The sequence below is a fragment of the Diabrotica undecimpunctata genome, chromosome 2 (genome assembly GCF_040954645.1).
Source record: "Diabrotica undecimpunctata isolate CICGRU chromosome 2, icDiaUnde3, whole genome shotgun sequence".
Lineage (NCBI taxonomy): Eukaryota > Metazoa > Arthropoda > Insecta > Coleoptera > Chrysomelidae > Diabrotica > Diabrotica undecimpunctata.
The window spans coordinates 79,381,396-79,669,753 of NC_092804.1; the positions used below are offsets into that span (position 1 = coordinate 79,381,396).

A 288,358-nucleotide genomic window follows, 5' to 3' on the forward strand; every position below is an offset into this window, starting at 1 on the left:
AACTACGCAAGAAAGGTTAAAGAAGTAGCTGGAATATGGAAACCCAAACACTTATCGATTGTAACAAACAAGAAAAATCAAATGAAAATAGACCTTGAAAAACAGAAAGCAATATCTTAAAGATTTGTTTGGTGATCAGAGAACAGAAGAGCCCCCACAAATAGATACAGATGAATAATTAAACATTCTCAAAAAGCAAGGAAATGTGAAGAACATCGAACTGTATTCCTAATGAGTCATGCCGCTAAGATTTTTATGCGAATAATTTATAACTGAATTTACAATAAGTGTGAAGAATACCTGAGTCGTTCTCAATATGGTTTGAGAAAGGGTTCAGTCACTAGAGAAGCAATTATGGGATTGACACTGATGGCAGAAAGGTATCTTAAGGTTCAAAAACGGCTGTATGTGTGCTTTGTCGATTATAGAAAGGCCTTCGACCGCATCAAACACGGAAAATTGATTGAGGTGCTAAAAGAAGTAGGGTTGGACGGATACGACTTAGCTATCATAAGTAATACATACTGGAACCACACAGGACGCGTTCGAACAGAGAACGGAAACACCAAGTACATCAATATAGAATGAGAAGTGCGTCAAGGGTGCATTTTATCCCTCTATTATTTAATGTATATGCCGAACATATAATTAGAGCTTCTCTTGAAGATCGCCTTGAAGGTGCCAGATGAATATGCCGATCACACCGTAGTATTAGCAGAAACAGAAGACCAACTAAAAATATTGATGAACATATTATCAAAAGGCTGGCATTCCACAAAAACCCCCATGAACAAGTTACACCTAACATACAAATAAATTGTATCACCCTTCAGAATTCCCAAAGCTTCATATACCTGGACAGGGAACTAAATAATCAATTACACCACTCAAAAGAAATTGGAAGACGCATTGAAATAGCAAGATCTGGCTCTGTAAACCCAAGCTATCAGTCTCAATAAGATTGAGAACACTAAAGTGTTATGTCTGGTTTCTATTACTATATAGCTGTGAGACCTGGACATTAAAACAGTATGACGTCAACAAATTAAATTCATTTGAAATGAGGATGTACCGCCGAATGCTAAGAATAAGCTGGACCAGTAGAACTACGAATGAATAAGTACTGAGAGCAATGAACACGCCCTCATCTGGTCAATCCTATCAAAATTAGAAATACGTCATATCTAGGACACATAATGCACCATAGGGAATTTGAGCAGCTCCAGGTAATATTAGAAGGCAAGATTGAAGGTAAAAGGGGCATAGGACGAAAGAAAAAATCTTGGCTACGAAACATCAGAGATTGGACCCACACAAGAGGAAATGGATTAATTCATCAAGCCGGGAACAGAGAGAATTTTGCCATACTGATCGCCACCCTCAACAGAGAAGGCACTTAGGATGAGAAGAATTAACAAAACGCAGACATTAAATGAGAAGTAAAAATTAAAAGAATATAAACAACGTATTCTTTGTCAATACGTGAACAGGTGGCGGTAGGATCAAACATCATAATTTATTGAATTATTTGAATACAATATATATATATATATATATATATATATATATATATATATATATATATATATATATATACATATATATATATATATATATATATATATATATATATATATATATATATAATTTGTTTAAAATATAAATAATAAATAAATAATAAAATTACTTTATTCAATTTTAAAAATATTATTTAAAATTTAAAAGTACAGAAAACATAATATAAAGTTTCGAGCTAGTCTACTGTATCGCCTACTATAATATTTTTTTTGTATACTCGTTAGCACAGTCACAGAATAAATATAACAATCAAAATGCCCACTCTCAGATGCCGCCTTTGACAAGCTACTACAGAACCGTACATTTTTTATACATGCTTGTTAAAATTTTCTACTTTTATTACTCCAGTACTACTATTTTCTACTTTAAAATATATAAATCGTAATTTTAAAAATCAATTTAATAATAACATAAATATATATATATATATATATATATATATATATATATATATATATATATATACAATAATTTTATAATTTTTAATTATCAATTTATTACTATAAGACTTTTTAATCCGCAAATGAAAGAAAAATAGTTTGCTAATTATATATGACTGCTTGAGATCTTTAAATTTCTAATTATGGATCTGGTCTCTGATCTATTTTGCGCGTTAAATGTCGATTGGTGGATCTTCGACAAATTCTATATCACTACCTTCATTCTCACCGGCATGGGAAACTAGTCCTTAGTAAACGGAATGCGCTTCAGGGTTTGTCAGGAATTTAGTTAAGTGCAATAAATCATGCAACTTAGCAGTCTTAATAGGCATTATACAGCTTCTTTATTGAAACAGGTTCCAATTTTTTCTTACGTGCCTGATTTTTCGAGGGGACTACCACGGCTGTAAGATATAGGCCAAAATAGTGGTCTTTATGTAACACAAAACGTGGGGGATTTTTTTTTCAATTTCTAGAATCCTGATTGGCTTGGATGCCGTAGAACATTTTGGCGCATAAAGATGGAACAAATATTCAATCCATATCTGAAAGTTAACTTCATCTGCACAGTTTATTACCTTGAATGTTGATGGTTTACTTCGACTATTCTTTAATACATCTCTCCAGCCATCCGGCATTTCCATATAAGATTTGGAATTCCGAAAACTCATGTCTAGACTTCGGCAAATATGCATATTGCATATTTTGCATATTGTGCATATTTTATGCAAATATTTCATATTTTGGCATATTTGTATAAAAGTTTGCATAAAGTGCATAAAAGTTCAGATTTTTATACTGTATTTAAAAATTTTTAAACATACCAATTTATTTCAATTCTTGTATAAAATTTTGTAGTCATTTTAATCAAGAAATGATCTAAGTACGTAATCTCTACAGGTACAAAACATTTACAATTTCAAAGAAGATCAATTTAAGTAGCCCTCAACATTCTTAGAAAGTCTCGGTCACTGAGGCATTCAGTTATTGGATAATCGCTAAGGGTTCGCTCATTTGAATTTTATGATCTAATCCCCAAATCTATCTACAATTTATTGTATCTTAACAGCAGGTAAACGGCTAATAGTTTTTTTCCTAATTTAGGGATTTTCCAAAATCTCACAGTTTATTGAATTAGGTACCTAAACATTTCTAATTTGATGCTCAGATTTGTAAATCATTTTTGTTTTGATATTCAAAGCGTAAACACTCGTTGTGCGTAACAAAAAGAAGGATTGTGATTTTATAATGCCTAAAACAACCAGTGCTTCAACTTGGATTAAACCTTATAAAGTGCTGTCTATGGATATGGGAAAAATCTACTGTTAAATCTATTAAATATCTAATATTTCATACATACAGGGTGTTTCCAAATGACACTTACAACGTTTGACTGTAGATACTTCTCGAAAAATTGAACAAAACGATATAGTTAATGAGGGGTCAAACTTATTTACTTTTCGAGATACAGGGTGTTAAAATTAAAAAAAATTAAATTCTTTTAGTTAATAACAACAATAACTTTAAAACCAATAAACGTATTTACTTGAAATTTAGTACTCGTAGGTTGTTTTTAAATGAAAAATAGCTTCCTTTAGTGAGAAAAAATTGTCCGTGGTACAATACAATGGTGTGTATTTAGAAAAATTTTTCACCTTTACTTTTTTTTATGAAGTCAGCTATTCTAAAACACAATTATTTTTATTGTAATTGAATTAACAAAAAAAAAACTTTTGTAGAATTTTAAAATAAGTTATATGATGTACTAATGGTTAGTAACAAAAACTAATTTGTGGATTAATACTGCATTTAAAATACTTAGCGAGTGTTTTTTTTTTTCAAACCAGTTATTTGATTAACCAAAAACACCTTGTATATTTTTATATGTTAAAGGTTGGGTTAAAATAAAGGTTTTTATTTTTATTTATAGATAGCATGTGAGAAGAAATTTCAGATAGACCAACATGTGAGAACTGCTTCACACATTGCAAAAAAAGGAAAAATAGGAGGAAACATCAAACTTCAATGGCTAAATGTTTCCAATCTACTTCAAAAAAATTAGATGAGAAAGAAACTTTTAATGAAGACTTGTGTCGCGCATTAGTGTCTGCAAACATACCGCTTTCAAAATTAGCAAATGTAAATTTTAGTTCGTTTCTAAAAAAATATTGCAAACTTAATGTTCCAAGTGATCGGTCTCTAAGAAGAAATAATGTGAACGGGCTATACTCGTCGGTGTTAATTAATATTAAGGAAGAAATTGCAGATAATTATTTTTACATATCTGTAGACGAAACCACTGATTCCTCAGGAAAGTATATTGCTCATTTATTGATTGGTGTTCTTAAAGAAGATACCTTACCAAAATCTCATCTTATTTCATGCCAGCAACTTGAGAAAACAAATGCTTTAACAATTTCGCGTTTTATACAAGAAACATTAGCAACTTTTTTTCTTCCGACAACTATTCCTTCTAATAAATTACTGCTTATTTTATCGGATGCTGCTCCTTATATGGTGAAAGCAGGACAAAATTTAAAAATATTTTTCCCAGATTTAATACATGTTACTTGTGTATAGCGCATGGATTAAACAGAGTTGCAATACGAAAAAAGTTTCCTCTTGTAAATACCATGATATCCAGTGTCAAAAAAGTATTTCTTAAATCTCCTATAAGAATTCAACTTTATAAAGAAATGCTACCTAACATTCCTCTTCCACCACAACCTATTTTAACGCGATGGGGAACATGGTTAGAAGCAGCTAATTTTTATGCAGATCATTTTGTTAAAATAAAGAACATAATTGATACGTTAACAGATGAAAGTTCCCAATCTCTTTTTGATTCTAAATAAACTTTTCAGAGTAACTTGCTTCAACAAGAACTTTCATTTATAAAATCAAATTTTAGTTTTGTTCAAAAAACAATTACTCAGAATCACCAAAACTGTCATTGTTCGAAAGTACAGCATTAATAAAAGAATTTGCGTCATGTTGTCGGAACGTTAGAGGTAATATTGGAAAAGATATTTTAAAAAAATTTGAAGCTACTATGGAAAAAAATAAAGGTTACCATATTCTTTCTGAAGTAGTCAGTGTTCTAGCTGGAAATATTTCGGAAACAATTAATTTGGAACCAAATGTTTTGGTTAGTTTGAAAAATGCTCCCGTTACATCAGTTGATGTTGAACGAAGTTTTTCCATATATAAATATATGTACTCAAACAGAAGCCACAAGTTTTTGTTAGAAAATTTTGAACACCACTTGGTCATTTATTGTTACCATAATTCTAAATAAGTTTATTCATACTTAAAAATGATGTAGTTACTTAAAATAAATGTAAATCTTAATGAATAGTAGGAAATATTTAGTTATGTACACTTTTTTTTTTAAATAAAATTGTTACTATTTTACGATTTTTTTATTTATTTGTATGCATATTTTGTAAAATATTTGCATATGTTCGGGTAAACACGTGCATATTTATGCGCATATTTTCTACATTTTTATTTGCATATTTGCCGAAGTCTACTCATGTCCTTATCGCATCTAGGTAAGAGTGTCCACGAATAGAAAATATCATCTTCACTAGGTCGAATCAGTTAAGCTTGTGCATTACGTAGTGAAGAAACCGAATTACAGTAAAATTTTTGTTTTGCCCGCCGCGCCGCAGAAATTACAAAATATTATTAGATGGCGTATGTTTGAGTCCAAAATATGCAAAAGAATGTGTTTCAACATCGAACATACATCATCGGCACCCTTTCGGGTAAGACTTTCGTCGTACGTATAAAACACTGAAGTTACATTTGACAGAACATGAATATTAAATGATATGAAGTTGAGTTGATGGCGATAGTAAACATCAGATGTTGAGATGTTGGTAGTGGAGAGGTTTTTTTGGTGATCTGTCATTACGATTTCCATTGTCCCGTTTTTTCGTGATTTTCTTCTATATTTTTTTTTTTTCAGGGAGTAAAACTGCTTATTTTTCCGTAAATTGATCGTCTTCTCACGCACTAGTGTCTGCAGTGTTGTTGTCAATGAGTTTTCTTCATCAGTACAGCTCATCGCAAGAGCTACATGTATCTTTACGTGGGTAGCCGTGTAACTTGCTACAGCTTCAGGATTTCGGCTTCTCCGTCTACCAACAGGTACAACCGTCACAAGACCTGTTAAATATTTGTTTTTAGAATATTAACATGAGCAATTAATCGTTGACTTTGTGCAAAGGGATGACTTGAAAACAGTTGTAACGAATACACTTGCAGTGTTCCCCGACCTCGCGAATAGTGGCACGTAATTTTTTAACCATGTTTGGGTTCTTTCTACAAAAAACTAAAATATTGCGCCAATATCTAAATGCATATCTAACACTTATCTTGACAAGCATTCTGATTATTTTATTATTCTGTGGCACAGTTCACCCACAGAGTCCCTTCGCTAAACGATGTTTTATAGAAAATTCTAACCTCCGATAGGAGCTTCATCAGCTGCTTATTCCAGTTTGTTGGATTGATCAGATCTGCTTGAGCCCGATCTAGACGAGTGTCAAGATGATGTCTATGTACTACCAAAATTCTGAATAAATTTGTCACGTTGCTTTATGACCTAGTCTGCTCGTTAGAGCCCCTTGATTTTTTAGCAACTCTGTTGCGAGGAGGGTGATGGTATTCTCCCGAAGTCTGTTTTTATCTCAGGGTGTTGGTGATTTGGTTTTCTTGGAATTTGCTATGGTCCATGTTCCAGTAGACATTTTTGCTCCTTTCTTCATCTTCTTTTGTTGAGCTCGAGAGATGCGTTTTTTGAGACTTACCTATTTATCTTTGAAACTTAAAAATCCAAAATTATACTTTATAATTTCGAATTTTTAAATTCTAAAAAAGAATTCTTTTGTGTGTGTGTTAAAAGATAATTCTAGCATACTAACGAGATCGGGAACTGTTTTTTGATCGAAATAGCTTGAAATTTTTTTGGGCTTTCTCTCCCAATAATTGAGTTTTTATTAATTTTATTTATATTTTATAAGAAGAGAGTTTTAATTATATTATTTGAAGATTTATACACATTTGAATTAAAAATTTGAATAATATTTTTTCTAAAAAGATTCAGTTATTACAATGTAAAATAATATTTTATTTTATACAAAAAATATGGTGCATGAGTAGGATTTGATCTCTAATTTTTAAAACGCAAAAATTTAGTGCTAAGCATTCTATGCACACGACCACGCGGCATCTACATAAGAAAATATCCAGTTGCTTTTTTGTTGCTCCACTCTTTCATATTTTAGAAGAGTAATAGCACTCACATCAGCGCTCCCTACTGGTACAGTAAGGAATAAAAAGCTTGTTAAACTTGGTTTAACTTCAAGCGTGACGTGACTAACAAAAACAAAAATGACAGTGAGTGAAGTGTGCTTGCTTCGTATTTGGGATTATCGACGAATATAGCATAGCGTCTACATTTATATTCCTTGGTATTATGAGAAAAATTGACACAGCCGCTATAATATGATTAAGTTTACAGTGATCGGGAACATGACAATCTTCAGAAATATGTCTTTTTAATTTCCAAGTTTTCTAAAGCATTCGTTTTAACAAATTATACACCCTAAATTTACATTTCTAAAGTAAAGGATTTTATCAGACTGAATATAAACATTTGAGTTTTTGATTATCCAATGGTGTACCAAAAATGGTGAAAGCTAGATAATCAAAAAAAGTTGTCTCGCCCACACACAGTATCATATTATTTATTTATTTTTTTAATTTCATACCAATCTTCTCATTGTCTTTGAAGTGTATGAGACAGGCCTCAGCGTCATTGTGCATTATATAGGCAGACAAGATCACCTTCTTCGTGGGTCGAAAATTATATTGATCTTTTATCCTATAACTTTGCTTAGTCGATGTATTTTAGTTAACACCAAACAAGCGGTGGTCTGACCAGTAGTTTCATTCACAGCCGTTTAGTGGACCATCAGGAAAAAATTAATGTGCAAGTACTAGTTACAATCCCTTTGATGCTCGGATACAACTTTAGAAAGATGTTTGTTCTTCGTTCGAAAAGTACCGTTTCGAAATTTCACCTTTGGTCTAAATGGATTTCTAATTTCAAAAAGGTTAAATAATTATTTAACCAGAATATTTGCAACTGTAAAAGCCTCCTGTATTCCTCTCGTTTGGTATTACATTTGTCTCAATCGTTTTGTAAAATACTCTATTGCCACCCGAATATATTTATTTTCAGCATCTCTTTCTAGAAAAGTCCTGTAATATCAATAACTACTCTCTGTATAGATCTAGCAACAATGTTTTTTTACCATCTAGACCATTGCACCAGTACACTAATTCTCATTTTTGGCATCATCTTTTTTTTTTAAATCTATTGTAACGGACACAATATTTTTGACACTTTACTTGTACAATCAGCTGTAGTTTAGATTTCGTACAATCGTCATTAAATACAGAACCAATCTTCTTCTTTGAGTACCGTGCCCAAATTAGGCATGGGTAGCTTCCTTGACTATTTGCCGATATTATTTTCGATCTTGCGCGGCATATAACAATCCGTCTGCTGATAAGCCAGACAACGAAGTGCCCAAAATGGGGGATTGCTTATACCGGCAATACTCTCTCTTGTCGTTTCCTCATTGCTGAGGATCGTGATTTCCTACAATGCGGGCTGTCAATTCTCTCCATCTCTTGCGATTTTGGGCTGCTCTCATGGACTCGGAAAACGTCTCTCCAGTGGCTTTCTGTACTTGATCTGACCATCGGATAGGTGAGCGTCCTCTGCCTTTACGTCCTTCTACGTTTCCGCACACAATTAGTCTTTCTAAGTTGTCATTGTCTCTTCTCGCAATGTGGCCAAAAAACTTTAAAACATTTGCAAGACACTGAGAGGAGAGTCTGGTCTGAATGTTTAGCTCTTCGAGAATCGACTGATTGGATCTGTGCTCCGTCCACGAGACGCGTAGCATTCGTCTCCAGCACCACATTTCGAATGCGTCAATCCTTTTCCTATCCTCTGATTTTATTGTCCATGTTTCGGCACCGTAACTGAAGATTGAAAAAATGAGTGTCAATACATATAGAGCAATACCGGCAATACATATAGAGCAAACTGAGACAGACCTAAAGAGAGAAAGACATTAACTGGTGGCAGTCGACAAAAAAGCATGGAACCATCCTTCTTTTTTACCAAGACTACAGGTGAGGTCCATGGACTATTAGATAATTAAATGTTTACCCATATTTCTAATCATTTCTTCAGCTTCGTCTCATTTCGCAAACGAAATTCTTGTCTGTTATCATCTGATTGACTGAGCATCTATTTATATTTATTTTAGGGGTTAGTATGCTAGTTTTTCCCTTATCCTTTTTAACCACGGCAAGTACATCTTGGAATTCTATCAGCATAACCTTTACTTTCCGTTCCTCTGTTTATTATCAAGATCTTCATTATCATAATCATCATCAGCTTTACAGCTCGTTATGAGCCAAAGCCTTCTTCAGAACAATCTTCCATTCGCCCCTGTCTCTGGCAACTCTTCTCCATGCTTTAATTCCGATGGATTTTAGATCATCCTCTATGTTATCTTGATACCTAAGTTTTGGTCTTCCTCTGGCTCGTCTTCCCACTGGTCCTCTTCGGTCGAAAATTTTTCTGATTGTTGCATCTTCATCTCGTCTAATTACATGTCCTATCCATCGAAGGCGTGTTAGTTTAATAAATTTTACAACGTCAGGTTCTCCAAAACTTCTATATAACTCAAAGTTGTAGCGCCTACGCCACAAACCCTGTTCTTGGATTCCTCCATATATTTTCCTTAGAATTTTTCTTTCGAAACGTTTAAGCAATTCTTGGTCGTTCTATGTAAGTGACCACGGTTCTGACCCGTATGTTAACACTGGCCTTATTAGTGTTTTATATATGGTAACTTTAATTTTTATGGGTAGTTTTGGGGCCATCTGTTTCCTCAGGACATAATAGCATTTATTGGTAAGCACTATTCTTCTTTTAATTTCTTCGCTGACATTGTTGTCTTTGGTCAGCAGCGAGCCCAGGTAGACGAAGGTATCCACACCTTCCAGTTCCAGATCATCAACTAATAGTCTAGGTATCTGGTTGCCTGATCTAGTACAATACATATACTTGGTTTTCTGTGCGTTTGTGTCATCTTTTGTGCGTTTTCTGTGCCATGTGTTAAACATGGTGCCATTCGTATTAATATGGCACTCTCGAATTACTTATTCTAGTGCAAGGTTAAATAAGAGACACGACAGTCCATCTCAGTGTCTCAGTCCATTTTTACAACGGAAGGGTCTTGAAAAGTCGTTTTGGATTCTGACTACACTATCTACGCTGTGAATGTAAATTCCGTTAGTTGAACAAGATGAAGCGGCATTGGAAATTCCATCATAGCCTGTAGAAGTTTTTGTCTGTTGACTGAGTCGTATGCGGCTTTGAAATCCACGAATATATGGTAAGTGCCGACTCCGAACTCAAGCGTTTTCTCAAGAATCTGCCTGACTGAAGATTTGATCCGTTGTTGATTTATTGGGTCGGAAACCGCACTGGTAGTTCCCAACTATTTGCTCAGCATAGGGGATCAATCTTTTGTACAATACGTTATCAAGATCTTGGCATAATTTAATGTCTATATCAACAAGCTTTTTCGGATATTTTGACTTTGCAATTTTCAGCAATTAATATTTTATAGTTGACTGTCATCTGGCCACCTACATACCAGCATATTAACTTCGTCGTATATTTTAAGTAAGGGTTCTAATGGGGTAGTGATGCGTCTCAAATAGCCTCTCCTACTCAACAGTCAACCTCACCTTCCCGTTGGTGAACCTTGTTATCACAAACGAGGCTCTGACGACCGAGTATAGGCGGTATAACCTTATCATCCTGCACGGAGGAAATGTCGTTGCCATCTCCAGGTCCACTACCCCCTGAGGCTTGTCTGGACGCTACAGTCGGCAGCCCCGGCATCAGACTCGGATGCGGAAGGCCAATAACCTACCCATCCTAAATTTGACCTTATTACTGAAACTTTGGTAGAAACAAAAAGGACGGAACACATGTTGACGACCTTGGCATCACCGAAAACACGGACACGATTTGGTTGCTGGAATGTTAAAACTCTGTATGAGATTTCTAAACTAGCTCAAACAGTAAAAGAGTTAAATAGGTACAAATTAAGCTATGTCGGTCTATCGGAAGTAAGATGGTTGGGTAATGGTGAACACCATACCCAAACAGGAGAACTTCTATTATACAGTGGTAAAGAAAATGGGAGCCACGAGAGCGGAGTGGGTCTTTTACTCAACAAACAAGCCAAAAAAAGCCTTATTTTATGGAAACCCATTAATGATAGAATTATAACTGCCAGATTTTATACCAGATACCGTAAGATAACAGTGATTCAATGCTGTGCTCCCACAAACACATCTCTCCACGAAGAAAAAGACATTTTCTACGAACAACTAGAACAAACGACCCAACAAATAAACCAAGGTGACATACTAATAGTGATGGGCGATATGAACGCTAAAGTTGGAGAAGACAATATTAACTTAGAAACCGTAATGGGCAAACATGGCCTAGGAATGATGAATGAAAACGGAGAGCGCTTTACAAATTTTTGTTCCAGTCATAGTTTAGTTATTGATGGAACGATCTTTCCACATAAAAATATTCACAAGGTAACATGGACTGCACCTGGCCATACAAGAGAAAATCAAATAGACCACATCGCTATATCAAAAAGATGGAGATCATCTCTCCTTGATGTACGTAATAAAAGAGGAGCAGACATCGCAAGCGACCATCATCTCGTAATTGGTACCATTAAAATCAAGATGGCAAAAAACAAAACCACGCGAAACACCAAGAGACCAACATACAATCTAGATAAACTAAAAACGGTCCCAGGAAGACATATATTTAGAGAGGAACTTCAACTCAAAACAAGAGAACGTGAAATAAATAGCTGGGAAGATTTCGCAAATGTTTTGACAGAAATAGCTGAAGACAAACTGGGTAAAAAAGAGGAAGATAGAAAGGAATGGATATCAGATGAAACATGGAATCTTATCGAGGAAAGAAAACAACGAAAAAAAGATATCCTGCAAGCAAGAACTGTAGAAAGAAGAGCACACAGACAACAGGAATATCAAACAATAAATAAATCAGTTAAAAGAAAAGCAAGAAGAGACAAAAGAAGGTGGCTGAAGAACTTGCAAAACAAGCAGAAACGGCTGCACAATACAACAGAACTAGGGAGCTTTACCAAATTACTAGACGACTAACACAAAAAGGGTCCAACTGTTCGAACATTGTAAGATCCAAAACAGGCGAATTACTTACTACAACAGATGACCAAGTAGAGAGATGGAAAGAGCATTTTCAGGAGATGCTAGGTATTCCCAGAGGTAACGCAGACGAAATTGTCGAAAACCCGCAGAATATAGACTTGCATATTTCTTGCGAGGCCCCTTCCAAAACGGAGATAATAGCAGCTATCAAATCTCTGAGAAACAACAAGTCACCGGGAATCGATAACATTGCTGCTGAAATACTTAAAGCTGATCCGCATCTAACTGCTGAACTTTTGCTCCCCATAATCCGAGAGGTGTGGGAAACAAACCACATTCCAGCGGGCTGGAAAAAAGGTAACATTATCAAGCTTCCAAAAAAAGGCAACCTCACACTGTGCAAAAATTGGAGAGGAATAACCTTGCTTACTGTCATAAATAAATTTTTCGCGACCATCATACTGAAAAGAATAACAAACAAGGTTGAGTTTCGAGCTAATCAAGCAGGCTTTAGACCAGAATCCTCCTGCATAGACCACATTAATACTATGAGGGTAATAATGGAACAATCGGTTGAATGGAACACACCCCTATACATGGTTTTTGTTGATTTTGAACGTGCCTTTGATAGCTTGTCTCACGCTGCTGTATGGAAAATTTTAGAGCTAAGAAACATCCCGCAAAAAATAATTTCTATTATAAAGTCACTATATACTGATGCGAAATGCAGCGTGACACACAATGGGATCAACAGTGACGAATTCAACGTACTTACTGGAGTTAGACAGGGATGCGTGTTTTCTCCGTTTCTTTTTAGCATAGCTATAGACTATGTTCTCTCCAAACTAGACTCCGACACAAGAGGGATACAATGGACGTTAACCACACGCCTAAGCGATCTAGAATACGCGGACGATATCTGTCTATTAGGTCAAAGGTTCCAAGATCTGGCTTACCAATTGGAAACACTTTCCACTGAAGCCAATAAAATAGGTTTGAAAATCAATATTAGTAAAACCAAGTCCATGAGAATAAATGCAAGGAACAACACGCTATTTACTATCGACAATATGCAGATTGAAAATGTGGAAAACTTTACGTATCTTGGAAGTGTCATAACAGAAAACGGAGGTACAGAAGACGATATTCGTATGAGGATACGAAAAGCCCAACAAGCTTTCAGCACGCTCAACCCTGTTTGGAGATCTGGCGAGTATACTACAAAGACAAAGAATCGAATATTCCGATCAAATGTCATGTCTGTTCTACTCTACGGATGTGAAACCTGGAAAGTGACAAACAACCTCACAGACAAACTGCAGGTCTTTGTTAACAAATGTCTACGAAGAATTGTTCGTATATTCTGGCCTAACACCATCAGAAACGACGATCTGCTACATCTGACCGAACAAAAGAGGGTACAAAATGAAATTAAGTCCAGAAAGTGGGGTTGGATCGGTCACAAACTCCGAAAAAATAGTTGCAGTATCGCAAAGACTGCCCTAGAGTGGAATCCCCAAGGGAAAAGAAAAAGAGGTCGCCCAGTACAAACTTGGAGAAGATCCATCATGGACGAGATAAGAGGCCAAGGAAAGTCAAGTATATATATATATATATATAAAGTATCTCACCAGTTGCTGTTATAACATATTTATGCTGGTGATAATATAAGATAGTCTCTTATTATTTCTGGTCATCCAATGGTTTTTGTTACACTCGTATCAATCAAAAACTATCTTTTTTGGTTATGAATATGACAATGTACAAGGTATGAACTCCTCCAGAAGACGTATGTTAACAGAAACTACAGAGGATTTGCATTTCTTCTTACAGGTAGAACATTGCCGTTCTATGTCAACCCGCTCTAGTTTTTATAAAGAGCTTCATAAAGAAAATGTTATCAGAGGCTTCTGTGTATGCTAATTGCACGATGCTAGTAATATCTGCTTCAAATTTCTGTAAGTTCTCGCTTTGTAATGTATATTTGTTGTAGATGGTCATTTCTATAACGTTTTTCCAGTAGTTTGAATAAGTACTGATATAACAGTTTTCTTTGCCAGTACAAAAAAATACAAATTAAATAATCGATTCACTGAGCTTTGAAAATGTTTGACAAAATAATTGTCAGATAAACAGTTGCGAAAATCTGAAAAATCCATATAGCACGCATAATTAGTGCGAAAAGAACACTATGAGGTTGTTTTTCTAACAGAGAGGGACCGAATATAGTACGAAATTAGTACTGACATACGAGCTTGTTTTTGACACTGATTAGAGTGAATTCTAGTTTTGTCAAAGTGCCATTCAGTTTTGATAAAGGAAACGTCAAATATACGTTTATTTTTTCATTAGTAATAATTCTAGCTTTATTTGCAAAAAAAAAACAGAATAAAGCAATTAACATTTCAAGTTAGGAAAATGATAACCTTAACTGTACATAAAATATTCAAATTATTAAATGCCATTATTCTGTAGTCGTATGTAGTCTAGCTGAAATCAAATTTCCTTGTAACAGAACCCTAATTTCAAGAGAAACTGATATGAGTGCTAGAGCTGTACGAAATGTTTTAAAAAGAAACAAGAACCATTGCCACCCATTGCTACAAATTGCAAAAAACAGGAAAATTTCCCTGCTGATTATGAACGACGGATGGTGTTTTGTGAGGACATGATGAAACGCACTAATCGTGACAAAGATTTCATGAAAAAAATCATGTATACAGATGAGTCTCCTTGTTCTTCAACTGACCATCACAATCTATCTGTTACCGTAGGGTACTCTACAGGAAAACAATACCGTCAAGAAGTCTGGGTTGGTTTAGGTGACAACGTAGTTGGCCCTTTTTTCATTGTAGACACTTTGTGTCGTTGTAAATACCTAGATCTTGTTGTCAAACACTCGAAATCAATTACACAATAGATTGGACTACTGCTTGGCTGAACCTGGTGGACTTTTTGAAAATTTAATTTAAAATAGTTTTAGTTAAAATTATAAAATTGTTATTTTTTAGAATAAATTGTTTAATTTAGGCTGTTAAGAATTTATTATGTTATTTTTTATGAACTGAGATTAAAAAAACTGTTGATTTAATCTAAGATATAAACCTGCATTTAAATCATGTACAATCTTGTAATCACATCGTTGAAATATTTACTCATACCATCTAAAAAATAAACTTTCTTTCGGCAACAATGCACAGACAAGTGTTACGTAAAAATATGAGTCATATTAAAAACCTGTAAACATGTGTTTATTCACTAATATGTTTTAGATTGTACGAGACCCTTCGACCAGCTGGCAGAAACTCCAAGTAATAAAAAAACTGATTCCATTCGAACCTTCCGGAATTAGGCCTGTCCATTCGAGGCAAAACCAGGTCAATTAAGGTTAACATCCATGGGGTTCGAGAAACAACTGTTTTCATATAAATGACTGAACTTTCATTGTGGGGTTAGTTAATTTTGAAGTAGATTCGCGGTCGCGATTTAATTGTTACGTTCATCTAGATGTATTATTAGTTAAATAAATTGATATAAATTATCGTGCTTTTTAATAAATTAAAATAAGAACAATATAATAAATTAGTAAAGAATTAATAAATAAAAAAGAATAAATCATAAATTAAATAAAGACATAACAATTAATAAATTCATAACACAAGACTACTGACAGTGCTTACGGGTCTATCACAGACATGTGGTTACATGTTATTCTCTCGGACATAAAAGTCGCCATTCTTCTTAGCGAATGTTGGCGATGACCTCTGCAAAGTCTTCCCTATGTTGGGCTTTCCTTATTAAACTTTGAAACTCTAATCCTGTCCAATCTTTGATGTTGCGCAGCCAGCTCATTTGTCGTCTACCCGGGCCGCGTCTGCCTTCTATTTTCCCTTCTATAATAAACTGAAGGAAGTTATACCTGTCGTGTCTAAATATGTGTCCAAGATAAGACGTTTTACGCTTCTTGACAATTTCTGTGAGTTCACGTTCTCTATTCATACGCCTAAAATTTCTTCATTTCTTACGCGGTCGGTCCATGGAATTTTCAGCATACGACGAAATACCCACATCTCAAAGCTCTCTAAACGTCGTAACGAGCTGACTGTTAACGTCCAAGCTTCCATGCCGTGTAAAATGAGAAATAGTTAAACTAAATAACATAAAACAAAAAGAGAAATCAACGATTTCTACCTAGCGAAACCGAATTCAAATTTTTCGTACTGTGCTTTCTAAAACTTGCAAAGCAAACAGCTTGGTAAATTACTCAACAAGGGAATCTAAAATTGCATTCCACCATGGTCGTTTATCATGGTCAAAATTCGTAGTGAATTCAGTTTCTGGTACTCCAAACGGAGTAAAGTAGTAAAACATAATGACGAAATTAGATTTTTTGAAACAAAAATCTATTCTTTCTGTTTCTCTGTTATACATATTTGTTGCTTCTCTCAGACTTTTGTTGTGAGTTGTTTGAATCTTCTGCTTATTGATATTACACGTTTGTCCCTATGCAAGAGGGAACAATACTTTATGAACTCTTCTTTATCCTCTTCTTGAATATTATTGTTTAAGTATTTATATCTACAATTAGTTTCCATTGTATGTACCAGTCCTCTAGTGCATCTAGTGGAGTCTGAAGGTTCCTTACTTCTATATTCTGGTTTCTACGTTTGGCAGTTATTGACGTCTGCGTAAAGGCCTATTAGATATCCTGGTGTTGTTGGAACATCAGCTGCGCATATTCTATACATTAGGAGGAGTGCTGAAAGGACTTGTCCTATCCGAACTCTGAACACCCATATTAGTATATGGAAATTAGATTTTTCATGGTGTTACTGTATCTACAATCCTTCAATTTGTAGATCAGTCCTTTGAACCACGCTCTGTCAAATGCTTTAATTACGTCCAGAAAAGCTGCTCTTGGCTTGTGTGCCCTAATTGTGCGGAAAAGTGCTGTTCTTTAATGATTTTTGAATCATGATTATATAGACCTTTAAATAATCTATCAGCAAAAATTTTGAATTTTAGCATTGTGTTTATTAGATATGTTTGTTAAATAAACGACTGCTTTCTTTGGTAGGTATTTGAGAGTCTTGTTTGTTATTTCGTCCGGTCCTGGCGTTTTTCTTGGTAATATATTCTGAATCAGTTTGCCGACTTCTCTTGAGGAGATGGGTGTTAATACTATATCCTCTTGTTGTTCGTAGGCCTGCATGTTTGTCTTGTTCTTCTATTTATTTGGTGAGTTCATTCCAAATCTGGTGTCTATCATTCTAAAGTTTATCATTTTAAAGGTTTTGTTTGGTTCAGTCGATTTGCTCTGTTTATATTCTTGGTTTCTTGTTCTTCTAATTTGTCTCTTTTGTTGATCTATTATCCCTAAATCAGTTCTCTTAGTTTTTGGCCGATATCTCTGAACCTACCCTTGATGATAGTGTGTTCTTTTCTCTTGTGATGTTGCTTAGAGCTACTTTTATTATGATATTACCGGTAGAGAAGTACGTTATCTTAACACTCCATGAGCCATGAGAATGGAAACCTTCATGCAAATGTCTAGCAAGCGAAAATGAGCGGCAGAGAAAGGAAAATCCGTAAGTGCTTATTTAATCAAGACGTCGACCCAAAAAAGCTCTTCAGTAGATGCTAAAGACTATTCCGAAAGCCACAAACATATATCTATAATAAAGTAAAATATCTATTATAGAGTACAAACATCTAATAGGCCGCACTGTAAAAAGATCTATGAGACTAAAAAAACACTGTTTCTACAATCTACATCATATAAATACATTGGTTGTGATCCTACAGGACAATGTTAAAAATACGTGGACTGAAAGAAAATACGGATGAATATAAATATTAAGCCAAATGACTAAACAAACTGAAGTTATTAACACCAACAATAAGAGAAAATTAGAATACTGTTGAAATGTTATGACAATAAAATACTGTAACTTTCAACCAAAAGCAAACACTGAAAGAGGCTTTGTGGCTAAAGAATTTATGCCGATGACATCAAAGTTAGCACCAGATCACTATTCAGATTACGACAGTATTAATGGCAAAAAATATTATACTCTTAAATTCACATCATAAAAATTATCTTATGCGCTGCTCATTTGTGAGAAAAATGTGGTTTAATTTTGTTAGGTATCTAACAATATTTATTCTTTCAGTAGGTACATCTCTGGCGGTACAACTCTCTTCCAACACTTTCAATATATATTATTACACAGTAACACATTGCAATATTTTAATTTACTTTATCAGATATATTTTGCTAAAATATTACAATATCCAAATTAACAGTACTTTATATTTTGATACATAGATAACTATATATACAGGGTGGTCCTTAAGTAATTGTACAAACGAAAATCGTAGATTCTACACTTTAAAATATTACAATTTAAGAAAATTTTCTTTTAAGCAGAATAAAGTATACAAACTTTAATGTAACTGATAGAGGGCGCCACATATGCCACATGTGTGGCATAGATTTGCGCTTAACTTTTTTGCTCTTTAAGTTAGCTCTATTTATGTTGAAAAATATTAAAGATAAATTATTTTTACAAGGAAAAGGTATACTTGTTAGTAACCTCAAAATTTAACCGTTTTCGAGATATTCGCAGTTTATAAGTCAGCTGCATAATAATTCTTATTGTGATATTTGTGCGGTAAGGCACTCAATACCTGTAGATAAGCATAATTCATAGTTTATTCTTATTAAAACAGCTCAAAGATGATAATGTAACATTACAAAATTTTTGTTATGGCTACTAAATGTCTTATTGAAGAAAATATTCTTCATCTTCTTTAGGTATCATGTCCGTATTCAGATTTTGGCCGTCATCATGTTTACAATTTCCCTTTTCTATCGCTTCTTAAGTTTCTATACCTACTGGCGTTATATTACTTTTTCCCTATTGTAGAATGCTGAAAACCCAAAATATGTGGTTTATGTAAGATGGTACACCACCACATTCTAGAGAGAAGGCAGTGAGAACATACTTAAATATAACTGTTCTGAACGTTGGATTGGTCGTGGCAGTCATATTTCTTGGGAATGTGGTGAGATATTGATATAATTATTTAATTTATAAAAAATCTCAAAAGAGTACTTATTATTCATTACGTAAATTGTTTGGCCATTTTTATTAGGACAATTAGAAACTTAAGCACAGGTATTGAATAACACATATCTGTCTTGCAGTGGCGGCTGGTGTGGTAAAATTTTGGGTAGGCCAAGCCAGCAAATTACATAGCTATGTGTAATCAGTGACGGATCCAGAGGGAGGGGTCACGGGGTCATAACCCCCCCGCTAAACTAATTTTTTAATGATTTCTCTGTTCATTTTAACTTCTGCGTTGTATGTAATTTTTGCGATTTTTGATTTTTCATCTAGCAAATCGCGAACAGAAAACGCCCTCTTCTGTACATCCTTAAAGGACAGGAAATTACTTAAATGTTCCTTGCAACTGGAATGTTTTTTAAGGAGGCAGATATATTTTTTAAATCAAAGTATCCTTCATAATTCTATATACATTTCTTATTAGAAAATAACAAACACGGCCAACAATATAGTCTGTTTTTCATAATACTTTCAGACAACCATTTGTAGACATCATACCAAGAGCAATTAAAAGTACGCACCTTTTTCCCATCTTTTTGGTCAATACGCAATGTTGGAGTAGGCCTTTCATTCATAATAATTTTTTTTTCTATCAATTTCAGTTCTTCTAGATAATGGCGATTCCAATAGTGAAACAACAATGTCCAAACACTCACTAACAACATTACTATTACTGCAACCTGGTAAAGCGTCATAAAAACTCATTTTTATGTATCAGTTATAAAACAATCTCACATATATAAGTTGCATACAATCAGGCGATATAGAAATCACGCAAATGTGATTTTTTTTTCTTTGAATTTTACGAATTTTTTTAAATTTATTTGGGCAACCGTGCAATTGTTTGCAATTGTGTTGTTTATTTAAAAATATGTTACAATTATGGATTATGTTACATATTTTTTTATCATAATTTAAAAGAAAATTTATATTACAATTCGATAATTACGTTACAAGTGACAACGATGGTCATCGTAGGCCCGATCGTCTGGTGCCTAAACAGTAAGCATAAACACGACAATATAAATTGTTGTCCGGCAAGCTGCTTAACTTCAAACGCTTTTTGTACGGGGATCTTATGTGAGCTGGGTCGGCCAGTTCCGATCGGGCCTATTAATGATATTTAAAATGCCTGAATACGATTCGATGCTTTCTGTGGTAATATAATAACTTAGTTGTTTTAACGGGCGCTAATGTATTGAGTGATTTAGTACATTTAAAAGTTATTTACATGCATTAACATAATATTTAAATATATGTTTTTCAACTTTAAAGCTCTTAAAAGTATTGGGTAGGCCCGGCCTATCCTGCCTACCCCCAAAAGCCGCCACTGGTGTCTTGTTTCATAATACTTTTGCTACAAATCTAACCTTAAAGACTCAGCATTTTTACAAAAACATCATCGTTGGCCTAATAACCCATATTGTTATAAATATAGTTACTCGTAATATAGTAATTATAGTTACTCGTAAGCTGTAACGTAATCATATAAATAAATAATGTCATCGATAGGTTATTCCGTATTTATATACGTAACTAATGAATAAGATACATCACAGTTTAATACATTATTTAACCTCTGCGACAAATAAGATGTAGTTCCATAATATACCATAAGGTTTGGATATGTATCCAAAAGAATATATTCATCCATTATACATTATAGCCACCACGTAGCTCAGAATTTAATCCGCGTGATTTTGGTGCATGGGGCGTATTAAAACAACGTGTCTATAAGAATCCCATAAACATTCGCAACCAACTATGGGAAGAAATAAATACTGCAGCAGTTTCTTTAGAACCAACGATGCTATTTAATACGAGACGATCTTTAATGGAATATATTGACAAACGAATTAAAGAAAATGGCGGACATATCGAACACTTACTTTGACAAAAAGTTATGTTATTTAGTTTAACTATTTCGTAATTTGGTTTGTAAACAAAATGTTTTGATTATGACTTCAATTTAACATAAAACGTACAATGTTTGATGTAAAATCGTATTATTTTGTTTTGTCAAATCCTATTATTAATTATCCTGCTGATATATTTATTTTATTTAATATTTCGTAATATTAACTTAAGTTAAAAGTATTTTATAAGAATATTTAAATTTATTAATGTTTTTGTCTATTTTTCCTTCGTTGCCTGGAGTAATTGCCTTAAATCAGAATTATGCAGCTGATTTGTAAAATGCGATTATCACAAAAACTGTTGAGTTTTGAAGTTATTAAGAAGTATCCCTTTTTTTGTTAAAATAATCTATCTTTAATATGTTTTATCACAAATACAGATAACTCAAAGAGCGAAAAAGTTAAGTGCAAATTTATGCCACATATGTGACATATGTGGCGCCCTCTATCAGCTACATCAAAGTATGCATCAAATTATAATTTCTCATATTTAAAAGTACCCAGTTGTAAATTTTTATGCATAAATCTTTACAAACATGAAAGTTATAGCGAAAAATAGTATTTTAAATTTGCACTTTAACACCCTGTATCTTTCTTAATATCAACATTTTATTAAAGCAATTTTGCTTAAATCGTAATATTTTAAAGTGTAGAATCTACTGTTTCTTTTTGTACAATTACTTAAGGAACACCCTGTATAAAATTTGCCGTCACCATTGAAAGTTATTTCAGGGGTAACGTAAACTTAGACATAATATGTTTTTCTTAGTGTTAACACTTACACTAATTTAAATTTAAATCTTTTTACACACCATAACTTATCCATCACTACATAAAAAGATACATTTGGATTAAAAAATGTAATAAAATAAATTTAATATTCTCCTGTCATTTTACATTAAACAAAAGTAAGTTACCTTGTAACCATAATATAAATTAAACTATCAAAGAAATTATTATCACTTACCAGTGCAATTTTTCCCTTATGTTAACCACTATTTTGATAAACTTTGTCAAAAGTTTTATACGAAATAACATTTATCAAACAAAAGATTAATAAAAAAGCTCACGCTCTTAACCATTTTAACATTTCTAACTGTTGCAAGATGATCGTGAAAAAAAAAAATGATGATGACCTTAACTAGTCGAATAAATCATCATCGTGTATAATAAAAAAGTCATTGTTTTAACTTGTTTTGGGCTACCTTAGTTGTTCGGTCATTACATCATACATATAAATTTGTTATATGGAATACAGTAGTACTTAACATAGCTGTACCTTAATGATATTTTTTAATACTTATACTACTATAGCACATTGTATAAAATTACTGAAAATTACTTGGGTTTGTAAAATATGTATGATGTTTGTATGAAAAGCTAATTAAAATATACTTTCATATGCTTCCATAAGAGGTGAATAAATTTGAGATATTCTATCTGGGAGGTTTTATTTATTTTTGAGTGAATGCATTTATACCTAATTCAATCTATAAATAATTCTAATTTAAATCTTATTATCTATTTTTAGGAATTTTTATTTTCTCTGTTGGAGACCTGTAAATTGACATTTATAGATACTTTTGATTTCTCCTTGTTGGCAGTTAGATTTTCTAGAGTGCGAGTACAAATGAAGTTTGATAAATGTGTTATCAATTTTTACAAAAAAATATTAAATTAACGTTGTAAAGTTGTTTTCATTTATAATTTCATCGAGTAAATGTCAATTAAGATTCTACAATGATCGTGGAACAAATAGACGCATTCAAGACATGGTTAACAGCTGTTCTGAAGCCTATGTAAGATGACCCCCATTTTTGTATTTTTTGTGATTGCAATACTAAATATAAATCTCTTAATATGTTCTTTAGCTAAACCGCTTGTATTCCCTTTGATTCGTTGTAATAGTTCTGTTCTTTCTCAAAAGTTAGTAATGCTTGGGGTTAGGTACTAACAATATAAATAGCTATTTGTTAGTACCTAATCTAGTAAATTTTTTTATTCCTGTTTACATTCACCATTTCAATGTGATACATTCTTTTTAAATACATTGGAGAATGAGTTTTGTTCTATTTTATGCTTTTGTATTATTTAGTTTATAAAATTCCAAATCAAAGCCTATTTGATGTCATAAAATATAATTATTATAAATGTAGGGAAAATATTGCATTAATTCAAGTATGTAATAGTAAAGAAGTGATATCTTTATTTACTAATTCTTCTGAATTAACCAATTTTACTCAGTATACATACCTATTTCTTGAGATTGTTAATGATCTTTAATTTTGTTATCTAACAATATATTTTATATTCTTTTAGTACATACCTGATGGAACACCTTCCGTTTCAATACTGTCAATATTCCGTAGCTTTTTGATTGAGTTATTGTAATGATTTCAGTATACTTACTTATTTTCATTTCTGTATTTTGTACTTTTTGAGATTTTCTTTGTATGGTCTTTTAATATATTTATCTAACCGGCCAAGACATCCTCCTTTAGACATAGGCTTCCTCCATCCTCTATACCTCATTCCTCTATCTTTCTCTATCTTGGGTTATTTGCTATTGTTACACTACCATGTTGTATATTAATCTGACCATATAAGACTAAATGGTCTTCTTCTTTATCCTTTATAGTTCCATAGCCTCTAATGTATAATTTTTGTTCCATCTATAGACCTCCTTTCTCAAAGTATAACCAGTAATTTTAGATAAGTTTTGCTACTTCAGGTGAAATACCATTTGCTTTAGTTTTATCAAGAATACAGCTATTGTGCTACTCCAAGACTGTGGGTTCTGGCTTACCAGCTCCACCATGCAGGACAAACTGAATTCATCCCCAATACAGAGCATCTCAATGACTTAGGAATCCCAAGCTAGTCTTCTCCTTCATATTTCCTTATATAGTCTGATTTAACTCTGTTTTGTGCTTTAGCCTTTACTCGTTTGTTTTACTCTATTTTGTTTTGTGTTATTCTTGGTTTTTCATGATTTCAGTTTTATCACAGTTTATGTCTAATTCTATTTTTATTTATTTATTGCTAAATCTTCAATAATTTGTTGTAATTCTTGTTTTTTACTAGATCTAAGTACTGATGGTACATGGTGATGGAACAACTGGTATTACCAGTTTACATTACCTAAGTTGTTCATGTCTAATTTTTTAAAGATGTAATCAATTCCTGGTTAAACAATTTTGATGATATATTCTTCTTCTTCTTCTAATGGCGCTACAACCCTTTGTGAGTCTTGGCCTGCTTAACAATGTTCTTCCATTCTGCCCTGTCGGATACTTTCCTTCGCCACTGCCTGATGTTCATGGTTTTAAGATCCCTCTCTACGTCGTCTATCCATCTTTTTCATTTGATGATATATTATGACACTCTAATTTATTTTAATGGGTTCAATTTGTTGCATAAGTTTGACAGATGTTAGCTTTTAAGTATATATTCGAGATTAGGTCTATATAATAATAGTTGATTCTTTCATTCCATAAAACATTTATTATGGTCCTTTAATAAGAGTAGTAACACTTTTAAAACAACAACTGATATTTAATTACTTCCTGTAAATATTAATGTGTAGTTCAATTACTTTCTATCTAGATTTAAATATTTGGCACATAGTTGCAAGACCTTTAGTGACCAATACAGATTAAATAGTTTAGTAGGATAGAGTATTATATAGCACAGCTCTTACTGCTAATCTTTGCCATTTACTGAATCAATTTTTGTAGATTGTTGGGTTTCATCCATCTTGGAAGTTAGTTTCTGCTTGCTGTATTGGAATTTATAACTACCTTACCAAAAAAACATTTTTTAGTTTAAAATAAGTTCATATAATCATAAATTTTAAGTTTAATCAGAAATGGAATGTTTAACAAAAGGCTTCCTACTTATCTTTTTATATTTTGTTTCAACAAACATTAGTTTTTACTTTAATTTACATTTTATATTTGGTATATACTTGTTGTATTGTAAGGAATTAAACTAATCTAATTTTTTTAGCATATATTCTCCTTTTTATTATTACCTACTGTAATGTTTCATGTCATGTTTTTATTATGCTTTTTGTGTTTGGTATGATCTATTTATTGCTTAAATTACCTTGTAGTTCTGGGAATTTTGAACAAGTAGTACTTTTCAACATTTGTTTATATCTTTTAAGCTCTGGTTTTTCTCCATAAAAATTTATTTTTCCATATAAAAAGTATAACAAAGCCTAATATGTGTTTATAAGACCAAATATGGATTGGGACATTTCTATAAACTGAAACTTTATGTGTAAACAATTTTCTAATACTTTGTTATTTACTTGTTAAATTTCAACAGTAATTTAACTAATATTCCAAACCAGCTATTTTAATTATTGACATACCAGAAAAAGCTTGTGTGTGTGAAGAAAGTGTAAGGTTTATAGTAATAATTGGGTTATTACCTATAAGCCTTTTTTTAAAGACTTTCTAAGCAGAAAATGCTCGCAAAGTGCCTCATAAAGTTTATACAAATCAGTTTGCCCCTTACTAGACATCTTATAGACTTCTTTCTACTTTTTCAACATTAGTAACATTTATAACAGGATCAAAATTTTGATAACTCACAAAAGGTTTATCACTTTTCATATAAATCCATCTTAATTCCTCCATTTTCTATCATTGACTTTTAAATATTGACTAATGAGCTACAGTGACATTTTTTATGAAGTATTACAGATTTTAGCCATGTTATATTATAATTTTCCATATTCCACCCAATGCTGCCCAATTTCTGCCCATTGCTACAGTTTTTTTTTACCACACATCCTCTCAGATATTTTTGTACTGGTTCTCATTTTGTCTCAAACATTATACATCTCCCTTTTAGCTTATGTAAGTTTTCTTCTTTTTTATTTTAATTTTTATTTTTTTTTCAATTTTCAGGTGTCAAGCAGATCCAGCTGCTCTGGCTAAATATATCATTGCATTGATAAAAAAGGACAAAACAGAAGATGAGCTCAGAAAGAGTATGATTGAACAGTTAGATGTCTTTCTTGAGGAAGGTAATATATAATATTTAATTTTAGTATTGGTTTTTTAATCTCAAAGAATGTAAACATTATTTTCTTTATAAGTCTAGCTGCTGCCCTGGCTTCGCAAGGGTGGTATACCTAATAAACAAAAAAAAATGAGACATAATCATTTGATTAGGAAAAAAATTACAATTATTATAATGTACAAAATTTTTAATTTTGTAAATATGGAGAGAAAATAAATAGGGCTGATGGTTTGCGAATCTTGAGCATGCTACATACAACTACCTGTGCGAAAAATGTGGCAGTTCCTTGAGATTCATTAATTGACATTGCGAATGCTATTCACACCTTGAACTGGGTAGTCAGTTTGCATTTATGGTATTCTTGGGGGGATACTTTAAACTTCCCTATGATTCTAGTAGCTCCAATCAAATTATACATGTTTCAACAGCTAGTCTCCTGATTCAGAGATTTAGATTTCATAGAATGATTATCACTAATCCAACCTTGAGCTAACCTTGAGTAAATTGTATGGCAGTAGTAAATCAGGTAAATCCAATGAATTTATGAATTCAGTTGGATGATTGATTGCTTCATTTGGATCAGTGATGGATTCAATCAACTTAAATGAGTGTAAAGTCGAGTCCATCTATATTTCGTCTGTCAGCAAATTCAAACAGAAAATATTTGTATGTTATGAAATTCGAGTAACTGATATCCAGGGACGTATTGTGTCCAGTGACACAAATTTTTTTGATACAAGTATTGAATCATAAAATATCAATGTGTAATGTGTATATTATAGTCAAAGAGCAGAAAATCTGATTTTGAAAAAACAAACAAAACATTATATTTCTTTGTTTTTTAAATGGTTAAAAGTGAAGAGTAAAAAAATTATCACTCTACCAATCTATCCTGTCAGAAAACATACTAGGTGATACAACGGCATCTTCTATAGGGCTTTTTCATCGCTTCTTATTTGTTTCAGGCACTTGTTATATGTCATACAATTTTAATATATCTACGTCTTTGGTATGTATATTTATTGGTATATACTATATATCAATAACATATGATGTAGATATATTAAAATTATGCGACATATGACAAGTGCCTGAAACAATGAGAAGTGTTGAAAAGCCCTATTAGCGTTTAATGATGATGTACATAGACGGAACTGTGGAAAAGTATTTTACATTTAGGAAAATATTATTTTAAACAAAGTTAGCAATTTCTAATGAAAAACGGAGTTGTTTTAACTGAAATAATCATCATATTAGCATACCTTGTCTAAAATATTTCTCATCAACATCACTATCCACCAGATTAATAATGTTGTCCACTGTTTGAAAATAATTGTCCCAGTCTTCTGTACTCATTTTCTACTTTCATTACATGGTTTACTACTTTTTTCCAGTCGGCACTTGTAATCTCTGATAGTTCATATCGAATTAAATCAACCACTTTCGCGTCAAATTTTGGAAAACTTTTTTTCCTCCGAATCCGTTTTTTTACTTGTCCCAAAATAAGTTCGATAGGATTGAATATGCAAAAATAAGGTGAAAACCTCAAAACAGTATAGCCATGTTGTATTGCAATAGTGTCCAGTATATATTGTTCCTTATAAGTTTTAGTATGAAGCACTTCAAGTAACTGTTTCTTATTATAGTTATCTTCAAAATACAAATCATTATCTGAGAGGAAATCTTTTAGTTCCTGTGTTGAAGACAAACTGTATATTCCTTAAACATTTAGCAATCACGATATTAATTTTTTTAGCTTTTCCAGCATCCGATCTTGGTTTTCTCTTTTTAACACCACTTTTCATGATGTCGCGCATGGTAGAATAAGGAATTCCTGTTACAAAGGCCGCTTTTCATATAATACTGCCTTTACAACTATTTTCAGGATCATTTTGAAGATTTTTGTAAATGTTCATACAAATTATGTTAGATTGTTCATTCACAACAATCCTTTTCTTTGGAAGTCTTCAAGACTTTTCTACAGTTAAAGTCTCAGTGTCATTGTTTTTGTATAAAAATTGTTGGCTACTACACTTTCTCTACTACTACTTGGGTTCTCTTGCTCCCAGGCACGAAAAACTGTAGGTGATTTTTCCCATGGTTTAAACATTTTCTTTATCCACAAATAGACAGTTTAAAAAAAAAACAAACAACAAAAAAATACTACCAATTATTATAACTACTCACAACAAAATTTCAAAACAACTCAAAATTAAAGCAATGCACAATGCACATCTATCTATAAACAAGCTAGTTGCAAAGATACAACTAAACTGAAAATTTGCAAGTACAGTCCCTTAGATAAGGCACATTCCGGTATTTTTACAACCGGATTACTCATCATAAATCAATCAGTTTAAAACTTGAAAATTGATACTTGGTCATTAGTACAGTTAAAATTGTTAGACGATTATATTTAGGTGAAATATTAAGCAATATAAATAAAACTTTTTTCTACTTTTAAGGATAAAAAAGCAAGTTCATTAGTGGAACGTAATTCAAAATTATTCTGCACATTATATTTGAAGCATTATTTAATAAAAATATCTCATTTTTGGTGGTAAAAAATATATTAAATACTTACTTATATTAATTTGTCTGGACTAAAGGTGGTAAAAGATGGTCCGGAAGTTACACTTTTGTTTGAATTTGCCGACGGACGATAGATAGATGGTCTCAACTTTACTTGTTTATTAATTTGACTTTGAATTTTTATATCTAAATCATCCCTGTTCTTATTTTTAACTGTTAAAATGGCTCGTTCACATAACCAAACATGGTGTTTGTAATTTGCATTAATATTCGGGAACACCTTCGAAATTAATTTTTGTTTTGACATTGTTAACTGACAGAAATTTGGAGCAACCAAAATAAGGCCAGTAGAAGAGTAAAGAGGAATTTTTCTGTTGCCAATGTTTAATAGTGCTTTTTAAACAAACTTCTGTTGACATATCATTTTGTAATTCCACTTGCATATTCGTTATTAACTTAAGATTATTCACATAATATCTTCATAAATTTGATACCTTCAAACAAGCACTTATTTCATCAACAGCTGTTGATCTTGGATTGGCACCATTTAACGAAAATATCCAGCCAATAGAAAATCTGGGACGACTCCAACATTTTATGTGATTAAATAATTAATACCTTCCGAAGAAATCTCATACAAGAAAAACCTAAAAATTGTTTTCAAAAAAATAGTGCCCCCTGGTTTAATGTTGACATACTAAAATTATTATACAAAAGAAACTATCACTACAAACGGTCTAAGATGTACCCCAATAGTAACTATTTGCATTAACTTTAAAACATTTCAGAAGACACTTACAGAAAACATTCTACAGAGAAAAGAGAATTTTATCAAATGGAGAATAACAGCTGAACATGATCCAAAAAAATTTGGAGTATGCTAAACACCATAATACATAATAAGATGCTAACAAAAAAACCAACAACTATTTCCAAACTTATAACAGACAATTTAGTTATTGATGATCCTAACCTCATTTCTAACAAGCTCAATAACTAGTTCAGAAATTGCTCAGGCCATTCAACCCTCTGGATATGTTCCACCAGGACCACCATTAATAAACAACATATTTTCTTGGAGCTTCACAACAAAGAAGGAAATTGAAGATATAATAAATAAATTGAAGGGTAAAACTGAATGTGGACTAGACAAGATATCAGTTGATACTATTAAAGAATTCAAGAGTGAGATATAAACTATTTTAAGTACTCTAGTAAATTTAACATTCACTACAGGAAGTGTTCCCAGTGTCCTAAAAATGTCAAAAATTTTCCAGTATATAAAGGAGGTGACTCTTCAATGTCTAGTAATTATGGACCCATTTCACTTTTACTGGACTTATCCAAGATTCTGGAAACATGTAAATAATCATGCACCATTTAGACAATGAAAATTTCTTATATAAAGGCCAATATGGATTTAAACACGGTAACAGCACAAAAGCCACAGCTGACCTTATAAACAAATATTTTTGATAAAGTTGTTAAAGGCCAATCTTGTATATTTGTATCTCTTGACTTGAAGAAAGCCTTTGATACAGTTGATCACATGCTGTTATTATCTGTATTGGAAACTTTAGACAGTGTTGAAGTGTTTTAATGATTACCTCGGGAAGAACACAACTTACCTTCGCTAACAGGGTGAATAGTCAATTGTCCAATATTGAGTGTGGAGTTCCTAAAGGGCTGATACTTGGTCCAACACTGTTCCTTATTCATGCTAATCCACTTTCAACATTGACATTAAGAGGTACCCTACAATATATGCCGATGATACCTGCATTCTATACTTTAGCAAAAACTCTAACAAGGCAAAATATGATGTTGAATGTGACTTACGGATGGTGAAGAGATGGTTAGATCATTACAAATTTACCCTTAATGCAGATAAATGAAATATCGATATGGTGATAAGGAGAAAAGAGTGGCAACAATTAACGATAGTACAGAATTTTACAATTACTGAATCCAATTGAAATAGTATGGGGCATCATAAGGAACAATGTACAAAAATGAAATATTTGCCTGATTTTGGTGGAAATATGTGGCAAGTAATAGATGCATCAAGTAATAATATCTGGAAAAACAGCCTGCAATATGTTGAAATTCTGTTTTCTTCAGCTTCTATTGTGATTCTACTGGATAACGATTCAATAGGCATATTCTAATGTAAAAAATCCATTTTTGAATCAATGTTAGAACAGAAGGTAATTCTTTTGAGAAACCATTTAAGCTACCTTATCTTATAGAGTTTCTATTAAAATATTGGGTATTTTTAAAGTTTTTGAGAAAAATGTAATTATTAATGAATTTTACCTGCCGTAATATTGTCTAAAAACGCATGCTATGACAGAAGGTAAATGCAATGAAGAAAGGAAGGAATGTAAACCCAATGTTATAACAGACGGTACTTATTTTGAGAAAGAGTTTAAGCTATCTTATGTTACAGAGTTTGTATTAAAAAATTGTGTATTTTTCAAGTTTTTGAGAAAAATGCAATTAGTGAATTTTACCTGCCGAAACATTGTCTAAAACTCATGTTATAATAGAAGGTACACTCAATAAAGGAAGGAATGAATGTAGATGAGTTTTAAACAAATTTTCAATTATTAAAGTAATTATTACAACTTAAGAACGGCAAAAAACAATAAATACTGATTAAGTCAACTAACTGAACTAACATAATCCTCAAAATAGCATGCAATAATGACTTTTACCTGCCGGGATCTTATTAAAATTTGCAAATAATGAAATGTTTCAAATTGAAAATCTGTGTTGAAACGATATTTGTAGCTAGTGACTTTTTCCAGGCAAAGATCTTAAACCATTAATGCATTTGGTGATAAAATGTCAGTTTCGATCATTTTTGTACTTAGTGAGTTTTACTTGTCAACTGGCGTATGTAATTGTTTGCAAATGATCTACTAAAAGATTTTGATAAATCTTTAGGTTGGATAAATAATAGGTTGAGGAGGTATGATAAATTTATTTATGGTTATTAACTTAACATACTATTTTAATTTTTTTTTCCAAAACATAAAATATTGCAAAGTGGTCAAAGAAATTAAAAAATAAAATATCGTAAAATGGTAGTATAAAAAATTATTGACAAAAAATTATTATTATTATTGGTGCCACTTCTTCAAGAAGTGGCACCAATATTCTCATAATTTCTAGTCATTATATTATTAAAGTATATACTGATTTATTTTTCAGATACTAAATCATTTGTGGACTTGGTGTTTCAAACACTAACCACCAAAGACTATTTAAATGTTCCAGTGATACCAAATACCAATCCACCTAATCCTAATACATGTAAAACAAATAGTAAAGAAGTACCGAAAGAGACCAAAATGATAGTACCATCTGGAGAACTCAGTCCTAAGGAAGCAATTAATGGAAACACAAAAAAAGACCTTGAGGTCAAAAGAGATCTTGAAGCTAAAAGAGATAGGGAAGCTAGGAAAAATTCTGATATGGTAAGTTGAAAATAGCTTAAAACAAGTTAGAAATTTTAATTTATTTCATTTTCTTCACTTTGCTTCCTTATATAGATTTGTGCCTCTTTCAAAAATACAATCAATTGAAAAACTATCTAGAATTAAGTGCATATTTTATATATCCTCTGGTCACTTCCACTTGCCTCAGAGCTTTTTTCATCCAGCATGTTTCTTAAGGCTACCCCTTTGTTACAGACATGGTCCTCTTATTTCTTCATCTCTTTTATTTCTCGTCACAAATACATTTTTCTATCCCCCATAATTTTGTTGAATTTTGTGACATTCAAATTTCCATTTTTACCACTTGCTATTTGTCTACCAAGTTAATGACTTCCAAAACATAATTGAAAGCAGGAAATCTACTGCTAATTCATCAATCTATCTGCTTCGCAAGGTTTAGAAAGCACAGTGGTAAAGATTTGAGTTCAGTTTCGCCAAGTAGGAAATCTTAGGATTTCTAGTGTTGTTATTAGATGGCGTTGTAACGTCTGTAAATAATTATTTCGATAATTATTGTCCTATGACGGGATAGATTTTGTTTCGATTTAGAGCAACAGCATATGTCATTCTGATGAGACCTAAAGAGGTTGAAATACGTATAAGCGGCTTGCCATTGCCCTGCATCGAAATAAAAATCTAATATCGTCATTCTGTTTTAGTTCTTTACTCTGTTAGGAGTACCAGAAACTGAATTCACTACGAATTTTGACTGGGATGAACGGCAGGTGGAATGCATATTTAGTTTCCCTTGACGACTAATTCATAAATCTGTCTGCTTTGCAAGGTTTAGAAAGCACAGTGGTAAAGATTTGAATTCAGTTTCGCCAAGTAGGAAATCTTAGGATTCCTAGTGTTGTTATTAGATGGCGTTGCGACGTCTGTAAATAACTATTTTAATAATTATTTCGATAATTATTGTCCTACGCCGGGATAGATTTTTTTCGATTCAGATCAACAGCATAATATGCTCTGAATTGAAACAACAACAAACAGCATAATATCAGAACGACATATATTATGTCATTCTGATGAGACCTAAAGAGGTTGAAACACGTATAAGCGGCTTGCCGTTGCCCTGCATCGAAATACAAATCTAATACTGTCATTATGTTCTATAGGTAATGGATTTCGACAAGAGCTATGACCTTGTAAATTACGGGTAAACTTGTGTACTGTATCGTCATGATTCATAGCTCTTGTCAAAATCCATTACCTCTACTGCTTATATTTTAAAAAATTTTGATGCCTAAGCCATGCCTAAAGCTGTTTAAAAAACTTTTGCCAAAATTATAAACAATACTAATTGAACAGAATATATAATAATACTGTTTAGGCAAGTTTATTAAATGCAATACTAAAAAATAGATATAGTCTATTTAGGATAAAACAAAAATACAAATCATACCAATGGAAATTAAATTATAAGTACTAAAATGAACTTGTTCACTCCTGTATAAAATGATTTCAGAACATCCAACTAATATCACTTGCAGGTAACATCATCATTAGATGGCACTACACTCTTTCGAGATCCTTGGTCCGTCTCAAAATATTCTTCTATCTTTCCTTGTCGAGTGCCCATTTTCTCAATCCCCATATTCTAATCCTCTTAAATCTTCCTCTACACCATCCCAAACATCTGAGCTTAGGTTTAGGTCATCCCCTTCTTCTCTTTCCAAGCAGCTTGTTTAGCATAGGTACTTTAGTAAGGTCACCTCCATCCTTCCACATCACATGGCCCACCATTATTACATAATTATATTGCTTTCTCCATAGACCCTATTAACTCAGCCCTCAACACTTTTCTTGCAAAGATTTGCCGCAGCAGCTCCTCATCTCGCATCTCCTTTGTCCACATTTTTTATCAGTAAGTGAGCACTGGTCATACTATCGTTTTATAAAGTAGTTGTAGTGCAGCTGTCTGGCGATTTGCCAAAATTGAGCTTGGTGTAGGTGTGTATGTGTATTTTGTGTTTGGCCATGTGTGCGCGCGTGTGTATATATGTGAGTGTGTGTAATCAATCAACAAAGCTAGTTAATTACATATCTGCAATCCCTATATCATATTCTCAGTTGATCCTCGGGTGTTTATTTAATATTGGCTTATTCATACATGTTCTTTTGTGTTATATACTGATATAACGTTTCTTACTAGCCATCGGGATGCGATGTGTCGAGCATGAGAACTTCCGCAGTCAGTCTATCTGTATAGAGAACCAGAGAGCTCAGAATCAAAGTCTCACACTGGCATAGAAAGATATCAATTGGATATAAAATTACGTATAGTTAAGATTTTTAAATTTATATCTTTGTATACACCATCATATTTGCATTTTTTTTTGTTTATTCAACATTATTTCTAAATAAATCTTACATTTACCAATCTTTTAGGTTGTATCACCTTTAAGTTTAATCAAGCCTTGTTAACCTGATTTTCCTGCATAATATAGTATGATTATTAGTAGAATCTTTTTCTTATCGCCCTTCTTCCTTCATTTTTGGACATAGGCCTTTCCCAACTCCTTTGGTTGATGTCTGTCCTGAGAAAAGTACTTCCAATTTCTTTCAGCTATTTTTTTAATGTCATATATCCATCTCGTCTGGTCTTCGTCTTGATCGTCTACTGTAATGTGGCGTTCCAACGTTGGTCTTCTCTAGCAGTGTGGGGCCTGCAAAGCTCCATTTGAGTTTGACAATTTTTGTTGTGATATCCTCGACTTTTGTTTTTGATGTGGCCCAGTTGTCCCTCTTTCTATCTGACAGTCTATACCTAACATTGCCTTGCAACATTTTATTTCTTTTGTGGCTAGTTTGTTCATATTTGCCTTGGTTAAGGTCCAGGTTTGACATCCATATGATAGGAAGGATGCATTAGTTGAACACTTTGCTCCTCAAGTATTGAGTATTTTACGGCAACTGAATTTTCCAAATCCTGCCCATGCCAGCTTTGCTTTTTTAGCGATTTCCTCACTTTGAATCTCTTTTTCAAGTTTCAGAATTTGGCCTAGGTAAATATATTCGTGGATGTATTCTATCTGCCATTTATAGTTATATACATCTGGTGTTGTTTGTTATTGTCATTGTTTAAGTCTTAAGTTAACTGTTGAGTAGAGAACACATAGACAGTCTTTGATATTCATTTGTACAATTGGCAAAACCACGTTGAATTCAACCGGTAACTCTAGCCATAGTTTCCTTATACCTGAAGCGATGTTCTGATTGTTTATTACAAACATTATAATTTCATTGTCTTATTGCACCTATGAATTTTTATATTACCAGGGCTATCGAAGGGAGCCATAGTGTTTATTTTAATTTATATTTATTAGTAACTCATAGACCATAGCTGAATTTGTAACATAATAGCATAATATAGTAGTTATTTTTGCTATTCATGATGTCTTTTAACACCGTATTTTGTACAGGAGAGGGAAGAACGCCCGATTCGCAGACGTTCGCCGATTCGCCACCCATCTCTTCCTAGGAATCGAACACGATCTCGATCAAGATCGTGGGATAGATCAAAACGATCTAGATCCAGAGAGAAATCTAGAGAGCGTAATGAAAGAGAACGAGAACAACACAGGGTAGACAGAGAAAAAAGAGAGCGACCTGATAGACCTCGAATATGGAGAAATAAATCACCTCCTAGAAGATATGACAGAAGAAGATTGTCTCGAACCCCTTCACCTATAAGAGTCCGATCAAGATCGAGGAGTCCTAGACATACACATAGGAGTAGGTAAGTACATAGGTAATTTGAATAGCTATGTGAGGTTCTAGTTATATTTGATTAAATTGCTTTATTGAACAATTTTAACTGTTTTGATCTGTATTTTTTTGTAATATTCTGTGTACTTGTTTATGATTTGTTAACCTAGTATTATTGAATTACAAAGTCGAATTAATATAAATGGAGTATTATTGAATTTTATAAATTATCAAAGATTAATTTTTTTTTATTATAGGTACAGAAATAATAATAGATCTTCAGCTAGTCGCAGTAGGTCGAGGTCCTTGGAGAAGAGAGATCGCAGGGATTCTGCCAAAGAAAAAGAGGGTTCCAGACCAGGAACACCTCAGGATAATGGAGAATCAGAAGGACGTAATTCGCAGAATGTATCTAGTGCAGTTGTTCCTGCAGGTGGTAAAAAGAGATGTAGAGATTTTGACGAGAAAGGTATAAATTAAAATTGCATGTAAGGTTGTGTTTTGATTTTCCAAATCGTTTGGTCATATTAATTAGATAATGGTTTATAAATACTTTACAAATTATGAATTAAACAGATCGATCATTAACCAATTTTCTGAAAGTGTTCGTTATATGTTAAATCATATTATAAATACCCATACTCTCATATTTACTCATATACAATATTAATTTAAAATTAATAAATTATGAAATATACAAATCAACCATTAAATAATAAACCACAGTTTTAATGGAAAAAATGTTAGAACGAATTTTCAATTAAATTGTCATTTATTTCCAGTAAATAAAGTAGATAATACATATAAAAATACTACAAGAAAACAGTTTCAGAACCAAAGTATATTAACTTTATATTACAAATATTTTTATATTTCATATTTACTCATAAACACTTAGCTAAAATATAGCAAATCAATTTGAGCTACTATCGTAGACTGATTTTTCCATAATAACCTTCTATTGTTTCCACTTTCACTTTCATTTATTTCCAAGTACCAACACAACTAATCGATTATTAGCGGATAGGTTCATGTAGGATTTCGTACAAAACATTTACACAAACAAGACAAACAACACATAGTATGGTGGAGACATGTAGATGATAGGTTTCCATTTTGTCTCACGGACCAGAAGCATTGAATCAATTTCTGATGTACATCAACAACACATAAGTCGATAAAATTCACCATGAAAAAAGAAAACGACAATTCACTTCCTTTTTTGGATGTGTTATTCACAAAAGAGGACAGATGATATGCAACCAAAGTTTATAGAAAACCAACCCACACCAACAGATATTTAAACTACCACTTAAACCACAACGTGAAAATCAAAAAAGAAATTATCAATTCATTATATGATAGAGCCCGAAACACCTGCTCCGATGAAAATGCGTTCCAGGAAGAAAAAACCTGTTAACAAAGGTTTTGACAAAAAAGACTACTTATTATCATTTATAAACAAGAAATTTCACACGATTGAAGAAAGGAAACAACAAAACATCACAAGGAATTCAGAAACACTCACAAGAACATATTATATAATACATTTTTTTTAGAATGATTTCCGAAGTGGAAATTGAAACGTCAATAAACTTCCTTTAACCTTTAATTATGGCTTTTTCCCATATAAATAGTAATTACACCTTCGTGATTGCTCTTAAATCAAAGACCAAATGAAAGGTGACGACTTTTACTTTTAATATACACAAAAAAAATTAAACAAAAATTATAACCAAACATGCTTTGCAAAATTACTGGTATTTTTAACGTTTAAACAGTTATAACTTTTAAACTATTACTCGTTTATAATTAAAAATTAAAATTGTTAATAATTAAACAACCACGCCGAAATCTTTGCAGAAAACGTATAGTTTTGTTTACTATAGGTAATTTCTAAACTTATTTTCAGAGCGACAGAATATTTATGCGAATTAATCTAACACACCGACTCAGCCAAAACTGCCGTGAGTCGAGTAGAACAGATTCTGCTGTACGTGTATGCTGTGCGCTGCGCAGTGTTCTAACAAACCGTAGCTTAAAGCTTAAAGCTTTATATACAAGGTGGTCCAGAATTATGTACATTAATTTCTAGAGCTCATAGTACGTCCAAAAATAAGGGTACTTCTTTATGTACACTTTTTTATAAAACTGAATAATAAGGGAGATACAACCCTTTAAATGGGTGAATTGAAATTCTTGTTTTTTCAAATATCTTCCAAACGGTTTTGAATACGGAGTTCATATTTTGGGAGTGATTATAAGACATTAGGATAATTAATTTCATGTCACCACCTACCACATCCTATATTAATACAGGGTAGTTTTGGAGGGTAAGTGGGGGTTATTGCGTCACATGTTTTTTAATTTTTACATATTTTAAAAAAAATATTTTAAAAATTTTTCTACGTAAAAAAGGTGCTCTTGTAATATTTCGATAGATATCACCGTTTTCGATTTATTTAAACTCGAAGGTATACATGTATTTTATTGTAATCGTTACATTTCTTAATATTCATCAAGTATGCTTTGGAATTGACACTTGTGTTACCAACAACACTTTAATCTCAAGTAGTATATGAATTGTCAGTGACGTTTAATAACAATTAAATTATTTTATCTACACTTTTATTGTACTCGACAGTGAAATTTGTTTAACACGTCTCTTTTGCTATATTTTTAAATTTGTTTGCCCGCAATATGGCACACTATTCAAATTCTGAGATGACAGACATACTTTTAGTATTAGGGGAATGTTCGGGAAATGCTGCTGCCGCTGTAAGACCCTACAGAGAAAAGTATCCGAACAAAAATATTCCCAATGCCAGGACTTTTGTAAGTACTGAACGACGACTGAGAGAAACCGGTTGTCTTCAAAGAAGGAATACAGATGCTGGTCGTCGTAGAGAAGCAAGAAATGTTCGCGTTGAACAGCAAATATTGGATGCTGTAATAAATGACCCCACAATAAGTATACGCAGATTAGGATTAAGAACGAATATTTCCCATCAAAGTGTTTTAAGAGTTCTGCATGAAGAGTAATTACATCCTTACCACTATCGACAAGTGCAGGAATTGTTACCTGACGATATGCCACTTAGAGTTGATTTTTGTGAAGTATTGCAAAATAAAGTTCAAACTGCACCAAATTTTTTAAGCAACATTCTGTTTACAGACGAGGCCACATTTACAAGACAAGCTATGTTCAATTCTAGAAATATGCACTTCTGGGCTGAAGAAAATCCAAGGGCTACAATGGAAACTCACTTCCAACACACGTTCAAGATAAATGTTTGGGCAGCTACTTTAGGAAATAGTTTCATAGGATACCACATCTTTCCCGGAAATTTAAATGGTAACATGTATTACAATTTTCTAGACAATATTTTACATGATATTTTGGAAGATATTCCATTACAAATACGAAGAAACATGTTTTTCATGCATGATGGTGCTACACCACATTACACAAGAATTTGTAGAAGGTGGTTACATGAACATTTCCCTGATAGGTGGATAGGCCGGGGTGCGGATGCACCGATTCATTGGCCTGCTCGTAGTTGTGATCTTGATCCAATGGACTTTACAGTATGGAGTTATTTGAAATCAAAAGTGTATAACACTCCAATTAATACAGTAAATGAGTTAAGAGACCAAATTGAACAAGTATTTACCGATTTACAAAACGATCCAGTAACATTAAATGGATTAATGCGTTCGCTAAATAAAAGCGATTATGTAAAAAAATTAGATTATGTATTCAACAAAATGGAGGACATTTTGAACAGTTGTTGTGAAATATTATTTTCGCCATTAATTAAATGTTAAGTATTAATTAAGTTTTACATTAATTTGTAATATTATTGCTAACACAAGTGTCAATTCCAAAACATACTTGATGAATATTAAGAAATGTAACGATTACAATAAAATACATGTGTACCTTCGAGTTTAAATAAATCGAAAACGGTGATATCTATCGAAATATTACAAGAGCACCTTTTTTGCGTAGAAAAGTCTAAGGAAACAATTTTTAAAATATGTAAAAATTAAAAAAACATGTGACGCAATAACCCCCACTTACCCTCCAAAACTACCCTGTATTAATATAGGATGGGTAGGTGGTGACATGAAATTAATTATCCTAATGTCTTATAATCACTCCCAAAATATGAACTCCGTATTCAAAACCGTTTGGAAGATATTTGAAAAAATAAGAATTTCAATTCACCCATTTAAAGGGTTGTATCTCCCTTATTATTCAGTTTTATAAAAAAAGTGTACATAAAGAAGTACCCTTATTTTTGGACGTACTATGAGCTCTAGAAATTAATGTACATAATTCTGGACCACCTTGTATATATATATATATATATATATATATATATATATATATATATATATATATATATATATATATATATATATATATATTAGATCTTATAAGCTGATTAATAGCACATACTTTATTCGCTACTGTGATAGTTACAAGAAATGAATGAATCCATTCGCTTGTAACATTGCTTATTTTAGTTATTATGTAATAATAAATAAAAGCAAAGGACTCCTAATTAAGTCGAGCAGATATATCTTAAAGTTTGAAACATAAAATTCAACAAATTCAAAAGTACGTTTCAAAATGCATCCGATTGTTCTAACTTAGTGTAGACTTAAAAAATATTTTTAAGGATAGAGCAGGTACTCGTAGTAGAATAGAAATTTCCGGAGAGCCGTAGTATGACTCAATATAAATACTTCATATACAGTTCAGTATAACAGTATATAAGTAAAGTAGGAACGGATGTACTAACAAAAAATTTATCTAACTAGAAACGTTTACATAATAACAAATACATTTTGGAATATGCAGAACACAGCCACTTAGATGCTTAGATTTTCATGTTTGAGCTTTTTTATAGGCTATTGTATGCGCGGAGAAATGTGCCCTTTCGATCACGGAATAGATCCAGTGGTACTTGAAGATACCACCCTAAGTCGTGTATTAACGTATAATCCTAATGGTACGCCCAACGTCGTATCATCTGGAATTGTACCCAATCCAATTTTAAATGCTCCAGGTCATCCAATGATGGGCCAAAGAATGCCATTGAGATCTGATAACGCATACAATCCTCAAGCACCACACATATGGAGAGACGGGAGATTCAGAGGACCTAGACCAATGGGTATCGTCAGAGTAAGTTTAAGTATATATATATATATATATATATATATATATATATATATATATATATTATATTATTTATTTAACGTTTTATGAATACTTTTCTAGTGATATGTATAGATTTTTATTATATGACAGAATGGGACTTATCATCTGGCCCAAGCGACCCGATCATACCTCTTATTAACCGAAGTTCGACCTTTAGGATTAATAGAACTCTGTGGATTGTGTTATCTGTAAATTTAATTTCTTGCATTTCATTTTGGCACTATTACGGTAAATTAGATTTGTACTTTTCTGTGGTTCATTTTTCTTTTGTTAACAAAGTGTCATTTAAACTAAGTACTTAATTTGTAACTTTCTATTATATTACCTTGAATTGTACCGTCGGCCGGTATTGTAGGTCCAATGCTTACCGACATTTGATAAAATTTTTACTTTGATCGTCTGGCCCAAGCAACCCCTGTACTACTTTTTTAATATTTTACTATATTATATTATGCATATATATATATATATATATATATATATATATATATATATATATATATATATATATATATATATATATATATATATATATCTTTCTAGTTTGAAATAGTTTACATAATTCTCATAAATCTTTTCAATTTATTGGTAGCTTTCCGTAATGGATTGTTTATCATCTGGTACTTTACTTTGTAGTTCTTTTTTTTTTTTCAATGTGGCTGTACGAAGTTTACAACTAGTTTGTTGTCCATGTCGATTTTCTTTTCTGAGACTTCGACTCAATTATTTGTGTTATTTATTCATCGTTGTAAAAGTTCATATTTTGATTTGTTGTAAATTTACTTTGTGCTGTCCACATCAGAAGCCAGTTCTTTTGTTTTTAGTCGCACAAAAAATTATTGTTATCTGTTTTTAAGTTTTCCTAGTCAGTTCTTTTTCTTCACTGATCTAAGATATAATTATTTTATATATTTTTTTTTTCGCTATATATAACGATATAGATGGTGGGAGAAAATTGTACATTGTAATAACTAAGCATATTTTATATCACATTCATCTACCTATTACAATTCATTTATTCCTTATATCATATTACAGTGTATACATTTTTTCTTCTACAACAGCTATCCGGGTTTTTGCCAAATTACAACACATTATTTGTGATAAAGCAGTAATTTTTAATCAAATAAGTCACAATTTTGTTTAAAACATTTAGAGCTCTCTGGAATTTTAACTTTACATGAGTGCATTATCAGCTTATGGATACCTAACCAAATATACACACTTACACATGGAATAAAAGAAAACTTTACAATATACATTATATATATATATATATAATATATTTCGATCAAAAATTCTTTAGAGAGATAATAATACTAGTACGCAGCTGTGTATTGTCGATGTATATATTGTAGATTTCTAACAAAGGTCATTTTTTGTGTCATTACGGTCATGTGTGTGACTATCGGTTAGGTTTTTTTGCTTGCTGAATAGCTACTTAAATAATCACTTTGAATGCACCGATCATGCTCGCTTACTGGTCCTTTTTCAGTCCTTGGTGAGTTTCGTTGCGATTGTGGTGACTACGTTTCAGTAGTTCCTATGTATGGAATTGTAGAAGGACATTAATATACTTGGTGCTCTGATTTCAGTCCCAATTGTCTAGATAATTTCTTTTACTTTTCAGGACTTGATCGAACTAAAATTTTTCTGCGCAATAGCAAGCTACTGCCTTTATATTTGCGGGCCATAAGTCATCGAGGATGCACTTTAATGCACAAAGTTTCCATACTCTCAGGCGTTTCGCATTCAGTGTTTCCCTACATTCACAGAGTGCGTCGTTATCTGTCTTTATACTCCATTTAATGAGATTCTGTTTTACGGCGACAACGCTGATGAATATGCGGTTAAATGCCCGTCAAGTTCTCCAGTCCAGGTCTATTCTGTGAGGTGGCGCTGGGTGCAGGGGCAACAATTTGGGCGATTCGACGCTAATGCTTCTTATAAATATTTTTCTTTAATTAAACCGACTGGTTCCTGGCGGTTCCTCGATCGTGTATAATTGGTGTCTTTTATCGAAAGTTTGCCTGAACTTCTCCACATATTGGGAGATGCATCTATGGTCTTCTGGTGATATAAAACCAGCTGCCCGTTACAGTAGGGATAGCGTGGTTTAATGCAATAGTGACTTGTTGAGTGTGCCCAAATCTACTCAACACGGGACATTTATTCTCCTGTTGAGAAGCACAAAGCCTCCGCTGTTGACTTTAAACTGTTCGCAGAGAAGTTTATTTCTTTCATTCAACTTAGCGAGTGAAAAGTTTTATAGTAGGCGAGGCGCCGTAGTCCTTATATTATAATTAACTCTTTTAAAGACAATGAAACCTACTTCACTTGAAATAACAAGGCATTCACTTACGACACACACTTCACAAAAAGTTTATTCATCTAATAAAATTCATGGCTGGTCCGAATAATTCACAAAAAGAATTTTTACAGAATCTTTGACGATAACTTTCTATTTGAAAAGTAAGATCTACGCACAATTAAAAAATAGTGTGAGGCATTGTTTCCCAAATAATAAAAATACCTTATTACATACTTGTCACTTATCGAATATCTAATATCACCACAACATAACATTTTCATTTATCATCAATACTTATATACTTATGCCCTTTTCATACAGGGTGTTTTTGATTTTGGTTACCAGGTACCACCCATGGGCCAGTTCGCACCACCACCTAATCACAATCGAGAGTTAATTCCAGTGCCTGTGATGGATAATAAACAACCTGAGACATATACGCCAATGTATAATCAGCAAGGGAATTTTATGAATACCATGGACCATGAAAACATGTACAAGAAAAAGTTTGACTATAATCGTCTAGGTACTAGACAAAAAAATCCGCAGAATTGTTCCCTAGAATTGAAAAAAGTGCCACAAGGATTAAATAGTATTACACATTTAAATAATCATTTTGGAAAATTTGGAAAAATTGTTAATATACAGGTTAGTAAATTTACTTAACTATATACGCTTTCTGCCTATGCATTTTTGTATTGAAGTTTTTAAATATAGGACTCAGTATTACTACATCTTATAGATTGTCGTCATTGTTGATTAATTCAATAATCGTTAATTACTAGTTACATTCAGTGATATCAGGATTTACATATATCTGGACTTTTAAGTCCAAATGTTGATATAAAAAAGTTATATGATAAAATGACATTATTAACGATACTTTCAAGTGAAAATAATTTATTTTGTAGGTTCAATACGATGGGGATCCAGAAGCAGCTCTGATAACGTTTTCTAGTCACGCCGAAGCGAACGCGGCATATCGCAGTACAGAGGCTGTTCTAAACAACCGTTTTATCAAGGTGTTTTGGCATAACGTTGGCCAACAGCAGCCGCAAATCCCTGGACCAGCTGGAACAGTAGAAGGTAAACAGGAGAATGTGCCTCCTGCTTCACAGCGCTCCGTCAAGGATCGTCTGGGAGGGGGCACTTCCTTAGTAGTATCCAATACTAACAAAGTTTTGAATCTAGTTCAACCAAAGGCAGATGAAGCCGAACAACTCCCTGCTGAAGAAGAAAAGAAACCTATATCCAAGGAAGAGAGCAAATTACAAGCCGCGGAAGCCATTAAGAAAAACCAGGAATTGATCGCTACTCAGGTGAAGGTTAAGAAAAACCAAGACGTTCAAAGAAAACAAGTTTTAAAAATTCAGAGCGATTTAAGAAAAAAGAAACAGGATTTGTTGGAGAAACAATTGTCGCAGCAGAAGGTTCTAATAGAGAAACTAGAAAAACGTAAGTAGTTGAATTATTCGTTTTTGACACTGAGTGGGAAATGAATAATCGGCTTTTATTTGGGTTCCTGCTTCATTTTAATATCATTTTTGTTTATATAGATACGAATGCGATTTAGATATTTAAAGTGCACATGTTATTCTTATATTAATATCGTTTTTCTTGAAATGTTTATGTGTCAGCTGTTAGATTCAGACATTACTGATCTGACTGTAATTAGATTTTAACTTTTACAAAGGAAAAAGTATTCTACTTTCTATGCGCCATTTATCTTTTATATCCTTCGAATGGATTTTCTGTTTTTCTAACATTTTTACAATTTGTTGTCCCATGTCTGGTTGGTCTTTGTTTGCATGTTGTTTAAGTAATTTCGCATCATATAACTTTTTGCACCTAAAGTTTTTCACATTTTTTTAAAGCTAAATCAGATACTCCTGATTGCTGTCCTGTGCGTTAGAGAAATCGAGGGCTCTCCCCGCCGCCGAAATATTCTACTAACTCCGATAACGAGATGACCTTCGAGAAATTTCAGAGTTCTCTAATAATTTAGCGGTCAGTTGTTTCGAGATAGTTCATTATCATTATATAATCCAGCAGGGGCGGGTTTTGAAATTAGTATTGATGATTCTACGCATTCTATGATATTTGTAATGAAGTGAGTTTTGAGTTTAAATAAAGTTAGTTAAACCACTTCGTGCTTTACTTAATCTCTGAACCTACAGAACAACGTAACAATATGAATAACTTTCCAATACATATGAATGCATGTGAATACCATTTGACTCAACTTAAATGTAATATTTGTCTCTGTAGTGAAGTATAATAAATCCTTATCCACTTGTTCCGTAACATATAGTTCTTGATTTATTGAATTCTATGTTTTAGTTCCTACTGGTCCTCAGCGAGATATTGTTAAAGAAACCATTAAAAAAACACAAGAAGCAATCGAGGAAATTAAGAAAGATCTTGAGGCTGCTGCCTTATCTGCCAAAAGCACGCCACCCAAAAAAACCAAAGAAGAAACTCAGAAGGAATTGCTCGATACTGAGTTGGATTTGATAACAAAACAACAAGAAGGCGCAGATACATCTGAAATTCAAAAGAAAATCTTAGAACTTAGAGCACGTGTCGCTAACTCGAAACCTACCAGAGGACGAGGTATTGCCAGAAGATATACACCTGGAAGACATTTGTTATCTAAGAATAATTTAAGTAAGTTTGGAATGTTATTAAGATAGTTTTTATAATTCAATTCTTTTCAATATTTTAAGAAATAATACATATCGTATCGCATATCGTATGTATTTACAACTTAATTTAAATGTCTCTCCTACAATAACGCAACATACTACCATTACAAATAATGACTCAATACGCCATGCAGCGTATGTTATCAAGACTATATCTATTGAGTATGGTGTAAATACAAGGAATAAATGCGGGGATCCGGTCCCGTTATTGAACAGTACATCACGCTGTAAATAAGTCCTGAATAGTTAGTTATTATTAATAATCAAAACTTATCAAAACATTTTAACATTTCTACAACTTAAGTTTAAATTTTAATGCATTGAACTATTAGTAGTAGAATCTAAGGATACATTTAATTTATTAATAACAGCAAATAGCACCACAATAAAATTACGAACCGAGCAAATGTTTGTTTTCGTAATTTTATTTTGGTGCTATTTGCTGAGAAATTATTTTTATTATTTGCTGATGAGAAAATTATAAAATTAAATCTGACGCGTTGGTTCCTCTTCCAGACAGTCACATATCTCCTCTTCCTCCTCATCCTTTTCATTTGAACTTTTGCCATTAAGCAATTCCCGGTACCAGTCAAGTTCTTGTAGTTTCTCCCAATCTTTATCGAACTGTTGATTTAATAAGTGTTTAAGAGATTTTTTTTCTTTTCGGGGTAACTCTTTTTCTGAGACGGTCAACTCAATATCGGAAAATTTTGGTTTCAAAAGTTTTTCAAAATTTTTCAACCCACTGGTAAAATAATAGTTTTGAAATGATCGTATTTTTATGAATTTGCCAATGTTCAATTTTTTTATTACAATCTTTGTATCGGCTAGCGCTTTCACTTTTTTCAAGCCAACTTGAAGCTCTTTCATATTAAACAATCTCCAATCAGTGCCTATCTTTTTAACAACTCCAATTTGTTTGTAAATTTCTTCATATTTCTCTAGACAGAATTGTGGCTTTTTTTCTTAGAAGCTTTTCTACTCTCCCAAATACCCTGTCTGCTGCCAAATACGAATGGCTACTGACTGGAAATACAAGTAATATTTCTGTTACTTGAACTGGAGCTTTAAATCGAAGCCAGAAGTAAAGCGAATGAATAATATGGGAATTTTTGTTTTGTCCACCGCACCCGTTGCAAAAGATGCGAAGTGTCGTATTATTATCGTACTCTAAAGAATCCAAGTAATTTACAAGTGCAGAACCTATTTCAATTGATCCCCTACCTGCCTAATCTTCAGTCCACGTAAAAAAGTTGGATGTTTGGACTGGCTATCAACGCAGCAAAAAACATATTAATCTGCTATAAAACGCATCATTAATAGGTGTTTTGGGCAAAGGCTGCACCTGCTGCATATCAAAGCAGAATGTAATGGAATTTTCAGGAGTTTCTTTTAGCAGACTATAAAAAGCATAAGCCCTCTTTTGGTGGATACTTGACTCAGTACGAAACTCTCTTTTCTTTACCTAGTTAATTGCCGTTCTAATTTTGAATTTAAGTCTAGTACATGCGCATACATCTGATGCTGGAGTAGAAAACCCAATGTTAAAATCATTAACGAATACATTATCAACATTCGAATATAACATCGAAAAGTTTACATTATGTTCAGGGTCGCATTGAGTGAGGTACATGCCATGTATTTTCTTTATGCTTAAATCAGCGGCCAAATAAATTCGTCTTGCTTTCTTTCTATTATAATGACTTTCCGTTCCTTGTAGTTTACCAATAAACTCTCTCTTATTTTATTCTTTTTGACAACATTTTGTGAACACGTGATCTCCACCCCGTTTTTCTTTTGGGATATTTCCGTTTGACAATGTTTTAGGAACGTAGTTTATGCGATCTTTTTTAATATTCACATTTCAAGAAAAATGTCTGGCATACCTGAACTTTTTTCTTGCTGACTCTTTTCGACAAGAAGTAGTGTACGGAAAAGTTACGCCCCATGACTGCTCGTTCTGTTGTCGATCTTTTCCTTTCAATTGGAACTACTGACATGTAATGACATAATTTGATATCCTGTTCCGACTTCACAAAAATTTTATTTTGAATACCTCGAATGTCACTTTTAACAATGCGTGATACGTAGGGCCATTATGTTTGCAAACTCTTGTAAAGTTTTCCAAATGTGGATCGCTATCACGATATCTAAAACAAAAAAATGGGTTAGGTAACGAACATCTTAATTTATTTTTTATCCCTTACCTTTGGTTTTGCAATTTCTGCCTCTTGGTCTCCATTTTTTAACTATTTCCTATACTAATTTCTAACACACTTGCTTCCATTGTTAAAACCTAATACAATTATGTTAAACAACTGCTTAATACGTAATTCATAAACAACATAACATAACCTGTTAATTCCGACAACGTGATTAAGGTAACACAGTCCTCTCGTTTTTAATTTACAAACTACTACCATAGGAAAAAAAGTATACTTCTTTATTTATGCAACTACTATAAAACGAAGCCCGAAACAGCGTAACGAAACCGTAGATGGCGAATTATTTAAAGATATATCAGGTTTTGCTTGAAATTTGGATTTATCGGCATTTGCTCGAACTGGTCAACGTTGTACATCATTTTATAGGGAAAATATCGGTTTTTGTTGGAATTTTATATTCTAGAAACAGAGAGGGCTACTAAATTGATATGAATCCATATTCAGGTTAAAAAATTCAAAAAAATGGATTTATCGGTTTTTGCGTGTAAGCTCCTCAATTGATTACATATGTTAATTCATAAATTGTAATAATTATTAAGGTCTAAATTTTGATATTATTTTGAATTCCTGCATTTTGTAAAGAGTATATAAGTGATAGTATTTTACATAAAATAGGGTTGTTATTATTTTTATTATTATTAAGGAATAAAACAAACGACTTAAATCAACAATATAGTAAAGCAGGAATTGTAACCAAATTAAAAAATAACTGGGCATTATCAGAGGGAGCAAAACATTTTAACATAAGCAGAATCTCAGTTTTTCTATTAATAAAAAATGGAGAAAACCAGAAATTCTCGAAAGAAAGCGAGAGTCTGGAAGACCAAAACTATACTAAAATTAGGTATATAAAAATAAAATTAATATTTCGTAATATCTGCATCAGCACTGATAACAGCTTGTAGTCTTCGGTCCATCTGCGTGAAAGGAACTATGAAATTGTCTTCTTCTGAGGGCTCTTCCCAAACCTGTTGTATACAGTGCCCCAGCTCTTCATAATTTTGAGGTATAAAATTACGCCGATACAACCGTTTTATAATAACCCCCACACATTCTCGACTGGGTTTAAATCTGGACTGTAGCTGGGCCATGGTAAGGTTTCGATGCAGTGTAAACAGGACAATTATTTTGTGGGAGGATAAAATTATTTTCTGGATACAACTGTTCTAGTCTGGGAAATATGATGTTTTCTAGAATATTCAGATAAGTCTGCCCAACAAATCTGCCATCAATACGTCATACCATTCCCATTCCTCTAGATGAAATCCATCCCCATATATTCTCGCTAAAATGACCAGTTGCTCGATATCTATCAACATATAGAGGATTAAATCTTTATTATCTGGTCTATACACCCCAATTTTCCTGTTTTTTAGAAGATTGAAAAATTCTCATCTGTAAATATTACCCTGTTCCAAAAATCTTGATTTTGTAGCTGATGGTTTAAAGCAAATATTGATTGATTGCTTGATTGCTTCTGTTGTGGTGTAAGAGCTTGTTTTTTGCTGTAATTCGGTACCTAAGATGCGATGCTTTAATTCTGCGCCAAGTTGTTGCCAATTTCTTCCTAGAAACTGTGACATAATTCTTGCAGTTTTCGCATCTTCAAAAGGAACCTTTCTTTCTTTAGAGATTCTTATTCTCTCCATCTTTTATTAATATTAAAAACTGTTGTTCTACTTACCTTAAAATGGTTCGCTACCAATGGCTTGTTAAAGTGACAGTGACAGTATGAAAATAATAAGTATTTATCCTTCAAAATACACTGCTCAATTTTCTTCAACGCTTTTCTACGCTTTAAGAGTCGTATCAGTTTTTTTAGGAATCAGCTGTACATAACCGAAACATTTTTTTTCGAAAAAAGCGTGTAAATTTTTTTTGAAGCGGCTGCATGTCTGTTTTTTTTATTCATGTATGTGATCAAAAACTATATCTCTGATTTTTTCAGATTTTTCCGTATGGTGCGCCATCTTCAACAATCCGAAAAACTGTTTTTTAGGAGTTTTGGGGGATTTTCTCCGTATTATAGACTTTAAAATATATCAAATCCTCTAAAAAAAACTGTTTTTCGGATTTTTGGAAATGGCGCACTATACGGAAAAATCTGAAAAAAAAAATAAGAGATAATTTTGGATCAAATACACAAAATAAAAAAAATTGGACCTGCAGTTACCTCCAAAAAAAATTATGCGTTTTTTTTTTTCGAAAAAAACAGATGCATTTTTAGGTTATGTACATTCAACTTACCGGGTATATAAAAATATACAAATTGTATATAAATATATATATATATATATATATATATATATATATATATATATATATATATATATATATATATATATATATATATATTACAATGTTTTGTAAATTTGAAAATTTAATTGATTAACCTCATGTTCATATCCTGAAGAAGCAAATAAATTTTGCGAAAGCTTGATAAAGAACTTTTACTATCTGTACCTAAATTTTAAAAATTTTAGAATGTATTTTGTCCATTATTTTATATTTGTGCTATTAATGTTGAGTGTCAATGCTTGTACAAATAATCTTAACGACTAGTAAGTTGCACTGAAGAATTGTGATATTTTATAAATATTTACATATTTTTACAGTGTCTTGAAAAAGGAATAAAACCATTCCGAAAGCTAGACAAAAAGTCAAAAAAGTTTTCATTAACATCCCGGCCAATTTTCTGACTGCAACCCTAATGAACTGTGTTGTTTGTTTATATCGACAGTCACTAATATCCAGTAATTTCTTTTATATATATATATATATATATATATATATATATATATATATATATATATATATACTCCAAAATCTCTAAAAAACGTTTTTCGGACTTTTGAAGACTTTGTACCATACGGAAAAATATGAAAAAAAAAATCAGAGGTATAGTTTTTGATCAAATACACAAAATGAAAAAAAGGACCTGTTGCCACATCGAAAATTTTTTTTTTTAATTTTTTTAATTTGTTGCATCCCTTCTAAAAAATACATAAACGAAAAATTGACATTTTTGGGGGAGGGGGTGACGGGTTAATATTGCGCTCATTCTTTTTTTTTTAATCACAGATTGAGATCATTTTGCCTATCTTAACGTGGGTACCCTTTTCAACTAGTTAGTAAGGGTCCATGACATCTTAAATATTTCCAATTGCCAATTGATTTCTTTTCTGACTCTTTAACAGAGGTTTTTTATTAATAGTAATAAATTTAATATAAACTGTCGAATCTACCTTATAAAATCTAAGTCGTGATTTATGTATGCACTTTCTACAAACTCTCCCAATTTTCGCTCTCTTTGTTCCACTATACTATGATGATCTTTAAAGTGATACGATGGTCAAGTTTGCAAATTATTAGAATTAATTATTGTCACTACATATGTAATTACTACATTAAATTTTTACCATAATAATTGCGATATATGATTCTTATTAATTAGTTTAGTCAACTAATAACAGGTTGCTCGAAAAATTGAAATTTTGTATTTGTAATGCAAATTAGTGCATATATCTAATAGATTTTATTGTTTCAGAACCTCGACCTGTGCGTAGTATTAACAGGATTGCGCCGGTAACGACAGTAGTACCGCCTGCACCTGTTGCTACTTTCCAAAAACACACTGTAGATCATCGACCTACAAGATTGCTTGTATCTGGATATGAAGCTGATGAACAAGAGAGCGTATTGAATCACTTTAAGGTAAGAACTGATTGAATTGTGTCTATATTTCAGGGGTAAATCCATCTATTCGTACATATTTTTAATTCTATAAAACAACTCATTTGCAAAAGATGTGTCATTGTACATTATCATCATCATCATCATATAACGGGGATCCTACGGCGATTGCCGCTTCCCGCATTTCAGCCTCCATCTTTTCCTATCTCTCCAATCTCCCTCTTAAGCTAAGCCTCTAGATTGCATTGTTTTTGTAATTTCTCTTCTCCAGGAATTTGGTGGTCTTCCCCTTTTCCTTCTTTCTGGCGGAACATACATTAAGGCTTTCTTTGGCCACCGCTCATTCTCATCACGTGACCATACCATTGTAATTGCCTTCCTTGTATTCTATCTGAAAGAGTATCTCTAATTCCTGTACGGTTTCGTATTTCCTCATTCCTGATTCTTTCCATTCTCGATACTCGACATGACCTTCTAAGATAATCCATTTCCACAACGTCTACTTTATCTCGTTCATTCTTTGTCATCGTCCAACATTCGGCACCATATGTGGTAATTGGTTCTACAATTGCTCTGTATACGCGAAGTTTGGTATGCATCTATATTTTATTAGACCACAGTAATGGATTCAGTATTCGGATGCATTTTTCCCTTGGGTTATTCGGTTTTGTACATCTATCTTAACTCTGCCATCTGCTGATATGATGCTTCCTAGATATTTATACTGGTTGCAGCCTTTTATGACTGCGTTTTCAATCCTCAGATCTGTGGTATTTCCTCCAATTTTTAAATATTCTGTTTTGCTTATGTTTACAGTAAGCCCCCATTTGGCATATTCCTCAAATAATTTTCGATTCATATAATTTATATCTTCCTCATCGGTTGCAACCACCACCTGATCATCTGCAAACAACAATGTATACAGAGTTTCTTGTCCCACTTCGATGCCCATAAATCTACATTTATTTCTCCAATTCCTCAATGCTTCTTGGACGTATATTTTAAAGAGTGTCGGTGACAAACAGCATCCTTGCTTTAGGCCTTTAGTGACTTTAAATTCATTTGAGGTTCTGGTTCAATTTTTACACAGCTAACTGCATTTTCGTACAATTTATATATCGCTCAGATATACGTCGAATCCAATCCGGACCTTTCGAGGACCTCAAACATTTTCTTTAACGGGACACTATCATATGCTTTCTCAAGGTCTATAAATACCAAATGGGTCTCTCCACTTCTTTCGACACGCTTTTCAATTATTTGTCGTAGGATAAATATATTATAGAGGCAGGATCTCCCGGTACGAAAGCCGCTTTGTTCTTCAATATCTTGTATCTGTCTTTCAACCCTCTTCTTTAATATTCTGCCGTACAACCGGCCCACAGAGCTCGTCACACTAATACCTCTATAATTTCAACAGTCTCTTTTATTCCCTCTCTTATATATGGAGCTTATATAAGATTTATTCCAATCTTTAGGAATTTCCTGGTCTCCACACATACATTTATTGAAAAGGTCTACTATTAGTTCTAAAAGTGCAGTCGGCTCATATTTAACCAGCTCCATGGGAATGTCTCCAGGCCCTGCGGCTTTTCCGTTTTTAACCTCTTTTAAGGTTTCCGTCAATTCAGATAATGTTATTAAAGGGATTTTCTGTCTTTCGTCTCTGTTGTCTATTAATTCCCTTATCTTTTCCCATCTGTACTCTCATCATCATCATTGGCTTTTACAACTCTTCGTGAGTTTTTGCCGCGTTTACTATTGCCTTCCATTGAGTCCGATCCTGTGCTATTATTTCCCATGGCCTTACTTCCATCTTCTCCAGGTCTTCCCTGACTGCGTCTTTCCACCTTTTTCTAGGCCTTCCTGTCGATCTTCTACCATCTGGTCTTTCCCAAAACACATTGCTAATCAGTCTGTCGTCATCACTCCGTATAGAGATATCCATCTGTACTCTAGTCTATCCTCTTTCAGCAGTTTCGTATAATATTCTTCCCATTCATTTAACTTTATGAGAGAAATGTTGTCTTCATTTTTCTCATTTTTCCTAAACTGCTTTAATGTTTTCCAAGCTTGTGCCACTTTTGTTCCACCCATAAATCTGTCCAGTTCATCACACTTAGCCTCCCAGTTTATATTTTTCGCCTAATCACGTCTTTTTTAACTTCTCTATTCCATTTAGTGTATATTTCTCTGTCTTGAGGATCTTTGGATTGAAGCCATATGTGATATGCTTGTTCTTTCTTGAGAACTTTCTCTTCTAGTTCCGTTGAAAACCATTCAGGTTTTCCTTTTTTCAGATTTTCAACTTTTCCTAGTGCTTCATTTGCCGCTTCATGAATATATTTTTTAATTACCTCATACAGACTTTCAGGGTCTAAGTCCTTTGTTTCTATATTTTTTATTTTCTGAGCTATTCTAATTTTATATAAGAACTTTGTCGAATCTTGTTTAAAGCTTTCCAGGTTATATTTTATGTTTTCTATGGTTGTTCCTATGTCTGTTACTTCATCATTTTTGTGACTTGATTGTTCTCTCTTAAATGTCACCATTACTTTTGCAATAATCATATGGTGGTCACTTCCACATTCTGGCCCTCTAAACACCTTCACGTCCTTCGTTTTTAGTTTAGAATCTTTACGTTGAATGAAATAGTCAATTATTGATTTTAAATTCCTGGTAGGCTGCGTCCATGTAAATTTGTGTATATTCTTATGGGGGAAGAAACCATTTAATATTTTCAAAGAATGTGCCTCGCAAAAATCTATTAATCTTTGACCATTGTCGTTCAGAATGTCTTCTCCATATCTCCTTATTATTTCACTGTTGAAGCTCTTTCCAGTTCTTGCATTAAGATCACCTAAGATCCAAATTTATCTCTTCTTATTAATTGTGGCTAGAACAGTTGTTAACTTGTTAAAGTACTCTTCCTGGCTGTCAACCCTTGAGTCATCCGTCGGTGCATATGTTCCAATTACCACTATTTCATGGCCATTTTTCTTAATTTCCATGAGGATAATTCTTTCATCTATTTCTTGCCATGATTTAATACATTTTTTCAGTTTCTGATGTATTGCTATAGACACTCCCCTTTTAGCTCGTTCGCTCTTTTCTACGCCACTATAGAAATGCAGGTATTCGTTTATCTTTTCATTTTCTCTTCCTTTTTTCTTTACTTCAGTTAATACACAGATGTCTAGTTTCATTTTACTCAGTTCACGGAAGACCTCCTCCTGTTTTGTCCTTATTCCTTGTATGTTCCAAGCACCCAAATTCATAATCCATTTTCTTTGCGAATTTCGTTTATAGTTTAATCCGTCCGAATTCCAAGGCTTTTTGCTGAAATTTTTAACCTTTGATCATTTTTTCCGAGTATCGAGGAGTTGGCCCGATGCCTCAACCCCCAACTTGGAGGACCAGGGTTTTAAATCAGAGTATCCTTCTCTTAGATAAGTTGCCTTCTCTACGGCTTAGGAGTCCTATCTACCCCACCTGTTGGTCCGCGGGTGGTATTTTATTTCCCACCTACCCGCCGGCCTAGCTGCAAACAGGCCGGTGAGGGCATTCCCCTATCCGCCACCTGGGGACGCGCTCTCTAGGGTTACAGGTTCCCCCGAGAGGTCATTATACATTATACATACATAAAATGGATTATAAGGATGTAAACTAATACAACATAAATTTTTATATAATATCCATATAATATAAATTAAAAATAATAGTCTTACTTTTGTCTGAATATCAAAGTATAAATTGAAACATTATGGTAACAAAAATTATTTTATGTCATACTAGTTCATTATTGTGTTTTTTTGCTTAGTTATCTTTAACGTATCTTAGTTAACTTTAACTACATAATAGAATACTTTATGCCCGTGCAAGCATCCAGTGCGCTTTATGGCACGCACAGACATAAAGACAAAAAAATTTGATAACTTCATAACATTTATTATTAAAGTTACAAAATATGGAATTAAATTATTATAACTATGTAACATTATTTAGTAGAATCCATATAAAACTGGAAATTCTGGGAAGATTCGGTGATAGGTAGATTTGATATTTTTACTTTTTATGTCTACTTACTTTATTTTATCGTGTCCGGACATGTCATTCATAAAATTTCGGCCCAGTATCGTGGTACGTCGGTTCCATCTTTGTTGGCGAGCCACAAATCTTCGAGGGATACATCGATGAGGACAGTTTCTGCATGTAAGAAGATGTTCCATATACTGTGTTTCTCCACAGTCACAGTTCACATCATCTTGGTCGATTTTTCCCCATTTTGCCATGTTTGATTTTACTGGAGCGACCCCCGTTCTTATCCGATTCATAGTTCTCCACGTTTTAAAGTCTAGGGACTGGCCGGTCCATTGAACCTGGGGAAGAGGAAAATACTCAGGCGGTTCATCCTGCACTGTTCCAAGAATGCTTTTCCTAGATTTTAGTCGCTTTCGTGGTGTTCGAGCTTTGTATAGGGCGTACCGCTCGTCCGCGATCTATTTAATTTTCTCTATGTGCTCAGCAACGCCTCTGCGTGTTGAGGGTTCTGCAAAACCCGCTGCTTTATTTAGATTTGAGAGTGGCGTTGGTTTCGTGCACCCCGTTACTATCCTGCATGTCTCATTTAGCGCAGTATCAACTTGTTTGGTGTGGGCAGATCTCCCCCAAACGGGGCACGTATATTCAGCAGTTGAGAAACACAGTGTCTGTGCCGTTGTTCTTAAAACGCCAGGACGTGCGCCCCATTTACTTCCCGTTAGCTTTCTGAGTATGCTGTTCCTAGTTGTTACTTCCCCTTTCGTTTTTATGCAATGTTGTCTGTAGGTGAGGGACCGGTCCAGAGTTACTCCAAGATATATAGGTTTGTGTGTTCTAATGTATTACCATTCCACACAATTTGGAGGTTTCGTTTGGCTTCCTTTGCGCGAAGGTGGAAAGCGTAGACTTGGGTTTTAGAGGGATTGGGTGTCAGGGAATTCTGCAGGTAGTACGCTGTCATTGTTTTTAAGTCAGTTTCGAGTTTATTCTCCACTTCTTCAAAACTATTTCCTTGAGCACATATTGCAAGATCGTCAGCATAGAGGAAGTGCTTGGTTTCGGTCCGCGTAGGTTGGTCGTTTGTGTATATATTGCAGAGCATTGGTGCTAAAACACTTCCCTGTGGAAGGTCATTTTTTTTAACTCTCCACATACTTACTTTACCCTCCATCATAACGAAGAAACGTCTGTTTTGCAGTAAGGAATATACGACCTTACCCAGATGGTGGTCATTGAGAGTGTCGTATAATTTACATAGCAATGTTTTGTGCGTTACTGTGTCATAGGCTGTTGTCAAATCTACGAAAGCAGCCCCTGTTATAAGTTTTTCTTCAAAGCCCTCTTCAATGTGTTCTGTTAGTGCGAGGACTTGACTGGTGCAAGATTTGCCGGGTCTGAATTCTCCTTGTTGTGGGATGAGGTGCTTGTCGACATTTTTTTCTATTCTGGCGAGTATGAGTCTCTCGTATAGTTTAAAAAAGTGACACAAGCGAGATAGGTCTGTAGCTACTGGGATTTTCTGGGTCCTTTCCTGGTTTTAACAAGGCTATTACTTTAGATTTCCTTATAAATTGTTATAAAATTGCAAGTTTTACTATGCTGATCAAATTTTTAGAATGTATTGTCCATTATTAATTTTATACTTGTGTTGTTAATGTTGAGTGTCAAAGTTTATTTTAAATAATTTCGACGACTAGTAAGTTGCACTGACAAATTGTTATCTTGTTAATCTATATTACAGTATCTTGAAAAAGGAATAAAACTATTCCGAAAGCTTGACAAAAGTCAAAAGAGTGTTTTTCTAACATCTCTGCCAACCTTCTGACTGCAGAATATCATATTCATATATATATATATATATATATATATATATATATATATATATATATATATATATATATATATATATATTGAATTTGAAATTTCCGCGGGAGCTATATGTGGTTTCAGTTGTTTTCCGGGTTTGACTCCGCGTTAAATATTTTTGGTTTTTAGAAAAACCATTGTTTTGACGACGTTTCGGCAAGGTCGCACTTGCCATTGTCAAGTCAGATTCGTTCTGCTTCGTCTTGATGTTCCAGGCAAACTGATTTCTCGGATTTAAATTCAGCGTGCAGCGACCGAGAAATCAGTTCGCCTGGAACATCAAGACGAAGCAGAACGAATCTGACTTGACAATGGCAAGTGTGACCTTGCCGAAACGTCGTCAAAACAATGGTTTTTCCAAAAACCAAAAATATTTAACGCGGAGTCAAACTCGGAAAACAACTGAAACCATATATATATATATATATATATATATATATATATATATATATATATATATATATATATATATATATATATATATATATTATATATATATATATATATATATATATATATATATATATATAAATTAAATGGCCAAATATATGGCCTAGGAGGACAAATTCGTTAAACTTCCCGTGCTCGAATCGGTATCAATAAAGTGTTATGATCATTTCGGCCTAGCCCAGCCTCATCAGACACTTTGGGCTGATAGAAATTCAAACTCGGAAAGTCCAGCGAATGTCTCCCAAAACTTCACTACAACAGTAGTTAGCTACAAAGGCGCCACCTGCTTTGGCGGCCGTGAACGAAAACGATATGATAATATCGTTTTCTGTATCCTCTGCGCTATGCGAAATGTGTAAAAGATATAATCTTTTAGCGAAAGCCGCTATCGCTTTATTAAATTAAATGGCCAAATATATGGCCTAGGAGGACAAATTCGTTAAACTTCCCGTGCTCGAATCGGTATCAATAAAGTGTTATGATCATTTCGGCCTAGCCCAGCCTCATCAGACACTTTGGGCTGATAGAAATTCAAACTCGGAAAGTCCAACGAATGTCTCCCAAAACTTCACTACAACAGTAGTTAGCTACAAAGGCGCCACCTGCTTTGGCGGCCGTGAACGAAAACGATATGATAATATCGTTTTCTGTATCCTCTGCGCTATGCTAACACTTTATTGATACCGATTCGAGCACGGGAAGTTTAACGAATTTGTCCTCCTAGGCCATATATTTGGCCATTTAATTTAATAAAGCGATAGCGGCTTTCGCTAAAAGATTATATCTTTTACACATTTCGCATAGCGCAGAGGATACAGAAAACGATATTATCATATCGTTTTCGTTCACGGCCGCCAAAGCAGGTGGCGCCTTTGTAGCTAACTACTGTTGTAGTGAAGTTTTGGGAGACATTCGCTGGACTTTCCGAGTTTGAATTTCTATCAGCCCAAAGTGTCTGATGAGGCTGGGCTAGGCCGAAATGATCATAACACTTTATTGATACCGATTCGAGCACGGGAAGTTTAACGAATTTGTCCTCCTAGGCCATATATTTGGCCATTTAATTTAATAAAGCGATAGCGGCTTTCGCTAAAAGATTATATCTTATATATATATATATATATATATATATATATATATATATATATATATATATATATATATATATATATATATATATATATATATATATATATATACCCTCGAGCGACTAAGTATGCGTTCACAACGAGGAGCCGACCCTCGCTCCGACCATAGGATAGTACCATATTATCGATCGCTAGATAAAATAAATGCATTATTTTAAATGCGAGAGTTCACTGTCACTGCTATGCTCTAGGCTATGATACGATGCGATGGTCTCAGTTATGAATGTACTCTTAGGGTGCGTTCATAACGGAGACCATCGCACCGTCTCCACGCCTAGACCTTAGCACTGACGGCGAACGCTCGCATTTAAAGTAATGCATTTATTTTACCGAACATCGATGAAATGATACTATCCCATGGTCCGAGCGAGGGTCGGCACCTCGTTATGAACGCATGCTTACAAACACTTGGACCAGAGGCCCTCGCACTTGTAAGATAGTCTCCCTCGGGCATAAACATCTATTTAATGCCCTTGGTACATGAGTAACGAAAATAATCTCACTACAGTAATTTTGTTTCGATTCAAGTTTCACAAATGATCTCGTAAAGATTTCCTAGAAAATCGCATCCCACATAAAATGAATCTTTAAAACAAGTACATTAAAATTCAAAATATCACTAAATTAAAAAATATATATTACATACATCGTAGCTCCGCCTACAAAAGCTGACAAATGAAATTATTCAAAAAACACAACAAATCATGTCACGTCTTTCATTTTTTAATTTACAAAGAGATCTTTGTTATATTGTTCATCAGCATTATTTTTGGCTCGACAGTCTCTTATGGATCCTGGCCTTCTTTAATATTCGTCGCCATTCTGTTCGGTTTCTGGTGAACTGTTCCATCTTCTGATTTTTACTGTGTATTCCTGTGGTTAGTTTTTAAGCGATCGTGTTTTCTGGCATTCAAATATGTGTCCAACTGATCTGAGCCGCCGTATTTTCATGAACGTTACGGCTGGTTCATTAAAGAGTTAGTATAATTCGAAGTTATATCTTACGGAGTTATATCTGCGGAATATTTTACGCTCGACCATTACCAAAAGTCACTCATCCTTCTACGTTAGGGTCCATGTTTCCGCCCCTTATTCGAGGACCGACCTCAGTAGTGTTTGGTATAAAATAAATTTAATTTTTCTTTGGATATTTCTTGCGTGAAATTGTTTTTGGAGTTCATATGTATGTCCTCCATTTTTAAGATCTATTCGTCTTTTAATTGCTTTGCTTGTTTTGTTGGTAGTAGTCACCAGTGTGCCAAGGTATGAGAAGCTGTCAACACGTTCAAAGATATATGACTTGTAAAGTTATACAGGATCGCTTGCTACAGGATTCCTAGTAACCTGCGTGTATTTGGTTTTGTTTTAGTTGATAACTAGGCTGACCTGTTTCGCCGCTGTCTCCAAGGCTACGAAATATTGCTTAACATGTAGCTTGCTACCTCCTATAATGTCATCAGCGTATGCGAAGATTTATATCGATCTATTGTAAATAGTACCGCCGTCTACGTGTGGCGCATTCGTCACTTTTTGTATGTAATATTTTTTCTTCTCTCCTTAGGGTTCGGTATTCCTCCTCTGCTCTTCTTGTGCATCCTGCTTGATTTATGTTAAGGTGTTAATGATATTATCCGTTCTGCATATGGTGCCATACGGTGATAACATTAAATAAACTTCAATAAAACTAAACAACATTAAATAAAATTAAATACAATTAAATAAAATTAACTAAAATTGTATAAAATTAAATAAAATTATAAAAAAAATAATAAAAAATTAAATAATATTAAAACTTTTAAAAAATTATCTACAAATTATAAAAAATAAAAAAATATAAAAAATTATAAGAAGTTATAAAAAATTATAGGAAATTATAAACAATTATGAATAAATATAAAAAATTATGTGGATAATAATGAATATGTACATGATAAATAAATCTATATATTTAAAAAATTTTGAAAATTACTAAAATCATTAAACAAAATTTTTAAACAAAAAAATTATGATTTTTTGAATTTTAAAGAACTTGGATGTGTAGTGTTATTATAAAAAATATTAACAATTTGATAATAAACAGACATAAATATTTCATTAATCCACATATAATAATAACACGCTATAAGAAGTATTTACTTCTGTCAGCACTCGCCAAGTGCCACGCTCTTTTTTAGTTCTAGTTTAGTTTAGTTCTAGTTTCTAGTTTAATTCTAGTTTCGGAATCATCCTTCCCTTCTGCTACGGCTCTGTAACCAAACTTTTTCCTTTTCTACAAAAGTACGTCCCCTAGTTTTCAAATCATATTGAGTCTTGATTTAATCTACAACCAAACTTTTTCCGGTTCTACAAAAGTACGTCCACTAGTTTTCAAATCATATTGAGTCTTGATTTGATCGCTCTCCATCTGCATTATATTTCGGACTTTCCAATGTATGTTTCTTAATCTCCGTTTCAGATCTTCTGCCTAGTCGTCGATCTCTACTTGTATGTTCTCACAGTATTTGAAGAAAAGACAACTTGACAACCATTGAACAATATTTGTATCAAATTAATTTTTTTTTCAATTTATTGATGTTAAGTTTTTTTTGTTTTCATAGCAATATGGCGAAGTTGTGGATTATGAGGTGGATAATTCACTTCCTAGTATAACACTTAACTACAAAACTAGGAAAGAAGCCGAAATGGCATTACTTAAAGGAAAACATTTCCAGGTAAGTCTTTACTATATATTTAATTATTTATTGTCATAAAAGAGGTCGCTAGGAAATACAGTCAACTCCCGTTTATCCGTGGGTTTGAGTGGCACGGTTGTCGTGGTTAAGGAAAATCGTGGATACCAATAAACTCGCGCTATATATTTCAATCCCTGCTATTTATAACTTTAGTTGTTACGGTAACAAGTTTATTTAATCGGTATTAATTAACATTTTGTACTGAAATTAAGATTTATTAACACCACCGTTTTAACAATTATGACTAGAAAATTAAAAAATGTGCCGTATTCGTACTCGTATATACCTATATATACCTATATACTCGTATATATAAAGAAAACGTTGCGTCGCCAAACGTTTTTATCATAGTGTGTATTAGAACTGGTAAAATAAAAAACAAGATACATGTTTTACAATCATTTACATTCTACAAAAATGCTAGACGGTGTTCAGAGCATAGACTTTTATGCAATGTTCACATTTATTTCATGTCTTTCTGTTCCTTTTTCGGTGACTAATGAGTCATTTTACGTTTTAGCAGTTTCTTGTTTTTCTTCTCAATTCAGGAATTTACGAATATTATTCCTAATTTCTCTTGGGAGGCGTGCGTTGGTCATTCTTTCTTTCAAATAATCTTCTACAACAGAGTAGAAAACCAGGCTGTTTCTGTAATTTCGTTTTGCAGTTACATTTGTATATCGCATAGGAATTGAATCCAGCAGTATCAGTCATAGCATACAAAATTCGAAGTGGCCACCTTCGAGTTGTCTTTGTCACTGTCGTTAGATGACACAGTTGATCAAAAGTATCAACGCCGCCTTTTATTTCATTGTAGAACAAAATTATTTTAGGTCTTCTTTGTTTTTTCGTCAATGTTTTCTGTTGTGTGCATAATTGACAACAATATCTGTCGTGTTTTTCTTATGTACGTAAGACACTAATGTGCTGTTTTCATCAAAAATAAAGATGAATCAATATGTTTTCCGTTTTTCCACTAATTGCTTTGGAATATCAGGTTTATTTTTTCTTATTGTTTCAACCAGCGTTAAATTCTTTTCCTGTAATTCCTCAAACGTGAATAACAAGGTGGCGTCGTATAAGACCGCTATCGTAAATATCAAAACTGGCAAAAACTGGTGAACTCACCTACTCGTCTATCAACTTATAAATAAAAATGCGAAAGGAAGATAGAAGCTTAGCCGCGCCCGTACAATGAAAACAGTTTAAGAGCAGATAGTAGTTAATAAAGAGTAGATAGGGTTAATGAAGAACAAAATAATATATTGAAAGATAACACAGAAGTCTTAATAAACGAGAAAGAACTAGATGAAGCAATAAAAAAGTTGAAGTATGGGAAAGCTCTTGGAGTGGATAGAATAACAACAGAAATTATAAAAAACATGTGGAAAAATGGAGGACAAATATTACCTAAAATAATGAATAAAATGTGGAACAATGAATATATACCGGAAGATTGGAAAGGAGTTACTAGTGACACTAATAGTACCCATATACAAAAAAGAAGATAGGAGAGAATGTAATAACTAGAGGATTGACGTTGAGAATGATTAAGAACAATGACAGAACACACATTAGATAAATTACAAAGTAGATTTAGAAGTGGTAGGAGTATACAGGATCATATATTTACTTAAAACAGATATCACAAGAATGATATAAAAAATATACAATAAGAACAATGCCGTAATTAGTAATAATACAACATCAGAGGCGTTTACAATAAATGAAGGCTTAAGTAAGAGAGATGCACTTAGCTCAATACTGCTTATAACATTTATGGACGAAATTATTAAGACATGAATAATAAGAAGTAAAAAAACTGAATGTATGGAATAGAAATCTGCAAAGAGTAGAAATCTCGGAAGGAGTAATTGCTGACGATTTGGTGCTAATTGCAAAAACTGAAACAGAACTTTAGAATAATTTGGAAATATAGAAAGAAGTACTTACTGAAAACGGAATGAAGAAACAATATTAACAAAACAAAAGTTATGCAGATAGGAGAAGCAAGAGAAAAACAATATAGAAATTGATGGACCACAATAGAACAAGTTAAAACTTTTACATACTTATGTGTTAGGAATACAAAAATTAAAGTTTTCAAAGCAGCTTATAGACCTGTCCTAACTTTTGGTAGCGTAATCATACGTACTAACGGAACGGCAAAAAGCAAGATACAGGCTATAGAGATGAAGATTTTAAAAAGAGTTAAAGGCGTTACTAAAACGAATAGAATAAGAAACAAATATATAAGGAAGAAACTAAAAATACAATCCACATTGGAGTTATAGAACAGAGACAGCTGGTGGGGTCCTTTATTTTTAATTTTTGAAAAATTCTAATAATTTATTAATAATAATTATTAGAAAAATTTTTCACCAAGTAACAAAAAACAAAATTTGTTTAATTTATTAATGTTTGTATTTTGAGAACGATTTCCGAAGTGGAAATTGAAACGTCAATAAACTTTTTTGAAACTGCAATTGTGGCTTATTCCCATAATAGGGTGTAATAAAAATATCAGTTCATAACAAAATCCCAAAAATTACATAATAAAGTAATATGCAACTGTTTTGCTCTTTTTTACATAAAATTTATGTAACGGATTTTACCTATGGAATGAACGGTTACGTTAATGACAATATGTGAGCAGAAAAAATGTTTTGTAGCATTACTCCCGTTAATTTTTAGCAATAGCTCTCATTATTATTGATATTACCTTATTTATCAACATTAAATTTTTTAAACTAGGATCGGACCTTATCGATAACTTGGAGCAATACCAAACAATTAAATAGACAAAGGAGCAGCAGTTCCACTACAACAACTAAAACTGTGATGCTGTCAGATGTTGATGAAGATCAATTGATTGATTCTAGTCTGCTGGAAGGCGATGATGATGTAAGTAATTTGTTGACTTTAAATTTGATTCATTTTGAAAATAGGAATACATATTTTTTGCAATGTAGCACTTTTTTTAAATAAAATTCTGTTTTTATAATTAAACTTGATGATATATATAAAAAAAAATCCTTTTGTCTCCATGTCGATTCTATTTCCACGAGTAAGACGGAGTACTGTCAGGCACATACTTTTTATGTACTTAAAAAATGAATATATAAACAATGTATGGAGAAGGTAACTTTATTACCAAACTTTTCACATTTAAGAGAGGCGTAGAACACCTTCTTCTTCTTAGTCGTTAACCTGATGCAGGTATCGTGATATCATGAAGCAATTAGCTAAATTTCCCAATGTTCCTCCACGTTTTTCTATCTTCTGCCATTCTAGCACATTCTGACAATGGAGCACCAACGGTAGAACAATATGGTCCGTGTATCGTGTGGGAGATCTACCTCTATTTCTTTTGCCTTCTACTTTTCCCTGGGTGGTAAGTTTTTCAAGACCATTTCTTCGAAGCACATGTCCAAAATAGCTTATTATTTGTTCTGATATTTGTGTTCTTAGTCTTTTCTTTATGTTTAGCTGGTCCAGTATGGATTCATTTGTTCTTCGGGCCACCCATGGTATTCTCAGCATTCATCTCCAGCAGTACATCTCAAATACATCTATGTTCTTTTTGTCTTTCTCAGTAAGGGTCCAGCATTCCGATGCATAAGTGAAAACTGGAAAAACTAGACTTCTTACTAGTCTCATTTTTGTATCGGTAGTTATTTCATGGTTTTTCCAAATTTTTGTTAATTTTGCCATAGCGCTTTTTGCGATTGCTGACCGCCGCTTTATTTCTTCAGTACAGCCTCCTTTGTTGGTTATTAATGAGCCCAGATACACAAATTTATCTACAACAGCGATATTGTTTATCATGACCAGATGATTTTGATTGTTGTTAGCTCTTTCAATTATCATGATTCTCGTTTTATCTCTGTTTATTTTAAGGCCCATCGTTAAGCTTACGTCTTCTATCCGTTGTAGCAGGTGAATCAATTCAGCTTCAGAACTAGCGAGGATAGTAGTATCATCTGCATATCTCAAGTTGCAAATCTTCTTCCCGCCAATGGTGATGCCACCGTTCCAGTCCTCAGTAGCTTTCCGCATTATCCATTCACCATAGATGTTGGGCTTAGTATGCAGCCTTGTCTCACGCCCTTTGTGACCCTGAAACTATCGGTTAGTTCCCCATTTATTCTAACTCTGGCATAATTATTGTACAGGCTTTTAATTAGCAGTATCAGATGATTGGGGACTCCCATTTCAGACAAAACCTGCCACATTTTACTCCAGTTGACCAAATCGAAAGCTTTACTATAATCTATGAAGCACAAATATGTTGTGATGTTGAATTCTCTGGATTTTTCTACAATCTGCCGTACGTTTAAAATTTGTTCTCTAGTACCACGTCCGGGGACGAAACCTGCTTGTTCCTCCGCAATGTTAGGTAGTAAAAAGGGCTTTATCCTCTCGAGAATTATGTGTAAGAGTATCTTACTGCAATGCGCAATTAGAGCAATTGTGCGATAGTTGCTACATAAATCTTTCGCTCCCTTTTTATGTATGGGAATATATAGTGATTTTGTCCAGTCCTCAGGCCATTTACCTGTCTCCCACACTCTTTGACAAATTTGATGTATTATATCCACTCCAACGTCATCTAGGGCCCAAATCATTTCAATAGGTATGTTATCTGGACCGGCAGCTTTCTGACTTTTTTGCCTCATAATTGCTGCTTCAACTTCACTTTTGAGTACGTCAGGTTCCGTCGCCAAACTGGAATCTTCTTGTTGTGATGGGGCGTCTGTGCTTTCCTCCATCATCAATCGTCCACGGTATTCTTTCCATCTGTGTAAAATATCTTTTTTAGAAGTGAGTAGAGTTCCGTTATCATCTTTGATAGCAAGGTAGTTTGGTGTAAAGAAACTTGTTATCTGCTTTATTTTTTTAAACATGTCTCTGGTCTCAGTTTTGGTTTTATGCCCTTCTATTTCCATGCAGAATTTGTTCAAGTGTGTGTTCTTGTCCTTTTTGCAGAGTCGTTTTATTTGACCGTTCAGCGCTTTATAGGCCTCTTTATCACTTTCACTGTTCAGTCCTGTGGCTTTAAAGCACTTCCTCTCCTGTATTTTAGTCCACGTGAAGTCTGTTATCCATTGTTTCCTTCTTTCTTCTCTATCACTCTTAATGTTTTTCGCAGCATTATGCAATATGGATTTTGTTTTTGTCCATATGCTATTTGAGGACTCTTCTGGATTTAATGATTGTTTGAGGTCACATAGCTTTTGCGTTGCGGCTTTTTTGTACGGATCGTTATATCTTAGATGCCATTTAGTTGTTGTATTTATTGTTTTTGGACTGTTTCTTAACTTCATGCGGAATTCAGCTGATAAAAATTGATGGTCGCTATTACAATCTTTTCCTGGATAGGTCTTAACATCCTTAACAGCGCTCCTCCAACGGGTTTTTACCAGTATAAAATCTATCTGATTTCTGTATCTATTTCCTGGTGATATCCAAGTGTATAGTCGTCTTGGGTGATGTTGAAAGCCTGTATTAGTAACAAACAGGTTGTTGTCTATACAAAAGTGTAGCAAGCGTTCTCCTCTGTCATTTCTTTGGCCAAGTCCATATAATCCGACGGTCTCTCGCAAGTAATGATCTTCTGTAGTTACACCAATTTTAGCGTTAAAATCGCCTACGACTGCTGTGATTTCTCTATTTGGAAGCTTCCTAAGCGTCTGCTCCAACGTACTATAAAATGTTTCGATCTCTTCATCGGGAGCTTCGCTTCTTGGGGCATATGTTTGTACTACATTAGGATTAACTGGACTGGCATTCATTCTGACAACAATTATCCGATCGCTGACGGTTATGTATTCTTTTACGGAGGTTTTAATGGCATTATTTACTATCACTGTCACGCCATTCCGAGATTCGTTATCATTGCCGGAGAAATAAATATCATTGCCATTTTTTGACGTATAATGTCCTTTATCCTTCCAGTGGGTTTCAGATAGACCTACAATGGCATAATTGTGTATCTCGTTTTCCACTACATCCAATTTTCCGGGTTCCAGCAATCCTCGAACATTCCACGTACCAATTTTAAGGGTGCTCCATATTTTTATGTTTATTCCAGACTCAGAGTTTCCATGGCGTGCCTGGTTTCTCACAACATCATGGCCGGTAGCCCATTTCACACCATCAGCCCCGGACGCTGATTGGCGCCAATTGCTAGTTGGATCGCTCGGAATACTGATATGTTTAGAGGTCATCTTTCATGATAGTTCTTGGGGCAAAGTAACGCAGTGGGGCCCCACTTCCTTCTGCATGGTAGAAAATAGTTTAGAGTAAGGAAAAAGAATAATGACCCGTCCGCCCTCGAAAACCTAATAGCCAATCGGGGTCGGAAAAACAAGAGTTGGCCAAGAGAGGCCGATAGGAAAGATAAAAGACATTTTACTCAAGACTAGTTGAAGGAGAGTAAAATGTGAAGGTTCTCGTGCAGCGCCAGATGCGTTTCATGAGAGTATGAGTATTAGTATACCTTGTGTTCCCGCTCATACATCGGGGTACTGACTACAGGCAGTATAGCTCGTCCAGCATGCTATAGCAAGAAGAAGAGAGTGTACACCATCTCATAATGTAGAAACTAATACACTCCATCTCCATGGCCTGACAAATCGTAGAACACCTAATTCCTTCAAAATATTTATTAGAGAACACCTAATTCCTTCAAAATATTTATTAAGGACCACTGAAGCAATAAAAGACTTAAGACGTATTTTTCCTTCAATTTATTTATAAGTGAACTTAAGGACTGATTCTACATTGATAATTATCGCAATTCTGATAATACTAAAAAGAGTTATACAAATATCATTAGCTTTACAGTGCTAGGAGGCAGTAACAGAGATACAGAGAATTGAGAGAAACAAACTGGTATACGTTTGAACACAAAAACACCGGTTAGCGCATACGTGGTTCACGCACTCTTCGACAACACACCCGGTCCTTACTTGCCGAGAGGCAAATTCGCACTGTCTCAAGTTATATAACGCGGGAAGGAAAGAGTTTCTGATGTAGGGAGCAAGGGAGTCAGTCGCACACACATTAACTCAGGGAGTCAGTGCGTTTGAAAATCCCATCCTTAATTTTAACCGATACAATTCTCACTCAGCCATCTTTACCCGGAAAGACATCCATCACTCGTGCCAATGACCAGTAGAGTGGAGGGATCATTAGAGAGGGCATAAATGGGCCGAGAATTAAGTACGGCTTCAATTTGGGTAAGCACGGTACTGAATTCCTCGAATGTAATTTTGAGATTGTCCAATAATCTATAGATATGGTGTTTAGCGCTCTCCCAGAGTCCTCCATGATGAGGAGATCGAGGTGGTATTGTTTTCCACCGAATTTGAGAGGAGGAGCTAGAAACTAACTCTTCTCTTCTGAAGAGAAGAGTTAGTTTCCTTATTTTTCAAAAAATTATAGAGTTCGAATAGCTGATTTTTAGCCGCAAGAAAGTATGTCGCATTATCAGAGAATATAGTCTGATTGAGACCTCTTCGACTGATAAAGCGCTTGAGAGTAAGAAGAAATGCTTCTGTTGTAAGCCCACTAACTCTATATGGACCGCACGTGTGGACATACAGATAAACAGAGCTATGTATGACTTTATCAAGGGACTTTTACGAAGTTTAGAGGCCTTTATTAGAAAGGGACTACCAAAATCCAAACCTACATGAGCAAAAACTTGAGCGGAGCATACGCGTTCCTTAGGTAAATCAGACATGATTTGAGCTAAGGGTTTGGCATTGAACTTGAAACAAACATGACATTCGTGGACTATCTCCTTAATCTCCCGTAGACCATTCAAGGACCAGTGTCTAAGGCGCAATTGAGAGAGAGTATTCTGAGAGCCTGCATGATGGAGCCTAAGATGTTCTCATTTTAAAAATTAGACGAACAACAAGATTTTTCGAGGTGAGGAGGAGAGGATATTTTTGATCAAAGGTAACTTCGGAATACCTAAGACGTTCACCTACATGGAACATTTCATTTTTGTCAAGAAAAGGAGCAAATTGTAAGAGAGACTTATTAGAAATAATCTTATTGCCTTTGAGATCAGCGATTTCTGAGGAAAAACAGAAGCTTTGCAGTAATTTTATAATATTCATTTCGGCATTTTGAAGTTCAGATACTTCAAGTGCACCGGATAATTTTTGAGTGCCAGACTTTGCGTTATTAGCAAATCTGTGTACATAAACTATAGTCCTTACATATTTCGTAAAACTTGAAAACCTTTCAGAAAGCATGACAAAAAAATCGAATTGAGCACTTCGAGTGTGAGGAACAATTTTTCTTTCTTCCGGTAATTTATCAGAATTAAACTTAGGACTGTATTCAGACAAATTTAGGTCAAACCTTTGCAATAACTGAGGACCGTGAAACCACAGAGTGGAGTTGAGTATGTTAGAGGGCATCATTCCTCTGGAGAGAATGTCAGCAGGGTTGTCTTTAGACTTTACGTGTCTCCAATGAGAGTGAGAAGAATTTTCTTGAATTTGAGCTACCCTGTTGGCGACAATTGATTCCATCTGAAGTGATGTGATCTGAGCCATGACAAAATTATCTCAGAATCGCTCCACATGTTTATAGAGGTAAGAGAGGGCAATTTATCCTTTATGATATCAACCACCTTTGTGGTGAGCTTGCTAGCCAATAAAGCACCCATAAGTTCCGGCCTTGGAAGCGTTATGGTCTTTAAAGGAGCAACACGACTTGTCGAAGCAATAAGAGAGCACGAGAATTTCAATAGAAGAAATTTCATGACATGAGAAAAGACATCTGGGTATGCTAATGTCCTTGAGAGCAGCGAGATCAGTTATAAATTTCAACCATTCATTTATTAATATTTCAATTTCAAATTTTTTGCATAGCACAATAATTTTTGCAAGCACAGTTACGGGGTTAATGAGCCCTTGTGGATCAAAAATTTGAGCGATAATAGAGTAATAGTGATAACAGAGGATATTCTGCAGGAATGTGTGATCAGGATGAATTTGTGCCTGCCTGTTCAGGCTGAAGAGTTTTCCCTTTATATATATATATATATATATATATATATATATATATATATATATATATATATATATATATATATATATATAAATATTTCCACAGTTTGAGACGTCTCAATACTCTAACAGACGTCTAATACTGTCAGTTATGATTCTTAGCTAATTCCTGCTTGTTTTTTGTAGTACTTTAGCTGTATTAGCGCATGTCTTTCCAATATACATTTTTCCATGTGTTTTACTGGGTATACTTTCCTAAATCAAAATTATATTGGGTTCGGATCCAGGCTTTTCTCTGATCGCTGAAGGTGCTGTTTCGCGCTCCTACGGCTTGTTATAGACCAAAGTAGTTTGTAGCTGATCCTTTTCTGGCAAGCTTATCAGCTCTGCCATTGCAATATACTCCCCGCAACTACACCAGTGTTGCACTGTTATGTTCCACCAGTCTATCGAGTTCACAATAACCTAGAGTATATCTAAATGCTCCATAGCTGCTTGACTATCAGGTATATATTGATACCCTTCAGTTCGAAAGCCCTCATGATAACTTCTCTGGCACAATACAATATTACATATTCTTAGAAACTTTTCTGTTGGGGTAAATAACCGTAATTGATTACCAAATTGCATTTTGGTTTTAAATGTAATTCTATAACAATATTTTTATTTCGCAACGTTTAAAATTTATTTGCGAATAATATGGGATCATGTTAGCGATTCTGTTTGTACTAAATGTCTAAAATCCATATTTTTTATTTAAATATTTTACCTTTATAATACTTCTATTACAATAAATGATCACCCATGAAGTGATCACATATAAAGGTAGTATACATATTAAATCTCACATGACCCAAAGACCCAAAAACATTGTTGAAAATAGGCTTCATACGACTTTTCTTTATTTGTCTCCACCTTTTCCGTTTTTCGGTCTAACCAACATTTCTTTTGGGTTTTTCATTCATTTACTTTCCAATTAGTACTATTTATTGGTAATTAGTACTGTTCCTTTTTCCTCTTATTCTACTAATGTATCCATTAATTTAATTGAGTTATGTCGATTTCTGTATACTAAGACATATACAGCTGGAATTTTCAAGGCCATTTACGCCGTAAGTATAAGAGGCTCATTTAAAAAGCGCTGAATGAAATCGGCCGTTTTGCGATATTGCCAGCTAACCTTGTATCTCGTGGCATAGTTTCGAGATTTCCTAAAAGTACAAAATCAGAAATACACATTTTACTAATTACATTAGTGCACTCATAAGAAATCTCGTGAGTATATCACTTTTACTATGTTAACAGCTGACATAAACAAACTCAACATAATGCAATGCACATGAGTTGTCATCTTTGCCATTCAAGTTGACATATATCACGATTTTAGTTTATTTCTATATGTCAAGACCGCTGCAATTAATATCCAATCTCTGAGTTGTAGAATCTAGACCTTAAAAGTTTTTAATTTAGACTCTAATTTTGTATTGCCAATAGTGGGCGCTAGTTACACTTGGTTGTGTTTAGTAAATCAACGCAGTTTTTTTTTTTTCGGATGAACTATGGGTAAAATAATAAAAAAATATGAAATAGCCTTAAATTCATCAAAAAATATTAATTTTGTTTGATTTATGTAATTCAATCGGTTTTCGAGTAATTTGCTTCTAAAAAGTCCATTGAATTTTAATTTTACAAAAAAAGTTTTGAATTAAAAAACAAGAACAAAAAACTTTACTCTTTTTCTTTTTTTCGTTTCCAAGTAGGCTTGGGTCATTGTCAATGCATTTATTAATTTAACCGTGGTTTAACGTTCATTTTTCCAAGTAGGCTTATGTCACTTTGGGACAGATTGTGTAGCAATAAAACTTACCGCTAATATTATTTGATAATAATAAATTGATGTTTTATATGCTAATAGTGATTTTGCTCGATTAAATCACAGTGGAACCACTGCAGCTCGAAGATATTCACAATTATACCCAAATCGAAGGCAACCTAACTAAAAACTGTTTCGAAATCTTAATATCCATCTAGGTGAGACGGTCTTTACGTTATAAAAGTCAACAAGGAGCTACAAAAACTATTACTGTCAGTGAAGAAGTTGAAATTTTAATTCATGTTGCAGAGAATCCGGATATCAGTACTCGCCGATTAAGTCTGGCAATAGGGATAAGTCAATCATCTGTTTTTAGAATGTTGAAGAGAGAAAACTGCATCCATATCATTCAGAATCCCGTCCAGAATTTACTACCTCAAAATTTATCTGCGCGTCTAAAATTTGCTCAATTTTTACAAGATAAACAAAATATCAACCCAGATTTTCTGTATACAAAGCCTTGCTTGGCCAACGAGAATAAAATTGGGACAGAAAATAGAAGAAGCTGCGAATGTGATTAATAGTAGACCTAAGAGATATTTGCGAAGCTAGCAAAGGGCTATAACTTTGTTTGTGTACACTTTTGTACTAAGGAAAGTTGGATTCAATCAATTTATTTTTGTTCCCGGAATGCGTGATTTAATTTATGACATACCTTTTTGAAACACCCTGTATATTTCTCTCTTAAATTTAATTGGATTTCTGATACATACAATGACTTGGCAGTTTATTTTTTAAATTATTCAATTTTTATACAAATTAAATACTGTTATGACATTATTTACTACTAAGTATAGTTTATTGTTTAAAATTATCGTCTAACGATTTTTTTTACTTGCTCTAGTTGGGCCCGGAGATTTCAGAAGAAGCTTTATTACAAGACGACGAAGAAGAGGACGAAGAGGATAGATCCTGGAGACGATAGTAGAAGGATAATGAAATTATTATTTTTTTACCATATCGACAGTTCAGCTTTTTTAAGTTAGTACTAAACAACTGTCGAGTGTGATGAGTTAGAGTTGGGTTTGACTGTTTTTTACTGGCTGTATCCAGCCAATAATTTTATGTACAAAGATAATTGTTATACATAATAAATATTAGTTTTTTTAAAAGATATCAGTGGAAAGTAGACATGCTAGGAATGATATTTATCCAAACTTTAAATTAAAAAAATGTGATTCTTTAGATTTATGGTCAGTTACTAATTTATATTCGAATTAAATGCATATTTTTTAATTTATTAAAATATTTTTTAACGTATATCTTAATTCAGTTAATTGTCAAAAATTATTGTATATTTTCCTCTTTCTTTATACTTTATATAATTATTGCTATATTAAGTCAATGTACTAAATAAGTAGTTATTAAAGTTAATAATCCATTAGGTAAGTGTCGAAGTAATGATTATTCGATTGAGCTATTGATTCTTTATATTTTCAATATTAATTACAATATTGCCTTTATCTTCTTCATTTATAAGGAAATTACTGGCTTTGTACTATATATTTTACTGTCCAAGTCATATTAAGTTGAGACAGTCTGTACTATTCTAGTTTTAGATAGTTTTGAACTATTAAAGTAACTCATTCTCACGTCTCTCTTTAAAAATTCCTCGGATAGTTCTGGTTTCTAATTTCAAGACTCGGTGTTTTATTTTTGTTTATTTGTTAACTAGTGTTTGGTGATCAACTATTATTGTACTTATTCTTTAGTGTACTGTAAATACGTGCAGTTTATTCACTATAAGTATAGTCTAAAAATAACAATTTTGAATTGGACATGCGCATAAGATATTCATACGTAATTTCAATAACTTGCCTGTTCTCGCTTAGTGTATTTCACTTTCTTTCTGCAAAAGCACAGTTCATGGAAGTTCAAATCGAGGTACTATAAATTTTTTAAACTATTTACCAGAGTGGTTATTTAATATTATCCAGGAGACTGCTCAAAAATAAAATTCAAGGATACGCCAAAATTGGCCCTTTAATTGTTGATACATACCTTGATCTGACTATTGTATGACGACGGTATTTATTTTACTATAAGAACCTTACTGATAATTTTACATCATTAATTGGTTGTATTATTCCAGGTCCGGGCTAGCTTTAAAAAAATTCCCCTAAAAAATTGTTTTAACTTCCCGATTTCAGCTCCCGATTTCACCGTTTGATTGATTCATTCGTGCAAAGATCAATTGAGTATGGGTTTTTTGGGGATTTGTCTTAAATGCGACTATATTTTTGACGATTCGAGCGCCTTCAGTATCCAATATCCGCAGATTATGTTATAATATAAGAGTCGTTCTTTTCACAATTGGCTTAACATATACAAGTGCAGTTTTCTGAGCTCGCTAACTTCATTATACATATAGGAGTGGGTGCAGACTGTTGCTTCACAGAATCTTCCATAACGAAGCCAGTGAGTGCACCAATCAGAAAGAGAATTCCATTGACCACCAATCATCATACTTTTTCTCAACTTTTTTGAACGAGTAGATTCTTCTGTAAAAGCAATTGAAATTACTCACACTTTTTGTTTTACGGATTAAAAGTTTATGAACGATTAAGTATAGGGGAACTATACTCGGTAAATTATTCTCGGCGGTTTGCCAATTATCTTCTGGAAGACGATGTTGAAATCTTTTTTTTTTGTTTTTTCTAAGAATCGAATCTACATCATTCGGCATATATACACCCATCTATGAACTATTAGGCCATACTTCGACTTAAAAGAGTGTCTTTTGTTCAATATTGACTCATCATATTCGATGTAAAACTGCTATCTAATGGGCGAATGGACAATTATATAAGTACTTTATAATGTTTCGTGTTTTATTACATTTATATTTTTTTATATGTCGATTGTCATGTACTGACGTTATGATTTTTAAAATGACTTTAATATATATAAATTATTTGGTTATATATAATGTTAGAGATTACGGTGTGATGTTCTACATTAACAGATTGCAGGTCCAATAATGAGGGTTGGTAAAGTGTATGGGTGTTTAACCCGGTCCAGTCGCGAATATTTTCCGACCAGAATATTTGTCGTCTACCAGGACCACGTTTTCCTTCGATTTTATCCTTCAGAATCAACTTTAACAATTCGTAGTACGCATCATACACTGGTTAAGATGTGAAACCCCATATAATTATTAGCGGCTTCTTTTTTGGGATAATCTTAATTTTTAAATGAATAAAACATCAACAGTAAAGATCCCCATATATAATACGCCAATTCAACTGGTTCCTAAATAACGCATAACGCTCCTAAAATAAGTATGTTGTCTTTTTGCCAATTTATCACAACTTTCCGATGTCGCTTCGATAGTCAGGTTGGCGAAGCGCACTTACTTTCCTGTGATTCCCAGTGAATTGAATCGCGTCGATATATATATATATATATATATATATATATATATATATATATATATATATGTATATATATATATATATATATATATATGTATATATATATATGTATATATATATATATATATATATATATATATATATATATATATATATATATATATATATATATATATATATATATATATGTTAGAGCTTTGCGTTTGACCTAATATCAAGCCTTTTGCTAGTTTCTTTTATCAAATTTAATAAGTTAACATAGTTGTGGTGCATCAAATTTTTCGTATTTATTTTTTTCTTGTTCAACGCGTGTGGCTGGTTCTTATTAAAAAGGCCATGAGGTGAGCTGAAGTGAGATTAGTGATATATTCTGAAAATTAGAATCACAAGATGTAAATGTTGAAAGTCTCTGACTAAATACGTTTGTAAAAGGGTTCTGAAATTGTTTTCTTGTGGCATGTCTAAGTATTATGTATTATGTTTATATGGGATTACGCCACAATTGATTGTAATGAAAATTACATTTTTGATTGATGTGCTGTTTGGCGTTTCAATTTCCACTTCTTAAAGTGTTTTCAGAAAATTCTTAAAAAAAATAGTAAGGTATTTTTATACTAACACTTGACAATGAACACAGAGTACAATGGAAAGATGTATATCAATAATCATGAAGGAATCTGACATGAAAAAGAGAGAGATCAAATGGAGCAGCTCTTATCTTATTTAATGAAGAAAAAGGTGTAGCAAACCCATCAGCAGAATGTAGAAGGATCTGGATCTGGGAACATTAGCGGATTAATTGAAAGTCGGGAACCCATCATCTGCAATTATACATTACATATACAACACATAATACATAAACGCATGATACACAAACATAAAAAATAATCAGAATTTGATATCATCCTGAGGATAAAAATACCATCCCCAAAAGCACGGCTATTTCTCTACAAGACCGAGGCCAAAGTAAGTCACCCATCAAATTTGAAAAAGCATAACCTTAAAAAACTTTCGGTTACATCTCAGTATTTTTTAAAAATGATTTCCGGAGTGGAAGTACATAAAAATATAATTTTTATTACAATTAGTTGCGGTTTAATCCCATATAAACATAATATTTAACATAAATACACTTGTATTTCACGTAGTTTCGCCTAATATTTTATTTTAATGACATCTTGTTCAAATAACCGTTTCTAAGTTAAATATTGTGTTAATATGAGATTAAGCCACAATTTATTGTAATGATAATTTTTTTTGTCAGATTTTTAACTACAAAAATCTGACCAATATTTAACTTATACATGCCACAAGAAAACAGTTTCAAAACCTTACCCGTTTCTAAGTTTAATTACAACATTTTTTAATCATGTCTACTTTTCAGTTAAATGTAAACCGAGAATCTTTTATTTTTTGATAAAGAATAGATCCTCGGTAACTATTGTTTGTAAAATTGAAGATGTTAAATTTAATTAACATTGATAAGAAAAAATAAAGACAAGTACCCCTAAAAAAATAAAAATACAAATCGAAAACATTCAAAAGATATAACACAAAATATACTTCAAATAAAAAAAAATAAAAAGAAAGATATATTGAAATGTGTTAGTATTTGTGTATTTTATTATATTTACAAATAATATAGAAGGGGTACCAAAAAATATATTTTCGATTAAAATTCGTATAAAAAGCTCAATTCGTAAAGGTATAAAAAAAGCTCAAACAGGTCAAAAGAAAGTTGTTACTGTTTCGTTGGTAAGTATATTATTTTATTCTTATCGAATTCGAAATAATCTTGTTTAGTTTGTTACGGATCATGCAACAGATCCTTGCATGTTCCTCCAACGTAAACATTGGTCAGTAAGCTAAAAATGCATATGGCCGTGAAGTGTTTTATTTTTTCAATTACAGTTTTAATTAGCAATGGTAAAACTAACACAGTAACCAATAATTATATGCCATCATCATTCTCTCTATATTTGTACCTATGAGGGGTCAGCCTCCGTAATTTTCTTTCTTTGCCTTTCTGTCATACTCCTTTCGTGAACTTGAAACTCAGTAATTCTGTATATTGGAATTATTGGATTATTATCATTTTGGCGTTGAACATTCGCAAACTATCTAATCCTATATTTTTATCATTTTGGCATCAATTGTTGCTACATATGAGTTGCTGCATCATATTCATTTTTAATTATACCCTTTTTGTAACTAAATATTCATTAAAATATGTGTAGCAGTTTGTAATGTGTATTTTAGTTCTAGTAGGTAGTCATGAAAATTATATAACAGTTCTATTTCGTTGTCTTTTCTACAGCCTACAGCTTTTCCGATTTACTAATTAGAGTAGTGTGTATCCTGAAATCTTGATCAAAAACAGAAATATTGTACACACGTACTCTTTTATTCGGACAATAATTGTATCCTACGATATACATTTAAAGGTTTATGTGTATTTTTCAACGCACTTATAGTTTCATGGGGATGTGACGTTGAGTTTAGTTGCTCCATGAGAATTAAAACTCTTGCCATAAACTTTGAGGCTTGGTTGATAACTATTTTTCTTGGTACTCCATACGTAAAGATAAAGTTTTTTATCAATGATTTGGCTGTTTCAGCTTCTTTATTTTTAATTCCATATCCTATGTACTTATTCAATTCGGATTTCAGGGTCAATATAAAATTATTTCCTTCATTGTCAGTCCGTAGTGGACCACAAAGTCTATACATATTGTGATAAAGACTATTTGGCTAGTAGGTGAATGCCTTTCGCAATCACCGTATTCGTTACACGAATTCGTCAACATCTTTTCGTAATCTGTTTCGAAGATAATATTTCCTTAGAGTTTTGTAGATTCTAAACTCATGGACAAAAATATCGAATATTTTGGAATTTTCCAATTTTTTTTTGTAGTCACTATTATTTCAAAATAATTTTAGATTACGGATAATATTTATATAGTAGGCTGATGAACTCAACTGGTTTGAGATATTTTGATGTTTAGTTTGACGTTTATTCAGTGGTTAGTGTCTTTCGTACATTTCATCATAAAAAACCCTCTTCGCATAAAGAAAAAATCATACTAATTCGGTTTAATTTATTAAGTTTAATTAAATATTGTCTTGATTTAACTAAGTTTAAAACAAGTATCCCATCAATTCGACACTGCGATAAAGCCCAAGTAGCACTAATTGTAATTGTGTACGAGGAAGAATATGCACAAAAAGGTATCGCGCGACGTCTCAGCAGAACTGAATCTATAGTTTCGAATACTCTAAAAAGGTACCGCGAAACAGGAAATTTTGTACGAAAGCCTGGTCAAGGACGCCAAAGGTGCACAACCGCAATTGATGACCGTTTTTGGTTCTTAATTCTACACGAAATCGTTCATTGACATCGATGCACCTCACAAATGAGCTATTAAATGTTAATAGCTCATTTAAAATCTCATTAAAGGTTAATGTGAGTTCAAAAACAGTTAGACGAAGATCAAAAGAGGCAAACTTAAAGCCCAGACGCCCGCTAAAGTTCCACGTCTCCTCCAAAATCATAAGGCTCGTCGTTTGGTATTTGCAAGTACACATATTTAGTGCAATATCGACAACTGGAAAAATGTTCTTTTCACTGATGAGACCAGAATCGTATTATGGAAGCCAGATGGTCAAATCTACCTTTACAGAAGAGTTGGAGAACGATTCGCCAGCTGCAGTCTCGCCCAGACTGTTAGTTTTGGAGTCTATGGCATAATTCTTTGGAAAGGTATTAGTTGGGAGGTACGTACCGCACTTGTGAAAGTGATTGGACGGATGACTGGTGATTCTTACGTTTAAAACATCCTGTAAGATCATGTTTTGTCATATGTTGGTTACATTGGATATGAAAGATTCACGTTAATGCACGATAATGCTCGATCACATGCTGCTGCCATAGTGAGTAATTATCTTGATGCGTTTCAAATTCGAAGATGGGATTGGCCACCGTTTAGTCCGGATTTAAATCCAATAGAGCACATGTGGTATCACCTAAAACGCAGCATACGACAAAGAAATCCTGTTCCAAATACGATAGAGCAGCTTCGGCTTGCTGCACAGGATGAATGGAATGCAATTTCCCAAGGATATGTCCAAAATTTACTTGCAAGCATGCTGAGAAAGATGCAAGCGGTAATAAAAGCTAGAGGGGGAATACTCATTACTGATCATGCACTTCTTTCAGTTAAACCGACTTGTTTAAGCAATTTAAATTATCATTTAAGTTTAGATCAAAATAACCTTATCTATATTATATTCGCCTAACAGAAAAGTAGAATGTCAACACTACGGACGCGTGGTATATTCATTCCCAAAATCTAGAGATGCTGAAGAGGTATCTCCTTGTTACAAAATCACTTATACTGTAACTGATTATATACAAAAGCGTATCAAAAGTAACAAGTAGAAACTCACAAGTAACGACAATCTACACCTCTAAACAAAGACGCATAATTTGCAGTTTTAACAGATATGGATTCAGTAATCCTTACGAATCACATTTATGTCTGTTGATAATTATATAATTATGTTTTAATTATATAAATATAATTTTTACTTTTAATAGCTCTATATATGTGTGTGTGTTGGTATAATTATAGTGTCGGTTTATAATTATAGTGTTATTTAAATAAACTTAAAAAACTGTGAACATTTTTAAGGTGTTTGCTGTTTTCTCTCAACTGAAGTAATTAAATTTAATATTATTTTGACTATTATAATAATTGTTATGATGATAAAAGGGTTGCAAGTGTCAGTCCATAATTGAAAAGATATATTAAAAAGGTCAATACTCACAATCTAACATTTACTTTCAAAGTTTTACAGAAGCGATCGGTTTCGAGGTTTTCAATATTTGCCTCATCCTCAGGCCTAGCAAAGAGATTGTTTTGTTAAAAACCAATAATATAGATATCGCCAATAAGAAGTTTTCCGCTTACATCCAGGGTACTGTCTATTTTCATCTTTTCCTTATGACACTATCATTGTAGTGAGGTGATATATTGATCATTATATACGTATGTAAATAAAAGGTCTTACTAAGTAAAGAGCTTTAGGTCTTTACCTTGTAAGAACCTGTGACAAAAACAACAAAAAAAGGACATCATACTGCATAATATGTGATTTTCCATCTTCCATAAGTTTTTAAACTATATAAAGTCCGGATGTGGCAGCTTAAACTGTATGTGTATTTGTCTTTAACTACTTTTAATTTTATTACAAACCAGAAGATAATCCTACCTTTTTAATAGTAAAAAAACTTTGACAACAACAACATATATAATGATCAACATATCAGCTCACTACAATAGATAGAGTTATATCTATCTATATGATATCTATATTATTGTTTGTTATATCTATATAACAAACTTTTTGCTTTGTCTGAGGATGAGGCAAATATTGTAAGCCTCGAAATCGGTCACTTCTGTAACACCTTGAAAATAAAGATTTTGAGTATTGACCTTTTTAATATATCTGCTCAATTATCTATTATCTATCTATTATCTATTATTTTATTAGAATATTAGCCTGTAAATAATATTTTGCAGGTTTGTATACACAGTCACTAAAACAAATTAATATGTCGGACACGGATTCTGCCGATGAACTCGTAAACATACCTTTAACTCCCCCCAAAAATAGATTGAAAAAAGGCCATTTAAGCGTAAACGTTAAAGAAATAATTGTAAACGTGTATAAACACGAGTTACAAGAAAATCTGGCGTTAATATTGTCCGCTGTTGAGAAAAGAGTAGCCGATAAAGTTGGAGTGTCGGATAGTTCTGTGTTTAAAGTTATTAGAGCGATAAGAAGAATAGTGCATCAATTTTTTTTTTAGAAATGAATTTCCCACGATATATAGAGTTCAACAACAGGACAACGACGACCCAATCTACCTGATTTCAAACGTACTACTTTTTACAAGATTTTGAAAAAACTTCAATTCAAATTTGAAAAACGTGGCAGGAACAGTATGCTTACAGACAGAGATGACCTTGTAATCTGGAGAAGAGAATTTTTAAGGCAGATAAAAGATTATAGGAATGGCAATCGTAAAATATATTATTTAGATGAGACTTGGATTAACGCCGGTCATACTAAATGAAAAACATGGATTGATAAGTCAGTCACCTCATCAAGACAAGCATTTTTGGATGGACTCTCGACAGGTCTGAAAAATCCATCATGTAATTCCTGGACCCCGTTCTCCAAATATTTTTCCTAGCAGGATGGCTTATAGAAGGGCATATCTGGATCCATTTCGCATAATGTGTCCAAAGTACTGTAACTTTCGAGATTTTATGGTGGTCAGTACCTCTCGGTTCTTCTTCATTCTTCTGAGGACCTCCTCATTGGTGACTCGGTCAGTCCACGGGATTTTAAGTATTCTCCGATACAGCCACATCTCAAATGCTTTCAATTTTCTGCACATATCTTTGTTCAAGGTCCACGATTCAACGCCATAAAAAACAACAGATTAGACGTAGCATCGCAGCATTCTTACTTTTATAGCAAGAGAGAGGTTGTGGCTCGTGAAGAAGGCCCCCATCCGGTTGAAGATGGATCTACAGACTGTTTCAAGTTAAGAATTCACAACTGAACAGATAGGCCAGTGCATTTCTTACGGGCGTATGTTGCCAATAGTTCACGGGACTATGCAGGGCCGGCCGAAATAACCCATTCTTTATTTATATTCAAATTTTTATTTATATTTTCCAATGTTAATCAAATTTATTTTAAAAAGATAGGTACGTATCTATTTAATAAGCTTAACGACTACAATTACTTATAAATATGGTTACATTTTCAGGGAAGTGATTTTAAAGATTATTAGAAAAATGTCTTTATTAGTGGTTAAAATATTAGGTTTTACGCAATTGGTTAATTATTATGGCACAGGTAATTCTGACAGCTTAGGTGTCAACTCTCAAAATTATTTATAAAATATTACTTTCACAATAGTTAATAAATAGAAAGCAATAATAATTAAGATATTGTGCTTAAACTTCCATTATCGGGCAAGCCGGGCTAACAGGCCCTAACAGTAAACAATATTGATTACTTTATAATTGACTATTAATAGTTTTCTAATTCTCTTTATGTACTTAGTCATTCCAAACAATAGTGTCATTTGGAAAGCACATTTGGAAAGCAGACAGATTTATGAGTTATAGATAAATGAGCGGTATGTTTTTCAAAATAGTGTAATTAGGTGAAGTGGAGATTATATGTTTGTCTGTATACATAAGCCCAAACTGCCCGATTACGTTTTTAAATTCTTCTGCCCGGACAAGGGTTAAGGCATAACCATCGCGCACTCAAATCTCAAGTGTAAAAAATTATATTGTTAAAATGGATCCAGTTTTGCCGTTTAAAAGTGGTCAAATTTTACATCTGAGTGCTAAAAAAGTGATCTTAAACGTAGTGAGATACCACATTAATTTGCTTCGAGATGAAAGTCAACGTATTGTATTCGACAAAGTATCCGCGATGACAGGAGTGTCAGTTCGTACGATTCAAAAAATCGTACAGGAAGACAAAGAAGGTGAGCTTTCTGAGGTAAAAACAAACAGAAAAAGAACCCGTTGCCGAAACAACTCCAGAGACTATACTTACGATGAAGGTGTTCGTATCGGCGTTCGTCGAACAGTGCATAGTTTTTTTTTTGAAAACATTCCTCCTACTTTGAATCGTCTTCTGCCAAAAGTGAACCAAGACGAAAACTTGCCAAATTTTACCCGCAGTACAATGTACAGGTTGTTAAAAGACATGAACTTTGTTTATGCAAAACGTGATAAAAGTGCCGTGCTAATAGAACGTCCTGATATAATTGCATGGAGGCATGGATATTTAAGGGCCATTAAACAATATCGGGCTGAGGGCTATGACATTGTGTATTTGGATGAGTCATGGGTCAATGTGGGGCACTCGGTTTCCAGAGAATGGAAAGACAAAACCGTCACCTCGGCAAGAGATGCGTTCATAAAAGGGCTAAGTACTGGACTAAAGCATCCCACTCAGCGTGGACCACGTTTCATCCTTGTCCATGCCGGAAGTGAAAATGGTTTTGTAAACGGTGCTGAAATGTTTTTCCTTGCAAAAAAAAACAGCGCTGATTATCACGACGAAATGGACGGTCCGTGTTTTGAGAACTGGTTTGAAAACAAACTGTTGCCCAACTTAGTTCGAAAAACGGTTATTGTTATGGACAATGCTCCATATCATAGTGTAAAAACCGAGTTGTTGCCTAACCAATCGTGGAATAAGAATAACATTATGGACTGGTTAAGACAAAAAGACATATTTTTTGAAGAAAATTATCTGAAGTGCGAGCTTTTGGAGGTAGTCGCGCAATTTAAACAAAATTTTGATAATTACAAAATTGAAGAACTTTGTAAACAACAAAATAATGTCAAAGTGCTTCGTTTGCCTCCATACCATTGCGAATTAAATCCAATTGAAATGGTATGGAGCCAAGTAAAAAGGCATGTGGCCGTAAATAACAGCACCTTCAAAGCGAAGGATATGGAGGACCTCATAAAAAAAGCGTTTTCAAATGTTACGTCTGATAACTGGAAAAACTATATTCAACATGTAATGACTCTGGAGAAAAAATTTTGGGAAGTGGACGGTCTAATGGAAGACGTAACTCCCATAGTTATAGATTTATATGATAGTAGTGACAATTCCGATTTGGATATGGACGAAGAATGTACATAGTTTTTGATAATTGTAATATTGTAAATATATAAATGTCAAACTAAAAAACCAAATAATTTGTTACATTTCTATGGTTCTGTTGTATTTTTTTTAAAATATACAGAAGTTTTTATTGTTTTTTTATGTTTTTTACTGACACTAATAATATCTACCACAATACTCACTCAATTTGTTCATTAAACAATTAAGAATATTTTTAAGAGTCTGATGATGACCTAAGCCGAAATTTAATAAATAACTGTTGTGAGAAAAAGACATGTCTTTAATTTTTATTTTTCAAAAAAACAAAAAAAATTTAAAGTTACCTAAGTGAAAAAACGTCTAATGTGCAATATAACATGCAGTTCGGCCCTGCTTTTTCGCTGCAACTCCACTACTCTCGCCTATCTCAGTCTATCGGTAGTTCTGGCATCACCGCTTCCCATAAGGCTCCTTTATGAATTCTTAACTTGACACAGACAGTAGCTTTTGATGTGGAAATGAGTAGCAATGATAAATAAAAGATACGAAATTATTCGAAATTACATAAACAAAATGGAATATTTTAAAAATTAAAAACTGTAAACCATTTTACTCATTGTACCTATGTAGTTTTCCAGTACTTATTTTTCGTAATTGGATATTACTTATATGTAATAGTAAAAAGTTTTTTTCATCATTTTCAAAGAAAACCTTTCACTTTACATCCGCAAAGTATGTTCCTTTGTGCGTTGTCACCTATGCAATAGTGGGGACGATCTATCAATGGATTCATATATAGTTTTGTCTCCTGAATTAAAATCTGAAAACGGCATTTTAAAATGTCGAACCATCTTCGACATAACCGGCAACAAAGTCAAAAATAGTGACGTCACAATTCTTCTAAATATACATTCGTTTCTGCTGACACAAATAAATGTTAAATCGAAATCGAAACGTCGACTTAATAAATTTTATTTTTTAATGTTAATGTAATGTTAAATGTATCTATCTACCCAATAATATATGTATAAGTATTTTTCCTAACTTTTACACAAGAAGAGGTCTCTTTTTATATCATTAATGATAATATTATTACTTATTTCCAAATATTGGTCTTAAAGCGTAAAATGTATAAAAACAACTTTCTTTTTTTGCCTTTTGATTAATACCACAATTATCTAATGATGTGTGAATGACAGTTTACAAAAACTAATATTAAAGTATACTTCTTTGGAAGATTAATCATTGATTACTATTATTTTAACAGTAATCCTAAAAATTATAAATTAATTCATTTCAAATTTAGATGTTATAGACTGCTAGAATCTTAATACAACCCTGTACAATTATATAAATACATATCAGGTTTCGCGTGATCTGTACATGAATTTGTTTACGGCTACTTTTCTGTTAAATGAATTTAGTTTAATATTAAACATTAATTTTTTTCGCAATTTTCTCCGCATAAAAACTTAAAATTTTTCATTAAACATTGTTAAAATAAACTTTATTTTACAATAAACGACTTGATTGACCAGAATTTATTTTGAAAAAACAAAAATTAGAAAATTCCAAAATATTCGATATTTTTGTCCATGCGTGTATTTATGCCTGCGTGACCTCCTGTTGGCACCACATGAATATAATTAATTATTCTTCTTCTTAATTTATTATATACTATATGTGTGTGTGTGTGTGTGTGTGTGTGTGTGTGTGTGTGTGAGAGAGAGAGAGAGAGAGAGAGAGGGGGGGGAGGGAATATGGCTTGGAAGCAGGTCCGTTAGCCACAGACTTTTATTTGTTATTTTTTTGCATATTTTGATTTTTTTATATCTATCAATGTTGCATATATATATATATATATATATATATATATATATATATATATATATATATATATATATATATATGTAAATACTTTTTTCTTTTTGGGTGTGGTAGTCAATAAAAACAGAGCTTTGCTAAGGCGTACTATTTATTCTGAATCCAAGCTTTCGGTGGTTTTTTGCCACCTTTATCAAGGTCTACAAAGAAAATTACTATGTTGTAACAGTTTGAATGGTGCCAAAAAAAGGCTATAAAAAACTTACCCGAATGTAAGATTCGTGGCAGAAACAACAACGTTAAATAACATGATATACTGAAGTTGCAATTACACTTTAAAAATTACTGTTAAAAAAACACTTTAAAATTACTAAATACGTTAAAAGTTAAAAACAAAATGAAGGACGACATGTTGAAACAGTCGTCGCTGCAGGCTTGATTTCAGTCACATTTCACGAGTAGAAAGAGAACGTGGGTGGACAATTATTGTTTAAATAGTTAGGAGAAAATACAAAAAACAACTTTGAAATTAACGTCTCACAAAATACTGTTTATGAATTTTGAGTACTACCAACTGTATTACCAACTTAAAAATAAGCGGGAAGTTAAAAATGTTATTTATGACATAAGCAATCGAAAGAAAATAGTATTTAGTAAATAGGTTTAGAAAAAATAATAACTCAAACAAAACAAAACTAAATTAGTAACTGAAGTTTGATCACAAGTATTCAATTAATACTGAAATTTTTAACAAAAGAAAAGAACAAAGAAAACTCTGAGATGCAAAATAGCTCAGTCAAAAGTCAATATAAAATTGTAAATTTTGCTAAGATTCTGGATCTCAGATCTCTTATTAAGATTGTTATTATCACTCTTGCTGATATGTACCATCTCTAAGAAAGTTCTCTTAAATTTATTTTTCTCTCTGGCTAATATTTTTACATTGTTGAAATCTATCTTATGGTCTAGATCGATAGTATGCTCTGCCAAAGCACAAATAGGTTTGTTTAGTCTACAATCACTCTTATGAGAAATAATACGGCTAGACAGATTTCTTCCAGTTTCACCAATGTACGTGGATGGACATTCAGTACATTGAATGCAATAAACAACATCTGTAGTCTCTAGAGTGGTTAGGGGTTGTTTTATTTTGCTATACAGCTGACGTATGGTTTTGATGTTCTTGTTAGCTATTTTGATATTCTTAAAGTCTTTAAAAATCTTAGTGAGTTCAACGGTTAGTTTTGGAATATATGGAAGGGCATAAAAATACACACTTGTTGAAGCTGAATTATTTTGTGCTGAGGGCACTGATTGTGACATAGTAAGTCTGTTGTTTCTATTAACAAAGGGAACATTAAAAATTAATTTATTAATCAGTCTTAGAGGATATGAATTTTCAACAAAAATATTACGTAAGAGGTTGAGATCATGTTGGAGATAATCCGGATGAGATAACCTTTTGACACGTTCTTTCATCGCTAGGACTAAATTAGTTTTCATCCTCGGAGGATGATGAGAGTGGTAGCTTATGAATCTATTGCTACATATGGGTTTTCTATACCATTGTGTTTTCACAACATTATCCTCACATCTATGCAATCTCATGTCAAGGAAAGGCAAAGATCCCTCCCGCTCCTCCTCGCACGTGAATTGCAAGTGTGGGTTTTGTTGGTTGAACACATTTAATGTAGAATGTATGGAGTCTGCAGGTAGTGCCAAGATTAAGTCATCCACATATCTCTTTATGAACGGTATTTCAAAATTGATTTGTTGCAAACAATCTTCAATCAAGTCATCTAAGACATAATTGCACAGTATTGGTGAAATAGTGGAACCCATTGGAGTACCAAAGACTTGTTTGTAGTAACAGTCATTAAAAATAAACACATTAGAGTCAAAAACAAAAGAAATGAGTTTTTTGATATTATCTAAGTTAAGGGTTGTGTGCATTGATATGTCATCCCAGTGTTTCTCAACGCTAACCAATATTGTGTGTAATGGTAAATTAGTGAACAGAGACACTACATCAAAACTAACGAGCTTATAGTTAATGGGTAATTTTAAGTTATTAATAAAGGAACTGAAACTGAAAGAGTCCTGAATGCAAAACTCATTGTTATTATTGTATGTTTCTGTCAGAATATTAGTTAAAAAACTTGCTATGGGGCCATTAGGTGTACCTATTGAGGACACTATTGGTCTCATAGAGAGAGTAGGTTTATGAATTTTTGGGAGAGCATAAAATCTAGGAGCAATTGCATTGTAAATTTTCAAAGTTTTACCAACTGATTGATCTATTTGATTCTCCTTTACCAAATCAGAAACTAGTTTGTTAGCCTTTTGTTGCATAGTACACACGGGATTATTGTTCAACTTTTTATAATATTTAGTGTCGGTGAGTAAGTCTTCACATTTTTGTAAATAGTCCCTAGTGTACATTGCTACAGTGACATTGCCTTTGTCGCTCTGGACAATTCACGTGCGAGGAGGAGCGGGAGGGATCTTTGGCTTTCCTTGACATGAGATTGCATAGATGTGAGGATAATGTTGTGAAAACACAATGGTATAGAAAACCCATATGTAGCAATAGATTCATAAGCTACCACTCTCACCATCCTCCGAGGATGAAAACTAATTTAGTCCTAGCGATGAAAGAACGTGTCAAAAGGTTATCTCATCCGGATTATCTCCAACATGATCTCAACCTCTTACGTAATATTTTTGTTGAAAATTCATATCCTCTAAGACTGATTAATAAATTAATTTTTAATGTTCCCTTTGTTAATAGAAACAACAGACTTACTATGTCACAATCAGTGCCCTCAGCACAAAATAATTCAGCTTCAACAAGTGTGTATTTTTATGCCCTTCCATATATTCCAAAACTAACCGTTGAACTCACTAAGATTTTTAAAGACTTTAAGAATATCAAAATAGCTAACAAGAACATCAAAACCATACGTCAGCTGTATAGCAAAATAAAACAACCCCTAACCACTCTAGAGACTACAGATGTTGTTTATTGCATTCAATGTACTGAATGTCCATCCACGTACATTGGTGAAACTGGAAGGAATCTGTTTAGCCGTATTATTTCTCATAAGAGTGATTGTAGACTAAACAAACCTACTTGTGCTTTGGCAGAGCATACTATCGATCTAGACCATAAGATAGATTTCAACAATGTAAAAATATTAGCCAGAGAGAAAAATAAATTTAAGAGAACTTTCTTAGAGATGGTACATATCAGCAAGAGTGATAATAACAATCTTAATAAGAGATCTGAGATCCAGAATCTTAGCAAAATTTACAATTTTATATTGACTTTTGACTGAGCTATTTTGCATCTCAGAGTTTTCTTTGTTCTTTTCTTTTGTTAAAAATTTCAGTATTAATTGAATACTTGTGATCAAACTTCAGTTACTAATTTAGTTTTGTTTTGTTTGAGTTATTATTTTTTCTAAACCTATTTACTAAATACTATTTTCTTTCGATTGCTTATGTCATAAATAACATTTTTAACTTCCCGCTTATTTTTAAGTTGGTAATACAGTTGGTAGTACTCAAAATTCATAAACAGTATTTTGTGAGACGTTAATTTCAAAGTTGTTTTTTGTATTTTCTCCTAACTATTTAAACAATAATTGTCCACCCACGTTCTCTTTCTGCTCGTGAAATGTGACTGAAATCAAGCCTGCAGCGACGACTGTTTCAACATGTCGTCCTTCATTTTGTTTTTAACTTTTAACGTATTTAGTAATTTTAAAGTGTTTTTTTAACAGTAATTTTTAAAGTGTAATTGCAACTTCAGTATATCATGTTATTTAACGTTGTTGTTTCTGCCACGAATCTTACATTCGGGTAAGTTTTTTATAGTTTTTTATAGCCTTTTTTTGGCACCATTCAAACTGTTACAACATAGTAATTTTCTTTGTAGACCTTGATAAAGGTGGCAAAAAACCACCGAAAGCTTGGATTCAGAATAAATAGTACGCCTTAGCAAAGCTCTGTTTTTATTGACTACCACACCCAAAAAGAAAAAAGTATTTACATATATTTTTTCCAAACTAGTCAAAAAATTTTGGACTACTTTTTCTTATATATATATATATATATATATATATATATATATATATATATATATATATATATATATATATATATGCAACATTGATAGATATAAAAAATATTAAAATATGCAAAAAAAATAACAAATAAGTCTATATACACATTTGGAAAGTAGCAAGCAAGCAATTTAATTAAACTCAGCCTGTGAGACATGTACACCCCTAAGAATTACGTTCGAGTATAACAATTCATTGGAACGAGGTGTATTAACTCGAGTAAAAACAGGAGTCACTCCACCGCGCTCCAATGCTCCAGGCCATCCCTTTCCCCCCTATAGCACTCTGATGCGCGATGGGGACACAACTATCAGCCAAATGCTCTTCATGTGGGAGTCCTGAGTAATAGAACTACAACATGGTTTCCTAACCGAATTCAAAACTCAGGACAGCGCATTGTCGCTATAATCCTGTTATCTTACTGTGGCTTATCCGCGAATTAAAATTGCTTACTTGGGCCTCAAGTCTCCGCTCTGAGCTAGGCTCAGTTCGGCGACTTGGTGCTCAAGGGGCGAGGGTACTCGGCGAGCTGTTTTTAATTAGCTCGTTTAACTCCTCTGGTGATGTAGGAGGGATGATTTCGTTTGGATTTTCGGGTCTTTCTCTTTGTCTTTCGACTTCTTCTATGAAGTCGATGTCCTCGACTGGGTGGTAATTTAATGTACACTCTCTCTCTCGAGAGAGAGAGTACTCCTCATTACCTCTGCCTTTTCCACTGTAGTGTAGACTATTCCGTTTTCTCCATGTAATGGAGGGATTTGCTTTCTGTCATTTCTCAGTATTCTCTGAAGTCTCCAAATATTTTGCATATTTGGTCCTTGTTCCTCCATATCTCTTATGTGGTTTTCCCAGCTTTCACTACGGTGTTGTTGTAGTGCTGTTTTGACCTCTCTGTTTAACCTATTTGCTCTATTTTTGTCCGCCTGGTAACTTGTCCTTCTTGCGGTATATTCTTAAATCTTCCTCTGTGCATTTCTACTTCCTCTTCTGTAGTGCTGTTACTGAGTGCTTGTTGGATGATGTTTTCCAACTCTAGGACTCTGTCTTCTATTTCTCGTGGGTTGTCTATCACTGGAACTATATTTATTCTAGTACTCACGAGTCTTTTGAAGTTCGTCCACTTTGTTTTCGTTTTAACTTTTTTGATTGTACTTTCCTCTTCCCACGTTCCTAGTTCTAATAGGATGGGGTTGTGGTCCGTTGTGCCTTTGTTTAAAGTTTGTAATTCTATTTGTAGTCCTAGGTTTCTTGCTACTATAATGTCTATGTGTATAGGAAGTCCGTTTCCTGGGTAGTGTGTTGGGTCTGTAGGGCCCATTGCCATAACGTCGTCATTGTTTTCTAAGTATGTGTTTAGTAGTCTTCCATTTCTATTCGTAGCTCTGTCGTTCCAGTTTGGGGATCTTGCATTTAGGTCTCCTATTATAATTCAGGGTTCATCGTTTAGAAACGTATTTAGGTCGTCTTCGATAAGTAGATCTTGTGGTCTTACGTAGGCAGAGGTAATTCTGACTTCTCCTTGCCTCATTTGTATTCTTACTGTTGTTGCTTGCATAGTATTTAGTTGTGGTGTTAGAATTCTGATATGACCTACGCCTTTTTTAACTAATATTGCTGTGCCACCAACATTTGTAAAGTTTTCAACGGAACATAGGAATTTTTAATACAATTATAATTTAATACAATAATAATACAATTGATGTGCAATTACCTAGTGTAAATTACCCAGTGTAAATTTCAATAAAACGTCGCGATGTTTTATAAACAATATGTTTGTTCCACTGGATTGCTGCTCTTTCGCGATTTGTAGTAGCGTATTCGGCAGGCGTACGTCGACCGACAGTGTTGTATCATCGTCTACCGATTTTCTGTGTATTTGTGCAGATAATAATAATGTTTTATTAATAACAATTTTGTTTTTGTTTATTAGGTATTATTTGAATTGGTTAATGTATAGTTTAATATATTTATTGTTCCAAATATTGTTGATAATTTAAAAGGATGTATATGATATATCGAAATCTACAGATTTTTGCCGAAGGTATCTACCGATTTGGCAACAGTCCCAAGGAACATCACTGGCCGAGCAAATCAAATACCTTTGCCCTTCGCTTCTCATTATAACGCCATAAGCTGAAATTAAAGTAGTGTTTCTAACCATAAACCATGTATACAAACGAAGAAAAAGTACAAATTTTAAAATGGTATTTTGGGGGCAACTCGTACCGTGACATTATAAATTTATTTACTTGTGCCTCTGAAGATAGGCAAATACCGACACAATCAACTATTAGTCGTATTATTAAAAAATTTGAATCGTTTGGTTGTGTAAAAAACTGCCGAAAATGTACGGATCTACCACGAGAGAAAATAATCAACGAAGTTCGGCAAAATAGGGAAGTTGATGTTTGTAGTGTTGCTGAAACTAGTGATCCTTGTTCAAGTAAAACTATTGCTGAAGAAGTTGACATGAATGATAGGACTGTCAGGAATATTTTGAAACGGAATGGTTACCGTTGTTTTAAAGTTTCAACAACTCAAGAGTTATTAGCCGAGGACAATTTCAAACGCATGGAATTTTGTGAACTGATGATGAATAAACAAAATGATAATGAACATTTTTTAAAAAACATTTTGTTTGATGAATCGACATTTTCGTTACATCGGAAACATAATCCTTCTATCGTACGATATTGGTCTCGGCATAATAAGCACTTGAGTATTCCAGTACGAGCACAATATCCCCAAAAACTTAATGTTTGGACAGGTATTTTGGGGGACTATATCGTCGGTCCATTTTTTATTGATGGAAATTTAACAGGAAATAAATATTTAGAATTGTTGCAAAATCAAATTATTCCAGCAGTTCAATTACTTCCTGTTAACTTTGACGATATTTGGTTTCAGCAAGACGGCTGTCTTGCTCACAATACACGAGCAGTTCAAAATTATTTAGAAACCATTTTTGGAAATAAATTAATTTCTTCTCGTGGTACGATCAAGTGGCCTCCCAGATCACCAGACTTATCTCCAAATGATTTTTTTCTTTGGGGATATTTAAAAGCAAGTGTTTATCGACATGGTTTTAAAAAAGCCCGAAATTTAGCGGAATTGAGGTACAAAATAATTCATCTTTGTCGAAGCATTAGACCGGAACTGCTCAGAGATATGAGAGTATCTTTGTACAAGAGATTTGGTTTTTGCTCTGCAGAAAGTGGTGGAATATTTGAACCTCTATTACGTTGATTTTTTTTTTAATATTATGTTATTTTTGGAATTCGTTTTTATTTTAATTTTTAGAAATCTACTTTTTTTTCATGCCATTTTGGCAATAAAATATAACATTTTTTTTTTAGTAAAATAATATTTTAATTCCATATCTACGTAAAATTGTAGGTTTTTGGCGAATTGACATGTAGGTACCCTACATATGTTCCGTTTTTATACTGGCGGCTTGGCGAGATGCGAGATTCTATTATACGATGATCGTTTGCGTTTGGTAACGTGCTCACGTGCTCAGCAGTCGAAAAATATCGACTCGAGAGGGAGTCCAGTCGAACAAATGAATTATTTATAAAACATCGCGACGTTATATTGAAATTTACACTGGTTAATTGCAAATCAGCTAATCATTGTATAGTTATAAAATTCCTGTGTGCCGCAAAATAAATTCCAAATATATATATATATATATATATATATATATATATATATATATATATATATATGTAATTTTTATTTTTTTTATATTAAACACCTACTGTGTTTATACCATTGGAATCTGGTCAACGCTGACCAATTATCAATTTTTATCTGCCTTAATTTACTAAATCATGTATTCTAAGAGCTTACCCTATGGCGTCCTCTTATTTTATCTAACAGCTATGCACTAATACCTAACATGCAAATTCACAACGCAGCACTATGCTCTGTTTTTACACTAATTACACTTTACACTAACTCAAATGGTTTTGTTTGTTTGAGTCTTCTTTCTAACCCAGTATTATCGAGGAGCTGGGTGGCCTCGATGTTTACGTGTTTATGGAGCCGTTGTTCGTGACTACCTGCCATCTTCTTGATAATTTTATTTACATCTTCCATCTCAAGGTCCTTGTGGAGGTCGACATTTCTGATGTACCAAGGAGCATCAACGATGTTCCTTAGTACATACTTTATTCTGGAATCTCTGATTGATCTGGATATTACTTTTATTAGCACAGCCCCAGAGTTGGTAACCATACATCCATACTGGTCTCAGTATTTGCTTGTATATCAGTTGTTTATTATGTGTGGACAAAACTGAATTTCTTCCCATCAGCCAATACATTCTATTGTAACGGATACCTAGTTCCTCCCTTTTCTTTTTGATATGGGCTTTCCAGCGAAGCTTTGCATCAAGTGGGATACCCAAGTATTTTGCAGTAGATGCGTGCGCTATTTGGGCATCATTTATTCTAATTGGAATGTTTTGTATTTTTTTGTTTGTAAAATTACCGTGAATTGATTTAGACTCGTTTAGTTTGATTTTCCATTTTTTTGTCCACTTATGGATTTTATCTATTGACAACTGTAATTTTTCTGCTGTTTCTTCACTGGTATCACCTACTGCTAGAATAGCAGTATCATCTGCAAAGGTAGCTATAGCATCATTTTCTAGTTCAGGTATGTCTCATGTGTATTAAAGGTAGAGGACCGGACCTAATATACTTCCTTGGGGGACTCCCGCTTTAATTTCTTTTAAATCTGTGTAAACGTCTTCTTGTTTGATTCTGAAGTATCTATCAGATATGTATGACTAGAATTTCTGAATATTGTCTAGGCATAAAGGATATCAGTTTATACAGTAAACCTTCATACCATACTTTATCGAATGCCTTAGCTACGTCTAAAAATATTGTAGAGCAGACTTTCTTTTCCTCTAACGATTTCTCAATTATGTTAGTAATTGTATGTACTTGATCAATAGTAGAGTGTTTATTTCTGAAGCAAAATTGGTGGTTTGGAATCAGTTTTTTCTCTTCTATTATCGGTTTCATTTTTTTAGCAAGAGTTTCTCGAACAGCTTTGACATCACTGGTAAGAGTGATATTGGCCTGTAAGATAAGACTTCTGTTGGTGATTTCCCTGGTTTTGGTATCATTATTATCTCAACTATTTTCCATAAATTTGGGACATATCTTAATCTAAAAGCAGCATTATTGAGGTTGGTCAATTTTACTATGGCTTAGCGAGGCAGGCTTTTTAGTAATTCTCCAGTAATTAGATCGTATCCTGGGGCTTTCTTCAGATTTAGGTTTTCTTTTATTTCATCAGCTACTTCTTTTGGGGATGTTGGTCTGATTGTCTCTTCTATCTGATTAGGTTCTATCCATATTTGATCATTAATTTGGTCTTCATGTGGTTGGAATGTATTTTCTAAATATGTGGCAAATCTCTCTGCCTTTTGCTTATTGCTCCTGGCCCAACTACCATTTTCCAGTTTAATGGGTGGAGAATGGATTACTGGTCTTTTTAGCCTTTTCGTTGCTTTCCATAGGGAGTATTCAGTGCTGCTATCATCCGTCAATTCTCTCAGGTAAGAACTCATTGATTTATTTTTTATATTTTGAATCTCTCTTTTAAGCTTTTGAGTTGCATTGTTCAGATTCGTTTTATCTTGAGGAGCTCTGGTTTGTTGCCACCTCCTTCTTAATTTTCTTTTCTCTTTAATTAACTTTTTAATTTCCTTCGGATAGTTGTTTCCTTTTACTTTTGTTACTTGAATCGGCATGTTTTCACATGCTGATTTTTGTATATTTCGAACAAACAACTCTACTTCCTCATCTAGTTGTTCAGATGTTTTTAATTGTACAGATAATTCAATTTTTTCTTTAAGGGTTGATTTAAACCTTTCCCAGTCCGTTAATTTGTTGGTTAATAAGGATTACACTCCTTTCTAATAATCGTGTCACTAAATGTGAGCATTATGGGTGAATGGTCTGAGTTCATATCACAACAATCATCAATATCTACATAATTGGCTGAGATATTCTTAATAATGAAAAAATCAATTAAGTCCGGTATCTTGTTCCGATCACTTGGGCAATGTGTCGGTCTACCGGTCGATATTGGTTGACATTTCTGTTCTCTCATGGCTGCCAGCAACTCGTTCCCTTTTGGTGTTGTCAATCTTGATCCCCATTGAGTGTGCTTTGCATTAAAGTCACCTCCAATGATATATCTTTTTCCCATACTCTTCAGATATTCTTCATACTGTTCTTTTTTAATGGAATGCTTAGGGGGCTATAAATTAAACTTATAGTAATTTCGCAATTAGTTTTGAGCTTGACACATACTGTGGTTGCTTGTATGTGTTCAGTTTCATATTTTAGCTCCTTATAATGCTGAATATTATTTTTTATTATTATTGCGCTGCCTCCTTTTGCTGCATTGTTAGGATTATAGTGTGGTATGTCTTGTATCCTCTAAATTTTATGAAATATTGTTTAGTGAAATGTGTTTCGGATATGAGACACAAGTCAACTTCTTCTGTGTCTAGGCACTTCTGCAGACCATTAGCATTCCATTCCATGATCCGTAATTGTTTAGCCATTTCTAATTTTCGGTATAGCACCTTTAGCGCTATGTTCCAATCTGGTCACTCTTACTTCTATTGAGCTTTTCTAATATAATTTTTAATATATTGTCGGTTTCTACTTCTTGATGCGACTGTTTTGTATTGTTTACTACATCACTATATATCCAGTGACTGCTTGCATTTTTGGTTTTTCCTTCACATTACCCCTTGAGGTATATATATATATATATATATATATATATATATATATATATATATATTATATCTATCGTTAGGTTAAGGTTCTGAAACTACTTTCTTGTGGCGTGGTTAAGTTAAATATTGTTTTTTATGGGATTAAGCCGCAATTATTGGCTTAATTGTTTGAGGTTTCGACTTTCACTCCATAAATCTATTTTGTCACATAACCAATAAAAAATCTTTGATTATATACATTTTTACATAATTTGTACAAAAAAACCTTTTTCGAGAACGATTTCCAGAGTGAAAGTCGAAACGACAAACATTAGTTTATTAAAAATGTGATTTTCATCAATCACAATCATAACCAATAATTGTGGCTTAATCCCATAAAAACATAATATTTAAATTTTGTTACGGTATTAGGAATCTAACACCACCTGGGTGAGTCATAGGTGTCTGTATGCAGATTTTCCCCCTTCTCTTTAAAGATGTAAAAAAAGTCTGCATTAAAGTCTTCTTTATAAAGTAAAGAAGTGTTTAAGCATGAATTATTGGATGCACGTAAATAATTATGTAAAGCTCAAATTGCCAGTACGACGTAACCAGTTCTTTCTGGTATCACATTTATAGCTGAGTGTCATAAAAGGGGAACTCGTAGTTGGAGCCTACCAATGCTAATAGAACTATGCTTTAAAAGTGTTTATAGTTAAAGCCACTGAATGCAATGGTACAATCATTTTTATTTTTTCTATCCAGTGCTCTCCTGCAAATATTAAATTGCCATTTCTTTAAAATTGACGTAGGAAACTGAAACAAAATAAATTAATACTGATAAAATTAGTATTTATCTGTTCTGTGAACTAATGTAACAAATCAGGTTTTTTCATAAAATTCTAAAATTACTGCTTTATTAGATTTTTTTTTCATTTATGTATTTATTTTTTACAGAGACCAGTAACTCCATATTCGATACCTCGGACTAAAAATCGAAAAGTTTTAAACTGATAGTTTGCACATCAGCTTTGCAGAGAAACGCACCCGTCCACTCAACGATTTTGAAGAAGTTGGCAGCAACCTTTCACGTAAATTGGCGAAAATTGAACGATTACAAGCAATTTATGCTGAGTTCCTGATGATTTATATAGTTAGCCGAGAGTTAGTGGATGAGTTATTAACAGAGGACATTTGCGAAAAAACTGTTGTAATAAATGATCGGGTCTATGGACAAGTTCAATATCAGAAAGTTCAACGAATTTTACACCAACATCTACTTCGCGAAACCGTTGATTTTTTCGGGAATGCTTGTTATGATGAGTAATTGATGGTAAACTTTGATTGCAATTGATAAGAAATTGAAACGTCTATTTTTTACTTGTTTTTTCAGAAAAAAAAAATTGCACAAGACCCGAGTTATGTTTTACATGTTTTATTGATATTAAAATAATAATTTCTACTTATTTTATTTATTACCTTCATATATTCGTTCTTGAGAACCTCGGAAGTTTTTGGTATGATTTGGCTCAAAGAATGAGTAAAGTCGTCAAAAACCTAAGAGTTGCTCTTAGGTATTTAACAGCTCTGATATTTTTCCTCAGGTGGGTATTGTTTCCTGATTCTTTTAGAAATGAGAATTCAAAACACGGATAACTTATTCCTAATTAATTGATGAAATCTGCGTAATTTTTTCAAATCTACTTTGAAGTGGTCTCAGAACAAACGTACTTTAATAAAAAATGGACCGACTATATGAGGTCAAATGATACCACGTCAAACAATCGATTTCTGAGAACTATGTGACCATAGGGTATATTTAACTGCTTATTGTGTCTGTATCAATAAATTTCCCTTTTTGTATGCTGCTTGACATTGAAAAATTTTGTTTTGTCTGTAAATATTATGTTTGAATCAAATTTGGACCCTGATAAAATATTTCACTGTTGTTTTTAGATGAAAACTTAAAACACGGACACAACATATTCGTGTTTTTAACAATAATTTCTCTTTTACTTAAAATGCCGGAATATGGTTTGTTTTCTTAAACAGTATCATAAAGACAGGTAATGGCCCGTTTCTCCTGTAAAGGAGCACATAATCTAAGTAACGTTTAGACTAAAGGCACGTTTACATGTATCCAGTAGCTGGCGCCAGTCTCACTGACATTTCATTGCTTGACTAGGACAGGCAGGTTTACACGTATTCAGTAGCTGGTGCCGGTCTCAACGGACACACCAGTTCCTACTTGGCGAAGTCAGTCGTTTGTTGTACTCTGCGCTGGACTGGTGCACAAAACTGTTTACATGATGCCAGTGCTACTGGCGCCAGTTACTGGATACGTGTAAACCTACCTTAGAAATAACATAACTAAATTATGTTATTTGACTAATTTTCTTGTAGCTAATAATGGTACTCCGTCCATCGAAAAACAGCAATAACTTAAGATGGTAAAACCTAGATTTCAGCCTCTTCCTTTCCTTTCGTCTCGGATATGTATTTGCTTATAAAGAAGGGTATGATCTAGTGCAACTCCAAGATATATAGCAAACTTATTATATGAAAGTATTTTGTCTTGGAAGATAACGCTTAATTTCACATGTACCAATTTATTGTTGAGATGGAAACAGCATACTTCAGCTTTGCTAGCACTAGTACAAAGTCCCCACTTTTTAAAATAAAACTTATAGATTGGTCGTTAGAGTCTGTGGCTTCTATAAATGTATGCCTAGTCGCAAGTGCTATATCATCGGCGTAGCAAAACTGGTATTTGGGAGATCTGAGATATACAGATTGAAAAGAAGGGGTGCGGGTACTAAGCATTGATGAAGCTTAGTTTTCTTTCCTTGCTCATTTTGTCTTTCATAGACTTATAATCTTCTTTCAGATAGCATTAGGTTGATTAATCGAGCACTTGTAAGAACTTATAAATCAGTCATTTTCTCTAGACTGTGTTATAAGCTGCTGCCAGGTCTATAAACGCCACTGATGTTTTGAGGCAATTCTGAAAGCCGGTATAGGTATGTTGTTAGTGCCAGTACCCGATCGCAGCAGCTCCGATTGGGACTAAAACCTGCCTGTTCTGCGGGGATCTTTTCCATTTCTGTTAAAATTAAGTTTCTCCAAAAGTTCATAGGCTTAATGAAAAAAGTTCGAGTAACCTTCTGGCTAAGGTTTAGTGTTAGTGTTTTCAGGTCGGACAAGCGCTCCTATCATGACTTAACTACCACTTTCGTAGCCGGGACCAACGGCTTTACGTGACCTCTGAAAACGGTGACTGCTGTTAAATTAGGAATTGAAAAATTTCTTGGTGCCCGTGCCGGGAAGTGAATCCGTGCCCTCCAGCTTCAGTAACATCTAAAAAACAGTACCTGTAAGGGTCTAAAGCTTTCTGGCTTGTTATTTGGGTTGCCAGGTTTTAAGATGGCGATTATTTTGGAAATTTAAAAAGACTTGGGGAGAGTATTGGTATGGAGAATGTTTAAAAACAACTTCCGTGCTCTAGGGTCCATTTTAATCAAAAATGCATTTTGCAGTCCATCAAATCCGGTAGCTTTGCCTGGTTTTAAATCTGATGGCCGCGTTAATCACTTTAGTTCTAAAATTCTGGAAGAAACTCTTGACTTTTCTTTTTGAGGTTTTTAAGTTCTTGTTTAGTAATAGCTGTATGTGTTTCATGGAATGATGCTAGGGATAACTTAACAGTTTTGGCGGACATTTGGTCTGAAGTGATTCAAGTTTGATTATGTTGTTTGTTAGTGCCTATCCTCCACCAAGTTTTCTCAACAGGCCTTCTTACTATTATTTTTAAGTCTAGATTTTCAGTTGTATACATCCATTTATGTTTTCTTATTTACTCCAATCATGATAATAACTCGTCAGCTGTATCTAGGTTTTCATGCTCTTAGAATTCATTGTACAACACTTCTGCATCATCATCCCAACCCGGTATGTATTCTTTGCTATAGCCTCTTGGATGCTTTTTTTAGTAGCCAATATAATAGCTGGAGTTCCCAATTGTTGACTGCTGGAGGGATCCATTTGAGAGGGTTTTCTGTCACCATCAATTTTAATATTGTTCTGAAGCTAGTTTCTTGTGGCATTTTAAAGTAATTACTGAGATATATCTCATAGCAGTACTGGCAATATAAGGGTTTTGTATATTTTTTTAATTTGGTTTCCGATCCAAATATCAGCACTGGCAGTATAAGGGTTTTGTATACCTTTTTAATTGGAAACAATAATAAGAAATAGCCGAGTTAAAACGACCGGACCCAACTTCAACAATGAACATCAATGTCTGACCTTCGCTGATGATCTTACTATTATAACGAAAACAAGAAAAGAATTTCCAAATGTAATAAACAGATTAGAAAATGAGGTAAGATATTTTGACCTAGAAATAAACCAGGAAAAGTCAAAGTACATGATACAAAAGAGCCTTGTTAATAGCCAACGTCCGAAACGGATAGGGCAAAGGAAGAAGAAGAAGATATACGTCGTATAACTCTTGCAAATTTTTTTGCCCACAATTCCAATTCTGCTCTTTTATACAGTTTTATATACAGAAGTTGAATGTTTATTGAAAAAAAAAACAATATTTACCACCAAGAATATGAATAGTATTTGCTATTGATTGTTCGTCAGATTAGTCTAATTCAGGAAATAAAATTGAGAAACTGTATAAATTTAACGTTTCTTCAGGAAAGAGAGATTTGAAATCTTCGATAATGTTATCAAATATCGGAATGTATATAGATGGATAATTTCACAGTTTTTGTGCTAGTCGAGGAAGTTTTATTTCGATACTGAGTTCATTTGCAATGCCACAAATTCTATCATATAAACTAGAAAGCATTTCATTACATTTTTATGGCTTTCGATTCAAAATCTACAAAACATCATTAAGCATAATATCAAGTGCTACTTTTAAACCGATTTTTGAAAGAAACGACTTAATGGCAAAGTACAACTGATAAACAAGGCATTCATGAGCTTTTGATTTTTGGTCGAGATTCTTAAAATTAAAGAACTCTATTGTGACGTTCTCGCATAAATCACTAAGTTGATGCCCCATCATATTTTTAAGAACTGCATTGAGTTTTGACTAAGTTTTTTAAAAAAGAAATTACTTCTTTCATCGTTCCAATTGCATTTCTTACAGATTGAACTGATGAAGATTTACCAGTTAAAAGATTTAAAATATGATTAAAGCATGGTGAATAAACAGCATTAATAGCTTCATTTTTTAAGCTAATTACTGCACCAACATTTTCAGAAATCATTACAGAGTAGCCACCTGTAGTCAAGTGTATGCAATACTTAACATCTAAAATTGCTTTTCTCAAAGTACTACAACTTTAATTAAGTTTAAAAAAATAAATCACTTGGTTTGAGAGCGGGCCTTTGGATCCGCCTATATGAAGGTCCATGAAACATAAATATGCCGGTTTGTTGTATTCTAATGATTTCTCTTGCACTTTCCTCGTTATAAATGCAGCATTAGCGCATGATTTTCCCGACTTAAAATCTTGTTCTTCTGCTACTGTTATATTTTCATTCAGCTTATTTGTTCTCACTTTGGTTGTTAATTTTATTGTTGCTCTTAATAAATTAACTCCTATATAGATGTCCACTCTTATGCTATTCATTGATGTTATCAATAAATCTTGTGCTGGGTCTTCCTCTCTTTTGAGCAAGGGGTCTATGAAGGAGCGAAAGAGCAGCCTGTATGCGTCTACTGCTGGATATAGGTCTCCCTCAGCACTTTCCACCTGTCTCTGTCTTGTGCGGCTTGCATGCAGTTATTGCTAACACGCTTCAGGTAGTCAGTCAATCTAGTTGGTGAGCGTTTTCTGATTATTGCATCATCCATAATAATGTTTGAAAAATTATATCACGCTTTCTTGGAGGTCGCACTAAAGGTTAATATAAACAAAACGCAAATAATGACTAATCTGGTGCTAAATCGAAATATTGCTCTTGATGGTAAGCACTTATACGATACAGTCTGCACAATATCCCTATCTTAATGTTTTACGATACCTGGCTCCTGGTATATTCAATAAAATTCGAAGTTGTATGGATTCCATAGATTCGCCGTAGTACTTTTCTCTCGAAACATCCTAACATGTTTTCATTACTTTTTTTAGAGTCCAGGTCTCTGAACTATATGTTAGGACTGGGCGTATTATTGTTTTGTAGAGCTTTATTTTTGTATCTCTCGATATAATTGTGGATTTAAGGAGGAGATTGATCCCAAAATAGCATCTGACGGCCATGCAAATTCTGCGGTAGTATTATTTTCAGTGTTACGGAGCGCTCCCAGGTGTACACATTCGTTCACTACTTCGATGATGTCGTTTTTTATAACAAGTGGCCGTAGGATTTGTGGTTGCGTGCTTATTTTCATATACGTCGTTTTGTTGGTGTTTATTATTAAACCCACTTTTGTAGCTGATTCTTTTAATGCTACATACGCCTCTCGTACAGCGCTTTCCGTTCTCCCAACAATATTGATATTATCGACATTGGTAAGAATTTTCACTGATTTATTATATATTGAACCAATGGTTGTGATTTGTAAAATACGTATTACTTTTTCCAGAGCCAAATTAAACAGTATACATGAGAGAGGGTCTCCCTGGCGCAGCCCGTTATTTGTTTTAAAATGTTCAGACAGTTCCCCCTGAACTCGTACTCTATATTCAACATTTTCAAGAGTTAGATTTGTTAAATTTACCAACTAATTTGGTATTCCTAGCTCGTTCATTGCTTTGAACATTTCTCTTCTACTCACAGAGTCGTAGGCTGCTTTGTAGTCTATAAATATGTGATGAGTATGAATGCCATATTCCAGTGATTTTTCTAAAATTTGTTTCAGGGTTGGAATCAAATGAATTGTCAATTTACCACCTCTGAAACCAGCCTGATATTTTTCTACTATCCATTCTGCATATGGTGCCATACGGTGACATAGTACTGTGGAAAATATTTTATACGCTGCATTTAGAAACATAATTATTCCTGTGGTTAGACCAGCGGTTCGCAATGTTTTTGATATTGCGACCCCAAAATTAAACAAAGAGTTATAAGCGACCCCAGAAAAAAAAATCACTAACTTAACAAGTGCAAAGGTTGGTTCAGGACGATCCTCCATGTTGTACTTGGCTGTTTTTATTTCGTAAATTATGTTGAAGAGTTGATTTATTTTGAAAAGTAATATTAGAGCAAACAATGCATTTAACATAATATTTATGATGGTATTAAATGAGACAAGCAATTATTTTAACATTTTATTTAAAAAAAAAAAATAGATACATATACGTAAGTTTACAAACTAATGTGAACCTTGTGCTTGCACACTTGCAGTCAGTATATTAATTCTTGGTGATATATTATCAGAAAGAGACACCCTCAAATCAGGTTCTACGTTAAATCTGGAGCAATATTTTGTTTTTCTAGCAGTCAATGTGGAGAAAGCTGTCTCGCACAGGTATGTAGATACGAATGTCAGCAATTTCAGCAGAGATGTTTTGTATAACAGTGGATATTCCTATTCCAACATTATCCAGAACTTGGATAGATCCGTGGTTTTGAAAATAGATCGAAGGCTTTCATCGGACAATAAATCGATCAGCTGCTCCTTTTCTTATAAGTTCATCTTCACAGTGAAGATCAGAAGTGAATGGATTAATTATCCATTGGTGTGACGTATCTGGGAATCGTATTACCAAGTCTTGCTTAAGGCTTGTAAGATACAGTTAGCCCAAGACTCCAGAACAGATCAGAGGTAATGTAAGTCGAAAAAACTTCACCAGCTACAGGGGGTCATGTAAGATGCCCCCATCTTCAGTTTTAATAATCAATAAGTTAAGTCTATTGCATTTACCTTGATAAAACCATGAGGATTATATTTTAATACGGATGTCCTTCGAAAGTTTTTTTTTTAAGTGGCCATACAATGTTTTTTAACAACTTTTTATTTAACTGATGATGGAATGATTTAATTCCGAAAAGATCTTCTTAAAATAAAAATTTAAGCTTGTAATAAGCAATTTTTTTATACCTTAATACACACGAACACCACGTGCTTTGCAAAAAAAAATCCATTCATACCCATCCTGAAACAGAAGACTTTAGGTTATATGACTACGTTAAATCCATATGAGATATAATCGGGAACATACGCTTCGCCTCGAGGATTCCGAACAAGCGAATATGGATTTACTTAAACAGAATCCAACTTGTAGCTAAATCATCTCCACCAATACCAACATCACTATTGGCAACCATAAGCTTTCAATACGAATATTGGTAATACATAATAACATAAGTAACATGCAACGACTAATTATGTCAAATATAAGCCCATAACTACTTCATTTGTTCTTACAAATTTGTTCTTACAAAAGCATTACTAAAGTATTTTCTGGTAAACCTGCAATTCAAAGCAATAACAATTCAAGTGGCAGCTCCTCAAATAATTTGAACTCAACCAATTCTTAAGAAGAGCCTTTCGGTTTTGGTTGTTCAGAAGAAGATCCTAATTTTGAACAAGAAGACATATTGTCAATATCATATCGAAAGTGCTTTCGGTACATTACCAAGAACTCTAGTACACAGAAACGTATCAAAAATAACATCACTGGCAACATTTACTCATTTATTGATCAATTTCTAAATCAACATACGTTCAAAGTTAGAATAAATGAAAATAAGTCAACTGTTTTCTAACAGTTTAATGGTGTGCCTCAAGTCCCACAAAGCTTATGAAATAGACTGTAATCCAAATTGAAAAAAAAATCCAACCACCAAATGTAGTACTAGAAGAAGACTATGGATTTGATTTCTCTTCTTCTTGATGTGCCTATCCGTTACGAATGTTGGCGATCATCATGGCAATCTTTATCTTATCTGCAGCAGCGCGGAAAAGCTGCACAGATGTTGTATTGAACCAGATTCTGAGGTTCTTTAACAAATATGTTCTTCTTCCTGGACCTCGTTTTCCAAATTTTTTTCCTTGCAGGATAGCTTGAAGGAGAGCATATCTGGATCCATTTCGCATAATATGTCCGAAGAATTGTAACTTTCTAGATTTGATGGTGGTCAGTACCTCTCGGTTCTTCTTCATTTTTCTGAGAACCTCCTCATTTGTGACTCGGTTAGTCCACGAGATCTTAAGTATTCTCCGATAAAGCCATATCTCAAATGCTACCAGTTATCTGCACATATCTTCATTCAAGGTCCACGATTCAACACCATAAAAAACACAGAGAAGCGTAGCATCGCAGCATTCTTACTTTTGTATCAAGAGAGAGGTTGTGACTCTTGAAGAAGGCCCCCATCCGATTAAAGATGGATGCAGCTTTTCCGATGCTTACTCCAATCTCCCGGTTGTTGGTCCATTCTTCATTTATTATGGTGCCGAGGTAGTTGTAGTGCGTCACTCTTTCTACAGAGGATTGGTTGACGTAGAGTTGACCTTCTGTTATCCTTCTCTTGCTAATTATCATAAGCTTTGTCTTCTTAACGTTTATATTGAGTCCATATTGTTGATTGGACATACTAGGTTAATCCATGAATATATAATGGCCACCAAGACATCACCCTTGTACCAATACTCCAACTATTAGTTCATTGTCAAACATATTCTTTTAAACTGTTCAAAATGCCAAAACGATCTAGGACTACATGGATTAAAGCAGCGGTCCGCAACATTTTTGATATTGCGACCCCAAAATTAAAAAAATAGTTATGAGCGACCCCAGAAAAAAAATCACCAAATTAACAAAGGTTGGTTCAGGACGATCCTCCATGTTGTACTTGGCTGTTTTTATTTCGTAAATTATGTTGGAGTTTATTTATTTTGGAAAGTAATATTAGAGCAAACTATGCATTTAACATAATATTTATGATGGTATTAAATGAGACAAGCAATTATATTAACATTTTATTTAAAAAAAAAATAGGTACATATACGTAAGTTTAAAAACTAATATGAACCTTGTGCTTGCACACTTGCAGTCAGTATATTAATTCTTGGTGATATATTATCAGAAAGAAACCCCCCTTAAATCAGGTTCTACGTTAAATCTGGAGCAATATTTTGTTTTTATAGCAGTCAATGTGGAGAAAGCTGTCTCGCACAGGTATGTAGATACGAATGTCAGCAATTTCAGCAGAGATGTTTTGTATAACAGTGGATATTCCTATTCCATCATTATCCAGAACTTGGATAGATCCGTGGTTTTGAAAATAGATCGAAGGCTTTCATCGGACAATAAATCGATCAGCTGCTCCTTTTCTTATAAGTTCATCTTCACAGTGAAGATCAGAAGTGAATGGATTAATTATCCATTGGTCGCCGTGTGACGTATCTGGGAATCGTATTACCAAGTCTTGCTTAAGGCTTGTAAGATGCATGATGATTTTGGTTTGAATTTCTTCTTCGAGCTTTATATTGTTTTCTTCAGAAAATTTCTCCAAACATGCAAACATCTCGTAGTTTTTCAGCACTGATTTCATCTATCCACAAACTTATTTTCCTACAAAAAGCTTTTATTTTGTTAGCCAAAATCATTACATTTGTACTCTTCCCTTGCAATGATTGATTTAAATCATAAGTTTTTTAAAAATGTCCCAAAGATAGCCAACTGTTGCCAGCCAATTTTCATTCAAGAAATATTCCGCTAGCTTTGGTTCCCGTTAAAGTAGAAATATTCTGATTTCATCTTTGAGATCAAATACACGTTGGAGTATTTTTCCTCGCGATAACCACCTGACCTCCGTATGTCACAGTAGATTTTCGTATTTTGATCCCAATTCGCGACACATTATTTTGAAAAGACGACTGTTCAATGCGCGAGCTTTAATAAAATTTATTATTGTTACCACTTGTTCCAACACTTTATTTACATCTGGTTGTAAATGTTTTGCTGCAAGGGCTTCACGATGAATCATACAGTGAATAAAGCCTACGTGAGATGCAATCTCAGTTACTTTTGCTTTGAATCCTGTTCGGGGGCCGGCCAATGCAGCTGCGCCGTCTGTACACACAGATACACAATATTCCCACTTTATATATGGATTTCAAAAAAGGTATTAACTGCATTAAAAATTGCTTCACCGGTTGTTCTTACTTCTAATCCTTGACAAAATAACAAATCTTCGCATATGTCGTTTTCATATCGGTATCGGATAAATATCAGAAATTGAGCTACATTAGCTACATCAGTGCTTTCATCTAGCTAAGTAGCAAAATAGGGACTCCCTTTCACGCGATCTATAAGTTGTATTTTGATATCATCAGCAAGTAGATTAATACGATGATGAACAGTGTCACTTGATAGTGGAATTGTTCTCAGTACATTGGCATACTTTTCTCCTTGCATGATCGAAACCATTTTCATTGCAGCTGGCAAAATGAGCGTCTCGCCAATGTTGTGAGGTTTTTTAGTTTTGGCAATCAAAAAGGCAACCTCGAAAGATGCTTATAACGCCTTTTGGTTATCTGTTGTGTATTTTTGGAAATTAACCTGCTGTGACGTTAGTTTGGTGGCATGTCGTTTAAAATAAAATTCATCTTTATTATTTAACTGTGAATGCTTAGTTTCTAGGTGCCTTTTCAATTTGGCCGGCTCAAGCTCTCGATTGCCAAAACCTCCGAACAAACAACGCACTGTGGACATTGTTCAAAATTAAACACTGTACATTTAAAACCAAACTAGATGTACGATTCTTTAAAAATGCGTTGGAGCTTCCCAGTTATCTCCGATGTAGCTGCTGCTTCTTTAGTTGAAGCGTCACTCTGTATCGAAGTGTATGGTAGATGTGGCTATTAAACGTGAAATGGCTCTAAAATCATCCCTGTTATGAGTAATAGTTATAGTAGTGGAACTAGATGTTGCTCTGCTGTCATATATAGTAATAACGCTACTAGTACTTGAAGTGGCGGCATGGTTTTCACGACTCATATTACTCGTAAAAGTAGTTGTCATTGTAGAATCTAAGGCGACACTGTTGTCAAGAACTATGTGTTTAATTCTTTTGTTTGTGATGCGTTATCAGGACTTCCGCCACCTGCATCTTTAGATGTGCGTTTTATTAGCCACTTATCCATTGTTAACTGCAATAATAAATACGTGTTAAATTATGGTTTTGATATTCAACCCACGCGTCCAACATGCGCCGCGCCGCGATGACGCATCATGATTGCAGTTACTTACCGTGTGCGTGGTTATCCACGAGAACATTAATCTTCTAAAAAAACTTTCTAGGGAAGTAATATTTGAAATCAATTTAGTACCTACAAGTATATAGGTTTGTATTTGCAATCTACAAAGCCGCGATGCGTCCGCACGTGCGGATAGAACTGACTGGACAGACAGACTGGCTGGAGGCTGGACTGAAGACCGAACAAAGAGAGATCAGGGTGGGGGTGGGGGCGCAGGAGCGGTGAGGATGTGACGGGCGGGACTGGACAGGACGTACAATCGTAAGTATTTTCGATTCTCTCCGTTTTAAGGACATTGTGTAAGTAAAGAGAGGTTATATTTTACGGATAAACCTCAATAAAATTCAATAAGTACAGGACCTTCTTGACTTTTTTGACGACCCCATTGAGATCTTTCGGCGACCCCACATGGGGTCGCGACCCCAGGGTTGCGGACCGCTGGAGTAAATAGCTTGTCGCAAAATTTTTTCAATATTTAATCGGTATGAACTCCTTAATTGTAGCCGAATACACTTTACGTATTAAATAATAATTTAGCATATACCTATATGTGACTTTCAATGTTTTTTACCGATCCGAAAAAAAAAAAAAATTTTTTTTGACTGTGAATGTTGATGTTCATTTTCTATTTCTTCCGATTCTTCATCCCCAAAAATGAAACACAGAAAACAGTAAACGGTATTGCTAACCAGTTAGTTTTCTTATAATTCTCCCATTATAACCGCTAATTTAGTTAGATTCAAAATTAAAAATCTACTTTTTGACCATTGGCACATTTAATTTTTATTTTTTCTTCTACAGATAGTGAAGAAAATTTAATAATTTATTAGAAATATTCCACGCTCACAGAGTCTGTAAATTTTCCTGGCGTAAATATCATACTAATACGTAAATTAGCTAGGAAAACGAAAAAAAAATGATGAAACAGCACATCTCTCATGAGTACATTAAAAGTGGGCTCATAATAGAGCTTAACAAAACTGGACTATTGCGAGGAAGCGAAAGTGTGGGACGGAGTGTTTGCTCAATCAGACTCAATAGAGATAAGAGCGGTAAAATTTTAAGAATGCACGCGCATACAATGCGTACACTAAAAGTTTTTTTTCGACGTATTCGCCTTTATAATAAATACACTTTTGAATTCGAACCAACTAATCGTCGAAGCATTTATATCAGTCCGAAATGCGTATTTTAGAAATGAGATCTTGAACGCTTCGACGGCCTTATCTGACGTCTTAAAGCGTTTACCGCGTAGTTTGCTGTTGATTCTCGGGAATGCAAGGAAATTATCGGTGCAAAATTAAGTCAGGATGGCTCCCAAAACAGATGTTTTTCGCCTTCAAATACTCGGATGATATACGAGCCGTGGGAGAACTAGCATTGTCCTTAGAGATGATTCTGGTTGTTCTTGCAGAATTTATCAATCACTTATGGCAGAAAATGATTGTACACCATTCAGCATTGACGGTTCTACCAGTCTCTAACGAAATCGTGGCAACATGTCCCTTTAAAAAAAACTCGCAACCATTGAAGCGTTTGAGTGTGGCGCGGGACCAAATTGACACGTGCCTTCTTCGGACAGCAGTAAAATTATGAGAAATCTAACAACTACATATCTTTCCCACTGCCAAACTGTTTGGATTTGATTCATGCCTATATCGAATGATGCACGAATCTCATGATAGATATCATGTCGTGCACAACTTCAATGATTTCTGGTGAGGCTGGTGCGTCCATGCTTGAATTATTCAAAACATCGGTGAATAGTAGATGGGTCTGATGCTTTATCATGAAAACCAAGACGAAGTCGATCCTAAAATCGTATAAAATCATCGCACGAAAATTTTCACAAGTGATTTTTAATTTTCCACGATGTTGATTGTTTTGAAAATTTTCTGCTGCTAAAACACGCGATGGATTGTCGATCTGTCACTGATTTTTACCACAAGCAATGGCAACATTTAGGTAAATCAATTTTCCGAGTCGCGTAATCTCCACTCGATGGCTCTATGCAAAACTTGTAAATATATGCCTCGTACGTGCTCTTATTATGAAACCACCACGGAAAGCACATAATTTATAATACGCTTTTATATTTTTTATTATTGTATAAAGTTTCAATTATTATTAAAGAAAAACTTGAGCGTCAATATTTTTATTGAATTAAACACTAACAATATAAAAAATCACATTCCATGTTCAATCATAACACAATTTTTCTGTCAGTCAGAGTGATTACTACCCAACAATTATGTATTCTCATTATATACAATAAGATGAGTCATAAAACTGTATGACTATTATTTAAAATTATAATTAAAATAAAATATGTTAGAAACAGTGAAAAACATAAGTCATCAAAAATAAAATATCCAATAAGTAAAGGATACATCAAAATATGCTGTGATTGCGATTGAAAATTAAATAAAAATACGTATCTAAACCTCAGATTACTTTAATAAAGTTCAAAGACAATTTAGTAATCAAATAAAATAAACAATGTGTCTATTAGAACAAAGTATATGCACGTGTTAAGTATGATTGTATAAAATAAAGTAGGTTTCGTATTGTGTGACCGAAGAACAATAACACAACAAATAAACTAATTTAAATTAGTTGATAATATACATCAACAGTGAAATATACAAAACAAAACCAATAAGTCCTATATACATTCAACTAAGTCACTACCAACGTTATTTGCGGTCAGAAGGGGTAGTCCGCCATTTGATTAAAGCAGTAATAAAAGGAAGTACTTGTATATTTCGTACTTATAACTTTAGATCATTATTTAAGTCAGTTAAACAAGTATAACTTTACTTGAAAAATTAAATTTCTTTATTTTGATATTGAAATAAACTAACTATTGTAATACTAATTAAATTTAATTTATTATAGAAATAGGCTGTATTATGTTGATTAAATTAAACAAGAAATGATAAATTAATTTTAAAGAAAATTTCAAAATAGAAAATTATTTTACTTGATTTTATTTATATTCAAAATATTCAATATTCAGTATATTTCGTAATAACTTTGTTAAAGGAGTATTGTTTACAAAGAGATGAATCAAAAGCAATAACAAGCTTATTTAGTAAATTACTGAGTATTGCACGAAACTAACTTTTAAATCAAAATATCGTCAATCCCTTTAGCAATTATCTTTTTTCACTATTTCCAAATCAATACTAATCTATAATTTTTATTCAGGGTTCAGTATCTTCGGCATTTCTATTTTCTATCACTTCTTCCTCCATTGAATTATATCTTCTGCTATTGATTAACGATTTTATTTTAAGGAATATCGCAATGGGTGAGATACCATTGTAAAGACACATTCCCATAACCAGCAAGTTGAATCCAACAAGCTAAAAATTTAAAAACAAAATAAATACCTTATTTACAACAAATTTACAATTGTTTAGACATATACAGCTGGACAATATAATTTGCCAGTGTCTTATTTTAATTTTCAAATCTAAAATGTCACTTTATTGCAATATCTAATATCTTTTATCTACAAACACCAAATTCTAGTTAAAGGAACGCATCTTAGCTATCGAAACCCAAAAACATCCGATTAAGTTTAATCGTAATGATGATTGTCTGCAGAATAAACGGGATGTAGATTCCAGCGATACGAAATACGAATTAATGTAATTATAATTCTACAATACCGATTTGGAGATCAACCAACCAATTCTGGGGTGCACGAAGGCTACAAATAGCGTAGATATTGTATAGTACAGTAGAATATACTTGCAAATAGCAGCCACAATAAGTTACTTTAGAACGAAAATTCTTACTCTTGTCACCTGAAATAGATTAACAGAACAAAAACAGTGGCCGATAGACAAACAATATTATGACATAAGTAATAGCTGGTTATCGAATCTAATATCTTACAGTAAAAATTATTAATAATATACCGAAGGTTATTTTCGACTACAAGGAAACCAACACAATATGAGATCCGTCAAATGAAAATAATTCCATAGTGATAGACAATTCCTCATTTCCGCTTCTTACACAGTTTAAGTCAGACATACTATCACCAAACCAAAAAAAAAATCCATTCATACCCATCCTGAAACAGAAGACTTTAGGTTATATGACTACGTTAAATCCATATGAGATATAATCGGGAACATACGCTTCGCCTCGAGGATTCCGAACAAGCGAATATGGATTTACTTAAACAGAATCGAACTTGTAGCTAAATCATCTCCACCAATACCAACATCACTATTGGCAACCATAAGCTTTCAATACGAATATTGGTAATACATAATAACATAAGTAACATGCAACGACTAATCATGTCAAATATAAGCCCATAACTACTTCACGAAGCACAAGATGCGTACATAAAAAATGTAGGGTACTAATTTCTTTAATATAGTTCTTACGAGATGGCATTCTAGGCGACAAATTTAGTCACATCTTATCCATCTGTACGGAAGTATTTAAATATTTAATAAATTAAACAAAATTTGTTTAATTTATTAATGTTCATTTTAATTAATGTTAATTACATTATTAAAATGGCAAAAGAAAATAGCTTCAGAACAATATACGGAAGTATATTTTGTACATATTTATAGTTATTCTATTTGATAATAACCACAGAATAATATGTTTCATATGTAAACAAATGGGCTACATTACATCATGTCTCAACTCTCATCGTAATAAATCTAATAACTTAAACGTAACACTTCTATTCCCATTTATAACTCCGACTACAAGCTTCAACCACAAGAACATCACAACAGTTCCACAAGGACTTATTCCGGAAACTGCCAAAGACACCAAGATACCGATAATCTAACCGACTCAGAAGGACTTTAAAAAGTGCCCAAAAGAAAAGGTATAAAAAAAGGTAAATCAAGCCTAAAAGAGATCTTTCAGTTTAAGACGACAGAAAAGTTTCCAAAAACACAAAAGTTTCCAATAACCCAATTATATAAGGCTACCAAAAGGACGACTTTATATTACCAGACAATCACGTCACAGCATTTTTAGATTTCTTACGGCAAAAGCAATCCACTGAACGAAGCATTTTAGTTCACTGAAGACATAGAAAACAATCAAATCAGGATAATTTAAAAACTAATTCAGCTTAAATTTGCTACAAGAAACAAACTTCAAGCAAACACATAACTATCACAACGGTTTGTAAAGGATACAATTTTTTAAGAACAAATATATATATATATATATATATATATATATATATATATATATATATATATATATATATATATATATTTGTTCTTAAAAAATTGTATCCTTTACAAACCGTTGTGATAGTTATGTGTTTGCTTGAAGTTTGTTTCTTGTAGCAAATTTAAGCTGAATTAGTTTTTAAATTATCCTGATTTGATTTCCTGTATATATATATATATATATATATATATATATATATATATATATATATATATATATATATACATATATACAGAAAACAATCAAATCAGGATATTTTAAAAACTAATTCAGCTTAAATTCAATTCAACCAACCAACCAGATATATATATATATATATATATATATATATATATATATATATATATATATAAAGAATTCCCTAGCAGTGAGCTAATAGAAGAAGATGATATAGGTACTCATAGTTATAATTTTTTTCTTTTACACAAAATTTGGTCTTACAGAAGCGTTACTAAAGTATTTTCTGGTAAACCTGCAATTCAAAGCGATAACAATTCAAGTGGCAGCTCCTCAAATAATTTGAACTCAACCAATTCTTAAGAAGAGCCTTTCGGTTTTAGTCCTAATTTTGAACAAGAAGACATATTGTCAATATCATATCGAAAGTGCTTTCGGTACATTACCAAGAACTCTAGTACACAGAAACGTATCAAAAATAACATCACTGGCAGCATTTACTCATTTATTGATCAATTTCTAAATCAACGTACGTTCAAAGTTAGAATAAATGAAAATGAGTCAACTGTTTTCTAACAGTTTAATGGTGTGCCTCAAGTCCCACAAAGCTTATGAAATAGACTGTAATCCAAATTGAAAAAAAAAATCCAACCACCAAATGTAGTACTAGAAGAAGACTATGGATTGGATTTCTTTTCTTCTTGATGTCCCTATCCGTTACGAATGTTGGCGATCATCATGGCAATCTTTATCTTATCTGCAGCAGCGCGGAAAAGCTGCACAGATGTTGTATTGAACCAGATTCTGAGGTTCTTTAACAAAATTGTTCTTCTTCGTGGACCTCGTTTTCCAAATATTTTTCCTTGCAGGATAGCTTGAAGGAGAGCATATCTGGATCCATTTCGAATAATATGTCCGAAGAATTGTAACTTTCTAGATTTGATGGTGGTCAGTACCTCTCGGTTCTTCTTCATTTTTCTGAGAACCTCCTCATTTGTGACTCGGTTAGTCCACGAGATCTTAAGTATTCTCCGATAAAGCCATATCTCAAATGCTACCAGTTTTCTGCACATATCTTCGTTCAAGGTCCACGATTCAACACCATAAAAAACGCAGAGAAGACGTAGCATCGCAGCATTCTTACTTTTGTATCAAGAGAGAGGTTGTGACTCTTGAAGAAGGCCCCCATCCGATTGAAGGTGGATCTAGCTTTCCCGATGCGTACTCCAATCTCCCGGTTGTTGGTCCATTCTTCATTTATTATGGTGCCGAGGTAGTTGTAGTGCGTCACTCTTTCTACAGAGGATTGGTTGACGTAGAGTTGACCTTCTGTTATCCTTCTCTTGCTAATTATCATAAGCTTTGTCTTCTTAACGTTTATATTGAGTCCATATTGTTGATTGGACATACTAGGTTAATCCATGAATATATAATGGCCTCCAAGACCCCACCCTTGTACCAATAATACTCCAACTATTAGTTCAATGTCAAACATATTCTTTTAAACTGTTCAAAATACCAAAACGATCTAAGACTACATGGATTAAAGCAGCGGTCCGCAACGTTTTTGATATTGCGACCCCAAAATTAAAAAAGGAGTTACGAGCGACCCCAGAAAAAAAATCACTAAATTAACAAGTGCAAAGGTTGGTTCAGGACGATCCTCCATGTTGTACTTGGCTGTTTTTATTTCGTAAATTATGTTGAAGAGTTTATTTATTTTGGAAAGTAATATTAGAGCAAACTATGCATTTAACATAATATTTATGATGGTATTAAATGAGACAAGCAATTATTTTAACATTTTATTTTTTAAAAAAATAGGTACATATACGTAAGTTTACAAACCAATGTGAACCTTGTGCTTGCACACTTGCAGTCAGTATATTAATTCTTGGTGATATATTATCAAAAAGAAACACCCTCAAATCAGGTTCTACGTTAAATCTGGAGCAATAATTTGTTTTTATAGCAGTCAATGTGAAGAAAGCTGTCTCGCACAGGTATGTAGATACGAATGGCAGCAATTTAAGCAGAGCTGTTTTGTATAACAGTGGATATTCCTATTCCATCATTATCCAGAACTTGGATAGATCCGTGGTTTTGAAAATAGATCGAAGGCTTTCATCGGACAATAAACAGATCTGCTGCTCCTTTTCTTTTAAGTTCATTTTCACAGTGTTAAGATCACAAGTGAATGGATTAATTATCCATTGGTCGCCGTGTGACGTATCTGGGAATCGTATTACCAAGTCTTGTAAGATGCATGATGATTTTGGTTTGAATTTCTTCTTCGAGCTTTATATTGTTTTCTTCAGAAAATTTCTCCAAACATGCAAACATCTCGTAGTTTTTCAGCACTGATTTCGTCTATCCACAAACTTATTTTCCTACAAAAAGCTTTTATTTTGTTAGCCAAAATCATTACATTTGTACTCTTCCCTTGCAATGATTGATTTAAATCATTAAGTTTTTTAAAAATGTCCGAAAGATAGCCAACTGTTGCCAGCCAATTTTCATTCAAGAAATATTCCGCTAGCTTTGGTTCCCGTTCAAGTAGAAATATTCTGATTTCATCTTTGAGATCAAATACAGGTTGGAGTATTTTTCCTCGCGATAACCATCTGACCTCCGCATGTAACAGTAGATTTTCGTATTCTGATCCCAATTCGCGACACATTATTTTGAAAAGGCGACTGTTCAATGCGCGAGCTTTAATAAAATTTAATATTGTTACGACTTGTTCCAACACTTTATTTACATCTGGTTGCAAATGTTTTGCTGCAAGGGCTTCACGATGAATCATACAGTGAATAAAGCCTACGTGAGATGCAATCTCAGTTACTTTTGTTTTGAATCCTGTTCGGGGGCCGGTCAATGCAGCTGCGCCGTCTGTACACACAGATACACAATATTCCCACTTTATATCATGGATGTCAAAAAAGGTATTAACTGCATTAACAATTGTTGTTTGTCGCATATGTCGTTTTCATATCGGTATCGGATAAATATAAGAAATTTAGCTACATTGGCTACATCAGTGCTTTCATTCAGCTAAATAGCATAATAGGGACTCCCTTTCAGGCGATATATAAGTTGTATTTTGTTATCATCAGCAAGTAGATTAATACGATGTTGAACAGTGTCACTTGATAGTGGAATTGTTCTCAGTACATTGGCATATTTTTCTCCTTGCATGATCGAAACCATTTTCATTGCAGCTAGCAAAATGAGCGTCTCGCCAATGTTGTGAGGTTTTTTAGTTTTGGCAATCAAAAAGGCAACCTCGCAAGATGATTGTAACGCTTTTTGGTTAACTGTTGTGTATTTTTGGAAATTAACCTGCTGTGACGTTAGTTTGGTAGCATGTCGTTTAAAATAAGATCCGTCTTTATTATTTAACTGTGAATGCTTAGTTTCTAGGTGCCTTTTCAATTTGGCCGGCTTCATGCTCTCGATTGCCAAAACCTCCGAACAAACAACGCACTGTCGACAATGTTCAAAATTAAACACTGTACATTTAAAACCAAACTGGTAAGATTCTTTAAAAATGCGTTGAAGCTTCCCAGTTGTCTCCGATGTAGCTGCTGCTTGTTTAGTTGAAGTTGAAGCGTGACTCTCTGTATCGAAGTGTACGCTAGATGTGGCTGTTGAACGTGAAATAGCTATAAAATCATCGCTATTATGACTAATAGTTATAGTAGTTTAACTAGATGTTGCTCTGCTGTCATCGATAGTAATAACGCTACTAGTACTAGAAGTGGCGGCATGGTTTTCACGACTCATATTACTCGTAACAGTAGTTGTCATTGTAGAATCTAAGGCGACACTGTTGTCAAGAACTATGTGTTTGATTCTTTTGTTTTGTGATTAGTTATCAGGACTTCCGCCACCTGCATCTTTAGATGTGCGTTTTATTAGCCACTTATCCATTGTTAACTGCAATAATAAATACGTATTAAATTATGGTTTTGATATTCAACCCACGCGTCCAACATGGCCGTGTTATCATCATCACATCACTTTATTTTCTAAGTATGAGTGCACAGTTACTTACCGTGTGCGTGGTTATCCACGAGAACACTAATCTTCTAAAAAACTTTCTAGGGAAGTAATCTTTGAAATCAATTTAGTACCTATAAATATAGAGGTTATGCATTTGCAATCTACAAAGCCGCGAAGCGTCCGCACGTGCGGATAGAACTGACTGAACAGACAGACTGGCTGGACTGAAGACTGAACGAAGAAAGAGAGATCGGGGTGGGGGGGCGCGGGCGCAGGAGCTGTGAGGATGTGACGGGCGGGACTGGACAGGACGTACAATCGTACAAATTATTTTCGATTCTCTCCGTTTTAAGGACATTGTGTAAGTAAAGAGAGGTTATATTTTACGCATAAACCTCAATAAAATTCGATAAGTGCAGGACCTTCTTGACTTTTTTACTTTTTTGACGACCCCATAAAGATCTTTCGCGATCCCACATGGGATCGCGACCACAGGGTTGTGGACCGCTGGATTAAAGAATAACTTACATGAAAATTTTTGTTAAGCAAAATATTGATTTGATCTGTGTCAATATTTGTAATCGAGACACATTAATTCAATAAAGAAAACAGAAAACAAAACGAACTTAAATTTAAATTAAACGCTATACAACTTCACTACAAAATCTCAAGCGATATATTTTTATCTGATTACATTAAATTTTACAATACTTTTATTGGTAATTTGGAGTTTTACAATACTACAATATTGTGTATAATTACAATCTTAAATAGAGTACCCTTTTAGTTTATGGCTTTAGTAAGAGAGGCATACAATTATTGGAATTCCTACTTACGCCCAATAATTTGTGACAGTAAAACTCTCAATTATAATTGCCTACTTCTAAAATAGTTATTCTATCTCATTATATTAAAATCTTTTCCTTATACTCCATTAAATGAACGTGAAATACGGCGAAACTGTATAATTTTCAGTGTCAGCACCGAACTGCATAAAAATTTGGATTTTGGTTCTACTTACTCTTTATGCCATTTTTGGACTTGTGTTGTTGGTTGCTTATTAGTTTTTAGGGGCGAGAACTACCCCTATTAGAAAAAAATCGTATAATTGTAAATTAAAGTGGGTAATTGATTCAAATCGTCCTTTAATGAAGTGAATGAATGTGAATTAATATTGAACAACATAATTTAAGGTTTTATTACAGTTTAACCCCTAAATCTCACCTCCTAGAATATTTATAATTAAAACAATTTAGTTTATACTTACTCTTCACTGGACTTTGCCGTTGGCTGCTTTTTATTTTTTAGGGGTGAAAACTACCCATATAGGAAAAAAATCATTATTTGGAAATTCAAGCAATTTGGAATTATTTAATTATATGACATTAAATTTAGATTTGTGCACTGTTTTAAATTTTTATCACATAATTTCTACACTTATAAAAACCAGCATTTGCGAAGAAATTCGAATAGTTGTATTTTTTTTCCATTGAAACTATAAATAAAATTATTTTTATCAAAATTTCATGAATTTATTTTATTTCTAATTAAAAAAACAACTCTTATTAGTGTGTAAGGATGGGTGAAAGTATGTCTGTGCTTTAATAGCACATTATGTGTATGAGTATGCGCGTTCTGATATCTCCTAAAATATATGATTAGTTTTTTACTCATACCTCGGTTAGCTTTTAAGCTATTAAGTGCTTAAAAAACTATAAGGGTTGTCGTTTAAAGGGCTTGAACGAGCCACTAATCACGAGTGTATGCAAACTTTGAACTGCAATATCTTAACAAATTTTTGTCTTACAGAAAACAAAAACAAACCAAAATGTTCTGAAAAGCAAAACCAATATTTTTTAGCCCTCAAGATTGTATAAATCACTAATTATTTTTAAGTTATTTTGAAAAATGGGCATTTTTCAAAATTTCACAAATTTTTCTTTTTCTTTAAAATCAAAGTTTTTCAAAAATAAGCACTTTGAATCGGTCAAACTTAAAGACTATATAAAAAATACATAAACAAAGTAAATTATAAAGCGACAACGATTAATTTTATTTGGGGTGCTAATTAGGGGGTGATTTTCACGATCCAAAAAAGGGACCAACTGTATTTTGAGCGTGATGAGTTTTTAGCGAAAAATGCTTCATTTCTTAGTTATTTCACGTTAAAATATTCGATTTGAAATTTAACAAATAAGAACCTACTTTTCGTGAGCTACAACTCTGCTCGGGCTGGGTCTACAGACTTCATGAATACACAATTTTTATGTTTTTTATAAACTACATTTTTGTTTAATTTTTTTTTGAAAAATACTTAGTTTTTGAGGTATTTGTGAGGAACCGTCTGAAAACGTGGTTTCTATTTTAAAAAATAAACATTTTCCCTCGCAAATAACTCAAAAGGTATTAACTTGGTGAAAAAACTCAAGGAATAAAAGTTGCTTAGAATTAAACAATTAATATTCAAATCTATTTCCGGGCTTATTTTTAATGTATGTTTTTCATCCCCGAGAAGGGATGGCTTTCACCACCCAAGTAAAAGCAAACCTGGGTTTAAGTTTAAAAGTAAAGTGGAGGGTAAGAGGAACCTAAATCCAAATTTTCAAGCACGTCGAGGAAAACTACACCGTCTTGACGAGGAAAATTACACTCCAAAACGTCATTTACTGGAGTATTGTATCAAATGCAATTCAAATCCAACGATATTTTCAAATTATTGTCATTTTTATTTAGATATCTACTGACCTGCAACCAATGAAACTTCTGATCGAAGAATGCTAAACTGAAGACCCAAACGACGATCGTTCTCACGCTATCAAGGACCATCCTAGTAGTTGCGGACAATTCCTTTGTTACACTAATACCAGTGAAGTTGAAAAAAGCAATCGACACAACAGTACCTAAAATATTTTTTTAATACAAGTATTTATATTTGATAGTGAGCATTTTATTTATACCTGAAATACTTTATACACAAATTAGATGAGCCAAACGAAAAAAAAAAAAATTGATTGATTGAAAAGTATGGAATTTAAAAATATTACTGTAGAGTAAGTAAACCAATAAAATTTGAATATAAATAAAGCTTTTCTCTAACTTGGGTTTTCTGCAGTACTAAAAAATAAGAGCTGTAATTATGATAGTGTTCTGAGTTCCGCGTTCTCCTCAGAAATGGAAGTATTACAATGTATATCTATGGCATTACAATCGTTAGCTAAAATCATCATGACTATTTTATAAAAATATTTGTACAATTTGTTGATTTCACTATCTTATTTTGAAAAAAAGCTATTTTACAAATTTTTGTTTCATAGAAGTACGTACATACTTTAGAGATTCTGTGCTATCATAAATATGTGCTTTACAATGCACCTTACAGTTAAATGTTCAAAAAACACTTGGGGACATAAATGCAACATAAACTATGCAAATGTTTAAATCTATTATCGCAAGAAGCAGAGAAGTCCTAACAGACCTAACAGCGGCAGCATATGGATTAACTAAAATCAAGTTTATGCCCACTTATACACACAAAAGTTGGGAATTTGATGCAGATCTTACTATAAACAATCAAAACTTCGAAGCCGTGAGAGACTTCATATCTTTGGGCGCACAGGTCGACCAACAACATATTGGGAGAAATAAAAAAAAAACAAACGGTTATGTCAAAAAACAAAAGCAAGATTGTTAGGACGTTAAGAGTCCGAATTCTCATATATCTTCGAAAGAAAGATAATACGCAAAATATTTAGAGTGCCTTATGAAAATACAACATGGGTGAGTCTATACAACATTGAGCCACATAACATATGCAAGTAGATTTTCGACGGAAAAAGTATATTATATTTATAATATATAATATATTATATGACGGAAGATGTTGAGAATCGGTGCAACTGAAAAACTAAAACACAGAACAGTATTACACTGGAAACTTAAGAAAGTCGAAGCCCTCTAAGGGCTGCAGCACACTGATGATGATATTTAAATATTTCTATATGTTAGTGTGGGCCTTCACATTTTACTCTTCTTCGACTTGTCTTGAGTAAAATGTCTTTAATCTTTCTTACAGTACTCACTTGGCACGGGTCACTATTTTCTACTTCTATCACTTCTTCTATAACTACTTCTCACCGAACCATTGTCGGTATAAGCAATCCTCCACTTACTGACCAACGACTTCAGGCGGATGAGTTGGTGAGGGGTAGGGCACTCTGTTGTCCTGAGATTGCGAAATCGATCTCAAAGGCGGAGGAACCAAGAAATGGTCAACGGGATCAGGATGTAGAATGTCAGGAGAAACCACTACATTAAAGATCCTTGTCGATATCTCTAGTACAGCTTTCCATGACCGACCAAGATCCGGCAGGGGAGTAGGATCACAACCAAACCACGGATCCTCCCAGGTCGCCAAACCATGAAAACCCCGTGTCGTGGAAGTTCACAAGATAGTTACGTAGAACTATGTTTGAAGCTGCGAAATTACAAAATATTAGCTAGAAATAGCCAAACTTTTTATTGTGGGACTCTTAGAAGCAATCGGACGGGTCTTACAAAGGAAATAGTTCAAAATAAACTAAAGAGAAATGAAGTAATTGGCATTAAAAATAAGGACAATATAAAGGTAATCCGTTGGCAACACAAGAGACCGGTATTAATATTATCCAGTAAAACTGAGCATACCCTTCTTCTTCTTCTTCTGGTGCACTAGTAGATACTGAATACTGTAGTTAATAATAAACAGAAAGATTGGGGAAAAAAGAGGAATTGGTAGATGGCTCCGAAATATTCGTCAATAGACTGGCATATCAGTAGATGAATTGTTATACCGAGAACAATATCGGCAAATATTCATGGAAGCTACCCACCCCTAATTTGGGCATGGTACTTTGGATTATTCAATCAACGATGGTACTCAAAGAAAAAGAAGATATATTAGTGTAGCTTTCGTAAATATATATTTACTATTAAAAATACGTATTTTACAAAATATAAAAGAACATTCACGTAACAATTACGGTAAAGTACCAATCGTAAACAAAATTTAAATAAAAAAAAAATAAAATAAACAATTAAATTAACATAAAACAATCCATAATAGTTTTTCCAAATACAACACATTGATTTTAGAGATTAGTTAAATTCCCTATTATATGGTTTATTTCGGCAAATAAGAAATGATTCCCACTATCTACTTTACTGATTTTACTATCACGTAATAAAAGCATCTTACCTAAAACTGCAAGAGCAAGTCTCCAGTTGTTGCCAATTTGAATAAAAGCATCAATAGCATCTTCTAAACGGTCTCCAGGATTTACCGTAATAGGAGGACCAGCTCTGATGAAATAAAACGGTATTTGCAGAAGGGCCAGCACACTGAAGCCAAAAACTCCTAAAATAAATGGAACATATTAAGCCAGTATTTATGTGTAATGCATATTTAGAAAATAAGCCATAAAAGGCATAATTACATAGCAATAAGTAGGTAGAGTAATATGTAAGTAGAATTTAGGGTAAACTAGGATCTAAGAAAACCAAATCGAGAACTCATTGACACTGATATTATTGCGTGAGTGACATCCGGTAGGATTCATTGTGAATTCGAAATGGGTATTGGGAATTAAGCATGACTGGTCATTGAGAAGAATGAAACAAATTATACACAAGACAAAGACTCAAAGAGGTATTAGATGTCTATGAAAACACACAGTAATGCCAATAGACAACAGCAAGAAATTGAAGAAAACTATGACTGAAATTTCATATAAACATAAAAAAGAGGAATACATTCTTCTTCTTCTCGTGCCATTCCTAGCGGAGATTGGAAATCATCATGGCCACTGCGACTTTGTTAGCAGCGCGCCTAAAAAGTTCAATCGAACTACACCCGAACCATTCACGTAGATTACGAAGCCACGATATTTTTCTTCTTCCCACACTTCTTTTGCCCTTAATTTTGCCCTGCATGATATTTCTTAAAAGTTCGTACTTTTCACCTCTCACAATGTGCCCCAAGTATTCCATCTTTCTAGTTTTTATCTCATTTAGAATTTCGCATCTTTTGTCTAAAGTTTGGAGTACTTGCGTGTTAGTGACGCGGTCCATCCATGATATTCTGAGAATGCGCCTATAGCACCACATCTCGAAAGCTTCGATGTTTTTTGTGGTCAACTGTTTTAGTGTCCAAGCCTCTACTCCATACAACAGGGTAGAAAAGACATAACACCGCAGCATTCGTATTCGTAACTTTATATTGATAGAGGAGGAGAGGAATACATAGAACATATAAATTAAATATTATTAAACTTAAGTTTATTTAAATAAAATAGGTTTCTTTAAATATTAAAAATGACGTAACGTGTCATTCGAATGTCAAAACTTCCATATTTTAAAAGTGAATACAAGTGTACAGAAATACATATCAGAAACCGCGAAGCTCACTCACACAAATCAAGGAGGGGGAACTTCAGTTGAACGCGTTTCTGCGAAGAGTAAACATCATTTATAACAAGAAATATACACGAAATTAGTGGTTTTGCGACATTGTCAGATAAAATCGTTGAATAGTTTATAGAATACATTTAATATATTTTTAATAAATATGGATATTAAAAGTGCCTAGAAAAATAAGACACTATGTGCACAATCCCGTGAAATTATACACAATGTTTTAAATATACGCACGAGGAAGCAGAGGGACATACACTACTTATTGAGTCACATAGGATACAAGAACAGTCTTGACAGGTAAGTTCATTGTATGTTTAAAAATATTTAGCAAAAAAATAATTAGGCATATCTATTATTTTATATTTGTTTTGTAAATAAGTATTCTGAATATTTTCGACAACCAACAATATATACAAAGATTTATTGATGTATAATATGTCAAGTAATTTAATCAAACAAATTAAACGGATACATGTTTGCAGGTGTCAGTTTATCCAGTGTAAAAAAAAACAAAGAAGGTCATCACATTCAGAACAGACAAAGCTCTGGATTTCAAACACCCAACAAATGACACGAAAAGTCGTCTAACATTAAATTAAAAGGATGTTACCAAGGTATATTATGCAAGGAGATATACAATTTTCATCTTACTGAACAAGGTTATATAGGAAATTTGTAGAATTGAACTATAAAGGTAGCAGAGAAAGTATGAGACAGGAATTTCACCGGCTTGGGTTTCGTTAGAGAAATATATCAAAAAATATTTAAAAAAAATCCACAAGGAAAATAATTCCTGTAGCTGGCTGTATACCACGTATAACAAAAGAGGTTAGTCTTTGTATGTGGGTATATTTTATTTTATAAAAACCCTTAAAAGGGCAACATTACAAGCACGAACGTTTTCGGAACAACTGTTCCATCATCAGGTTAAAATACAGGTTACCATGCCTGAGCCACCAAAATATTTGGGTAAAAACCCTTTAAAATGTAATGTGTTACCAAAGATTGTACATGTTGTTGATAATATTATATGATGTTTAATATTTTAATTAGATTTTACTTCAGTTAACATACACCCATGCTTAAGTGAGTTCCAGTGTCCGGAGAGTAAACCTCTTCAAACAGCAACTTCAGTTGCCAGCCGTAGTCCGTTTGAAGAGGTTTACTCTCCGGACACTGGAACTCACTTAAGCATGGGTGTATGTTACCTGAAGTAAAATATAATTAAAATATTAAACATCATATAATATTATCAACAACATGTACAATCTTTGGTAACACATTACATTTTAAAGGGTTTTTACCCAAATATTTTGGTGGCTCAGGCATGGTAACCTGTATTTTAACCTGATGATGGAACAGTTGTTCCGAAAACGTTCGTGCTTGTAATGTTGCCCTTTTAAGGGTTTTTATAAAATAAAATATACCCACATACAAAGACTAACCTCTTTTTTTAAAAAATATTTATTGAGAAACACAGCATTAGACATTTAATACTGTAGTATCTCAAGAATATTAAAAAACTTTAGGAAGAAAATAAATTTATTGTTTTCACTGACTGGACTAATTTATTAACCAACAGTGTAAAAGCATTATAGACTTGTTATCAATTTTACTGTGAAACAGGTAACAAATAAAAAACCTAGAAACCTTTGAAACACGATTGATCTGACAACGTCGCGTAACCAAAGTTCTCCATGGTCTGACTTTGGCGGTTTCAGATATTCCTGTCGACCTGTACTTAACCATTTAAAATTTCAAATGTATGTGTGTATAATAAGTATGCAAATAAATTGTGTAATTCAAAAATTTACCTTCCCAACCGACCGCTTGTAGTGGAGGAATATCTTGTCCGGCTACAAATTTTTCTTCGACTACCATTTGAACGGCTTGAATTATCTGTGCAATTATGATTAACATATCGCCTAAAATTAAATAATGGATCACTAAGATGTTTAGATTTAAAACAATATTTTGGTTATGAAAGATTAGTATTCGATCAGCTGAAACTTATTCATTACAGATCGCAGTCCCATTTACTCAATATTAGGTATATATTAAGTGCATGCATTGACCTCTATGGAAAATTTTTTAAGTTAAAGGATGATGTTCTTATTATTAAGTTTATCAAAAATTATTTTCGGGCTAGTTAAACTAGGCATTATTACCATCAATAAAACATACTATCGTTATATTATGTAACTTCTAAGTTGATACAACAAAGTTGCAATCAATAAAACATTAGATCGCCATAATTATACCATAAGTTTAAAACATCTTGTGCCAGGTATAGGGTTATATATGTTACTGTGAAAGTTCGAAACTGACGTATGTCGACATTTACCGGTGAATGTCGATACACACCAAATGCCTTTGTGAGAGACCGAACATTTATGAATTTTGCTTCGGAGTATCACCGGTGTATGTCGACAAACGCAAATGAGTTTCGGCGAATGTCGGAAATACGCGATTGTTGCATGTATAAGATTTTTGTTGCAATATATAAGATTACACTTAATACATTTCCTTTGTATAAAACTAAAAACAATGTTTCCCTGTTATGTTGATAATAGTTTAGTATCCAATCGGTATTTGTTTTAAATACAATAATCTTATGTTTATTAAAACAATTTTCCCACATAAAAAACATACCCAACTGATTTTTTATTTTTACTTGATAAAAAATATACGTTTTTAACAGACACCAAAAATGTATGATGAATGTCGACATTCAATGGTGACTGTTAGAAAATATGATATTTAACCAATTCGAACATACGCCAAGCGACTTAAAGAATGTTGACATTTAGTAGTGTATATCGACATTCACTAGATTTCGGGCTTTCACAGTAACATATAGACAACGCTCAGAGATAAATTAACCTAGTAAGAGAGTTTCCCCTAAGACTCGTTTTAAGTCCCTTCTTGGATGCACACACGTCACATCGTTTGCACCATTCTTCCACATCTTACCGAAAATTAACCCAATACTACCACTCACGGACTCTAGCGAGAGTCCTATTGATCCCAAAATATCTTCTGGAGCGGCTATCATAGAGTTCTGCACGCACGACCTTAAAAGCACGTCCAGTGACCTTGGGAGAAGATCGTGGGGCACTGTTCTTGTTCCACCTGGACTCTCCCATTTACGAGTGATGACTTTATCTAGCAGACACATGGAGTCCCACTAAAACCAGTAGCCCTTCACTGCTTGCCCATTTTTGGCAATCTTCTGCCATTGTGGCCTAGCTTCGCTGTCCAGCCACGCACTGACTATCTTTAGATCTGGATCTTTTTTCTGCTCAAGGTGTAGCTTTACACCTGAATCTTTCTTCTGGTCACGGACTAGCTTTAGATCTAGATCTTTCTTCTGCTCACGAACTAGATTTGGATATGAATCTTTCTTCTGCTCAGCCTGGAGATTTTCCTTGGTTAGAGCTTCTTCGTTACTTCCACCCTCTACGGTTTCCAACTGTCGAATCTGGTGACTATTGAGAAGTCCATCGGCATCTAAACTGTCGCTGCTTCGCCTTATTGTGAATATTGAGAACCTAGGACTGCGTTGATGTGGGGGGATTGACGTGCCGGTCGATTTTTTTTCTTGTACGTTGTTTGCAATCACGTTGAAGGTAGCTTTGGTTAATTGGTGTAGGAACTCTTATGGGGATTCGGGCCAAGCAAGTCGTGCCATCTTTTCTAGTTCCGCTCCGTATTATTGTACATATTCGTTGGATCCTTGGAAAGGCAGTTTTAGTTGGCTCTGGTATACTTACTTTAAATATTGGCAGCCGTATCTTAGTTCTAGAGCCGATAGGATGGTCTCATAGTTCTTGTGTGCGTCCTCTGAGATATTTAGGAGGATTTTGACAGCCTTACCTCGAAGTACTAATATTAGAGCTGTTGCCTTCTATTCATACGTCCATACATTCCCAGTCACCCCACTGTTCCTATACGGAGGCCTCTTTTGCTACCCTTGTTACCCCTGTCTCTTTACCCCTAACTAGGAGCCCCATGTTGCATCTTCTTTTCGCCCGAAGAATTCCAGGGCTTCCTCATCTTTACTTTTTCGGTGTTGTTTTTCAAGACTACATTTTACTACATTTACTTCTACTCTATTATCTCGGCTAATTCTTCCCTTAATTCTTTTTTATAACGTTTTCTAATTTCCCTTTCTTATTCCCTTATTTTTTTACAATAAAGCAGTCTAGCTTTTCTATTGTATCCTGGAGGTCGACCTGTTCCCACGTGGTTTTTTGGTAGACCTCCTCTTCCCAGTTTCCCCAAAAAATTTTTATAAATGAATCTATATTTCCCCCTTGCTGATTAATTTTTTTATTCGTTGTTTCATTTTTTTGCCTTGTTCTATTTTTGCCTTACACTCGCCACATTTTATTTCTTTTATCTGATAGTCATTAGTTCCATGAGTTTCCTGTTTATTCCTTCCTTGGGGGCTTCCCCTTTGTGTTTAATACAGTTTTCTCTGTTTTCTTTTTTTTTGTATTCTCTTGGCTTCAGGGCTGTTGCGTCGATGCGAGCAGTAGTGGTTTCTATTCCCTCGCTATGTTTTGCTCCTCGCATTCCTCCCCAGAATTATTCAGAACTTGCTCCCCTACTAGTATTGATTGCCTTGATTTCTTTTCTTTTCTCTTCTTTCCTGTTTCCAACTTCTAAGTTGTCTAGCAAATGTTCTTCCCTGATCTCTTTGTTCTCTCTTTCCATTTGGTGATTGCCTTCTGTCTCTTCCTTATTCTGGTGATTGATGTCTTGGTTTTGTGGTTTTTGTAGAATCCATATAATTCTCAGCTCTTACCGCGACAAGGCTTGATAATCCGGGAGTTCGCAAGGTATCCCGGAGGGATCGTTTGTGATATTCTAAACCTCGCATCTTTCATATCATTGGCACGATTCATTCCACGGTGATAATAGGGATTTGTTTTCGAGTTTTAGGCTTTATCATGGGTGCAATAGGGATTTTTAAGGGAAAAGGGGTGAGGTAAACATGTCGGCTACGACCGAAATATGTTAGATTAAAATTTGGTATATGAGTGGGTTTTAGACAATTTGGGTGGGTATCTCCTTTTTATCCGCGAGCAACTTTTGGAACGGGATTCCGATCCTATCCATGATGCCTTGGTCAGTCGCGCGATCCTTACATACCACAAGGTGCCTAGGCCGCGTGAAGATACCCATTGAAGATATGAGCCATTGGGACGCGCCGTCACGCTGATTTAGACTGTACCACGTCCTGCTTCCTCTTTGCGCTCCCTCGGGGCACAGCATCCGAACATTTTATCGTTTATCCTCATCAATTTCATGGATTTTTCCTGCGGTACGAAGATCCTTTACGTGTCGCGTTATATGAAATTTGTTTGCTACTTCTTTGTTAATTGTAGATTGAAAAATACCATGATATGGATATTTATTAATGCGTAATTCACACGCCTCCTTAGAATGTTCCTGTTTTATTGACAGCCAAAAACTGTTAAAATTTCGATGTAGGTTTCCGATAAATACGACATAATGATTGTTGATAAAGTTGTAGTAATAAAATAGTAAATTCTGACAGGTATAGCTTGGCAACTACTTGATTATGTACATTAAATATGTAAACCATAAAAGGCTTATGTTCAAATAAATGCAAAGAAGTACTTTTATGCAGCTATTTGAACACACGCTAGGTATGTCTTTTCATTTAAAAACTTTAAAGGAGTAATTTTTATCATGATCTTCCTCAAAACTTAATAATAAAGCCAATAATTATTAATGTATTCCATAAATAAGGACTGTAGTGTATAAGTGAATTACATTACCTGTTATAATATCGTTGCGGCCATGCGATCCATTGTTATCATGATAAACAAAGTCTGTAATGCCAACAATTGCTAGTCCAATTATTACGAAAAATATTCCAGACCACTGTGATTTATTTAACATTCTTTGTAAAAAACCAGTACTTAATAATCCTACAAATACTATGACTGATCCTCGGAACATCTGAAAACTCGAAACAAATGTTAAATTTAATCCTATGTACATAATGGACGTCGCCATCATATCACACATAGCAGGAATAAAGAGAATCAAGGGGTTAAAGTTTCTATTTCCTTTTGTTAAGTCATGTACGTCTTCTGTACCATCCTAAAAAAATAAAGTAAATATTATCGCAAGAAAAAAGTTTCGGTAACAAGTAATAGTTAATATTAAACCTCAACAGGTCATTCGAATCGAAATAAAGCCGTTTCTGAAAACAAGCATTGATTTATAATTTTGAATAATCAAAATAAAGTTTTTCAACAATTTTCTTTAAGTCTGTAGGAATCAATGAATAAATAAAAATTATTTTTAATAACACTTTACACAAATGTGACCTAAACGTCCTAAAGGCTATAGCGAGATAAGATGGTCAAAAGTGCCCCCTCACCGATCAGCTCGGCGACTTTTGCTTTCAATAAAGCATATAAAAACATGACTTAATACAAATGTTTAGTTTCCCAGAGTCCATAGAACTTCTTAAATCTAAAAAAGAAGCTTTTTTCGACTCAATTTTTTTCTGGACGCAATTTTGCTTTAAAAAATCTGAAAAACTTCATGAAGATGTATCTTTAGAATATAAAATAGCTTGATTTTTTTCAAATTTTTATATTGAAAATGGAGCTCAGGAAAAATTATTGAAATTATTTGGCTAACTTTTAAATAGTATTTTTTATGTATTTTTTATTCATTCTTTTAAATGACCAAGGCAGAATTTTTAATTTCTGAGCGGAAAGTATCGAAAAATCAAAAAAACCGTTTTTTTATTCATTTATTTGCACATAACCTAAAAACCCTTCTAGTAGATTTTAAGGTTATGAGTCAATAACGTAAGAAAATATTAGAAAATCACCATTTTTTCGCAATCTGAGAATTTGTAAGTTAAAAATAATTATTTTTACAATCATGATTCATAGCAAGAAAATAGATGGAAAAGCATACATCTAACTATCTGATTTTGAGGTCAGGTAAAAAAAAATGCGAAAAGGATAAAAAACGTGGTATTTTCGAATTTTATCTTTATGAAAGAGTTAAATGGGGACTGTTACAATAAATTTTGATAATGTGGAAGAAAAAATGTTGAATTACCAACTGAGTTTTGAGGTTATGTGCAAATAAATGAATAAAAAAACGTTTTTTTAATTTTTCGATGCTTTCTACTCAGAAATTGAAAATTCTGCCTTGGCCATTTAAAAGAATAAAAAAAATACTATTTAAAAGTTAGCCAAAAATTATTAACATAACCTAAAAAATTATTGAAAATTTCAATTTTCTATAATTCTATTTTGTATACGAAAGATACATCTTCATGAATTTTTTTAGATTTTTTAAAGCAAAATTGCGTCCAGAAAAAAATAATGTCAAAAAAAGCTTCTTTTGTAGATTTAAGAGGTTCTATGGGCCCTGGGAAAATTTGCATGAAGTCATGTTTTTATATGCTTTATTGAAAGCACAAGTCGCGGTGCTGATCGGTGCGGGGGCACTTATGACCATCTTATCCCGCTATAGCCTTTGATTTGAAACTACTGTTTTATTAAAAAAAAAAAATTGTTTAATTTACTAATGCTATTTTATTATAATAATAACTTCAAAAAAATTTAGATTTCAATTATTTGTAAATTTATCATCCATAAAAAAATTATTTACAAGTTTTTTAAAATTATTTAAAAATCCTAGGTACAAAAATAAGCGGAGTACATCATCGGAGTATACGGCTCAGAAAATAACAAGCCTCAAACAACAAGGGAAGCGTTTTATGACCAACTACAACAAGTAGCAGATCAAGTCAGAGGGCAGATGATAATATTGGGGATTTTAATGCTCGAATAGGCAATCAAGTAATAACCGGCATTAAACAAAAACATAATAAGAATGTTAAAAACGAAAATGGAGAACTGATGATCAACTTCTGCACAAATAGCGAACTAAGAATAAACAATACATTTTGACTACAACCACCAACACAAATATACATTTAATAATAATAGAGATATACGTCCATCGAAAATAATCGACGTAAGATGCCTCAACTCAGCAGATATAGTTAGCGACCACAGCCTAGTATTATGTAAAATAAGAATCATCCTGAAATACTTCTCACCCAAGAGAGCGGCGCCAACACAAACAAAAATCAAGTCGAAGGACTAAATACGGAATCCACGGAATACTTATACAGGAAAAGAATATCAGAGAAGATCGCTGGGAATGAAATATTAGAAAACGATAACATCGAGGAGAGCTGGGAAAACTTAAAAATAACATAATTAACGCAGCAACAGAATAACTGGAGAAAGGAAAGTAACGAACACTAACATATCAAAAAAGAAAACACCATGGTTTAGAGAGTAAGTGAAGACAAAATGTGAAGAAAAGAAGAAAGCATTTTTACAATACAGAATACAACAAACACAGACAAACAACCACTATAAAATAAACGAATCATGTTTCTCAAATCAGATGGAACACGACTTCTACGGAACACAAAAAGAAATATGGAGAATGATCAGAGGACAAAGAAAAGAGATGAACGAACTAATAAAAACGTACACATTCAGAAGGAAACATGGGTAGACTACTTTCGATCCCTATTTGCTAAAGGTGACGATAATGAACCACCAACACCAGAGGTGACGACAAACGAAGAAATAAATATTGAGGAGGAAGAGGTAAAGGCAGCATTAAGGAAATTAAAAAATAGAAAATCACCAGGAGAGGACAGAATACCGAACGAACTCCTAAAGTACGGAGGATCAGGTCTGACCAAACAACTATTACCACTAATCCAAAAAATAATAGAACAAAACAGAATTCCTCAAGAATGGAGATCAAGCATCCTAATACCTCTCTTCAAAAAGGGACACAAATCGGATCCGTAAAATTTCAGAGGAATTAATTTATTAAACACAACACTAAAATTAACAACCAAAGTGATAACAAATAAACTGAATGAAATTATAACACTAGCAGAAGAACAACAAGTTTTTAGGTCGGGAAGATCATGCACCGACGCTATATTTATAATGAGGCAAGTGCAAGAGAAATCATTAGAATACAACAAACCGGCATATCTATGTTTTGTGGACCTTACGAAGGCATTTGACCGGGTCAAATTAAAAGAAGTTATCCACGTACTGTACGCAAGAGAGATAGCTCTAGGAATAATCAAAACGATCGAAAGTATCTACCAAAACAACACAGTAAAAGTAAAAGTAGAAGAACTAACCGACCCTATTGAAGCTGGCAATGGGATAAGATAAGTCCCTGAGTCCTCTATTGTTCAACCTGATTATGGATGAAATAATAAAAAAAGTAAGAACTAAAAAAAGATACCAAATGGGAGAAAAACGACTTAAAATAATCTGTATTGCAGAAGACGAATACTACCCTCTCAAAGTAAAGACGATTTACAACGTATGCTGCACCAATTTAATATAATCGCCAGAAAATTTAACATATTAATTTCCCCAAAAAAGACAAAATGCATGTTTACAACAGCAAATTTACTAAGATGTAAATTGGAGCTGGAAGGTCAGATAATAGAACAACTGATGGAGATTAAATATATATATATATATATATATATATATATATATACTATATATATATATATATATATATATATATAAATATATATATATATATATATATATATATATATATATATATATATATATATATATATATATATATATATATATATATAGGCATCACATTATCTACCTACAGGAAAATCAAGTGAATAGAGCAAACAGAGCCCCAGGCTGCCTAAATGAAACTATATGGAGAAATAAAAATATCGGGAAAGAAACGAAAGGCAGAATTTACAAAACAGTCATCATACCAATAATGACATGCGGCAGAAACAAGACCTGACACAGAGGGGACAAAAAGGATGTTAGAAACAGCAGAGATGAAAACACTTAGAAAATTTAAAAGACTATGGGACAGAGCTGAAAGTACAGATATAGGACGTAGATGCAAGGTGGAGAACATCAAGAACTGGGTAAGAAATAGAAGAGTAGAATGGAACGATCATATAAGCCGAAAGACAACAAATAGAGTAGTAAAGACAGCAAGAGACGGTTCCCCAATAGGAAGACGATCAGTAGACTTACTGGAGGCACATTGAAAAACAGACAGAGTCATGCCCTACATAAAAAGAAGAAGAGGAAAAATACGCTTTAATTTGATATAAAAAAACATGCATATACGTCATGAGCAGCGTAGTTTATTTATGAACAAAATAAAATTTTTGTTCAAAAATTAATTATGTATCATTAATTTAATTAAAATTATTTGCGGCCACTTTTTGACTGGCAACCTGTTATCAATATATTCTCCTACTCTTAAATGCATGTAAAAATGTGAGTTTGATTAATTAACTACGTTATGAACGTAGTAATCTTGCAATGGGACTATTATTGAAATTTGGGTTTTGTTGTCATCCTACTAAATCCGTTGCAAATCATCTACTATCTACTTAAATTGACATTCTCATTTTCGCAAAACTTGCTATATTGTCAGAACCATTTTCTATAATATGTAATATAATAGAATAATATAGAAATATATTATAATGATAAACATGTATTGTAATAAAACTGTCTCTATTAGCGGTAGTGAAGCTTAGAATTCCTAAAAAGATGAAATGCTATACCTATTTGTGCCATTCTTAAATTTCAATAGCTTATTTGTACCTAAGAACCTAAGGCACTCATTCTGTTCAAACTGAGTCGATATTACTAAATTGGGTGCACATGAACTGGCTCCCGCTCGTAGGTAATAAGTCCTCTACGGATAAAGTGGTTTGCGTACTTATTATTATACGTTGTACTTATTTCAAGTTAGTTTACTGATAGTTTTGAGTCTGGCTTGTACTTGATCATATCGTCGTAGAAAATACAAGTTACAGAAATGTGCGAACGGGAAAAATCCATGCTAGTGGCGAACAGTTTTAAATAAAATTTCTATAAGTTATTGTGGGGAGAACGGAAGCGATGGCAGTGTGCATACCGAGGATGTCAGTCGGATGTGAAAACGGAAACTTCCACACTGTACACAGAGCTCGATTACAGTGGTGAGCACAACCATGAGGGCAGCAGCCTGGAAAAGCTAAACCGCCAAAAACTCAACAATTCATTGAAGAGAAAGGCCGTTGAAGATAATTGTGAGAAGACCATGAAATTTCTTAATAAAGAAGTGAACTGTTCTGGTAATGAAGGAGAGTACTTCTTGTTAAAGAACGATTCGGCCGCCAATTTCGTGGTGTTTTTTTGTGAGATAAATTTAAAATTTTTGTGCAGTTTAAATACAATTTTGTGTGGAAGGGATCTTGAAATAACGCACGAAGTATTTTTGTCAACTGTCTACTGTTCACAAGCTCAGGAATGAACACTACGTACCTCTAGTATATGTCTGGCTTCCCAACAAGAAAACCGTTTCCTACGTACGTTTGTTCCAGTTCTTGAAAAAGGAGTTTACGAGTAGAAGTATAATTTTTGACCCAGCCGTTCTGTATGTCGATTTTGAAATAGAAATTCTTGAAGCAGTTAGCCAAGTTTTCCCAAATTCTAATTTAAAAGGATGCCGTTTTCACCTTGGACATAGTTTGTAATTTTATTAAAAGATTCTCCATCTTCTGATGCACTCCATTATTGGAGGTTTACGATCACTACATCAAAACGTTCTCTATTCTGCGCAACTTTCAGTAATTGTTGAACGTTCATGCCCGTCCAAGCTCTGATATTGCGAAGCCATGACATGTCTCTTCTGCCTACTCCACTTCAGCCGTCTATCTTCCCTTCAATTATTATTCGTAGCAGATTATATGTCATTTCTCATTATGCAGCCTAGGTACGAGGTCTTTTCTTAATCGTTGTTATAAATTTTAACTCTCTATTTATAGTGTTTAATACTGTTCGGTTCGTAATGCGTTGTGTCCATGATATTCCGAGCATTCTGCGTCTCATGGTATTTAATTTTAATGTCCAGGCTTTAACTCGATACAGATGGACTGACCAAACGTATCATTTAATAATTCTAATTCAGATATCTAAGCTTAGTTTTCAGTTATAGATAATTTGCTTGAAATACATACAGGAACAACAGGAACAAATGTATCATTTTTGTTATTTTATAGACGTTATATTCACTTCTAACATTATACAGTATACTCCCTCTATAACGAACACGGTTATTACGAGGTTTCGCTTATAACGAGATACATTAAATGTCCCGTGAAATTTCTATTGAACTATAACCGTCTATAGCGAGGCAAATTTGGTTATAACGAGAGAAAATAAGATCCAAAAACGTGTTTTTTACGTTTTTAGTCCGGTCGTAGCTATAAATAAATATAAAATCCACAAGGAAAATAATTCCTGTAGCTGGCTGTATACCACGTATAACAAAAGAGGTTAGTCTTTGTATGTGGGTATATTTTATTTTATAAAAACCCTTAAAAGGGCAACATTACAAGCACGAACGTTTTCGGAACAACTGTTCCATCATCAGGTTAAAATGCAGGTTAACATGCCTGAGCCACCAAAATATTTGGGTAAAAACCCTTTAAATTGAAAAATGTTACCGAAGAATGTACATGATGTTTATAATATTATGTGATGTTTAATATTTTAATTAGATTTTACTTCAGGTAACATACACCCATGCTTAATTGAGTTCCAGTGTCCGGAGAGTAAACCTCTTCAAACGGACTACGGTTGGCAACTCAAGTTGCCAACCGTAGTCCGTTTGAAGAGGTTTACTCTCCGGACACTGGAACTCAATTAAGCATGGGTGTATGTTACCTGAAGTAAAATCTAATTAAAATATTAAACATCACATAATATTATAAACATCATGTACATTCTTCGGTAACATTTTTCAATTTAAAGGGTTTTTACCCAAATATTTTGGTGGCTCAGGCATGTTAACCTGCATTTTAACCTGATGATGGAACAGTTGTTCCGAAAACGTTCGTGCTTGTAATGTTGCCCTTTTAAGGGTTTTTATAAAATAAAATATACCCACATACAAAGACTAACCTCTTTTCTTTTATAAATAAATATCTTTTCAAACAGCCCCTCAATAAACTTAACTGCAGCCTGCAATAATAAACTTCTTTTCAATGAATAAATACAACTGTTTCACATCTTTAGAAAATATATGCTAGAATGATACTGGACCATTTAAAGCAGTTAAAAATGACGAGAGTTCTTAAAATTGCAGAAGCAATAGTTTATGTTATCCTTGAAAATACGATTTATACATTATGTAGTTGGAAAAAATATAAGTACAGCTTTTTTGTTTTAACGTATATCATTGATAATAAAAGTAAACAACTCTTTTATGTTTTAATATATTTCATTGACAATAAAAGTAAATAACTTTTTTTCAAAGACGCCATTCAAACAATATTTATTAACATCTTATATTGCTCCGAATGGCTTCACTATAGAAAGTTAATGTTTTAGAAAACTACAGATTCATATGTATGCACAGTATTATGATTGTCTGATATAACGAGATCGGCTTATAACGAGGTAATTAGTCTGTCATTTCAGTTCTCGTTATAGAGGGAGTCTACTGTAGTAATATTAAAGATATAAAAATTAATCGGTAAAAGGTTATAGACGATAATCACTGTAGAATATTCTGCATACATAAAATGATCTAATATTAGTAGTATGCAACATAAGATATTTTTTATATGCATACCTACACATTCATTTCATGTGTCGCTCTTTTTGAGCTAAACATAAAATTAAATGAAAACGCCACTTATCATATCGCAACTATACTGTAAGACAGTTTTCAAATTCATTAACATAAAATTAACATTAGTATACATTATATAAAAATAAATACTACTTATGGGAAACACAGATGTTCATAATAATAATAATTTAACGTATTCCAACATATTGTGTCAGTATTTGATTTATATTTGTTAGCTGCCATAAATTATTACTTATCATTTTAGTCATTTATTTTTCGATAAAACACTTCCAAGTATCAAGTAATAAAATTTATTATTAAAACAATTAAAAAAATATAAACACGACATAGTTTAATTAAATTTGTGTATTAAATATTTAAAAACAGGAAAAACAAAATAGTTTATAAACTACATTATAAAATTATTTTTATTTCACTGGTACTGTATTTTTGTATAATTTTCGTTATTAAACAACCTAGGGTTGAGTTATAAAGCTAAAAACAAGTTTATGAAAAGTTCAAAAAGATAATTCTCTATCTAATTTGTATTTATCCATAAATCTTCTTTTATACATTTTAAATAATAAATACATTTTTGGAAATCTAATAGGCATAAGGGTAGTAAAGACATTAACATAACAGTTCTACTCAACCTCTCAACCAGTCAACCACTAACCTATCCTGCTCGAGTAGTGGAGGAGAAATAGTCGAGTAGTTTGCAGAATCTTCAGGTGCACCCTGCTATATAACAGACGACGCTGTTGGTCTAACTATAACAACCAGCGCTAAGCAAATTTCATTTGCCTAAATGAATCTCCTGATTATATACGCAACAGGAAAACTTAGTAATGCCATAAAAATGGTATCTGTTAACAAGATGCGTTACCTTATATCACTCGGGCAAGATAGACAATGACCCACAGTAGAGACATACTGTTCAAGATAGTGGCTGCATAATTATTAAAAAGGGGAAATGTCAAGGTTGCCAATAGCAACTAATAATTAATCTGTATCATCCCTGTGTGTGTCAAGCGAGAATAAAAAAGTCAGATCTTGAAATTCATTTTGTATAATTTTATTATAAGAATTTTTCACATTACGAATAGATAAATCATCAGATCATATCTAAGAAAAAGAACAAAACAAACATTGGTCCTTCGAGCCGGATATTTGTGCTATTCCACGCCATACAACCTACAAGATCAGCCGACAACGTTGAACGAGACAGTCGCAGAAATACATCGAGTGCTCCTTTGCCCCAGGCTTCAAGTCAAGTATACAATCCGATTGAACACATACTGACGATTTCACTGGACGGGACATCGAATCATCAAAAATCAGGGAAGTGAGCTTTTGTTCCTTACTTATCTGCCTTTCATTTCAATTTCCTAACTTAGACTTCTTCAATCTTGAAATTTATTGTTCATTGTTAGTTTACTTTGACACATAATAGTTAAAACATTTAAATTTGAATTAAAATGGGGGATTTGCCTACGTTAAAAAAGATAAGAGCATCTCTTAAAGCGCGATTAACCTCATTTATTAAATTCATTGATAGGGACTCAACCCACGGTGAGATGAATGAGCCAACTCGCGCTGAAATTGAATTGCGCATCGAAAACGCGAATAGTATTCATACTCAATATCAAGAAACCCAATTAAAAATAGAAAGTTTACTGGACGCAATAACTGAGGAAGAAATAAATTACAGAGAAACGTTCGAAACATCATTTTATTCAGTTATAATTAAGGCAAAATAACTGTTGACAACAACCTCAGCTAGTGCCTCCAGTACATCTAGTCCTACTAGTGAACATTTTGCATCCAATCATACATATACAACCTCCAATATAAAACTTCCTTCTATTGAATTGCCAAAATTCAGTGGCAACATAGAAGAATGGTTAGATTTTCATGACTTATTTGATTCGTTAGTTATAAAAAATAATAGTATATCTGAAATACAAAAATTACATTATTTAAGAGCATGCATAACAGGTTCTGCTGAGAGAGTCATTGCTTCTATACCTCTCTCTGCTTCTAATTTTACTGTTACATGGAATCTTTTGGTTGAGAGATATTCTAACAAGGAATTGTTGTTGCATAACCATATTAAAGCCATCTTCAATTTAAAGGCAATCAATAAAGAAGGTTCATTTTCAATCAGAAACTTAATTGATAAATTTTGTAGCAATCTTAGAGCTTTGGAGGCATTAAAACAACCAGTCGAACATTGGGATGCCCTTCTCAAATATATTCTTTTGGAAAAATTAGATTCTGAATCTGTGAAAGAATGGGAGAAGGCCAACAATGGTAAAGTCAGTCAAGTTTCGGACCTCATATATTTCCTAAAAACGAAGGCAGATACTCTAGAAAGATATAATCTAAATAAACCCAATATTCAAGGGACTTCTGTCAATAATCATGTCAAATTCAGACACAACAGTAATAAGGCTCTTGTAAGTACAAAATCTTCTTTTCTTTCTTGTCCTTTATGCAACCAGCAACACAAACTGGTTCACTGTAGTCAATTTCATTCATTAGACATTCCTGCCCGTATCAATAAAGTACGTAGATTTAAATTATGCTTGAATTGTCTGCATTCTGGACATCAACAAGCTACGTGCAAATATGGCGAATGTAAGAAATGTAACCAGAAACATCATACTCTTCTCCATGAATTTATTGAAAATCCACTAAATCCATTGCCTCAGTTTAATGATCAAGTAGTTGCTTCTCAGAGTAGCCCTCAGACACTTTCTAATACTTCTCAAAATCAACAAATCCTTCTATCAACGGTTGTTGTCCAAGTTCGTGACCATTTAGGGGTTGCTCATAATTGTAGAGCTCTTTTAGATAGTGGAGCTCAATCTAATTTTATCACATCAAGTTTAGTTGATTTGCTGGGTATTTCAAGGGAGCAGGTTAACATTTCTGTAGTGGGTATCGCTCATGTTTCTTCTAAAATAAATCACAAATGTAATATTGTTATTAACTCTTTACAATCTATATATTCTTTCCCCCTAGAGTGTTTAATCATTCCACAAATATGTGGACAACTTCCAGTTTGTCAAATTGATGCATCTTCGTTGCCCATACCTGCAAATATTCGTTTATCAGACCCAAATTTTCATACTCCTTCGGAAGTAAATATTCTGATCAGTGCTAGTATTTTTTGGGACCTGCTATGTGTGGGTCAGGTCAAGTTAGGTCCTGAAAAACCCATACTTCAGAAAACTAGATTAGGGTGGATCATTTCTGGTCCTTTAATAAATCTGTGACTGAGGTGAGTAAGCACATAAGTCAAATTTTCCGAATTTTTTTTTTTTTGATAAAAATGCGTAGGTGATTTGTATACTATTATCGGCTCTAAGCACTTTAGTCTACTATGCATTTTTACAGCTGTTATTGCGAAGTGTGCATAATAACCATATTGAGAAAATACCGACTTGAGTTTGTGAATAAACACTTAAGTCGACTTATGTGAAAAGAGCCAGTTAGAACTTGCTGTCTATTGTCGTCCCGTCGGTGACTTATGTTACTAGGCGCTAATGAAACATTACATGCAGAAAATAATTTAGCCTAAAACAGTTCAGTTTTGTTTGATATTGCGAATAACACATGTCCAGAAGTTTTTTGTTTAAAGTGTCTGTTGATGATAAGTTGATAGCAGATACATTCCTAAAAGCAATTCTGTTTTGATGACAAAATAATAATATTACAAGCAATTTTACTTAGAGCGTAAAAATCACGCCAATAGCTGCAAAAACCACCGGACACAAGAAAGGCTAGAAAATTACGAAAAAAAGTAATTCGGAAGTCATATATTACAAAAAATGGTAAAATAATTCCAGAAAGACCATTTCAACCTCTGCCACTATGCCGAGCAAAGTACAAAACAAAAATCACTGAAAATCAGCTGAAAAAAATTTTTCCCGAATATTTGAGTTTGGGCAGTTACGACAAGAGAATAGCTTATATAGCCAGTCTTTTCACTATACATGACAAAAAATTAAAGAGGCCTCATACAGACCATCCACACAAAGAAAAATTTTGCCTCAAAACCTACAAATATTTTTTATGAATAAATGGTAGCCATATTTCTGTTTGCCGTAAATGCTTTCTTGTGACTTTCAATGAAACAGACAATTTCATAAAAGTTATCGCTTTAATAAAACGAGCATAACCTGCGGAAACAAAGACTGATTCTGTCCAATGAAAGAATATTCCACCAAACAAGTGGTCTGAAGAAAAATTAGAAGAACTCGGTAAGCATATTTTGAGTTTCCTGAGTTACGAAAGCCACTACTCACGCGTCCAAACAAATAAAAGGTTTCTACCATCACATGTGACCCTAGAAGCAATGTATTCCCTGTACAAGGAATCATACCAACTTTGTGTCGTATCCATATTATGGATCTAAATTTCATAAATTGAATCTGTCGTTTAAAAAGCCTCAAACGGATATTTGCCATAAATGTGACAAGTTAAAGGGGCATTTGGTGTCTAGGAAAAAAGACGATCAAGGAGAACCTTTTCGCTGGCATGACGTGCAATGGCTAAATTATATAAAATGGGATAATAAGAAAATATTTTTCAAAAAATCCTTAAATGCAGAGAAGTCATTTAAGAAAATTTCTTTTATTAGACGAAATGGGTTGGGAAATTTAGTTCCCCCGTTGAAATATAAGGCGGATGTGCTAATAAATAAAGAAAAAAAGAAGGATCTTCTTGATCTGCTTCCCTTAATCCCTACAACTTTTCATGGGTTCTATGAAAATCTTTCATTGATCGAAACAGCGTTGCTGGACTATTCAGGTATCGACGAAGATATTGATTAAATAGTTAATATGTTTAAGTGATTCATTCTTTTTTTAGGTTTATTTTTTTTTATCAAACTTCCATTTTTATAACAAATAAAAAATACTTTGTTTAATAACATTATTTTCATAACTATTTTCTGTAAGTGCAATAACACATAAGTCATGGACACACTTGGGATCAAATGACATAAGTCACGAATTTCATTTTTGACATATTTTTTATTTCATGGGTGGTGGAAAATTTGGAGAATAGTCTATATTAGTATAAGACATTTATATAGATAATTATAAAAACAACAATTAAAACCAAATAAAGTAAGTAACACATAATTTTGGGCTATAAAACGGATTTAGAGGTAACCGGTGAATATTAAATCGCTTCTACTGAAAAACTAGGCAAAATGACTTATGTGCTTTCTCACCACGGTCAAAGAAATACCAGGGTGAATAGTCAGCAATCTACCATATGTGGATTATCACACAATATCGAAACTGACGACCTTTCTAGGTTTTGGGAGATTGAGGAGTGCTCAGGTACTAAACTTCAGTCTCCAGAAGAGTTATTGTGCGAGGAGCACTTCAAATCAACCTTTAGGAGAAATTTGGATGGTCGGTTCATTGTGACCATTCCTTTTAAGTCACAGGTTGACTCTTTGGGAGAATCCAGATCAATAGCTCAAAGAAGGTTCTATAGCTTAGAAAAAAGGCTTCTTAATGATCCTATCATGAAGGAGCAGTATGTTGCATTTATGGAGGAATACTTGTCTTTAGGCCACATGTCAAGAGTTACTGATTGTACTTTGCCAGTACATAGTTATTACTTTCCTCATCACGGGGTGATGAAGCAGGACAGTCTCACTACAAAACTCAGAGTAGTGTTCGATGGTTCCTGTCCGTCATCATCTGGTCATTCGCTCAACGATCTTCAGATGGTAGGTCCCGTCATGCAGAATGATTTGATATCTATCCTGTTGAGATTTAGAAGGTATCCATTTGTTGCATCTGCGGACATTGCCAAAATGTACCGCCAAATTCTTATTGATGATACTCAACGGTGTCTCCAAAGAATCTTATGGAGAAATCATCCGAAAGATCCTCTTCATTCATATGAATTAAATACAGTTACTTATGGCTCTACGTCAAGTAGTTATCTAGCCACTAGATGTCTCTATCAGCTATCATTAGAGCATTCTGATACATTCCCTCAAGCTTCTAAAATCATAGCTGAAGACTTCTATGTTGACGACTTGTTAACTGGTTCTGATTCGTTAGAGGACTTAATCCTTAATTGTAAACAAGTCTCTGAAATTCTTTCAAAAGGTTGCTTCCCACTTAGAAAGTGGACGTCAAACAATTCTTCATTTCTTAAGTCCATCCAGGAATCTATTTCATTAGACACTCCCTTCCTTTTTGGTGCCAATGAAAACACAAAGACACTTGGGTTACAATGGTGCCCTAGTTTAGATTCATTGTCCTATTCTATTGATTCAAATGTTACTCCCAAAATTATCACTAAAAGATCAATACTTTCTGGTATTGCTCAAATATTTGACCCTTTAGGTCTCTTAAGTCCATCAATCATTAAAGTCAAAATCCTTATGCAACTCCTTTGGTTAGAGAAGTTAGACTGGGATGAAGGAGTGCCATTGCATATTCAGTCTGAGTGGTTATCTTTCAGAGATCAGTTGCATGAGTTGAATAAATTGCAAATTCAAAGAAATGTAGTTCTCCCTAATTCTGTTCTTATTGAAATGCACGGATTCTGTGACGCAAGCGAAGTTGCTTATGGCGCAGCCATATATATTCGCAGTGTTGATAAAAAGGGTAACATTTTTATAAATTTACTTTGTGCTAAAAGCAAAGTAGCACCTGTAAAGAAGCTGAGCGTACCTCGCCTGGAACTTAGCGGAGCTTTGATCTTATCACGTCTTTCTAAAATGGTTATTACTTCTTTGAATATTCAGTTCAATAAGATTTTTCTGTGGTCTGACTCAACCATTACCTTGGGCTGGATAAAACCTTCGTCACATGTACTAAAAACTTTCGTTGGTAATCGTGTTTCAGAAATTCAGTCCAACACAGATCCCGAAAATTGGAGACATGTACCTACGGATTGTAACCCTGCTGATTTACTCTCTCGAGGAATTGAACCTCAGGTTCTAAGCTCTTGTTCATTTTGGTGGCACGGCCCGTCATTCTTGCTAGATTCTCCTGAAACTTGGCCAGTTCAAGTATCTTTTGATAAAGAAAAACTTCCAGAGTTTAAAACTATTAGCAACCAATTTATGATAGTTTCGTCTACTCCATTATTTGATTTTGAAAAATATTCGAGTTTTTCAACCTTGGTAAGGTCAGTGGCTTACTCTTTGCGTTTCTACTACAATTCTCAACGAAAGAACAAGGCCACTCGTGTTTTGGGGCATTTAACCACACAGGAGATTAACAATTCTACCCTTACTCTAGTTAAGTTGGTACAAGCTGAAGGTTTCCCATCTGAGATTCAGTGCTTAAGAAGAGGTAATGCAGTTTCTTCTAAAAGCAGAATCTTATCACTTAATCCCTTTTTAGATCCAGAAGGATTACTCAGGGTCGGTGGTAGATTAAGTAATTCAAACTTTTCTTATCAAAAGAAACATCCTATTCTAATTCAATCTAATCATAAGTTTACTATTCTATTTTTCCGTCAAGAGCATTTCAAGCTGTGCCATGCCGGACCTCAACATCTCCTAGCTCACGTGCGTGAGAAATATTGGCCTTTACATGGAAAACCATTGGCTAGGAGAACGGTTCGCGAATGCTTGCGTTGCTTTCGCTTCAATCCCGATCAAGTTAATCCCATCATGGGAGATCTTCCCCAATCAAGAGTCACCCCCTCATTTCCATTTGCTGTTACAGGAGTTGATTATGCTGGTCCATTTGCCCTCAGAACTAGTCGTCATAGGGGTGCTTCTTCATATAAAGGTTATATTAGTTTATTTGTTTGCCTATCGACAAAGGCCATTCATTTAGAGGTGGTAACGGATCTTTCCACCGAAGCCTTTATGGCGGCAATAAAACGATTTATAGCTAGAAGGGGCAAACCATGTCAGATGATGAATGATAACGGAACCACATTTGTGGGTGCCAACAATTCTTTGTTGGAATTGGGTAAATTTTTGAAAACCAATGGTAATAAATTCCCTGATATGTGTGCTAAATCTGATATAAATTGGAAGTTCATACCGGCTCATTCTCCTCATTTTGGCGGTCTCTGGGAGGCTGGAGTCAAATCGGTGAAGGCTAACCTCAAACGAGTTATGACAGATACGAAATTAGATTATGAAAGATTTGTTACATTACTAACTCAGATTGAAGGAGTATTAAATTCTCGTCCTTTGAGTGCCTTGTCTTCTAACCCTTCTGATCTTTTGCCTTTGACACCAGCTCACTTCCTCATTGGAAGACCCATGGATTCCGTTCCAGAAATAAATCTATCAAACTCATCCATTACCAGTTTGTCTAGATTCCAGCAGTTGCAGCAACTTCGCCATCATTTTTGGAAACGTTGGTCTCTGGAATACATCTCCGAATTGCAAGAACGGAAGAAATGGAAAGTCAACCAATCTAAAATTCAGACTGGCACACTCGTCCTCATCAAAGAAAGAAATTTACCTCCTTTAAACTGGTGTCTTGGGCGCGTAGAAGTTTTGCATCCCGGCGCTGATGGAGTTACACGAGTGGTTACCATAAGAACTTCAAAAGGACTTATAAAGCGAGCTGTTACAAACATTTGTCCACTTCCGGTTCCTAGTGATCAAAGTGAAGGTGCAATCACGTCTTAAGTTCTAGAACTGTTAATGCGTCTTAGTTAAAGAACATTTGTTTGATTTTTAAACTTAAAAGTTTATAATAATTATTGAAGATGTATTTGTTTATTTTTTATTGCATGTAATGCATTTCCTCATTTACTTGCTTACCTGTTAAATTGAAAGCGATCCTTTCAAGGTGGGGGGCATGTTCAAGATAGTGGCTGCATAATTATTAAAAAGGGGAAATGTCAAGGTTGCCAATAGCAACTAATAATTAATCTGTATCATCCCTGTGTGTGTCAAGCGAGAATAAAAAAGTCAGATCTTGAAATTCATTTTGTATAATTTTATTATAAGAATTTTTCACATTACGAATAGATAAATCATCAGATCATATCTAAGAAAAAGAACAAAACAAACACATACACTCGGTATGTTAAATGAATAGAAATAAAAAATCTGTGAAAAATGTATGACATATTTCAAGCGAATTATACTAATTCAACTACAACACAACATATACAAAATCCCCGATGTAGTTTAATATAACCTATCTCTTCCAACATGCTTTAAACACTTAAACTCTAACCAGGCATAAAACTGAACGAAAAACAAATAAATAATCTACGTATCGCCCATGTTGCAGTTGTACTAGCGGATAACATAACGGACCTCCAAAATATTTTAACCAAAACAAACCACATGGGTAAATACTAAGGCCTAAAAATGAACATAACACCAATTAGATGACCATAAGCAGATATGATTAAACTAAATCCAACTACTAATAGATAAAGATCTTGACTACGAAGTTGAAATACGTGCTCGTATAGAGTATGCTAGGGACGCTTTTCAAAGAATAAAAAAATTCTTAATAAACTCTACAGCTTATCGTTGGATATCCGATACCAATTTGTAAAAACATTCATTTATTCCATATTGCTAAACGGAGTGGAAACATGAACTCTCGGAATCACAAGTATGAGACGTGTAGAAGCCTTTGAGATGTGGGATTTTCGAAGGATGCTGAAGATCTCCTGGACAGAGCACGTGACCAACAACGAGGCGCTGAGAAGAATGGCTACTGAGATAGAACTAAATATTGCAAAAACCAAAAAATTAGTTATCTAGGACATATTTACAGAGGAGAAAAATACAACTTCCTACGACGGATAATAGAAGGGAAAGTGGAAGGAAGAAGAAGTCCAGGAAGAAGAAAATGCTCCTGGCTGAAAAATGTAAAGACTGGACAGGCATGAACACACATTCGATAATAAGAACAGCTCAAGATAGAGAGCAACTTGCTGTAGTTTAGCCAACCTTAAGTAATAGAGAGGGCACCTTAAGAAGAATAGATAACGAACTGATAGAGAAAGTTACTTTTAGAATGGCAAAAGGGACTGATATCGAATATCAATAGCGATAACTACATTCATTATAGGTGTCTATAGAGATAAAACAACGGTTAGCAAAAGCCTGATCGGCATTCGTTAAGATGAAATAAATTTTCAAAAGTCAAGACCTCTGTCTAATTACAAAATATAGACTACTTAAATGCTAAATAATTGTGATTGTACTATATGGAGTGGAAGCTTGAACTCTGTCAGAGGCATCTAGGACGAAGCTGGAAGTAGGGAATGGGAAGGGAATGTGTGAGAAATAATGGGAGATAGAGATATTCAGTTGGTTATTGAAGCGGAAGTGTTTGGAAAGGGCGGCCAGGGAAGACGACGTGTTCCCTGGCTCCACAATCTAAGACATTGATTCAATATAACAACCGTAGGTCTGTTTCGAGCAGCTGGAAACAAAGTAAAAGTTGTCATAATGATTAACATCCGGAACAGATAAGCATCACAAGAAAAAGACTTTCCTTAAATTAATCAAATATCTCTGAAACATGAGTTATCATTAATATCTCAGAATTGTATAGAAGCTTATGAAATGTGCACGTGAGTTTCTCCCAATCTCAGGGACAGAACTACTTCGAGCTCTAGATGACACAACGCAAAGTCTCATACCTCGTAAACATTCTGAGAGGTAAAAAATATGAGCTATTGAGATGAATATTAATGGAGAAATGAGAAAGCAAAAGAGGTCCTTGTAGCAAACCATATTTGTGGCTTCTAGACAAGGGACTGGTGTGAATTAAGGAATGTGGTGACTATATTCAGAAACCCAGGGTAAGGCACACTCCACATAACCAACAAAAATGGCAGATGAACGTCTACGCGCTGTAAGCGTAAAGCAACTGAAGAATAAGGCGTAATAAGAAAAAATCTAATGAGCATAGAAAGAAAAATATTTTTCAGCAGTAGGGTTTCACGCGGGACAGCACTGTCCGCTGTTGTTAGTACTTGTCATTCGTAAAGTAATTTTGATTTCTTGAAAAACATTATCTTCAAATATTTGAATTATTACAAATCAATTTGAAATTATCTTTGACTATTTTTGATGATATCCAGTGACGTAATTAATAAAAATGGTCTACGGGTGCCATTTTGTAGTATAATTTTGAATAAGACCCGAAACTCGTAATCGTGTAGATGTTACTGAAAATGTCTATGATCCCATCAAAAACTTAAAAAATCCGCCATTTTAACGAGTAAGTCACTGAATTCCATTAAAACTAAGACAGAGTGCTTTAGTTCAGTCACCGAAATAAATTAATTTAAGTTTTATTCTTATTAAAAGAAGATTTAATTAATTATTAATTTACTTTAAATGAGCACTGTTTAAGGATAAGTCCCTTTGAAGACTCTTAAAAATTCATAGATGCATACCCGCCGATAGTCAAATTTTCTATTTTTTTATAACAAATGTGTAACTGACTTATAAGTTATTTAATACATTAATAAATGTAAAAAATCTAACCTGGATAATACGGTTAACGAAATTATCACATTTAAAAAATAAGATTAAAAGAAAAACTTGAAAACAATTATCATGGGATTTAACTAGTCATTTTAAGCTCACCATAAATGGTTTTCGAGAAAAAATAAACATATTTACCTATTGTTCGCCTGCATATTTTATAAATAGTAGATTACAGAATACCTTTTATAAATCCTTGGGATTCCCTTAAATAAATTTTGTTTAAAATTAACACATTCATACTCTATTTGTGCTAAAATTTGAGAGCAAAATAGTAGACAAAAAAAATTTCAAGACAGATTTATTGTTGATTGTTAAATTCCAATAAAGAGTGAATTAGTAAAAAAACTTACAATGAAGTAAAATCTTCTGATGTATAATATGTTTACTATAAAATTTAAATTATCCAAAAGAATTAAATATTTCAGAAAGTTTTTGGTCTTATCAGACCATTATCAGTGAAAACACCTCAATAGTAATTGAAGAGGTGAATTCCAAAAGGGATTATTCATTTTTTTCACATTTTGAGGTTTTAGTTGGATCTGATTCTAGAGCATCATTTCTAACATTAGAAAAAAAAATCATGCCATAACAGCTTAAGTCAAGTATACTACACAGATTACAAATCAGTAATGTTTTCCAAAAGTGCTTTAGTCATGCCTTGTTCCTTTCCAAACAGGCTTAAGTCAGCTGTTGAGTGTTTGCGCATGTGCGATTCCAGCTGTCAGCATTATTTGCTGTGAGTTTTTGGTTATGTTGACTGTTTGAGGTTTGAGGTGAAATAAGTGAGTAATCGAGAACGTGTGTTATAAGTATAAAATGAGTTTAGATTTTGTAACAAGTGATTTTTCAGTATCTGTAAACGACATTAATAGTGCAAAGAAGAAGATGCGAGAGAAAAATGAAGACCTGTGGGACAAAAATCTCAAGAAATTCGCAAGAAATAGTATAGAAGCTCATCCAGATCCTCGCATTGTTTGTGCTCATAAAGGTGATGTTTGTCAGGCATATCTATTGAATCCTAACGATGTACGTAGCTTTTATGATTAAATCTACTCACATAAGACTGCTACTGATCAGAAAAACTTCGTATTCAAATACCTTCTCAATCAAGAGTCTAAGCAACATATGCTTAGAAATACCACGATCTCGAACAGTTACAAAATACTTCACACGACAGACAATGGTGTTTTATTAAGTGTGTGTAATTCCTTTAAAAAGATTTTCACCATTAATTATTTTTAGGAAAGAACAGCCTTTCTTTCTATTCAGCAAGAGGATTCTTTTAAACGGCGTCCATTTCAAATAGGTTAGGAACCTTCTTGTGCTTTGTTGCCCAGGAAATCTGTAAGTATTTTTTTTTGTTTTCTTTCTTTGTAATTACCCCTTCTACTCCCTCTTTTATTCACTTACTTACGTCCCAGCTCTCCAACCAAAACAAGAGTGGCCGTTCGCCAACGTTTCAGTTTGTTTGCTTACCCTATCTCCAGCCCAAGAATTGCTCAGTCCCCACTTTCAACCCCCTATAAGTGATACCCAATGTGGTAGGCAAATTATATCGTTACAAAGTTCGTGAGGTCATCTCTAGCGACTGAAAAATAAAATACCGGTTAAAAATATATGGGAAACTAAAGCACAACTTTACGAAAAAGAAGAGAAAAACTAAGGGGGACTTGTAACTATGTAATAGCAAAACAACTAGAGAAAAAAGGAGGTACATGGAGAGAAGCAAAAGTTATGGCAGAAGGTAGAAAGATCTGGAAGAGTTTCGTGCACAGTGCATTTCATCCTTTCACCCTAAAAATAATAAATTACAAACCAAAAGGAAGAAGTGTAGAAAGTCCATTGAAAAGATGGAGCAGTTTGATACCGGAACAGATAGAATACCCTGGACTGAAGAAGATTTATACTTTATTAAACATCTGCGCAAAGATGCACAGACAGCAAGAAGAATAAAAGCATCCAGGTAATAGTTTAGGCAAACGGGTACATAATTTAATAGTAATTAAAATAAAATGTCTATTATAAATTTAATACTAGAGTACTAACGTATGTAAATTTTACGTACCGTTTTTAATCACATAGTACTGAAAGAAAACTAATCGTGGCAATGCTTAGCCGCGTCGGCGGCTATGCTATTCTCATTTCGTAAAAGACACGCGTGCTTAGTATCTGCGTTAAAAGTTTTGTACGTATTGTGACGTGTTGTTATTATTAAAAATAATAGTCTGCAAAATCAAATGTTAATATAACAATAAAACACTGAAAACTTTGTTTTCAAAACTTCCACAAAATTTATTTTAAATTCTTATCACTACAGCCTACAGCTGTTTCAGCTGATTGCCTTTCTCAAGTGATCTGTTTTTGGCATGGGTTTACACTTTATAGTCTCTAATGAAATAAGTCAAAAACAGATCACTTGAGAAAGGCAAATAGCCGAAACAGCTGTAGTGATAAGAATTTAAAATCAATTTTGTGGAAGTTTTGAAAACAAAGTTTTCAGTGTTTTATTGTTACATAAAATGAATTTCCATCAAGTAACGGTCGAATCCATAAATTATTCAAATGTTAATCTAAAGCGTCCCCTTACTGAAAAGGAAATGGAGGAAATTAAGTGACTTCAGTGATTTAAGTGGTACATTGAAGATAGAGACTATGATCCTGCAGAGGACGAAGAAAATATCTTCACAAAACTAGCTAATACCTGGGCAGATACACCAGCAGAAACTCACACAGAAACAAGAAATACGGGCTCTCGTAAAAGAATTAAAATTACGCAGCTCCCGTCATCAGAATCAACATATACTGATAACCGAATTGAACCAAAATCATCTGTTATAATATGGGGTAAACAGTCTTTAGTAGGTAAAAACGGTTATAAGTGGAGTAATTTGCCAATAAATGATGGAGCTCGTAAAGTCGCATCCAGAAATATTGTTTATATCCGTCCAGGTCCGACCTTAGAAACGACATTGCTTGAACTGAAAGCACTGTAAGGTTTGTTAATTTTTATTTGTGGCTTTAAAAAATAATCACTTCTCAGCTGATGTTTAGTTGATGGCACTTATTGTGGCCATATAAAAAGCAACGATGAATAAAGAAATGTTTAACTTTTTGATCACTTCTTTACGATTTGATAATTTCTTGACAAAAGAAAAATGCAAAAAAGTACATAGCATTTACGTATGTTAAAGTAACGTTAATATTCTAGAGTTAAGGTAAGTATGTAAATGTTAAACTGTTTTTTCTTATCAAATCAATAGGGTGGTTAAATACGTCTTTTATATATAAAAAAAAAGCATTTTTAATCCTTCAGTGATTCTCTGTAGAGTTTTTCTCCCTGAAAATCGCCTGTTCTACACCGATCGTACTGAGAGATACATGTAGCCATAAGACTAGATCTTTCCAGAACAAGTATTTTTTCTGTATTATAGCTTAATTTCTTTTAAAAGTTTTTATAAACATTAAAATTCATGTTTTCTTCTTCATATTGTCATTTTTTTCTTACTTTTACTATTTTTCCATAAATATATTTGTATTATATTAAAAATATGTATTTTTAGTGTAAAAATGGGAGTAATAATAAACGAAATATTATGAGAATTGACCATTATACACATTATACGTTTTAGTAGACGGTAATTAAAGCTGAAACCCGATGTTCTCTGTTCAGTGACCTCTATTAAAATATTTAATTTCAGTTCATAAGCATAATAGATATCCATTAACAGCAAATATATAGTAAATGAGTCATATTGAATGTTTGACCCTTTGAATCATCTATAGTAAATAGCGTCAGAAAGTATTATCGTAAATAAATGTATTCTAATGATTAATATTTCCTACGATAAATCAAATAACGCGGTTCATTGTGGTTTTCACAAGTTGTTTATAGAAACTAACCTTTAAATCAATTTGTCTTCACTATTTACACAAACTCTATGGCGTTATGTAATTATTTTGTAGGAATGGCTTTTAAAAAATTACTTAAAAAAATTGACTGACTTGTCATCAGGTCTATGAAATTTTTTTAATTATTTAGGAAATGTTTTGAAATTATACCTCGTATTGTACAATACACTATAGTTCCTGGAAAATCAGATGTGAAGTTTACATCTTTGTCCGAACTCAATGATGCACAATAACATTCAGATAAAAAGAAGAGAACCAGACTTCAAAGCTCGACAGATATACTGGGTACACTAGAAAAATCATAAAGCAAATTTTATTTATTTTTAATTTAATTTAATTTTATTATTACATATTTCTGCTCTGATAAAAAGCGGAAGGGACTTTATGAAAATTATGCGGGTTATCGTGGAACCACATGGTATAGTCGCAGCTTAATACTATATCGAGACATGGTACAATGAACACATGTACACGTTCAACGATGTATATAGCTGGAACATGCTGATATTTTTACATGTAGCTGATCAACGACGGAACTGACGTCACATTATCAGCTAGAATGTCCGACGTGAATTTGACAGGTGATTAATGTGAATATAGTTATCCACGAAATTTTAATGTCAGAAAGGTAACATTATAAGTAAAGTCAATAATTTAATGTATTATTTTTGGTAAATAAATAAATTCGTTAAATTTTTAATATTTTGCATCCAGTCACATCAGTGGCGTGCAATGTTACACGTCATTATATCTTGTATTCAAATGTAAAAAACAAGGAAAATAAATAATTATTATATATATATATATATATATATATATATATATATATATATATATATATATATATATATATATACATATATATTATGTACCAAAAGATTTTTTTTTGTGAACAACTGACATTCCGGAAACAAGAGTCGGCCATTGTTATCAGCTACTTTGGACGCAAATGTTTATTCATAGGTTCCATCCTTAGTATTTTACATCGTTGAAGACGTCTGACACTCTTCTCTAATTATTAGATGCGGTTATTATGGTATGGCAAACATAAAACAATAAGTAAAAATTGATTTGTTGACTTCTGGAAATTAGATATATTTCATCACTCAAACGGAATCTTCAAACAGACTAATAGCTCAAACGTGTTTAATAGTACAATTAAAAATATTTCAGGATAAAAATTGTTATAAATTACAATTCTTTTGGATGTGTATATTGTATTGTATTGTGGATTGTATAGAAGAAAAATTATAAGTTCACTAGCGGAATCAAATTCTAAATGATTTTATGATTTTGCGCAATGTATTTCAAACAATATTTCGTTCAAAAATTTTATTTTAGTGATAGTTAACTATCGCAGTCGCAGCATTTGTTTGAATTCGATATGAAACGACAGCGAGCAATATAAAACTGTAATTAATTATATCAATAAAATTAAAATCACAGGCGCATTTACTAATCCTTACACATTTTATTTACCAACTAATTCACAAAATATACTTACAGCTCTTTTGCTGAATTTTCTGTAAAAAAATTTGAATGCAAGGAGACAACAGAATTCACCCAGAAACATAGAACTTGCTTGGAAAAATGGGTGATTAAAGTTTTTTTCGCCATCTCTGCCTTTTGATTTTAGTGTATCTGCCCATCTGGAATAAGAAGAATGTATAGGTTTTTATTATATTGATTTAATTAGTGAAGAAGGTTTAATGATAAACAAGACATGAAAATCTGATTTTTTCAACCTAAGATTTAACAAATTATTGAATATCAAAACGAATTTAAAAATACTCAATCTCAAACATAAAATTTAAGATAAGTTTGGGCACCATAACATAACGGTTTATGATGTTAGAAGCATGTTATTATGCCAGAGTTCACTAAAATTATTGCACTTTATCGAAACTATTTCTATTTTTAATTTGATCTCAATCTGGGCATATGTAGTGTTGAACATAGGCATCCCCTTCGCTCCCCAACTAATCTTGACATCAAACCATGTTCATTGATCTCGAACCATTGTGGTGTTTTAGGTCTGTAGTCTCACATTTTTCTTTATATGTCTATGGTTTTTAATCAGTAGTAATCTTAATAGTACAAAATCCCACTGCAAGATTACTACGTTCATAACGTAGTTCATCAAACTCACATTTTTACATACATGTAAAATTAGGAGAATATAGTGCTAATAGGTTGCCAGTCAAAAAGTGGCCACAAATATTTATAATTCAATTAATAGTAATTAGTTTTTGCCAAATATTTTAGTTTTTTCATTTATTTTTTAAATAAAATACGCTAAAATACGCTGCGAAAAAATTTAAGCTAATTTTTTTCTTAATATAATGATATGAGGTTGCCTAATAAAAAATGGTCGTCAATTAAGGTTGCCAGCTGTTAAAAACGCGAGGTATTAAAAATAAAGTAAAGTAGAGGGCGCAACGACACTGGTTTAACAAATGATAATATGTATATTATTATTTATCTATCGACGCATGCTTTAAAAACTCACACAACTGACACTTCAAACCATTAGCTTTGCTCGCTAGCTGTCTTTTATTTTATCTTTGGTGTCTCGCGTTTTTAATTTCTGGCAACCTTAATTCTCGACCATTTTTTCTCAGGAAAACTTTATCATATTAAGAAAAAAATTAGCTTTAATATAAAACACTAAAGAAATGTATTCTCCTAATTTAAAATGTATGTAAAAAGGCGAGTTTGATTATCTACATTAAGAACATATTGATCCTGCAGTGGGATCTTATGCTATAATATATCTTTCTTCTCTTTATCTAATAATATAGCCAGACAATTTTCCCGTCAGTTTTGATCTTTGACTGGTATCATTTTGCTTGTATGTATTGGCCATATGTCTTTCTACCGATCTTTGTGATTTCTCTATTTTGTCATATTAGTCAAGTGTGGATTCAGAGAGGAGGCCATCCTCTCCCACCCGAGACTTTAAAAAAATATAAATTTAAATATTTGCAGTTCAAATGTTTTTAGTTTAAAACACATATCTCGCTTGCCTGAGAAAAATATTTTTAGTTTTTGGACTCCAAGCATTCCACCTCACTGGAATGCTTGGAGCTACATGGCATTATTCTCACACTCCTAACTGATTTCCAAGGAGAAAAAGAAGTGGAACTATTAAAAGATTTGAAGAAAGCAGTTAAGTTTTCATCAATCATGGAAATTGGTAATACACAGACAAACATTATTCTATTTGAAGATGAACTAGATTTATCACTGGAAGAAAGAAAAGGAGAAAAATGCAAAACTGCCAGATGAAGTAACAAAGGTGCTTAACGTTTATGACGCCAATACTTTTCCTATAATCCACAATATTCTAAAAATGTTGGCTATTCTTCCAGGTAACTACTTAAATGGACCTATTTATTTTTTAATTAAACTATTTTAATCGTAAACAGAATAAACATTACTTTACTATAAATGTACAAGTTAAGTACAACTCACTAATCAGTATACTTTTATATTTTATACATTAAAAGAAGTTGGCTTGCATATTATTTGGCAAACCTTTTGTTTAGTTCAAAATAACCAATTTAGTAGGTGTAATACAATAATTATTTATTCTTATTTTTTTTATATTCAAATATTATAAATATATGATAAAAAGTTTTCAACTATTTGAGGGACTATCCTATCCACTAAAGTAATTTGACTTTACTAGTTTATAGTTTTTTATCAGTTTTTTAATTTTCAATACGAGAATACATCATTATACTGTATTTTATTATATATGTAGGGAGTTCCTTTTCTACATTAAGAATAGGCTTAGGGCAAAAATGGGAAAACCCGACTCACGGGTGTTTGTCTCCTTCATGTTCACTGAGACAATAAAGTAGACACTGAAAAAGTAATACAGCGATTTGTACATCAGCAAGCCAGATAACTCGAATTTATTGTATGACGTTTAGTGTACAAGAATAATTTTTGTACTAGACAAATAAAGTAAATTGACCAATATTATTCGCCTTTTATTTATGCTATTTTAATTTCATAAACTAAACTATATTTCTTTCTTTGCACTTGTTGGACTTCACGGGATTTTAGGTTAAAATTGATCAGTCCTGGATCAGCCCTTGATATTAGTTCTTATGAATGCCCATGTCACTCCATGTTAGACATTTATATGTAAGGATGGGACAAATGTACTGGTTTTCAGTTTTGTTTTGAGATACTGACGATATTTTTTTACTTTTTAACATGTAGCTGGGTTTTCGAAATACCTGTCCCACTGATATGTATTCATTAACTGCTTTGATTTGTTTTTGTTTAACTAGAATTGCTAATTCTTTTTATTTTTATTTAATTAAACTTTTTTGGCTTCCTGCAATAATTTAACATATGCCTACTCAAATTTTCTTTCATTACTAATTACTGATTTTTACAATCAGTTTTTGATCTTGTTTTTTAATGTTTCCATCCATTTTCTTATAGGTTTTGTTGGACCAAGGTCCACATTAGTATATACACAGATTCCCAACAAAAGTTTTTAAAATAAATGTTTTGACAAAAATTCAAAAACCGGTTGAAGAAGACCAATTTTTATGCAAAAATAGTTCTTATAACATAACTTTACCTTATCCTGGTGGTTATAATGTGGTTCTACAATCCCCCACAAATTTTTCAATAGGACAAGGGGCCAAATAACCCAGAATTTGGAGGGGGTTTTAATTACTTACATAACCATTTTCATTTTGTTTTTAATCAATCAATTAGTTACTGACCAATTGGGTTTTAAAATATTTTTCCATTTAAAAATTTTTAGGGAATACAAGCAACCCCCAACATTGGGTAAAAATTAATTTTGCAAAAAATTGGTCACTCTAGATATAAAAATTTTTGTTTTTTTGTCCAACATTTATTTTGCTAAGTTTTATGGGGGTGAAAATTTTTGTTGGGATGTATATACTTTATATACCACTGTGGATCTAGCATATTTTATAAGAAAATTTATAAAAACAAGCAAATTTTCTACAGTTCTTGCTGATTTCAATTGAGATTGGTGCATTAAAAGAACAAGAACCTGTAACATTATGTGAATCAACAACTAATAATGAAAGGAAATTTGAGTGGTTACATTGTTGGAATTGGACTCCTATAAAAGTTAAAAAACTTTGATCAGAAAATGATTAAGAAGATTATAACACTGTCAATTATATTGTCAATATTTTTGGGGTGCATTCTTGGGACAAGTACATGAAATTAACCTTTTTAAAAAATCTGTCAAAAATAAAATGATATAATGTAATTTGTATTTAAAAAGGCAATTAACACAAAATCAAAAGGTAATCCCATTGGAAATTATGATGAAAATTCAGAAAAAAAGAACTTTGTGACATAGCTGGTTGCATTTAACAAAATAATTCTTTCATTTTTCTGTTTTTAGAAATACAAAATTAGAAAGTCATAAAAAGTAAATAAAATGGTTAATTACATCATATTACTTAATGATAATTCACTTTCATTAATTATTGTAAATCAAAGTTTAATTGAAAAAGGCCAAATATCAATAAATATTTACATTTAAACCATATGTCATAATTAGTAAAGGAAGTAGCCAATTGATAATTGTATTTTGATAATAATTTAAAAGCTAATGTCTGCATTTGTGCAAAATTGTCTGCAAAAAAAAAAACAGTAATAAAATGCAACTATTTTAACTAATTGTATATGCCCCTTGTAATAAATTTAAAATAAAAATATTCATGGGCAAATTAATTTTTTTATCATTACAAAATAAAGTAAGTAGAATAATGAATAAATATTGCAAGTATAATAAATTACACCAAAATACTTGTCAGTTACTAATACCTTTACTTTGTACCTATTATTTGTCATTTAATATATTATGCTCTACAATGAATGGAATAATGGATAGACCCATCGGATTTCGATAGCCATAGTTCAGCCACAATTTTGTCCCTCATACCTTTAATAGTAGTTAAAGATGAAATCAGGAAGAGTAAAATATGTGAAAACGGATTTCCTACGGAAATCTGTGAGAAAATTAAATTTTTTTGTAAAGAAAATCACATGTGCCGTGATGATTTTCTTCCTCGTGGCATTTTACGAATCAATAGAGGAGTATTGATTCTATTTTAGAAAAAATTGGCTAAAGGGCTACTGCTGCTCTAAAGGTGTTAATTATGTCCTAATTATGTAATGTTAATAGGTCAGTGTCCGTCATTTTCTTCTTCATACCACTTGAAAGTTTGTTACTCTTCTCGATAAGTAACCTGCAAAAAAAGACATAACAGCAGGTCCTGAAAATAAAAAAATTTACCTCGGAAAAGTTGTGGAAAATTCAATGTTCAGAAAAATGAATCCGGTTCAACTCTATATTTTTTCTTTTTGACTCATATGACATTTCCAGTATAAAAAAAAAGGCATAAGGGATAAAGAGTGGTTGAACATATTGAAATCCAATGGTCTATAAGATAGACATAAAAATCTATAAGCTCTTCTTCGGAATAGATTTGCATAAGCTATACGTTGTCCACTAATTATTAAAATGAGTAATATAATGCAAATACAATATTACTATTTTAGTCTATAACCTTCACTACTTTCAAATGCTGTGTCACTATAAATTTGTATTTATTAATATATGGTAAAACTGCAACATCTTATTTTTGTAATTTAACTTCAAATCTAATTATTTTTCTTTAAGATTCTATTTGGATTAAAAAAAAAAATATATAAAATCTAAATAATTGAGTTTATGTGGATACTTACTTCGTACTTAGCGTATTTATACTGCCGGTTATTATCATGAAGAAAGCTATTAATAATTGTCGCTGTGTCCAAGCCATGTTGGATCACTAAAGGATTTCTTGTCGTTTTATTTAAAATTTTATATAAATTGAAACAAAACAGTCACACACACACAATACACAATAGACTAATCATACAACACAACAAAAAATGTAATTGATAAAAGCATAATATTTACGTTTTATTACGTCAGAATTGTCACTGTCAATTTCTTTTTTCACACGTGTTAGAATACTATATCTTTTGGTTCTTATAGTACAATACTATACATGTAGATGGCGAGTACTGTATAAAAATTTAAATATTTTTGGTTTTTTAATAAAATATGAGATAAAGATGTAATCAATAATTAAATGGGGTTGTTATTATTTTTGACTTATAATTAAAAACATATAATTACAATTAGATATTTTCATGTACTAAATTCAGAAAATTGTACTCACGGTAGAAGTGCTTATAATCACGTTCGATGTTGAGATGCTGAAACCAGGGACCTTCAGAAGTAACTGTAACGAAATAATGGGTTATATCTTGGAACGTTAGGGTTGAGCATTCTTATACTGCCTGTCTATCATTCAGCTCCACAGTCGCAAGTACGGCTTTGAAGCATATTCATAAGTGAAGACTAATGGTCTATATTTTATCTATATTTTGCGGGGTAGTAGTAGAAGCCAGACAGAGCTTTTTTTATATCTAATAGAGAGTGCTGCTAGGGGTTCGCCAATTTAAGCCAATTAGTTAACCAGTTTGAAACCAGGCAGAGGTGTTTTAATATCAAATAGGTAGTGTTACTCCTGGTTCGCCATTTAATCCAATCAATTAACTAGTTTCAGAACCATTGTACCTACTTTGTGTCTTGGAGAAGTTTGGTGATTTTCTAGACTGTAATCTTCGGAAATCTATTATCTTTTTATGTCCTGCATAAGATTGTTTTGTGTGCGGAGATTTCGTGGTTCTATATGGCTTAAAACAGAAAGCCATAGAAGTGGAGTAATTTTCACACATCCACTGATTGTGCGCAACATCTGACTCAGGACTGTTCTACTTTATGAAAATGAGATCCTTTGAACAACGACGAAATACAATACTCTGGCGCGGAAAAGACAAGACTCAAGGCCAAAGTTTAAAGCGTCGTGGAGTCTACTCCCAAATCCAAGATTATGCAGGATATTATTAAGAGTGCACAATTTTAATACCAAAATTTTCAAGTATTTGTTATGTAAAAGCGTACAGTTCAAGATGACACATAAATATTTTGAGGTAGGATAAAATGAAAGAATAACGACGTTCTTAAAAGTAAGTTTTAGACGCATTTTAACAAGCTGCTTGTTTAGATTCGAGCAAAAAGTTTATATTTTGAAGTAGATACTCGGGTTTAGTCTCTATTTGTCCTACCACTTGTTTAATAAACTGAGATCATTTGAATAACCAAACTTCCTAGATATTTTAACGGGAATATTCGTAATATAGAAGTTTCAAGGAAGCGGGACTAATACGTAACCCTGAAGAAGGCAATTATTTAAACGTTTAGGCTTGGTAGGTAAGTTTCGTCTACATTTTTTTAATATTCTTTTGGATAGCATATTAGTTACTAATCCCATTATTTGTTATAGTCAGTGACTTTTATTAAGAACTTCTATTTTAGCAGTGTTGTACGCTGCTGTTAGTTTCGTCTACATTTTTTTAATATTCTTTTGGATAGCATATTAGTTACTAATCCCATTATTTGTTATAGTCAGTGACTTTTATTAAGAACTTTTATTTTAGCAGTGTTGTACGCTGCTGTTAGTTCTAAAAATACAGCGCCAGTCTTTTACCCCTCCTTGAATTATCGTTCGATTTACAAATATGAGGGGTGTAAAATCAAAAGCGGCAATCTCCACTTTTTCTTGTTTTGAGTTAGGGACGCCGTCTGTTGCGTTTTTTTATTACCTGTTAGGAAAAACTATTTGTAAGAACCAAAAGCGGTCGTATCTTTATACAAATCGCAGTGAAAAATTCGTGTTGGGATCAAAATTGGCAATCTCCATAGCTGAGTGCCTACCAAACACGACAATCTCCGCTTCGGCCAATAAGAACCACGTAGCGCTCGCACGTGATCAACACATAGTTAGATTTGCCGTAATATCGTGTTCGTGATATTATAGTTTGTTTTAGTTTTGGGAGACGTTACATTGTTTTTGTGCTTTTCCTAAACTATATTGTGTCTAAGAAATTAGTTTTACATACAAAAAAAGTATTGATTTTTTATCATGGAAGTTAATGCATCTCCTGTCACACCAACAAAGGCACGGAAGCGGATAAGACAACCTGAAAAATGGAAGAAAAATGTTGCAAAACGTCTAAGGTGAGTACTTTTGTGAATGTTATGATTCCATTTAAAACCGGTTGTAAATTTTGTTTTTTTTTTCATTTTTCTTAAAAATTTGTTAAGATTTGAACCCACTTCAGTACATATGTTCATAACTATTTTTTGTTGTAGATATTCTGCGAAGAATATGCCAGAATACCCAACATGTGGGCACAATTCAAAAACATATAAGTGCTGCTTGCTGAAAATGAACGATATACAGAAATTTCATAGCCTATTCTATGAGACCAAAGATAAAGCGACTCAAGATGCCCGAAATACTACACTGTGAATCGTACTGTCCGGCGTCGGCCGAAAAATGAAAAGCATTCTTAAAGAAGCACCAGGTAAAATGTTTCATTAGTAATTTTTTATCCAAGGAGAAAATTCCAGTGTGCCAATCAGCTTTTTTGAACGTGCTAGGGATAACAAAACATAGGCTTTCCTACTTGACAAAACGATTTACTGAAACAGGCCAAATACCGATTGAACGCAGAGGTGGTGATCGAAATTCTGCGAAATATCAGGAAGCTGGAAGGGGTGCAAAAGTTTATAAACCAATTAAAATGTACTGAATCCCATTATTGCTGTTCAGTAACGAAAAGAATGTACCTTCCATCTGAACTCAGCGTCTCTAAATTGTATTCAATGTACACTGCTCAGACAATTCCATCTGAGACTGTAAAGAGATCGTATTTTCGCTATATATTTAACAGAAAATACAATTTGAGCTTTAAAACCCCAAGAGCAGACGTTTGTTCAAAGTGTTTAGAGCTAAGTGAACGCATTAAATACGAGAAAAATGAGCAATCTAAAATTAAACTCATGACTGAAAAACGGCTTCACAAACTTCGAGCCAAAGCATTTTTCCAATTTTTTCAAGAAAACAGAGAAGACCTAGTTACTTTGTCGTTTGACTGCCAAAAAAATTTGGTCCTCTCCAAAGTTCCTGATCAGAGTGCTTATTATTCAAGGCAGCTTTATTTTTATAACTTTACTGTTGTTGAATTTTCTTCAAAGTCTCCACTTTCAAGGAAAATGTATTTTCATACTGTTGGACTGAGGACATGTTTGACAAAGGATCAAATGAAATTTCCTCTGCAGTCTTTCATCGACTTAATAACACTGATTTTGAACACAAATTGAGAAGAATTTACGAAAAAGAGAAGTAATAACGGCACCTGTCGAATACAAGGAAATTATTTCCGAATCTTCTACTATCGTTGATATGAAGCAAAGCTGTGTTTACGATTGGAAGTCTGCTGGTCAGGAGGTTCTTAAACCAGTAGGAGCATGGGGTTTTCAATTTAAGAACTGTAAAAGGTACATTTTAAAACGATGTAGGACAGGAAATGTTTTAATACGAGGTGAACTTCATTACAAAAATGATTTTGGAACTTTTGTCAGTATTGCACGAAAAGGAAAACAGATTGGCATGATCAATCCAGAAAAAGTTATCTCCGATGCTCACAAAGTAAATAATTTAAAACTGCGTGATGTGCGAAATCTTTTGACCAGACATTTTGGTTAAGACTGAACCCAACTTGATCAGCTTAACTATTATAAAGAGCTTTTTCAACGTTATGAACAAGAAGGAAACGAGAACCTGGAGAATCCTGTTTCAGAGTTAGAGTCTGTCGAACCTGTGAATATATACCTGAACTTCCGGATATTTTAGTTTAAGTGATATGCATATAAATTACATTTACATATTGTATTATTTTTCAATATCAAAATATATTTTTATTATCTAACTCGCACAATGACGTTTTATTAGTTTCAAAACTGGCAATATCCTTATAGATCATTTTCATATCCGTCAATCTCCAAGCATTGCAAACAAAAACGGCAATCTCCAAACTAAAATATTAAAAAAAAGGAAAATAAATAATTTTTTAAGCGCCTATTTGTGTACATCCGACCACAAACCAAATTTTATATGATTCATCATCAGTTTTATTATTTTAATTTAAGTTTGTTAGTTTCTACAGTTTTTCGCGGTTTCCCAAAATTATGGAAATGGGAGATTGCCGACTTTGATTTTACACCCCTCATATAGTTAGGGCTAGTACTTGATACTCACACTTACGGTTTGGTCCAAAGCCAGCTTGATCTATTAGTATTTCTTCAAGCACTATCGAGCTTATTCTGATGTATATAAATCACTCAAGTGGTTTAAATTTTTGTGCTAATAGTAATGCAATTGGTCTATAACTTCTTCTCAGGATATTTATAGTTTAATTTAACCTATTTAGACCTAGATACTCCTACCATTGAATTTATTTCAACATATTTGTTTTCCATACTTGTTTTGTTTTTAATTTATTTTTTACTATGTAGGTATTTATTGAAGTTATAGTTTTTTCAGTCTTTATTCTCCATCATTACCCTTCGTGTTTAAACATTTGAGATATGACGGTTTCTTTTCTTCCACCAGCTGTAATAATTCATCTGAACACCAAAAGATTCTGTGTTTTGTTCTTTCTTTTGTTCTGTTGGCGTTCTTTTGTACTGCGTAACAATTGTTAAACTAGCTAAAAATTCATGGCAAATGTCATGCCAGGTTTTGTTAACACTAGCAAATATATTAAATTGTACAACAACCTCCCGGTAAGGTAGATCTTTTATACAGAGGTCTGAAATATCAAAACTATGATTTCTATTTATGGATGTCGATTACAACCTGACGTCTTAAATTGATTTAATATACTTTCAATATGTTGTTCCTGATCCAACTGAATTTTATTTTAATTTGTATCAATTCCAACCCTCATTCATAGACACTGTTGAATCTCAGCCAAATCTTTAATTTTAAATTTAAAAGCTAACTGCTTAATTAAAAATATTGAGTCTTGCTCAGAGTTAGAGAAAATAAAAAAAATCTGCATATAAAACAATTTTTGGTTACGAAATCCTCTTCTCTCTGAACAAAAATATATGGTACATTATCACCTGTATTAAAAGAGAAGCTAACCTGCACATTTTTTAACTCTTTATACCACACACGGGAAGACGTTTTAAACCATTTTCAGTTTCCTCAAGTTTTACATTTAAAAAACTGTAATAAGTTCTAAATGATAAACATCTAATTTAAACTAAATAGCCAGAGCAAAAAGTAATATTAACGTTAAATGTTTAACCACTGGAGAATAGGTTTTATCAAAATCAATACCTAGACTATAACGCTTAGAAGCCAATGTAGCCCTATAAGTTATTGTACCATTAGTACCACACTTTCTTTTAAAAACACACTTGCACTTCACTGGTGACTGATCTGATGGAAGGTCCACTAGATCCTGTTGTGAATAACGGAACTCACCTTGCGAGCCATGACATATGACAGATGTAGAAGATAGTCGAGGATGCCTAGTTTTAGGTTGTAACAATGTGCTTTCTTTGACATTATTAAAAGTCCATTTTATCAATAAAGCTAACTTCAAGTTGGTATAACTAATTGCAAATTTGTGTGCAGGGGCAGTAATCAATATGCCAAAGTTCGACGAGTTTAGTTTATGATGGAAAGGAGTCGCTTGAAGCTTGGGAAAAGCACCTGCAGCAGTATTTATGGATTCGAAAACATATAATACGTTGAAAACATATTTATTAAAGGATACCCATGCAGCGAAAACATACAATCAGTTAGTAACGATAATTAAAACCATATATCCACCAGCTACAAGTGTAATATATAAAAGATACATATTTCATAGTAGAAAATAACAAGTGGAAGAGTATTATGTAAAAGAAATAAAAGGGCTGTCAAAGTCTTGTAAATTTGAGGGTTTCTTCGATCAAGCCCTACAAGATAGGTTAGTGTGCGGTATTAGTAATACTAGTATACAGACTAAGTTATTAAGTGAAGCTGAGACCCTAACATTTGAAGATTTTTGTAAGAAAGCCCTAAGTCAAGAAGCGGCTGAATCTCAAAACAAGGCAGGATTGTTCAGGGATGGCAGCAGTATCAGTAGGCAAACTACAAATGTTTAATAAGCAATATCATAGACATTCAAAAAGTCAGTCAGAGTCTAGAAAATAGTCAGTGTTGAAACCATGCTTTCGATGTGGAAGACGGCATAAACCAGAAACATGCCCAGCAGTTAATTGGAAATGTTTTTTCTGTCAAAATGTGAATTCTTGCGATTAGGTCATATTGCAGCCCTCACAACGAGTATGGATAAACCCTGGAAAGTAAATGTGCAAGTTAAAGGTGTCCCTTTAGTTATGGAAATTGATAGTGGTGCATATAAGTCAGTCATACATGTATCTGATTTTTCGAAATATTTTAGCAAGTGCAAGATAAACAGTATCAATGTTAAGTTAAGGGCAGTTACTGGCAATAACATTTGAGTTACAGGTCAAATTTATGTGAACGTCTTATATAAAAACCAGTTAACCTTGTTGTCATTATTAGTTATTGAAAACTAAAATAGGCTTTTGTCTTTGATAGTAGGGAATTGGATAAATGTTTTTAATCCTTGTTGGAAGACAGACTTGTTTAATCAATTAACTCTTGATTATACTGTATCGAGTAGTGAAAATCATGTAAGTAAGAATAATTTAAGTTTAATGGGTATAGATCAGGCACTAGAGAAGCAATTATGGGATTGACACTGATGGCAGAAAGGTATCTTGAGGTTAAAAAACGGCTGTATGTGTGCTTTGTCGATTATAGAAAGGCCTTTGACCGCATCAAACACGGAAAATTGATCCGAGGTGCTAGAAGAAGTAGGGTTGGACGGACACGACATAGCTATCATAAGTAATACATACTGGAACCACACAGGATGCGTTCTGGAACCACAATTGTCGGTAAATAAGTTTTTGACGGCCTTGGACTTAAAGCGAGCTATCATCAACTAGAAGTTAGTGAAAAATCAAAATAGTTACTTACCATCAACACACATTTATAGGGTTATTTACATTTAATCGATTATCATATGACATTCGTTAAGCATCTGGAATGTTCCTGATATTCTTGCATGTATACCAAACACCAAATGCTATATCGATGCCATATTAATTTATGGTACATCTCTTGAAAATTGTCATGATAATGCAATTAATATTCTTTGACGTCTAGAATAATTTAATGTAAAAATTAATGAACGAAAATGTAAATTTATTGAAGCAAGTGTTAAATTTTTGGTCCATAGAATTGATGAATCCATAGAGTTGATAGGGAGGATAGGCCTGTTTGTTTTGCCTCTGGAACCTTATCATCGGTTAAGTGAAGTCCCTTTGGACTTTAAAGATGTAGCAAAAGCAACCAAGTAGGATAATTTATTTTCCAAATTAGTTAACTTAATCCTATCTGGATGACCAAACCATGTAATGATGGTTTAAAACCATAATTTAAACTTAGAAATAATTTTTCGGTTGAACGGGATTGTTTGGTTTTACACACTAAAGTAATAATTCCATTCTCACTACGGGTTAGAAAACTTAATTTATTCCATGAACAACATACAGGCATAGTAAGACTAAAAATGGCAATGCAAGCCTATTGCTGGTGGCCTGGAATAAATGTCAGTAAAGAGAAATTTGTTCAATCGTGTACTATTTGTCAGTCTACTCAGAATTTTCCTAATAGGTCAAATGGCATACCATGGGCATTACCACCCCATAATTTCTATAGGTTAAATGTTGATATTTCCAAAAGCAAAATTTTACCATCTCTATTATAGTGGATAATAAGTCTAAATGAATGGAAGTCAGGTTAATGGAAAATGATACAGTAGCTAGGGAAGTCATAATAGTACTCAAATATGTTTTTGCCATTTTTGAATTATAGGTAGAACTAGTTTCTGATAATGGGTCTCCTTTCAATTCAGCAGAGTTTGTTTTCTTCTGTCAGAGTAATGGTATAAAACCAATTAACTCCCCACTATATCATACACAATTGAATGGACTAGCAGAGAGAGGGATCCAAACAGTGAAGAAAGAGCGCAACTTATTTTATGATTCAGTTATGATTTATTTAGACTATCTGAAAATGGTAATGTTCTAAACACTGAACAACCAATTCGAAATATCAAATTGTATAATATAAATGACAAAAGTGTATGTCAAAAATACTCGTACGCATGTATGGGACATGGGAAATGTAATTAAAGTCTTAAGTTATTATACTTACCTCGTAAATGTTAATAATGTTGCGCCTTTAAATATTGATCGGAACATATATTGCACCCACCCGCCTGCTTAATATTGTTGTAAGTGATGGCATGGACCTTCAGGTGGAGGAAAATAGTACTGCAATTCCAAATTCCAATAATAATGCAACTGTTATTAGTAATTCACCTATGAATAGTCAAACTGATACAACATCTAGAAGCCCTATTTCCCCTCTTCTAGAATCTGAGCAAATATCTTTACCAGTGGTAACCAGATATGGGAGAGTTTTGAAGCGGCCAACAAGATTTCTTTATAGAAGGGGAGAAATGTCAATAACGGAAATCACCTTGCGAGACATGACATATGACGGATGTCAAAGATAGTCGGACGTACCTAGTTTTAGGTTAAGTAACAATATGCTTTCTTTGATATAAATAAAAGTCCATTTTATCAATAAAGCTGTATAATTCTCAATACATCTCAGGTCCCACGCATGATTGTCACTAAAACTTTTTATTTTATCAGTCATGACACTGACCCATTTACTTCAACTTGGCCCTGCAAGAGCTTCTCCCACGGAAGATGGATTTTCTACTGAAATTTGATTTTGCACAGAAACTGATAGTTCAACTAATTTTTCGAAAGATTGATTTTTGCCTCATCTTTAGGAATATATGTTTCATCACGAAGCTGTTTTTCAGAAAAATGTAATTTACCAGAATTGTTTTTTGAATATTTTAAACTTATTTCTGGATCTTTATTTTCACTTATCGATAAATGTTCTAACTTTTCGGTAGTACTATTTTTAACTGTGTTATTTTCTGAATAAAAATGTACATCTTAGCTATTTATTTCCTTTTCTATAATCTGTACATATCTGCTTATAGATCCTTGGCCCATATTCATTATTATATAAAGTCTATAGCCCTTTGTAGTATTAGAGAAACCAACAAGACTGCATATCTATTTCAGTAGCAAGCAATTTCAGCGTAGAAACGTTTTTATAAACCAGATTTGTATAACAAACAACTGGCTTTCTCCACTAAAGATCAGTTTAATCTCTCAGAAGTTCCGTTTTGCTCAGGAGTATAGCGATTGCATGTTTGATGAATTATACCCTGTTTTCTGAGGTAATTTTTAAGCACATCGTACTCACGTCCACAATCTGAGCGTAGTATTTTGACTTTTCATTATGTTTGTTCTTAAACCAACTTTTGAAAATCTTAAAATTTTTCAGAAGTTTCATATTTTATTTTAACAAAATATACGAACGACATGTGACTGAAATATCTTGAACTTCTACATAATACTTTGAGCCTTCTATGGAAGTCTTCTCCATGGGTCCTGCTAAATCTCTGTGAATTACATCCAGCAAATCAATTGCCCTTGTATTTGAATGTCCAAAAGACTGTCTTTTGTTTTCCTTTACAGAAAATTTTAAAATACCATTTTAACGCCATCTAATTTAAAATGTATAATGCATTTCTGAATTATCAATATGAAGGAGGCAGATAAAATTGAATTGTTAGAAGACTATTTTGTATGACCAAGTAACAAAACCAAATAATTTGTTTAGTTTGTACTTTGAGAACGATTTCCGAAATGAAAATCGAAACCTAAAAAAAGATAAACGCATTTTAAACTGAAATTGTGGTTAATTTCCAATAAAAATAGTAAACAATATTCTTGGGTAGCTTCTATTTGGTTGTTTTGTTCATATTGCCTGAAATTTTTTTATATCCTATTTTAATTGATGTTTTCACTGATATAGGCTATTGATAATGTACTTTAAAGTAGAACTACAACGTTAAAAGGGCTTTATTGTTTCATATTGTCATAATATATGAAAAAACCTCGGAGTGCTACTATTTAAAGCGGTGCGTTTTTGAGGAAAGAATTTGTCTATATGCACTATAATATATAGGTAAACTACAACACATTTGAGTAAACTTTATACAGTTTTGGTACATATACAGAAAAGTTGTTTAAAATTAAATTTACTATCAAAATTTCACTTTTTAAGGTTAAAAATATATTTTTTTTTGGAGTTGTGTACGAAAGCTGCACCCTTTATCTTTAAAATCCGTTTTAATTTTTGTCGATACGATACTCCGATCAAAATTTATCGAATTTTTACCGGCGAGTATATACCAATTTTGTTTAAAAATTGATTTCCCACGCGTAACACATTTAAAATCACCTGTCACTTCAAGCGTTGTTTCTGAGAGAACGGTTACTTCTACAGAAAAAGTGCTAATATATATTTTTGTTTAACGTTATCTCAGCTACTCGACATCTAGAAGGTCAGTATCATTTTCTTCTCTGACGACTGCGACTGGAGTATACTTTCCTTGTACATATATACAGGTATATACAAACCATATCTTGGTTACTGTTAGTCCTAGAGTAGTTTACAATAGACTCTTTTAAAGCACAGAAAATAAGCTTTCTTTTTTATTTAGTAATGCATATACCTATATGTACAAGAAAAAAAAATTATAATGAGAAATTTAAAAAATAGTTGTAAAACTAAGATCGTTAAATGCAGAAAACTTTGAAGAACCATATCTTGCTTAAAATTAGTTCTAAAACCTTCTACTATACACTATTTTAAAGATGATTTCTGTTTCTTTTAATTAAATGTATCATATACCTAAAACTGCGTAGAAAATAGTTGTAGAACAATGTTTGCGAAAAAATAGAAAAATGGATAAAAAAAGGTGTGAGTGGCGAATTTTCAAAAATGGTATCTGGGATACTGTAAATCCTAAATACTCTTTCCAAACGTCATTCTGAAGAGGAAGGATACAAGTTTTTTTTTTGTTCAAAGCAATGCCCATACCTGAAATACCTAAAAGTGGAAAATGTTATAGGGCAAAAAAAATCGCGTGAGTTCCTGTTTTTTTGCTTCGCTTTTTGAATATATTTTTGTAAAAAAATTATTTTTGACCTTAGAAGATGATATTTCGATAGGAAATTTAATTTTAAACAACTTTTACGTAGATGTATATGTACGAAAACTGCACAGAATTCACCCAAATGTACCCTACTGCATAGGGACAAATTCACTCCTATCTCAAAAACGCACCCCTTTAAATGGTAGCACTCTGCAATTTTTTCATATTTGGGGGTTCATTGATCATATGTTGCAATAAAACCCCTTTAACATTATAGTCCATTTCAGCCCTATTTTTTAAACATAATTAATAGTTTAGCTTGTACGCCATATATGATGCAATGCAGTGTCCTGTTAAGTAACGACAATCAGTCAATAATTGATTTTATTGTTTTATATCTTGGGGTATTGTTTGTTTATATCCTTATATTTAAAATAACATTTAGGATTCTCAGTGAATGTTTTTCATACAAGTCTATTGTCTATTCATATCTTACCGTTATCGTTAACCATATTCTCCACGAGTTGTCCGAATATGTTACTGCTAAGAGCTTTACCCACTGGCCCGTTCAGCCCCCCTAACAATATTATAAAACGTTTTTCCGGTATAGACAGGATTCGGCCTTACAACGGCAAGATTTTTTACATTCAATTATGTAGGTATTTATCAAAACTTCTGTCATATACAGAATTTCGTATTAAAGATATTCCGGAAAACTCAATGTATTAACAAAATAAAGGTTTCAATGTATTAACAAAATACTTAATTTATTATTATTTAAATAGGCGTTAATTTTCTTAATAGTGTTAAAAAAGTGAAAATACATCAATTAACAATATATGATATATATTAAACTGTTACGGGGAAAATATTAGTGATAATATTTAATAGAAACCAGCGACGACTCGTTGGTAAATAAATAGGAAGGTCTATGTTTGAAATTAAAAGAAGCTTTTTGATAAAATTTTTGCATCTGCGTCTTTAGAGGATAGTCATAGAAAGCGTAGACCAAATTTTTCTTAATTTAAAAATTTTCGCAAATATATTACACAACTTATTGGTAATAAAAAGCAGTCGCAACACTCAAAAAAATCACGCAGTTATATTTCTTTTTCTAGTCGCCTGTATTTCCAGAACGTTGAGGTTAACCGTTTATTTTTTTCCTAGATACATTAATAATATCATTGTTATTTTCTGCCTGGTAAAAAATGTCTAATGCGTTGAAATTTCTACTCCAGTTTCGAATATTTCGTAACCATCAACGTTATTTTTCTCCAGTTTCCCTCTTAGCCTCTATTTTTTTAAAGCATTAGCTTTAAGGAATATCGTAAGTCTCTCAAGAAATCTCCCAAATATTTGTTTGAAAGTATAAAAAACTGTATCTCTGTGCTTGCTCTCAATATCTATTAGTTGATAGGTACTATTCTTCGTCTATGAAAGTTTTAGTAACCTGCATAGAATTCACATCTCGAAAGCTTCAATGCGGTCTAATGTTATAACTTCTAGTGCCCAAGTTTCTGCATCACATAATAATACGGGCCAGATATAACATTTAATAACCCGTAATCGTAGTCGAGTTTGTCACGCTTTGTGACAAACTTGTCGAGTTTTGTTGCAGGAATACTTTTTTTTGGCAAACATTGTTTTAGCCATACCATACCACTTCGAATTTCAATCTACTTGTCACAGTCCCATTTATTATTATCTGATATTGGATTATATATGTTTATATATAGCTTCTATTTTGAATATAAAAATATACACAAGGTAACCTGGACCTCACCTGATGGTAGAACAACCAGTCAGATTGATCATATCTAAGTAGATTTAAGATACGAAACAGACATAATGAAAACGCGAAAATTTAAAATCTCAGCAAAGAAAATAAATAAATAGAAACAAATGGAATATGCAAGACATAAGAGATGCAACAGTTGTTTTTTTGGCTTAGACTATCGTCATACAGCCAGACACGAAAGGACTAAGACAGTCATCATTATAATTATTAACCTAAATGCCCTATCAAAATAAAAGATTACATCGATATTAGGAGAACAGGGACACACTCTTCTCGCCTAGGGACCTATCAAGGCATTGATTTATATAAGACACAACAACACTAGGTCACGGAGAGGAGGAAGTTATACAAATGGTTTAAAACAAAGGTAACAAGATTAACTAAATAATTTTTAGAGAATTATAATGATAATTTGCTGTCTTTTAAAAATTTAATTAAAGAGTTGTAAATATCTACAGAGCCAAGTGATAATCAATATAGTATATTCCAAGGAGCTGCAATTTTATATTTTAATATATAATCATTTATAAGTTTGGATGAGTAGACTTTGTTTTTAGAACAACCAAAAAATATATGATCTAAATCACTTTCCTCTCCACAATGCTCACATTTGTCATCATCCCAAACCTTTATTTTAAATAAGTGTTTTGGATAACATGCGTGTCCGAAACGTATTCTAATAATGGAAGTTATGTGCCTCCTGGAAGCTCTAAAAGACTTGTACCAAGGAAATTTGGGAATATCTGGCTGAATTATCGAGTATCTATTTTGGTTCACAAAAAAGTATTCCTTCCACTGGTAGCTCCACTCGAAGCAATGTTGACTTACAAGAAACAATACTGTCAGAAAGCGTTACTTTATGTAGAATACCAGTATCGGTTAAAATGCTTTCTTTGGCTAATAAGTCGACATATTCATTATGTTCAAATCCTGCATGTGCTTTAATCCAGAGAAAATGTACATTGATTCCTTTGGTTAAAAGAGTTTGAAATAATATGTTTAATTCTATAAATGTATGGGCAGTCTTGTAAGTTTGGTGGTCCATATTTACCAATGGATTTTAACACTGCTAAGGAGTCCGACAAAATTATAATATGGGCAAAATCAACTTCAGCTACATATAATAAAGCTTCATATATTGCAATGGCCTCTGCTGTATAAATCGAAGTTTCCGGGTTCAGTTTGAATTTCTTTTCTATATGTTCCGATGGTATAAAAAAAGCGCATCCGGTTCCAACTGGAGATTTAGACGCATCTGTATATAGAGCTATTGCCTCTTTGTATTTGCTTGTTATAGATAGAACAATATTTTTATTTAAATATATATTTTCACTATAATTTGGTACAATAATATCTGTATGTAAAAAGAAAGAAGAGTACTTTTTGAATATGTAGTTCGTTCTATCTATATTTTTTAAAAGTGCTATATTTTGATTATACGCTTCGCAAAGTAAGGGAGATTTCTTTTTTTGCCAATATTTATTTGTCAGGTCATGGCAATTCAAAGTGACTATCTTTTCGTATAGAGATAAGTTCAGTAAGTAAACTTTCATTAAATATTTTTTGGACAAACACCTTCGTCTTATATTTAAAGGAGGTTCCAAGGCTTCCAAATATAAAGCTTGTACTGGAGTGGATCTCATGGCTCCTAAACATATTCGTAAGGCTGAGTTCTGTAAAACGTTGATTTTGTTTAGTAGTACATTACTTGCTGATCCATACAAAACACTTCCGCAATCCAAAATAGATCGTATGTAAGCTTTGTAAAATAATAAACTTACTTCAACATCCGATCCCCACCAAGTTTTATTAATTGATTTAAGAAAGTTTAATCCCTTGTTGCATCTGTTCAACATGTCATCAATATGTAACTTCCAGGTCAATTTCTGGTCTTGTATCATTCCCAGATATTTAATTGTGTTTTTAAGGGAAAATTGGTGCCCACCTAAATTGATTGTACTGGCATTAGGAAAGTTATGTCTGGTAAATAAACAAACTTGTGATTTACTGCAGGATAATTCAAAACCATTTTCTATAAACCATTTTTGATGGAATCCGTACACTTAATTCAGGTTTTCAATGGATTGATGATATTTTTTGTGTTCTGTATACAAACGGAAATCGTCAGCATATTGTACAATATTAAATGCAATATTCGTAATAGTGATGTTGTATAGATCTGCTGTGTAAATGTTAAACAAAATAGGACTCAAAACGGAGCCCTGAGGTAATCCTTTGTTATTAAGTCTAGGTCCTATAAGAGTATGATTGTCTTTTAAATAAATTATCCTATTTGTGTACAGGTTCACAACGTTAGAAGCAAACTGTGTTGGAATATGAAACAATTTAATCATTTTTTCTTGGAGAATTGTAAGAGATACCGAGTCGTAAGCACCTTCCATGTCTAAAAATAAAGCAGGTACATAACTGTTCCTGGAAAAACTATTCTGAATGTCTACAACAAGAGTTGTTAAGAAATCTAAGGTTCCATAACCTTTCTTAAAGCCATGTTGGTTAGCGGGTAAGGGACTTTGATCCCTTAGCCACCAATCTAACCTAATTTTAATCATCCGTTCAAGAGTCTTCAATATACATGATAATAATGATATAGGTCGGCAAGCTTCAGCTAATTTAGGGTTTTTCCCGGTTTGGGAATAGGGACAACTATAATATGCTTCTAATCGATTATGCCTTTACCCTCAGTAATTATCTGGTTAAATATATTTAAAAGTAATTCTTTTGCGTTATCTGGCAAATTTTGTATCATATGATATTTGACTGCATCATATCCTGGTGAGGTACTAACACGATTATCAATGGCAAACTCTAATTCAGCTCTTGAAAAAGGTGTTAAGAGAAAATGATTCTGATCAGATGAGAGAGTTTCAGATGGCATTACATCTATCTGGTTATTTACGTAAGGTGGAGCTATTTTATCAAAAAAGTCGTTTACCCATGAGTTACTTAGAGGCAGTGAAAAGTTAACTTTTTTCTGTTCATTTTCCTTGCTTCGTTACAAATAAGACTAGATGGAGTTTGTTTATTTAATTTTGAACACCATTCAACCCAACTTTGTTTGGCCTTTAATTTCAGGAATTTTTTGACACGAGCATTCACTTCTTTGCATTTACAAAAATTTTCAAGAGAGGGATTTTTTTGTAGTTTACTAATGCTTTCTTTCTTTCCGCAAGGGATTCATCACATTCCGAATCCCACCACGGAGGGGGAGTACGTTTACATTTAAATGATTTATATTGGCAAATTGATTGTTTAGAAGCTTCATTAATACAGTCAATAAGGAAATTATATTTTTCTTGCGTGTCTGAGTAGGCGTGAGGGTTGTTAGTTAATAAGGTTTCAATAAACTGAGAGTATAATGACCAATTGGCTTTTTTAATGTTCCACTTACTGCTGGGATAAATGATATTCGTATCAGTTCCCAAGATATCGATTACAACCCTTATAACGAAGTTATTTGATCCCAAAGTATCAGTATCTACAGACCACGAAATTTTATCAAAGGGAGAAGGTGAGCAAAATGTGACATCAATCATGGAATCTGTGTTTCCTGGTCTCGTTTGACAAGTTGGTTGTCCATTATTCGTTACCACATAATCTAGATTCTGAATTGTCTCCACAATTTGATGGCCTGTTTTATCATTTTTAGATGAGCCCCACAGATAATTATGTGCGTTCATATCTCCTCCAATGATACAAGGGTGTTTTAATTGATAAAATACCTTATCCCAATCTTCGGTGTTAGTTTTAGCTTTCGGACACCTATATACAGAGAGTAAAGTTAAATGACTTTTGTTATAGTTGATTTTAATACCACAAGCAAGCAATTCTTTATTATATATTTTTTAAATTTTTATGTTTTCAAAGGGAATACCAGTTTTAATTAAAATAGCAACTCCGGAATAGCCGTCATCCCGATCTTCGCGTATTACATTATAACCTCTATAACTGTAAACAACATCCCGTTTAAACCAGGTTTCACTTATTAAAGCTATATCAATATCTTCGGTTATTAAAAAGTTGAGGAGGCTGTTTTTGTTAGCAACAGCTGATCGAGCATTCCATTGTATTATTTTGAGTTTAGCTTTGAAAGTAATTAGGCTAGTTATTTTTTTAAAATATTATCTAAAACGTTATTAATACCTTTGGCTAACATATTGATATCAAGTGATTTTGCCTCTTCTAAACAATTAATATTTTGAATAATATCTGAGAAAAGAATTACTAAAGAATCTACTAATTTATTTTTATCATTGTCTACATTTGAAAAACTTTCCTTGTTTAAGGGTGGTAAAGGTTAAGATGGTCCAAATCTGAAAGGGATGTGAGGAGATGTAGGATATTCGGAAGTTGGAGATGATACTTTTCTTTTTTTATTTTCCCTATAATCAGTGCTTGATTTACTACAACTTGGTTGACTAATATTTTTGGTTTTCTGTAAATGAGGTCTCAGTAGGTTGGAATAAGCAGGTATATTACCTTCAGATGTGTTAGTTAATTTTGGAAATTCTTTATCTGAATTTGACAATATTTTAAAACTGTCATTACAAATAAGACCAGAAAAAGAAGAATCGTTCAAATTTTTGGCCTCCAAATATGAAATTTTATGTTAAATCATGATATTTTTTATTTTTTTTTGATGTTCGAAAAAAGGAAAGTTTTTAGAGATCGATATATGCTTATCACTTTTACAGTGTATGCAATACATTTTTTTTCATCACATGTATGTGTATCAGTTTTAATTTCTCCACATCGTATGCAGTATTCCTGTGTACCTTTACATTGTCTAGAAATGTGTCCAAATTTGAGGTATTTATAACATTGTGTAACTTTACCTAACAATTTTTCAACTTGAAAATATACATAATTAATTACAACATAGTTTGGCAAACAATTGCCTTCAAATGTAATTATAACATTACGTCTAGGTACATATTCTGTATTTCCATCCTTTTCTATTTTCCTGTGCATTCTTTTAATATCACTAATTTGTGAACTAGAGGTCATATATTTTTTCAAATATTCAATGTTATATTTGGTATCGACATCACGTATCAGCCCTTTGATTTCTAAGAGGTGATTGGGAATGTACGCCTTTAAATTATCGTCTTTTAAATGACTATTACTGACTAATTTATTTGCATCCAAAATAGATTTGAGGATTACTTTTACACGGTTTCTTCCTATACTTTTAATTTCCTTAATATTGTTGATCTTTAATTTTTGATGTAAAATATCACCCACAACCATAGGGTGCAATCGGCCTATATTCTGATCATTGGTCTTTTTAACATATACACAACAATTTTGAAAGTCGTAATTACTAGAATTAATATTAAAAAGTTTTACTTCCCTTGTAGCAGGAGAAACGGTGGTATTAATTCCTGTATCCATATCTTGTTCACTAACACTAACAACTTCAGAAGTATTTAGTTCGCGCATTGGCGTCTTATTGGTATTCTCCCCCATCAGGGGAGATGAAGACGAAGAAGAAATATTTCAAATAAATCTAAAAAATAGTCAATATAATATATATATAAGATATATATATATATATATATATAAGATATATATATATATATATATATATATATATATATATATATATATATATATATATATATATAGATCTAGCGGTTAATGTGGGCCCCGTACTAAAACGGTATTATACTAACTCCAGGAGAATATACACCGTGTATATTATTATCTGGGTAGCGCTTTATGTAGACTCCGACCAACACGTAGGATTAAATGAACTCCGTAATAGAGTAAAACACTTTTGGGATCCGTATGTATTCTTCCCCGTACACAACTAAACTCCTCCGATGTTGCCAATAATTTGATTAGTCGTAGATTTTTAAATTTTATAGCAGGTACGTTTTGGAACTTGAAATTTATTTAAATATCAATCAATTTATTCATTCTGAAATTTCACAAATACTTGGTTAATGTAGTTAAATATTTTATGGTGGTAATTTATATTACTTGCTTTAATTATTTTTAAACTTAAGTTAGTGTCTGTTATAAGCTTGGAAAAGGCAATTTTTATGTATTAGTATTTTTTTAATGCATTGACACTGAAAAATTTATTATATAAATGTACGTTCCTATGTTTCGATTGCTACGTTTTATGATGTACAATATTTGTTTCATAAAGTAGTAAAATTTAAATTATAATAATTTGTAAATCAATCTTAAAATTACAATTTTTTACTGTCTAATTTCAATATTTCAATTTTTAAATGTAGGGAATTCAATATCTTACTATAATACTTTAGTATGTAACTTATAACAGATACTAAAATAATAAGTAGGCATAACACCTAATTTCGCTTTAACTATAAATGTATCGTATAACGTAACGTAGCAATCAGTAGTGAATCATTACTCAGATAAAATATTTCGGTGACTTTATGGTAATTTGATTATAGCCAACATATCTATTACAATTATTACATATAATATGTTCGGTTGTTTTAAAAAATACTTTGTCGCTTGTAAATTTTGTATCTTTCGTGATCAGGCATACGAGTATTTTATTTTTAATTTAGAAGTAAATGTATATATAATATTCTTTTTTCTGTCACTTATTTTAAATATGGTTCACTTATATTCTTCTTGCTTATTTATTTTTATTCGTAATACTTATAACGTACGTAATAACGTACCCGTTGTTGCAAAAAGCAACAACGGGTACAAAAGATATCAGGTATCAGGGGTGGTATTTGTCAATCTAAATGCCGCCTACGACACATTAAATTAGAGGACATTTCTGCAAAAACTGTATGACAAACTGTAAACATCGTTTTATCCGCGTATATCTACAGAACAGAAGATTTTTCGTATCATTCAATGGTAATATGGAGAACGCAGACAAACGGTCTCGCTTGCCGTAGCGTAATGGCACCTACACTGTATTACATTTACACAAATGATCAACAGATACCAGTAGATACTTAAGCCAAACCCCGAAAATCTTAGGAACGCTCCTTCAATTTTCCCAACACAGGCGCTTTCACAAAACTGAACATCCAATAGTGTGATGAAATCCTTGAACTCTGAATTTCCTATAAATACCTTGTAGATAGTTTATATCGCACGTTTTCAATCACAGAATCTTGTTTAAAACTAAAAGGCAAACTAAGGACCAGAAATAGTATGCTCCGCAAGCTTGTCAGCTAAAAATGGGGCGCACATCCTTTCACCCTTAAAACGTAAATGCTTGCACTTTTCTTCTTGCTTAACTGTCTTTTTCCTTTTATTCCGATATACTCTGTACGAGTACTAGAAACCAATTCGTTAAGGATTTTTGCTTAGTTGAGGAGATATGTTGTGGAATGCAATTTTTAGATTCCCCATGTCTCTAATAACAGTTTTATCAACGTCTATTTTTCCTTGCAATTCTTAGAAGGCACAGATTAAAGCAAAATACTGAATTTGGTTTCAAAAATTAGTTTACGTTTTTTAACCAAGTTTGACATCTTGGCGTCTATGCATGTGTCCGATCTACCTTAAGCGATTTATTTTCCTAAACAATATATTTATAAGAGCTTTCTTTATTTAGTATGTGTTCTTATTCTATACGGATTTGTAGCAATATGATAATGAGGTTAAAAAAGTTTTCTTATTATTTTTCTTTCAAATATTCGGAGTTCTTCCTTATTTGTTTTAGTCATTGATTCGCATTCATGTATTAAAATAGGTCTTAAGTGAATTATGCTCTGTATTGAATTGCTTTCTTCTGTTGATTCGCTTGTATTTGGTTTTTATTTTGTTGATTTTAAGTAAAACATTTTTCGTGCTCTCTTCACTTTGTTGAAGATGTCGTTTGCGGAGAGAGTTTCTTATAAGATCAATATCATTAGCAGATGCTAGGACTGCTTTGTACCTTGAGAGCCATTAATGAATTGCATTTTAAATAGACGTTATTTCTATTTTGGTAAGCTCTTCATTAAATTTTTAAATATTTGAATCGAGAATCTGTATTTTATTCAACTGTTTTATAACACAGAGTTTCTTGGCGCCTATCTTCATCTCTGTTTTTTTTGTTTAGCGTATCATTATTTTTCTTCCTATGCCGTCCCCATTAACGGAGGTTGGCGACCACATTTCTAAAAGTATCTCTGTCTTTTGCAACGTGGAATAATTCGTCTACAGTCATCTTTGTCCAGTCACGAATATTTCGCAGCCATGACTTCCTCTTTCTACCTATTCCCTTTTTGCCATCGACTCTACCCTGCATGATGGTCTGCAGAAGACTTTATATTCCTTAGTATGTGTTCCAGGTATGCAGTCCTGCGTACTTTTATTGTTCTCAACAATTTTTTGTCTCGACCCATCCTTCTCAGCACTTCCTCATTGGTGACCCTGGCAGTCCATGGAATTCTCAACATTCTCCGGTATATCTAAAATTCAAAGGCTTGAAGCTTCCTAACTATTTGCGCTTTTACCGTCCATATTTCTACTCCGTACAATAGTTGAGACCAGACGTAACATTCAACAAACCTCAGTCTCAGCGCAGTATTAAGATTTTTGTCACAGAACAATTGCTTGAATTTTAAGAACGCTGCCCTTGCCATTTCTATTCGTACCCTGATTTCTTAGTCTGAATCTAATTCTTTGTTGATGTAAGCTCCCAGATATTTATATTTTTACTCCCGCATCATTATTAAAAGAAGTTTGCTGAATGTCGATCTAGGGAATCCTGTGGTATGTACATGATGTTTCCATAACCAACGTTCGAAAATTTGTCTTACTGTAAAGTCATGAGGATTTTACTAGGAAATATAGTGCTGTTTAATAATAATAAAGTTCAAGCAACAATTCCTATATGCACTAACTTGGTACTGATATCTCTGCTCCCCGATACCAGGTAGCAGTCCCGAAAACATTATAACTGCTACACTCATGCTTTCAATTATCCAACGATTAGCCAGTCCAGGACTATACGCCTTATTATGGTACTGACATTGCTGCTGTCCCTCATAAGTAAATATAATATGCAAGAAAGGTTTTGGCAATTTAATAGGATTTTGTATGTTAGAATATTATTTCTCCGAGAAAGTGAAAAATATCTATTTGCTATCCGGATTTAATTCATAGATTAAATATTAGAATGCTACAAAATAATGCTATTAGCAGCAAAAAACGGTCTGATATTAAGTAATGAGAAAACTAAATAAATTTCTTTAACATACAAGAGAGAGGACGTAGGGTAGGGCATAACGTAACAATAAACCCATATAATTTTGAAAGATTGCAGCGTTTTAGGTATCGTAGATAACGCTGTCACATAAGAAATAAAATGGAATATTCAGGTAGCTAACTGATGTAAATATAACCCACATAACACTTTTAAATCCAGAAGTCTAATACAAATCCCTAAAATCAGGATATATAAAACAGTGATTAAACCAGTGCTATTGACTTAAATGTGACGAGAACGCTGACAAAACAATGTAAGTAAAACTTAGGTATTAATTAGATCAGGATTACTAGAAAAGCCATCAGAATTATTTTCCAACTTACAAAGGTCCGAATACTAACCAATACCGAACCGGAACTAATGCCAAGGTCTAACAGATATATAAAGATAGCAACGTCATACAAGAGACTAAATCTCAACGCCAAAGTTACGCTGGCTACATCCAAAGGCTTTCTAATAACTGCATTGCCAAGTTAAACTGGGAGAATGCCCCGAGAGAAAAAATGCCCTTAGGACGTCCACGAATCAACAGGGGAGGTAACATATGGTCAGATTTAGGAATAATGGAACTACCTACCGACCCATCATATTTATCAACACATGCCTGTACAACCAACTGCTATCCAACCTACAATCAATACTTATCTGTTGGGAACTATCAAATCCATTACATGTAGTCAAACGAAGTAGGCTTAAAAAAAGTTATCTTAGGAAAGGCACTAAAGAAATATTAATACATATTTTTAAAACGTTATTTACGTGGCTAAGTTTTCAATAGGAATGAGGAGACAAAAAGCAGAAAAGCCAATAGAACCTTGTTGCGTTCTGACTATACTATGACGATAACCTTTACAATATAAACAATACTTGAGGCAACTGTTTGTCTCAATTTTGTCATTCAGAATAATTATGTCTGTATTTTTTAATTTGCTAATTTCCATAGATTCTAATTTCCATAGAATCTAAATATATCTTAAGGCCTTTATTTTAAATATACTTTTTTAGTAATGAAAATACGTAGATAGAACCTGGAATATACATTTAACCTTTAATCTCTGGGATAAATCCATCTTCTAAACAATGGCGCCGATATATTTAGTTAAAATTCTGTGCACTTATTTTAACCGTTTATGTCCTTATCATTCATATATGAGTTGTGACCGATATTACAAACTCATTTACTTTTCACAAAGAGACTTCATATTAACTATACTTATTACTATACAAATCTGATTCGAAATATCGTCGAAAAGTAACAGTGTGTAAAATTATTTTTAATGAAAAGTTAATTAGTCATTTCTTATGGGGTTCAAAAGAAAAGCCTTTACGAAAATTTGAGTACAAATAAGACCACCGTAATCAGTTTTGTCAAATCGGTCCTTTTTAGGATCAATTATTCTAATAATGTCTATAAATATTAAGGACATATCTAAAGATAAAGACACTTTACTTTACTTAACCTTATCAGACATATGCGCTTAGCACAAATGTGACGTATTTCTAGTGCAGAAAATACATAGAAGGCAAAAAATAGTGTATTTGGTATTAAGCTGATCGCTGAAAATCACATAATAAATGTAAAAGTGCTATCTCTGCCGGCAAAGAAGCAAAGAAAAACTTAAAATGAGAGAGGACAAAACCAGTCAGCTGAAGGAACCTTTTAACGATGTTGAGCTTGGATCCACTATCTACGTATATAATGAAGAATAGTACGGCACTGACTGAAGATCTGAGCACAAAGCTTATTATAAAATTTGGACCAAAAATACAACAGTTACTGATATCCAAAGTCTTCAGACAAACAAAGCAAAGACAAAGTTGTTGCCTTGCTTAAACCTGGCAAAAACTCCAACGACCACAAAAGCTATCGGTCAATATATTTATTTTGTCAGCTTTACAAAATACTTCTCAAGAGGTAAAACAGAAGAAAAACTCAAATTAAAAGACAAAAGTTGATATAGACAGGAAAGATCATGTACGTCACCAATACTAAATCTTGCCCAACACAGCAAAGATGGGTACAAAAGATATTAGGTATGAGGAGTGGTATTTGTCAATCTAAGCAGCAATTTGCAGTTTTCATTCAACATCTAAGTTACGTTATGCCCTACTCTACGTCCTCTCTCTTGTATGTTAAAGAAATTTATTTAGTCATCTGGGAAAAATTTCTCAAACGATATTAATATTAAAAGGGACTTTAAAGAGCCAAAGCACGCTAAACCGTAAGGTGACTAAACCACACAAAATGGTTATTTGAGAAAAATTATAGCTCGTTCCAGAAAGAATTGTAAATATAACATTAATGTAATTTAAGAAGAAACGCTGAAGAAAAAAAAAAACAGTAGCGGTTAGCCTAAATAAAGAAAGACAAAAAGATGTAATTTAATGTTTTGAAAAAATCTGATCCGAAGACTATCTGAAAAACATTTCATAGTATAGACATCGAGCGCGGCGATGCCTTTGCCGTATGGCGGCCTATATCGGAAACTTTTACTACCATTTGACTATTTGTGTACGATTTTGTGTATGGTTAAGTGGCACACCACAAAAAGTGTTTTTATTTTCTCTTTTGTTCAACAATTAAAATGTATTACTATACTTCTAGATGTTCCAATACAATAAAGGATAATAAACATAAAGCACAGGGTACAAAATTTTATTATTTTCTATGTGCTAGTTATTATAAACACATAAGCTATACTACAATCAAAAACTATGACCACTATGAAAAAATACGGTAAACTATAACTACATTTGTGCTTTAGCACTATAGTAAGAACAAGATAAAAATCTAAATTCCTACATAATTATATTAACGAGAAGTTAAAAAAACTTTTGTTCGTTATCAGTAATAGAATATATTATGAAAAATGTTGTTGATATTACAATATCAGATGATAGGAATACAAAAATAAAAAACAACTTACCTTTTCAAAACAACAATGAATCACTTCATTTTATCACGAAAAATTTAAAAATTGCAATGTAATTGAACCCATTTTGTGAGCTATAGTTACATTGATACTTATGTGGCAATTAGCTGTAAAGTCATTAGTCTTTTCCGTCGTATCATATTTTCCTAATATTTTTTGTAGGCAAGCGGTTTAGTTTGTGTAATATAATATCCCCAATTCGTCTCATAATATTTAGTTTTCAAAACAGCTGTTAATAATTCGTTCACATTTTTTAGAGCTCTTTGCAGTACATTTGAAAATAAGTCGACAGTAAGTTACTTTACTTGTAGATTACTCCTTGTTAAATTAGTTTATTAGGTAAGCCTAGTTCTGCCATGGTATTTCATAGTTTTATTCTTATGATTATATCAGTGTTTGTTTAAAATCTATAAATAACTAGTTTAATGTTTTTTTTTTGTATTCCCAACATTTCTCATTAACTGCCTAATAGTGAATAATTGATCAACGATTTATTAGTTTTTCTAATTCCACACTAATAGTCTCCTATTTGATAGTTCACCTATTCACTCAATCGTTCCAGGTGTATTAGAAAAAATACTGTATATCCTAATAATTAATAGATATATAGCTTATATATAGCTTATATCGCTATAGTTTGTGCAGTACATTTTATTATCCCTTTTGTGTATGGTATGCTTTTCAGCAAGTTGGTACTTGCTCTTACTTCTAAATTGACAGATCAGTTGTTTAACTGCCTGTACTGAACTTTCTTCTTCATTTTGCAAATATATATAAAAATTAATAAAACTCTGACATACCGTTAATTAAAATATTGGATACCCTATACTATTCAATCAACGGAAATACTAAGATCACAAGAATCTATCTCTATCTAATTAGCCTTTTTCGGTCCATCTTTGGACATAGGCCTTCCCAATCCTTTTCCATTCTTCTCTGTCTGTCGGTATAGTCATCTACCTAGAGCCCACGTGCTTCTTGATATCATCTGCCCATCTCATTTGGGGCCTTCCTCTGCTTCGTTTATATTCCCACGGTCTCAAACTTATAAGAATTTTGTTTCATCGGTTTTTTTTTTGTTTTATTTTGTGACCGGCAAATCTCCATTTCAATTTTGCAACTTCTTATCTAACATCCCTCACTTTTGTTTTCTCTCTTATCCACTCGTTTCCCTTTTTATCTATTAGTCTTATGTGCAACATTTGTCTTTCCATTGCTATTTGGGTTTTTATGGTTATGTCCATGTTTACTTTTGTAAATGTCCACGTTTGGGAACCATAAGTTAGAACAGGGAGTACGCATTGATTGTATACTTTGGTCTTAAGATGCTGTGGATATCTTTTGTTTTTAAGAATGTAGCTTAGTTTGCCAAATGCCGCCCATGCCAGTCTAACTCGTCTTTTTATCTCTGCTGTTTGGTTTTCTTTGTTACGTTTTATAGTTTGACCCAGATATATATAATCCTGAACTTGTTCTACTTCATCTTGTCCGATCCTCATTGTGATGTTTTCATCTGTATTTGTTATAATTTTGGTCTTGCTGTAATTCATATTAAGGCCTATCTTTCCAGCTTCTACGTCCAGTTCTTTCATCATTTCAAATAATTATTCTCATTTATCTGTTATCAATGCGATGTCATCAGCGTATATTAGATGGTTCAAGCGTTGTCCATAAATTTTTATACCTTTTTCTTCCCATTCTGATCTTTTAAAAATATCTTCCAGAGCCTGATTGAAAAGTTTCGGTGATATTGTGTCACCCTGTCTCACGCCTCTATTTATTTGTATTGATTTTGTTTATTCATATACTTTAATTGTTGTTTTGGCTTCCTTATATATATTGGCTATTAGTTCCGTATATCTGTGGTCAATTAATTTTCTTATTCGTTTTTCATTATTCATTTGCTCGTTCTATAAGTATTTTCATACTTAGTAAATGGTCACTTGTGCTGAATCCCTTTCTAAAACCAGCTTGTTCTTTTGACTGGTATCCATCGAATTTTGTCGTCAATCTATTGGTTAAAATTTTTGTTAGGAGTTTATACATTACATTGAGGAGTGTTATAGGACGGTAGTTTTTTATATCTGCTTTATCCCCTTTCTTGTGTAGGATAATGGTTACGGATTCCTTCCAGTTGTTTGGGATTCTTTTTTCTTTTAATATCTTGTTAAAAACGGAATGTAGATTGTTAATTACCACTTTTCCACCATATTTCAGCATATCTGCAGTTATTCCATCTTTTACTGGCGATTTGTTGTTTTTCATTTCTTTCAATGCCTTCTTTATTTCTGATTTGCTTATTTCTGGCTGTAGCTCTGAGTTGACATTTTTTACTTTAGCCTTAAGTTGGTTTTTAATTGTTTCTGGTGGTTTCTTTTTTGTTTTATATAGTTCTGAGTAGAAATGGTGGATAATATTTATAATGTCATCTTTAACGTTTGTTTCTAGTCCGTTTTCATCTTTTTTTTTTGTTTATTTCACACTTACCTAATTTCGGTCTTAAGCATTTCATATTTTTGTTGTTTTGTATTACTTTTTCTATTTTTATTTCTTGTTCTTTTCTCTTATTTTTTCTTATTATTCTGCTTATTGTTTTATTGATTTCTACATATTCTATAGCTTCCTTCTTTTATCCATAAGCTTCTTTGTTTCTGTTGATATATAATTGTTCTTTTTTAGATCCTTTTTTGCTATTTCTTTTCCTGATGTAATCATCGTTGCTGTAAGTATGTTGTCTATTTCATCTATATCTTTGTCATCACTGTCTAATTTTTAAGTAAGTTGTTCTTTTAATAGGTCTTTGTATATCTCTTTATATTGCCCTAGTTTGTTTCTATCTACTAGATCCTAGTTTTTAATTATTTTTCTTTTCATTTCATAGTTATTGTCAACACTAATTTTTGCTCTGACCATCCAGTGATCGCTACCTGTTGTGAATCTGTTAAGAACTGTTACATCTTTAATGATATATAGTTCCGTGGACAGTATGTAGTCGATCTCATTTTTTGTGGATCCATTAGGGCTGACCCATGTCCACTTTCGTTGGGGCTTCTTTTTGTAAAAGGAGTTCATTGCGTATAGATGCTTTTCTTCTAGGTAGTTCATCAAAGTAGCACCTCTATCATTTCTCTGACCATAGCCGAAATCTCCTATTTTAGTTTCTTCATTGTTTAGTTTTCTACCCAGTTTGGCATTGAAATCTCCAATTACTAGTATAAGACGATTTTTATGTTCTTCCATAGTCTTTGATATATCTTCATAAAATAGTTCGATATCTTCCGTCATCATAAGCTGTCGTGGGGGCATATACCTAGATAATTTTAATTAATGTTCTTCTTATTTTAAGTATGACATAGGCTGTATTCGGGTTTCTTCTTTTCGTCGAGTTTCTGATAGGCCTATGATATCTCATTTTATGGTTGTTAATTCTTCTTTCAGTTCATGTACTTATTCATCCGTAGACATCGATCTAATATTGTATGTCCCTATTGACAGGTTGACGGATTTTTTTGATTTATGTTGTGTTCGTCTTAGTGGGTTTTTGTTTATATCTATCAAAAGCGAATTATTGCGTCTCCCAGATACAGCGAGGCAGACCTTTGAGGTGTGGGATAATATTATGGGTTATTTCTGGTTTCGTCATAATTTACACTGAAATTACTAACAAGAGAGTGCTCTTACTTCCACATGTTCAAATTGATATATAGTACCAACAGATGCTAGTTATATACCATCAGTACTAATAAAATGGAAACTATCAAATTAATGTCAATTTCATTGAATAATCAAAACAATCGAAAATATAAAATATACCAAAACAACACAATAAAAGTAAAAGTAGAAGAAGAACTAACCGACCCTATTGAAGCTGGTAATGGGATAAGACAGGGAGATTTCCTGAGTCCTCTATTGTTCAACCGGATTATGGATGAAATAATAAAAAGTAAGAAATAAAAGAGGATACCAAATGGGAGAAAAACAAATTAAAATAATCTGCTATACAGACGACGCAGTACTATTCTTTCAAAGTAAAGATGATTTACAACGTATGCTACACCAATTTCATATAACCGCCAGAAAATTTAACATGTTAATTTCCTCAAAAGAGACAAAATGCATGGTTACAACAGCAAGTTTACTAATATGTTAATTGGAGCTGGAAGGTCAGATAATAGAACAAGTGATGAAGTTTAAATATCTAGGTATCACATTATCTAGCTACGGAAAGCTCGAAACTTAAGTGGAAGATCCACTGAATAGAGCAAACAGAGCCGCAGGCTGCCTAAATGAAACAATATGAAGAAATAAAAATATCAGGAAAGAAACCAAAGGCAGAATTTACAAAATTTACAATAATGACATACGCAGCAGAAACAAGACCTGGCATAAACAGGACAAAAAGGATGTTAGAAACAACAGAGATATAAACACTTAGAAAAATTGATGGTAAGACACTATGGGACAGAGCTAGAAGTACAGATATACGATGTAGATGCAAGGTGAAGAACATCAAGAACTGGTTAAGAAATAGAAGAGTAGAATGGAACGATCATATAAGCCAAATGACAACAAATAGAGTAGTAGACACGGCAAGAGACGGTTACCCAATAGGAAGACGATCAGTAGGATGACCACGAAAACCATGGAACGGCAACTTACTGGAGGCACATTGAAAAACAGACAGAGTCATGGCTATATAAAAAGAAGAAGAAGAAGAAGAAGTAGAAAAAGATACACAGGATAAACATTAAAATAGCTGCAAGAAAGAGAAAATGAATCAGTCATATTAATGTAGAATAGCAGAGGACAGAATGTTTAGAGAAAATAATGAATCAGTCATATTAATTTAGAATAGCAGAGGACAAAGTATTTGTCATAGCCTTGGACAAGTGTCCAATTGAAAAAAGACCACAGGTCGTTCAAAAAAGACGGAACTCTAGAAAGAAAATAGAATAGATTTAAAAAAAAAGCATAAACGTGTCTTTTCCTACTCTTTTAATATTGAAAATACGCAAATAGAACCTTGAATTAAAATGTAACCTTTGATATCTGTGATAAACCCATCACCTGAACAATGGCGCCGATGTATGAAGTTGAAATTTTTTACACCTATTTTAACTGTTTTTATTTTTTTATTATCTATATATGAGTTGCGAACGATATCACAAACTTATTTATTTTCCACAAACAGGCTCTTTAATACCTTAAATTATTACTATACAAATCTGATTCGAAATATCGTCAAAAAGTAATACACGGCATGTAAAATTTAAATTTTCAATAAAAAGTAAAATATTAGGCATTACTTATGGGGTTCAAAGAACGAGCCTTTACGAAAATTTAAGTACTAAGAAAACCACCACAATCGGGTATACCCAGGGTAATGATTAAATAATTAATCGGCTAATTCTTCAGTCACCCCTTTAATATGATTTTGTCAAATTGGTCCTTTTTAGGACCAACTATTCTAATAACATAATGTTTATAACTGTTAAGGGTATATCTAGAGATCAAGAAATTTTACTTTACTTAAACTTATCAGGCATATGCGCTAAACACGAATCTGACTTATTTCTAGTGCAGGAAACACATATAGGGCCTAACGTAGGGTATTTGGAATAAAGCTTATCGCTGAAAACCACATTATAGATATAGACATGCTATCTCTGTTGGAAAAAAAGCAAAGAATAACTCAAAGTAAGAAAGGACAAAACCAGTCAGCTTTCAGAGAAACTTTCAACGATGTTGAGCTTGGATCCACCATCTACATATTTAATGAAAAATAATACAACTACCGACATTGAGGATCTGAGCACAAAGCTTATTACGAAATCTGGACCAAAAACACCACAATGGCTTATCCGGATGATGAACAACTGTATTCAAATTATGGAAACACCCAAAATCTAGAGACAAGCCAAAGTTGTTACCTTGCTTAAACCTGGCAAAAACTCCAACGACCACAAAAACTATCGGCCAATATCTTTATTTTGTCAGCTATTTAAAATACTTTTGCACAAGATCGTTAATATGATTTCACCGATATTTGAAGAAAAGCTCAAATTAAAAGACAAAAGTGGCTATAGATAGGGAAGATCAGGTACATTACAAATGCCAAATCTTACCCAACACATCAAAGACGGGTACGAAAAATATCGGGTATCAGGGGTGGTATTTTTCAATCCAAATGCCGCTTACGACACCTTAAATTACAAAATATTTCTCGAAAAACTATACGATATCCCCTTAGATAACAAACTCACTTATATTATTTGCGTATGCCTACACAAGAGAATATTTTTTGTATCACTCAATGTTAAGAATAGCAGATGAAGAACGGTCTCGCTTGGGGTAGCATAAAGGCACCTACACTGTATAACATTTACACAAACAAACGATCCATACCGGTAGATACTAGGACTTCTATTATATAGACGAGACACCTATTATTGCACAATAAAAATAAACTATGAATCAATTTTCAGCCAAAACCCCTGAAAAACTCGTGGGTGCTCCTTCAATTTCCTCGACATAGACGTTTTCACAAAACTGAACATCCAATCTTGTCATAAAATCATTGAACTGTAGACTTCCTATAAATTCCTTGAAAATAGTTTGTATTACACCGGGTCAGTCACAGATTATTGTTTAAAACTAAAAGGTAAATTGAGGACCAGAAATAATATTCTTCGCAAGCTTGTCAGCTAAAAATGAGGCGCACGTCCTTCCGCCCTTAAAACATAGACGCTTGTACTATATGCTTCTGCTGCCGAATATACCTTGTTAGACAAATTAACCATTCTTTCTATTAATTTTAACACAAAAATATCTATTGTAGCACTTAACCATATTTATTTTGAGATAACCTTCTATCAAGATATCATATGTAGTACACAAATAAGACCAGAACTAAAATATTAAAAAAGCTTTATACAATATATCGCAGAAGATTGGATAAAATAAAAGTAGTTTTTATTATTCAGATGCTTACATAAAATGTACAAAGACATACTCACGTAAACAAAATATATTACGAAATTTCTTGAACTAATTGAACTAATAAAATTATATTAAATAAAAAAACAACATCTTTAAAAATACAGAAAAAATAAAATTTTCGATGCAAGCGAACATTCCATTCAATAATAAGCCCAAATCCTTTTGTATCTACATACCTGTTTTTTAAAGAACCAGTTACATTTTAGTACTTAGTTATACCAGGTAATATAATATCCTCTGTTACACAGTGTAATGCGTATGACATTCCACTGTCTACAAACAGTAGATAAAAATAAGGAGCCCATATAAACCGTTCAGGGTATATGTTGAAAACATACGGTATAATCGCACAGTTGCCAAACTCTCAGAGCTTACTTAAACCGATAAACGTATGGTTCAAATATACAATGAAGAAGATCTGAACGACCCCTATAATATATACACGTGAACTAAGCGATATACATTTATGATACAGGGGTATTTACGGGCTCCAAAAAATTTTTATAAATTATTAAACTCTACATGTTGATGAATCGACTGAACCAATATTACGGAATTGTCAAGTGAGCTCCGTATATCGGTATCCACTTGACCACGGAGCTCAATTGAACCTGAATTTTAACATGGGCGGAGTTCACTTAATGCCGTAGATATATATATATATATATATATATATATATATATATCTGGGGGTGCTGATAAATAAAAAAATGGAGAAAGACTGTGAAATTGACTAAAACACTCGCCAAAGGAAATAAATGAGTACGATCCTTAAATGCTATATTAAAATCAAAATTTGTTTCAAAGTCTAAGGAACAATTATACAAAACAGTTTTGAGACAAACTGTTCTGAATCTGAGTTATGAATAAGACGTCTCAAGATAAACTATAAAGATGGGAAAGGAAAATATTATGCAGAAAACATGGTGAAAGGCAAACGGCGAAAGGATGGGAGGAAAGGACTTATAACGAACTGTACAAAACTTTCGAAGAATCTACAATAAGTAAAATTGTACAGACACGTAGACTACAATGGTTAGGACATTTGGGCAGAATTCAAAAGAAGAGACAAGGTAACGAAGGCGAGTTAACGAACAATATAAGATATGCCGACGACACGGTGATCCTTGCCAGTACCATAGATGAATTACAGCAGGTAATGGAAAGAGTTTATTCAGTTAGTGAGGAATACGGCCTGAGCCTCAACTTCAAGAAGACAAAGTGGATGCTGATAAGCAGGAAGCAACAGCCTGCTCGACAGTTACGGATAAGTAACATACTAATTGACCATGTAGAATCTTATGGGCACCAACGTAAATGCAAAATGGGAACAGGCCACAGAAATTAAGGCGAGAATAGAACGAGCTAGAGCAGCATTTAGCAATATGAAAAAGCTCCTCATAAGCAGGGATTTGTCTCTTCCCCTAAAACTACGTCTAGTTAAATGCTACATTTTTCCGATCTTACTGTATGGTGTGGAGGCCTGGACGCTGACGGAGACGCTCACGAGAAAACTAGAAGCATTCGAAATGTGGGTGTACCGACGCATTCTACGTATATCCTGGACCGAACATATCACCAACACAGAGGTAATCCAAAGAATCGGAAACGAGAAAGAAATCGTGAATACAATTAAACAAAGAAAGCTTGAATATCTAGGCCACATATTGAGACACGATAAGTACCGTCTACTGCAATTGATTGTCCAGGGAAAAATAGACAGTAGGCGAGGGCCAGGCAGGAGAAGACACTCGTGGCTCCAAAATCTGAGGAAGTGGTTCGGGCTGACATCGGTCGAACTATTCAGAAGCGCCGCAAATAAGATCAGCATTGCCATGTTAATAGCCAACGTTCGCAACGGACAGGGCACTTGAAGAAGAAGAAGAAGACAAGGTAAAAATATTGCATGGAGAAAACTAGATATAAAAATGGGAAGAGGCAGACCCAAACGAAGATGGTCAGAAATGATTACGGACGATTTAAAAGAAAAAACAAACGAAAATTGGAAGAAAAAGGTTAAAGATCAATGATACTGGAGGAAGGTAACATTCAGCTAAGGCCTTATAAGGCTTGTCAGCCAGTTAAGGGCTAAGCTTATCTGAGTTTTAAATATTTTAGTTTTTGTACTTCTTAAGATATTTCTCGAATTTAGTTGTTTTGACACACAAAGTAGCATGTTTAAGCCAGGAGGATTCGTTTCTTGATTTCGTTGTTCATTTCATTTTTTGCATCGACAAGAGAGCCAAGATATACAAACTGTTAAAAATGTTCGATGGTTTCTATATCGGTCTTTGAGGAGTTGCTGGTACTGCCACATTTTTTTTTCTGTTAACTTTTATTACAATTCCTATAGTGTTTGAAGCTTCCTGTAGCTGTGAGAATACTTCTTAGCTGCGGATTCGCTACTCGCTATCTCATCTGCGTATGCAAGGAGCTGAATACTCTTATTAAATGTTATGCCGTTGATGTTTGTGGTGTAATTTCAGAAGTTCTTCTGACTTTTCCAGGTTTAAATTAAACAGGCTGTAAGATAGTGTGTCACCTTATCTAACATGATTAATAATTATGATTGCGCGAGACTGGTCCTCATTTGACCAAACTTTGCTCTCTACATTTCCGATAGTTAGTTTTATTAATTGTACCAAGACATTTGATATTCCAAACTCTTGTCTTGCATTTTAAATGGCCTTCTTATTTATGCCGTCATAAGTGTATCTTAAATCAACAAGTATCTGTTATGTGTTAATACCATATTTCCTTGTCTTTGTCAGAAGTTGTTTTAATATTGACATTTGATTTATTGTGTTGAATTTGGGATGGAGTATATTATTCCAATATTCCACTCAATTGGTAACTTATGTTGTTTTCATGTTTCTGTTATCTATTTGTATAAATTAAATGTTATTTGAGCGTTATAGTCATTTGATGTTGTTATTAGAAAGTTAACCTTAAATAAATTAGAAAAAAATGTTTAGTTTCTTTTCTTCCAGTTTAATTCATTTGCTGGTGCAATTTAAATTCTAAATAAATATAAAATAACTTTTTTAAATATATATCTCTGACTTATTTTTCTATTCAATTCTTAATTTTAAGTTTTTATGTCGGTAAAAATACAACAAATACATTAAATCAACCTCTTTATTAAATACCATGTAATTAATTAAAAAATAATATTTAGATTTAGGAAAACTATAACGTTTATTGAACTAAAAAAGTTTATTAAAGATTTAAGAAATAAAGACATCTAATAATATCTTCATGTGCAAATTTGTTTAGGAAAAGTGTTCCAAAAACTATATTTTCGATTTAATTACCATTCCAATGAACCAGGAATGTATTTATCAATAAGCTTTTCATAGTAAGGCCAGAGTTTCTCTATATCAGGTACGTCGGTACTCTTCGTGTAGAGATCGTATTGGCTGAAACATAAATTTAATAATTAGATTGTATATATTATATATATATATATATATATATATATATATATATATATTATATATACCTATATATATATATATTATATATATATATTATATATATATATATATATATATATATATATATATATATATATATATATATATATATATATATATATATATATATATATATAATTCGCTCCGTGCGTGACCATAGTAGGGGTACTTTGAAACGATGCCAGCGTGCGTAGCGGCGAAATATGACACAATTGGACCTACCTTTTTACGCATAAATTTTATCAAAAATGTGTGCAAATACATATTGCGTATTTAATTGTGCTAATAATAGCAAAAATAGTAAGTGTAGTTTTAATAGGTTCCCAAAGATAACATATAAATTAGAGAAAAGAAAAAGATGGATCCTTGCTATTAATATGAAAAAGTAAATATCACATAACTTCATTTTTGTGCAATTGAAATAGGAAAAATTTAAATAATTTACCTTAAATGATATTTTATAAGGCTTCAAGGCTACAGAGTGCCTGATGACTTTAGCTTTTATATCGTAACTTTTACTATTTTAAATGTATGCTCTTTCACGTGAAAAACTTGATTTGCCAGTACTTGATTTTTTCCTTTCTTTTCCGTTTGTGGTTGAAAAGATATATTACGATGAATTTTGATAAACCCAGTTTTTAATACTACATTTATTTTGTACATAAACTAAAAAAATATAATTAAAAAGTTAATTATCAATAATTGTCAATTTCACATGAATTTAACAATGTCAAACATATGTCATATGTTTAACCTGAAAATTGGTAGGTCCAAAACTGTCAGATGAAGGCGGTAGGTGTCGCGTCAGTCACGCACGGAGCGAATATATATATATATATATATATATATATATATATATATATATATATATATTGTGAATCGCTAAAAACCTCCTTTCTATCCTCTGTCTAATAAGAAGAAGAGAACTGACAGAAGATAGATAGGATGTTAATGTTAAGAGATGGTATTTGAATTTGTACTTTTGTAGTAATCTAATATAATCGAAGGAAATCAGGGTTAAATATGAAAGTAGTTTATTTTATTAATTAGCCAGATTGATGATTAAAGAAAACAAAAGGTTATGGGCGCAGTTCACGGATGAAAAATAATAATAAGGTATCAAAAAGCGAATATAGGTTATATACACATGTACACGATGGAACAAAGAAAAATGTATAATATTGAGGCCCTAACAGGTGAGAATTACTTATCATGGTTTCGGATGGAAATAATATTGGCAGAAAATGAAGTATTAGAGTGTGTAAAAGGCGAAACAATCACAACAGGTTTAAGCGAGAATGAGATGAAAAAATTACAAAAAATGAACAATAAAGCTAAATCAATAATTGTTCAATGTGTTTGCGATGCACAGTTAGAGATATTGCGGGACAAAGAACAGGCGTACCATATGTGGAAAAGTTTAGAAGCAAAATATGAGAAAAGGGGCTACCAGGACAACTGTTCCTAAAAAGAAAGTTGCTGTCCATGAAATTGAAAGAGGGTGAGTCATTGGAACGATTTATTGGTGAATTTGAGGAAATCCTGAGACAGTTAAGAGCCACTGGGGTAAAAATTGAAGATCAAGATATAATATGTAATTTGCTGTTAACTTTGCCAAAATCCTATGAAACAGTGGTAACAGTTATCGAAAATTTAGCGTCGGGTGTACTATCATATGAAGAGGTAAAGAAAAGGTTATTGAGTGAAGAAGAAAAGAGGTGCCTGTGTGCAAGAGCAAGTCGAGTAGTTGGTGCTGAACAAGTTGCTTTCAATGTTGACACATCTTGTTATAGGTGTGGAAAAAGAGGCCATTATAAAAGAGAATGTCAAGCAAGAGTATCCACAAGTTATCAAAGAGGTTTCCAGGATGATTTTAGAGGAAATGGGTCAAATAGAGGTAACAGTTACAGAGGTACAAGAAACTTATAACACAACAGAGGAATGCATAGAAGCAACTTCACCCAACAGCAGGATAGGTCACATGAGATTGATGATATAACTGATGAAGGGTCTAAGGTATGTTTTATTACTGAAATAGGTAAAAATGTAGTTAATAGTGAAACAGTGAATAACTTGGAATTTGTGATTGATTCAGGATGTACTGATCACTTACTAAATGATAAAAGTATATTTACAGATTTGGTAATTTTGGATAAACCTATAGATATAGCATTAGCAAAAAATGGTAACTATTTACCTGCAGTTGGTATTGGAAATATTAATGTTTTTATCCCGAGGAAATCCGAGAAAATTACAAACAAGAAATTAAACAGAATCTAAATAGAGTAGACCAGAACAATGATGTCGAAAGGCTGTGGTAACAAATGGAAAAATCAATTACGGAGTCAGCAGAACTAATAATAGGAAAAAGCAGGAAGAGAACAAGAAAATGGTTTGATAGAAGATGTCAAGAAAAACTACACGACAGATAGATAAAGCGAAACATTATGCTTCAACAAGGAATAGCAGAAAGTAAAGAAAACTATGCAACTTCACGCCGAGAAACAAGAAAATTAATAAGAGAGAAAAAAAGAAAGTACGAACAACAGAAATATGAAGAAATGGAAAGGAATAGGTAACAGTCAAATAGTCGAGCATTTTACAAATCAGTGTCAAACGAAAAGAAAGGCTTCAGACCTAGATGCGTGTCTGTACTCAGAAAAAATGATGAATTAATAATAAATGAAAAAGAACTGCTCCAAACATGGCAAGAATATTTCAATACTTTACTAAACATACATCAAGAGGAAAAACATGGAGAAAATATATATTTTGGGATGGACCTATCGGTAGAGGACCCCAAAATAGATGAAACATTGCAAGCAATTAACAAATTGAAGAACGGAAAAGCTCCAAGCTCTGACAATATACTGGCTGAATTCCTTAAGTACGTAGAAGAAACTCTACACAGACAAATACACAAACTAAGAACACTTATATGGAACGAAGAGAAAATACCAACAAAATGGCACGAAAGTGTAATAATCCTCATCCATAAAAAGGGAGACAAAACCAAGTCTTCTAATTATAGAGGCATCTTCCTACTTAATACGGCGTATAAAATCTTATCGAACATCTTATTAAGTCGGTTGACACCGTTTGTAGAAAATTTCATGGGGGAATACCAAGCCGGCTTCAAAAAACATAGATCGACCATAGACCAGATCTTTACTCTAAGACAGATGCTTGAAAAAGAATGGGAATCCATAATCTCTTCATAGATTTCCGGCAAGCGTACGACAGCATTAAAAGGGATCAGCTATGGAATGCAATGTCAGAACTTTCAGTTCCAAAAAACTTATCCAGCTAGTTAAGTTATGTGTGTTAAAAATTGGAAGATTGGCGAATGGATTTAGTGTCCGCAGTCATATAAACCCAAACAAACAACAACAAGTTATGTGTGAATAGCCGTATATCCAGAGTACGGATAGGTAACAAACTCTAAGAATCTTTCGAAATAAGTAGTGGCCTGAAACAAGGAGATGCGCTGTCACCTCTCCTCTTTAATATCATCCTGGAGAAAGTAGTAAGAGCAGCACAACTTAAAACAGAAGTACTGACAGTAAACGGACCAAAATTACTATTAGCATACGCAGATTACATTGACATTGTGGGAAACACAGTCACCAATGCGAAGGAAACTTTTAATAAATTGGAGGTAGAGGCAAAGAAAACTGGTTTAAGGATAAACGAAGAGAAAACCAAATACATGTGCATCAACAGACAAAAGGGGCGAGATAGAATAGGGCAAAATGTTACAATAGACCCATATAACTTTGAAAGAGTGGAGAGTTTTAAATATCTCGGAGCAACAATCACTGCATATAACGATATCGCGAAAGAGATTAAAGGAAGAATTCAGGCATCAAACAGATGTATGTACAGCCTCCACAATACTATTAAATCTAAAAGCCTAACACGAACATCAAAGATTAGAATATATAAAACGGTGATTAGACCAGTGCTCATGTGTGGGTGTGAGACGTAGACTATGACCAAAAAAACTGAAAGAAAACTTAGTTGAGAAGATGTTTTAAGAGGAAAATCCTCAGAAGAATCTTTGGGCCTTATTATGACATTAATAGCAACCAATACCGAATGAGAACAAATGCTGAGGTCAAGCAGATGTATAGAGCGAGCGATATAGTCCAAGAGATTATATCCCAACGTCTAAGAAGGACATGTCCATAGACTCCCTAATAACCGCCTTGCCAAGTTAATATGGGAGGAAGCCCCCACAGGAAGAAGGCCCTTAGGACGTCCACGAATGCGATGGAGAGACAATATATATATGGTCAGATCTAAGAACAATGGGACTACCCACTGACCCAACTATTATGGACGACCGTTCAAGATGGAAGCAAGTTGTGCAGTCAGCCAAAACCCACCCCAGGTTGTAGTGCTACGAGAAGAAGAAGAAGTATGTTTGTATGTGAGAGTGGTTTGAATGAAGGCGACAGAACTTACTAGATTAGGTAGTGTTATTTATCAAGGAGAGGAACAACGAGAGAAAATAATCCACTCTTTTAATAGTAAAAGTTTCGTTAGTTTCAACTCGCTTCAACAATTGTAAGTTATACTGACGCAAAATGTTCGCATTATAAAATAGACAATCAAAATATTTAATCTTGCGGAATGTCATGTGACAATGAATTTACATTATAGTTAAGTTTAGTTCGTTGTAAAAAGGATGTAGTTTTTATACTACATCATTTTACTGTCAATTAGACTTAAAGGTAAAAGTAGTATATACATATATAATATAAAAGACATTTAAGAAAACCTTAAAACGGACAAAGAATAATGTTAACTATCGGAGATCATAATGACAATACGTAAAGAGCAGATGGGACGATGCACTCGTTGTTACCAAAATAAAATGTGTAAGCTGGAACAATTTATAGTTAAGTACTTCTATGTAACAACAGTTTTACTGAACACCATGCGTAAATGATCGTTTTTTGAGTATGATGTCCTAATCTAAAAATGTACAGATAACAAACACTATTTACATACTAATTTGTATTATTTCAGTGCTAATGGAACATATTATCCCATATAAACGACCTACTGGTACCAGTGTGGCCAATTTTAAAGAATATAATCAAACAAAAAAGAAAAACATAAAATGATAAATTATTAAAAGATTGACTTTATACATTGTAAATAAAAAAATATAAACTGTGTATTTTCAAAACATAAACGTTAAATTTTTATTTATGATCTGAAAGTTACTTTTGTTAAAATTCCATATGATAATGAAGACTAATCGTTGCATTGTCTCTTAAATTTATTTAATATCAAATATAAAACAGTTAATACCTTTTTAATAATCATAAAGTATGTTTTTGAAAATATCGTGGAAAATTATTAGATACATTGGTATACTTCCACAAACGTTTCAAATTTGTACTAATAAGCTTAATATTGACTGTTGTCTCAATCATTTTAAAACTTAGTATAATATATAATATACCAAGGAATCAAATTATAAAAGAATTGGCATGAATTAGTCTTTACTTCATTCTGAAAAAATGTGAACTTACTTAAATGCGAGCACCCACTCTTTAGTTTGTTCATCCTCTTCAGTAGTTAGATGTTTGTAGTCGCCAGAGGTATGCCAGGGGTAAAAACTGTGGTATCTAATCATAGCTAAAGCTTGTGGAGGGAGTTTGGTCTTGTTATGAACCAACACTCTGTATAAGTATTCGTCGTGACCCCAAGACATCATCAAATTTTCAAGTCCGCAGTTGGGTTTGTACATTCCATATTTGGTACTAAAACGACAGATTTTTATTTTTGATGATTTTTATATTTATAATGAATATAAATATCGACAACACATAATTTATTTTTTTAGTAATATGGGGCTGTAACAGACCCGTTATCAAACAGAACAAAAAAGTGATTTTCATCTTTAAGCAGGTTTCAATAGTACTATGATAAAAAAAAACATTTCTTTAATTTACATCGAGAATAGTCAACTTTGTCTATGTAATAGTCCACTTAATATAGTTGGAAATTATCATTCTTCTGAGTAAAGATGAGCTGAGCTGAATGTAGATGACCTTTGGTGCAGTCTGTGGTGATATCTAGTTCAGCTTCTCTACACTTAGTTGTTCAGATTTGACCATAAACCAGTAGCAGTAGCAGCAATTTGATTAAAACCAGCCTAAGACACTTGCACTTCCCTTTGAATGACATTCGGGTGTTACAATTAATTCGAGAAAGGTATATTAATTCGTGAAACCAGGAACCACTCCACCGCGCTCCAATGGATCAGACCATCCTTTTCCCCTTCTAGCACTCTGATGCGCAATAGAAGCTCTATTATAAGCCAAGTCCTTTTCGTGTGGGAGTCCTGGGTACAAGAACTCCAACACGATATCCTAACCCGATCAATGCAGACTAGCGTGAGGTACTTTTTCCCCCTTTCTCTATTAGACGTATCTTCGAACTGAAATTGCTTCTCGGGTCTCGAGTCTTCGCTCTGGGCTACGCCTAGTTCGGCGCCTTGGTGCTCAGGAATGTGGGCCCTTTGTGGCCGGGTTTTGGCCATTATTTATTAATTTATTATTTTTTATTAATTTTTTTGGTTGGCTTTCGTCTTTCGTTAGTGTTTTATAATTTTTTTTTCAGGCTGCCTGAAAAATAAAATCTTATTAGAGGACATTACACAGTGCTATGTGCTACGAACTTCATCTATAGAGCTACGAACTTATCTAGTATTTGTATATTTGCCAAGATTTGTTGCTTTGGACGTTTGTGCTTCCATCGATGGAACGAATGTAACTAATTATCTCTCGCAATATCGGAGATGGGTGGTTTCCAGCTCAGCGAACTTAGCTCTGGCTTTTTCGACCTTCATGTCAATCACCCTTACGACATATCTAGGTAAATTTACAGCTTCGTGTAGGCTTCTGTTTTAGGCTGCTTGTTTCCTTTTGTTGTTTGTGTTGCAGATATATCCCCATGCGAGAGATGCATATGTTAATAGCAGTATGGTGCTATTTATCAATCTTATTTTTGTTTTTTGTAACTTTGTATCTACGTGTTTTGTAAACTTCAATCCTTGGTCCATTTTAACTTTCAGATACTTAGCATCTATTTTTCTGGGTTCTCCCTTCTCTTTTTGAACAGCACCGCTTACGTTTTCTGGAGATAATGACAATTTTACACTGGATACTCCATTGTTCAATACTATCTAGTGTTGTTTGCAAGTTATTGACCACTATATCGATATTTCTGTGTTTTGTCGCAATCGCTGTGTCGTCTTCATAAAGGTTGAGTAGTATTAAAGGTGTTCTTGGATCATCTATGGTGTATATTGTATACATTACGGGTAACATGACCGCTCCATGCTGCTCTCCCGTGCCCTTTTGCTTAGAGAACGCCGAATTCTTGCAAAAATTTCAAAGTTATTTATAAATTCGTTGCAAGCATCTTGTATCCTTAGCCAGGTGTACAAACCATAAGTTTTGTCGAATATTTAAAGACACATCATCTAACAAATCAGGTAAAACATTTTGCAGGGAATGTAAGCAATCAGCGTCATTTAAACGAGCAGGCAATTACACAGGTCCATGTAGATAATCGTCAACTACTCCTATCCAGACGTTTATTCTAAACCTATGCTGATGCTTAAATTCTTGAACAACGTGGGGATTGTCACCAAGATACGAATAGTAATGTGCATTGTATCATTATTTTTTTGGGACCACTGAACCTGTTTCTCTTAATCGTTGAGGAAAAGCTGTAAATGCTCACGATTGAAAAATTTTTCAGCCTATCTACGTTGTGATGCTCAAGCGTTACACCTCATTTCGCCATAAACTAAATGCATCAGCGTATTCCTCATTAGTAAAAACCATTTTTGTTGAAGTGAAATTTTGTGTTTGAATGCCTCAATATAAAAACATAAAAGATAAACTTCGCGAACTGACCACCATTGGCCAATGAAAAACGTAGGTTATAAATCCGTTGAGAGTTCAAAGCCAACTAGTGAAAAAAATATTAATTTAACTTTTATGACATAAAATCGAAAAATGTTTAGGTCGATTTTTCTCGAAAACGGTGTATCCTACCAAGTTTAAGTAGGAGTACCTTTTAGTAATAGAATACCTAAAAATTTAATAATCTAGTATCACGAATGTTTAAAAGTTAAATAAAGAGAATAACCGAATGGAGCCCCATAGGAAGGAGGAAAAGAGGACGACCCCGAAAATCCTGGAGGAACGAAGTAGACGACGCCATGAGTAAGAGAGGACTAAACGATGGAGAATGGAACAACAGAGAGAGATGGAAACGGTTGAGCGAGGGAAGGCAGTGAATACTGTAGAATCCCTAAATATATGTATATATTAAAAGTTAAACACAAAAATATTATTCGTTCAAATAACCGTTGACATACCCAAAAAGAACGTCTATGGCCGGTACCAAAAATTCGCTATTAATGGAATCGATTCAACTCTGGAGGATAAATAATCGGACCAGTTTTCGTCTTTATAAATAGAAGTGTTCTGGAGGTATTAAAAAAAAAACTAATTACAAGCAACCTTCTTCAAACATCTCTAGCTCCCTTGGGACGCATTTTCGGACTAGCCGAATTGGGTTAAATTGTTTTAAAATTATCTGAGGAATCTCCGGTCTTCGTTTGTCAGGAGAGTTTCTGGACAGCCTATATAAGAATATGGTTACTATTTCGATATTTTGTTATAACAGGAATTTTTTTTTTGGCCTTTGTAAGCTGTGCCAATTTAGCCAGCCACACTTAAAATTAACGCCTAACTAAATCTACCCTACCATACATCAATACTTTTACAACCTAATCGAATAATCAAGGATAGAGCAGGGAAGAAACAACTTTTCGCACCCAGGAGTCGTTCAGGGTGACTAACCACAGACTAAGTAGAGCACGGAAAATGGGGTAATAAACAGGAATTCTAGTTTATAAAATTAACTTTTAATGTATACAATTTCTTAATTAATATTACTTTTTTATAATAAGGATATGAACTTCTAACTTACAATAAAACCAAAAATTGTCAGTTTTACTCGCTAAACAGGATCGGAAATCGAATATGTGAATATACAAGTTTAAGGGTGATCTTATTTAAAAGATATTTATCTGAACGAGTTCTTTCGCACATAATGATTAGACAAAATATAGTGTTTTTTGATTTTAAATATTTAATTAAAAATTTTATGTTTCTGCAAAATATTTCTATCATAATTTTTTTCGTTATCTCACATTGGACGTAAGGTCAAATTAAAATCGTATATCTTCTATCTTCTGTTAATGTTAATATTACGTCAGATCCTATCAACATTGACGTTAACATTAAATAAACGTGTCAAACTTATCGAGTAAATAAATGTATCAACAGAAATATATTGTAGGTTGGCCAATTCCAGCTTTTATTTACCGAAAATACATTCAGCAAAATAATTATATTTATACATTATATCGTTAGAAATGAACCGTAATAATAAAAAGTTTTCACCTTTAAGATCAGGAGCCGATATTGTTTGTTTTTAACTATATTAGTGCAATTAGTTCTTTTCTGTCAAACACATTTTTTAGGTTTCAATGAATCTCACGTAGCTCAGTAGCTCAGCTTCCTTTAGTTTTTTCCGCAGACTGCCTTTGTTTGACTGTTGGATTTTTACGCCACTAGGAACTGAGGCGGAACGTGATGCAGTTTCAGGTGACGATTTTTAATCTTCTTCGAGATTTTTTCTATTTTTGCCAGTTATTTCTCTGTCTCTGATGCTGCTTCTTTACCCTTTGTCAGTTCGACTAGACTAAATTTATCACGACCATCAGTCAGCGATTTATCTTAGTTGCGGAATATAGGCCTCCAATAAAAGTTTGTCTACACTGTGCAGTTACAATATAGTTTCCTGTTATCTCTTTTAGATCATTAGTACATCTGGTATCTGATCGTTATGTGTTCCTCTTGTCAGCTCTTAGTCTCCAGTAAAATCTTTTCCGTTTATCTCTGTTCTTTTTTCTTGTTAGATGACCGGCTCTTCTCCATTTTAGTTTTGCTAGCTTCTCTATGAAGTCTTTTACCTACCTATTTCTTCGGATATATTCTCTTTATCTGATATCGAATACAACAGATTCTTGGTGCTAATTTTTGTGGATATTAATACAGCATTTGACACAGTGAAAATTGCACTATGTTGACAACTTTTTTACAAACATTCAATAATCACAGTAAGGTCCATTCGCTCAACTCGGGCATATTTTGACAGATTCATAGCTGAAAACCTACAACGCAAAAGTTCCTAGCTCACAGTATTAACAGCTTAAATAAACTTGATTGATTAAAAAAGGAAGAATTAGTATAAATAGTGGGAGTGTATACTAAACCCATAAAATTTTGAATAGTATGTATTTAAAAAATATATTTCAGTTGTTATAATTTAACATAACTATTTATTATATGGTGCAGATAAATAAATATTAATTGTTGGTAATTCGTAAAGTTCTATTTTATTTACTATTTAGTTTGTTTACTATTAATATTGGCTATGAGTACGTGTGCTTGGTTGTATAGTAATTTTCATCCACTTTTAGTCTGTCAAAAAGTAACTTCTTCTTCTTTCAGTGCCTATTCGTTCCGAAAAAAGTAACTAACTTCGCAAAAAAATAATTACTAAATTCACTAGACAGTTCGGACTGGGAATAGCAAACCGATTATAATAATGCATAACACCACTGAAAAGATTCACATCAAACGAGGCGTTCGTCAAGGGGGCATCGTGTCATCAAAATATTTACCATTACCATAGGACGTATTGTAAATAGCTGGTTAATCAATTAAAATCGTAAACAGAAAATGAAGTATAATATATATAAATGCTTGTAATTAAAATAACAATAGGTAGATCTAATAACTTATTGTTAATTATATACAAAACTCAATTACCCTTTTAAATGCGGCAGATTTCAGAAAGATCAATAGCGGCGTCAACGTGGCCAAAGCCTCAGCGTCGCAATACAGAAGTATGAAGATCGACGTCAACCGGAAAGTAAATATATGCGACTCCTTGCTTCTGAAAATCAGCAAAAATCAGGGAAAATCAACTACAGTGGTATTCCCGGTACTTTAAACTGCCATATTAAAATTTTTGCACGAAAGGAGGGGTACATTGCTTCAAGGAATTTAATGTCTTAAAAACTTTATCTGAAATGTTCTGGCGTCAAATGAATAATTCCCCGAGAACATGTTGGGATTCAGACAAGCGAATTCTCAAAACTTTACAAATAGTATACATCAGCCAATTTGAGCGTGAGAATTTAAAAAGATCCTGAAGATATACAACGAGAATTCTTCTTGTAGTGCCTATCCGTTTCGGATGTTGGCGACCATCATGGCAATCTGTATTTTTCAAACTGCTGCTCTGAAAAGATTTGTGGTTGTTATGTTGAACCACTTACGTAGATTTTTTAGCAAGGAAATCCTTCGCCTTCCTGGTTCTCGTTTTTCTTTTACTTTTCCTTGTAGAATTAATTGCAGTAACCCATATCTTTCACTGTTCCTCATTTTGGCTGTTGTTATTGTGGTTAACAACTTTTTTCTTTTTGAATTCTTAAGATGATGATGATGATGATGATAGTGTGTTTGGCATGGAAACCAGTCCTTTTGCCACAGATTTTTAAATGATTTATGTTATGTTTATCAATTAAAAACTTGATTGTACTAAATTTATATTATATATCCGGATGCATATAAGTGATTACATATGAGTTCGTATATAGATTTCTGATTCAATGACAGTAGGTGGGTTATGTTTACTGGAAGTTGCACATTACTTTTAACTAGGTTTTCATAAAACGTAGATGAGAGTGCTTTATTTTTAATACATCCAAACAGGATGTGATTAACATCACACTGGGAAATATTATCGCATAAACACTTTCCTGATTCTATAATGTTTAATCTAGCCAGGTGAGCAGGAACAGCACCGTGACCAGTTTTTAATCTTGTGATAGTTGCTGCTGATCGTTTAGATATATTATAATGGAATATGTGTGGTAATTCTGTTAGGGATGGTAACGTAGGATGGATCTTGTAATAATGATTATTTGAAGTATTCGCCAATATTTTCCATCTGTCTTGCCAGTTAAAATTTATTTTTTTAGTATAAAAATTGATTAGGTCTGATACTGTGTAAATATGTTCTTGTATACCTGAATGAGTAGAATCCTTAGCGAGCTCGTCTACTATTTCATTACCTTTTATCCCGGAGTGACTTTTTGCCCAAATAAATGTTATATCTTTGTTTCTCATTTTTTGTTTAATGTCACATATCAGCTCACATGTTTTATGGTTTAACTCAGTATTATTAAGTCCACTAAGAATTGACTTAGAGTCTGAGATGATCACAGCATCTTGCAAATTTGCGTGCTCTAGCCAATCCAGAGCTTTCCCAATAGCTACCGCTTCTGCAGTGTAAATAGAGCAATGTGGAGGAAGCTTTATTTTAAGTGATTTGTTTTTGGAAGGAATATACACTGCAGACCCTACTTTCCCATCGTTCAGTTTAGAACCATCTGTGTAAATTATAGTTTCATTAGTATATTCACTCAATATGGAGTTCAACAGCTTGTTATTTATTTGATGTGAATCTGAATATTTCGGAAATATAATATTTAATTTTTTTAAGATTGTATTAAATTCTAATTTATAAGATGGTTTAATATAATTTGTTGAAAGTGTAACCGGTAAATCATTGGTTTCCAGAAAGGCATCTGCTAATGGTGGTGAATTTTTTATTCTCCAATAATTGTTTACTAGATTTTGAATGGATAACTCATACAGCATACTTAGTAGGCCACTTGTTCTAGCCCTTAATTTTAATACATATTTTGTTGCTAATAAATTTCTACGATATTCTAATGGCATTTCATTACTTTCAGCAAGTAACAGGGGGCATGGTGTTGATTTCATAGCACCCAAAGTTAATCTTAAACTTTTAAACTGAATACGATCTATTTTTAGTAAATGTGTTTTGCTTGCTGATCCGTATAACACACATCCGTAATCCAAAATTGATCGCACGTAGGTCCTGTAAAACATCAATGCAACTTTGGGATCAGCACCCCATTTTCTGCAAGTGACACATTTAAGAAGATTAATGCCTTTCTCACATCTTTTTTTTACATATTGGACATGTTTAGACCATAGTAATTTGGGGTCTAGGATTATACCAAGATATTTATATTCAGTGACAACGGGTATATCATATCCTGACAGGTGTAGACTATCAGGCGTACGTAACCTATGTCTTGTAAATATCATAATGGCAGATTTTTCTGGGGATATAGTAAGTTCGTGGTCTTTAGTCCAATTATCTACTAGTTTCATGATGTGTTCCAGGACCTCCACACAATCGTCATATGAATCACGGACGGAGTAAATACATATATCATCGGCGTACTGTATACATTTTATGGAATCAACAAAAATGTCGTGTATACTTGCCGAAAATATGTTGAAGAGAATTGGGCTTAATACAGACCCCTGTGGTAATCCTGTATGAGTTATTCGTGGACCATATAACTGATTACTATGGTCTCTGATATATAAAGTTCGGTTGCTAAAAAGATTAACTATATTAGCGGATAAATTTGTGGAAAACCCCAGTTTGCATAACTTTGAATGCATTACTGTTAAATTAACACAGTCGTAAGCGCCTTTAAGGTCTAGAAAAAAACATGCTAAATATTTATTTTTTGAAAAATTTAGTTGGATATCTGTTGTTAAGTGACTTATTGCATCTAGTGTTCCCAGACCAGATCGAAATCCGTATTGAGTGCTTGGCAAAAGATTATAGTGTTCGACTGTCCAGTTAAGACGATTTTTAATAATTCTTTCGAAAGTTTTTGTTATACAAGACAATAGAGAAATGGGTTGATAAGACGATGAGAGAGTTTTGTCTTTGTTGGGTTTGATAAAAAGACATATAATTGTTTCTTTCATTTTGTCAATGTAATTTCCTTTCAAAAGCCAATCATTAAATATTTTTAATAAATGATTTTTTGCCTTATCGGGAAGGTGGTTAATTATGGAATAAGTAATATAATCTTTCCCGGGCGCAGTAGATTTTGATATTTTAATAGCTGCATCCAGTTCTTGGATGTTTATTGGATTTTCTAGTAATTTAAATTTACTGGAATTGCATATTGATACGTGTTTTAATTGGTCTTGAACGTATGGTGGAGCGAACTTGTCAAGTAACTCTTCTATTAGCTCTGTTGAAATTGGTTGTGTCTTTGAATGATAATTTTTGTTAGCCATTTTATTAACAAATTTCCATATTTTGTTGAGCGGTGTATTTTTATTGATAGTATTTACAAAGTTGATCCAAGATGTTTTTTGTTTTTTCATAAAAACAACTTTGCATTTGGCTTGGATGTGTTTAAATTTTAGATAATTTTCAAGATTTGAGACAATATTATACTCTCGAAAAGCTTTTTTTCGACACGATATTAAATTTTTACATTCGTCGTCCCACCATACGGGAAGACCGGATTTTGGTTGAAATGATTTTTGAGTAATCATAGCAGAGTCTGCAGCTTCGCTAATTGTTTTTATTAAGTTATTAAACATTTCCAAAGATGTAACATCTATAGAATGAGTATCTAGAAGGCATTTTTCTAAGTAATTTTCAAATATAGACCAGTTCGCTGAAGACTCTTTCCATTTTGTGGAGGTATGGATTGTTCTTGGGGAATATTTCAAATCTAGGGTGATTTGGATAGGGATGTGGATTGTACCTAGTGAGTCATTTAGAGGATTCCAGGTAGTAAAGCCTGTTAAATGAGGAGATACTAATGTTAAGTCTATCATTGAAGGACGTTCGTTTGGTCTGGATATTTTGGTTGGTCTTCCGTCATTGAGTAAAATTAGATTAGTATTGTCTAAAGCGTCAGCTAAAATATTACCTTGTGCACTATCCTGTATGGAACCCCACCTACAGTGATGACTATTAAAGTCGCCCCCAATTAAAACTCTGCCTTTAATTTGTCCAAATAAATTTTCCCAATCTTTGGATGAGACATATATTTTAGGAGGTTTGTAAACACATACTATTGATAATTTAACTTGTTCTAGAAAAACACCGCAAACCTCTATATTTGGATTATAATTTGTTTTGAATTTTATATCTGAAAAGGAAATGTTGTTTGCAACTAAAACAGCAACGCCTCCATAGCCATCACGTCGATCAACTCTAACATTATTAAAACCTTTAATATATAAATTTTTATTTTGTGACAACCAAGTTTCGTTCAGAAGAATGACATCAATTGTATGACTTTCTAGAAAATTAAGCAAATTAGTCTTTTGTTTTATAATAGATTGGCAGTTCCACTGAAGAATATTAAGTGTTCTATGATTCCCCATCACTATCGTTGTCTGATAAACAAGAAAGTATATTTCTGATTTCATTTTGAGTGACTTTTTGGAATTCAACTGAGACTAGTTTGGGGTCAATTTGTTTAATTATTCTTTCTAAAGCAAATGGAATTTCTTGTAGAATTTGTAATTGTATTTTTTCTTTATATGCTATAAACTCATTACGATATGGGTTAGGAATTATAGGATGTGACACTGATTTTGTTTTAGAAGTTGAAGGAAATTGTAAGGCAGTTTTACATTGAGTCGGGGATATGGCTTTTCGTTTAAGAGGATTAGAAGTTTGTTTAGGTTTAGGAACGAATGAATTGTTTACTGTACGGTCATTTGCCGCAGTCGGGAGTTGGGGAAAGTTATTTAGGTTACTAAGCAATTCAAATTTATTATGTGTCGTGATTTTGGCATAGGATGGATTTTTTGCTAAAAACTCAGCTTCTTTAAATGTAGTATTCTCAATCGCCATTATTTTTTTAATATTATATTGATGTTGATAAGCTGGGCATTGTTTCGTTAGCGTCGTATGATCGTTTGTTTTACAGTGAAGACAATATTGTGAGTTACTACAACGGGAGTTGTCTTCGTGTTCTTTGCCACAATTTTTGCATAAGCTGAAAGTGGACTTACACTGTCTGAGAGTATGACCAAATTTAAAACAATTTAAACACTGTACCACAGGGTATATGTATTGTTCAACTTGAAACCTTACCAAATCTAACGTAATATATTGAGGAATAATATTTCCTTCAAATGTTAAAATTACCATTTGCCTAGGAACAAAAATAGTTTCATTATCTGAATCAATAAGTTTTCTTTTCATACGTCTTACCTCGGTTATTTTTTGGTCGGAAATAATATTATTCATCATATAATTTTCGTCCAAAAAAGTATCAACTTGTCTAATTATTCCTTTTTTGTGATTAAAAAAATTCGGAATGTAAGCAATAAATTTGTTAGAAATAATTATGTCGTGATTGACTAAACTATTTGCACAAGTGTAAGAATTAAAAATTACTTTCACTTTATTTCTACCGACGAGTTTAATATCGACAACATCTTTCTTAAAAAAGTTATTAATGAATAAATAATGACCTACTCGGACTGGTGATAAACGTTTAATATTTGGGTCGATGGACTCGACAAAAACAAAAAACGGGCCTTTATCAGAGGATTTATACCTATTATTTAAATCAAAACGGGCACTTACTGCCTCCATATTTTCACCTTTATCAGGGGGTGGCTTTTCGCCACCCGAAGAATCATCCATTTTTAAATATAAAGAACAATCCTACCTTGTTTTATTATTCCTTACTATTTAAAAAACTAAACTTTAACTGCTTAGAAATTGAAAACTAATTAGCACTTAATTGATGTGGACACTATCGATGCCAGCACACAACTGTGTTTTGAATTCTTAATAAAACGTCCTTGTTAGTAACGTGGTCGGTATAGAATATCTTCAGGATTCGACTAAAAAGTCACATTTTGAAAGCCTCAATTTTCTTGCAGGTAGCGTCTGTGAGAGTCCACGACTTAACTCTGTGCAACAGTATAGGACAACGAAAATAAGCAATTGAAATATATAACTAAAGTCTAACTGACTAAAGTTTTAAACACATAGTATTAATTACAGATGACCTAGGTGAAGCCAGCTAAATGTTACGTACATAAAAATTCGATTTATATGGGTTTTTTAAATTAATGGAAAAGAAATAGAATTGGTCGAGAAATATACCTATTTAGGACAAGCAATAAGGACATACATAGAAACGTGTAAAATTTTTAGGAAAATATTTAGAATGCCAATTACGATACTCCAATTAGTTCTAAAACATATGCGTATTACCAGTTCTTAAGCAGAGGAGAAAAATGAAAAGGTCTATACTTGAAATAAAATTAAAAGATAGAAAATTAAATTAAATTATGAGAGGAATTAGTTTCTTTTGTTATTAACGTAAAAAAAGAACAAGATAGTATCTATCGGTATCGTGTGGAATTTCACGTGTTAAAATACTTACTTTAATTAGCTGTTTTGAGTTAAAAAATGTTTAAACAATATATTATTCGGTAATTGATTAATCTATTTTTTAACGTTTGGAAAAACTGTTATTTTCATTGTTTTATTAAAAAAATATTTTTATTCAGTAAGTTTAGGCTGAATCAATGAGTCAACTTTTTATAAAACAAGTACTTTTAAGGACTTACTTGTATTTCGGATTTTTACCATCTACATTGTTATTAAAAGATGTCTCTCTATAAACAATATTGTCGCCCCATTCAGCTCCGACTACAAAAGTATCCCCAACAACACACCACTGGGGTTCGTCAAAAAAGGCCAAAACCTAAAGAAACATAATAAAATTTTAAAACTTAAATTAATATTAAAACTAAAAAAAATATTAAACTAATATTAAATGATCATCAACATCATCATCACTATTGTAACGATTCAAAGAAAAAATTTATAAAAATTTTAATTCACGTAGTTCAAATTAAATTTAATTCAGAAAGCAGTAACTTTTATGCGAGCCTGTATAATGTGTAATTCTGCATCTTTCACTTATATATTCGAACGTTATTTTATCATAAACATTTGAATCCCGAATGGAGAGACGTATAATTGCTCTGAAATTGCTTCTCGGTAAATAGTTTTCACTGTTAGTATTGCATTTAACAGATAAGCACAATTTGTGACTGCTAACAAATTACCGAACGCTCTAGAATATTCCTATGAATTCGACCAATCGCTGTGCTAGATAAATTAGATCACGAGATTTGTTTTACTGGCAAAAACCATACATTTGTGGGAATTGGTATCATTCAGTAATGGGAGCCTCAAGAAAAAGGTTGAATTCAAAGGCATACCTCCTTTATCGGCTCTTTAGCCGGTAAAAGGGCCTTTGTTTATTATTCTGAGTATAGTTTAAGTAATTTTTAAAAGCCAAAAGTATCTTTGGGGCTGTAGCGCATCCCCAATTTGTGGTTCGACAGTATGTATTTAATAAAATAGAATGAGGTAAGTCAAAAATAAAGATTAATTTAGTGCAAAATAGTTCATACCCAATTGCAGTAGGCATAGAAAAACACGCCTACAACTTACGGATTAAATAACTATGCTGAATATTTCAATGATGGTGATCTGTATAGGAGAAAACACCTGTTATCATTTATATTTTTCTTCAACATTTAATGTACCCAGTGTAGTGTAGTGTTCGTGTTTTTGAAAGGAGTACATTCCGTTATTTTGTATGTTTTGATACTATTGTTTTTTTGTATACTAAACACTAAATTTTTTATGTAGGTTAAGAACTAAAAACTACATATGGTGGTATAATATTGGCAAAGATAAATTTTCAATTTTCAATTTTTTGAGGAGATAATATTATTTTTTCCATTGAGATAAATTTATAATAAATTTTCTATAAAGATGTAAGTAAGAAGCTATTAGCTTGTAATGGACACTTCTGCAACAATCTTCTTTTCTCTTTGAGCACCAACAAATATTTGTTAACATGTTTGCTAAGCGAACATATGAGTTAATTGTGATTAATGCTATTTATTTGTCTATATATGTATTTTGGTTATTGTTTATAGCTATTTGTTTATATAAATATATTTTGGTTTTGAGGTTTCTTAGTCTCACACAAAAAAAAAGTAGCGCTCTTTTTGGCCAAATTTTTAACTTATTTTCTGTCCCTTTTCATTAATTTCTTTTATAACCTGTTTTCTTACCTTGTTGGTAAATTATTTATGATTTTTCTTTGTATTGTATATCCCATATTTCTGGTTTAGCTCTGGTAGCTACCATCTCCCTAATTTTTTTTCTTTTTCATTTTTGTTCAACCAAGCCCACATATCATGCCATTCTAAGCAACGCGGCCTCATTCATTTTATGTTCCTCAACTATCACCAAGGTTTGTACGTTACACTATCAACAGCATCAATATTATTAAATATAATCGTTAACATTACGGTTGACTACATCATTATTACCAAACTAATTTTTTACTGCTTCTTCTTTTTCTAGGGTTTATATTTTGCTAAGCTTTTAACCATTTTCCTTACGTTTTGGTCTTAACCCATAATCGGTATTGTACATTATAATAGAGTTTTTCGTTCGTTCTCTGATATTTTTTCATTTGGTTCTTTCTGGCGGCTCTTTCTGTAGTTTATTTTGTCAAATTTGTATATATCTAAGGTCTTAACCAATTTTGTAAAATTTCCAGTTCTATTACTAATTATATTTTCTCGTATTTTGAATGTAATATAAGTGACTGCTCATAATTAAAAATTTGTCGTTCATCAAAAACAATATTTCTAAATATTGCTCCATTAACAGAATATTTAATATTAAATTGAGTAGTAAATCTGTATATTACTTACTTTTCCGGCATCGTGGATTAATCCTGTAAGTTGAAACCAATCATCGTCTGGATAATCTTTTCTGATTCTTTCTGCTGTTTGGAAAGCGTGAACTATATTAGGAATGTCAACATCGGGATCACTTTCGTCTACCAAATCGTTTAATTTTATAAGAGCTTCTTTCATTGAGTATTTCAGGTGATCGAATTTGGTCCATTTCTCAAGTTTGTCTAAAAAGAAAAAAAATTATAAAATTTCTTAGTACGAAACAAAAATGTAATACATATAAAAAATCAAAATTATAATATTATAACACTACCATAATATCTAAAAATTTGATAGAAACTAGAAAAAGAAACTAGGAAGAAAAACTATTATAGCGTACTTTTATATATAGTAGATATATAAATCACACAGAAAAATATATTATATACAAAAGAAAAACTAAAAATACAGTTTCTGTTCATAAAGACTAGTGACAAAACTCCAAATTTTTGAATATTTTTGATTTAACCCTGCACCGGTCGCGCCTAGTCTGTCATACCCTGCTCTTAGAAATTTTCATATAATTCAAACATTGGCTAAATTACTGCGCCACGGTTTATAGTACCTTCTTGAAACATTAGTACTGAAATAAATAAGAATAACTAAAATAGTGCAAAAAGGTACGATTTTAGATGATTTTTAATTATGGAATCGAACACATTAAGTACATGGAATAACAATGGAAACATGAAAAACTGACCAAAAAAATATTTTGTGGTCCAGATTACATGGATACTACTAACAAACAATACCGCTTTCGAAGTCCACGAAGATATATGGATATGTTTGATAAATGAGTGAATGCTGTTAAGTGCCCTGAATTAGATAATGCTGCAACAGAAACTACAACAATTTTCGTGTATGCGCTAGCCATTTTAAAGAGAGGAGCACATAGGGGCATTAAGAGAACAGCCGTTCCAAGTTTATTTTTACCACGACCAGGTAAGAAGACCAAAACCAAGCTTGTATTCACATCGAACGTTATATTCACATGACGTTAGAATAACAAAACAATTATTTAAATACCGACAAGTTCTTGTCACAACATTAAGAACACTAAATTATACTACACTTTGCTTGTATTATTATTATTTCTTGTAACACATACAACATTTCTTGTAACATTTTTATAAAGATTTTATTCTATATTTTATTCTTTAATTTTTTTTTAACCACTTTGGCATTTTGCTCTAATAGAAAATAAATATAACCTCAACATAACAAGAAAACCCAAATAGTATACAATAAAATGAGTTTACAATCCTAGGTAATTTTACGTGCCTTTTGAATTTACCGCTATGTGTATATGTATAGTAACGCACCCTGGCACTAGGCGATCTACCAATCGTCGTTTTACTCGTTGATTGATATTTACAAAGAGAGGTTTTTTGTTTTTAAGTTAGTGAATTTAATTTAGAAAATAACACTGAATTACCCAAAGAAATGCGAACGTTTACAGCGATATTTTGATGAAATATATTCTAATGTATAGTTTGAAGATGCTGAGATGAATAAGATAAAATTGAGATACGTGAAGAGGACACCTGATACGGAACAAGAAGAAAATTCTAGCGACGATGATGTAGAAATAGAAATACCAGAAACAAGAATTATACCAGACGTGATAAAATATCAAAGTGAATTAAAAATTGTTCCAGTAAACTGGTTTGTACCATAAAATCGAATATTACTGTGAAATTGCCTAGCGTAGCTAATTTCGCAAAACAATTAACTTCTATTTTGGAAACCTGTTTTTTCCAGAGGAATTACTAAATATAATTATTATAGTAAAAACGAATAAATATATTGAACAAATAACAAACAACTACACAAAAAAAAACAGAGATGGTAGACCTACAGATGAAGTCGAAATAAAAGGTCTGTTTCAATATTCAATATATATTATTAAAATACAATATTCATTAGACTTTCTGAAAATCCTAAAACAGGTCGATTTTTATTCTAAAGGGGTCATCTTTTAACGATATAGATATATGTGACATTATATGGTATTAAATATTATGATGTTAAAGTTACCAGTGGATTTGGTAACATGGCGACGTATGACTCCACGTGAAGTTGCTGGTCCTGCGACGATGTGTCTACGAGGACTTGATGAAAGCAACTAATGTAAACTAAATATAAACAAACAATTTTTAACGGGTTTTTACCACATATTTAGTGGCTCAATACATGTATACCTAGTGCACTGATGATGGAATATGGATTCCGAAAACGTTTTGTGATATAACCCGATTGGGTTTTTAAATTATATACCTTTTATAAAGGATTTTTAATAAAAATTTTTGTTCTCACAAAGATTATTATAAAAATTCTGGGAAGATGTGTGTATTATAACCAATAATTGTGGCTGAATTTTATGTAAACAATGATTTAAATAATTAGACGTGCAACAAAAAAGTATGTAGTTTTAAAACCTGGCCAAACTATTTATATTGTTTATTTTTTAATCGGACGGCACTGAGGCTCAGTGGTCTAGGGGTATGATTCTCGCTTTGGGTGCGAGAGGTCCCGGGTTCAAATCCCGGCTGAGCCCACTTTTTGTTTTTTTTTGACATTTTCATTAATTTTCTTTTATTCGACAAATTCTATTTACTATATTATTACTTTATTATTTCTATTCAGTGGCGGACTAACGCTGAAACGGGCCGTAGGTAACATTGTAATTTTAGAACTATTTTTGAGTCACGAGACCTACTTTGCGTTTGGTAGTTTGATCTCAAAGCATATAGTATGTACTTCTATTTAATTATCGGATTCCAAGAAAAAAAATTAGATAAAAAATATTTATTAAATTAAATAAACGTAAACATAATTATTTATTAAAACAAACAATATTACTTTGGAAAATGTACCCAGATTTATATTGCCTTTTTTTTCACTTTTAATTCTGCAAAATCATCAGTTAGTTTGTCATAATTAATTGAGTTATTTAATAACTCTTTTTCTATATAAAGTAGTGTTAAACTACTTAATTTTTGTTGGCCTAAGGTGGATCTTACAAAAATTTTTATTCTGGCTATTACCGATAATGATCGTTCACAGCTTGCAATACTTTTTGGAATGGTTACATATGAACGGTTGAAAACGTTTTAATTGTAATACTTCATTTTTCAGTTATGTTTAAATCTTGTTCATAATATTTCAATTCCTCTATTGAAGAGTTACTAACATGACTATCATGAAACATTGTTTTGAATTTATTGTTAATAGTTTTTTATTCGTCAGTTATTTTTTAATGTTGCTAATTGAAGACTCGCATACAACAAAAAAAATATTAACTTTAAAATGTTCTTTGTCACTGAATCATATTTCATGTTCTGAAATTTTATCATGAAATAGTTTTCGTATTTTCTGCCGCTTTCATCATTAGTATTTGCAATATCTTTAACGTTTTCTGCTTGTTTTTCTAAATCGTTGTCAAAATCATCTCTAACAGCTTGTATTATCAATAAATCATATATTAAATTTGCTGTATTTAAAGATTCTTTTTTTTTGTTGAAGAGTTTTGTTAAAGTATTTATATCTCTAAAATGTACGTCTCAAATAACAGTACGTACTCAAATGTATCAAATTTTTTTTTTATGTAAACTGGCATCTCCGGACCTTGTTACTGGCCTTTCATCTTTATTTAAGGAAAGATGTCGTAAACAATGTTTAATTTCTTCATAATTTTTGTTTAAGGATTTCACAGTATTGGAACGAGTAGACAGTAGAGGTGTCACAAATAGGTTTAATACCCAAGTCTTCGTTCTTACAAATTTTTTGTAATGCATTCCGCCTATGTGCAACTTGAAAAAAAAATACGTTCAATTCCTGAAATATATTGATAAAAGTGGTCATGTCCATGCGAATTTCGGCGACAACTTTTCCAATTAAATTTCATGAATGATTTGAGCATGGTATAAAATAGGCAGAAAAAATATGTTGTTTCATTCTGGAATAGAGTCGCTTATGTTCACGTAAGACTATATTAAACGCAAGATACGTAAGATATAATAGGTGTTGAATCAATAATAATTAGAGAGTAAAATTTGGCTTGCTTTATTTCGTTCACTATTGTTACTTGTAAGTATTTCGATATAATAGAAATAAATTCATCACATATTGTAGACGACAAATAGTTTTCATGTGTTCCTGCAAATATGGATCGAACTCGGATAAGTATTCCAAAGCAGCTATATAATAATTACCGTTATTGTCACTAAAAACACTTTATTTTTATTACCAAACGTTGAAGAGTATGAAAAAATAAATTTGATTGTCGCTACCACACGTGTATGTGCTTCCCTTCATTATTTTTTTCATTTATCATTTGTTTTTCTAATTAAGTGTCAATACGTCCGGTAAGTTTAGATCTTGCTATAAAAATTAAAATGGAGTTAATGAGGTCATGGAGATTTCATGAGAATTTTTTTTGTTTATTTTTCCAATCATTCGTTCCATCTATTATTAGCCTTGTCTGCTTGAAAAATAATTTACAGAGATAACATTACAATAGGTTGTTGGTTTCAGTATAAGCCCTCCAATCTCTTTGAACTTTTTCCCAGCTATTAATTCTTCTGACGAAGGAGGTAATAGTTAATTTTCTTGTGATTTGTTTTGACCCCTTTCCTTTTGTTTCACCTTCACGATCGGAATTACTTGGTTGTTCCTGCTGGTCTTTTTGCAGAATAGTTTCGGACACAAATGATGTTTTTGGAGTTTAAGCAGATGAAATTTCTGAAAATGACGACGATTGTACTAATTGTTCTCCATCTCCAGTTAAACATTTGTCCAACGATCTTTTCATTTGTAATGCCACTTTACTTCGATCTGCTTTTCGTTTTATTTTTCATTTTTACTAAAATAATATAGAAATAGATTTGGTATACTCTATTCCATGCCAATTTTGCAAAATTATTCTATTATAATTACACTGCGCGTTAGTTGGAATAGAACATAATAAATCTAATCATCTAATATTCTGAATAATATATAAATTTTTTCTTAGAGTGAAATTCACACATCCCAGAGACCTATAGTATCACAAAGTTTGAGTTCTGGTTTTCTGTGTTTTCGTGCCCTAGTTAACCTGATATGCCGGAGTATCTCTAAAAATTTTTATAACGCATCAGGACATAGCGCACAGTGCCGTTTTTTGCATTGTCTTGCACAAATATTATTTCATTAAGTCCCAGGTCTTTGATGTCTTTAAGAGGTTTTACTGAAAGACGCCAGATGTTGTTAGAATTATTGTATAAATATTTGGATACTTTCCATTCTTCTTTATCTCCTTATTTAGAATAACAACTCATATGATTGATCAAAGGACGTATTGTCGAATTTTTGTTTGAAATGTTTATACCAATTTTTTTTTAACTAAACCAACGATTAATTATTCCCTTTTTAAATTGATTAAAGTTATTAATTTATGCAATTACTCATCGTTATTTTCCTTTAATATTCTAATATTTATGGAGTAAATTTATCTAAAACAAAAGAAAAGAATTCGTGTATTTATAAAAGCATTCATGCCAACAAAAAAACTTGCCAAATGAAAATTATTTCTTTTCTATATTAAAACAATTATTTAGCAAGCATATATTCATATGTTTAAAGAATGGCGAACATTTGCATTCAATCAGATTGTTTGATGCAATGGATTCAATAAAAATAATTCACAAATTTCTTTGCTTAATACTACATATTTTGATAATTAACTAATTATTAAAAAATGTAAATATTAATTTCAATATTACCTTTAACAAAGTCAACTGTTTGATTAGTGTGCATTAGCTCATATGTTTTCCTAACACGTTCTTTAATAGGATCATTTTCGTCGATCGTGTAATCTCTGAACTGACCAACAGGTTTTTTGGCGAATTTTGGCTCAGGCCTGAGTAATTCAGAGGGATCGATGATGTTTACAGGTCCAGTTTCGTTCTATAAACAAACAGTTAAAATTAGTGTGTAAATTCGTTGTTTGTGTCGCCTTCGAAAATAAACATTTATATGTTTTGCCAAATAACGTTTTTTAAGTGTTAGTAAAACGTATTTTACTTTAATTTTAAATTACAAACTTTATTATTGTTCTTTTTATAAGTTTTATTAATATTCAAGGATTTAAAAAAATAAATTAATCTTACATAATGCACATACACACTCTTATCGGAACTTATAGACGGTGTTCCGGAATTGCTTGTTCTTCTTGTTTTATCTGAAACTGTGGCAGATATTATCAAATGATGAGTGAGTGTGAGGAAGGGAGAAAAACGACATATAAACATGACAAAATCTTAGCAAAACATAATGTCTAAGTTTATGTTCAAAATAATGAAGGCGATACAAAAAAGTTTAAGATCGTGAAAAGATTCAAGATAACCGTTATTTACCTCATTCACTGTAATTATGATTTAGTTTATATTGGAACAAGAAAAGGTAGTTCAAATACTAGTTGAACGGAACAAAGGAGGAACCACTTCATAAAGAAGCATCTAAACAGGATTGATACTCAATACTACGAAACATAAAACTCGTGCCAGGCAAACAAAATATTTCTTGGGATAACGAAGATCTCGGGAGGAGCACGACGGACCCAAATAGCGCATATATTTGAGGAATATTATCTGTGGTTGAGCAGAACGATACCAACACACTTCTATTTCTCCTCTCATATCGTCTTTGATGCTGTGAGCCGTAGCTGAAGACCAGACAGTCAATGAAAAAACTTCCATATATTTCCACTAAATTGCTGACTTCTGCCAACAACTAAATTCCTAATAAATACATAGTAATTCTGAAGAAAACTTCACCTTTTTACCTTATTTAGTTAAATTTCTTACTTAAATCTTGCCCATGCACAGGGGTAATTGTTTTTTATGGTTTCCCAGTCCTATAGCTTAATTCCTCTTTATAGGAGGTAACTGCCCTCTATTCGAAATAATATAAAAAAAAATAAATAAAAAACTGAAAAGAACCACCTCAGAAACAAATATTACCTTGTTTTCTTCTCCTGTACTTCCAGTACATCAACACCAACCATCAGTGCTAAACAATTTTATCTTCCCATGTCAATCACAAATTTTGTATACACTACATAGAGCCTGTTAAAATATTTGAAAATATGTACTTCTTTTTTCTGGAAATCAAATTTCGGTAAATTCGTTTTATAGAGAATGGCATATTAGGTAACATTTATGTTATACCTAGATAGCTTTTTTGAGACGTGCGGAAATACCATTAATATGTGGCAATGATATAAAGTTCTTATCTCTAGTGACAGGATTATTATTGTTATTGTTTGAGGTAATATTCTGTAAGGTTTTGGTTTTAGGATTGCTGGTAGAATGATTTTTAAATGCAATGATTTTGTTTAATAAGAGGATTGTAACACTCCGTTAGACAATTCATCATGATCAAGGCCTTGCATTTCTGATAGAATGTTTGCCACTCTTACTTGGAGCTCTTTGATTCGCTTCGCATTTTTCGGATGTATTATTAAAGTTTGTTGTATGACTTGGCTTTCGTCACAATTTTCTTCCACCGTTTTCGATCTGTGCATAGCTCCGTTCAGTTTCCCACTTTTAGGATTTTGATTTCTCTCATGAGCTGGTCTTCCCATCTTTCTCTAGGTCTTTCCCTTGATATTTCAGTTTCTGGCTTCCATCTGCTGACCTTCTTAATCAGCAGGTCATTTTCCCTTCTATGAGTCCCAGCCATCTCAGTTTATTGCATTTACTGCATCACTGGCAGAGCTTACATCTTATATAGTAATAAACCACATGCGCCAATATTCTTTAGGAATTCGCCTGTTTCTGTGTCATTTTAGTTTTCGATACCAATAGTATAACATGTATATACTCGAAGTTATGGTATATAATATAGTTTTCATTGAAAATGGCAATTGGTCGAAACGTTTAAACAACAATAAAGTGTTCTGTTAATCCACAGACCGAAAACCAAGAAGATTCAGATAATATATATATATATATATATATATATATATATATATATACATAATACAATATATATATATATATACATAATATATATATATATATATATATATATATATATATATATATATATATATATACATCACTATATACGACAGAAGTGGATTAATGAATAAGCAGTTAAATGAACACTACAGGAATATAATGTTCATTTAGTGTGAATAGTCATTATAAAAATATTTACTCACTATAATATGAAATGTTTATGTTTACTTCAAACCATATAGTTGTTTGACCTTATTTACAATACCAATAAAAGAGAAGAAGAACTGTCATACGATAACCTACAACTATTCCTCTTTGACAATTCCCCTTGATACAAGTGATGTAATGCTACAAAGTATCCCCTTTTTTAAATTAAATGTTTGTTTTGTCTTTTGAATGTGTCCTTTTTTAATTTTAATTTTTGAATTTTCATGACATAACAATAATTTCTTTCTGCCCAAATACAGATCAAAATTGGATCTTCATTAACTTGATAAATACAATTTGAAGTAATTGCTCACCCAAACTTACATCAAAAATTCTTCTTCTTCTTTTGGTGTCTATTCGTTTCGAATATCATATCATTCTGGCTATATATTTTTTTAACTGATGCTTTAAATAGATTAGTTGTTGTGAAGAACCATTTCCTCATTTTTTTTAACCATGATATTCTTCTTATCCCAATTCCTAGGTTTTCGAATAAATTAAAAATAGAACATCTACATTATTCTACCTTGTTACAGCGCTGTCTGTTCTAAATAAATAATTTCAATAAATAACACATATTTTAAAATGTACTTCTTTAACAAATATAAATAACTTTTAAATAATATAACACCACGTTTAATTTTCAACAAACAATTTACATACTACTTACATTCCTAACCTGGTGACCTGATGATCACCTGTCACCAGTTTATCATTACGGATTTTCTAAACTATGTTTTCTCAAACATTTAATAATAATCCTTGTATCGGAATGTAAGTAATATTTATTTAATTAATTTAAATTCATGTTTATTCATAATTCATATTTATTTTACCACCAACCAGTCGTTGGTGGTAGAATAAATTGATTGTGAGTAGGTCTTATTCTTATCTCTTTTTACATATTTGAAATGGACTCACATAGGCAACATATTCAAAATTTGAATAATATCTATATTTAAAACAGTTCTAATTATTTATTCTAGTATACATTTTTCAATATTTCTATATCAATAGGTACGTGACGTGTACGAGTTTTGATTACCATACGAAAATGTATCCAAGTCAAGCTAAATTGATGCAAGTTGTGACATTTCAACATATTTTGGAAAAATAAAATAAATTAGAAAGGAATCTAAGCAAAGACTCGTTATAACGAAAAGACAAACATCACCGACAAATGGGTGAACAGACCAAATATTATTACAGAATAATTTAGGATAGCATAGTCCACGTATAACTTGAAAAATTATCAATCAGCTGAGAATAAACAGTAGAATAAATAAAAGATTATAATATATGGATAATATGTACCCTATTACTAATACCCGTTAACGAAACTAGGGACATGGTCAAGTAATTTTGACAGTTGTCATTGTCTTGATAATCATGGTAATCCATGCTTGTTAGTCGTTCTTGAATAAACGTTAAATTATATTGTCTGAAGTATTATTAATACATAACAAAAGATACATAGGTAAAATTAAGAAATAAGAAAATAAGCTACTAATGAAATTACGGAAAAGAAAAGAAGAACAGTCTGTCTAAAAAACTAGCCGGAAACCTCATTACATGCTTAAGAAACAATAAAGATTTGATTAGAGCCTTCATGGATGTAATCGAAAAATTTTACTGGATGAAATTGGGAAGAGACAACTAAGAAGATACATTTTTAGGATTAAGTTGTCGAAAAACGCATAACTACGTCTTAGGATTGATTGTATATCAAACAAGAGTCTGATAAACGATATTAAGGGTAATTTCCTTATAAGGTATTCCGATATTAAGGGTAAGTAATTAATTCCTGTTTTACCAGTCCAGTTTAAGATAACAAAATAAGCAAATAGGACCATCAAACAATTCGGAAGGATTATAGAAGGTTTATGGTATATGGCTAAATCAACAAGTTCACAGGCAAACAGGGACAGGCAAGCTGAAAATACGTTGGTTAAAGAAAACAAAGAACTAGACAGCATTCACAACTGACAAGTTAATACCAAATAACACCAAATACCAGATAAAAGACAACGATATCTGGATTAATATATGATAAGTTCATACTTAGATGACTTAATTGTTGTCGCTTCTTTTGTAATTCTTCCATTTAATGTCAAAGTTTAGCTAATATCTTAAGGGTATCAGGGACAATAATATATGATTTAAAAATAAAATAATATCAATAGATAAAAAAGAAAACTCATTTTTACGAGGAAGAACAAAAATATGTAACATGTAACGAATAGTAAGTTTAAAATGGAAATGGGCATGACACAATACTAGTACCAAAATCCACTACCAAAATCACAAAAAATATAATGACGTGCATGAAAGTGAGGATGAATTTGATGATGATGGTGATGAAATGACTAAAGATATATCAGAATATACAGTTGTACAATTCATTTTATAAAAAAATTTATAATAGTATTTAGACGAATGATTCAGAAAAATTGTTGTCATACATCGGAAAGAAACAATTTGGATTACTTACAAGAACTCTCATTTCTAACACTTTTTTAAAATCTGCGCACTAAACTGCAACTAAAGTGTAAGATTGTTCAATAATACTTAAATACTTTCAGATATAATAAAACAATTAATCCTAGCACAATTCAAAATCGCTTCGCAGAATGATTTTTATTCATTAAAACAGTAGCTGTTCGTCGATATCGCGTTAATAAAGAAATTAAAATTTAATGTTTTTACAATGTATTAAATTACATATTTTTTTTTATTTAAATTAATGTGTCTCGGCTACAAAGACCATTGACACAATAAAATTATTATATTATATAATATATAATATTATTATTAAAATCAGTATAATTTACAAAATAAATAATATATATATATTGAACTATTATTATAAATCTAATTTATTATCTTTATTTATTATAAAATGCTCTAAGAGTCTTTATTTAATTTATATATAATCTTACATATATATATATATATATTATATATATATATATATTATATATATATATATATATATATATATATATGAACTTTGATCAAATAAAAAGCAGATATCGAGCACAGCTTAATAATTAAATATTGCCCAAGTACTTTCGCTTCGTAGGGCATCTTCAGGGGCATTTCGTCAATTTTGGCCTATCCAACAATCAAAGAATGTCATTTACATAAAATTGTACATTACACTACACTACACAAGGACAAACAGTTTAAAATTTTAAAGATAGGCGAGAGAAATCATCAGGCATCAGGAAAGATAAAGGATTTTCTCTCCTGATGCCAACTACAATTTAGCTTCTCCTATTTTTAAAATTTTAATCTATTTGTCCTTGTGTAGTGTAGTGTAATGTACAATTTTATGTTTATGTCATTCTTTGATTGTTGGATAGGCCAAAATTGACGAAATGCCCCTGATGATGCCCTAGGAAGCGAAAGTACTTGGGCAATATTTAATTATTAAACTGTGCTCGATATCTGCCTTTTATTTGATCAAAGTTCATATATATATATATATATATGAATTTATATATATATATATACATATATATATATATATATGTATATATATATATATATATATATATATATATATATATATATATATATATATAATATATTGGAAATTATGGCTTAAAATTTCGTTTAGAAGTGGTATGGTTGCATAGAACCGGAGAAGCCTTCGTTAATATTCAAGAACTTATAAAGAGATGTCGAGATATCAAACATAAAAATTCTCTGAGATGAGATATTGCTACAACATATATTAAAAAATAATTGTGTAGATGAAGTCAGAACTAAGGATGTATGATTGAAACTAGGAAAAGACCAAAAAATAGTCAGGGCATTAAGCGGTTTAAGCTGGAATATGTTGGATACAACATGAGCCAGCTGTAAAAATATTAAGGACTAGATCTGCTATCTATATGAGTGTTAATGTAAGGAAAATTTTGGAAAAACCTCGTTCTGCTAGGAAAGAAACCTCAGCACTTCAAAACAATGTTATAGCGAATCACAAAATCTTTATTTTGACGTATTGTCAACAAAACTATATTAATGAATAGATCAGTAAATGTGATGTTTAATAATCGATAATAAGTGATAGTAGTCATACCACGACAAGAAGAAGACATTGCGGGATCCATAATAATATTTTTGAATAAGTTTAAGCTGATTTCTACATGGGTATATTTTTTTAAATGTTCTTTTACACTTTTTTATTGGATATGGTAGGTATTATTAAATTGATATTGGTACAATAGTTTTTATTAAAATGGTTGGTATTTCAATTATGTTCAGAAATACATTCTGTTTAATTTATAGTATACTGCTCGGATCTCCATGCTTTCTCGTTCCATTATTACCGTCCTTAGAAGAGGCCCAGTTCCGCGGATATTCCACATTACTTATCAAATGATCCCGTTAAAAAAGAATCGTAACTATTGTTGTAATTAAACTATTACACCAGATTTAAATTTAAATTACCAATATTTAAAACATATATATCAGATATTATAATGCGTATATGATTTTTCGTTATTTGACGAGCCGCTATCGTCCTCGTAAATTATATAAAGGTCACATAAAGTGTTAAAATAATATCAATAAATTTATAACAAGTAATCTTGAATGTAAACTATTGCGATATTTATTTTTGCATCTTTTTGACATACGATTCCCTTATAATATGCTTTCTTAAACGCTTAAAACTTTAAATATTAGGTAATCACATCTTGTGGATATTTTTAAATTATTGTATGTAAGTAATCTTGTATTATGTTAACAAATAAAAGTATCATAATATTATAGTTTGTTAATCAAAAGTATCCACAGTAAGATAATAAATTATAGACATTTTTGTATATTTCATGTTAAAAGCAAATATTAAACCCTAAAGCACAATGGACACATACATTATAATAATATATAGCATAATTATCTAAGGGTGCTAAAACTAGACATACATAAAATATCTTAAATAGACATAAAATACATAATAGAACCAACGTCGTTATGGGAAACTACTTAGTTTAATTGCTGTCAACTTTGTTTCTGAGAAAAATTGGAAAAAAAATGGTTTTACAAAATCCTGTTAGATATATATACGATCTTACGATATACTATCTATTAGCTGATTAAAAAGCTCTTAATAGATCAGAAATGCTTGGTGTTAAAGGTAATGTGTTTCTTCCATTTTTTGGTCTTCCTCTCAGACTGTTACCAGGAACTTATAACTCAGCTATTCTTTGTACTGCTTGATTATAATTTCGATATTTCCTAACCATCTTAACCAATGGTCTATTATTTAAGTATCAAATAATGTTAAGGTGGTTAAAGACTGGTAAGGGGTCTTGGGGGCGACATGAAGCTGCCGATGCTTTTGTCGTAACAAAACGCTAAGAAATGCCCACTGTTTTCCAACGAATGAGTTGGAGGTTTTAGGAATAAAACTCAGCTCTGCCAGCAAATCCTACTCTCACGTCCACGAAGACATACCATGTCGCGTAACCACTGGGTGCATGGCGTACAATGGGAGTACGTTATGTAGCAGACGAGAGACGGTAAAAGGCGAGTTTCTGGCGCCTAAAAACTGGAACATATCGGCTAGGGGAATAAACCCCAACAGAAAATTCGGTCCTCCAAGGATGGGGGTTAAGTCGTAAGGCCAGCGACCTTACACTTGTGAAAATTCTACAGTGCTAAAATACCCAATGAGCCTCGGTTACCGGACGGAAATTACAGTAGACGAAAACAGCAACGAAAATGGACCATGAATTACGGAATCTGGAATATACAGGGAATCCGGAACAAACAACAAGAAATTATGCAGGAATTTGTAAATCGAAAATTAGATATAGCCATTCTCTCTGAGACCAAGAAAAAAGGAAATGGAAGCGAAAAATTAAAAGACTATGTACATTTCTTCTCAGGAGTGGGAAAGGATCAAAGAGCAAGAGCAGGGATATCAATATTTGTACACAAGAAATTTGAAAAATATATTAAATCTTGGGAAGCATACAACGAACGTTTTATTAAAGTGACGGTTCTCCTAAGAGGAACACAAATAACAATTCTGGGGGTATATGCCGTAAATGATGACTACTCAGTGCAAGAAAAGGAAGCTTTTGAAGAAGACTTTAGAAAAATCCTGAACGAAATTCCTAACAGCCATGAGATTATATGCGGAGGAGACCTGAATGCCAGAGTAGGAAAACAAGTTCAAAGTAAAGTGGTAGGCATGCATGGAGAAGAAACTGTTAACAACAACGAAGAAAGACTCATAAATATATGCCAACAATATGAGTTAAAGATTTTGAATGGTTTTTTCGCCCACAAGAACATACATAAATACACCTGGTATCAGCACACAAGAGGTCTAAAATCGATAATAGATTATTTCATAACAAGACAACAAACTAAGTTAAGAGTATAGGACGTAAAGGTGAATAGAGGAGCAGAGTGCGGCTCGGACCACTGCCTGATAATAGGAAAAATATATACACCATTCGTAGACAGGAACCACACAGACATCAACAAAGAACACAGAGAAAAAATAGAGAGAACTACGTACACCTTAGATAATCTAGATAACGAGAGCACACAGTTACTTTACTCCTGGAGATTAACACAAAAACTACAGGAATCACACAGATCAACGACGGATGAATACGAACATATAAAAAACTGCATGAAAGACGCAGCGCTAGAAGCCTTAGGGCCACAGGTACGAAGAGTAGATAAACCATATTGGTGGGATAAAGAAGTGGAAGAAAAGATAAAAAGAAAGAAGGAAGTATATCTACAGTTATTACAACAGGGAGACGAACGTACAAAACAACAATATAAAAACCTGAATAAAGAAGTCAAACGAGAAGTGGTTAAAAAGAAAAATAGTACATGGGAACAAAAATGCCATTACCTAGACAACCATATAGGAGGGACAAAGAGCTCTGAAGCCTGGAGAACTATAAAAACGATGAGAACAACGTCAAAAAACCAAGTCATAATAAATAGAATACCAGAGAACACATGGGTAGAGCATTTTGAGAACTTATTAACAGAGAGAAGTCGGTCGGATAGCCAAGCGGGCTGGGCGGCTGGCTTCTCCTTCGCTTCACTGCGAGAGATGTCAGTTCGATCCCCAGCTCGGTGACAGAAAACAAAAAGGCTAACGCAGCAGTTTAAAATTCTAAAATGAATCTGCGGCTTAGTCTAGAATATGCTGGTATCTGATCGGCCTATGGTGGAGCAGTACGGCAAGAGATAAGGGCTTGCGGCTCGGTGATACTCCTCCATAGATCCCTACCGGAAGGGCGTGTGCCGCCTAAATACCGGGTATATATATATATATATATATATATATATATATATATATATATATATATATATATATATATATATATATATATATATATTAACAGAGAGAAGAGAAAGGTTTAAACAGACAAATGAACAAGTGGAAGTAGAAGGAAGAATCGAAATATCAATAGAACAAGTGAATGAAGCAGTTAAGGGAATGAAATTAAAAAAATCTCCAGGCCCAGGCGGAATACATCCAGAGTTGATTAGATATGGAACATCAAAACTGTTTGAGATGATCCGAAAATTATTCGAAAGATGCTTAAACGGAAAAGAAGTTCCAGAAGAATGGAGACAATCGTATATCTCTCCAATACACAAGAAAGGCACAAAGATGGATCCTAAAAACTATAGAGGGATCGCAGTGATTGCTACTATAGGCCGACTATACTCAAAAGTACTACGAAACCTGATAGAAAATGATATCAAAGACAAACAACCCGAAAAACAAGCGGGATTTAGGGCCGGACGCTCCACTATGGATAATATCTTCACATTAAAAATTGCAATGGAAAAACGAGTGCAGAGAAATAGAGAAACTCATATAGCTTTAATAGATTTGGAAAAAGCATATGACAGTGTACCGATCTCCCAACTATGGATAGAAATGGGTAACTTGAAAATAAACCCAATTCTTATTATCAGTCACGCCACTCAAAAATATTACGAACAAAACTTTGCGAGAATTAAAATGGGACAAGAAATCACCTCTCCTTTTCAAACAACAAAAGGACTGCGACAAGGCTGCTGTCTGTCACCCACCTTATTTAAAATCTATTGGGACAGATCCTTAGTGAAATGGGTAAAAAAATGTAGAAACATGGGAATAACGGTGGAAGAAAACAAGCTATATACACTTTTCTTTGCGGATGACCAGGTAGTAATTGCCGAAGACAGCTACGATCTTAGCTATATGGTAAGAAAACTGCAAGAAGAATATGAGGTGGCAGGTCTAAACATGAATATGACAAAATGTGAATATCTCTCAGTGGGAACAGATGAAATATGTGACCTAGTCTTGGAAGACGACAAAATCAAAGGCGTGCAATCCTGCAAATATTTGGGGGTAATTTTCAACAAGAAGGGAAATAGCGCAGATGAAATCAGGGAAAGAATAAACAAGGGCAGAGCAGCGACCCGTGCCTTAAACTCTCTTCTCTGGCAAAAAACAATTCGACGAGAAACCAAAAAACACATTTACGGTAGTATAGTTCAAAGTATTACACTTTACGGTTCGGAAGTATGGGACGTCACCAAAGCTAATAAAAACAAACTTATGACGACAGAAATGGATTATCTGAGACGAAGCTGCGGTAGATCGAAACTGGAGAGAGTTAGAAACGAACAAATAAGAAACGAAATGAAAATGGAGAGAAATATCAATGATGACATAGAAAGAAAACAATTAATCTGGTTCGGACATGTTAAAAGAATGCCAGAGTACAGATGGCCTAGGAGAGTACTGGAATGGATCCCTCCTGAAAGAAGAAAGAGAGGACGACAACGGAGAAGTTGGCGCAACGATATTGATGAAGCAATGGCGGCAAGAGACTTAGAAGAGGCAACTGCATATGACAGAAAAAGATGGAAATTGGGGGCGGAGAAGCGGCGACAGCCGTAATAAATCCGTTATTATATATATATATATATATATATATATATATATATATATATATATATCAAATAATGTCACACCTAGACTTCCCAAATATATATATATATATATATATATATATATATATATATATATATATATATATATATATATATATATATATAAATAAATAAATAAGGATCACTCGAAGAGTGATGGGTTTTTCGGTCAAAAGGTGAAGAAAAAAGACAAAGAAGTTGGCTACTTCATCTATTTATTTGAAGACGTTTCGCTCTCTAATCAGAAAGCATCACCAGGTATCTAAAAAGCACAATATGAAAAACCAAACATCCATTGAAAAGTCAATACAAATGTGTTACCTTAAAAAGACATGTAGCAGTCAATGGTGTAAAATGTAAAGAAGCTTAAGATATTAGACAATAAATACTTAGATTGTATAAACAATCAATTGAAACTAAATACAGTTTACAACTTGATTCAAACATAGCACAGCAAAAGACCATGTGGTTATAGTAGATGTAATTTAAAAAAGTATGTAAAAAGCTTATGTAAAAAATAAGTATTTGCTGAGAACTAACAAGATCATAAGATCACACTTCTAGCAGTATGATATTAATTTATTAATTATTATGCTTTGGTGTCTTGTCAAATTTATCTGACTGGTATACATCCCAGTATCCAGTTCAGGAGGGAGGTGGAAACTGATACATCCCTACCGTTTCCCGACGTTATCATAAAGAAAAACCAATTCCAAGGTTCTCATCACTCTGTTTATCAAAAATCTACCGATACCAATCGTTACTTGCATGATCATTCACCTTCCCAAATTAATTCAGTCATTCATACCCTTGTCTCCAGATAAATACGGCTTTGCGGTGATGCAAGTAAAACCCGCTGAGCTGTTTAATTTAAAACAAGACCTCATCCAAAATTGTTACCTCGAAAATCACATCAATAGGAGCATCCTACAGACATCAATCTGTTACTCAATCTCAACTCAAAGACTCAGACCCTCATCAAACGAAAGCTTTTCTTCCTTTCATCCAAGGTATCACTGACAAAATCGACAAAATTCTTAAATCAAGAGGAATAAGGGCAATATTTACCCCCAACATAAAGTCATCTCTTGTCCGATCAATCAAAGACAACATTTCAAATGAACAACACTGAGTTTATAAAATTGATTGCATCCGATCCTTTATAGGCCAAACAAATCACAGAATCCAAAATGGCATTTATGAAAATTCCATTTCCGTTCGCCATTCCGATTCAATTTCAGCTCTAGGTCAACACCATCTTTGTACAGGTCACAAAAATGATTTATAAAATTCCAGAGCAATAGCACGCATCCGCTTCTATAAATCAAGAATTATCTGGGAAGCCTTAGAAAGTGAAAAAAGGCCAAATTGTCTCAATAAACGAGATGACGGAATACGGTCACCTTCCACATGGAGACCTCTCATAAAGAAAATATCGCCGTTCTACCCGCCAATCAAAATTCTACTGTCAGAAATGTTCGCGCCAACCCTTGCGCCAATCCTTGCGCCATTCGCTACGCTAGCTCCCACGCCAACCTCCACCCACATAACGTCACCATCGACGGTATAAATGAACCGCCCTCTGTTTCCAGTGGCAGTAATGCATTGGTTAGTGATCAGTGTATGAGGGCTCGGGAGATTGAGACGTTGAAAGCCCCGAAGAAGACATCAAAGAGGATGTCAAAAGCTTGGCTCAATGATAATAGACAGACATGGTTCAACCCGGAAGACTGTTGAGTTTAATATTAATTTTTATAATAGTATGAATTTTAGCTTTAGGTTTAATTGTACTAACCGCAGAAATCTTTCGGAACATTTTTCAGGAGAAAACTGTAAATTTATTAGAATAATTATTATATGTTTCAGTAACACCTTCACAGATAAATATAACAAACGTTTTAATTGTAATGATAAACTAAGAAAACCATACTATGAAAGAATTAGAACATATTGTAAGAAATTAAACTTTGATTTTCCTGACATATTCGATCCAAAGATTACCGATCCTCGGATACCTTGGTCAATCAATATTCCACAGCGTAATGTATATTTAAGCAAATATAATAAGTCGGAAATACATCCCTCAAAAATAAAAACTATTTTGTCAAATATACTCCAAACTTATGAAAATTTCTCCAAAATATTTACAGATGCTTCAAAATCTAGCAATGGAGTTGGTGCCGCTTTTGTGATCAATTCAAGTAAATATCTATTTCAACTATCTCGCCACTGTAGCATATACACAGCCGAATTATTCGCTCTTTATCGAGCAATTAAGTTTATTAATGATACCAATATCGTCTAAGCGGTGATTATTTCTGATTCTCTGAGTTTAATTACTTCAATTCACTGAGTATATCCTAAACACCCAATTGAAAAAATGGTCAAATCAGAACTTCACACATATCAAGAAAAAGGAAGAACAGTTGACTTCATATGGATTCCTTCTCATGTGGGTATCCCCGGAAATGAAGAAGCAGACTTAAGTGTGCGTAGTGCAGTGTCTAGTGCGGACTCAGAAATAATATTAAAGTTCTGTCCAGAAGACTTAAAGCTTCCTATTAAGGCAAAAATCTTAGAAGTCTGTCATAACGAATGGCAAATATCAACGTCTAAACTACGAAAAATTAAAGACGCGGTGAAATGAACTAAACCTTTTTACAAAAATTGCCATGAACAGAGTGTAGTTAACCGATTACGATTAGGCCATACTAGACTCACACACTCTTATCTTTTTTCAAAATGTATTCCACCAATATACGAGCGCTGCAATTCAACCTTAACAGTTAAACATATCTTTGAATGTGATAAATTCAAACATCAAAAATCTCTTTATAATATAGATTGAAATTAATTTATCAGTTGGGTTAGGTCAAAATAGTTATTCAAAGAACTTAATAGATTATTTAAAAGCTATCGATGTGTTCCATAAGATTTAACTTTTTTTTTTGTATAAAATTGCTAACTTTTTTTAGTACTATTTTGTAGGAAAATAATCTTTTTTGTAACCATGTAATATACCTATTCTTGTAAAATTGTACAGATCAGTCGCTAATAACCATTAGGTGGATGCGACTTTGTCTTTAAATAAAAAAAAATTATTATATGTAAACAAAGTGAATATTTCAATACTTACAACTATAAGAGTAAAAATTTAAATTTTGTTACGCTTTTTTATGCTTTTAAGTTGTACTGACAATATAAAAAATATTATCGTGACTTACAAATACAGAAAAATAAACTAGTAAAAACAACCTTGTCCACGGAATTCCCAATATGGAAAATCCCATAACTCACTAATGTAGTTGAAAATAATAAAGAAGGATACTAAAATATGTGTGTCAAATGAAAAATGATTACGGAAAAGATCTGCTGAAATTGGAGGTAAGTTGCAACACTCGTCATTGATAACAAACAAAAATGCGAATACAACAGACAACTAAAAAGGGAAAGAATATGTGGATATAAAAACTAAATAAATATATTTGAGAACAAATTTTGGAGTAGGAATCGAAATTTAAGTAAATACAATAAGTAAAGACGAAAATAATATAAGAAAATAAAAAGGGAGATAAGTAAAAGACGAAATAAAGAAAAAGGCTGAAATACAACGAAAACGAAAAATCATTAAATACAGCAACACCAAAGTAAAAACAAGCAATAAATAACACGTTCATAACTTATATACTAGTATTTTGGTAACAAAGTTTCAAATAAGCCTCAGAAATAAAAAAAAAACAAAGCCTTAGGTACTTTCAATTAACCAATCAATTAAAGTAAAGCATGCAATCAAGCATTCAGTTGGACAAACAGTACAGCCCGCTAGAAAAAATAAAGAAAGAAGACGTAAGCAACAGGAATTTGGAGTAGGTATTTGATGAAAAAGAAAATGTAAGCTCGGTTGAGATGACCATAGAGCTGTAGGCAGTCGACATGGCAAAAGATGCAGCATTGACCGAAGAAGCTGCAGGAAATAAAGAAAAAATTGCAGCAAAAGAGTAAATATAAGAATATGCAGATTCTAAAACTACACTATAGTACAACAAGAAAGTGGGAAGGATGACGCATACATGTAACAGAATCTAGTAATTGTAGGAGGTGCAAATCAAGTCCACCATTTACTTATATAGAAATAAAAATAATATGGTATTCCAGATGTGTTTTAGCAAATTAAAATTTGGTTAATACATATACATATTATCTACCCTGCTTATCTCTATACATCGTTGTTCTCGGCTTGTTTAAATTTTTTTTTTGCTTTTATTCAGTTTCAGGCAAAATTTTCTTGTCTCTGTTGGCTTACTTGGTTCTGGTAGTTCTTGAAGTTCTTTGTTCATATTTTCTCTCTTCTTTTTTTTAGTGGATTTTTTTCTTCTATACGCAGTTATTTATGTTCCTCCTCTGCTTGTCGGGTTCTGTGCCCGTGTTGCATCAATAAGTATGCTCTGCATTTTCTTTCTATAATATGATATTCTTCGTTAAACCAGTCATTCGTTCTTGTTCTCCTTTGTTTACCTTCTATGTCTAATAATTCTTCAGCGGCTTCTTTTATGGCGTTTCGGCACTCTTCTCGCTCCTGACTTCTGTTTTCATGTTTTAGTCTGTTTTCTAATTTGATGTTTATATTTTGTTTATATTCTTAATTTTTGTTCGTATCTTTGAGTCCTTCTACATAGTCTCCTTTATGTTTAGAACATTTTTCCTTTTTACTGTTTGAAATTCTGGCCCTTACCCTACTTTCGACCAGGTAGTGATCAAAATCCACATTTGCTCCTATCCAGGTGCTGATGTTAATTATATTCAATTGGTGTCTTGACTCTACAGTAACATGATCTATTATATTTACTACAAGTCCGTCTGGTGATTTTCAGGTGGCTTTGTGTATATATTTTCGAGCGAAGTACGTGTGGGCAATCACGATATTAAACGATCTTGCTAGGTTTATTAACCTATTGTCATTGTCATTTCATTGATCATGCTCCGCGATCGAAAATCGCAAATAGTTCCAACACGATGCCTGCATCAAAACCACTCAAGAAAACAGCGGGGAGAAGCATCGGATGTTAGTACACTAAACTAACATGCCGATATCCACCTTCTGCAGCCCTGAAACCGTCGATGTGCCATATCTCCGTCGAGCCAGCCTACTTGATGCTAAGTACCTGATGCAATGGATGTCTCCGCAGTAGCCAGTCACTGCCTGCCCTACCATTATGTGGTCCAGAGCACCACGGAGGCCCGGCAAACTCGCCTACGACCCACCGGCGACATGCAGATGGGAAATGTAAAGCTAGAGAGGACGAAGCCGCCGTAGAACGAGAGCACGTCGTCGAGGATGGACCTGCAGATGATGTCAACAACACCGACCACCGCCTGTGAGTGCTTTTGTGCAGTGTAAGTGCGCGCTACGCGAGTGTACACGAGTGTAGTATGTGTTAGAGGACTTGTAAGTAATTTGACAATATAGACATATTCATTTTGATATATTTCATGTTATATTTGATATATTTTATGCATTTTTTTTTCTTTTCTATATGTGATTTGTAAAAAAAATTGTTTTCTTAAGTTTTTTAATAAAATCATTTTTTTTTATCAGCCTCAGAGTCTCCAAAGCAGGGGGGATGTCATCAAGTGCCACCAATCACGCACTTCGATGTTCATCGCCCTTCCTTCTGGAACATATAATTAAATTTAATTGGTTGAGAAATGAAAAAGTTTCATATAAAAGTTAATTTATCTTTAAATATGGGACATTTTCGAATCTCAAGGGAGTCAAGTCAGTACAGTGTACAGTGTGTGTTTTACCCGTGTAGGGTAGCTCCCTAGAGCACTTTGCTCGATGGGCTCTGTTTCTTTCTAAGACTCTGAAGCTGAGTTTTTTTCTTCTTAGAAAGAATGTGTTTTATTTCCACCACCTAATAAAACCATAATGGCATTGTCTCTTCAAGATAATGCCACAATAAGAGCGTACCGGCCAACTACGCAATATTACACCATATTGCGCAATAGTTGGACAAATTAATAAACATGGAAACTTGCACCAAGTTGCAATCAGTTTATCATACGTTTATTAATTACACCGGAGACGACATTACTTACCTGTTATAGGTTGAAATTCTCTTTCAACTTTTGCCTTATATATATATATATATATATATATATATATATATATATATATATATATATATATATATATATATATATATATATATATATATATATATATGTATATATATGTATATATATGTATATATATATGTATATATATATATATATATATATGTATATATATATATATATATATGTATATATATATATATATATATATATATATATATATATAAAATATAAATAGCATTTTTAATTTATTTTTAGCCGTTTATTATGATGGGACTAGTTGCAAATTAAAATATTCAAATTTGAAAATTTATTTAAAAATAAATTATTTATAAAAATTGGAACCAATTTTTGAGATAGGGGACCCACATATTCGTATTCAGCAAAAAATTCTACATAAGATAGAATATATTTTAACTATCCAACCTTCTATCCATACATAAAGGTACCCTGCTGCCTGAGTACTACGGACGTAAATCAAAAGTGGAATAATATAAAAAAAAATATTAATGAAACCACCGCAAGAAACTTTGACACAGTACAGTTCAGAGACTCAAAAACAAAAATGACAGAAAAAATACTACTACAGATGGAAGAAAGAAGGAGATACAAAGGAAATGATCTACAAAAGTATAAAGAGACACAAAGAATAATTGAGGAAAAATCAAGGTATAAGGAATGTATAAGGAAATGTATTTAATGAAACAATATAAAGAGATAGAAGAAGTAGAAACAAAATATGATATAAGAAATATCCACAAAAAAATAAGAGAAGTTATCTGAATGGGCCAAAAAAAGTCAACAAGGACACTTAAAAGACAAAAAAGGAGTACTGGTAATAGATTTACTTAAAAAATTAATCAGATGGGAGGAGTACGTTAGGGAACTTTGCCAAGATGAAAGAGGTGAAACGCAGGAGATACAAAAATTAAATCCTTTAGGGAGACAGACGATCACGACAGATAAAATCAAATAAGCTATCGAAACTCTAAAGATAATAGGGCAGCTGGATTAGACAAAATATCTGTAGAGCTGTTAAAACTAGTGAAAGGGAACAACTGGAAAATATTGGCAAATTCGTTCAACACGGTGTACGATACGAGAATAATACCGCAAGAGTGGCTGAACTCAGCGTTTATAACTATCCCTAAAAAACAAGAAGCAAAAGAGTGCTCCAACTATTGAACACGGAGCCATATGAGTCATAATTTAAAGGTACTGCTTAAAGTAATACATAAGAGAATCTATGAAAAGTTAGAGGAGGAGGTTAGTGAGACGCAGTTCGGGTTCCGAAATGGAACGGATACTCGAGAAGGACTATTTGTCATCAACATACTGATTCAGCGATGTCATGATGTAGACCTGCACTTGTGCTTTGTTGACTACGAAAAAACTTTCGATAGAGTGGGGCATGAAAAACTAATATCAATACTTATGAATAAGCACATTAACAGTAAAACCATAAAGATAATCCAAACATTAAATGAAACCAAATTGACGTAATTCAAATTGATAGGTAACAGTCAGAAGAAATAAAGATCTTAGAGGATTTAGACAGGGATGCGTTTTATCGCCGCTTTTGTTTAACTTATATTCTAAAAATTTTTTCAAAAACACGCTCAATAATATCAAGGCAAGAGTTACCGTTAACAGAAAATTAATTAAGAACTTACGATATGCAGGGGACATTATGATTATTGCAACGAGCATAGAAGACCTTCAACATCTAATCGAAAGCATAAGTATGGGTAGTGCTAAAATGGAAATTAATACAAACGGTAAAAAAAAAACGAAATATATGCTAATTATAAAACTATCACAAAATATACACTTAGAAAAATATAGAAAAATATCAGTACTTAAGAAATTTACTCAATGAAACCAATGATCAGACTGCAGCAATAAACAAACGAATAGAGATTGCCAGATCAACATTTATACGAAGCCACTCCTAACGTGCAGAAATTTTAAGTTCGAAATCAGACTATGTACCATTCGATGTTATATATTTTCAATATTTATTATAAGGAGCTGAGACCTGGCCATTAAAAAAATGAAATTTAAAAAGAATGGTTACTTTTTTCTATTATATTTTTTCCTATCCACCTTATTTCTTATATGGCAGTTATGTTTGTTTTGTATCTATCTATTTCGTTTAGGAGATTTTGGATAGCTTTGAATCAGTCTGGCTTTTCTTCGTTGAACATTCACAATAACTCATCGTTTTTCTAGTAGGTAGTTAACCTTCAGCCCAATACCCTATTTTTTCGGAGGATCATTTCTTTCTCAATAAAAACAATATCGTATTAAAGGTGTATTTCAGAAAATTAGCAAATTAGCAAATTTTAGAAATTTATTTAAAAAAATAAAAACAGTAGATAAAAAAGTACTTTTAGATGATTTGTTTAGATAATTAATTGTGAATAAAAAGTATATCGATTTTAGAATATATAGAATATACGAGAAAAATATACCTTTTCTGTATTTTAGAAAGTTTAGTTAATTGTAAGATAAATAATGCAACGATAAAAATTACTTTGTAATTTAAAATTATCGTTATCGTACTTAGCATCTTAAATATATAGTAAATTCATTCTTAACCCTTTGGGATAAAATATTTCTATTACAATGATAAAGATATATATATATATATATATATATATATATATATATATATATATATATATATATATATATATATATATTTAACACAATAAATTTTTACTTATAGCATCGCTTATAAATCATTGGAACACTGGGAATTCATCGAGTCTTCTGACTTATTGGTAATGACCCTTACTAATACATATTCAATTAACATTTTCCGTTATCCCATCCAACCTGCACATATTGACTTTAATTTTTAATACATGGTCAACACCTTCCTTTCAATTCTTCAACGTCTCTTTCAGAATCAACAGCATATGGTCAATATCTACCACAATGTTCCATTCTGCGTTGGCCATATCCTCTGTAACTGGAATGCATTTTTCTCGTAGCTAGCCCTGCTTGAGGGACTTTTCGATAAGTCATCGTTGGAATGAAAATAAGATGATTATCCAACACTATGGCAGTATTACTATCAAATTCTGAAGAATGCTCTCGAACCACTTCTCGAAGCCTCTGTTTTCTTAAACAAGCTGACTGAATTGAGTCGCCATGATATTATTTTCTCTTTATCTGTTAAAAGGGAATGCCGGCAGCGTTTTATGTATCAATAGCTAAGATCATGTAATATTTTTTGTAATAATTTACGGCTAATTTAAGCAAAATTGATTATATCATATTTTACTTAATACAGATTTAAAAGTTTGGAGAAACATTTTTAAAGAAAAAGAAATGTACAATTCTGTTGAGGATATTTTTTTCGGGTTTCGTCTAACTTAATAGGCATTCGTCTGCACTGATTTGTATTTAGAGGTTTGCCAAATTTTATTTGACGCACAATAGTTTCCAATATTTACTATTTTTATTGGCAATAACCTACAATTTTACTTTGCATCTTAATTGAATTAAGGTGCCACAAGAAACTAGGTTCAAAACAATACGTTCAACTATAGCCACATACCACTCTTTTTAGTTGAATATAATAGCCTGAATTATCTTACCACATTGATTTCTACCACTACAAAAACAAAAAGTTAAACGAACGCAAAAACTAACATAAATGGTTAGTGGCCATAAAACTATACAGTCACACCATAAAAAATTTGGGCATAATAATTGATAGAAGGATGTGCCAACAAACAGAAATAACAGAAAATATATTTGGATGCAATATTAGTTATAAGACTATTCCTCCAGAGACTCTGTGGTGGGCGGTCAATAAGAAAGAAGTTGTCAGTGAGTATGAGAAATATATAAGATAAAATAAATTTTAATAGGAGAGGTGTGGAAGAGACTGATAAATGAGAAAGTAGGATGGCCTTAGGGTTCAGTACTTAACCCTTATTTATTCTCATTACCGTTGGATACATTCTCTGGTGCTTAATGTATGCTGATAATGTGGTCTTAGTTGTAAATACCGACAGGGATTTAAAGCAAACAATAGAATAATAAAGACAACCTTCAAAAAAAATGATTTAAAGCTTAGCAGGATAAAACTAGAGTATCTGAAACTTCTGAAAGACTCATTTAAAGATGATGATACTACTATAAATAGGATGATAACTGGGAATAGTGAAGTTTTAGATTATGTATCTATTATTATAGGATCATTATAGGAACATTATTATAGTATTGGTATTACAGGTAATGGGTATCTAGATATACAGTAACATTAAAGGGCATGGATGAAATGACAAAGGTGGCTCAAATTAATGAAAAAATGAGAGAGCATAGCTTAATGTTAGGGCATGTTGAACGTCAGAATAATAATAATCACCCAATTTGAAGAATTGCTAAATTGCAAGATTCTCGAAAGCGTAGAAGAAAAAGACCAGGAGGATTTGTAAGCTTACTATTTATTGTTTAACATTCACGTAAGAGTGGAGATAGAGGAATTTGATTAACTGACATGAAAACTTTCTTGAATGTATACATAAATGTACCTATTTAAAATTATTAATTTCTTAAATACATATACTCGTATATTCAAAATATATTATTGTGAATTTATTAATTGTTATGTCTTTAATTTATAATGTCTTTACTAATTTATTATATTGTTCCTACTTTAATTTATTAAAAGGCACGATAATTTATATAAGTTTATTTATCACTACATATACAATAATTTATTAGTAGGCGAGCGTAACAATAATACCGCGAGCGCGAATCTTCTTTATTAACTGTTTTCAAAATAAAAGTTCCCTCATATTTATACGAAAACAGCTGCTCTAGAACTTGATGGATGTTGACCTCAATTGACCTGGTTTCGCCTCGAATGGACAGGCCTAATTCCGGAAGATTCGAATGGAACCAGTTTTTTATTACTTGGGGTTTATGGTCGAAAAGTCTCGTATAATCTAAAACATATTAGCATTAGTCATCATATATTTTACAGTTATTTTTAGGCCAGGATAGTTATCGTAACATTGCCCCCCTCTTAAAAGATGGTTCCTCCTGGAACCTTTTCGGGACTGGAACCGGAACTGTATGCTGGTATCGGCAACTGGACCCTCTTTTACAACTTCCAGTTGTATAAAAATGACAAGGGACGGTTTTCTCTCCGCACCAGTATTTATGCGGATTGCAACAGACTAACACCTGGACTTCGGTGTCTTTGAAGATCTCCTCCACCATATTTCGGATAACCCTCCAATCTAATTGGCGGCACTCCAACTTTGGTATGGCTAACTTTTGCACGTCGGACTCTAGTACGTGCTCTCTCAATTGAAGTAAGGCTTCCCATACATCTCGGTAGGTAGGTTGGTCACGGACAGTGTCTTTTGTCACCAGGTAGAAAAGGTAACGTGATGCATCTTGGAGCTTCAAGGTTTTACCGGTAGCTGGCACTTGGCATTGAAGTTCTGCAACTCGACCAAACTTTCTTCGAAAGACGGATGCCAACCCTGGTGCGTCTTTAATACTGGCCGGGATGGTAAGGGCCAGCGAGTAGTCATCGGGGAGCGCGAGTAGATCTTGCTTTTCTTCAGTGGTAACACCATGTCTCGCTTTACCGGTACCTCCATAGGCACCCATGAATTCCTCAAACGTGAGGTCAGACACATCGTAGACTTGGTTTACTTCCACTTCTTCATCTACGTCGTGGTCACCTTCGAAAGATGCCAACCGGTTATGGTGTACTATCATCGGCTTTCCCCTCGGAATCTTGCTTATTCGGTAGATGACATCGTTGATCTTCTCCATAATGAGGTATGGACCTTCCCAAAACTGCTGCAATTTGGGAGAACAACCTTTTCGCTTCTTGGGATTATACAGCCATACTTTGTCGTTCTTCTTAAAGCAACCCTTTTCGGCTTGTGTATCGTACCGTTTCTTCATTCTGTCGCTAGCGATCTGAAGGTGGGAACGGACCAACTCATGTACATCGTCCATTCTTCTTCGTAATTCGATCACATAATCTTCACCTGCTACATCTTCTCCAGGTTTACATCCAAACTCGAGATCACAAGGTAGTCGCATTTCGCGTCCGAATAGGACTTTGGCTGGTGTCTGGCCTGTTGATTCGTTAACAGCAGATCTGTAGGCCATTGTGAAGAACGGAAGGTATTGGTCCCAGTCTCGCTGATGATCGGACACCATCTTTGTCAAATACTTGCCAACTGTCCTATTCATTCGTTCTACCATACCATCCGATTGGGGATGATACGCGGTAGTTCTTGTTTTCTTCATGCCTAGTCTATCACATATTCCTTGGAATAGATCGCTTTCGAAGTTCCTGCCTTGGTCACTATGGATCTCCAAAGGCACTCCAAATCGGCTGATATATTCTTGGATCAACTTATCTGCAACGGTGGCGGCCTTCTGGTCTGGAAGTGCGTAAATCTCGACCCACTTAGTGAAGTAATCCATTACTACCAGCATGTACTTGCCTCCGTTTTCACTTTCTGGAAATGGCCCAGCGATGTCCAAAGCTATTCTTTCAAACGGGCTTCCAACATTATATTGTCTCATAGGAGCTCTCCTTTTTCGGTAAGGCCCGTTACTCGTGGCACAAATAGTACATTTCTTACACCAGTCTTTTACATCGTCGGAACTGTTCATCCAATAAAACCGTTCCCGAATTCGCTGAAGGGTTTTCCTTACACCAAAATGCCCTCCCGATGGACTGTCGTGTAACTGACGAAGTACTTCCGCTATTCTGCTCTTTGGGATCACCAACTGTCTTCTCTTTTCCGAACCGTCATCATTTTCCAGGACTCGTTTGAGCAAGCCATCTTCGATGATAAATGAGTCCCACTGGGCCCAATACGTCTTAACTACTGAGCATAGGTTTGATATTTCCTGCCAAGGTGGTCGACGGTTTTCCTCTTTCCATTTTCGGATTTTCTGTATAACTGGATCTCTCTCTTGTTCTTCCCTTATCTTAGTAGGCGTCCAGTCGTCGTTGACAATCGTCGTTCTTAGCACTGCTGCTTCCTTGGATTCCGTTTTGTTGCAGTGGGAACACTCTGCTGGGCATGGCCTTCTGGAAAGAGAATCAGCGTTTCTGTGGCTAACTCCGGCCCGGTGCTCAATCTTAAAATCGTATTCTTGGAGTCGTTCGATCCACCTGGCTATCTGACCCTCTGGATTCTTAAACTGCATCAACCACTTAAGGGCGGCATGGTCGGTTCGGATTAGAAACTTTCTGCCATAGAGGTATTGATAGAAGTGCTCTACTGATTTCACTACTGCCAGAAGTTCTCTTCTCGTGACGCAATAATTCCGTTCAGGTTTTGAAAGAACTTTACTAAAATATCCGAGAACTCGTTCCTGTCCTCCTTGAATCTGAGACAGCACTCCTCCAATTCCCACATTACTTGCGTCCGTATCTAAGATGAACTCTCCTTCTGGCAGTGGATACCCTAAAATTGGTGCTGTTATTAAATGCTTTTTCAACGTTTCAAAGGCATTTTGGCAGTCTATATCCCAGCGGTATTCTCTTGCTTCCTCTGTAAGTCGCGTTAATGGCTTAGCGATATCTGCAAACTTCTTAATAAACCTCCGGTAGTAAGTACATAGTCCAAGAAAACTTCTCACTTGATGTTTGTCAGTTGGTTTTGGCCATTCCTTAATGGAATCGATTTTTCCCTTATCCACGGCCACTCCTTCTTTACTGACTATATGACCCAGATAATTGACTTTACCTTGAAATAGCTGGCACTTCTTGGGGTTTAGCATCAATTGGGCAGCTTTAAGTCGATTAAAAACGTTTTCTAAATTCCTCAAATGATCTTCGAATGTCTCCCCCAAGACGATTATGTCATCTAAATAAACCAGGCATGTTTTCCAAGATAACCCTTTCAACACATTTTCCATAAGCCTCTCAAATGTCGCAGGAGCATTACAAAGTCCAAATGGCATAACGTTGAATTGCCACAATCCAGATCCTGTGGTGAAGGCTGTCTTTTCTTTATCGACTGGGTCCATTTCTACCTGCCAGTATCCAGACTTCAAATCTAAAGTAGAAAACAATTTACTTCCAGCCAATGTGTCCAATGTGTCATCGATCCGAGGCAGAGGATAACTATCTTTCTTGGTAACGTTGTTCAGCAAACGGTAATCCACACAGAACCTCGTCGTTCCGTCTTTCTTCTTAACCAGGACCACCGGAGAGACCCATGGACTCGTAGAAGGTTCTATCACCCCGTCTTTCTTCATTTCCTGAACAATCGTTTCAGCTTCCTCTCTCTTCGCCTGTGGTAATCGTCGAGCTGTTTGACGAATTGGCTTAGCATTACCAGTATCAATTTTATGCTTAACAACGGTAGTTCTTCCCGTCTTTCCTCCTTTCGGTACGAAAATTTCACGATACTGCCGAAGAAATTCCCTTAATTTCCTTTTCTCCATCTGATTTAGAGACTGTCCTGCAACTGCAACCATTTGGTCGAATTTGTCGTTGGAATTATCAGATGTTGTCGCCTGACGGATTATGGATGTCACAGGTACACAAGTTCCTACCTTTGTCTCTTTCTTGATGGTCACTGGGTAGTCGTTAACATTGATAAGTCTCACAGGAATTTCTTTAGCCGAAGTCACCAATTCCTTTCCAATTATGATTCCACGGCCAACCTCATCGTCGTGGTTCCAAGGCTCCATCATAACAGGTCTCCCTTCGTCCACAATTCCCTGTAGCCGCGCTACTATGATCGTTTCGCTTCTCGCAGGCACGACTGTATCTTCTTTAATGGCTGCTTGCACAGTGTTGTCATTATGTGGATGGAGAAATACTTCCTCGTTGCCAACTTTGATTACCTTATTCTTAAAATCCAATTGGAATCCATGCATATTCATTACGTCCATTCCTAATATAACATCCTCTTCAATGTCAGCAACTATAACAGTATGGACAAACTTTTCTGCTCCAATTCCCAATTGTACTTGGATTTCTCCATGAATGTTGGCATTTTCACCTGTAGCGGTCCGAAGTCGCAACCTCGTTGGTAACAGTTTCTTTCGGCTGTTTATAACTGTCGGGCGTATAATGGTTCTGGTCGCTCCGGTATCCACCAACAACGTATGCTTTTTACCATTTATGTCTCCATCTACATATACACTATCTTCACGACATTTCAAAGAAGCTATTAGTATGAGAGGGTCTTTGGAAAAGTTCTGGGTCGAAGCTGCCCCCCTAAGGCTGACCCGTTCTAGTTTTCCTGATGGTGAGTTTCTTGATTTGCGTCGTACCTAGGGTGCTTACAGGAGCTTCGTACGTGTCCTATTTCGCCACAATTCCAGCATCTGATGGTCTTCGTTTTCTTGTATGTCATGCTTTTCATCATATTAACGAGCTGGTCAAGTTTATCTTCATCTCCTTCCTCTTTTACAGTCCTAACTTTACTGTACCCGCCAGAGGCCTGCGTAGCTGACTCGTATTCGAGGGCGGCGGATAAGACATCAACCAGCGTCTTGTGACGAGCTAATCGCAGTGTTCTCTGCATTTCATGATCACGAAGACCATCAATAAACGTTTGAACGGCCAATTTTTCCATCATGTCTTCGGGAGCTGTTGGATAAGCATATCGTACTAATCTGGCAATATCTACCTCATATTCTTGAAGAGCCTCATCTTTCTTCTGTCTACGATTTTTAAGCTGTGACTGATATACATGCTCCAAATGTTCGTGGCCATATCGCATATTTAACCTCTTCTTCAGTTGTTCGAAATCATCGGTCTCCTCTACGGCTATGGTCTGAAGCACATCTAAGGCATCTCCTCGAAGAGCGATAGTCAGGTTTACCGCCTTTTCTTTTTCAGACCATCCATTTGCTCTTGCGGCTGATTCGAACTGTTTCATGTAGTTGTTCCATGACGATTTTCCATCGAAAGTTGGGACTTTCACATGGACAGAACCTCCACTTCCTTCAAATTTCGGCCGTGTTTCCAACTTACATTTCGTCTCTTCTTCTTTTGTCTCCACTGTAATTGGATTGTTTCCTCTCTCTGCTGTCCCTGTTTCCTCCATCTTCCTTTCCATCTCTTTAATCTTTTCTTCGAAGGCCAACATATCGGCAGCAACTTGGTTTTTTAACGAAGACACTCTATCGTCAAGAGCAGATATCTCTGAAGTGACTTTAGAGATGTTAGCAGAAACTTTGCTTTCCAGAGAAGAAATCTCGTTAGAAACTTTGCTTTCTAAAGAAGCGATGTCGCCGGATACTTTGTTCTCCAATGATGCGATGTCGCCGGAAACTTTGGCTACATCACCAGAAACTTTGGCTACATCAGAAGAAACTTTCGAAATATCGTCAGAAACTTTGTTCTCTAATGATGCGATGTCACCAGAAACTTTGGCTACATCAGAAGATACCTTCGAAATATCGTCAGAAACTTTGTTCTCTAATTTCGAAATTGACGAGATAACAGCATCTTCAAATATATAAGTCTCTGGATCTAGTCCTTCTTCTAGCAAAGCGTTCTTTAGTCGTTGGACTAACTCAGCCTTTTTTCCGGTAGAAGCTAATTCTCTGTCTTCGAGATGTCTTCTTAAATTAGTCACTGTCAGCTCATAAATCGTCGTCATTTTCACAATTTATAAATATTCACTTGTATTATTATTATAAGTCTAATTTATGTTCGATCTCACTTCTGGCACCATTTATTGTGAATTTATTAATTGTTATGTCTTTAATTTATAATGTCTTTACTAATTTATTATATTGTTCCTACTTTAATTTATTAAAAGGCACGATAATTTATATAAGTTTATTTATCACTACATATACAATAATTTATTAGTAGGCGAGCGTAACAATAATACCGCGAGCGCGAATCTTCTTTATTAACTGTTTTCAAAATAAAAGTTCCCTCATATTTATACGAAAACAGCTGCTCTAGAACTTGATGGATGTTGACCTCAATTGACCTGGTTTCGCCTCGAATGGACAGGCCTAATTCCGGAAGATTCGAATGGAACCAGTTTTTTATTACTTGGGGTTTATGGTCGAAAAGTCTCGTATAATCTAAAACATATTAGCATTAGTCATCATATATTTTACAGTTATTTTTAGGCCAGGATAGTTATCGTAACAATATCTATATTGTAAAATTGTATTTTAACTTATATAATATTTCAAATGCGTCAACTATGTTTTATGAACAGTGTAATTAGTATAGAGTAAATAACCCTTGTATGCGGTAACTTTAATAAACGGTTTTCTATTTAATAAATACTACATTATCAGTAAAATTAAAAAAATAAATTATTTACTAATATTGGTTTATTAATAAATAACGTTCATATCTCCAATATACAGTATCAAATGTATAGTTAGTATTATTTAAATGCTTTTTGCTAATCTGTATTAACTAAATTTTCAAAAATGAAAGTTTTTTCCTAAATTCCCTGTTTTGCATTTAATTAATTAGTCAAAATTCATAAAATAATCTATTTCAAAACCGAAACACACCAAAACGCAACAACTTCCATAAATGGACCAAAACACACCCACAAGCAGTTTATTAACATCCCATTGTCAAAATTCTTACATTACAGCACTGAAGGAGAGATAGTAGAAGAAAGGGTCTTAGACATATTAAGTTCTGCAGTCACGTGGCAAAGTGTAATTCAGAATCGTACAATTGACCCTCTGAAAGGGCCCCAAGGGTCAGCTTTGAATGGTCTTCATTTCAATTTAATATTATGTAAGTGTCTTATAGACATTATTTATTGCCGCGGTGGCTCTCATATTGAAATTGCGCTCTTTGAATGCTGCAAGAATTAAAGTGATATTTAGGAGAGAAACACGCGATTCTTGAGATATATTATAAAACGAAGTTTCGTCCAATTTCTGTAATTTTACAAAAGAAAGAAAAAAATTAGAACTAATGTCGTCATAGTTAACAATAAATACTATGACCAGTACAAGTCGAATCAAAAAATAATACCACTTTAATAAATAATCATGTTAGTATTTTTGATAATTTGAAATACGAGGTTGGATTGATATAAAACTAGCCTTTGATAGAAAAAACAAGTTTTTTGAAATTAAATCGATTTATTTCTGAACATAGTCCCCTTTTAGCTCGATACAGTTAGTAAGACGATGTTTCAATTTTTTTATCCCATTCGAATAGTACTTTTGCTCGAGCTTTTCAAAATAGGCCAAAGTTTCAGCACGACTTCATCATTTGTTGCGAAACGGCGTACTCGGGGCCATTCTTTAGGTTTGGAAACGGGAAAAAATCTCTGGCGGCAAGATCTGGGGAATACGGTGGTTGTTCAACCAATTCATAGCCCAATTCGTGTAATTTTACCATGGCTACGGCCGATCGGTGAGCCGCTGCATTGTCTTGGTGAAAGAGCACTTTTTTGAGTTCCAAATCGGGGCGTTTTCGACGCAATTCGGCATCGAATCGATCCAATAATGCTGCGTACTACTCACCATTGATTGTTTTTCCTTTTTCCATGTAGTCGATGTGGATGATGCCCTTCGCATCCCAGAAAACAGTCGCCATCACTTTGCTGGCCGAATTTGCACTCTTTGCCTTTGTCGGCGGCCCTTCGCCGCGTTTGCGCCACTGTTTCGACTGTTTTTTGGTTTCCGGCGTGTAATAATGCACCCAGGTCTTATCAACGGTGATAAATCGGCCAAAAAAAATCCTTCGGATCGCACCGTATCATTGCCAAAAGCGTCTCCGAAGTGGTCACATGTTTTTACATTTGATCAATTGTCAGCAAACGCGGCACCCATCGCGCGGATAGCTTTTTCATGTCCAAAGGATGGTGAATGATGTTGTGTTCGCGTTCGTAGGAAATGTTTAGGACCTCTATTAATTCGCGGAGCTTAATTCGACGATCTGCCATAATCATGTCATGGACTTTGTTAATCAATTCCGGCGTGGTGACTTCATTTGGCCTCCCGGGACGTTCATCATCAAAAACACTCGTACGACCACAAACAAATTCAGCTTTCCAAAATTTTACTGTTGCTAACGAAGGTGCAACCTCACTATAAACCTCCTCCAGGTCAGCTTTGATTTGCACATTCGTTTTACCCTTTTCGTGGAGGAACTTAATCACCGAACGATACTCGACTTTTTCCATTTCTCCGAAAACACAAAATTTGCTTGCTTTTGACGGCTGTAAAAACCAAACTAATTGTTTTTGAAACTTAAAATTTTGACAGACGTCATGTCATGAATGGCAAATGTCAACACCGAAACCAATTTGGTATCAAGTAGCGCCATCTATAAAAGGCTAGTTTAATATCAATCTATCCTCGTATATTTGAATTCAGCTTATTACAAATCATTTAGTATTTCAGGTAGTTCAGCATTTATCAAGTACCAACTACTAATCTAACACTATATATAGGTATATATATATATATATATATATATATATATATATATATATATATATATATATATAATAAGAAAAAAGAAGTGACTCGTTTGGAAAAAATATATAACTGTTTTGGATGGGTTGGAGTCAATAAAAGGGCTATTGGTTAACTATTTTTTATCTCGAGCTTTCAATTGTGCTTACAATTATTATCAAGAGCTGCTACAAAAGGCAAAATATTTTACAAAGTTGAACTAGAAAGAAAAAACAATTTTTGTTAACTCACCAAATAAAATTAGTTTAGTAAATAAAAATTGCTGCTAATACATCTCAAAAATAATTAATATAAAAATGTCCTAATCTAATAAATGCTTCTCTGAAATTTTTAGTATAATTTTGAAAACATTTTTTTTTAATACAAAAACAATTGAATTTATAAATAAGTAAAATAGCAACCAATTACAAATAAGCCTCAATGTCATAAATGCCAACTTAAAATTTTTATTTTTGACAATTATATTCTTTTTTGTTTAGTAACAAAAAAGAAGAAGATTTATTCACCATTGATAGATGTCTGAAAAAATGTAACAGATATATGGAAAATTAAATCAAAATGTGACATTTTACAAGTTTTATACATAAATTATAAAGAAAGAATATAATTATAAATTTTACTTAGCTTTTGAATTTCTGATCTGTTGTTTAAATTATTATCACTTTTGCTAATACAAACCATTTTCAAAAAAGTCCTTTTGAATTTATTACTTTCACTACACAAAATTTTAATGTTATCAAAATCCATAATATGGTCTTTATCGATTACATGCTCTGCCAAAGCACAAGATGGTTTTTTAATTCTGCAATCACTTTTGTGAGAAATAATGCGATTTGAAAGATTTCTTCCGGTCTCACCAACATATTCAGCCTCACACTAAGTACAACTAATGCTGTACACTAAATTCGTTTATATATATATATATATATATATATATATATATATATATATATATATATATATATAGTGTTATGATGTGTTTTTTGTTTGAATGATGAGCAATGAGTATTTTTAATAATATAATATATAGGGTTTTTATCGCGGTTCTCAAAGAATTAGCTTGTAAGTACTTTTTTAAATTATCTTTATTATAACTATTATGAAACACACATATATATCTAACCTAGTCAATGTAAATTTAAAATAAACTATCTTTAAACTGATATTCTTATAAAACTAATTAAATTCTATAGACAATCTAAAATTTAAACAAACTATCTTCAAAATTGAAATTGTTATGACACTAACTAAATTATATTAACAAAATTTTGTACCTTTCTTTCACTGAATGCCTAAATGAACTATTTTCCACTAAGTATATGGATTCTAATCACCACTGAATGTCTTCGTACTTCAGTTATCCTTGTTTTTTTTTGTGAAATTACTTTTTTCAATTATCAGCTTCTACCAATTTAAGATATATTTTTCTTCACCAGCATCTATACACCACCAACCAAACCAGCAAACAGCATTTATATTTATTCTTCTTTTCAATATACCAATATCCAATTATTATAAGTTGATTTATACTAATCTCCAACCATAATATAATTTAATTTCTTCCAATATACCTTTTTTTATCTTCAATAATTATTTGTGTATAATTATAAATGTGCATTAAATTATATGCATAATTTTTAATCTTCATTTAACTCACTATATTAAACTATTGGACTATTTGTACTTGATTCACTGACTCTAACTAACTTTCATAATAAACTGCTTGACTTCTGACTAAAAAAACTTAAAAACTTTTTAAAAACTGCCAAAAACTGCCTTTCATAATAAACTGCTTGACTTCTAACTAAAAACTTTAAAAACTCTTCTGACTGCACTATCTAAAACTTTTCTGACTAAAAACTTTCAAAAACTGCCCTCTTGAATCCAAATCACGGGTATTTATATGTTTTTGGATTTCTAGAACCATCTCGTAAGATATCATGTTCTATTTTGTTCTATTAACTACTTGTCTGAATTTTCTGGAACAAACCATTTCGCAAACATGGCCATCTCCGGAGATCCAGAGAATTCCATTCTTTTCTATTAATAATTTTGTTTACATTTAGGCTTTTCAGATCAGAATATATAATTAAATTAGTAACTTAACATTCTAATTTAATAAAATACACATTTCAAACAATATATTATTATAACCCACTTTATATTCGTAAATATTCTTAAACGTCACTTCAGAGTATAAATATCTGTCAATCTCCGAGAGTATTTTTGGTTGCCTAAGCACATGGCTCACTTATATATATTTACAATATTAAAATACAACTTTTTACAATTATTATATGCTAATTTATTAAAAATGCCCTCACATAAATATATTTTTATTAAATTCTCTAGTATATAACTTATTTAAAACAACCAAATATCTAATATTATGTAGTATATAACTTATAAATTATTTTCTATAAACCCTAATCGTCACAATAGATATATATATATATATATATATATATATATATATATATATATATATAGATATATATATATATATATATATATATATATATATATATATATATATATATATATATATATATATATATATATATACTCTATACTCTATTCATACCGATTTTCGCTATATGCCCAAGTGATAATGACAAATGGGTCATATCTGATCTAAAAACGATTTAAAAATCTAACATCTATTCATTTTCCTTTTGAAATTAAAAAAATTTTAGCATTAGGATCTAAATTTTCTTTAAGTCCTTCCAAATCTGATATTAGAGTTCCTAATTTACTTGCTGATATTGAATCAATAATCAGACCACTTAATAATAGTCAAAAGGATGTTGTTAGATCTAAATGTACAAACGTTATAACAAACTTTTTACATAAAGAAGTCAAAGATCATTTTTTAAATAAATACTATGTACAAACTAAACTTTTTCTTAAAAACCATCCTGAAATTTACATTGTCAAAAGCGATAAAGGTAACGTAACTGTTGTAATGTATAAAGAGGATTACCTACAAAAAACTGGAGAACTCTTAAATGATACTAAGTATTACACTACACTTAGAAGGAGTCCTGTTTGTACTTTGCAACAAAAAGCAAATTGTCTGGTATCTAAATTAAACAGAAAGAAATTTATTGATAATAAAAAAGCAAAAGAGTTCAAAATTTATAATTCTATTGCTCCACGGTTTTATGCTCTACGGTTTAAAATACATAAACCAACTTTATCTATGAGATCAATTGTTTCATCTTTATGCCCTCCTAATGGACCAATAGCACAGCTCCTCACTGACATCTTAACTAATGCTTATAATTTAAACAACAATTTTTACATTAAAGATTCATTTGATTTTAGTTCTTTCATTAATAATTTCCAATTACCACAAAATTATGTTTTAGTGAGTTTTGATGTAACATCTCTTTTTACCAATTTACCTTTAGATTTAATCATAAGTAGTGTTGAAAAACATTGGAATGAGATTTCGCAACATACTAATATTGACTTATTACTTTTCAAAACACTTATAAACTTCGTTTTTGATTCTAATATTTTTATATTTACTAGTGTCTTTTGTAAACAAATTTTTGGTAGTCCTATGGGATCTAGTCTTTCACCCATTCTAAGTAGCTATGTCATGGATGATGTTATCAGTGATTGTATCAACAAGTACACTTTTTTCATTCCTTTTATTAAAAGATATGTAGATGATTTAGTTTTGGCACTTCCTAAACACAAAATTCATGAAACAGTCAACATTTTCAACAATCATAATCAACATATACAATTTACAGTTAGAGAAAAGGTAGATAATTCTCTACCATTCCTTGACATGAGAATTGTAAGAAATACAGAAAATATGTAGAAAATCAGATGGTTCAGAAAACCCATATGTAGTAATAGATTTATAAGCTATTACTCTCATCATCCAAATAAGATGAAAATGAACCTTATAACAGGATTAAAAGAACGTGTTTTAAACCTTTCTCATCGAGGTTATCTACAAGAAGATCTTCAATTGTTAAAATATATTTTATTGAAAACTCTTATCTTCCAGATATGCTACATACGATGCTTTTTCTAATATTATTAATATAAATAACTTAACATTTTTTGCTAAATCTCAGAAAATTGTATCCAACAATCAGAACATCTATTATCATTCACTACCTTTTATACCATCATTAACACCAAAATTAATACAAACACTCAAGGTTATTGATAATATAAAAATAGTAACAAAGAATATCAAAACTATTTCATCTTTATATTCCAAAATTAAGCATCCTATAGACAAATTCGATAAAACAAATGTAGTATACAGCATTAGTTGTACTCAGTGTGAAGCTGAGTATGTTGGTGAGACCGGAAGAAATCTTTCAAATCGCATTAGGCATTTCTCACAAAAGTGATTGCAGAATTAAAAAACCGTCTTGTGCTTTGGCAGAGCATGTAATCGATAAAGACCATATTATGGATTTTGATAACATTAAAATTTTGTGTAGTGAAAGTAATAAATTCAAAAGGACTTTTTTGAAAATGGTTTGTATTAGCAAAAGTCATAATAATTTAAACCAAAGATCAGAAATTCAAAATCTAAGTAAAATTTAAAATTATATTATTTCTTTGTAGTTTATATATCAAACCAGTAAAATATCACATTTTGATTTAATTTTCTATATATTTGTTACATTTTTTCAGACATCTATCAATGGTGAATAAATCTTCTTCTTTTTTGTTACTAAAAGAAAAAAGAATTTTTAAACAAAATGGCAATATAATTGTCAAAAATAAAAAATTTAAGTTGGCATTTATGACATTGAGGCTTAATTGTAATTGGTCGCTATTCTAACTTATTTATAAATTCAATTGTTTTTGTGTTAAGAAACTTTTTCAAAATTATATTAAAATTTCAAAGAAACATTTATTAGATAAGAACATTTTTATAATAATTCTTTTTGAAATATGTTAGCAGCAACCAAACTAATTTTATTTGGTGAGTTAACAAAAATTTTTTTCTTTCTAGTTCAACTTTGTAAGATATTTTGTATTTTTTAGCAGCTCTTGATAATAATTGTAAACACAATTGAAAGCTCGAGAAAAAAAATATGTTAACCAATAGCCCTTTTATTGACTCCAACCCATCAAAAACATTTATATATATATATATATATATATATATATATATATATATATATATATATATATATATATATATATGTATGTATATCTGTTACGGTAAGTATTATTAATTGAAAATTATTAATAATTACCGGTTATAATTAGTAAAAGTAATTAATATACCAGAATTAATCACATCGACCGGTAATTATTAATAAATCCCGTATTGAAACGGAAAACGTGATAGATAAATACAACTATTTCAAAGTGCCAAGAAGCTTGCGGAGTGGACGAGGGAGGTGTATAAGTCACTGCGACATACCAGTGTTAAATATCATGGTTAGTGCAGATTAGTGCTAGTAAATCTATAGTTGGAAGCGTTGTGTAGGTACACTTTTTTAGTTGAATGTGTGAGAGTTCGAGTGTTCTGTGCAAACTTATTTACAATGTGTGATTTAGACCTCATGAAAGCATGATTTAACAATCAAATTAATACGCTTAAATCTGGAAAAGGAAACAATCATCATTTATTTAAAAGAGATACGTATTATGCATTTTTAATAAAAGTTAAAACAACCAAAGACAAGACTTCTCACAAAACACCTGAGGAATATCAACGGTTATCACGGTGTGATATTATAAAAATTCGTAATGTCAAGAAACTTGTTGTGCCAATAAAAAATAAAAGACATCCTATTCTTTATTATGGAGTATTCTGTTTTTATGGAGGAAACTTTTGATATCATTCACTAATATTTCAATTGGAAATGGGGGTCGTAACAGAATGATGAAAGAGCTTAAGATGGAATATAAGAACATCACTGTAAAGTTTTTTATAGTTTACTTAAATCTTTGTGTACCGTGTCAAAAGAAAATGAGAAAATGATTTGAAATATATTTCAAAAAAATGACTCGTTGTGAAGCCTATTTTAAGCCGAGCATTTAATTCGAGATGTTAAGTCGATCTTATTGACATGCAATACAAGCAGATGGTGTGTACAAATTTATTATGGTCTATCAAGGCCATCTTACCAAATTTGTATAGCTCGCTCAGAACATTGTTGCTTAGCATTTGTTGGATATGTTCACCATATTTGGAGCTCCATGGAAAACCCAGATATAGCCAGTCACAAGGTTCGGTAGAGAGAGAGCGAATCAATATATCTAAAAAAATGTTGGCCCCATGGCTGGAAACAAACATAACAAGTCAATGGTCGCAAGTCATAAAGTTCATCCAATTTCCATTCCGGCTTTAATGTTAGTCCATGCGAAGCACTATTCGATTGTAAGGCTAAAGAAGGATTAAAAACATCCTTACCTGCTGGTACTTTATCCGAAATCAGAAGCGAAAAAGATTTAGAAGCAATATTAGCAGATCAGTCTAATGACACTAAAATGATCTTGCTAGATAGTTACTTATAAAACAAAGTGGTCAAAGTGTTAGAGTGCGAATTCCAGAAGGTGATAGAGCTAAGGCCGATAGCCGAAATATTATTGCCATTATTACTTCTGTTAGAGATAAAAGGCTATATAAGCTAGGCACCAAGCATGGAATTTTATACCAATTTTATGCAAGAAATAAATTTACTACCTACAAGGAAACACTTATTTCAGTCAATGAAGTGCATGATACTAAGATAAATCTCAGGGAATGCGCCCGTAAAGATTCGAATTTAGGCGGTCAAGGATTCCGTCAATGCAATTTTGTAGTGGCCAATACAATTGACAATGCTGCAAATGTAAAAAATCAAGCGTTTTTTGTAATTCTAAGTGCCACAGAGCCTTTCCTGCAGTTTGTTTGTTTTTACTTATTACATATCTAGTTGGTATTTCTGATTGATAAATTATATTTACATGTTTAACTTTACTACCTAATACGAGTCTGTTTTTACTTATTTCATGTTAATATATACATATTACACTATACTTCCTTATGCAATAATATGCTATAACAACACAAAAAAAGAGACCCACGGTTTTACACCACATGAACTTATATTTGGGCACACTGCAGGCCGACCACCAGAAACTCTATAAAATCAAAAAACACTAATGAGTAAATATATTCGAGACCTGAATAATCGCATGGAATATTTTTACAAAGTAGCCAGAGCAAAAACAGAAAGACAGAAAGAAAAGGCGAAAGTAAGATTTGACGAGAATATTTCAGAACGAAGACCTGATTTTAAAATTAATGACAAAGTTTACGTAAAAGAATCCCAAATTAAATCTAAATCAGATAATCTTTTTAATGGACCTTTCGAAATTCAAGAAGTTTTTACAAATTCCGCAATTATCCTTAACCCCAAAACTAACCAAACCTCTAAACTAAATTTTGATAGACTGAAACCTTATTTTGGATAATTTTCCTTTACAGATTCTATGGACTCCTTTCTATCGTCCAATCCCAAATTCTCCTCACTCTAATTAATAACACAATTGGAATATTTTTTCATGAAAAAGGAACTATACGAATATCAAACGACAAATGGACTTTACTTGTTTACAAAGAATTATTCCATATCAAAACTACAATATCCAACAATGACAGAATTTTGGAAAACCTATTAGAAAAATTTATTAACGTGGATACACCAAGAAAACTTGCCCTTCAAGCCGAAGTACAGACACATGTTAGTCTGCTAAAACAAATCTCAAACTCCGTTAACTTAAAATATAAAGAAATAACCTTTGACACAGTATCTTACAATAAACGCCTAAAACGCGGTTTGGTAAATGATATTGGAACAATCTGAAAATCTATTACTGGAAATTTAGACGCCTTTGACGGCGAATACTTTAATAAATGTATAAATAAGATAAATTCCGATGAAACTCAAATTGAAAATCTCTTAAAAAAATCAAATATCTGTTACTACTTCAGTTATAAGAACTTTCAACACTACAATTACATATATATATATATATATATATATATATATATATATATATATATATATATATAATTGCAATAATATCAATAAATTGGTTGCATTGCTCCTGTAGTGATCCTTTCCCAAGTTAATATGCTCCTTTTCTAACTTGGCTGCACCGTACTGAAGACGACCAATAGTCAGAAATACGTATATACGGTTGCCTTCCATCGATATACCATTTTTGGTTTTCTGTTTTCCGAGACATGCCATTACTTTTATTTATTATATATATTTTTATTATTATTATATATATATATATATATATATATATATATATATATATATATATATATATATATATATATATATATATATAGGGATTGAGGTTAACGGCAGTGTGATTTATTTTAATAACATTAAGTAATGATTTGTGTCTGTTTGGTTTTTAATTTGAATTGTGTTTGTTCCTTATATTTTAATAATTGTAAACGTAAATTATACAACCAAATGTTAACCTCAATCAAGTAAGATATAAACAACAAACAATTATTAAATTTTATTTTACCATGTTTTGAATAATTGTAGCTCTCATCTGATGATGCCAATGAAAATTGGCGAAATATAATGAACTGTTGAACAGAGTACACTTGGCTTTCAATCAGCTGTATACTCAATTAACCTCAATCCCCTTTATATTATATATATATATATATATATATATATATATATATATATATATATATATATATATATATATATATATTATGGGACAATCAATCACTACAGAAAAACAAAAGAAGAACAAGAAATCAGTAAAAGAATTAAGTTGGACTGGGCAGCATATGGAAAATTAAAATACACTCTAAACATAAGAATTTCTCTAAAGTTGAAAACAAAGACCAACGTTGAATGTGTCCTACCAATCACCACATAAGGCTTTGAAACATAGGTGTTGGATTAAAAGACATCAACTAAACTATAGGTACACCAAAGACTTATAGAGAAAAAACTTTTAGGAATAACTTTAAAGGATAGAAAACTAACATATGGATTAGGCAACGGATAACATTCGAAAGAGTATGCTCCTTAAAAAGTAAATAGTCCAGACATAACTATATTCAAACTGGGATAGCATTTTCGAACATATATGCAGAGCGTTTGGTTGAAACAGGGTGCCAGTCGTGAACTGAGCTCTACATATATATGCACCCCGTTCGATTTTTATCGGTAAAAACGAAATTTCAAAGCAAAAAACCAATACAGGTAATTCGCGAAGGCTACAGCAACTGAATATTTTGGGAGTAAGCATCAAATGATGCATACTCTAATTATACAGATGCGAGATCTTTTTGTCGGATACTATTGGGTAAGTACGAATTGGTACATACCTTAATATGATCTATATAGTATTTAAATAGAAAATTTTACAAGTAAACGGTACATAAATATATACATAGTATATTAGAACCATTCGCTTTTTATCGGCAAAAACGAAATTTCAAAGCAAAAAACCAATACAGGTAATTCGCTAAGGCTACAGCAACTGAGTAGCATCAAATTATGCATGCTCTAATTATACTGATGCGAGACTTTAGTCGGATACTATTCGGTAAGTACCAATTGGTACATACCTTAATATATGGTCTATATAGTATTTAAATGGAAAAAATTTCAAGTTAACTGTACATAAAAAGAGTATATTATAAATATAAAACCCCTGACTCATTCCCTTACTCACCGGCGACATTGTACCATTTGTACTGTAAAAAGAAACAAAATAAAATTAGAACAAAAAGACGGTATTAGATTTAATTTCGATTAATAAAATTAATTTTACTCTATGTGTATTTAATATGTTTTATTACAAAAGATTAAAGTAAAGATACAGCAAACATACATTTAAATAAAAGCAACAATGCTTTTTTAATATGCGTTATTATAAATCCCGCAAAGAAAATACTTTTAACTAATTGCATTGTTTAAATAGGACTAGTTAGCCAACGCAATGTATAAATTTGTTTGATTCTAATTGAGACAGTCACTAGATGTCACCACTCTTTCTGTCTCAATAGATTTTAATATACCATTGTTTGTTTGATATACATTATACTAGATGGTGCTATGTGAAAAAGTTAAGGAATAAACTAAACGTCCATTTTTGATCCACTGAATTAAATTCACCAGCGTTGCAATATTTCACTGACATAGTAGCAACAGGTTTACTTACAAATGTTACAAAAAACAGACCTTGAATCACTTAAGATATTCATTTAAAATAGAGTTATTACTATCAACTAGTAAATATCGTGTCAACTAAAATTGTACATAAACGTACTGTGGCTTCTAAATCTTCCTATATCTAAATAAGTTTAAAGAATTTAAATATTTTATTTTATTTGGAAGTGTATTACAAAAATTTGGTCCGAGGTAAGTAAAACATTTTAATCATATGTGTTTAAAACATAAAAAAACATTGTATGAGAAAACAAATTAGGTATTTAGAAATAAATTTTACCGGATACTACATACATTCGATAATATTTGAAAAAAGTAATTTTAAATTAAAATAATGTTACTTCCATAATAAATAAATGGTTTTTTACAGATGGCCGGAAATATTTGTTGTTATTACAAATGTGGTTTATCACCATACAATATTCATGGATTAAGAATGTTCAGATTTCCGACAAAAATCCTTCGGCTTGTCAAAGATGGATATTACACTCTGGTAAGTAAATAGAAACTTTTTTTATATTCTTTTAGTTTACACCGTTTCCGTTACGTAATTAACTTGAAAAAATGTTTAATTTTTTTTTCATTCATCATTTTTTATTATCGCCAGGGTGCACGCGTCATATTCGAGATGCATTAATTTAAATTTTACGTTTTCGTTGGTATTATAATTATGATATAATAAACTTCGGAAAAACAAATTAGTGAATAAATATTAAGTTAATAAACATAAACAAAGTATTAGATATTTAAATATGTATTTCTTTAGCTATTTTTAGTTATTGTATTGAAAAGTAGAAATAAGTTCATCTTTATCGGAGAACTAATTTATACAAAGGTCCATCTGGGAAAAAATTATTGGTTTCACGTAAAAATTTTATACAGATATTTGAAGGTTCTAAAAGATATATGAGGGTTAGTTAATAATAAATCTGTGAAGACATGCAGGTGATTTTGGCTATAAATGTTTTTTATCCAGTTAGAGAAAAATAGTTAAAATAAAAATTGTAGATTCAAAAAGTTCTTCCATTTGTGAGTTTCTAAATTAAAATATATAAAGAATTCACCAAAATAGTTGCAAAAAACCCTTGATTTTGCAGAAATTTATAAATTTTAATAACTTTGTTTTTGCATAATGGTATGTAATGTAACTAATAAAAATAGTAAGGATTTGTTTATCGTAGAAAGCGATTATGTAAATAACTTTTTGTTGACCTATCCCAGTTTAAAAAAAAATTATGTTTTACGTGCCACAGAAGCCAAGATATTGCAAATTCTGCAATCGCGCTTCATTTTGAAAAAGTTCAAATCTAAAAAAAAACCGAGCTCAAATGGTTCTCCATTCTACTTTTCCGAAGCGGAATTTTACGAATACCATCATTTTAACGGGTTATAAATTTTTACTTCTTTACCGCATATACCATTATGTAAGTTGGAACGCACAATTCAGATCTTCATTTAGGGTCCCTTCAATTTTCAGCTCTTACTGTTAATAGACAATGGAAGTATGATTTTAAGAATAAAATTCTTTGGTTTTAAATATAAAATGCTCTCTTGCCTAGTAATGGTCATAGAAGATTCTGTTTTTTTTTAGAAAGTGTGTTTTTCACCAGTTTTTCATAAGCCTCTAAATAAGTTTGTGGCATAAACGATATCAACGTTATTATAAATGTTTATAAACAGATTAAATAACCTATAAACTATTTGCTCTGATTGATATTTAGCGCACTTTAATAACTTATTAATTTCCATAATTTCAAGGAGCTATGTTACATGTCCTTGCCCAAAAAAGAGTTATTATAATTTATAAATAACTGCAAAAATAAGGTTTTTTTTGCAACTATTTCGGTTAATAGTTTCATGTATTTTAATTTGGATACTGTGATGATTTTATTTCAATGTCTATTTAATTTATAATGTCTTGTTCTTATCTTAATTCATTAAAAAGCACAATAACTGATATTAGTTTATTTATCACTAAATATACATAATTTATTAAAAAACGAACGTAACATTTTATCGCGAGCGCGTCTTCCGAATTAACTGTTTTTTATTCTCCAAAAAGTCCTGTTATATATTTACTACTGTTAGACCAGAAACGTCTACGGCCTTCTCGAGTAGACAGAGCGGCGAATTGTTCTCAAAACCGGTATGGTTAAATCGGCTTGTCTCCAGAAGGTTCGAATTGTTGTTTTTATTACAAAGGGGGACCCATCGTGTGTCAGGTAGGCATTACCTAAAAAATACGTGAATGAATGAAAATATTAGTAATAAATATATTTACGGTTTTGGGTCAGAATTTATCGTAACAATACTCTCAAAAATTACATAACTTTTTATGATCTACAACTCTAAAAAAGCTGAAAAAATCTTAAACAGGTATTTAAAGTCTCTAAAAGGTATATGAGGGGTAGCTGATGACAATTATGTGAAGACTTCAGCTAATTTTGCTTTGCTTTTTTATTAAACAATCGTAAAAAGTGAAAAAAGTTTATGCGCATAAAACGTTTCTTATTCATGTTAGAGATATATGGTTAAAATAAAAGTTATAGATCATAAAATGTTCTCTAATATTGATATTTTTATAATTAAAATACATAAAGAATTGACCGAGATAATTTAAAAACCCTTATTTTTAAAGTAAAATTTATAAATGTTAATATAAATATAAATCTAAATAACTTTCTTTTCTGCATAACGATATGTAATAACTATTTAAAATTATGGCAGTTAATGAGTTTTTAAAGTGTGCTAAATATCATACAGAACGACCATACCGTTTATGAGTTATTCAATTTGTTTATCCAGGAGACCGATTATTTAAACAACTGTACTTGTCCAAACAGTCACTCTAGGGTTATTTTGTAAATAGATATCGATTTTCATGGCTTCGTTTTAAATTATTAAAAAAAAAAACATCAAGATTATATTAAATTTGTTTTTAAAAATCAGTTTGAAGAATAACAAATTTTTAGCATATAAAAATTTCTAATAACTTTGACTTTTTTATGTCATACACTTGTATGTAGGCTCAATATAAAGCTAATAAAAAAAAACATTTAAAAAAAAACCAAAACCTTCTATGGCCCAGAGGAAATCAAATAGCATTTTTTTTCTTATTTAAGAAATTGCCAATATTTTCATTGTTTATTAACATTAAGAGCTGAAAATTGAACACATTGTAAAATAATATCTAAATTTTATAATTCGATTTATAAATGGCATACACAGTGAAGAAGTAAATTAGTTTTGAAACATTAAAATAATGGTACTCGTAAAATATCGCCACAGAAAAATGCAAGGGAGATTTGTCCGCTGCAATTTCTCAGCTTGTTTCTTGTTATTGGTTATGGAAATTTCTGTTTTTTTTTTAATTGTGATTTTACACCAGCTTTTTATTGAGCCTACGTACAGCCGTATGACATGAAAAATATCAAAAGTAGTATAAATGTTTAGAAGCTAAAAAGCACTTTTTCAAACTGTTTTTTTTTAATAAAATGTTGAAGTTTATAAATAAAGCTTCAAATAATCGATTCAAAAAACGTCAAATAACTGTCAAAGGTTAAACACCCTTTTTAAAGTTCCTCACGGATTTTAAAGATTTAAACAGTGTTAAACAGATAAAGTAATTCATCGACGAGTTAACAATACGAAGCGAAGTTCTTTAATCACAATGTGATAAGAAAACGAGTATCAAATTTGGTTTTATATTTCAATAGTCGAATTTAATTGCGTCTATATTGGTGTAATTAAAGAAAACCAGTGAAAATCCCAAGAAATAGGTGAGATCCTTTTTTCCTTTCTTTCCAGTTTGGAAGAGGGTCCATTAGGTACTCACATTTAGGTATTGTGTTACGGTCTGGGTAACCAGGACTACACATCATGAACAGCAATTAAATATTTACATTTACACAAAACAACTTCAATTCCAACCCAAAATCATATGTCGTTGACGCAGTCTCTAGACCTCCTTCCCGTTCGTTTTCTAAAAGGGAACAAGTTATTGTCATGCACTACAGTTTGAATACTGTTTTATTTAAATATATTAAAGAAATTGGTGAAATAGTTTATCCAAAAAATATTACTTTTACATCTCGCATTTCGAATAATCGAATCTGCATTTTCCTCACTTCTACCGACATCGTTGATCAACTAATACACCGAACGTCATAATTAATTCCACCGTCATCTTTATCTGCAGGCTTCTTTCTGCGACCAAAAGAATCCTTATTTCAAATGTATCTCCTTTCATCCCGCATTCCTAATCGAGCAGTCCTTAAAAAATACGGAACATCAGATGATCAATAGGCATATATCATGAGTTTTCCTAGGGTAACATTTGAAATAGCTGACAAGGTGAACTTCGAAGTGCAATCTTCTCTGTTAATTAACCATGAAAATACATCCTTTAAAATATTTTTATTCTCTGACAGACTATAGTGTTTTCTTTGTAAGCTTACGGGTCGTACCGTGGAGTCTGATTGCAAAGTCTCCAGTTGACCAGATTAGACACTCATTGCAGCTAATGCTCCTCCCTCTTCTTCATTTTCAGCTGACTCTAAGGAGTCCTTAATCCTGAATCCTTAACTTCATCAAAAGAATTTCTATCTTCGGAAATTGAGTCCATCTCCGTTAACTGCATACCCATCCTGGCTGCCATTATGGATTTATCCATCTCTCGTCGTACTAATTCAAAGCCCATGTCGGCAGTAGTACAAAAAAGGGGACACTTCAATGACAGTTCTCATGATACTCCTACCATCTATCTTTATCCGGTATTCTTGCTCTATTAAGTTCTTTTCCTCCTTCGACATTTTCAATGCCACCGAAACCAGCCAAAAAATGTCCAAATCTAATCTTTGATTGGATTACTCGATGAAACCTTATTATATTTCCGCTATAGAAATGATTTACAAAGATAATCCGACTAATTTTACACTCAATTCCACGCAACTTATTACATTTCTTGAGAACTCTTTTGTATGTATCACCCCACTACAAGAAGCTTAAAAATCCTCCAACATAGATGGTATTCAAAAGGACTTATTGCAGCTCTACATAGGTACAAGGAAAAGATCACTAAAAAACCGTATCACTAGAATCTTAAAAAAGTTAAAAGAACCGCCTATCTCCGACTTACAAGAGTATATATAAGTGCATCCTCTGATAAATCTTCTGATGTCAAATCTAATCACAGCATACATGATGAATAGAATTTCTCTCTTTCTCTCATTTATTCATTTTTTCTGCTTTCTGTATATTTTTACTTCATCTTTTGCCAAATTTAGACACGATATTTATTTAGGTAAAAAAATTTTACGTACTTCAAATACTAGCCCAAGTCCAGTGGGGAAAAAAAATTGTTAATAAAAAATAACCTTAAAATATCCAATCTCTTTTTTAATTGAAAGGTTATCCTTGACAATTAAGAGACAGCCAAGATTCTGGCAGAAAATTTAAAATAAAAGTTTTGCAACAAATCTGGACCTAACTATATATACTCTTTTCTTCCTTCGCCCTTTCATTATTCATCCTCAGTTTCACAACAAGATACCAATCATCCGAACTCTCTTATAAACTATTTCGAACTAAAAGCTGCACTCAAATCCTATAAAAACACAAAAATTAGGGTTTTCTAGAATTATCTTGAAAAATTTCTCGAAAATTCCTTAGGCACCAACGAACCTCTAAATGAAGCCAGTAAATTTACCACTGACATACCGCTGACAATCGTTAATGAAAGATCTTGCCCTAATCTATACTAAGATAAAAGAAAAATCATTACAAAAAAAAAATTTTGCTAAAATCCTTTATAAAAGGTACATAAATTAAAAAACCCAAACGGGCTATGTCATGAAGACAAATTGTTTTCGGAATCCATATTCCATCATCAGTGTCTAGGTGTACATTTTTTGAGCCACTAAATATCTGGGTAAAAACCCGATAAAAGTTATATGTTACAATTTAGTTTACATTATTTAGTTTTATATTTTAGGATGTTAAAGTTACCAGTGGATATGATAACTCCACTCTCATTTATAAAAAAAACTGTTTCACAAATTCAAGGCAATAAAACTAACCTTCATCCTATGAATTTATTCATCCTTCATTCCTATATCCTAACTGTTTCTCCTATCATCTTCTTCAACAACACAGTTATCTCTGACAGTCAATTCATTTCTGACACACTCGCTAATGGGGTTGAAGACAGATTCAATCAAAGTAATATGGCTTTTACTCCCAGTTCTTTACGCGCTCAATCTTTCTCCACCATCTCGTCAACTCCACACGATGTCAAGTTTATGAACGGCTTGTTTACCCTAAATAAACTAAAATTTACCTTGTTTTCATTTACAAAATCTGCTGATGATCCCGATGATATCACTTATATATTTTTAAAAAATCTCTCTAATACATCTCTCTCCAAACTTCTTGAAATTTATAACCTTATCTAGAACACACAAAAATTCCCAGATGTTTGGCGCAATTCTATAATCATTCCAATTAAAAAACCTGACCAGCCCTCTATAACTCCAATATCTTTCGTCTGATTTCTCTTACTTGTATTACCTGCAAACTTCTTGAAACAATGATCAATGAAATACTCACGTGGTTCGTTAAACAGTATAATATTATTCCCGACGCTCAATCCGGCTTCCGACGTAATCGGTCTACTATTGATAACTTTTTTATTTTTCAAACACACATTTTTTAAGCAATCTATAATCAACAAGATGTCGTAGCAACTATATTTAACGTTGAAGGGGCATTTTATTCAATCTCCAGAAAAGCAATCATTGACAAAAACTCCCACTATAATTTAAATGGTAATATTTTCTCATTTGTAAAAAAATATCTAATTGAAAAAATCTTTAAAGTCCTTGCCAAGGGTACACTTTTTCGATCTCTTCCTCAAAATTAAGGTGCCCCTTTAGAATCTGCATTAAGTTTAACTTTATTCATTCTTGCCATCAACGAAATTTGCCTCCCATCAAATATGTTCAATATGCTGATGACCTAATCATTTACTGCCATCTTAAATATGTCCCATCCTCATATAAACTTATACAAAGTGTAGTAAATCTACTTCAAGATAGATTTAACAAACTAGGATTATCACTCTCTGAGAGCAAAACCAAATGAATAAAATTTTCCATAGGGATTTTTACTCCCTTACCCCAAATTTTATTTAACAATTCTGTTGCGTAGCGCAACCTAAAATTATGATCCAAATGACGAACACCCTTTTTTAAAAAATACTACTTTTAGTTTTAAGTCGAGTTGTACCCGAGAATGCACGATAGATGTTGCATATACTCTTTGCACATAATTGCGAGATTATCACGTATTCTCTTCTCAATTTTATTAGAAAAATAACATCAGTCATTGTGTCACTGTCACATTTGATTAATAAAAATTAATTCGCTCATTTTTCAACACACAATGTTCAATTAACGCAAAATAAAGTTTCTCAAGTAGTAAGATGTTTTTTAAAGTGTAATACGGGAAGTGTGATCGCCAAATGTAAGGTAACACATTTTAATTAATTAATAGATATAATTAGAACCAGATCGAAGGTACTGCCCCAACAGGCAGTGAGCAACACGTCAGGAGGAGAAGATAAAATCCCCCGGTGTTCTACATGTTCCTAACGAGCCGGATACAGCAACTGTTCCCGTTTATGTAAAGCTGGAAGCTGAATTTTCATTAATTATAGCACGAGGGCGATCATCTCTCGTTTCTGCAAAGGCGTTTTCACGCAGTACTCAAGATTTTCTCACACTATTCGTAAAAAACATCACTCGCTTCCTCATTTCTTCGCAAAGAAAAGACATAGTTTTTATTCTCTCATATACACACATTGGAGTTTTGGCGGTTCCAGGATCCAAGGTTGTTCTATTAGCGCCGGGAGGCCGGTATATCGACATCGACACTTGCAAGGGATAAGGAGTTTATGTGAGGTCGCGGTTGGACTTAATGCATACTAAAGCTTGTATTACTAGAATTCAAACATTTGTCTCAAAAAACCAAAATGTAGTTTTAGATTGCGGTCAATATATTGCACGCAAAAATGTATTAAATGAAACTTATCGCGAGTATCTCAACCTACAAAAGGAACTTGAATTAGAAGATTTTGATAAATATTGTTCAGATAGAGACATAGTTGAAGAACAGTATTATAATTTAGATTCATATTTGTACGAGAAAATCACGCAATTATCTGCAAAACCAGTTCAAACTCAACCTATTGTAACAAATGTAATACCATCTGTTCGCACAATTCAAAATGTAAAGTTGCCAGAATTAAAAATACCTTTTTTCTCGGGCGAAATCTCAGAATGGCCCAGCTTTTTTGATGTTTTCACCAAATTAATAACAAATGATAAACAGTTATCTAATGCTTAAAAACTTATTTATCTCAAATCAGTGTTAAGGAATGAACCGTTAAAGTTAATTGACAATCTAGAAATAATTGATTCCAATTTTGAAATTGCAATACAAAATTTATGCAATAGATTTGAAAATAAATATTTAATAGTAAACAGTCATTTGAACAGTTTATTAAATGCTCCACTCATTACAAAACCCAATGCACATGCTCTAAGGGATTTCTTAACTCAAATTAAAAGCCATCTCGCTGCCTTAGAAAACTTCAACATCTCGAATCAACTCACTGATTTAATTCTCATCAATCTCTTTACTCAAAAATTAGACTATAATACTAAAAGATCATTTGAAACCGAGCGTAATATAAACAAACTCCCAAGTTTAATGGAGTTCCTTGAATTTATTGAAAGAAAATGCAAAATTCTCGAAAATCTTGTTCCTGAATACTCTCATTCTCCGAAACAAAAACAACCTTCTCGTTTTACTTCTCTTAACACAGTTAGCAATAATTTGCAGTACAGTAGTAATAATCAGTATTTTAAATGTTTCTTATGTCAAAATAACTCCCATAAAATATACACTTGCCGGGAATTCTTAAATATGTCTGAAGATGAGCGTTTTCAAACGGTCAAGGCAAAGAAAGCGTGTCTCAACTGCTTGGCTAGTGGTCATTCAGCAAGCTCATGTACCTCTGCGTCAAATTGCGCTAAATGTAACAGGAGACATCACACATTGCTCCACTTCTCTAACGCTTCTACTCATAACTCAAATAGTTCTCGTTTCAGAACAAATCAAGATTCTCGTAGTCTACCCACTAGAAACACTCATTTCCAAAACACTCGTCACTCTCAAGACTCACAAGAAAATCATAATTCTCAAAATACTCGCCAGTCTCACAATATGCATGATACTCCAAATTCTCGTACTCACTCTAATGTATCTCGTGATCCCAATACTCAAAGCGAAACTTCAAGTTCACCTGCAATCCCACGAATAGCAAATCAATCTCAGTCTAATGATGTCTACCGAGCATCATCTCTCTCTACACTCTCAGGCAAAAAGGAGGTTCTACTCCAAACAGCATGTGTTACAATTTATGATTCTCATAATAATCCCGTTAAGGTTCGCTGCCTTACAGACTCAGCTAGTCAGCTTTCATTTATCACTGAGGAATTAGCAAGTCGCTTGAAATGTATTCCTTACACAAAAAGTCTTCAAATTTCTGGAATATCCGAAATCTGTTCGACGTCGAATAAAATGGTGGATTTAAATATTTTCTCAAATGTTAATCCCACAAAACATTTTACACTCTCTTGTGCGATTCTCCCAACCATCACTTGTAAGCACCCTCAAATTACATTGGATTTTAATGCTCTCAAAATTCCACCAAACATTCACCTAGCCGATCCAGAATTTTGTACTCCTGCCGAAGTTCAAATGCTGCTTGGAGCAGATGTTTATTTCGACTTACTTACTTACGGGTTAATAAAATTAGGCCCTAATCTTCCTACCTTAACAAATACTCATCTCGGTTATCTTGTAGGTGGAAATGTACCTCAATCATCTGGGTCAATTGACTCATATTCTATACTTAACATTCAAGAAAATACTCAACCTCGAAATGAAGTATCCTTGTTCGTTCAAACTCAAAATACCGATTCACTCGTACGGTCGTTTTGGGAAATAGAAGAAATCTCGTCTTCTACTTGTACTCCAAAAATCCTAACTCCTTCGGAGCAACAAGCCGAAGATATTTTTAAATCGTCACTTAAAATATTATCATCTGGTAGATTCCAAGTAGATCTCCCTTTCAAATCTGCCAACGAATATAAAAAATTGGGCGAATCGTTTTTCCTCGCAAAGAAGCGATTCCTAAACCTCGAACAGAAACTGATCAAGTCAGATCAATTATACGCACAGTATAAACAATTTATTCATGAATATATTGCACTTGGACATTGCAGATATGTGCCTCTCTCCACTCGAAATATTCACTCTGATTTAAAATACTTTATTCCTCACCATTGCGTTTTAAAGGATAGCGTAACAAATAAGTTGCGTGTTGTCTTTGATGGCAGTATGAAAACTACCTCAAATCTAAGTCTTAATGACATAATGCTTCCTGGTTATACGGTACAACGCGAATTATTCGATATTTTGATAAATTTTAGATTATTTAAATACTGTATTGTAGCAGATCTACGTCATATGTACAGACAAATTCGAGTAAATCCCGAACAGGTATTTCTGTTGAACATCTTATGGCGTGATTCACCTCAAGAGGATTTGAAATGTCTTCAACTTGAAACTGTCACTTATGGATTAAATAACTCCGGTTTTCTCAGCACTAGATGTCTTAAGGAATTAGCTCAAAAACATTCCGACAAATTTCCCTTGGCTAGTGATGCTCTTTTAAATTGCTGTTATATCGATGATGTGCTGTATGGCTGTAACGATTTTGAAACACTCTTCGAAATTCATCGTCAATTAACCGAATGTTTGAACCTCGCTTGTTTCTCGCTTCATAAATGGTGTGCAAACTCACCTGAATTTCTCGCAGGTATTTCTCATATCTCTAATGAAGCTAGTTATGTAATCAATCCTGAAAATAACACGAACAAAATTCTCGGCCTATGTTGGAATTCTCACTCCGATCATTTTTCAGTTCTTGTGCCAAAGATTACCGTTAAGGATACCTATACAAAAAGAGAAGTTCTTTCTTTAATTGCTTCCATTTATGACCCTATCGGATTGATTAACCCTGTAGTGGTATCTGCTAAATTAATTATGAGAAAGATTTGGTTAGAAAGGTCGAATTGGGATGACCACCTCAGTCCAAATTTGCTTACACAATGGAATCTATTTTTACAAACACTTCCTCACCTCTCCAATCTCAAGATTCCTAGGTTGCTGCAAAATTCTAGCAATGTAACAAGTACTCAAATACATGGGTTTTCGGATGCAAGTCTTAGCGCGTATGGTGCTTGCGTTTATTTAAGAACATCACATGAAAATGGCTTTATCTCTTGCAATCTAATCTCCTCAAAGAGTCGTGTTAGTCCTGTAAAAGTTGTGACTCTTCCTCGATTAGAACTTCTAGGAGTATTATTACTCTCTAATCTTGTTACGAAGATTCTTTCTGTCTTGATTCCATCCCAATCTCACATAAATTCTGTCAATTTATGGACAGATTCCGAAGTCGTCCTCGCATGGATTAATTCACACCCTTCTCGTTGGTCTACCTTTGTAGCCAATAGAGTAACTCAAATTCAAGAACCCACCTCCAACCATACATGGAGACATGTACGATCGAAAGACAACCCTGCGGATATATTATCTCGTGGTGCTACACCCTTGCAGTGGCTTGATTGTGGTGTTTGGTTTAATGGTCCTCAATTTTTGTCAGATCCACACTTTGATTTCAACCTCTTTGTATATAATGGTCCTTCGAGTATTAATGTTGATGAACTGCCTGAACTCAAAAGGGTTACTCATCTGATCAGAAAATATAGTGTAATACGGGAAGTGTGATCGCCAAATGTAAGGTAACACATTTTAATTAATTAATAGATATAATTAGAACCAGATCGAAGGTACTGCCCCAACAGGCAGTGAGCAACACGTCAGGAGGAGAAGATAAAATCCCCCGGTGTTCTACAAATTCTCTACTTTCTGGTGTTAATTATTGTAAAATTCTCGGTGTTATGTTTGACTCCAGATTAAATTGAAAAAATCGAATCTCTGAACTTAAAATCAATTGTTTTAAAAGGTTGAACATTCTTAAACCCTCAGTCATCTTCAATGGGGTGCCAATAAAACTACTTCTAGGTCTGAGCGCTTTTCGCTTTAGTCCTATTGAGAGTGTATACCGTGAATCTAATGAACTTTCTCCTACCCTAAGACGATAATCACTTCTACTTTCGTATGCTGCATCAACATCTGCAAATCCATGTAATCTTGTTCATTCCCTAATTGCCACAATGCCGTCTTCTTCCACTAACAATAATCAACACCTTATCATAAAACCTATACCTCAATTAATTTGTCCACTACTTAAAAATATTGACCTTTTTCTGACTAGTTTATTTCCTCTACCTTAACTTCCCCTCTGGGCTAAAGATATCCCTTCAATATATACCTCACTCACTATTTTTAACAAACTTGAATCTTCTAACCTTCTTATAAAGAAAGCATTTTTAGAATTTAATTCTCTATACAGATGCTTCTAAAACTACCACTGGTATTGGTTGTGCAGTAACCACTAAACATGAATTTGTAAGATCATCTCGGTTACCCTTAATATGCAACGTTTGCACAGGTGAACTATATAGTATTGTGTTGGCTTTTAAATGCATCTCACATCAAAACAGACATATTGCCATTTGTTCAGATTATCTTTCATATATCCATTTAGTCAATACAATTTTCACTGAGCACCTATTAGTTCAAAACATTCATGACATATACCAAAATCTCTCTGCTTACGATGTAACAGTCTCTCTCATATGGCTGCCTTCTCACACCGGAATTACTGGTAATAAAACAGCAGATCATTTTGCCAAAGAAGCTACCAACCATGGGGTGACTGAAGTCACTCCAATTCAACTAGCTAACGAATCTCGAAATTCGTTTTTAAAAAGGCGTAGAGGATACTTGACAAAACTTAGAGCAAAAGAGCAAAACAACTTTTCATAAACTTCAATCTTTTATTGGTCATCTCTCCCTAGACTTCATAACTAGAAGAGAAGCATCGACTATTACAACTACGAATCAACCATACCAAACTTACCAACTGCAAACAATTCACCAACCTATATAAAGCACTGGATTTGAAACCTACTCTAAGGAACTAGAGAATTGTCTACCTCTTCCTCAACTGTAAATTGTATATGTTGATTATGATACTTGAAAATGTTGACTATTTCAATAATTTTGTGTTTAGGAAGTGCCAAAACTAAATCATCTACATATCTTTAAAAAAAGGAATGAAAAAAGTGCAATTGTTGATACAATCACTGATAACATCATCCTTGATATAGCTACTTAGAATGGGTGAAAGACTAGATCCCATACCCATACCCATACTACCAAAAAAATTAAAAATATGTTGGCATAACTGCCAAGTTATTTATATTTTGAATACAGAACTTAAATTGTTTTTTTACTTTATTGTGCAGAAAATTGCCTTTTTTTTCAGTTGTGTTATAATAATATTGTTGTAGGTAATGCTGCATTGGAAAGTCTGGAGCTACCCGATTTAAAAAAAAATTTCTATGCAGTAAGCATTTTGACCAAAACTATCTAAATGCAAACCAAAAAAATATAGTGAGGTAGAAGAGGAAGGTTTGTTAACGACACCACGCGTTTTTCATACGTTTTCGATAGCAAAACAACCATCCACGGTGCCAATAGTGTTTCGCACTACATACATTGCTTATTTTAGTTCATGAAAACAATGTTACAATCAATTTTTATTACTAATTGTATCTCTATCACTTATTATATATTATTATATATTATATATATTATATATTATATATATTATTAATGAAATAATTTAAAATTATTTCATTAATAAACAGCTCATTCATGTAAACAGAAATACAAAACTGGTGTTTATATTATAAAATACATAAATAAATAAAATAAAGGATACTATTTATTAAAGTGTTGTTAATTATTATTCCTTTTATCCCAACACATAGATTAATTTGTCCCTAAATATGTGTTGCCTCTTGTTGTGGCATATCGATGTGTTTATTTGTTTCAAAACCATTATCAAAAAACCATACCCATAAATTTACTATATTTTCAAACGTCATTTTAAAGATTAAAAGATTGAAAATTTAATTTTCTCAAAACATACATAAAACCATTGTTTAAAAAGATTTTCTTTTTTAAACAATGATAAAACTTAAATCTTGACTAAAAAATAAACCTCCGCATGAGTGTTCTAAGACGATAGCAATCGAGTGTATTTCAATTAAATATTTAATCCTTTTCTAGCAAATCATATAACCAAAATAAATATCTGATAAACTAATAAAAATTTAAATTTACCTACTTTATTTAAATAGATTACTAACCGATTTAGATTTAGCAAGTCTCAAAGTATAAAAACAATTTGAAATATTCTCTCGAAATAGTCAAGTTATCTTTCACTAGACGCATACAACGATAATAACAATAAGTATTTTATTAAAGTCTTATATTTTCTTCACAATCTGGCATCCGTGTACAGGTTTGCCTTAGTCATGAGACAGGTAAAAATATACTCGAATAGAATCCTGCCGAGAATTAAGTTTCTGTTAATAGTTTTTTAAATTTATGACTAGAGGCCGCCATATGACGGCAGAGTAAAAGTCAAACGTTTGTTCCATAAGGATTGTCTAACTAGTCCTATTTAAACAATGCTAATTGTAAGTCTTTAGCTTTGGTATGCATTTTTTCGTTAAGTTTCTTAAAGGTTTAACATAAAACTAGGTATATAGAAAAGTAAATGTGTGAGAATATGAGTATAGATGTATGTTATAAAACTTAATAGATGCTTTAATATAAAAAATAGGCTGCGATAAATTTATTGTATACATTTAAATGAATAAATATTTACCAATTCGCCTGAAGAATTATTGCCGAAACTGGAACATAGCTTCAATCCATAGAACTACATACTCAGGAAAATCATTTTATCTTCGTATTCAACAAATATCACACATACCCGATATGTATATTCTTAGATTAATTTATAAGCAATAAGATCAATAATTTATAATTATTAATAAAAAACTACTAAATGACTACAAAGAAACGTAGGTTGTTAAACCTTTTCTAACTTACGGAATATTTTTAACATGTTTAAAACTGTTCATATATATTCTTTATCTATGAAACTGTTAATATTGGAGAAATGTTCTTAAATTTATCACTCATATTCTAAAATATAAAAACGACAAAAACTTTCCAGTAACCGTTGTTTACTACCGAAATGACCAAACAACGACGATGTTTAAAATTACACTGAAGAATAAAAATCAGGTGATACTGGCTGGTGATTTCATTTGATAAAAAGTCTTTTACTCACAGCTAATATAAGTATTGTGTACTATTAGTTTTTATATTACACTTGTCGACCTGCCGTGAATATTTTAATATATTGGTCATCAGTCTTCTTAGTTTAGGGATATTTTTATTGAAAGTTTATTAATGTGATTAATTTTTCCCCCTTTGTTTTTTATACATTATTTTTTTATTTATTTTATTTATCATCATTTTTTAGTAAATTCTCATGTAGTATTATGTAGAAAAATAAGTTAAATAGGGATTGGCGGGAATATAATTGGTAGGTTAAGAATATATATATATATATATATATATATATATATATATATATATATATATATATATATATATCGCACACCTAGTTCAATAGTGCCACAAGTGCAAAATACAATAATTTCGAGAAATGAGCAAAACGTTCTGTAGCAAACGAGTTATGCCTTGTAAATAATTTATTTTTAGAATGACTGGCTTGAAAATTACAATTTAGTTAGCAAATTATAAAGTTATTCGCTGGATCTTATTAGAATTTATTAAAAATAAAACGTTAATTATATTTTGATAGTTATGGCGATATTGCATTGTGAAGAAAGTCATGAATAAAACGATACCTATGAGATACGGCGGCAACAACATAATAAAAAAATCAACTAGTTCTTACAAAAAATATTTTTATTATTATTGTTACAAGTGTGTACAAACATTTTTTTAATTACTATTAACCAAGTCCTCATAAAAATTGTGATGAACAGGTATTATTAAGTTTTTATTGCACAGTTCCAAAAGGTTTCGCTTGGTTTTTGCGGATATCGATGGTGGCTTTATGTACGCCTTTTTTAAATCGATTACTGCTTCCACAGTTGCTGAGCGCCCCCTTGTCGATGCTTTAAAATGGACCTCTTCGAACTCTTTGTCATTATAATCTATTTTATAGAAGAAATTTCCAGAACTGCTTTTGACAACTTTAATAACTTGGATATCATTCCAGACTACCTTTTCATCTTTGTAAAATTTCCTCCAAGTTTTGAATTGAGATCCTTAAAGTCATAAAAGTCTTCTGTTGACATTTCCTTTACATTGTAAGGATTTCCCTCTTTTTTTGCAGATCTTATGATGACAGGCAATGATGCAGGAACATAAATGGGACCTGTTTTAAGTAAATATTTTCTTCTTTTGCCTCTCAATAGTTGCGTGCATGGCGTCCCCTTCATTTTGGGTATGTCCCACTGTTAACAATTTATGTGTGGTTGATTTAATATTAATTTTTGCAATTGCATAGAGATACATGGTAACTATAAATTTATTTTTATTTTACTTAACACAATTGTCGCTATAAAATATAACGTCTTTATCATTACAATGAGTTGAAAGATAATCAGACAGACCCTTAGCTATTCCGTTTGAGCCGCGGTTAGCGATAGCCTCGTGCCAAAATTAACAGTAACCACTGTTTTGTACCATCTGAAAAATTGTAAAGTTGAAGTAGTTCAGGCTGCATTTATAGTAAAAGCTTGAAACACCTCCACAATGTGTAGGAAGGATCGCCTGCAAATCAAAACAAGCTACCAATACTTGAGAATCATCTTTTGCTCTTGCTACATCTTGTGCTTTTTCTTCTCTGCTTCTAATTTTATTATGGATATGTTTATTATAAGTTTGATCAAGAGTAGCTTGCTGTTCAGCAGAAGAATTTTTATATGATTCACAAACCGCGCACTGATCTTTTTTTGCTGAAAGAAAGTTATGTTAAACTCAGTTTTGAAAATATGCTCGTAAGTGCATTTTTTAGCCACAGGCCTTCCTTCAGTCTCTTCCTGTAGTTTGTAGTAGCGATACATTTGTGCTAAAGTAAGTGAACCATCTATGTATTCCTTTGTAGTTTGTGCTCCAAGATAATGTGATTCTACCCTTTGGAAAGAATTTATGTGCTCTCTTATTTTTCACCGGTCCAGTAACCGTTTCTCGTTTCATAAAATTTCCTCTCTTATCCTTTTCCACAGATCCTTTACCATCTGATTTTCTCCAAGTTGTTCTAATAAATTTGTCACCAATATCCAAGGTATTCATGAAAAACTTTTTGTAGACTGTAACTTTTACACCGTGTATTGTTAAAAAATAAGGTAAATTCATACCGCGGTTACTGCCTTCAACCGCTCTTCTGTATTTAGTAACCAACTTTTCCAAATGGGAAGCAACAAATTGTCTTTGAAGAGCGTTGTCTTTCAAATTCCAGAAACGTGAATGTATATCATATCTATCAGCATTACTGAATTTTTGGCTGCATTTTGTTCGCTATTTTTCTCCACATACTGGTTTTAAAGTCTTCCCACGTTTTTCTTTGTTGCCCACGTACATTAATATTTAATACAGTTCTGTAATTATATTTTAAGCAATGTTAAAAACTGTACTGTTTTGATATAAGTTCACAAACTTCAACAAAAAATAAAATTTTGAAAAGTGTATTATTAGAAAATATAGCAGCTCTATGTAATCATCTTGGCGAGGGACTGTATGTAGCTTTTCTTGATGTTCAAATGTATTTGCCGTATGATTTGATTGTACGGGTAACGCAACCGGAGTAAGGTAAAAAATTGCATACATTAAGTAAAACCTCACTGTGATTTTTGTTGAAATACAAACCTCCGTCAACACAAAGGGTATGTCCTTCATAACCTCAAAAACCTCTGAATTTTCTCTCAGATTCTCATCATCTTTAATTTGCAAAGCTAGTCCAAGCATTTTTCTTGCCCATCGTGTTTTATAATAAAGTTAATAATAATATCATTATACACTGTTTTCAGACTTTAAATCAAATAGTTTTACACTAAAAACGTGGATACCTCGTGCATACATAATTGAGAGCCGATAAAATCGTACCACTAACTTAACAATGTTTGCAGTTGTGGCCATATTGAATTACATCGGTTGTATTGTGGCGGAGTGTATTATCGCCACACCTCCTAGTTATGGCCATATTGCATTTCAAAACCCTACAGTGTAATACCGAAGTATCTTACTTTATACTTATCCAAGACAATATTTCAGTTAAGGCTGTATTGCATTAGATTGGGTATTATATAGGCAACCTTTTTAAAGCCTTAACTCAAAATTAGAATTTTTTGCAGTTGTGGCACTAGTGAACTAGATGTACGATATATAGATAATGAACCAGAAGTATCTGCTTATATATATATATTTGCTTATAAATTATAGTATATATATATATATATATATATATATATATATATATATATATATATATATATATATATATAGAATATATTCTTGAGAACGATTTCCGAAGTGGAAATTGAAACGTCAATAAACGTATTTTAACCTTTAATTGTGGCTTATTCCCATTTAAATAGTAATTAATTTAAAATACCACAAGAAAATTGCTTCAGAACAATAATAAATTAGAACAGCAACCAATAGAAAAGTACTAATAACCCTTAATGCCATGAATGCCAACTTCCAGAGAAAGTTAGTTTGTAGTTTAATTTGTTTTTGAAAATTATATTGCCAACATGAAAATTTTTATTAAAAAAAAGTAGAAAAATAAAAGATTTATTTATTATTCCCAATAACAATAACATAAATTCAACATGACCGAAAACATTTAACAACTATATGGAAAATAAAAATACCAATATATTTTGGTGGTTTTTCTGAATTGAATTGAATTGAATTAAATTTTACTTTGAATTTCTGATCTTTTGTTTAAATTTTTATCACTTTTGCTAATACAAAACCTTTGTAAAAAAGTCCTTTTGAATTTATTGCCTTCTTTACATAAAATTTTATTGTTATCAAGATCCATAATATGATATTTGTCAATTACATGCTCTGCTAAAACACAAGATGGTTTTTTTTATTCTACAATAACTCTTGTGGTATATGTATAATACGATTTGATAGATTTCTCCCGGTTTCACCAACATACACAGCTTGACATTGAGTACAGTTATAACAACAACATCAACAAGTACTTTATATATATATATATATATATATATATATATATATATATATATATATATATAAATATATACATATATATATATATATATATATATATATATATATATATATATATATATATATATATAGAAAAGAAATTTAATCTTTGCAGATAAGTTAAATATTAAACTCTTAAATATTGGGGAAATCTGCAAGAAAGACTTTAATGAGTATCAATTGTTTCGCCGAACGTTTTCGCCAAAGAGAATTAATTTGGCTTCTTCAGGGCTGAAAGAGAATAAATTATAATTAGCTACCATATATTATCTATTAAAACATTATTGATCTTACCGTAACTTAGAATTGTAGAGTTAGAAAATTAAAAAACTTTGCTAGTAACATAGTGGTGTTTTTTGTTACTATGTGCAAAAAAATAAAATACGTTTATTGACGTTCCAATTTCCACTTCGGAAATCGTTCTCAAGAACGATTTCCGAAGTGGATATTGAAACGTCAATAAACGTATTTTAACCTTTAATTGTGGCTTATTCCCATTTAAATAGTAATCTATTCTAATTTATTTATAATTTATCACAATTAATTTTTTTGTTTAAATAATTTTTCAAATAATTTTTTTAAAAAATTTAAAAAGAGGGTGAAACATATTTATTAGATCAAAAGGTTTTTCGAATAATGTTTTTTAAATCCGTTTTGCTGCAAATTCATTAATAAACCTAATTTTATTTATTGAGTTACTGCTTTTTTATAATTATTCGTTTCACTTTATCAGGTGATCTGTATTTTTATTTCAGCTCATGAAAAAAATTGTAACCACAATTGAAAGCCCGAGTAATTAAAAAATAGTTCTCTATTAGCCCTTTTTATCGACTCCAACCCATTCAAACATACGTTTATGTCTTTATATAATAAAAATCTCATGTCACGATGTTTGTCCAAGCTAATATTCAAAAATAACTCGGTACCTCGGAGGTAAAGGAGACTATGTCCATTTTCTTACTTTTTCAGGAGAGCAGTTTTAATTTTTAAATTTGTAATCATTAAATACTCAAATGTTTCTTATATTTAACCAAGATTAATATATTATTATTGTGGTGTGCATAATCGTCTTTCATTCCATGAAGTGTTATATACCTGAGGTTTACCGTTCATTATTAATTTTTTTTTTAAAAATGTGTAGTTGGACATAGTGTTGTTTACCTCTAACAACTTTTTAAATAATGGGGCATTGCATGTTAAGGTATTTACGAAATAAACAATACAAACACATTAAACAGCCTATACTATTATTTTATTAGAGGTAAATATTATAATGTTATAATAATTAAGTAAAATTGTAGACGACAAGTTTCAAAATTGTTAAAGATGCTCCATATCATCTTCATCTTCTTGTGGGTAATCGTTTGTGGCTACATCGCTATGTGTTAAATTTTGATAAAACGCATGACAAACTGACGGAACAAAAGACAGTAGTGCAATTAAGTCATTGTACTTTTGTTTTGTGATTGGTAATGGGATTACTGAGACTTGATTTAATTGGGCTGGAAACGTTACTTGCTGTCTTCGATACCTCATGGAGTCCACTTCATACATATTTTGATTATTGAAATCAGTCTTATAAAAGAATTTTCCAATGTGTTCTTGTTGGACTTGTGGGAAAACACACGTTGGCAGTAGAACAGGGTCTTTATTAACATTTTTTTTCTACTTACAAAAGGAGGATTAGATGACAATTTCTTATCGAACAGAGCTTTGAAGTTTTTGAAATCTGCAAGTTCCATATTGTGCAGTGTGTATTTACCTGATATTTGTCTAACTAGTTGTTGCCAGTCCCATGGTGTTAAAATCGCCAAACTGGAGAGTTTCTTTCTTTTTCTTTTGATTAAAGCATGAACAGTGTCTGCTTCCATATGTGTGTGCCCTTTCAGTAAAAACTTTTGTGTGATCGTCTTTATTTGCAGTATCCAAAAATAGCACATTATAATACTTATATTTTTATTTTGTCCATAGCAGTTATCGGTCCAAAGAGTGATGTCCTCTACTTGACTACCTGGAATTGTATTGTCAGCCCATTTCAAAATTAACGAGGCAATTTCATTTGCACCTCGGGCCCCTTTCGATTCGTCCCACATTATACATTGTACAGAAGAATCACTGGCATGATGTAATGTAAAATTTAATGTCCAAAGCTTCCTTTTGTAGAAACTAATACAATTGTTTGTTAGTGGTGAAGGTAAACATTTTTGCAAATCACCAGATAGTGCTTTGTATTTTGGTGACTCTTTAGATATTATAAATACTGGTTAGTTCATCTGCAGTAAGATTATTTTTTAATTGAGCGGTGAATGTACTGCATGTATCGCAAATGTCTCTTTCGGGCGGTTTAAACGACAACTTGAAGTCTTTATTAAAAATATCTACGAGCAACCATTTTTTTGCTCTGAGCTTTGAAATAACTCTCGTATTTTGGGAATGATTTAATATGTTCATGTATACTATTTATGGTTTCGGTAGGAGTTTTATTGGTTGGCGTGTGTCTACCTCTTAGATCAGCTTTTATTAAACCTCCTGGCTCGATTTTTTTCAACATATTTACTACTACTAAATTAGATATACAAAGTGTGTTTAAAAACATAACCTTGCACACCTTCAATAGCTGATTGTTGACTGTAAAATGGTAGTGTAGTGTATTATTTTTAGATTTGGTAGAATTTAGATCTTTTTTTTCTTGATCGAAGAGTAGGTTGGATCTCGATACATGAGAAGATAAATTGCTTTTTAAGATCTGAAACGTTTGTCTCAGTCCAGTATGAGTTAAAAATTTTTTGTCTTTCGTATTCTGGCAATCTTTCAGAGCATTTCATGCGACACATGCAAGGAGGCTTTAACATTTTTGCAGGAATGTCTTTGCCTTTTTTACTGAGATACTCTTTCCCACCAGCTATTTTTCGTTTGCGAACATTAGAGGCCCAATTTTGTTCATTTACTACACGTTTTTTACCTTTTTGTTTGCACTTAGTTATATTTTGTACCTTTCTTTTAACACTTTTCTCTTCTTCTAAAATAACTTCATTATGTTCATTGAAATTGCTTACATCACTGCTTATGGATAAATCGTCCTGAAGAAGATTTTTTTTATTACCCCACTAATCGTAGGAGTAATAATAGCTTTCTCTTTTACCTTTGTTTTTGCTGGTTTACTTATACGTCTCATATGATTGTCGTCCGATTCTGAGCTTTTACCACTTAGAGGCTCATAGATTTTATCAATATCCGAATTTTCATCTCCAAACAAATTATCATTTTTGTCCACTTCTTTCTTATAAGGAATATATTATATCAAACCAGCTAAAAGAAGGACTTGAATCGTGTTTCATTATAATTTATGAAAATATTTTAATTCAAAAATAATGTTAAAAAATTTAGACATGACTTTAAATTATTATGTTTAATTTCAAATCGAGAGCTGTCATTCGTTTCTCGTAAAGTGTAGCACAAAACTGTATTGAGTTGTGGCATACTAGAATAAATAAAACACACTGAAAAAATTAAAAATTAAATTTGAAATTAATAAAAAATGAATAACTTTTACAGTGAACAAGTGTGGAATTTAAATATATGTATTATAATTCGAAACTGCCGAAATAATAGTATTTTGTCATATCTCCATTATTAAAAAATTCTTCAAACATTTTGGACATTAACTCAACCGTCTCTCTGGTTATTAAATTTATTAGATACCGTTTTTTGTTGTTAATAATAAAAATAATATTTATCAAAACACATCTTTAAATGTTATTTTTTTTAATTAGATTTAGTGCAATTCCGTTATCTGTGATAGCAATAATGAATTGTTTCACGAACCATTGTCTCCAGTCTGAACCAGAGATATGTAAGAGAGGTTCTCTTATATATCTCTGGTCTGAACACTGGTTTACATTGGGAAAAATAGTGTACCATTTTTATATGACGGGAAGTGTACAAGGGTACATAACACTATGTCCGGATGGTTAATGACGGTGCACACATATAGTA

General features: G+C 32.7%; 3 protein-coding genes and 1 non-coding gene across 8 annotated transcripts; 2 read left to right on the top strand and 2 right to left on the bottom strand.

The window, feature by feature from the left end:
- Nucleotides 1-22,995: 22,995 nt before the first annotated feature.
- swm (Zinc finger protein swm) lies at nucleotides 22,996-99,718 on the top strand. Of its 5 annotated transcripts, none has more exons than XR_011950073.1 (14): nucleotides 22,996-23,195; nucleotides 26,316-26,434; nucleotides 32,179-32,444; nucleotides 35,891-36,207; nucleotides 36,434-36,645; nucleotides 41,096-41,373; nucleotides 44,042-44,368; nucleotides 44,632-45,175; nucleotides 46,061-46,387; nucleotides 52,198-52,364; nucleotides 62,446-62,559; nucleotides 65,335-65,484; nucleotides 74,333-74,469; nucleotides 99,237-99,718. XR_011950073.1 is itself a non-coding variant. In XM_072523138.1 (14 exons), exons 1-14 carry the CDS (start codon nucleotides 23,137-23,139, stop codon nucleotides 74,411-74,413), a joined length of 2,856 nt encoding a protein of 951 aa, XP_072379239.1. In that variant the 5' UTR covers nucleotides 22,996-23,136; the 3' UTR covers nucleotides 74,414-76,917. The 5 variants fall into 5 exon arrangements, 4 of the variants coding, with proteins under 4 accessions (XP_072379239.1, XP_072379238.1, XP_072379236.1 ...); XM_072523138.1 differs by lacking the exon at nucleotides 99,237-99,718 and having other exon boundaries at nucleotides 44,632-44,806; nucleotides 44,912-45,175; nucleotides 74,333-76,917; XM_072523137.1 differs by lacking the exon at nucleotides 99,237-99,718 and having other exon boundaries at nucleotides 41,096-41,197; nucleotides 41,255-41,373; nucleotides 74,333-76,917.
- A 13,800-nt stretch (nucleotides 99,719-113,518) lies between these two features.
- On the bottom strand, nucleotides 113,519-162,493 carry Tango9 (transport and golgi organization 9). The gene is made up of 7 exons (XM_072523139.1): nucleotides 162,278-162,493; nucleotides 157,020-157,164; nucleotides 132,186-132,513; nucleotides 128,190-128,300; nucleotides 125,159-125,317; nucleotides 122,671-122,825; nucleotides 113,519-113,882 (listed from the first exon to the last, which is right to left on the bottom strand). The coding sequence occupies exons 1-7, from the start codon at nucleotides 162,352-162,354 to the stop codon at nucleotides 113,721-113,723; spliced, it is 1,137 nt and encodes a 378-aa protein (XP_072379240.1). The 5' UTR covers nucleotides 162,355-162,493; the 3' UTR covers nucleotides 113,519-113,720.
- Nucleotides 162,494-197,750: 35,257 nt separating this feature from the next.
- Miox (Myo-inositol oxygenase) lies at nucleotides 197,751-228,801 on the bottom strand. The gene is made up of 6 exons (XM_072523140.1): nucleotides 228,643-228,801; nucleotides 223,704-223,887; nucleotides 217,918-218,126; nucleotides 215,740-215,876; nucleotides 203,653-203,883; nucleotides 197,751-198,049 (listed from the first exon to the last, which is right to left on the bottom strand). The coding sequence occupies exons 1-6, from the start codon at nucleotides 228,652-228,654 to the stop codon at nucleotides 197,941-197,943; spliced, it is 882 nt and encodes a 293-aa protein (XP_072379241.1). The 5' UTR covers nucleotides 228,655-228,801; the 3' UTR covers nucleotides 197,751-197,940.
- Nucleotides 220,427-220,498, top strand: TRNAP-UGG (transfer RNA proline (anticodon UGG)). The gene has a single exon. It is a non-coding gene; the product is annotated as a tRNA-Pro (tRNA).
- Nucleotides 228,802-288,358: the final 59,557 nt, after the last annotated feature.

Bases quoted from the DNA above. Each gene is read 5' to 3' on its own strand.
- Miox (XM_072523140.1), bottom strand. The intron at 215,877-217,917 runs GTAAGTAATATA...ATGTTTCTTTAG, and splicing joins TAATCCACGATGCCGGAAAA to GTTTTGGCCTTTTTTGACGA. The intron at 198,050-203,652 runs GTAAGTTCACAT...TTTATGTTTCAG, and splicing joins GAGTGGGTGCTCGCATTTAA to CCAATACGATCTCTACACGA.
- Tango9 (XM_072523139.1), bottom strand. From the start codon at position 162,354: ATGGCTTGGACACAGCGACAATTATTAATAGCTTTCTTCATGATAATA. The intron at 157,165-162,277 runs GTAAGTATCCAC...TTCTTATTCCAG, and splicing joins ATAAATACGCTAAGTACGAA to ATGGGCAGATACACTAAAAT. The intron at 122,826-125,158 runs GTAAGATGCTTT...AAAATATTTTAG, and splicing joins ACTTGCTCTTGCAGTTTTAG to GTACTGTTGTGTCGATTGCT.
- swm (XM_072523135.1), top strand. From the start codon at position 23,137: ATGATCGTGGAACAAATAGACGCATTCAAGACATGGTTAACAGCTGTT. The intron at 41,374-44,041 runs GTAAGTTTAAGT...CTTTTCATACAG, and splicing joins GACCAATGGGTATCGTCAGA to GGTGTTTTTGATTTTGGTTA. The intron at 45,176-46,060 runs GTAAGTAGTTGA...TCTATGTTTTAG, and splicing joins AATAGAGAAACTAGAAAAAC to TTCCTACTGGTCCTCAGCGA.